Source organism: Anomaloglossus baeobatrachus, chromosome 6 (assembly GCF_048569485.1).
Source record: "Anomaloglossus baeobatrachus isolate aAnoBae1 chromosome 6, aAnoBae1.hap1, whole genome shotgun sequence".
NCBI lineage: Eukaryota > Metazoa > Chordata > Amphibia > Anura > Aromobatidae > Anomaloglossus > Anomaloglossus baeobatrachus.
The window spans coordinates 185,795,323-186,083,680 of NC_134358.1; the positions used below are offsets into that span (position 1 = coordinate 185,795,323).

The 288,358-nt window shown below is 46.1% G+C and overlaps 2 protein-coding genes and 1 pseudogene across 4 annotated transcripts; 2 read left to right on the plus strand and 1 right to left on the minus strand.

The window, feature by feature from the left end:
- Positions 1 to 3,143: 3,143 nt before the first annotated feature.
- On the minus strand, positions 3,144 to 59,551 carry FAM210A (family with sequence similarity 210 member A). Of its 3 annotated transcripts, none has more exons than XM_075314600.1 (5): positions 59,442 to 59,551; positions 52,168 to 52,283; positions 38,771 to 39,199; positions 18,925 to 19,036; positions 3,144 to 4,674 (listed from the first exon to the last, which is right to left on the minus strand). In XM_075314600.1, the coding sequence occupies exons 3-5, from the start codon at positions 39,184 to 39,186 to the stop codon at positions 4,408 to 4,410; spliced, it is 795 nt and encodes a 264-aa protein (XP_075170715.1). In that variant the 5' UTR covers positions 39,187 to 39,199; positions 52,168 to 52,283; positions 59,442 to 59,551; the 3' UTR covers positions 3,144 to 4,407. The 3 variants fall into 3 exon arrangements, with proteins under 3 accessions (XP_075170715.1, XP_075170714.1, XP_075170716.1); XM_075314599.1 differs by having other exon boundaries at positions 59,436 to 59,551; XM_075314601.1 differs by lacking the exon at positions 52,168 to 52,283 and having other exon boundaries at positions 59,436 to 59,551.
- A 324-nt stretch (positions 59,552 to 59,875) lies between these two features.
- Positions 59,876 to 160,111, plus strand: RNMT (RNA guanine-7 methyltransferase). The gene is made up of 11 exons (XM_075314598.1): positions 59,876 to 59,986; positions 65,974 to 66,073; positions 68,141 to 68,276; positions 77,001 to 77,126; positions 118,059 to 118,171; positions 129,932 to 130,113; positions 139,382 to 139,546; positions 149,172 to 149,289; positions 154,111 to 154,212; positions 154,319 to 154,352; positions 159,671 to 160,111. Exons 2-11 carry the CDS (start codon positions 65,999 to 66,001, stop codon positions 159,706 to 159,708), a joined length of 1,089 nt encoding a protein of 362 aa, XP_075170713.1. The 5' UTR covers positions 59,876 to 59,986; positions 65,974 to 65,998; the 3' UTR covers positions 159,709 to 160,111.
- LOC142244785 (U6 spliceosomal RNA) lies at positions 132,538 to 132,651 on the plus strand (annotated as a pseudogene).
- Positions 160,112 to 288,358: the final 128,247 nt, after the last annotated feature.

Consider the following 288,358-nt stretch of genomic DNA (forward strand, 5'->3'; position numbering starts at 1 on the left):
GGTATTTCTTTACGTTTTACCTGAGCTCCTATATACAGCATTCTAGAATATATCAGGGCTCACTGGTGGAGGCTGCAGAATCACACTGATGAGGACAAGTGATCGGACCTGTGAAGTGAAACTCCCGTAGGGGGACTAGTTAAATCAGGCAAAAAAAAAAAAAAAAAAAAAAAAAGAAGTACAGTAAATAAAAAGTTTTAAAAAATATGAAAAAAAATAAAACAAAAAACCTAAAAGTTCAAATTTGACACTATTGAAAATAAAAGGAAAAAAATACACATTTGGTATCACCGCGTTCAGAAATTACCTATCTTTCAAAATATAAAATCAATTAATCTATTCTGCACACAGCGTTGCAGTGAAAAAAATTCAAAATGCTAATATTAAGTTTTTTAGTTGCCACAACATTGCATTAAAATGCAATAACAGGTTATCAAAGTGTTGCATCTATGCAAAAATGATATAATTAAAAAGGTCAGCTCAAGATGCAAAAAAATAAGGCATCACTGAGCCCCAAATCCCGAAAAATGAGAACACTACGAGTCTTGCAAAATGTCAACAAAAGTGCTATTCTTTTTTTTGGACAAACTTCCAAAGTTTTTTTTCATAAAAGTAAAAGTATACATGTTTGGAATCTACGAACTTGTGCTAACGATGCATCATACTGATGTGTAAGTTTTACCATATAGTGAACACTAAATAAAATATCCCACAAAATTGTGCAATTGCATTTTTTTTTTGCAATTTCACCGCACTTTGTTTTTTTTTTTTTTCCTGTTTTCAGTACACTATATGGTAAAACTAATGGTTTCAAACAACAGTACAACTCGCCACGCAAAACACACAAGCCCTCACATGGCAATATTGAAAGAAAAATGAAAATGTTATGGCTCTTGGTAGGAGAGGGAAAAAATGAAAGCAAAAAAATGAAATATCTTGTGTGTGGGTTTGTTGGTGGCATGAACAGGTTGAGAAAAAAAAAAAAAAAAAAAAAAAAAAAGCTATTATTCTCACCCTCTGTCCGATCCCCTGCAGTACAGCATCTCCATCTCATACAGTCAGCTGATCAGTGTGAGCGCAGCGCTTCCACACTCCGATCAGCTGATTGTAAGATGAAGATGCTGCACTGGGGGATTGGACAGAGGGTGAGAAAAAAAAAACCCACTAAGAAAAAAACTATTATAAAGAGTGCAGAGTGATGGGGGCCATGAATTAGAATGGGGGATGATATGTACCAGGATGGGGGGGGCTATGTGCCACGATGACATCATATATATAGCAGGTTGGTGGGCGCGGGGATCTTATATACCAGGATGGGGGCCATAAGTAGGGGCTGGAACGGATTAAAAGCATTTAAATTTCTTTTAAATGGGGAAATTTAATCTGACATAAGAGAAAATTGAGTTAAGAGTAGAGCTGGGCGGACTCGCAACAAAAATCCGTGACCGGCGTGTCCTTGCTCTCTTTTTAAAAGAAAATCTGGATCCGGCCCCCATATAAAAGTCTATGGGGATCAGAAACCGGCGATTAAAAATGATGGTAGAAAGGATAGAGAAATGGGAGCGCAAGCGGTGGACTTACCAAGGCTCTGGCATGACACTGCGCTGTTCCCAGGCTTTGCATTCACTTACTTGGCTGCTAATTACAGTCAGTCGCGCCCCTGAGTGGCAGCTGACTGCATCCACTCAGTCACCAGGACAGTCGGTGGGCGGGGAAAGTAACTGAAGGAGCCCATACACTCTAGCATCTACCATTAGCATAGAATGTACAGGATCATTCCAGGTTAGTAGGCGTGACTGGCTTGGTTAGTTGGTGTTGTGAGGTTACCTGTCGTCCACCATAATCATGCAAAAGGGGGGGGGGGTTCGCCGTCCCTGCACTCCCCCTATTTGGGGGTCTCACCTTCAGACCCCCGCTTCTATTAAAAACAACTCCATGCCCAAGTGGCCTTAGAAAAAGAGTATTTAATCTTGTGGGAAACATCGAATGGCATTTTGAACATGGCCCTATCATGTGAAATTACGTCATTTCAACACGTCCCCTATGTGGAAGATGCTAAAACACTAGCATATACCGTCAGTATTGTGGTATAAAAATAAATAAAAACAATTGGTGCAGGGTCCTACCCACCCTTCCATCTCAGTTCTGATACCCAGCACAGATAAAGCCCATGGCTACAGCCACAGCCCTGTGCTCATCTTGGCTGTGTATCAAATGAAAAGGAACCGCATGCGGCTTTTTTTTTTTAATTTAAATAATGGAAAAAAACACCACATCTGAATATCACAGTGAGCGGCCATAAAGAAGCATGAATGCCCGCTGTGAGTGCAGAATGAATGAGCCGCGATGACTGGATGCAGGCAGACACCGTCACACAGGCTGGGGACGCGTCTGACTGCAAACAATCACAGAGGCTAGGCCGGCCGGCCGGTGGGCGGGGGAAAGCAGTACATATAAAATGAGTGATAATGAGCAGCCCAGGGAGGCCGCAGGAGCAGTATTCAGCAGCGCAGGAGCAGTGTACAGCCGGGCCGGAGCCTCCGTAAGTATGAAGCGCTTGTTTCATTATTATTTTCTTTATTTTTTCCTTACCTTTGAAACCGAGCAAATATGGACTTTTACAGTCAGGGTCCGCCAATCCCTAGTTAAGAGCGAATTAAACTTGTAAGTCAGGGTATTACTGTACTGACTTTCTTTATTAATAAATGCATTATGGACTATATACAATTATTAAGGGCAGCAAGGAAGGTCAGTGATGAGCATTGTTGCTTTTCAATGCTGAGGTCCTGGGTGCAGGACAATATCTGCAAGGAGTTTCCTCTGCTTCTTGCTACACTAACAAAAAACAAAAACATACTGATAGGGAATTAAGACTTTGTGCCTCAATGGGGACAGTGATGATGATGTCCGTAAAATAAAGTGGAATTAATGGTGCTATATAAAAGTGTATAAAATAATAAAATCCCAAAAGCTGTTAAACGCTTAATTTCACCTATCAAGAGTAATAATGTCAAAGATTAGCACTCTTTCATGGTCACATGGTAAAGCCAGAGAAGCTGGAGAAAGAATACTTCTCATGATTCACACGTCTACAAGCAAGACACTGCTAGAACCCAATGGAAGGAGACATTGAAGAAAACTCGTCAGTGCTATAGAAATTTAATTAACAAAATTATGGTTAACAATAAGATTTTCTTAGAATAAGATCCGACATTACAGATACAGATCTGAGGAAATGTAAACGCCACCTTCCTGAGGGTAAATGCAAACATTGCGTATTTCAGCATAATAATACAGAATATCAGTCAATAACATGAGATATGCAACATTTGTAAATCTTCAGCCTGGAAATAGTCATGTGATGCTCTTTAAATCCATAGTTCTTTGTGCGGATTTCACCGGTTCTGAAGCACTGGGTGAAACCTGCATCCAATCCATGAAAATTCGCATGTAATACAGACATATGCAAGGGGAAAAGCTACAGTTGTGTGTCAAAATTCAAAACAGATTTACAGATTACAAATCCCACCCATGTGCAAGTACCAAATACAATTAATTAGGGTAATAACTCCCTGGGGAAGCAAATGTGGTGATTTTACCAGACACCTGATTTACTGAATGGTGTGTAAGAGTGATTGTGTATGAAGACAAGCTGAAGAGACGCATATATGCCCATATTAACGTGGTGCATGCAGTACAGAATGCTTCAAACCACCAGATTCGGGCAATCCTCTTGGTTTCCAATGTTGCAAAAATTTCTCATACTCCGCACACAAGCTTTAAAGTCATGACCATATAATTCAGAATACAAATTTATTTCGTCACAAGTCTTTGTTATCATTCTATTCCCAGATGGAAATTGGATAATTCGGAGAAACACTTGATATAGTAGTGGCTAGTAGAACGCAAGGACAGGTCACTTGCCTACGATCATTATGCTGATAGGTGCGTACACACTTGTAGCAATAGCGATTCTTCAGTTAAAATGGCAAATATTCACTTCCGACTGATTATTTTGTAGAACAGGACAAACCAATCAGACTGAAAGTACAGAAAATCACGATCCAGATTTCTAGTGAGGGTTGACATGAAGGAATATCTTTGCAGCTTCGCTTGTGGGGTTATTACAAATTCCTGCAGAATGAGACATTAAACATTTATATAGGATTCAGTGAAAAGCTTCTAATATGTACGCTGATACTAAGACGTGACAAGAACATGAAAAGCCATACACCTGGTAAATGTGTAAGGTGTATGATATCGAGGAAGAAGTGCTCAAACTAAACAAGTGCAATGATGGACAGAGGACGACAAGATCAGATAGTAAAAGTGGTGAAAACAACTGCTGTTCTCTGTGCACAATTCCCAGAATAGTCCGCCATGCTGTCAATAAGAAATCATTTCATCTCATTCATTCTTCTTCCTGAAAGTTAAGGAATCTTTGGTTTCTTGGAGCTTTTCAGAGATCCTATCTTTTGTTTCTTCCATCTTTTCGCTGATCATGTCTCTGGTTTCTTCCATTTTCCCACTAAGACGTTCCTTAGTCTCCTCCATTTTGTCCTGTATATAGTCTTTTACCAATGGCGGCGTGGACAAGTAGCCATATTTCCGGAGATATTTAACACTAATAGAAGTCCCGCCTAATGTTACAGTATATCGGACTGGGGTTGCAATCTGAAGGAAAAAAAAAAAAAAAACAATTAGTGTTGTGATTTCTGCAACTTCAACCATGTCTACTCTTCGTAAAACCCAACCAGCATGGCATTCCTCTCACATTGAACAATACCATTCAAAGGGCAGAAAATGGAAAAATGCAGCTTGCATCACTAGAGAAAAAGCAGCACATTTCACTATACTGTATGATGTGGAGACGTGAATGGTGTGCAAGAAGGACTTCGCACCCATGTAATAGTCAATGTCTCCTTCCATTCTAGAATGAAGAAGAAAATAGAAGACATTAATTTCTATGGAGCCATTCAGGGGAGAAGAAAAAAAAAAAAAGAAGAACAATAAGAATGCTCTTTGTGCACGATTAACACCACGCTCAATGCCAATCTTTCCACTAATATCGCACATCACTGATGTATTAGGGTGAGGTTCAAATATCCAGTGATATTGACCAGATAATAGCAGATAGATAGATGGCCATGTACTGAAGAGGACGCTCAGATGGAAGTGCCTACAGGTCAAAGCTGGGCTCATCTAAAAGCTTAAAAGGCTCCTCTAATGAAAGATGTGAAATGTTTAATTTTCCATTTCAGGCCATAAATAATTGTTCTTTATGCCTCTAAAAAAGTTAGAAAAAAAAATACATACTAGTCCCATAAAAAAAAAAAAAAAAAAAAAAAAAAAAAAAAAAAAAAAAAGCATTTAATACTATATCACACAGCAGCCTTATACTGCAGCTTCAGAAGCACGGACTAGGGGAAACTATATGTAGATAGGTAAAGAATTGGCTAAAAGATAGGAAACCGTAGTCATAAATGGTACATTCTCTAAATGGGCTATAGTCAGCAGTGGGGTGCAGCAGGGATCTGTGCTAGGACCGATTCTTTTTAATCTCTTTATTAATGACCTTGTTGATGGAATTGATAGTAAAGTGTCAGTCTTTTCTGATGACACCAAACTATGTAGGATATTAAAAACAGACTTTCACAGCATAATATTACAAAAAGATCTGGATAAGATGTCAGAATGGGCAGATACTTGGCAAATGAGATTTAATCTTGATAAATGTAGAATAATGCACCTAGGAATGATTAATTCTATAGCTGCATATACATTAAATGGAAATAAACTTGAGACTACCGAACAGGAAAAAGACTACCGAACAGGAAAAAGACTTGGGTATTCTGGTTACAAGTAAGCTGAGCAGCAGTACTCAATGTCAAGCAGCAGCTGCAAAAGCAAACAAGATTTTAAAGGTGTATAAAAAGAGATTAGATCCAGTGATCCCAACGAATGGTTACCCCTCTATAAAATCACTGCTAAGGGCACAGTTTAGGGCTCCATATTTTAAACAGCATATCCAGGAGTTAGAGTCAGATCAAAGGTCACTGTTTCAATGTTTCTGCCGTCAGTGCTTTATGTCAGTTGAACTGAAGTAAATCACTGACTGCAGCAGAGGCCCCATGTTCCAGTTGCGATCAGAGGGGTCTATGTGCCTGTTGTCCGCAAGAAGTAGGTAAGAGGACACCGTGGGAACGGAAGACAGGTGAGAATAATATTGTGTGTGTACGTCATAATACATTACTACAAGGGCACGAGGATGGGGCACATTAGTATTATGCCCATCGATGTCGCCTTTAGTACAGGTTGGACACATTACTACAGGGCACATTAGTACAGGGGAACAAAGATGGGCACATTAGTATTCTGCCCATCCATGTCCCCAGTAGTAAAGGATGTGCACATCACTACAGGGCACAAGGATTGGGCACATTACTATAGGGCACACGGATGGGGAAAATTTCATTTTATTGGTATCTACTTTTATTTGTGAAATTTACCAGCAGCTGCTGTATTTCATATCCTAGGCTTATATTCGAGTCAAGAAGTTTTCCCAGTTTTTTTTATGGTAAGATTAGGTACTATTTAAGTTTTTAAACCACTTGGGGAACTTCAACCTAAAATTATTTGATTGCTTATATTGTAATATTAGACAGTGGTGCTTGAAAGTTTGAAAACCTTTCAGAATTTTCCATATTTCTACACAAATTTGACCTACTAGTCCTAAAACTAGATATGAGGTATGGGATGTTCAATACCCATAAAATCTTTCACCAGCTCCTTACACAACATGTCTATTCCTGGACATACAAATCAATTTTTTATATAATAGGCTGGATACAACAGGAATAAGTAATGGCTAGTTTTAGTAGTCATCCTACTGGAGCGGACATGTCAGTCAAATATTTCCTGTGAAATGTATACAATAATTCTATATTCCTTTCATGACAGTAAAACCACGTCTCTGGCAAGGAAGAAGTTGACATATTCCATTCATTAAGGATTCTGTTGCTGCATTTGACATACATGCTTCTAGTCCCTTTGCCACAATGGTCTAATTATCAAGATATCCAAGTATCTTGTGGGGAGCCAAGGGAAAAATAAGCACATCCTCTGTCAGAAAACTCCAAGCAGGATGTTAGTCAGAGGAAGCTTAACAGAGACGTATTGTGACAGATTAAAGATGATGTATTCAGTGGCAAGATAACCATCATTAACACACAATAGCACATGCAATAAAGAAATAATATTCTAGTACAGTGGTTTCCAATGTTTCCAGCCCTATGAGCCCTGAAAAACAGCCCGAGGAACGTTTACATGCCCACTGTCATAATGAATGGGGTGTGATTTTACCCCATAGGCACTGCATTTATTCATTGGCATGTCAGACTGCATTGGTCAGATTTTTCTTTACAAAAAAAAAATAAAAAAAAATAAAAATCAAAACAAGAATGTAATCTTTCCCCAAGTTCACTGGAGCGTCTCCACCACTGCTCCCTAACTGTGGCACTGGCGTGAGCTCACTGATGGGCTGCAGTGCTGCCGACGTGATGTCTGCACTGCACTCAAGGTCATTTACCAGGAGCAACAGCGGAGATTCACTAGTGGACCTGGGGAAGGAGAGTACAGCTGTGCTTTTTTTTTTTTTTAAATTTAACAAACTGTTGCAAGGAACAAATTATATTAGAAGAGTGAAAACGCTCTTCAAAACAATTAACAATTTTGCATGATTAAGTTTTGCTGCTTTATATTGAGCAGAATTAAAAGGGTGGCACGAAGGCTGAATACATATTCATCTAAATCCCTATTGTGACAGCTCAGTGTTATTGAGGAATATCTGGCCACTTGTTTAGGGATGATCTATCCTTAAATTATGCCAGACCTATTGTTCCTTTGTTCAGTACATTTAGAGATATGGGCCATTGTTTCTTGTGGGACTGTCCAGTGCTGTTTTTGTTTGCCAAGTTGTGGAATACCTGCTGATTGTATCAGTCCCCTACGGTGTACTAGTTAGTCTGTGTCATCTGAAGGACAATTGAACTAAAGAACACTGAGTGAACAGACATGATTATCTTCCTCCAATCCTGTAGGACACAATGCCCTGAAATGGGAGTGATATAAAAAGGGGCCTACTCCGATCACCAGTGATTCTATAGGCTTTCAGCCTAAAACCATAGTTTCAGCTGATGAATTACAGAACTGCTTCACTCCCAAAACAAACAGAGTGCACAAATTTGTTTGGAGAACCTAGGTTGGTCCTATCCGGTCACCTGGTCACATACTTTACTTTGTTCAGTCGGCTTGGTAAGATTGCTGCCATCTCACATAGGTGCTCGCCAAAAGCAGAGTGCTGCTTGCTGGGGAAGTGGCTCTGGGCGTCAAAGTTCTTGAGGTTCTAATACCTAGCGACTCAGCAGAAGGATGAGACTGTCACTTGCACAGTCTTGTGTCCTCACAAGGAATGTAATATAAAATTGTATATAAAAAAGTTTGGAGCAGCACAAAAAACAAGACTTTTAGGGTGCAATGTTCCTACCGGGATAGTAACTGTCTCTTTCCCCGCCTCTATCAGTCTCCCCCCTAACATCTTATTAGCTCACACATAAGCTTCTTAAAACTATGAATGTCCTCTGTTCCTATAGCAACCAATCACAGCTCCTTTTAATAACCTAATAGCTTGCAGCTCCATTGACTTTAATGGAGGCAGGTTTTTTGTAACTGCAAAGAGCGGAGTTAAATTTTCCCATCAAACCATTGTCTATGACGTTCCCCGAGTCACATGGGTTGTCTGTGCAAAATTTTGGGATTGTAAGTGTGACAGTGCGAATTCCTATATATATATAATAATTATATAAATATATATAAAAATACATATAATACATATATAAATATATATATACACATATATACACACACACACACACACACACACACATACATACATATATAATGTATAATATATATAATTACTGTCCAAAAGTATTGGCACCCCTGCAATCCTGTCAGATAACACTCAGTTTCTATGGATTGCAATCACAAATTTTTTGGTATTATCTTCATTTATTTTGCTTGCAATGAAAGAAAAGAAAAAAACAAAAAACACAAGAGAGAATGAAACAAAAATCAAATCATTGATCATTTCACACAACTGCAAAAATGGGCCAGACAAAAGTATTGACACCCTTAGCCTAATACTTGGTTACCGGAAGCAGTTGTTCGCCGTTATTTTGGCTAAATGTTGTGCAACCATCAATGAGTTTCTTACAATGCTCTGCTGGAATTTTAGACCATTCTTCTTTGGCAAACTGCTCCAGGTCCCTGAGATTTGAAGGGTGCCTTCTCCAAACTGCCATTTTGAGATCTCTCCACAGATGTTCTATGGGATTCAGGTCTGGCCACTTTAGTAGTCTCCAGTGCTTTCTATCAAACCATTTTCTAGTGCTTTTTGAAGTGTGTTTTGGGTCATTGTCCTGCTGGAAGACCCATGACCTCTGAGGAAGACCCAGCTTTCTCACACTGGGCCCTACATTATGCTGAAAAATTTGTTGTTAGTGTTCAGACTTCATAATGCCATGCACACGGTCAAGGAGTCCATTTCCAGAGGCAGCAAAGCAACCCAAAAACATCAGGGAACCTTCGCCATGTTTGACTGTAGGGACAGTGTTCTTTTCTTTGAATGCTTTTTTTCCTGTAAACTATGTTGATGGCTTTTCCCAAAAAGCTCTACTTTGGTCTCATCTGACCAGAGAACATTCTTCCAAAACGCTTTAGGCTCTCTCAGGTAAGTTTTGGCAAACTCCAGCCTGGCTTTTTTATGTCTCGGGGTAAGAAGTGGGGTCTTCCTGGGTATCCTACCATACAGTCCCTTTTCATTCAGACGCCGACTGATAGTACGGTTTGACACGGTTGTACCCTTGGACTGCAGGGCAGCTTGAACTTGTTTGGATGTTAGTCGAGGTTCTTTATCCACCATCCGCATAATCTTGCGTTGAAATCTCTCGTCAATTTTTCTTTTCCTTCCACATCTAGGAAGGTTAGCCACAGTGCCATGGGTTTTAAACTTCTTGATGACACTGCGCACCGTAGACACAGGAACTTTCAGGTCTTTGGAGATGGACTTGTAGCCTTGAGATTGCTCATGCTTCCTCACAATTTGGATTCTCAAGTCCTCAGACAGTTCTTTGGTCTTCTTTCTTTTCTCCATGCTCAATGTGGTACACACAAGGACACAGGACAGAGGTCAATAGTCTTTCAAGTGGGTGGTGCTTCAGCACTTTAGCACACCTTGTATATATCTTTTTGCATGCCTCTGTGCAGTCTTTTTCTACCTCATTATACCGGCATTGATGGTACATTATACCCATTGTGGCAATTAGTTGAAGACAAATTTGGTTCGGCAGATGTAAGCTAGTACTTTTGCCTGATAAGTGTCGTCAATCAGATAATAGAGCACGTATTATCTACTAGAAGCCAAGAAAGCCCGGTGTACAAAATACACTACAGTTCAAAAGTTTGGGTTCACTTAGATATTTCCTTATTTTTGAAAGAAAAGTACATTTTTTTTCCAAACGAAGCCAACATTAAACAAAAATACACTATACATTTTTAATGTGGTAAATGACTATTGTAGCTGCAAGTGTCTGCTTTTGAATGCAATATCTATATAGGTGTATAAGGGCCCATTTCCAACAACCAACATTCCAGTGTTCTAATGGTATATTGTGTTTGCTAACTTTGTTAGTAGGCTAATGGATGTTTAGAAATCCCTTAAAAACCCTTGTGTAAGTATGTTAGCACAGCTGAAAACAGTTTTGCTGATTAGAGAAGCTATAAAACTGACCTACCTTTGAGCTAGTTGAGAATTTGTAGCATTACATTTGTTGGTTCTATTAAACTCTCAAAATGGCCAGAAAGAGAACTTTCATGTGAAACGCGACAGTCTATTCTTGTTCTTAGAAATAGGATATTCCATGTGTGAAATTGCTAAGAAACTGAAGAAGATTTCCTACAACGGTGTGTACTACTCCCTTCGGAGGAGAGCACAAACAGGGTCCAACCAGAGTAGAAAGAAGTGGGAGGCCCCGCTGCACAACTGAGCAACAAGACAAGTACATTAGAGTCTCTAGTTTGAGAAATCAACGCCTCACAGGTCCTCAACTGGCAGCTTCATTAAATAGTGTCAACATCTACAGTGAAGAGGTGACTCCGGGATTCTGGCCTTCAGGGCAGAGTGGCAAAGAAAAAGCCATATCTGAGACTGGCTAATAAAAGGAAAAGATTAATATGGGCCAAAGACCACAGACATTGGACAGAGGAAGATTGGAAAAAATGGTTATGAACAGATGATTCGAAGTTTGAGGTATTTGGATCAGACAGAAGATCATTTGTGAGACGCAGAACAACTGAAAAGATGCTGGAAGAGTGCCTGACGTCATTTGTCAAGCATGGTGGAGGTAATGTGATGTCTGGGGTTGCTTTGGTGCTGGTAAAGTGGGAGATTTGTACAAGGTAAAAGGTATTTTGAATAAGGAAGGCTATCACTCCATTTTGCAATGCCATGCCATACCCTGTGGACAGCGCTTGATTGGAGCCTATTTCATCCTACAACAGGACAATGACCCAAAGCACACCTCCAAATTATACATGAACTATTTAGGAAAGACGCAAGCAGCTGGTATTCTATCTGTAATGGAGTGGCCAGCCCAGTCACCAGATCTCAGATTGAGCTGTTGTGGGAGCAGCTTGACTGTATGGTACGCAAAAAGTGCCCATCAAGCCAATCCAACTTGTGGGAGGGGCTTCTGGAAGCATGGGGGAAAATATCTCCAGATTACCGCCGCAAATTAACAGCTAGAATGCCAAAGATCTGCAAAGCTGGAATTGCTGCAAAGGAGCATTCTGTGACGAAAGCAAAGTCTGAAGAGAAAATTATTTAAAGTAAAAATCATTATTTCAAACCTAGTCAATGTCTGGACGATATTTTCTATTCATTATACAACTCATTTGATTTATAAAAGTATGATTTTTCATGGAAAAGACCAAGTGTGTCACCCAAACAATTTTAACTAATGTATACTTGCGTTGTGAGGCAGAGGAATTCAACTATTACTGGTAATAATTACGCTGATTCAGGGTCCCACCATGGAGCCCTATTTGGGAAATACTGACTTGGATATAAATTAAGAAGTAAAATTGCTAAGTGAAAGGGGGGGGGAATGATGGCGCATGTTCTACATAAAGTATGAAAACCCAGTCTTTGGGCACAAGGTACTTCTGAGCAAGCTTCCACATAAGAGTTAGGCGAGGCAGCCTTCAAAATAACTTACCCCAATGTTATCATATTACATAAGATGAAGGTAAATGAGATAGGCTTTATATGACAAATATAGGAGTAAAAGGGCTTTTCTGCTTCTATTCTGTGTACACAATTATTAGGCCCTTTAAGTATTTTGGCCATATAATTTTTATACATATATTTTCCAACTGCAAACTGTATTAACTTGAATGCTTATTGTATGAAGCAGATCAGGCGAAGTGTATTTGGGTAATGAGGAGAGTGCAGCCTAGGATATCAAAACTCTTTATCAAGGTGTGCAGAATTATTAGGCAGCTAGTTTTCCTCAAGTAAAATGGGCCAAATAAAAAAAATTAAACTGACTGTAAAAAGTAAAAAAATTGTTAAAGTCTTAGAAAGCGATGCAGCACTCTTGGAAATGGTACGACACTGGGACGTGATCAAGGAACATCAAAAGTTTTGTTGCATATAGTCAACAGGGTCACAAAAAATGTGATGAAAAAAAGTTCCAAAAATTTGAGAATGAAATATGAAGCAACAAGGTGCTGTCATATTCCAGAACTGCTACCTCCCTGAACTGCCCAGCAGCATAAGGTGTTCAGTGCTCAGGAGACATGGCGGGGGAAGGGGGGCTGAAACTTACCACAACTGAACAAGATGCACAAGTTAAAATGTCAAGAATAGGCCACGAAATATCGTAAGACAGATTATTCAAAGGTTTTATGGACAGATGAGATGAGAGTGACTCTTAAACCAGATGGATGGGTCCAAGGATGGACCAGTAATGGTCACAGACCTTCACTTTGACACCAGCAAGGTAGAGGTGGGGTACTGCTATGGGCTGATCTTTAATGATGGATGAGCTAGTTTGAGCTTTTCAGATTGAAGGTGGCTTCAGAATAAAACTCCCAAACCTACTGCCAGTTTTCAGAAGACACTTTCTTCAAGAAGTGGTACAGGAAAAAATTTACACCTTTCAAGAAAACCATGATTTTAATGCAGGACAAAAATCCATCACATTAAATAATGACATAAAAAATAAAAAGAAATCTTTATTTTTATATAGCGCTAACATATTCTGCAGCGCTTTACATACATCAGGAACATTGTCCCCATTGGGGCTCACAATCTAAATTCCCTATCTGTATGTTTTGGCCCAGGGTAATGACATGACCCATTCCTCACCTGAACTAAACCCTATTGAGAACTTGGAAATTTACAGTGAAGGAAACAGTCACCTCTCAACATGTCTGGGGAGCTGTGGTTGGTGATGCCCAAAAAGTTGATCAACGGATTAAGAAACTGACAGACTTCATGGATGGAAGGCTAAATGCCAGTTATTAAAAAGTAGATGGGCTATATTGAGATTTTTTTTTTTAACCGAAATCTATTTTGTACATTGTGAGTTGCTTTGTTATGATTCTCAATTTCACAGAGAAAATAATTAAGGCTGGGGCCACACGAGCACTAGTGCATCACATGACACTTTGCTCCCGCTCTGCTGCAGTGTAAGCGGAGTGTCATGTCACTGATGTGGTCATACGATCACAGCGCAGCCACGGAGGAGAGGGTGGTCGCTGCTGCGGAGAGAAAGGGACTTCTACACATCAGCTGACAATGGAGGAGACGGGGTGATATCGCTTTGCACTCCGCTGTAATGAGAGTGCAATGCGACGTTTCTCTCACTCCCATAGACTTGTATGAGTGCATAGAAAACAAATCAGATTCCACCCACAGCATGCTGCAATTGTTTTCTCTGTCCGATTAGGGCTGAGGAGGAAGGGGGGGGGGGGGGGGGAACAAAAAAAAAACCCACCAAAAAACGAGCAGCCCTATAGAGTAACATTGGTCAGAGTGGAATGTGATTTTTTTATTGCATTACACTCGCCATGTGTCCTTCGCCTTAAGATTTAAAACTTATGGGTTTTTTTTTTTGTTTATTTAGTCGCATAATAATTCTGCACAATAGCAGCTGGCCAATAATTATACTCACAGATTTTCTCCAAAGGTAAAACATCACTTTCTTAAATATTCAGCTTTATTAAACTTTTGGATAGACCGATAGCACTGTAGTCGCTTAATAATAAGATTAATCAGTTAACAGACAAGTTGCCCAATTGTGCACACTGAGTAGCTTTTTGGGTTCTAATAGAAAAAAAAAAAATCTATATTTGGAATATGGTAGCCAGAAAGAGGAAATAAAAATTGAGTTGCCTCATTTGTAGATCCAGTTTTATTGGATGACTGCTTTCAAAAAACTACTTCCGTCTCCATCAGTCATCACTTATAAAGAATGTCTAAGCCATTATTTGTCAACCTCTCAGTCAAGTACCTAATTATCGAAAAGAGGCAGTCTTACTTACAAACACCAGGTCATGAAACCAATGCACTACAGGATGACCGCCATGATAAAGGCAGGAGCTGAACAGGCGCAATGGCCAAGTAGGTCTCCTGATCTGAACCCAACAAAAACATCTATGGGGAATTCTGAAGAGACAAATTGAGCACTCTCCATCAAGCCTCTAAAAGAGGTTATTCTTGAAGAATGGGAAAAAAAAAAAAAAGATAGATGTTGCTATATTTGCCAACTTATTCATCCCATGCTTAAAAGGAATCAGTCACCCCATATGACCTATCAATATGGGCATACAGGTAACAGAGTCCTGAAAATCATACCTGTATGCCTCATACCAGATGCCTTCTTGTGGAAAAATCATCTTTAATTCCTCTCTGTAAATGAGGTCTTCCAGGCTATGGGGCATATGCTGCCTGGAAGATAGTGCTACCTTCCTTGCTACATTAGCGTAGCTGTTGCCTCCCACCAGCATTACATTATCCCTGTGACTTCTAATCGTGGTCCTGAACTCCCACATCTACACAATTGCAAATGCCCATAGGATGGCAGAAAACTGCAGTGGAACGTAGGCAAGAAGTCTTTGATAACGTTGCATCAGGAGCAACCATCAGCAGATTTGAGCACAATTAACAGACCTCAGTCCATAGCCTCTTTATACAGATCTTAGACTCCACAACATACAGACCCCAGCTAGCCCCCTTAACACTTCAACATATACAGCCCCCGGACTAGATGCCCTCATCTTTGTGGCCTTTCCAGTAGCAGCTCTTTGGAAAGGCAATCTTTCACTGCATTATAGCAGAATACACCACTGCGCTCTTAACAAGTGGGTGCTAATGTTCCTACCCTGCTTGCTGGGCTCATCTCCAGATCCTCTCGCACGACCCGACCCCTTCGCAACATATTTCTTGTAGCAACCAGCACATCCTTCCCTTGACTATCAAAACACAGACAAAAACGATACTTTGTTTTGCCATAAAACTTGAGCTTGGGCGTGGTTAAATTCCTCTCTAGATTTCACTCAAACTACGCATTTCAGTGAAAAGTCAGTCTGAAAAAGACGGTCATTGAAAGAAAACTCCGCTGGGTATCTCACCTAGCTTGATTGACACTTCTCATTATATCCAAACAGAGACCAGACATTGAAGATGAATTGGGTGGGGTGAAACAGCTCTTTGTAAGAAGGGAGCCTTTAGGTATTGTATGTGTACTATTGACTTCTGAAATAAAAAAAAATTAAAACGATGGTTACACCGTTTTAACACAGTTTTTGAAGTGAGCCCTAAAAACGGATGAGGCCATAGAATACAATGCCCAGCGTTCCAATGAATAGTTTGTTTTGTCTGAGCATGTCTTTATTCAGACGGGCACAAAAACATAGCATTACCTTTCTGTGCCCATCTGAACATGTTCAGAGAAAGAAAAACCCCACAAAGTTTGTTGGCAGTTGCCGGAGTTTAGTTATTGGTTGAGTATTCAGCCGGTACCCCTGGGTGCACAACAACAAAAAACACAGTGTGAATAGGGCCTTAGCCATACTACTGATGAGACAGACAAAGCACAGTCCAGAACATGGCTCCTATATGCTATGGTGCATAATTAACAGCTAATCTTCATTTTCAACACTTTTACTTTTGCATACTCCGTGGATGTATGAACATTAAGCACTGAAGGGTAAGCAGCTTTGATCAAGCAGAAAAGCCTGCTTAACAGTCTAGACATGAGGGAAAGCATGCTGGAACCCGTGGATAGCGTAGCTGCGAGCAGATACAGAAAGTACTCCGTCCCAGACTAGTCCCGTGTCCTAGATTATAAATCACACCTGCAAGCGTAAAGCAGAATCTGACAAAAGCAAAAGCGGAAATTATTGTCTAATACAAAGTCAGTGTAAGAACTGAATATAACTAGACATCAGAATGTGAGCATTTACAGTAATGGCTACACCAGTACACAGGCCTCCTGCTGAAACACGCACTATAGGACCACGGGGGCAAATACGACGACTTTTGGCCATGTCCTGCTCATTCAACTGCCGATTGTGGTCTACAAACAAAATGAAAGGCAATGATGAATATTGGAGAAGTGTGCAGCCCCTGGATCTTCTGGGGGGGGGGGGGGATGTTCATTTAGACAAAGGGTAAAAGACTATAGCTAATGAGAATAGTGCCAGGAATCCCAGAGAAATGTCTGCCACACGAGCAGGATATTAGCTCAAGCATTGCCAATTTCCAGCATTTTCAGGGCAGTGGAAAGTCCTTTCACTATAAATGGTTATATTTTAAATACCTTTAGTCAGGGCCACCAACCTGCACAATAAAGCATTACACCGTGTCCTCAATGAGGGAACCAACCATCAGGCTTTTCATATATAAAGTAAAGCCAGTGCTATACTGGCCCTAGGATGCTGAAAGTAACCATACCTTCAGTTCAGAGATTGGAGGTTTTATTTCCGAAATATGTGCAAGTTCCAGAAATGTACTGCTCTTTGATTGACAGGTGCAACAGGAAGGGAATACGTGGGCAAGGTCTTGCTATCTATTCCCACCCCTGCCTGGCTGCCTTGGCTTCCCCCCGACGTCTCCATCATAGATGTTCATTCCGGAGCAGGGAGATAGACAGGGACGGGAATAGATAGCAAGACCGGACCCACATATTCCCTTCCTATGGCACCTGTCAGAGAGCAGTGCATTGCTGGAACTATACTTGCACATATTTCCCAAATAAAACATCCAATTTCTGCACAAAAGTTTTGCTTACATTCAGCATCCTAGCTCCAGTATAGCACTGGCTTTACTTTATACATGAAAATCCTGAAGGTTGGGTCTCTTTAAAAAGGGTTTACGAAGCAAGATATTTTTCTTTATTTTATTGGCCCAAGCAGATTGAAAATAACAAAAATGGAGATTAAACCGATCCTCCCCTGGCCCAGTGCCAGGTCTTCACCACACCCTTCAGTCTTTGTAGACATGCTCAGCGGTGACGTCATTACGACAGCGCTGCTGAACATAGTGATGGGCTGCAGTGCTGTTATCAAGACGTCACCGCTGCAGCTCATCAACAAAGACCGGAATCTGTGGAGAAAACACGGTAACAGGTCAGGGGATGGTCAATACATCTCACTGTTATTTTCACAGATTAGGAAACTATGAGGTTCTATTTCTTGGAAAAGCCTTTTTAATTTTGTCAGCACACATGTACATAGCCGGCCCATCACTATGGACACTCATTGTAGCCACTCTCAGGTCTGTCTGATCAATCGGGGTACTGAATGGAAAAGTCACTGAAGTAAGGGGCCGTCCAAGAATATTTTACAACGTTGGGCACAAAGCTGGAGAAGCATTAAAATAACAACATTTCTTACACTCACCGGCTAATTTCAGTGCCCCAGTGGGGCCATGAACGGTGGTCAGGCCGGTATATGAACTTTTTACAGTGATGATCGTGAGATCACACACACACACACACACACACACACACACACACACACACGGCTGAGCCAATCACAGGCAGGTAAAATGTGTATGCATGCATCCCCTGTATTCTGCTCATTTTTTACATTCATGGACAACCCCTTTCAATAAAAATAAGAAGTGAATTGAAAAATGGATTTCCAAAACAAGACTTTTTTTTAATATTCTGTGCGGTGCAGAAGGACTTCATATAGATAGATGGGAAGAATTGCTCTCGCCAGATGATAATGTACAGTTTGTAGGTTGATCCTGACGTGCCGGAGGGCTTCCAAATGATGCAACCAGAGGGAATTTTCACTAAAAGCATGCGTCAACGTCAAATATTTGTGAAGAAAAAAAAAATACAATGAAGAAAGATCCCTTACTACACCCCCACCAGCCCCGACTCCCATCACCATGACTCCTCTACCACCGCGCTGTCAAACTTGCCAGTGTTATAATGAGCAGGCAATAATGTGGCTTTGTTATAGAAATATATCCCTACAAAAAGGGGATTTAGTATGTTCTGGCCACGGCACAGAATGACTGAAGGGCATACTGAGATAATTGATGGCAAGTTAGCATTAATCCGAACTTTGATTGTGGAAGGGAATGAATACAGGTCACAGACAAGCAAGCCAGTGATTGAAGGTGGTCTGCGCGTCCAGAGGTCCCGGCCATTCTGCTCCACATTCCTTCATATGACGGCTTTATTAATTGGTCATGTCAGGTAATTGCTAGAAACTGACAAGCAGAGCATGTAACAGAAGGCAGAGACAGTAGGGAAGCCCCCCAATATGCAGACAAATCCCTACCTTATACAAGGCGTACGCTGTCAGGACATTCCCGCTCTCAGACGTCTTGAGAATGTTTACTATACTTTCAGGTAAACCGACCCACTCCAGGAAAGGAACCACATTGATTCCCCTGTTTAGAAGAAAAAATAAATAAGCTGAATAGTGGAGGGAAAAAAGAAGAAGAAGAAAAAAAAAAAAAAAACCTGTACAATGTACCCATGTAACACATTACACATTAGTTCTGTACATCGGCATCCTAATACAGGCAGTGTCCTGCTGAGGAAGCTGAAGGGTAGGCATTACTTATGGGCGCAGATCGCCCTCTGCTGGCACTTAGGATTTATGCATGTCAGCAGGCCATGAAATTGCATGGTAATTCGATACTCTATATATAATAATTTATATTTCTATAGCACCAACATACTCCTCAGCACTTTACAACTTAGAGGGTACATGTACAGACAAAGGCATACCAGAGCAAACAATTCACACACCAAGAGGAGTGAGGGCCCTGCACACAACACATGGGGAAATGTATATTAATCATCATCCCACAACACAAGTGTCATGCACTGCTAAATACAAAATAACGGCTAGTAAAAGTCAGTAACGCAAGCCAACGTCCCATGTAACGCAGCATTAGGCTGGAGGTACAGAATGCTGAGACATGGGATTTTTCGCAAGTTTTCAAAAATTGTTGCAACCAAAATTGCATGCAAGTCCCATGATTCTAAAGAGAACCGATCATGGTATAAATGCTATAGGTCTCCCAAATCTGGCAATGGTTTTCTTTTATTCTTGCTCCTCTTCACTACAATTAAATCTAATCTAGTTACATGACTGGGAGTGGTCATCAAGAACACACCAATAGAGAAACGTTAAGACCATGCCCACTTGGCCAATATGACATTGATATACAGGGATCTATATCTCAGTCAGAGATATGCAGGAACAAACATTGCCACATTCAGGCGAACTGCTGCAGTTACACAAAATGCCATGTTTATTGTAAGTGAAAAGTGTTGTACGTCATATCTGAGATCTAAGAAATTAAGAAAAAAATAAGTTAGCAAAATTTTTTTTTGCATGAACAAGCCAGTACTAACCTGAGGCCAACTCACGTAGATGGTAATGGAGCTTTCTGGGCAGTTTGAAGTAGCTACGGTCGCTTGGAAATATATATTTTTTTTCCCCTAAAGCATGTACTTTTGGCTGAGATTGGTTTCCCTAAGGCTAGGTTCACATTTCTGTTTTAAATCCGTCAGAAACGGATCAGTTGTTTTTTAGATGTCCACTGATGCAACGGATGTGCTTTTCACAGGATTCCTTTCACAGGAATCCTGTGAAAACAAACTGATCCGTCGCGTCCGTTACATCCGCTGTGTGTCCGTTTTTTGACGGATCCGTCATGATCCGTTTGTGTTTGGAACAGTCCAGTGGGTGTGCCAAACCTGCTGGGCATGCTCAGTAGAGCATGACGGAATCCAGCGCTGGATTCCGTTGTAAGACGGATTACGACGCAATCCAGCACCATAGGCATCCATTACAAGCTTGACGGATGGCGACGGATTCCTGCGCGGCGTGTTAATTTTGACGGCCAGAAAAACGTTACACTCTGCATTGCTCCCGCCCGGTGGTCAGTCAAAGATGACTGACCGCGGCGCAGCGGATGCAACGCAAGGTCATCAGTCGCAATCCGCCACTAATACAAGTCTATGGGACACAACAGAATCCGCTAAACGGATGCAGTTTATCATAGCTGCGGATTGTGACTGATACATTTTAAAACGGAAAAGTGAACCTAGCTTTAGGTCAGTTCTTCAGAAAAAACTCTGCTCAGAAAATGGTCACGGAAAAGAGAAATACAGCTACAGACCCAGCAGTCTGCATCACATCAAGTAAGCCACTCACCGAGTAATCAGTCAGACTGCTTGGTCTGTAGCCTCATTTCTCCTTTCCAGGACAATGCCAGCCAAATACAACTGTTATCTAGCCAATATGTATGGCGGTCATCAGACTTCCCATCAGACTAGGAAAAATTATCAGGCATATTGGATTTGAACCAGCCCACCCGTTATGTCCATTAGGCAACATACACACATCCGTCTGACATGCCCTTGAGCTGCCTGTTATTTTCTCAGACTGGTACTCTGACACATAGGCCCTAATTCATCAAAGTCATTTTGCCAGAATTTAAGTGGAAATTGCTTTGAAAAGTCAAAATATGTTGCGCAAAAATAGTGTCTTTTGGTGTTTTCATGACAGTTTCTCCCATTGCCACCAAAATGGGAGTCATTCCACAGCTCGTCTCATTTATGATGAGTTAGCGTTTTTACGCCAGAAATCCTATTCCAGTCAGGGATTGGAGTCAGATTTCTGGTGTTGGTGCACACAACTTGTGAGACACTCCTGATTCATGAAGAGGCATGCACATCTTTATGAATCATGAGTGTTGGACTCCCACACCTCACATCAGTGCCACAGAGAAAATCACCGATCTTGAATCAGTGACACAGTTTCATTGATCCAAACACACATCTGTAAAACTGGTCTGAGACAGTTTATCCTATTCTCATGAGATTTTTCCAATCAGACTCAACCATTAACATCTGTGTGGATCAGCAAGACACGGATCAAACTAGAAAGATAGACTAATACATGGCATAATAAAAAAAAAAAACAAAAAAAAAAACGCCCTCATGAATGTTTTCCCCCTAAATCGGTGTACATGTGTATGTGGTGTGCAGTCAGTATGTTAATATACTCACCTATAGCCGCCTTCCCCGGAGTCCAGTGTGTACTGCTCCTCTTTTCTGTGACGTCACCGCTATTCAGACTCTCCATTCTGAGTGAGCCACAAGTCTCTGACAGTGTAACCCTAAGGAGCCTTGCTCTGAACCACCATACTTACATTGTAATAGCCCCTTCTGAGTCATGTAAAGCACAGTGTGAACAGGGGAGTCTGCAGAGTGGTGATAGAGAGAAGAGGAGAAGAAGGGCGTTGGACACCAGAGAATAGGTCAGTAGGTGAGTATATTCATACGCTGACAGTAAACACATACACAGATTTAGGGAGGAGAACCTTCACACTCACATAAAATTCAGACAGAGTCTACTTGCTTTCATAATGAAGAAAAAAAAAACAAAACATAAAACGACCATCACCATCCCCCCCCCCACCCTTAAAGTAACTAGGATGCAACTAAGAAGACACCTGAGAGGAAAAAAAAACAAAAAAACCACAACTTGAAAAACCATGGGTGCCCGGTTGATGACTATTGGGGAATCAGAGAAAGTAGTTCCTTGATCGACAGTGAGTTTGGCTACTACTTTTACATTGATGGCCTATCGATAGGATAGGTCAATAATGTCTGATTGGCGGGGTGCGGGGTGTCGTACCCCGGCCAATCAGCTGTTCCTGGTGCTGGCAATGCTCAGTTCTTGAGCTGCCCAGTCAACTGAAAGCGGCCGTGGCCGGGTACTGCACAACCGCCTCCCATGCAAAATCAATCGGAGGAGGAGGTGCAGTACCAGGCCATGGCGAGTTGACTGGCCAACTCCAGAACTGAGCATTTCCATCTGCTAGCCGCTGCTGGGACAAAGAACAGCTGACTGGCGGGGGTGTCGGGTGTCAGACCCCAGACAATCAGACAGACACTGGTGACCTATCATAAGGATAGACCATCAATGTAAAAGTAGTGGACAACCTCTTTAAATCTATATGTAATTTAGAGCCATTGAGGTCCTTTCACACGTGCTTATTGTGTTACTCCATTACTTTGATATTGATCACAAATCGGACTGACCTACCACTGTTCATTGCTGGATGTAAGCAGTTGGAAAACTGAACAGCACAGCTCTATAAACTCATCAGTGTAAGATACTGTACATCTGTAATCATGCATTTAAATAGGACATTTACAATATTTTTATGTAAAGTAACATTTTACCTGTACATGACAGGGAGCATGCTGTTCAGAGTGCCACGGCAGCCAGATGTAGCATGTGTTGAGCAGCACAGCTCCATCATCAGTTTTGTGGCTGCTGATAGGTACTGCAGCTCCAATCCAGCTGGATATAAGTGAATACAGAGCTGAACAGCATAGCTCTGTTAACTGTTTAGTGGCCGCTAAGCTCTCGATGGAGCCATGCTGCTCAGCTCGGCAACTACACTTACATCCGACTGCTGCCACTGCTTGATGTCAACACCCATCCCTCCCCACCACAAACCATTCCCAAGAATGGGTCATGAATTTCAGAGCAGTGGAATAACAAGGAATGGAAGGCCTCCCATATGATGACAGGTTGAAAAAGTTAGATATGTTTAGCTTAGAAAAAAAGACGTCTCAGAGGAGATCTCATTTCTATGTATAAATATATGTGTGGTCAATATAAAGGACTGGCACATGACTTATTTCTTCCAAAGACAATACTAAGGACCAGGGGGCACTCACTGCGAGTGGAAGAAAAGCGATTCCGACAGCTAAATAGGAAAGGGTTCTTTACAGTTAGAGCAGTCAGACTGTGGAATGCCCTACCACAAGACGTAGTAATGGCAGATACTATAACAGCTTTTAAAAAAGGGCTGGATGATTTCCTCAGTACACAAAACATTGTCGGTTATAAATGACTTGGGGACAAAATGTAGAATTGATGGAGGAAGGTTGAACTAGATGGACCTAGGTCTTTTTTCAACCTATGTAACGCATAAAACAGCACATTTTCCAAAATTACTGTTTTTTGACCACGTGGCTTGTACAAGTGAGGCAGGTTCTGTTGAAGCCACAAGACCAAATGTCCTATCACAAAGTTGTGGGAATTTGTGGGGAAACGTGCGGATTTACTAAGCAGTAATTGGTTGCACAGAAAAAAAAAAAAAAAAAAAAGTGGTACAATTTGGGTACTTTCACGTGTCCTTTTAGATGTAGTTTTGGAGACCATTGTCTGGAGTGGATGGTAAAGGGGGTGGAAGCACATAGAAAAGACTATTTATATAAAAAAAAAAAAAAATCCACTAAAACAGAATAGGTGAAAGCACTATAAAAACCCCAAACCCTGCGAGTGGAACAAGCGAGGTCCTCGTCGTCAGAACACCGCGCAGTCCTCTGTCTGGGGAGAAGAGCTGATATTTTAATAGCTGGAACATATAATGCAAAAGACGACGCTAAGTTTAGATTGACATTTGCGATGGGTAGCAGAAAGGGCAATAATGCCAGCTGGTTGGGGGGTAACTAAAACAAACACCAGTACTATAATATGCGCTGATGTCAAGTGCTCGGCCTTCCAGCTGTAGACTGGCTTGGTGGAGGCTGCGTGTACAGCTGACGTGTGGTGCGCACAAAATACAGGGGATAAGATGGTAAGATAGGAAAGTAAGTGATTTCTACTGCTGAAAAATAAGTGAAAAGTCTAAACACCGGCATGTGTGGGATAAAGCTCAGCCCCAGGATCTCCTGGCTCCGGACTCCCCTCTCCCCTATGAAACAACACACACTCTCGGCAGATAGACTCCAGCAAGCTGTCAGCACGGGACGGAGATCTGCACTGTTGATATGCTTAGCTCACAGAAGATTAGTCTTGTCTAGACTGGACACATTGTAGCAAATCCTCAACCGTCTGAACTAGAAGTTATGTACAGGCTTCCAGCCTCGGGGCGTAAACAAACGGAAGTGAAAAAAATAGTGACGAAAGACGACTGTTCCCTCCATTTATCAAAAGCGTGTAGTACTGGCCACAGATACGTGAATGTTAGTCTGCCTAATGGCAACATAATGTGCACGCTCTGCTCAGCAAAGACTCCATGTTTATATAATAGGAGAGCACGGAATAAGAAGGGAGTACATTGGTGTTAATGGTGTGGGAACAAAGGACTGGACATGTTGAAATCCAGCATGCCTAACCCCCTTTTCTCACTATAGAAAACAAAGTCAAATTATATTTTAAGACATTAGTGTAAAAAGAAAAAAGTTATGGATGAAAAAAAAATAAAAAATAATATTACTTGTTGTGTTCTTTTCGGTTTACTGAAATAAGCTGCATTTACACTGAAAGCTAATTGTGAACAAATGTTCTTAAAAATGCTCATTTCACGATAACTAGTGAAACATGGCGACATAATCTGAGCAGCACAGAAGATCCATCTCTGCTGTGCATCGTCCGGCGTAATCAGGACTGACGAGGACTATAGCAGCCTGTTATACAGTCATGGCCGAAGCTTTTGTCAACCTTGAAATTTCTCCCAGAAAATGAAGTATTTCTCCCAGGAAAATATTGCAATTACACACGTTTATTTCCTTTCAGTGTATTTGAACACACAAAAGCAACAAAAGAACAACAAAAAAGGAAAAAAAAAAAAATAAAAAAAAATAAAAAAGGCAAACTGGACATAATTTCATAACAAAACTAATTGTTGGCACCTTTCCAAATACTTGGTAAAGAACTTTGCTTCAAGTATGTGATGGTCACTAAAACTCACCTGTGGCAAGTAACAGGTGTGGGCAATGTGAAAATCATACCTGAAACCAGATAAAAAGAGAAGTTGACTCCATCTTTGTTGTGTGTGTGTGTGCACACGCCATACTAAGCATGGATGATAGAAAGAGAAGAGAACATTCTGAGGACTCGAGAACCAACATTTTTGAAAAATATCAACAATCTCAAGGTTACAAGTCCACCTCCAGAGATCTTTATGTTTCTTTGTCCACGGAGCACAATATAAATCATGAAGTTTACAACCCAAGGCACTGTATATAAATCTCCCTGGACGTGGAGAGCAGAGAAAAATGGAGGAAATGTTGCAATGCAGGATAGTCCGGATGATCGATAAGCAGCTCCTATTAAGTTCCAAAGAAATTCAAACTGTCCTGCATGTTTAGGTTGCATCAATGTCAACATTTTAATGAAATGCTATGGCAGGTGACCCAGGAGGACCCCGCTGCTGACACAGACATAAAAAACTGCACTGCAGTTTGCCAAAATGTACGTAAGCCAACATGCTTCTGGGAAAGTGTCTTGTGGAGAGATAAGACCAAGACAGAGCTTTTTGGTAATGCAAATCATTCTACTGTTTACCGAAAATGGAATGAGACCTACAACGAAAAAAACCACAGTACTGATAGTAAAAAATGGTGGAGAGTCAAAAATAGTTTGGGCTTGTTTTGCTGCCTCTGGCACTTCACGCCTCACGAAATCTGATTACCAAAGGATTTTGGATCACAATATAGTGCCCAGTGTCTGAAAGCTAGGATTGCGTCCAAGGTCATGGGTCTTCCAGCAGGACAATGACCCCAAACATAGTTCAAGAAGCCCCCAGAGATGGATGGAAATGAAGCGTTGGAGAGTTCTGGAGTGGCAGTAATGAGTCCGGATCTAAATCCCATTGATCACCTGTGGAGAGATCTTAAAATTGTTGTTGGGAGAAGGAACCTTTCAAATAGGAGAGACCTAGAGCATTTTGCAAAAGAAGATTCCAAAATTCCAATTGACTGGCACAAGAAGCTTGTTGATTGTTATAGGAAGCGAATGATTGCAGTTATTTCAAAAGGTGTGCAACCAAATATTAGGTTGAGGGTGACAACAATTGTATCAGGTCAATTTTTGCAGTTTTGTGTGAAATTATGTCCAATTTGCCTTTTGTTTGATCAAAACACACCTAGGAAATAAACATGTATAAGCCAAACGTGTAATTGCAATCATTTCCTGGAATACTTCATTTTCTGGAACAATTTCAAGGGTGCCAACACTTTCGGCCATGAATGTAGATCACTCAGTCTGCCTGTGTGAAGGACTACCTATCAGCGAATGTTAATGCCACTGGTCACTCTTTGTAAATGGACCCATGGAATGTACTGACATGTCCTATGTTAGCAGTCTGTGCATGGAGAAAGCTCAGGAACTGAGCCTGCTCCATACGTTGCTTTTACCTCCAACAGCAATGGAAACGTCAATCGCTGCTGTAAAGGCCCCGTTACACGCTACGATATATCTAACGATATGTCGTCAGGGTCACGTCGTTAGTGACGCACATCCGGCATCGTTTGACACATCGTAGCGTGTGACAGCTACGAGCGACTGAACGAGCAAAAATACTCACCTTATCGTTGCTCATTGACACGTCGCTCTTTTTTTTTTTTTTTTTTTGAGAAAATGTCGTCCTGTGCGCCAGTTGTTCATCGTTCCGGAAGGCAGCACACATCGCTCTGTGTGACACCCCGGGAACGATGAACTGCAGCTTACCTGCGTCCTGCCGGCAATGCGGAAGGAGGTGGGCGGGATGTTTACGTCCCGCTCATCTCCGCCCCTCCGCTTCTATTGGGCGGCCGCTGTGTGACGTCGCTGTGATGCCAAACGTCTCTCCCCTTCAGGAAGAGGATGTTCGCCGCCCACAGCGAGGTCGTTCGGGAGGCAAGTACGTGCGACGGGCGTTACCAACTTTGTGCGACACGAGCAACAAATTGCTCGTAACGCAAAAACGATGGGGGTGGGTGCGATCGCACATGCGATCGCACGACATATCAGCGCGTGTAACGCCGCCTTTAGTCTTAAATAACTGACAGAGGCATTTAAGGGCAAGCGTTCAGAGAACAGGTGGTAGCAGACCCCTCGCCCTCCCTTCAACACAATGGCAGGGGGCTGAGGATTTACCATGCTGAAGGGACGCATGCCATGTCAGTACTCCTGTGAAGCCCAGGCAAAGTCTATGCATCATAGGAGATTTATATGGCAATGTGGCAGTATAAAGAAACATCAGATGGCAGGTTCAAGTCGCCTAAGAAAACAAAGAATATAAAAAAAACAAAACAAAACAAAAACAAAAAAAATCCTACAACAGGTTTTGAAAAACCTAAATATGATACAAAAAATATTTTTTTTTTACTCTGATTAAGAAAGCAAACAAAAAGCCCTCAAACTTATTTGGTATTGTTGCGCCCGTGCAATTTAACAAAATATAACATTAATTATCCCGTATGGTAAAGGCTTTGAACAGAATTGGAACAAAAGCCAATATCACAATATTTTTGGTTGATACACTTTACCCAAAGATGCAATAAAACAAACAAACAAAAAAAAAAAAAAAAAAATCCCAAAAACCCCCAAAACCCTCATTCGTACCCCCACTCCATTATTTTTTTATTGCACTGCTGGGGTGGTGCTTTAAATCTAAGCCCCCGGTCATATACTCATCTTCTGGAGGCTTCACCTTCTATCACTGCCGCTCTGGTCAGGCTCGGCCTGGTTTTTGGTACTTTTCTGGCATTTGGCTTTGACAAAATTTTATCCATATACTCGTGCAGATTACATGAGTTTTTGATTTTTTTTTGAGTGTTTCCGAAGCAGAAATGCACTAAACGCATGTGTATTTTATATCTGTTTCTAGTGCAATTCTAAGGGGAAAATCTGCACATAAAACTCTGCGTACCCGCAAGAGACATCAACATGTTGCGGGTCTGAAACACGCACCGCAGGTCAGATTACTCTGAGTAAAATAGGAGCATAGTGTGCAGCAGACTTCTATAATTCCCATCAGCTTTGCTGGAACTGTAAGATGCTGCGTTTTTGAAGTAGCAAAAACACGCAACGTCAAAAGTCCCCAAAAACCCATTGTTTGCACACAGTCTAAAAGAGTAAGATACCAAATAAAATACAAGCATACTTGCACTCTGTATGAAAGTGAACCTGTCAGGTGCAATATGCACCCAGAACCACGAGCAGTTCTGGGTGCATATTGCTAATCCCTGCATCTAGTAGCATAGATAAAGGGATCTTTAGAAAAAGTATTTCTAAAGATTCTTTATAATATGCTAATGAGCACAGGGACTATTCGCAAGGGCGTCAGTTCCTGCCCTCATTCCGCCCTCTTAAGCCCACAGGGGCATGCTAACATGCTATTTAATGCCCATTGCCCAGAGTCATCATCAATAGAGGTGATGCACGTACCAGTGTCCGTTGTCACCGCATCAGACTCCGGCAGTGCGCATGATCAGAAGTCACCACACTTCATGGTCATGCGCACTAGACCACTCTGAAGAAGTGATCTGGAAATCTCAACACAATGTAAGTCTACAAGAGCCTTATTCTGGCTCTAATAGACTTACCATGAGCACTTTGGACCATTACCTCGGACATCCAGTTGTCACAAGTTGTGGTCACACAAAGGCACCGAGGGACTGGAGCTTCACAATAAAAGGTGAATAAGGTGGCAGGTCAGTATATTACTGGGGGCAGGAACTGTAAATTAAATAACACCACTCCAGAGCTGAGAAAAACCCATAACGATGGAGTGGCGCATTAAAATGTTATAGCACGGAAAATGTTACAAGTTTCAGACTGACAGGGAGAATTATACTGCAAAATCATTTTTTACTGCACAATCAACACCATAAAAATAAAATGGCAAAATTGTGGACCATTTGACGACACTTTTTAAATGTCATTTACAGCTAAGACTTAAAGGGAACCTGTCAGCAGAAATTTCGTAATAAACCTAAAAGATTCCCCCTCTGCAGCTCCTGGGCTGCATTCTATAAAGGTTCCTGTTGCTATTCTGCCCCCTTTGAGAACTAAATAATTTATAAAGTCTTACTTATTGTATGCAAATATTTTTTTCTGTACACAGGGACGGGCTGTCTTGCGTCCGTTAGTCGCCCTCCTGCTGCTTTACGCCGTCCCCCATTGCTCATTTCCATAACTGAGACCGCCGCCCAGTGCTCCTGAGGTCTCGCGCATGCGCCGTGCCACTCTCGCGGGAGGGAGCACTGTGCACAGTGTGACCGCTGGTGACGTGATTGCGCAGGCGTGAGATTATGGGCGGCGCTGTGATCATCATCAGCAAGTACCCGCCCATAATCTCGTGCCCACGCTTTCCCCTCTGCCTTCACCGTTCTGCGCAAGTGCTGGCCAGATGAACCCACGTCACCTCTTACCCATCTTTCCCTGGAGCAGGAAATAGATGAGAGGAGCGGAACACACCACCGATCAACAGAGTTCATCTGGCCAGTACAGAACGGTGGAGGCAGAGGGGAAAGCGCGGGCACGAGGTTATGGGTGGGTACTTGCTGATGATGATCACAGCGCCGCCCATAATCTCACACCTGCGCAATCACGTCACCAGCGGTCACACTGTGCACAGTGCCGTGAGTGTGGCACGGTGCATGCGAGAGACCTCGGGAGCACTGGGCGGCGGCCTCAGTACGGAAATGAGCGACGGGGGACAGCATAAAGCGGCAGGAAGGCGACTAACGGACGCAAGAAAGCCCGCCCCAGTGTACAGAAAAAAAAAAAATATTTGCATACAAGACTTTATAAACTATTTATTTAGTTCTCAAAGGGGGCACAATAGCAACAGGAACCTTTCTAGAATGCAGCCCAGGAGCTGCAGAGGGGGAATCTTAGGTTTATTACGAAATTTCTGCTGACAGGTTCCCTTTAAACCACAATATAAAAAACCTCTTATACAGATCAGTTATATAAAAAAAAATAAGGTATGGCTCTTGGAAAAAAGAAAAACACACACACACACACACACACACAAAACTGCCAAGTAATGAAGGGGAGTAAAGGGATTTTTCCCTTGGGTAATGTAAACAGAGACCAAGGATGTACCTTGTGATTTGGGTCCCTGGAGCAGCAGAGAAAGTTTTGGGGTTCATTTCTGTTCTTCTTCTGCTCCCAGAAAAAAAAACTAAGCCCAAAAATATATACACTGAAGATGTAGTCTTATTATAAGAGAAGGGACCAAAACCAAAAAGGCACAGGCTATGCTGCTTTAAAAGTTAAAGGGTTATTCCCATATCCAAGATCCTATACCAACATGTAGTAAAAATATTATTAGCAAATACCTCCAATTCAGAACTGTAGTATAGTTCTCCTGATATAGCCATGGGCATATAAAATATATCTATCTCAGTTAGTTGCGCGTGGTTGTAATGTAACCATGGATACCTAAGCTGCAATGCCCTGCACATGAGGTAAGTGACATGTCTATATCATGAGAACTATATTACATTTCTATCTGAAGGTGTTTGCTAATATTCTTACATCTATAATATAGTGAGACAGGATCTTGGGAGATGAAAATACCCCTTTAAAGCATAGAAGTTGGAATTTTAATATACCATATATTCTTGTGATGGTAGCATCCGACTGCTGCTCCTATGAAGGGTTACTTAAAATAGCAAAATGCATCACCATCTTTTCCACTGTTTAAAAAAAAAAAAAAAACTAGAGTTTTTTCCAAGCTTTCGGAAATGTGCGTTTCTCTGGCGTTTTGTAAGCCTAAAATGACTTTCTTTTGGCAGTTTACAGAGTGGATTTTTTGCAAGTTATTTTTCTGGCGTTCTTTAGACACTTTTTGAGCTATGGAGAAAACACCACTTTTTTTTGCAGCGGAAATGCTCCAAAAAAAACGCACAAAAAATTAAAATATAATGACCGCCTCATGTTATCCTTCCTTATGACTTATATTGTAAAGTCTTCATAGCAGAAGCCGCCAGAAGAATGTGTGCGTTACAGTATTTTTTGGATTATAAGATGCACTTTTCCTCCCCCCAAAAAAAAATCAGGAGGAAAATGAGGGGTGCGTCTTATAATCCAAAAGCACCTTACTGAGAGGTGGTGGAGAGGGGTCACAGTGTATCTGCACATAATAAATTTTTAAAGTCAAGCGAACTCGCCAAATTTTTCGATGGTTTTAGCCACCAGTGGTTTTTGTTTCCCATGGCTTTTGTGACTATTGTTTTCCTTTTTTTTTGCCCTCCTCACTTTTCATTTAATAATGATTTTACTTGAATGAACCACAGGTGATTTTTTTGGAAAAGTTATGGTAAAACGCTTCAAAAAAAAAAAAAAAAAAAAAAAAAAAAAAAAAAAGGCGAGGGGGGCGGGGGGACACTTCCAAAATATTACACAGCTGTGCGGGTGCTTTTTTTTTTTCCCTTCCTCCTTCAACATACAGCATCTCGGCACGTTCTCAAGGATTTACAGACAACCACAATTGAAACCCTAAGGCTGGAAACACATCTATGCGAGTAAAATCGGTCCCACTGGGCTGAAAAAAACTCGGCTGATTTTAGTTCACGTTAGGTCCGAGTGCAACGCAAGTGCGATGCTTTTTCTGAATACATTAATGATTTTACTAGAGTGTGTAATGCGTGTGTAATGCGTATTTTTTACTATGTCATCTGCCATTCAGCGCTGCTACATGGCCGCTGACAGCAGACACAGACAGCCATGCAGCAGAGCTTAATGGCAGATGACAGCAGACACAGACAGAGCCGCAAAATCAGAATGAACTCGGGTGAACTTCACCTGACTTCATTGTCATGCTGCGGCTCTGTCTGTGCCGCGTCCTGATTAGCGGTCACCTGTGAAGGACTCACCGGTGACCGCTAATCTCTTGAGTGACTAAAGTTAGCAGCCCTCTCTCATACTTACCGATCCCCGGCGCTGCACGGCATTCACACTACTCCGGCGGCTTTTACTATTTTAAAAAAGCCGGCCGCTCATTAAACAATCTCGTATTCCCTGCTTTCCCCGCCCACAGGCGCCTATGATTGGTTGCAGTGAGACACCTGTCACTCAGCGTGGGGGCGTGTCTCACTGCAACCAATCACAGCAGCCGGTGGGCGTGTATACTGTGCAGTGAAATAAATAAATTAAAAAAAATGGCGTGCGATCCCCCCCAATTTTAATACCAGCCAGATAAAGCCATACGGCTGCAGGCTGGTATTCTCAGGATGGGGAGCTCCACGTTATGGGGAGCCCCCCAGCCTAACAATATCAGTCAGCAGCCGCCCAGAATTGCCGCATACATTAGATGCGACAGTTCTGGGACTGTACCCGGCTCTTCCCGATTTACCCTGGTGCGTTGACAAATCGGGGTAATAGCTGCCACTAAATCCTAGATTAATCATGTCAGGCGTCTATGAGTCTATGAGATCGGGGAACGGCAAGTATGAGAGAGGAGGGGAAAATGACCGACAGACTGTGAGAGAGGGACAGATATAGTGACGGACCGACAGAGAGAATAGAGACCGAGAGGGAGAGACCGACTGACAGAATAGTGATTGACAGACATTGTGAGACATCGCTCGTTTCCAGTGTTTTAGGAAACATGCGAGAAATGTATTTAGAAAATCGGATGTCACTAGGATGGTGTGAGTGCCGTCCCGTGACATCCGATTTTTTACACGCTCCCATAGACTTGCATTGGAGAGACTCGCAGTAGAAACTCGCAAAAAAGCAGCATGCTGCGATTTTTTTCTCAGTCCGATGTGGACTGAGAGAAAAAAAAAAAAAAAAATCGCAGATGAGAGCTGAATCATTCACTAACATGTGTCTGATTCCAATGCGAGATTTTCTCGCATTGCTCTACTGCGAGAAACTCGCAAGTGAGAAGCAGCCCTAAGAAGGTGATCTAACTTGAGAAATCAGACTATAGAAGGCACTTGAAAGAGTAGTAAGCATTGGGGGTCCTTAAAAAGACAGAGATAGCAGATATAGGACTGATAATAGTGATGGGCGGACCCGGACTGTAAAAGTCCGGATTCCCGCGGTTTCAAAAAGGTACCCGGGTGCCGGACCCAGGCCCAGAGTTCCGGGTCTTGATTCGGAACTGGGGAAATTCTAAAAAAAAAAAAAAAAAAAAAAATAAAAAAAAGGGACGCGAGTGCTTCGTACTTACCGAGGCTCTGTCGCAACTGTACACACGCGTCCTCTCCTTCAATTCCAGGGCCGCTAATTAATGCTCATATGCTTTCCCCACCCACAGTCGTTCTGGCTTCTGTAATTGTTTGCAGTCAGATGCGCCCCAGCCTGTGTGACAGCGTCTGATCGCAACCAATCACAGACCCTGTCTGCATGTCAGTATCGTGGGATACAAATAAATAAATTTGTCATAGGGTTCCCCTCATATTATGGCACCCAGCACAGATAAAACCCACAGCTACAGGATGCAGCCCCCAGCCGTGCGGGGTATAAAAATAAGAGGAACCACATGCGCTTTATTTTTAAATTATTTCAGTAAATAATTAAAAAAAAAACAAAAAAAACACAACTGGTGTGTGGTCCCCCAATTTTAATACCTAGCCAAGAAAAGCTCGACAGCATGGGGCTGGTATTCTCAGGCTGGGGAGTTTCAGCCTAAAAATAGCAGCCTCCAGCCGCTGGCATTGTCGCATCCATTAGATGCAACAAGCCCGGCACTTTACCAATCACTTCCCAATTGCCCTGGTGTGGTGGCAATCAGGGTAACATAAGGGATTAATAATAGCCCACAGCTGTCACTAAGCTTTAGACTAGTAATGGGAAGCATCTATGAGACCCCCCCCATATCTAATCTGTAAGTGAAAGTAAATAAACACAAACATCGAAAAAATCCTTTATCTGAAATAAGAGACAAAAAAAAACAAAAAAACCAAAACAACAACAACAAACACCCTCTTTCACTACTTTTATCCCCAAAACACCCCTGCAGGCACAACATAATCCACAAGATGTCCCACGACGATCTCGGCTCTGCTACATGTGAACTCATAGCGCGTGGCACATAGCACAGAATAAGCCGCACAATCAGCGGTGACGTCACTCAGATCACATCACATCCTCCACCTGTGACCACAAGTCGCCTGAATGATGTCACAGCTGGTCGCTGCTCAGTCTCTGTAGTTCCAGCATGCGGTCATTGTTCCTTGGCTGCGGGCTGTAATTTCAGCTGTAGCACACCTCATGTGAATTATGTTAGACCTGCAGCGGTGTTTTGGGGTTAATAAAGGAGTGAGAGTATTTTGCCTTTTATTCCAAATCAAGGATTTCTCCAGATTAGTAATGGGGTTTCTCACAGACGCCTTCCATTACTAATCTAGAGCTTAGTAGCAGCTGTGGGCTGATATTAACGTCTTATATTACCCTGATTGCCAAGCACTAGAGCAAACTGGGAAGAGGTGGATAAAGCACTGAGCTTGTCGCATCTAATGGGTGCGACAATCCTGGGCAGCTGCAGGCTGCTATTTTTAGGCTGGGTTTCCACAGCCTGAGAATACCAGCCCCTGCTGTTGGGCTTTATCTTGGCCGTGTATCAACATTTCGGGGACTGCATGCTGTTCTATTAAAATAATTATAATTCAAGTAAAGAAGCAGCATGTTATTCCTCAGATTCTGATACACAACCAAGATAAGCACATAGCTGCAGCCTATAGCCATATGCTTTATCTGTGCTGGGTATCATAATATGGGTGGAGCCCCTGATTGGAAGGAGTCAGCTGACATGCTGATGTAGTGGCCCGGTCCAGATTGTGTCTGTTTCTTTCAGTGCATTAACACATATATATTATATATATTATATATATATATATATATATATATATATATATATATATATATATATATATATATATATATATATATATATATATATATATATATATATATATATATATATATATATATATATATATATATATATATATATTTTTGCGTCTGTCTCCAAAATTGTGTCCTTACGGTGACAACCAGCAGATTGGCCGCTGGCCTCGTCCCCCAGCACGGATTGGCCACTCGGCTCGCCCTGGCCCCACCCCCCCATGGATTGGCCGCTCGCCCCGGCACCCTGCACGCATTGGACGCTTGGCCAGGCTCCGCCCCCTCACACATTGGAAGCTCGCCCTGGTCCCGTCCCCCCGCACGCATTCCCCGAACCCACACGGAGAAGCCCGACACCCAGGTGACTGCTGCAGCACCCGAAGCCCACACCGCAAGACAAAGTGGAGAAAAGCCACTAGCACGTGTGTGCCGGAGCCGGCGTAGGCTGGTATCCATAGTACATATCGGGCAACTATAGAAACCGCTTTCCTTAGTTACCGATGTGTAAGATGGTTACTAGCTTACCCCGGCACACGTCAGCACTGTCACTTACCTTTTCTCCACTTTGTCGCATCCGGCGCGCTCCCGTGCACACTACAGTTGCCGCGCGACAACCTCCGATCACGTGTTTTCATGTGACCAGGAAGTTGCGGCGCAGCCACTGTCCTGTAAAGTGTACGGTTACACACACACACACACATTGATACACCGACGCATACACACAGCACACATGCATGTATACACACACACTGAGCACATATACACACATAGCAGACACACATAAATACACTGGGCGCATACACACAGCGCACATGCATGTATATATATACACACACACACACACACACACACACACACACAGAGCACATATACATACACACAGCAGACACACATGGATACACCGTGCGCATACACACATAGCACACATGTACACACACACACACACACACACACACACACACACACACACACACACACATACTCTGCTGTACACTCACCCAGTGATGCGGTCCCCGGCACTGAAGTCCCCAGCGCTGTTCCTGCTTCCAGCTCCTCAGGGCACTGAATATTCAGTGAGTATAATGAGCGGCGATAAGGAGCGGGAGGCAGCAGAGCCGGAGACATCGCTGGAGAGAAGTAAATATAGAGAATATTTTTATTAAAAAGACCCATATTTTCTCTGGGGCGCGCAGCATCCGACAAAGTCAAGAAAAGCCGGATGTGTGAAACCACTAGCTTACCCCGGCTCCCGGCACACGTGTGCCGGAGCTGGCGTACGCTGGTAACCATGGTACACATCGGGTAACTATAGAAACCGCTTTGCTTAGTTACCCAATGTGTAACATGGTTACTAGCTTACCCCGACTCTCGGCACACGTGTGCCGGAGCCGGCGTACGCTGTTAACCAGTGTACACATTGGGTAACTATGGAAACCACTTTGCATAGTTACCCGATGTGTACCATGGTTACTAGCTTACCCCGGCTCTCTGCCCATTCAGATCATCAGATCATTGGTCTCCCACTGTCAAACACACCGATGCGTGCTGCACAGCAGGAGACCAACAAGCAAAAAATAAACCAGCACTGTCGCTTTGCATAGTTACCCAATGTGTACCAGGATTATCAGCTTACCGACGTACGCTGGTAACAAATGGTACACAATCCTGTAACTATGGAAAGCGCTTTCGTTAGTTACCCAATGTGTACCATGGTTACCACCTTACCCCCGGCTCATGTGTGCTTGAGCCGGCGTACGCTGGTAACCATGGTACACATCGGGTAACTAAGCAAAGCGCTTTGCATAGTTACCCAATTGTGTAACATGGTTACCGGTGTACGCCGGCTCCCTGCCCATTCAGATCGTTGGTCTCTCACTGTCAAATACGCCGATGCGTGCTGCACAGCGGGAGACCAACAAGCAAGAAATGAACCATCATTATTCAAGACTTGCTGATTATATTATTATTCAATCTGCTACCCTACATACACATTCTAGACTACCCGATACGTTAGAATAGGGCAACCTTCTAGTATGTAATATTATGCTATATGTTATAAGTAAAGCATTTTTCATTTGTTGTGTTCTAGCACCATCTACTGGTGAAAACTGTAAGAATCTGAAGAGTTCATTGGGTGTTATCCTATTGGCCAGTTCTTGGTCACATGGCTCAATAGGTGGAGCTATTCTCCAGCCTCTGTCTAGAAACAACTGGAATGAGCTAGTTCTGGCTGAGTCTCCTCTGAGGGAAGACATTATGTGGAGAATCTCTTCACCACAAGACTCCTCCTAGGCCCGAGGCCTAGAATTTCATCATTTCCTGATTTTTACAGCCAATATACTGAAGGCTTCCTATCCTGACATTGTGCATCTCTTCAGACAGTAGGGCATACTGACTATATACCAGACCCTACTGCACGCAGATTGGGGAAGTGTGAGGGTCTCCCGCCCCACTGCAATATTAGTGGCTTTCATGCCATTGTCCACGCACCAGCCGTCCGCTCCCCGTAGCACGCTGGGCAACTGTCTTCATTTGCTTACAAGTACTGCACGTGTCTGAACTAGCAGTGAAATTAACCCTAGGACTCCAGGTCTGTACAATCTTATCATATCTACCCTCTAAACTCAAGAGAGTCTGAACCTAAAGCATACCAGTATTAATTCTGAAACAAATCGTGCACTTAAAGCTCCAGTACCCTAATTGCACTTCAGCATTCAACTCCAAGCTGTATTTGCCGTGGCCTACCCACGAGAGACTGTGAAACATATTCCGTATTGATTTGCTTTGTTCCTGCTATATTAAAAGCAACTGTTATCCCCAAGACCGTGTCTGTGGACTGTCCATCAGCTGTGGATACTGTGTGGGGGTGGATAGCAGGGAACATCTGGGCCCTTACAAAGACACTCAGTGTGGGGGCGTATCTGACTGCAACCAATCACAGACACCAGGGGCGGAGAAAGCAGTGCATATGAAATGAGCCTACTGCGTGACCCTGGAAGTGAATTCTTGGCCTGGAAGCAGCGTACAGCCATGCCGATGTCTCGGAAAGTACAGCGCGGTTGCTCCCATCCACCTATCCCTTCTACCACCATTTTTAAATCGCTGGATTCTGGTCCCCAAAGACTATGAGGATCGGAACCAGGTTTTAGAAACCGGATTAGCGCGATCAGCCGGTCCCGGTTATCTGAGAGTCCACTCATCACTAACAGATAACCATCATGCACTTATGACATACCCTGAAGATATACAAGATGGGTAGGCCACTTTTAGAAGACATTAAAAACCAACCGGGAAAAAAAAAAAAAAAAAAAAAGTGACCAGAAAATAACTTCTTTGGGCAAAGAGACAAGAACCAGCTGAGACGTGACAGCAAACCTGCAGGAAACCACCCTGGTATGAGGGTTTAAATCATTATTAATATGGTTTTCAAATTGACAATGCTGCCCAATTGTGCAGATGACCGGCATGTCTATCCATGCGGCCGTACACATTCTCTGCAAATACTTACTTCACAGCAGCGTAGTAAAAGGTTCCCAGCCACACACTGGACGTCAGCACGTGGACTGTGACCATAACTTTCCCATACTGCTTGAAAGTCTTTTTAAACCTTTGTACTAGGCCAATGGACTTGTCTTGTAAAGGATCAGTTTCATCTACAGGGACAGGATCTTCAGTTGCCAAGCTTGTCTCTTTACTCTTCTCCAAATTACTAGTATGAAGAGAAGGGGTCTGCTGGTCTACTTTGTCTTGTGAGGAGTTGTGTCTAGAGGCTGAATGAAACCACTGGTTTTGTCCATGAAACATTAAAACCTGGCATCCAATCCTTGGTGAGATGAGGCATGATTGTGGTCTATGTACTCCTAATGTTAAAGTGGAAATTATCCGGGAATTACACCTCAAATACAAAGTCCTTAGTAGATGCATGCTGACATCAATCCTATGAGCAAAAGAAAAAGAAGTCACATCAATACATACCGTACATAAAAGAAGACACGTGGCTTCCACCATGAGGAAGAGAGGTGGAATCTCTGTAGAGGAGCATTCATCACCAATTACTAAATACTGAGAACATTATCACCCACATAACCCTCCCCTGTGCACAGAGAAGCGGGTTATGTGTCCGCGCAAGAAAAAGTAGCATTAATATTATAACCTTGGTCACGTAGAGGGCAAATGTCAAATCTATCCTCTTTGTACAATGGATATTAGTCTTTTGCCGCCTTTAGTTGGAGATTTTTTTTTCTGTATACTACAAAAAAAAGTAAACAAAAAAACCCCCAAAACTTCTTCGATCAGTCAAGAAGCAGGTCACCCTGCCATGTCTCAGTACTGCCATATTAAAGGATTATAGCAGCCAATCCAAGGTCATGTGCAAAAATGCTAATATATGGTCACTTTACTGAAAGCACGGCTACTGGAAAAAAATAAACTTATATCCTCACTGTAGGGCAGTGCATACAACTGCGCTCATGGTATAGCAAGACATGACCAACAGCTAAAATGTCTAAAAGCGAACGGTTACAGGGAAAATATAAGTTCATTTTCGCCCTGTAACCGCTGCTCCAGTAAGGCAGCAAAGCATTGTTTTAACACCCTTAACACTAGAAGTCCCAGAAATTGAGCCCCCCCTGAAGTCCCGAAAGAGGGTCAAATGACCCTTAAGGTACCGTCACACATAACGAGATCGCAGCTGAGTAAGTGTCCGTGATGCAGTAGCGATCTTGTTATGTGTGACACCTACCAGCGATCAGGCCCCTGCTGTGAGATCTCTAGTCGTTGCAGAATGGTCCAGGCCATTTTCTTCAAAGGCGATGTCCTGCTGGGCAAGACCCATCGCTGTGTTTGACACTGTGTGACAGGGTCACAGTGACTGCTGAGATCGTTATACAGGTCACTACTGCGCCCTGTATTGTTCCTGCATCGCTGGTAAGATCTGACTGTGAGACATCTCACCTGCGACCTCCCAGCGACTTACCAGCGATCCCTATCAGGTCGCATCGTTTTCGGGATCGCTGGTAAGTCGTCGTGTGTGACTGGGCCTTTAGTCCAAACTGAATAGAACTAACTAGAAACTAAATGGCTAAACTCAAATGGGAAAACAACAACCTCCTGTGGTGCGACAGTAATGGCCTTAATTCAGAACAAAAGACGGTGATTATAGGATATTAGCTAAAATCCTTCAGGTCATTCGACCAGTCTCTGGGTTCCAAAGGTAGAAAGGTTAAATGACCCCTTTCTGGGACTTCTAGTGTTAACCTGCAGATTAATCATATAGCATTTCTGGATATAACAGGTTGTCTAAACTGATCACAACTGCGTCCTGGAGCTCGTGACACTGTCTCAACCTGTCTTGTGCACTTTGGCTGTACCCCATCATCGCTCACTTTCAGCGTGAGTGATGTCAGGGGGAAATTTTAGTTCAGGGCACTTTAATAAATCATTAAAGGAGTTTTCCCACAAAAAGCTATTTTTAATAAATGTATCTTGGAATACTAATAAGTACCACAATTAAAAGGGTTTTAAAACAAAAAAAACAAAAACCCAAAACATTCCTGTGCTGAGATAATCTTATATATGTGCCCCTGCTGTGTACTGTGTAATGGCCGTGTCTGACCATACAGAACATTGTCTGATCATACCACTGCTCCTGGCCGGGGAGAAAAATGTAAACTGATATTACAGCAATTCTTTGAGGTCAAACATTTTTTAAAAAAACAGGCAGGGAAATGTTTTACCTCACAAAAAGAATCAGATGTGATCCCGTGGTGTAATGTCTCTATAGTCTTTAGCTTCCTCTCCGGCCCAGGAGCTGTGGTATTATCAGACCATGTTCCTGTACGGTCAGAAATGACCATTAGGCCTCGGTTCCACTTTCATATCGCTTCCAATACGAGAGAAATAAGTTAATGACCCTTTGTTCTGCTGTAAGCATGAGCATCATGCGACTATGATCATATTTTGCGATCGGAGCACAGGTATATCGCACTGCACTCAGTTGTCATCAGTGCAGTCAGATGCTTCATATGCACCCATAGACATGTATGGGTGCGTGTGAGCCGAGACTTGCTGCCAAACGCCGCATGCTGCGATTATTCTCTCATGCCGATATGGCATGAGAAAACAATTGCAGATGGACACTGCCCTGTAGTTTTAGGCTGTAGATGCTGCACCTTGCGGCAGAAAAAAAAAAAAGTACCAAAAAATGCATCAGTTTTTTTTCCCATGCATTTTTTTTTAGTGCAGTCAATGGCTGGAAGGGTTACAAAACGCTCCAACAATTGACAGCCCACAGGTATTTTTTTTTTTCGGTATTAAAATCTGCAAGGAAAAAAAAAAAAAAAAAAAAAGCACAGTTGGCACAGCCCTTCAGAAATCTCAGACTGCACAAGGCCTTACACTAGTGCAAATGCAATCCAATGGTTTATCAGATTGCACTCGTCCGTGTAAAACGCAAGTTGAGCTGAAGTCTTACATAGTACATAGCAGGGGCACAGATTATCTCCGCACAGGAACATAAACACATCCAATTGTGGAAATTATTCCAAGATCTATAGATTATAAATCAACTTTGTTCTTGAGAAAACCCCTTTAATCCAATAAAAAAAAAAAAAAAAAAAAAAAAATTGTGACACTCCCTTTAAAGACAATATTATAAACGCTCTTAGGCAAGTAGAAGTTTAAAAAGGGCAAATATGTGTTATTTCATGGACAATAAATGCACCATTATCTGATCAGTAGTTTTATGTGTTTTTCTTCTTTTGAGTGGATCAAAACGACAAAAAAAAAAAAAAAAAAAAAAAAAAAAAAATACAATGAACCATTTTTAATTCTTGCCTCATAGTAGAATAGAAAGTCCTGAAGGCAGGGCACGGCGGAGGATTGATTGCCCATTCTACTATTACTTTATTGCTCCGCCATAATGGTGCATGTGGATGGCACACAATGGAGCGTCTCTCCCAGTAAAAGCACAATTGTGGTCTAATGTCAGAGTGCAAAGTACAGTGTGTGAATGCACATTTTAAGTACATGTTCGCGCTACTAAAAATCCCCTTTAGCCCATGAATGATGACACAAATCATAGTTATGGGCTCAAGCACATCCATTACATAGCACTTACAGATATGGACCCATACTGTACCTCCATGTGTATCCAATATACAATGGAAGCAGATATATATGATCTCACTAACATACAGACACCATGGAGTGGCATGTACTGCAGTAAGGCTCCGTGTATATGACCCGCCACAGGGCTATGGGGTACTCTGTCCCGGGCCGTATGTGTACAGGGATGCTGTGTCACGGGTGTGTAATGACCGATGCCCGGTTCCGTGACCCTGGGGGTCGTTTGAAAAGGGTGTTATATACAGGGGAGATTAGAGAGTTTGTCGTGACAACACTTGCGGGTTACAGCTAGGTAGATGGAGCCGCCGCTGCACAGTCTATTGCCACTGGGACTGGTGGCGATAGCAGCTTGGATGTTGGGCCCTCCGCAAGCAAGGCCGAGCCCCAGGGGGTGAATGATGGAGTTCAGTGGGGAAAGAAGGGAGACCACACGACGGAAATGCAGTGTTACTGGTGTTTACTCACAGCGGTGGTAATGCTGGTTCATTGAGGACGGCTGGTTTCGCCCCCTGGTCCTTTAGTCCCAGTGCGGTAACCTGGTGGCTTCTTTCCCCTGCACCTCTCACTGGTTGGTGGAATCCCGTGGCTTGGAGCATCTGGAGGTCCCCTTTTGTTTGTCGTCAGTCTCTGATCCATACGGCGGGCAGTGTGAACCCTGTAGGGTCGGTGTTCTGTTCCGGTCCCTGGCTCTCTTGTTACTGCTGATGCCCCCAGATTCTTGGGTCAGTGAGGTCCTGGATAGTCCCCTCACTGTGCAGATATTTGTCAGGTAGCCTGAAGCTGTTAGCTCGATCTAGGGCCCTGTGCCCCGTCTGTGCTATGGTTCTAGGGGTACCTCGTCGTACCCTCCCTGGCAACTTCTCTCCTTCACCAGCTAGGTCACTGCTACACGACCCCATCTAAAGACACGTCCGTCTCTTAGAACTGTCACTACAGACTGTCCTGCTGTCTCACCCCCACCCCCGGTTGTAGTCTAGTGGACTGGATTGGCTCCATCCCTGGGTGGCCATCCATTAGGTTCCAAACTAGTCAGTCACCAATGATTGGGAGAGGGAAACTGGGGATGTTTATGTGTTTTGGTGTTACCGGCACTGGTCTTCAAGACCCTGGGAGTAGGCGCTGCATCTGTGACAGGATGCAGTACCTTGTAGTGCCCTTACAGGTTCACGGGCGCTACATATATAGCCCTCATGCTGTATACATCAGGACCTAAATATTACATTTTAACTAGATCCTTACAATAACTTGCATATTGTATTAATAGGAGCTTCAAACCTGCAACATAGAAATCTTGGACCCGATTCATCAAGACCGGTGTTGATTCAAGATACTCCTGACTCTTTGTTGGAGCTGAGCAAAAATTGTGGAGAGCAACAGAAGTCAAATTTTTAACACACCCTCGAGTTGTGCCCAAATTATAACACTTTCCATACATTTTTTAAGCCATAATACTGACATAAAAGCTCTGATGAATCGGACCCCTTACATGCACATATCCTAAGAGTATATGCACACGGAATCTGTGGAACCGCTGACAATGTTTTGTTGAAATTATGTTTTTTACTTTTTTGGCAGTCTTAATATAAACTAATATATGACACTCTGTGGGAGAGATGGTGCCCAAGTAGGTATCCAATCCTTAAATATATCAGAGAGAAAAACTTAGCACTCAGAAGTATAAAATGAAATAGTGAAAATATTAAAATGTGGTAATCCTATTACTTACTATTAAGGTTTCGGTCCAAACTTCAGATCTTCATCAGAAAGTATTGGATTACCATGGAGGAAGCAGTTCCAAGAATCGGAGCGCAGTGGTAAGATGACGGTTGCCGCATGTGCAATGGTGCCTTACCACTGAGCTTACTTCCTGGAACCACTTCTCCCATGGTAATCCGGCGTATTGACAGAAACATTACTTACTCTTCCACACGCAAGCGCAGCCAGTGTCCCACCCCCTCATGACACGGGCCGCATCATATTCACTCCTCACCAGGCGTGCGTTCCAACTGTCTCCATAGCATGCGCTTCACTAAACACGCAGCCACCAGCCCGCCTAGTGTGACACACTTCCGCCGCTTCAATACAGACATGGACACTACCATTACCTAGGACAGGCGTCGCACCTGTTGCCACGGACACCAATGACGCGACCGGCATTTCCGGTATGATACTATTTAGAGCGTACTGAATCTCTCACTTACCTCACGCTGCACGTCCACGCCATCCAGGTTTTCTTTACAGCCACTTTTGGCAAGTTTCTACGACACTCATACAGGCTTACGTTACATATATGTGACACTTCTATTAATACAGATTCACTTTCCTGATCATGTACCACTCCATATTGTGCTATTCTATACTGGTATTGATCACAATGATGTACCGTAATTGTTCAGTATTTAGGACTTTTGTTCATTTGTTTGTTCATATGCTGGTTTATGTACCTATTTCCAGCTACATTTTTGGTTGTACAATGATTGTCATATCTTAAAACATAATACTGTATGACATTGTTTTGATATATTTTTCTTTTTTCTTTTGTAGTTTGATAAAAGGTCTGATGTAAGACCGAAACGTTAACATTTTTGGTTTTACGTTTGTCATATCTGATACATAATACTGTATGGAATATCGTTTATGTATTTTTCTTTTTTGTATTTTGTAGTTTGATAAAGGTCTGATGTAAGCCCAAAACCTAACCATTTTTCTGCAAATAAAATTCTTTAATTATCCTTTTTCAAGGAGTGCCAGATTTCTGTTTACTTATACATTGGGAGTTGTGTATATCTGAGCACCCTGGTCCTTCCATTTAGCGGAGTGACGTGTATTACACTCAATATTGGCAGTAACACGATCGCTAAGTGTGCATGCTGAGTATTTCTGCATCCTCTGGTAGAAAAAAAAAAAAATATATCACATGTTCTTGTCATGCGTTCGATGCATTCTTGAGCATACATTTGGGGAGGAAAAACCCTGGCAAAAGGCTGAAAGAAATGACATGCTGCATTTTATTTTCTGCACCAAATCTGCAAGAGAAAATAAGCAACATGCGCACTACACTTCAGAATTCTCATAGACTTTGCTGGCATAAGGATAGGCATGGAGATTTATGCCAAAACTGCATCCAAAAATGCATAACAAAAAAAAAAAACAAAACACCATTTTTGTGTACTCACCGTAAAATGTCTTCCTTGGAGCCTTTCATTGGGGGACACAGACAGTGGGTATTATGGTGTCTCCAGGGAGGCATGACACTAGATTTGCAAAAGTGTTAGCTCCTCCCCCCACAGCATATACCCTAGCTAGGCAGGAAACTAGCTCAGTTTGGTGTAAAAGCAGTAGGAGAAGGCAACCAAAACCACAAGGGTGGGAGCTGTGTCCCCCAATGAAAGGCTCCAAGGAAGACATTTTATGGTGAGTACACAAAAATGTCCTTTCCTTTCTCGCCTTTTCATTGGGGGACACAGACAGTGGGACGTCCCAAAGCAGTCCCTGGGTGGGAACTGAACTATTAACAGTGTATATCATCAGACTAAAAGCTGACTAACGACTGCAACTGCAGTGAACATTATAAAAACACTGTAAAAAAAACGATCAGTGGCCACTTATAAATGGGCCACTGCCGCCTGAAGGACGTGTCTTCCAAGAGCAGCATCCGCGGAAGCATGCGTATGCACTCTGTAGAATTTTGTAAACGTGTGCACACTGGACCAGTTAGCGGCCTTGTAAAGTTGGGCCGCCGAAGCCTGATGGCGGATAGCCCAGGAAGCACCCACTGCTCGCGTAGAGTGGGCCCGCACAGATTGAGGGGGAACGGAACCTCATTCTTTGTATGCCTCACAGATGGCAGACCTGATCAATCTAGAATCGTGGATTTAGAAGCCAGATTGCCCCTTTTTGTGTCCTTGTGAGAGGACGAAGAGGGCATCGTACTTGCGCAACGGCGCCGTTCTGGAGATGTAGATCGGCAGAGCCCTGATGAGATCTAGAGTGTGAAGGGCTTTTTCAAAAGAGCGGACCGGGACCGGGCAGAATGACGGCAACACAATGTCCTCGTTTAAGTGGAAAGAAGATACGACCTGAAAGCCTGGGGGGGGCGGCCAAAGGACCACCTTATGATGGAAAATCAGGTAAGGTGAGCGACAGGAAAGAGCCGCTAGTTCGGACACTCGCCTGATAGAGGTCATGGCGACTAAAAAGGCAACCTTCCAGGACAGTCGTTGAAGAGAGATTTCTCTCAGAGGTTCGAAGGGAGGAAGCTGAAGAGCTCCAAGAACCAGATTCAGATCCCAGGGATCTAAGGGGTGGCGATAAGGAGGGACCAAATGCGCTACCCTTTGCAGAACGGTACGGACCTGAGGGTGAGAAGCCAGCCGCTTCTGGAAAAATACTGACAAGGCAGAAACTTGTCCTTTAAGGGTACTGAGAGCTAGTCCAGAGTCCAGACCGTCTTGCAGAAAGGCAAGAACATTAGGGATTGAAAAGGTAAGGGGCGACCGATTATGACGGTCACACCAGGAAAGATAGGTCTTCCAGGTCCTGTGGTAGATACTGGCGGAGGAGGGCTTTTGAGCATTAAGCATGGTATGAACTACCTTAGAAGAAAGACCTGATTTGCTAGAATCAAGGATTCAAGCGCCACGCCGTCAAATGCAGCTGTGCTGTATTCTGGTGGAATATTGGACCTTGCGACAGAAGATCCGGGTGGTCGGGAAGACGCCAGGGAGTGTCGCCGAGCATTTGGAGAAGCTCTGGGTACCAGGCTCTCCTGGGCCAGTCCGGGGCCACGAGGATCACCGGGATTCCCTCCGCTTTGATTTCCTTGATTACTCTCGGAATGAGAGGAAACGGAGGGAAGATGTAGGGTAGGCGGAACTGCGCCCACGGAAAGACTAGTGCGTCGGAGCCGATCGCTAGCGGGTCTCTCGACCGGGATATGAAGGGATGTATTTTGCCATTCATTCGAGACGCCATGAGGTCCACATCCGGGAGTCCCCAACGAAGAGTGATCTGATGGAACACTTCGTCGTGGATGGACCATTTCCCTGCCGCTAGACCTTGCCTGCTGAGAAAGTCTGCGGCCCAGTTGTCTACCCCTGGGATATGGACAGCTGAAATAATGGGGATGTGCTTCTCTGCCCAAGAAGAATCCTGGATAATTCCTTCATCGCTGCCTTGCTGAGAGTTCCTCCCTGACGGTTGATGCAAGCCCCGGCCGTGGCATTGTTTGACTGGATCCGAACAGGGAGGCCCAATAGTAAGGGTTGAAAATTCTGAAGGGCCAAAAATATGGCTCTGATCTCCAGAACATTGATGTTCAGGGAGCGCTTGGAAGGAGACCAGCGTCCGTGAACAGTGTGGTGGAGAAACACCGCCCCCCCAGCCTATCAGGCTGGCATCCGTCGTGACTACTTGCCAGTGGACCGGGCGGAAGGACTTCCCTTGAGATAGGGATGAGGCTTGAGTCCCCCAGACGAGGGAGCTGAGCGCAGACCGAGATAGGCGGACTGACCGGTCTAGGGAAGCTGGATTCTTGTCCCAGGAGGATAGAAAATCCAGTTGTAGAGGGCGCAGATGGAATTGGGCAAAGGACACGGCTTCTATGACCGCCACCATCTTGCCTAACACTCTCATTCCATTCCGAAGGGATGTGTGACGGCGAGAGCGGAGGGATTGGGCAGCCCGGATCAGGGAAGACCTCTTGTCCTCTGGAAGAAAAACCCAGGACTGAGCCGTGTCTATCAGCATACCTAAAAAGGTGATGCGCTGATGAGGAATGAGGGATGACTTGTTGAAGTTGATAAGCCATCCTAGCCTTGACAGCGTGTCTAGGCAACGCTTTCTGAGCAAACTTGAAGAGAGCTCCCTTTGACAAGAAGGTCGTCCAAATAGGGAACGACCAGGATGTCTCTGGGGTGTAAAATGGACATGACGGCCGCCATGATCTTTGTGAAGACCCAAGGCACAGTGACCAGCCCAAATGGGAGGGCCCTGAATTGGAAATGACGGTGTCCTACGGCAAAGCGAAGGAACCGTTGATGAGATACACATATGGGAATGTGTAAATAAGCATCTTGAACGTCTATGGAAGCTAGGAATTCTCCAGGTTCCATGGCGGCTAGCACTGCTCTCAATGATTGCATTCGGAGAGTTCGAATGTGTACGAATTTGTTCAGCCGTTTGAGGTCCAAGATAGGGCACACAGAGCCATCTTTTTTGGGAACGACAAAAAGGTTTGAATAGAAACCTTTGCCGCGCTGTTCCAGGGGCACTGGAATGATAACATTTGCTTTCTGTAAAGAGGCTATGGCCTGAAATAAGGCCTGGCTTTGCGTTTTGGACTTTGGAAGACGAGAACGCAGAAACCTGTTGGCCGGCAGGGAATGGAAATCGATCTTGTAACCTGTGGTGACGATTTCTAAAACCCAAGCATCGTGAGTGTGGTCTAGCCAGATATCCCGAAAAAGCAGAAGCCGCCCTCCAACAGGAGTCGGATCTGAGGGATACCTGGCGTCATGCTGAGGGGGCCTGTACAGAGCGAGGTCCTTTGGGTTTAGGTTGCTTGGAGTAGGAACGCCAAGAAGAGCCCCTTGAGGGACCGGATCCTCGATCTGAGCGTTGGGACGATCCTTGGGCTGATGGTTTTTGTGGGGGGGGCAGGCCGAAAGGACTGCCTGCGCCAAGGAGATTTTTTAAAATTCCTGGATACAGGCCGCTTTTGAGGTAGAATGGTACTTTTACAACCCGTCGTCTCAGATATGAGTTTGTCCAGGGATACTCCAAACAGACGCAGGCCATGGAAGGGGAGTGTGGACAGGGATTTCTTGGACGCACTGACCGCATTCCATATTTTTAACCAAAAGGACTCTGCGGGCAAAGACAGCATTGGCTGCCGATAGGGCTGACAAACTAGCTGCATCTAGGGAGTCGTGAAGAAAATAATTAGAGGCTAGAGAGAAGAAATCAAGGATCTCAAAAGCCGCCGGGGGAATATTACAAGAGCGAAGCATCCTGCGTAGGTTCTTGATCCACCCCCCCATAGCTCTCGCGACCCATGTCAAGGCAAAACAGGGGGCGAAGAGAGGAGCCCAAAGCCTGGAAAATAGATTTGACCGCAGCATCAACTGCGCGGTCGGACGAGTCCTTGAGACGCGTTGTCTGAAACAGACATGACCGTGTGTTTAGCCAGTCTGGATACTGGTGGATGCACAACGGGGGGGGGGGGGTACAGGGCTTAACCATTTCAGAGGGAAAGGGGTAAGCGAATGAAGAGAAGGGTTTTTTATTTAACCTTCTATCAGGGTGATCCCACCGTTTAGATTTAATTTGCCGAAAAAACGGATCCTGAGCAAAGGATTTAGGAGGCTTCTTGGCCCGCTTGATTGCTGACTGAGAAGTCGGGTCAGGAGGCTGATCAGGGATCGACAGAGAGTGATTGACAGCCGAAATTAGTGTGTCTTCTATATGCCTAGACTCAGAAAGGACATCTGAATCAGAGTCAGAGTCAGAGTCTTGAGAATCGTGACTACTAAAGGTCACGGAACCTCGGTCAGACTGACTATGGTCCGAGTCGGATGAGGCGTAGAGGTCGCAATGGCGCCTTTTGGAAACAGCCTTTTTATGTTCTGGAGAAGAGACACCAGACGAAGCAGGCGGGCTCCTCTGAGGGAGCTGAGCCGGGGGAAGGCTGTGATATCTGAGCGGCAAGGTCATCTAACCTTTTAGACATTAGAAGAGCCCATGCAGGCATTACATCATCAGACGGGGAAGCTGCCTGGCCGGTGCAGAATCCAGAGAGTGCACGGCATCCTGGTCCAGCAACGGGGTCTGATGTGACACGGTAGAAGGGGCATCGCAGCCCCGGCATAGTGGATAGCTTCGTTAGAAAACGAGCGTCCACAGGTGGTACTGGCATAGTACAGGTCCATAGAGGACGCCTGGGAAGCTTTATCACCCTTGCAGTTACCCATGTCAGCAATAGAGTCCAACAGCCCTATAGAGTTATATGAGTGAGGAGCCACTAGCAGTATTATAAAGTGACTGCTATGCACAGCCGGTATATACCGTAGCAAAATGGCATATACTGTCAAACAGCCGGCAAATACCTGCAGGCAGAGCCAGTATATACCGCTAATAGCTGATATACACCGCTAGCCAGCAGACACACACCGCTAGAGAGACAGCGATATACCGCGGAGCAGAGCAGTATATAGTGCTGCAGAAGTGCAGAGCCAAGTCTGCTCCCCACGTGGGAAATGGCGTCCAGCATTCTTGGCAGCCTGGACGAGAGAGACTGCCCCCAGAGGCTGATTGGTCTCAAGGCTGGGACTAAGTGTGACGGCCAATCGGAAAGGAGCTGCTCCTGAGTGAGGGACCGGCTTCCAGAGCAGTGAGAGGGGGCGTTGCTAGAATGCAGGCTGCATCCGGGGGCTAAATTAATGATGCTCCCCGGGATCACGGTCTGCATTGCCCCACCGGCGCCTTTTCAGGCGGCAGTTTGGATGCAGGGGACAGATGACTCATCGTCTCCCTACCTGCTCCTGGCTCCGTCTGAAGACGTCGGTGATGGATGCGGGGATCTCGGGGACGCATCTTCGGCTCAAGGCTGAAGCAGGTCCTCAGCTCTGCTTAGCCCTCTGGAGCTACCTTGGTGTGAGGTGCTTCCAGGGAGCCTGGAGGGGTACGCAGACCCGACCACTTGGGCGCGAGGGAAGACTGACGGCTTGTGCACACCAGCTTTCCTCTGCCCGTACATGGGGGGAACGGGGGTGGCAAGGCACCCTGGTATTGCCCCTATCAAAAATAGAATGAATAAGAAAAAGAAAACAAAATAAAAAGTAAAAATAAAAACAAAAGAAGCTGGCCTAAGGCACCTGGTAGGGCTCAGGCCGGAATTGTCAGCCTCCCTGCTGACACTAGAAAAAACTGGGCTAGTTTCCTGCCTAGCTAGGGTATATGCTGTGGGGGGAGGAGCTAACACTTTTGCAAATCTAGTGTCACGCCTCCCTGGAGACACCATAATACCCACTTTCTGTGTCCCCCAATGAAAAGGCGAGAAAGGAGAGCAGTGTGTGCACAAGCCTCATAGTAGGTAATTGAATTAGCACATTAAAATGTTCACTATTTCATCGTATACTTCTGAGTGCCGAGTTCTTCTCTCTTTTGTGGCAGTTATGTTGCCAGAGGTTTTCTTATAATGGTATGAAATAATAAGTAGCTTCCAAATAAAACGGTCAGGTCACTTCTTTTTTATTTGGACCTATGGGCAGATGGCGGATAAAAATATGGATCTAAAGCAAGTGGCGTTTTAAACAAATAAATAAAATTATATATATATATATATATATATATATATATATATATATATATATATATTAGACCCCGTCACCTAAAAGAATACTAAAAGTGAGGACACATAGCACAAAGAATGTCTGTACTTGGTTACATATGTGCTTATTGCTTTACAGACAAGACATACAGGCGTTTTGGCTTAGGAGAACATATTCTACAGCATGCACTGGTGACATCCTTTGACAAATAAAGTGTGCGCATCTGAAGGAACTGACACATAATTTAGCATGGTCATCTGATGGTAGCCAGCCCAGGATCAAAATTTGGATAATCATGCCAAAAAATATAGCTCTCCATTTAACCCATGGCTCAACAGTTTGACAAGTGGATAAGAAAATTAGGGCAATGTGTGAAACACTACCCTACATTTACCCCCAACATATACTTTGCATTAGGTAATGAGATCAGTGCGTGGACAGCATTTCTTACCTGATACGCCTATGTATATAGAAAAAAAGAGCCACTTAAGGAAAATCAAGATCACAGCCTGCGGTCATAAACTGGCTGAACATGGGATCTGCTGCATACTGTGCAATCAAAAGTTTCTGAGAAAAAAAAAAAAAAAAAGAATGAAGGGTTACAATTTAAACCAAATATACCTTGTACTTTATTATAATTTTTATGCTTAAAATTTAAAAGGGCTCAGGGCTTATAACGATATTAAAAAAAAAAACAAAACTCATGAAGACAGGCCATTTGTCTCCCATACGAGCAGCTCCTTGTCTGATCGGCCCAGTCCCTATGAGCGTTACAGAGACAGACACTGTTTTTAATGGTTGCTGCTTCACCCGATGGCTCCGGAGGATGTGAAAAAAAGCCAGATCTGAATCGTTCAGCAGATCTCAGGGCCACTTTCCATATAGAAAAGAGTTGTCTTCACAAGTCTACCCTTTAGTTTCCTCTGTAATGATAGGAAGGGCTATGCTCGCACTAAGTGTAAGTAGTATAGAGATGGACATTTATGATTGTGGGGGTTTTTTTGCATTCATTTGTATTTATTTCCTGTTAATAAACTGCACTGGGAACAAGGCTTGTAAGAGACATTGGGAAAGAATTAAGAAGAAAAAGAATTATGATCACGTGCTTGAAGGCAGCAGCCATGTTTTCTTAGGGTTTACCGTATTTTTCGGACTATAAGACGCACCGGACTATAAGACGCACCCTGGTTTTAGAGGATGAAAATAGGAAAATAATCTTTAAGCAAAAAAATGTGGTCATGACAATGTTATGGGGCGAGGATCTGCTGCTGACACTGTTATGGGGGTAATGTCCCCAAATTCTCTACTAAGGTACCCCATCCTGGTAATGATCCTCCTGCCTTGTATATGATCCTGCTATAAACCCCCACCCTGCTCATATACCCCCATCCTGCTCAGATACCCCCATCCTATTGATATACCTGTGCATATCCCCTTATCCTGTGCATATCCCCTTATCCTGTGCATATCCCCCCCTTTATTATTATTATTATTATTATTTATTTATAGAGCACCATTAATTCCATGGTGCTGTACATGAGAAGGGGGTTACATACAAAATACGTATACAAGTTACAGTAGACAGACTAGTACAGAGGGAAGAGGGCCCTACCCTTGCGGGCTTACATTCTATAGGATTATGGGGAGGAGACAATAGGTGGGGTGTAGGTCAGGCGGCAGCTCCGCACGGTGGTCGGGCGGCAGCTCCGCACGGTGGTCGGGCGGCAGCTCCGCACGGTGGTCGGGCGGCAGCTCCGCACGGTGGTCGGGCGGCAGCTCCGCACGGTGGTCGGGCGGCAGCTCCGCACGGTGGTCGGGCGGCAGCGAGTTCATTGTAGATTGTAGGCATTTCGGAACAGGTGCGTTTTCAGGTTCCGTTTGAAGTTTGCAAGGGTAGGGGATAGTCTGACGTGTTGAGGCAGCGAGTTCCAGGAGACTGGGGATGCTCGGGAGAAGTCTTGGAGTCGGTTGTGTGAGGAGCGAATGAGAGAGGAGGAGAGGAGGAGATCTTGGGAGGACCGGAGGTGACGTGTTGGAGTGTAGTGGGAGAGTAGTTCGGAGATGTACGGAGGGGAAAGATTATGCCCAGCTTTGTAGGTCAGTGTTAGAAGTTTGAATTGGATACGGTGGAAGATTGGAAGCCAGTGGAGGGACATGCAGAGAGGAGAAGCGAAGTGGTATTGAGGAGAGAGGTGGATAAGTCGGGCAGCAGAGTTAAGGATGGACTGGAGAGGGGCAAGCGTGTTGGCAGGGAGGCCACAGAGGAGGATGTTACAGTAGTCGAGGCGGGAGATTATGAGGGCATGCACTAGCATTTTAGTTGATTGCAAATTGAGGAAAGGGCGGATTCTGGAAATATTTTTGAGTTGAAGACGGCAGGAGGTGGTGAGGGATTGGATGTGTGGTATGAAGGATAAGGCAGAGTCAAAGGTCACTCCGAGGCAGCGAACTTTGGGTACTGGGTACATCCATCCTGGTCATATACTCCCATCCTGCTATATGCCCCCATCGTGCTAATATACCATCCTGGTATATGGCCTGTATCCTATAGCACAGAGAAAAAAAAAATAAACGTTTATACTCACCTTTTCCTCACTCCCTCCAGCACCGATAATCTTCTCTGCGCCGCTGACCTGTGTGTGTGGAGCCGTTCCCTTGCAGCATCGCGATGTCTTCTTGTCTGTGCCGATCAGCACAGATCAGCTGACCGGCACAGACAGGAAGACATCGCGTGCTGCAGGGGGGACGGCTCCACACACGGGGACGGGTGAGTGCACTGATTCACTGCACCCCGCGCTGATGATGACGCGCGGGGAGCAGTGAATACAGCCGCACATGATCACTCCAGGCTGTAATTGCCAGGAGTGATCATGCGGACCGGCTCTTTACTAGGCGTGCGTCCCCGCTCGTCCTCCCGCCCACCTGTCAGTGCCGGCTTCTGAGCTGAGAGATGAGCGGGAGGATGGGCGTGCATATGTAATGAGCGGGCCCACGTGGTCACAGCAGGCTGCCACAGCCTGCTCATGCCCCCGATGACCCGCTCCACCGCAGCACCCTCATTGCCTGCCGCAGCCCTATAGTCAGACCATAAGACGCACCCCCAACTTTCCCCCAACATTTGGGGGAAAAAAAGTGCGTCTTATGGTCTGAAAAATACGGTATGTATTTTATAAGAATCTACAATGACCAATCCTTGAGGCTATATCCAGGATGTGTAGTGCAGTATGGCCCACCCCGAGATGAAAGGAACGCACGTTGGATCTTTTTGGCTTCCCTCAATAGCACAACTCCCTGGACACTATACAGAATGATTGGTGGAGCAATGTCATACATCTACCATGGTGAGAAATACTTCCCACAATACTCAGAGAAGGTCACTAATTCCATCGCCAATAGGGACCCAATGAGGCAAAGAAGCTACTTATCTGCATAGTGTTACCATTAGTGTTGAGCGGATCCAAACTGTAAAAATCCGGATCCGTGCGGTTTCAGCATCCGATCCGGAATATATATATATATATATATATATATATATATATATATATATATATATATATATATATATATATATATATATATATATATATATATATTTTTCTCCTCTCATATCCCGGATCCGCTCCCCATTCACATACATGGGTCTGGATTCCGGATCGGATCCGGACTTCTTTTACAACCCGCACCGGATCCGCTGGACCCGGATTATTAGAAGTCCGCTCAACTCTAGTTACCATAGATGAGCGATGCGCATGGTCACATACTCCTCTAACAGAGCCCACCTTATGGATCAGTCATTGACTGCCTGCAGAGGCAACATTTACCCTGGGGGACCACTGTTCAGCTTCATGCAAATATTACATTACCCCCATTCACAAATGGACCTCTGCCACTACACAATACATTGGGTATTTTATTGAATGAATGATCAGGGATACCTAGGATGTTCACCTGTTCTCTGGTCGGCCAATCCAAGGATGGATACATGACCAAAGCTGGACAAACTATGGGGCTTCACTAAACCTCAGGATAACAGTAAATTACATACCGCAAATGTATCTTCTCCCACCTCTATGAGACAGAACGGGAGTCATATTAGAAGAGCAAGGCTGGATTTACACATCCTGTGAGGCTGTAATGCTCGGGTCAGGAGACCCCCAGCCCCCATACCGTACACTGACTGCAAAACATTAATGTGTGAATTAACTCCAACTCTCATTGTGGCAGATGTGAGGCCAACATCTACCCCTTCCTATGCATTATCAGTCATTTGTCAGAGAGCCTGGGGCAAGACCTGCAAAGCAACCACATCCGGAAAAGGACGGGCTTTGATGAGGCCATCACTTTATTTGCCTTTTTTGTAAAATACAATTCAGCGGTTCTGGTTTCTAACAATCTATGATGGAAATGATTGTAACTGTAGCAATCAGCGTCTTCCAGCAATGATGGGAATTGTGATGCTTGTCAGGCCAGCGACGATCATGTTTGTAAACACAATTCAATAAATATATGTCCTTGAGTCCTTCTATCGAGTAATTACAATTCTGTTCAGATGTTTTTGTTACATTTGTATCTGAGAAATATGTAACTATCTTTGTTGTGTGCAAACAAAACCTGCACAGCTCTGCAGAGACAAGCCGTCATACTGCACCTACAGCAACAGATGGCGCCATACTGGACCCCAGCACGACTGACGGCATAGGGGACGCTGAAGGGTTTTTTTTTTAGAAGGAATATGACATGTTTGTATGTGATATTACAGAATATTGCTTCTGGGTGAGAACTTTGTAATATGGTGACACCGCGGGGTCCTGTCTGTATACGGTAGTACAGAGCTCAGTAACTGTAATATGGTGACACCGCGGGGTCCTGTCTGTATACGGTAGTATAGAGCTCAGTGACTGTAATATGGTGACACGGCGGGGTCCTGTCTGTATACGGTAGTATAGAGCTCAGTGACTGTGTAATATGGTGACACGGCGGGGTCCTGTCTGTATACGGTAGTACAGAGCTCAGTGACTGTAATATGGTGACACGGCGGGGTCCTGTCTGTATACGGTAGTATAGAGCTCAGTGACTGTAATATGGTGACACGGCGGGGTCCTGTCTGTATACGGTAGTACAGAGCTCAGTGACTGTAATATGGTGACACGGCGGGGTCCTGTCTGTATACGGTAGTATAGAGCTCAGTGACTGTGTAATATGGTGACACCGCGGGGTCCTGTCTGTATACGGTAGTACAGAGCTCAGTGACTGTAATATGGTGACACCGCGGGGTCCTGTCTGTATACGGTAGTATAGAGCTCAGTGACTGTGTAATATGGTGACACCGCGGGGTCCTGTCTGTATACGGTAGTATAGAGCTCAGTGACTGTGTAATATGGTGACACCGCGGGGTCCTGTCTGTATACGGTAGTATAGAGCTCAGTGACTGTGTAATATGGTGACACCGCGGGGTCCTGTCTGTATACGGTAGTATAGAGCTCAGTGACTGTGTAATATGGTGACACCGCGGGGTCCTGTCTGTATACGGTAGTACAGAGCTCAGTGACTGTAATATGGTGACACGGCGGGGTCCTGTCTGTATACGGTAGTATAGAGCTCAGTGACTGTGTAATATGGTGACACCGCGGGGTCCTGTCTGTATACGGTAGTATAGAGCTCAGTGACTGTGTAATATGGTGACACCGCGGGGTCCTGTCTGTATACGGTAGTATAGAGCTCAGTGACTGTGTAATATGGTGACACCGCGGGGTCCTGTCTGTATACGGTAGTACAGAGCTCAGTGACTGTAATATGGTGACACGGCGGGGTCCTGTCTGTATACGGTAGTATAGAGCTCAGTGACTGTGTAATATGGTGACACGGCGGGGTCCTGTCTGTATACGGTAGTATAGAGCTCAGTGACTGTGTAATATGGTGACACCGCGGGGTCCTGTCTGTATACGGTAGTATAGAGCTCAGTGACTGTGTAATATGGTGACACCGCGGGGTCCTGTCTGTATACGGTAGTATAGAGCTCAGTGACTGTGTAATATGGTGACACCGCGGGGTCCTGTCTGTATACGGTAGTATAGAGCTCAGTGACTGTGTAATATGGTGACACCGCGGGGTCCTGTCTGTATACGGTAGTATAGAGCTCAGTGACTGTGTAATATGGTGACACGGCGGGGTCCTGTCTGTATACGGTAGTATAGAGCTCAGTGACTGTGTAATATGGTGACACGGCGGGGTCCTGTCTGTATACGGTAGTATAGAGCTCAGTGACTGTGTAATATGGTGACACGGCGGGGTCCTGTCTGTATACGGTAGTATAGAGCTCAGTGACTGTGTAATATGGTGACACCGCGGGGTTGTGTCTGCGCAGTACACAGCACCAGCTCAGTGAATGAGACTAAAAATCTCACCTACAAGTTGCTGAAATCTTCGGCACAGTGACGCACTGTGGCTCCTAACATCCTGCGCTGTCAGCCCTCTGCGCTCTCCACTCTCTCAATGCACAGGGTGACATTTTCTAAACAATTCACAACCAAGTCCAGATACACGGGTGAAAATCCACAGTGTCCATAAACCAGAAAGATAATGGGCATACAGGCGACCCTGTGCAGGACCCACAGCTGAAGCTCTGAGGCAGGACGGACGGCACAACGAGCGTCTACTGCAGAGTTACCCAGGCTATTCCTCGGATCCTCTGAGTATTGCATTTTTTCTTTTATTAAAATCCCCAACATGGTACGAGAGATATGCACTTTTATTCAGTGCTCAGTTTTATGGTCTTCACCAAAAGGGCGGTGCTCACAGGATAATAATGCAGAGCAGCGTAAAGACAGCAGCGCCAGGAGCCAGAGCAATGAGAACTGAAGAAAGAGGGGATATTCAGGGGGGCAACAAGAATAACGCAAGAGCAGCGCCCCTATTACCTTGTGACAAGGGCTCCTTCAGGACATTCCTACAGTACAGCCTCTGCAGAATATTGGCATAAACAGCACAGGGGGCAGCGAGATTTGGGGAAGGGGGACCAGGGAGAGGGGCGCAGGCCGCGGGATTTGGACCAGGGAGAGGGGCGCAGGCCGCGGGATTTGGACCAGGGAGAGGGGCGCAGGCCGCGGGATTTGGACCAGGGAGAGGGGCGCAGGCCGTGGGATTTGGACCAGGGAGAGGGGCGCAGGCCGTGGGATTTGGACCAGGGAGAGGGGGGTTGGGGGGGGGGGGTTGCACAGGCAGTGGTATTTGGACCAGGGAGAGGGGGGAAGGGGTTGCACAGGCAGTGGTATTTGGACCAGGGAGAGGGGGGAAGGGGTGTTGTGAGATGTGGGCCGGGGGAGGGGGTGCGGTGAGCTCTAGCATCACATGCTTCCTATGTAAGAAGGAGCAGTGCGCCTTTATGGGGATCTAGCTGGGCGTGTGACGGAAAAAAAAGGGCAATGACACATTCCTCAGCTAAAAGGTCCATCCAAGGCCGGGCACTGAGTCACTGCGGAGCATTGCACGGGACTTCATTGAGCCTTGCCTGCTAAACTCCCTCCATTGCTCACAATCAGTCAGAGACTAGCGGGGTGACTGCCAGGGCTGGGAGTATCACACTTAGAATAGGGGCACAACTAACTTTCCTGACAGCTCCAGTACGCCATGCAATGAGCCTGACCCCTGGCACACAGACATGTGCTGCCCCCGTCACCTCAAGGGTATGGAGGCCGGGCCGGCACTGCGGGAGCGCTGTACCTGCACCTGTCCGCCGCTGCTTCGCTCTTCTCATTCAGCTGATGCAAATAGCAAGAAACTCCAGATAACAGGCTGAGCCCGAGAACCGCGCTGTACCCAGACCCGCCCACTTTAGCCTCTGCCAGCGGAGGAATGTCTGCGCATGCGTCAGCAGATGCCGAGCATCATGGGAAATGTAGTTCTGGATTATGAGAACTACGCATCTGGGTATAAGCTATTGCATTGGTTGCAGATTTATTATTTTGATATGACGCGCTTAGGCCAACAATTAGCGTCCAGTAGTAACGCTACAAGAGGATGGACCCACAAGAAATTTTTTTTTTTTGTAAATCGGACACCTGTTTACAATTTGGCGCCATAGTTGTTAAAGGCTGTAATGTCTCCTCCCGGCCGCTGGTGGCGCTGTCGTCTTCAGCGCTTTCAGACTATCCCGGATACTGGGCGGCGCATTCGTTGTACACAGCAGTGACTTCCGGCTGGCTGTGTCTGTGCTGATGTAGCCGCATTGTCTGCAGGTTTTCTCCTTAGTTGCGGCTCGTTTCTCCGGGCAGGTGAGTGCATGTCCGTGCTGGCGATATTGCGCGTCTTTTCTGGGCCGGTGCACACAGTGAGGGCTCTATAGCGGACAGACAGAGGGCCTTGTGCGGGCCTGGAGCTTATTAGGTATAATGCCTCCTGGTGACTGTACCTATGCCCTGGACCCCTGTGCGGCTTGACCCTAGTGCTGCCTCTCCGGCCAGGCCGACCCCGCTGGTGATAACCGTGTAATATCCTGGAGATCATCCCCCAAAGATAGCACAGCCAGTAGTGGTCAAACGTGGCCCGTACCTCCACCCCAGCCACAGTGGCTGCAGAGCCGGGTACTTGGAGTCCATATTGGGATCACAGGGGGTCCTCGCCATCGAACCCCCCAACAATGGGTGCATTAGCTCTGTCGTTTTGGGAATAACCATTTAAGTTGTAACTATAGATTATGATCTCATTTTCTGCATGCATGTCCAATCGTGCGTTGTGAGAACTCCCCATCAGCAGCTTATTACTCTATGGCACTACTGTAGGGAAGGATGGGGCTAGTCCAACCGGCCAGCTTCTTCCTGGGCCCCCCCCCCGGCCGGCTTCTTCCTGGGCCCCCCCCCCGGCCGGCTTCTTCCTGGGCCCCCCCCCCCGGCCGGCTTCTTCCTGGGCCCCCCCCCCCGGCCGGCTTCTTCCTGGGCCCCCCCCCCGGCCGGCTTCTTCCTGGGCCCCCCCCCCGGCCGGCTTCTTCCTGGGCCCCCCCCCCCGGCCGGCTTCTTCCTGGGCCCCCCCCCCCCGGCCGGCTTCTTCCTGGGCCCCCCCCCCCGGCCGGCTTCTTCCTGGGCCCCCCCCCCGGCCGGCTTCTTCCTGGGCCCCCCCCCCCGGCCGGCTTCTTCCTGGGCCCCCCCCCCCCGGCCGGCTTCTTCCTGGGCCCCCCCCCCCCGGCCGGCTTCTTCCTGGGCCCCCCCCCCCCCCGGCCGGCTTCTTCCTGGGCCCCCCCCCCCCGGCCGGCTTCTTCCTGGGCCCCCCCCCCGGCCGGATTCTTCCTGGCCCCCCCCCCCCCCGGCCGGCTTCTTCCTGGGCCCCCCCCCCCCGGCCGGCTTCTTCCTGGGCCCCCCCCCCCCGGCCGGCTTCTTCCTGGGCCCCCCCCCCCGGCCGGCTTCTGCCTGGGCCCCCCCCCCGGCCGGCTTCTTCCTGGGCCCCCCCCCCCCCCCCGGCTTCTTCCTGGGCCCCCCCCCCCCCCCCCGGCCGGCTTCTTCCTGGGCCCCCCCCCCCCCCCCGGCCGGCTTCTTCCTGGGCCCCCCCCCCCCGGCCGGCTTCTTCCTGGGCCCCCCCCCCCGGCCGGCTTCTTCCTGGGCCCCCCCCCGGCCGGATTCTTCCTGGCCCCCCCCCCCCGGCCGGCTTCTTCCTGGGCCCCCCCCCCGGCCGGCTTCTTCCTGGGCCCCCCCCCCGGCCGGCTTCTTCCTGGGCCCCCCCCCCCCGGCCGGCTTCTTCCTGGGCCCCCCCCCCCGGCCGGCTTCTTCCTGGGCCCCCCCCCCCCCCCCGGCCGGCTTCTTCCTGGGCCCCCCCCCCCCGGCCGGCTTCTTCCTGGGCCCCCCCCCCCCGGCCGGCTTCTTCCTGGGCCCCCCCCCCCGGCCGGCTTCTTCCTGGGCCCCCCCCCCCCGGCCGGCTTCTTCCTGGGCCCCCCCCCCCCGGCCGGCTTCTTTCTGGGCCCCCCCCCCCCCGGCCGGCTTCTTTCTGGGCCCCCCCCCCGGCCGGCTTCTTTCTGGGCCCCCCCCCCGGCCGGCTTCTTCCTGGGCCCCCCCCCCCCGGCCGGCTTCTTCCTGGGCCCCCCCCCCCCGGCCGGCTTCTTCCTGGGCCCCCCCCCCCCGGCCGGCTTCTTCCTGGGCCCCCCCCCCCCGGCCGGCTTCTTCCTGGGCCCCCCCCCCCCCCGGCCGGCTTCTTCCTGGGCCCCCCCCCCCCGGCCGGCTTCTTCCTGGGCCCCCCCCCCCGGCCGGCTTCTTCCTTCCCCATGTGTGTATGAAGTGAGACACTTGTCAGTCATCTAGAGCGGTGCAGAGAGATGCCAACCCAGGACGTTATTTGACAAGTCTTGTCTCTCTCTGAGGAATGGAATAAATCAAAGGCAACTAGAGATAAGCCAACTCGTGGAAGTTCAGTTTCTGCAGGTCCAGCCGGACTTTAGATAAAGTTTAGTTGGGGACCTGAACCCCATTGGCGTTCATTGATTGAGCAGTGCACTAGGCTTACCCGAGGGCAGCGATGCTAGAGTGGTCTGCATATGTAAAGCGCCTGAACTCTAACACCATTAACTTTTTTTTTTTTTGGAAAGTTTGTGTTTGTTGCAAACACCGAACTTTACGCTCATCTCTGAAAGCAACCTATCAAATAAAGATCAGTATTCACTTCCAACTTTTTCCTTTTCCTTATTTAATCCATTTTCAAAGCGATACAATACAGTCAGAAGTGCAGACCTTTCTCAAACTGTGTATATATTACATGGGTTGAGAAAGGTCTGCACTTATGACCGAAACGCGTCACTGTATTGTATCACTCTGAAAATGGATTAAAAATAAGGAAAACAAAGAAGTAAGTCTGAAGTGAGTGCCGATCTTTATTTGTTAATGTGGAGTCCATCCTGGGATCTGAGCACCGCAAGATAAGAGTGCCCATTTCTTTTTTTTTTTTTGATTGTAAAAGCAACCTATCATGATAATTTTATACCTCAAACTAATAGTATACGTACAGGCGCTTTCACTCCGTTATATATCCATATCTTGATTGTTGAAGTCCGTTTTGCCGTTTGAGAGAAATACAGTACTGATAATTTATGCAAATGAGCTGCAAGTGCTTCAGGCTGGGAAATTGCACTTGCAGCTGTCCTGCCCTTCCTACGTATCCTCCATCAATCGCCAGTAGGCAGGTGGTGGATTGGGACAGGTAGGGAGGGCAGGAGCTGCAAGTGCAGTTTCCCACCCTGAAGCACTTGCAATTCATCTACATATGAGTTAAATTCTGGATTTCTCAGAAATAATAGAACGGATTTCTACAATCAAGATATGGAATTAATCCGCATGAAAGTGACTTGTACATACATGTGATTTGAGGTATGAAATTATCATGACCGCTTGCCTTTTACTCTCCTTTTTTGGATCTACGGATCCTCTGTAAACCAATGTGCCCCACGGTTACTGACCATAAACAAACCTAGTCTGATTCTGCATGGTCTTCCGTCTGTCCAGTACTTCTTAATTACATGCAATAGGTTAGTACAGGGTGCTTAAAAAAAATGTGTACACCAGGGCTGTGGAGTTGGTAAGCCAAACCTTCGACTCCGACTCCTTAATTTCTCTTGCTCCGACTCAGACTCCGACTCCTACATATATTGCTTATAGTTAGGTGAAAAATTTATTGTAGTACATGAACATGTGTATGTGAACATCAGACATTTAATAGTTTTTATGATACAATAATCAAGATATTTGGATAGAACATAAAATATATTTATTGGAATACAACTTTAGAACACAAAAAACTGTAATAATTTGTAAATATGTAATACACTATGTAATATACAGTAGATTACATATATATCTTGTGTGTGTATTTATCTTGTGTGTGTGTATGTATGTATGTATATATAATATATACATATATTGTATTACATATTTACAATTTATTATTTTTTGTGTTCTAAAGTTGTATTCCAATAAGTATATTTTATGTTCTATCTAAATATCTTGATTATTGTATCATAAAAATACGGTAATTAAATGTCTGATGTTCACATTGTACTACAATACATTTTTCACTTAAATATAAGCATTATACTAAATGTGATTATTTAGTAAAATATTCAGCACATTCTGCATTGCACTACTGTCCCCAATTTATTATATATTTTAGGAGTCGGAGTCGGTGCATTTTATACCGACTCCACCAAAATGAGCTCCGACTCCGACTCCACAGCCCTGGTATACACACTTTGTACTATCATAGAAAATGTATTTCACGTTCTACAAGATTACATTTCTGCAAATGGAAAGCTTTTAGTCCAATTTGTTGGAGAAATAAAACATTACTTTCTCCCAGAAATTTAACCTTGTAGAATGGAGAATACATTTTCTATAATAATTCAAAGTGTGTATACCGTATTTTTCGGACTATAAGACGCACCCTTGTTTTAGAGGAGGAAAAAATAGAAAAAAATAAAATTTTACTGCTGACAGTGTTACTGAGGTAATAATATCCCCAAATTCTGTCCTCATATCCTCCATTCTGGGTACCTTCCAGGTATAAATGGCCCCAATCGTGGAATATGTATGTTCCCCATCATTATATGTGCGATCCTCCAATCTGGTGTGTGTGTGTGTGTGTGTGTGTGTGTATAGTTTATATAGTGTGTGTGTGTGTGTGTGTGTGTGTGTAAATATAAATAAATATATATATATATATATATATATATATATATATATATATATATATATATATATATATATAATATATATATATATATAATCCAACCCCATCCAGGTGTACAGTAATGCCTATACTATATTATTTATTGCCTTACTTTTACTGATATGCTGCTCACCGTGCTTCAGTTTGGTCCTGGCATTACAAACAAAGTCTCCCATATCTCAAGGACCTGCAGTGATGTAATGGAGAGGCGGGCACTGTGCTGTTCTGTGCTGCTCTGGCCACCCCTCTGCATTACATCACTGTAGGTCGTTGTCAGCTACGGGAGACTGTTTCTAGTGCAGAGGCAGCAGGAGCAAAGTGAAAGTAATGTGAGCACTCAGCACAGAGACTGCGGGCTGTGCTGTGATGGTATGCCGTGGAGCGGACACTGCAGTGATGTGCAGTTCCTCCGGGCCAGATATGACTGCAGCAGCCCCCTGCTCCTGCCTCCTACACAGCGGACACAGTCTCCCCAGCCGCTGCAGGAAGCCGGCGTCTGGAGCTCTCACGTGTGTCCACTGTTTACATTAAACTGTTGATTTGCTGCTGCTCACCCCCGCAGTCTGCAGAGAGAGGTGGGCGGGGAGCAGCTAATGAATATTCACTTAGTTTAAGCAGCGGGCACACGTGGTTTTTCCAGCGCCGGCTTCCTGTAGCTGCGACCCTCCCTGTCTCCTGTGATCCCACTGCATAACGCTGACTACCCACAGCTCCCTCCCCGCAGCTTCAGACCATAAGACGCACCCCACACTTTCCTCAAATTTGGAGGAAAAAAAGTGCATCTTATGGTCCGAAAAATACGGTACATTTTTTTTAAGCACCCTGTATGTTTGACTTCAGGTCCGGTTACATTTGGGCTATCAGTAGTATGTTAACCAAGGAAAAAGATGTGTCTCTGTATAAGCTGTACATACAAGATGGAAGGGTAAAAACTATGTGCAAAGTAAAATTTTCAACAATGAAAATGTTTGCAAAATTGCTCATATCTCTATTTCTCCATTACGTTTTGTAATTTTCTTGAAGTCACATTTTTTCCTTTTTGTCCTGTTGTATTTGTTGCTGTTTTGGTTTTTTTTCTTTGTTTTTTTTTTTTTTTTACGCCATATTCTTCAAATCCACGCGGTGGTTGGATTTTGTGCAAACTCAATGGTCTTTTTTTTTTTTTTTTTCTTTGCTCCTTTTTAGAGCAAACAGTTGCATGACCTACACAACGTACAGAAAATGTTTTGAAATCCAAAACAATCATTCTGGGTGTAACTGAAGTACATTTATGCAAAGAAAAAAAAATTTGAATTGGAGCAAAAAATTTGGTAAAAGCAACGTTGACGTAAAGATCAGAACATTAACCAAACAAAAAAAGACAGTTTGAGAAGATGCACATCCTTTGATGGCTGTATTTCAGATATTAAGTACTATCTGAGCAGTATTCACACCAAGAAAATGCAGTGAGTTGGGCCGTTCATATTTACAGTTATAGTTCTATAGCACAGTGAAATCTTACATTAATTATAGAGTCCTTACATTCTCTTTTGCCTACAGAATAAAATTATTTATTTGTTTTCAGCTCCGAGGGTTCTCAATTACGTGAAATGGAAGAGCAAAGTGTAAAAGTGTCTCCTCGGAAGCGGAAGTCTGATGCCTTAGATCAGCCATCTAAGAGACTTGTATGTATCTACTGTCTCTCATATCTGTGAAAAAGGTTATTCATATTGGACAATCCCTTTAATTATGTACCCCAAAGGCAAATCTGATTGTTGCCTTTTATGTTTCCCTGTAGACTGCTAATAATTGTGACTTACCCTTACACTGTTACCAAATGTATGTTCACATGTTGGATTGTACAATACGCTGTTTTTTATGTGCGTTTATTGTACAGTTTATGCCTGCGTTTTTCCACTCATTTATTTGGTGAATGTTTCTTTTTTACAAACATTTTGATGAAAAATGCTTGAAGAATTGAGATGCTGCAGATTTTTAATAAAAGCAATCCAAAACGCGGCATGTGAATGAGATTTTAGAAATCTCATCCTTTGCTGCTACTGTAAAACACAATGTTCAGCTAAACCACTGCAAAAAAAAAAAAAAAACGCCTCTTGTGACCATACCCTTATTTATGGAAGATGATTCTCTGACGTACGTTGCACATTTTTATACACATCTGTGTTTTCCCTAGTAATACTAATAATTATTAGATCACCATTGCTTCCATGGTGCTGTACGTGAGAAGCGATTGCATACAAAATAAATATATAAATTATAGTGGATAGCTTTGTAGACCAATGTTAGCAATTTGAACAGGATACATTGTGAAATTGAGACCATGAAGGGGATTTGCAGAGGAGAGATGTGGAGGAATAGCAAGGAGAGAAGGGTCATTCCACTTCAAGTGGACCAGTTTTAAAAATCGTCCCCACTCGACGTTCTCCGATATTGTTGAAAATTTATAAGGATGTACATGTATGTTTGAAAAGAGGTTCTGTAAATGTTTAGGGCCAGATCTCAAATACATTGGGCACTGTTGACCTTTCACTGGAGGCCCCCCACAAGCCTGCGGCTTCAGCTAAGAGGATTTTGCAAACTTTGGCACATAGCGTTCTATACTGGCTATGATGGTGAAATGTGGCATACTAGCTAAACTTTTGCTGCTAAACACGATAAAATTATTACCGGCTATGACAAAACAATATTTCGGCCCCAATTTTGTGTCAAAGTAGCTTGTAAAACGCCTCACATAAAATGTATGCCTAACTTTGCCCATATATAACTCAAGACCAAAAACCAATAGTAACTGGTGCTTTGCCCTGTACACCAAACATCTACATGACTTTGCATTGCTGCAATATCACGGTCAAAGCATATGTATTTGTGGAAATATTCACACCCACATATGATGAAAAACTTAAAAAAACTCGAATTTTACCTATTTTTAGGTCAAATTTCTCAAAAAGGGTACCCTTAAAATATATTAATTCTGATATCATTAGAAAGAGCACATTTTTGTAGTGGTCCCTTGACCATACCTGTTGTGGTCAGCTCAGATGTTTAGGTTTCCAAATCCAAGAAAGTAAACTTTAAAAAATCATCAGCTATTTGATTGGCATTTTCAACAGAGCAGATAATCTCTGGGTGGGTATTCATATGGATTCCTGCCCCCTGCCTGTTGTTCCTCCCACTCTCTGTTCTCTATGGTAAGTATTATAAAAAACGATTCACTTTGTTGAAGGACCTGTGTGAGGTCATACCCATGTGACCTGGTATCCAGCTTTGTTGGTTGAGGCCCCGCCCCTTCTGGTCTTACTCTTACTTTGGTGTGAACATGGTATGGGCCTGAATTACCAATTATAATCCGTAGAGACCTATTGTAGACTGTGATTCCTCGTGGGCAGGGACCTCTATCCTCCTGTACCAGTCTTTGCCTTGTATTGTTTGATTATTGTACTTGTCCCTATTATGTACACCCCCTTTCACATGTAAAGCGCCATGGAATAAATGATGCTATAATAAATAATTGGAGCAGATCATTGTATGGTAGTGGTTTGATATCCTACTGTTACATTTGAACATGCACTACAGTATACCACTGTAAAAAAAGGCACCTTTTTTATTTGTTTCCATGACAGCAGAATTAATAAACCAATGGTAATATTATGTAAACTGTTAATGTTTTATTTTAGCATTTATATTTATCGTGCTTTTTTTTTTTTTTTTTTTTTCTTTTTTTGTGTGGACAGAGGACATCAGAAGGTCACAGCTCTGCAGTTGCCGCACACTACAATGAACTCCAGGAGTGTGGATTAAAGCAGCGCAGTCAGTCCCGAATTGTTCATCTAAGGAACTTTAATAACTGGATGAAAAGTGCTCTGATAGGTGGTTAATATGTTATATCTTTATGTAAAATGTAGTATTTGTGACTTATCAGGCAGACGTAACGTGTAGTGCGTAGCAGTGCATCCTTTTTGCGGATTGACAAGCACATCATATAAAGTGTTACTCGCACTAATGCCAATATTATTTTATTATATAATTGTGTTTTTTTTTTTTTTTCTTTCAAAAGCACAGTCTCATACATATAAAAATCCCAACACACAGCACTGATTACTAAAAGTGGTGGTATCTAGATGTGTATAGTAGAATATAAAATCCCCCTTGTGATTTTCTGCCGGCAGCCAGCGAGGGCGCTCAACACAGTGAAATCCTAGGTGCATTGCCCCTGGGAAGTATGCAAATCAAAAAGGTCTGTGGAGCCTCTGTTAGGAGTCTCAACACAAAATATAGCCAGGCAGTGGCTGCCGGCAGGGTTTTCTTTGGCTGGTCTCCCTGAGATCAGTGATTGTTTTGTTTTGTCTTGTCTTGTTGGTTTACTAGGCATTGCTCCCACCTAGCCAGAATCCTACTCCACACTGAGCGGGCTACTAAAATAATAAATGGAGTGGGTGCATTACAATACACAGAAAGGTTATCAAAATTAGGTCTATTTACTCTAGAAAAGAAAAGACTTAGGGGAGACCTAATAAATATGTACAAATATATCAGAGGGCCATATAGAGATCTCTCCCATGATCTGTTTGTACCAAGGACTATGACAAGAACAAGGGGGCATTCTCTTCGATTGGAGGAAAGAAAATTCCTACATCAGCATAGAAGAGGGTTCTTCACGGTAAGAGCAGTGAGACTCTGGAACTCTCTTCCTGAGGAAGTGGTGATGGCCAACTCACTGAATGAGTTTAAGAGAGGAATGGATGCTTTTCTTGATAGCAAAAGTATAGAAGGTTATAAATAGCATAATCTTACAGGTAGATAGAAGAGCGACCAAGATTATTAGAGGAATGGGTGGGCTGCAACACCAAGACAGGTTATTAAGCTTGGGGTTATTTAGTTTGGAAAAACAAAGGCTTAGGGGGGATCTAATCACAATGTATAAACATATGAGGGGACAGTACAGAGACCTTTCCAAAGATCTCTTTACACCTAGGCCTGCGACTGGAACACGGGAGCATCCGCTACGTCTCGAGGAAAGAAGGTATAATCATAATCACAGACGAGGATTCTTTACTGTACGAGCAGTGAGACTATGGAACTCTCTGCCGCATGATGTAATGAGTGATTCACTACTAACATTTAAGAAGAGCCTGGATGCCTTTCTTAAAAAATTTAATATTACCAGTTATGTATATTAGATTTTATGACAGGGTGTTGATCCAGGGAACTAGTCTGATTGCCGGATGTGGAGTCAGGAAGGAATTTTTTTCCCCATTGGAACTTGTTTGACACATTGGGTTTTTTTTGCCTTCCTCTGGATCAACATGTTAGGCTACGGGTTGAACTAGATGGACTTAGAGTCTCCCTTCAACCTTAAAAACTATGAAACTATGAAACTGATGAGGGGCAATACCCCGAAACAGCCGTCTGTGGATGGATACCTGGCCTTGGTATTTCCCTTGTCATATCTTTAAACTTGTCAAAGAGCTGGATATTGACTAAAAGGGCCACTTAATATGGTGGTCTCCTAAAAAGAGCCACTCCTTGGCTAGGTCCTTCCCGGAGGGATATGTGGCTATTTTCTGTGTTGAGACTCCTAACAGAGGCTCCACAGACCTTTTTGATTTGTATAGAGCAGCAGTGGCATTGTGATCAAATTCTAACCTATTCCTACTGTTCCTATATGTTCCAATAAACTATACATTTATGTTCTGCTAGATACATCTGTAGATCAACACCTGCAGTTTTACATCATTGACATGTTAGCTAGCATGAAGAACAGCTGAGATGTGCTTCACGTATGTCTGCTGAAGTATCACTCTGCTCAGCAGTAGCCATTGGCGTGTACAGCCATAAAGTCCCCTTGAACTAGTTAAAATCAGTAAACCCCCCCCCCCCCCCCCCCACCAGTTTATATCATCCCCTTTTGCCCCATTGAGAAAATAACAATAGTACACATATTTGATATTACCTCTTTAAAAAATACCCAATGTTTCAAAATATAAGGCCAGTTATCTCATCTGCACATGGTGTAGCAAGGAATAAAAATTCCAAATGCCAAAATTACTTTTGCTTGGTTGCTTCAACATTGCATTAAAATGCAATAAGTGTCAATCAAAACATTGCATCTACTCAAAAATGTTATAATTTAAAACCACCAGCTCAAGACAAAATATAAGCCCCAGATCCTGACAAATGAGAACGCTACGGGTCTCGGAAAATGGCGACAAAAGCAGTTTCTTTTTTTGGACAATCGAGTGTCCCCCCCCCCCCCCCCCCCCCCTCCCCTCCCTAACCCCCACCCACCACTTAGTTGAAACTAAAACTATACGTTTTTAGTGTCCACGAACTCTTACTGACCTGTGGAATCAAAATACCAGATCAGTTTTACCAAATGCTGAACACTGTAAAACAAAACCCCAAAACAATTTGAGCAATTGCATGTTTTTGGTTTTTATTTTTTTTTTCAATTACTCCGAATTTTGAATTTTTTTTGTTTATAGTCTTCCAGTACAATATGGTGCAGAATGAATGGTGTCATTCAAAAGTACAACTTGTCCTGCAACAAATAAGCCCTCAGATGGTTTTATTGATGGAAAAATAAAAACTCTGGAAGAAGGGGCTAAGGCTACTTACACACATCAGTTTTTTTCCATCAGGTACAATCCGGAAAAAAACGGGTTAAACGGATCCGGTACCGCATCTGTTTTATCCCCATAGATTTGCATTGTTACCGGATTGTACCTGATGGCTTTGCGTTGCATCCGTTTTTTTCCGGATGCGGCAAAATTTATCAAAGCGGCGGCCGGAGGCAACGTGTCTTGCAACGTTTTTTTGTCCGGCAAAATTTATGAAATATTTTCTCTGATGTTGGATTTTCAGTGAAGATGCGATAATCAATTCATCTATCAAGAATTTATATCAAGGATTATCTTCTAGTCTTTGGACTCCTTGTTTAATCTCTGGCATTTTTTCTGTGCTTCCTTGATTGCTGAAAAGGAAAATCTTTAGATTAACAGTTCAGATGATGGTTATATATTGACGTGAAGTCTCTGTTCTGTGGGGAATGACCTTTTAGGCATTCCATTATGTGCATTTTATTTAAATTAACAGTTCAGGTGACGGATTGCATTTAATGTGGTGTCTCTGCCCTGTTGGGAGTGACCTATGAGGCATTCCATTGTGTGCATAGTTTAGAAAAGGTACCTCTGTATTTCTCCTGGCACTAAACAGTTCCTGTTGGCGATAATGGTGTTCGAATAGCGGGCATTGAGGCAAATCAATAGGGGTTTCCAGAGGTAACCCGAGTTATCAGGTGAAAATATTGTTTCAGGTGTCGTAAACTGGGTAATCTGCTGGAGCTGGACATTGAGACGACAATTATATTTTTGTCTCTATGGTCAGCTCCTTAACGGGATTGGCAAGTGGCTATATACACGGTTGAATAAGAGAAATATTGTGACTATCAGCATTATTTAACTACAAATAACAAATATGTCTTCTACCGTATGTGAACTTTTGTCTCTGGTTCCCTTGTTTATCTGAAATACTGAGTCTGAGTATCGAGGGAGGAGTTACCATCTTGGGTGAATCGGGATTTTGGTAGAAGGAAGTGTTATGTATGTATTAATACTTATCTATTTGCCCTGATATGTGGTTGAACCCAGCGGAGATACCGAATATATGTGTCTGTGGGTGTCTTTAGCTTAATGTAATAAAGTTTATTCTTTTAAATATTGGGGTTTTTTTCTTCTTAAAAATAATTAATTGACCCCTTTTATATATCTATATATTTAGAAAACTGACTGCATGTGGGCAGAGGTTTTTCGTGGGGTGCTGGGGCCAGCAAACAGTCACTCATTAAGTCTTGCCTTTCAGTATCCAGAAAGCCAGGGATTGATCACTCTGTACTTCCTCTCCTCTATGACTCTCCTTGCTCCTGCGCGGTCTCCCGTCGCTCTTCAGCCCGCATTCCTCTTTCTTCTCAGCTTTCTCTGGTGTGCTACGCATGCACAGGAAGTGACTGACCCTGACTGGAGACACCTTAATGTAGGATCGAGGTTCTATTATGGAGAATGTGTCTTTCCTTAGAGCTGCATCTGCAGAGCCCAGTTCAAACCCAGCACAGTGAGTATTGCTGGTATGGGTAGGTTCCACTTTGGTCCAGGATCCGATCTCCTGTCACCCCCCCTTTCCTTTCGGTGGACAAGGATCTTGTGCCAAAGGTCAAAGATAAGACTACAATAGAAAGCTCCCATCTTCCCATAAAAAGCCTGTCAATGCAGTATGGAAAAAATATTTAAAGAATAACCTTATGGAGAAAAAAAAAGGAATGGCGCGTCAGGAGTTTCAATCTTTCCTATCTTCCTTCCCTCAATCCTTTACTATGACGCCATCAGTAGCAAAAAAGAGGAAGTGCGATCCTAGGGATAGTTCAGATTCTGAAGTAGATTCTGTCCATGAGAAATGGATCGAAAGAGGGAAGTTTATCCCAAATCGCAGTTTAGACCAAGATGCTAAACAATTCTTCTATTTTTCATCAAAAGACATGGAGGAGGATCATAGCAGCACTAAAAAAACAATGGGAATAGAAGAGGAAAAGCCACTCTTTCAATCCAGGATGAAATGTTTGAGGGTTTGAGATGAAGAAGGAAGGTGGTGTTTCCCATTCATGATAATGTACAAAGTTTCATTCTGAATGAGTGGGAGTTCCCAAGGAAACGTCTGGAAGATCATATCAGTGGTGGCACCTCTATAGAAGACCTGCTGGCCTCATAGCCTCTCCTTCAAAAGGAAACAGGATTTCTAGCAGATGCTTCAGCAGAATCTGTAAGGATAGTGGCAAGATCTTCGGTCTTATCAAATACCTCAAGGAATGCCCTCTGGATGAAGATGTGGAGTGGGAATATTGTATCGAAGTGTAAACTCTGCTCTATCCCATTTAACTCCTTCACGACCTAGGACGTAGTGGTACATCCTAAATCATGTCGGGGTAATCGCCGCCGGCTGCTGTGAGGCGGGGGTGGTCCCTCCATATGTCTGCTGATTTGAGCAGCAGACATGTGCAGGTGGATCCGTGATCCTCCCTCGCCCATTAACCCCTTAGATTGTGCTGTTAAAATGTGACTGCAATTTAAATGGCCGTGGTGTGGAACGTGCCTTTCCCCGTCACTATCAGAGGCCCTCTGACGCAATCATGGGGAACCGATGATTGCCATGGTAGCGATGGGTCATGTGGTGACTCCTGTCACTGTCATGACGTATTTCCTGTTAAAGCCGACAGAGCGCCAGCTCTAACAGCAATGCTGGATTTCTGTTGATTGGAGCTGTGTAGCTCTGATCATCAGAAATGAACAAGCAATCAGACCGCTGATCCTTATAGTCCCCTAGGGGGGGACTAATAAAATAAAAATAAAAAAACAAAAAAAAACAAACCTAAAAGTTCAAATTACCCCCCCCCCCCCCCCAATTCGGCCCATTGAAAATTAATGAAAAATTGCAAAACTACACACATTTGGAATTGTTGCTTTCAGAAATGCATGATCTATCAAAATATAAAATCAATTAAACTGATCCGTAAATGGCTTTTTTTTTTTTTTTTAAAAAAATTCAAACGCCCAAATGACATTTTTTGGTCTTTGCAAATTTTGCACAAAATGCAATAACTGGCGATCAAAACGGAGCATCTGTGAAAAAATGTTACCATTAAAATATCGAGACACAAAAAATAAACTCACTGAGCCCCATATCACGAAAAATTAGAACGATACGGGTCTCGCCACTTTTTTTTTTTTTTTATGGACAAACGTCTGATCTAGAATATATATAATATCCACAATCCCACTAATATGCAGATATTTCATCATGGCAACCATCGTCCTACAGGATATCTATTATCACATGCACATACATCCAGCACATCGGAAATTCCTAAGCTTTGTGTTAATACAAGCACAAGAAATTCTTCAATTTCACTGTTCTTCTTCACTGTTCTTGTACTTTAGCTTCTTCAATATTTTTAAAACCACATTCGTGGAGGTAGTAGCGTTAATCAAGAAGCAAGACATTTGCATCATCCCTCATTTGGCCAATTTGTTTTTTCTTTATTATTTAAATAAAAAAATAATAAATTACAGCTCCATTTATTCCACATTTCAGAGATGATCTCTAGTCAACACTTGGACCCTAAAATCCTTGGGTTGGTTAGTGACTAAAAAACCCCCCAAAAAACAGATTTGACTCCTTTCCTTTTTTGAGTCTCTTAATTTCTTGAGTGCAGCCCCTCCTATTTTCCAGTACCCAAGCAGATAGTTTAAGAACCAAAGTATATACTCTAAGGAACCAGAAGACTGTCTCTATAAAATTTGCAATCTCAGTCCTGGGATCCATGACCTGATGCATCCAGGCAGTTAATTGAGATCCGGCCCATTCAAGAGTCGTCAAAAACGTTATCCTTTTGCGCTGGGACTGATCTCCAAGTTTGCTCAGCAAAAAAATACACTTACCTTGTGTAAAGGTGTCACTTGGCTGGTGGCTTAGCCTAGAAAATCTGGTGAAAGAAACTTCTTGGGTTTAACATCCTTCTTATCACCCAGAACAACATATGGTCAGCAAGAGGGATTGAGGAGCAGTTCTCTCAGGTATCCTTCAAGGATGTCTGGCCAGAAGATTGACGGGCAATTTTCAAACTTCAGAAAGTTAAGAGCGTTAGTAGACACCCTCAAATCAGCAAAATCTTTACTGCAAGAAACCCATGTCCTGACTGGATTTAGTGTAGTTCCATTCTGAGAACTGATGGGGTACTCAAAGGTCTGACTATGCTTTGTGCATGACCATAATCTCGCACCTGTGCAAGGACCTCACCGGCTCACGCAAAGGCAACTGTTTTCTGCTCGGCCAGCAATAGGGCAGAGCGAACTGCGCCTGCATGAGCCGGGAATGACTCTGCACAGGCGTGAGATTTGGCCGAGCACCATGGATGATGACTGAGGCGTCATCAACGTCAATAATGAAAGGAGAACGACGAACAAGGACAGGAGCCGATAATGAGCCCGCCCATCTGACCCGAACAGGTTATTAGCATACGTGGCAGTCAGATTTTATAAAGTAATTTCTGAGGTCTGCAAGGGCAGTCAGCAACAAGGTGCACCTTCACAAAATGCAGCCCAGGAGCTGCAGAAGGTGATTCTTTTGGTTTCATACCGAAAAAACTGCTGACAGGTTCCCTTTTAAGGGTAAGTTCACACAGTGCGTTTTTCCATGGCGTTTTTGCGCGTTTTTCGGGTGCGTTTTTGGCCTCAACTGCATGACTTTGCTTCCCCAGCAAAGTCTGAGTTTTCATTTTTGCTGTCCGCACACAACTTCATTTTTTTTTTTTTTAAGCTCAAAAAAAAGACATGTCAATTCTTTCCTGCGTTTTTCTGCATTTTCCCCCCATGCAATGCATTGGAAAAACGCAGAAAAAAACGCAGAGATCAAAAACGCAGCATAACGCACTAAATCGCAGTAAAAAACGCATACGTTTTTTTACCGCGGGTGCATTTTTGTGCGTTTTTTAGCGGCCAAAAACGCAGCGTCAAAAAAACACAGCGTGTGCACATAGCCTAAAGCTCTACTTCAGGTCTGACCCCCTCCCCTGCACTTATTTTGCACACAGAGTTGTTACTTGATATTGGAGTAGGCTGTGATAACGCATGTTAATTGTACAAATCTGCATAAACAACCTGACTCACTTGTCAAGTTCACAATCGTATTTAGTTGCAACTACTTGTCTTTTGCATCTACTCAAATAATATTACATCCCTGTAAAATAGTCACTGCTAATGGTGTGTAGCTAGCCTCGGCAATGCTTTGTGCATTATCTTCCATTAGTATTGATGATATTGCAAGGAATCTGCCTTTAAGTCCCCACAAACCTTAAACTAAAGGCGGCCCAACACACTAACAATATCTGATCTTCTAATGTGTATTGGACCCTTTCAACTCTGCCCCAATAGATGTCAGGAAAGAGAAGGATCCATCCTGCTGAATTTTAGGATCCGATTAGAGTTGAGCGAGTACATAGCTATTTGTACTTGCTATACTCATAAAGAATACTGTCTACTACTCGCATGTTCATTCCAAGTAGCGTGTGCAATGCAAGTCAATGGGAAATTACAATGTAATTGCCGAATGCTGCACTATTCGCTACTCGCACGAATAGTACGGCATTCGAGTTACTCGTTACTTTGTGAGTATTCCCCATTGACTTGCATTGCACACGCTATTCGGAATGAATACACGAGTATTAGGCAGTATTCGTTATGAGTAATGAGTATAGCGAGTACGAGTAGTTATGGACTCGCTCAACTCTAGATCCGATCCCTTTGTGTGTCTGGTAGCAGTTCTCTCGTTGAGGACACAGAAGTGCTAGGCCAAACTGAGTGTTCTTGTGCATGAGGGACGCAGGAGAGGTAATTAAATGAGCAGCAATCTAACTATGGTAAATACAGAAACCAGAGTGCACGAGTAATATCCTCCCACAATTGTGAGACAACATAACCGGCTATTTGATATTTCTGTGAATGAAAAAGCAAAAATAATAATGGTTCTTCTGTATATTTTGTTTCTAAGGTGAGTTTTTGGATAGAGTACGACAGAAGAATCCTCCGAATATTACAGTGCTTGATCTGGGTTGTGGAAAAGGTGGAGATCTCTTGAAGTGGAAGAAAGGCAGAATAGATAAACTTGTGTGTACAGGTATGATCTGGTGAAAGCTGCTTTTATCCTCTATCCATTATATTACAGTACAAAGTATTGTTCTATATTGACAGTTTCCAAATTACTGTGCCACCTGTGATTACATAGTTACATAGGTTGAAAAAAGACCTAGGTTCATCTAGTTCAAACTTCATGTTTGTGATATGTTTTTTTTCTTTATCGTTCCTATGGGAGACCCAGACATTGGGTGTATAGCTTCTGCCTCCGGAGGACACACAAAGTACTACACTCAAAAGTGTAGCTCCTCCCTCTGAGCTTATACACCTCCTGGAGAACCAGATCTAGCCAGTTTATCGCTTTGTGTTCAGGAGGCATACATCCACACATGCATTCTCATCTGATTTTTCATTTTTGGAAAGAGTTTGAAGAAAAGCGGGTCCAAGCCTGGACCCCCGGCATGTCCCTTCTCACCCCACTGTGTCGGCGGTGCTGTAAAAGGTTGATTCCAAGGCTGGAGCCTTACATGCCGTGCTCCTTCACCATCCCTCCGGGGCTCTGGCTTGAAGTGGGAGCCAGCACGGTTCTCCATGCTTGGCAGGAGACCGGTCTCCATCCGCAGCCCTTCAGGATCCTGCTGGACCGGAGCACTCATCCCCAGGGACTTGGAACCCTGCGTCTCAGCAAGCTAAGTACCTGAGACGTTTATATATGGGGGTCCCTTGTACTTTATTGTTGTGGGAGAGTGTGCTGAGTGATTTTTATGACATTTCCGGTGGGTTCTCTGGCTGTCGCCTGAGAACCGCGCCGATGGTGCCTGCGCGCCGGCCGCACCGCTCAAATTTAGGCCCCGGCTTCGCCGGAGGCCTACTTTCGGTTTCACTGCCCTCGCATGTCATTCATGCAAAGGGACAGCGCGGCTCCGCCCAGCGGCCGTTCTACAAAGGGGAGAGACACTCCTCACTGGGTACATGTCTCCTCCCCTGTTAGTCTCTTTGGCTCTCCAGATCCCGCTCCGAGTAGGTCCCGCCCCCTCTCTTCGCTCCGGCGGCCATTTTCTCAGCGTTTTTCCCTGCGATCACCACTGGTCTGCAGCATCCCTGCTGAGGTGCTTGGGGGTCCGGGCTTCGGGATCTGGAGGGCACACAAACCGCTCCAGCGGTTCTGGTAAGCCACAACCTCCGGTTGTGGACCTTCTGTATATACTCTCTGGGGGTCATTCTGGCAGAGCCCCCACTCCAGCAGCATGTCTCACACGAGGAGCAAGGCTCCAAAGCTGTATTCAGTATGCACTGCATGTAAGCTCCTACTGCCTGAACCGAGCACCTGTCCACATTGTGATGCCTGCTCTAACCTGACGATGCCTCAGCCTGGAATCGTACCCCCAGGGGGGTCTCTCCGGCTGCTCCGGCTCCTGTGGCTGAACCCCCGGCTTGGGTAGAATCCTTATCTAGGTCTATCTCCCAGTCTTTTGCCGACTCCATGGGACAGCTGTCCAGGACTTTGCTGAACATGCATCAGCCCCCTTCACAGGGTGCCCCTGCTGCTAGGGCTCTCTCAGCGGAGCTCACAGAGGATTCATCATCTGGTCCCAGACCCCGTCCTCCTAAGAGGAGATGCAGGGCTCCATCTACTTCCTCGTCCCGCGGCTCTGTTTCAGAAGCTGACCCGCGGGATGAGGAGGATGCCTTTACAGGGGGCTCGGAGGCTAACTCCATGTGCCCCATTGATCTGTCCGAAACTGACTCAGATGTTAGTGATTTGATTGCGTCCATTAATTCTGTGCTGGATCTCAATCCGCCAGTATCAGAGGAGCAACCCTCTCTGGCAGAAAAGCACCAGTTTACCTCGCCTAAGAGGACAAAGTGTGTGTTCTTTAACCACTCCAGTTTTCAGGCCGCTGTGACCAAGCCTAGGGCCTGTCCTGACAAACGCTTCCCAAAGCGCGGTTCTGATGACCGTTTTGCCTTTCCACCTGAGGTGGTCAAGGAGTGGGCTCATTCACCAAAGGTAGACCCCCCGGTGTCTAGACTCTCAGCCCGGACCATTGTATCAGTGGCTGATGGCACCTCTCTTAAGGATTCCACTGACCGCCAGGTCGACCTTCTGGCCAAATCTGTGTATGAGGCGGCAGGGGCCTCGTCTCCCCAACTTTTGCAGCAGTGTGGGCTCTCAAAGCCATCTCTGCTTCTCTCGAGGAGATGCATTCCCTCGCCAGGGAATCTATGCCCGAAATGGTTGCCTTAACTTCCCAAGCTTCAGCTTTTTCATCCTATGCCATGTCTGCCATGCTGGAGGCTTCTCACCGCACTGCGGTGGCTTCGGCTAATTCCCTTGCTATCCGCAGGATCCTGTGGCTTCGAGAGTGGAAGGCAGATGCTTCCTCGAAGTTCCTTGCTGGACTCCCTTTTGCTGGGTCCAGGCTGTTCGGTGAACAGCTGGTTGAGATTATTAAGGAGGCTACTGGCGGGAAGAGTACTTCCATGCCACAAACCAAAACCAGGAAACCTGTCCAGGGTAGGAATCAGTCGAGGTTTCGTTCCCTTCGTTCCTCCAACTGGTCGTCCTCTAAGCCCTCGGCCTCGTCCACTAACTCAGCCAAGGACCAACAATCCAGCTGGCGCACAAAAGCGCATCCACAGAAGACCGCAGGAGGTGCTGCCACTAAGGCAACCTCCTCTTGACTATCTGTCCGCACCAGCAACGTCCTTAGTCGGTGGCAGGCTCTCCCACTTTGGCGACGTGTGGTTTCAACACGTCTCCGATCAGTGGGTGCGGGATATCATCTCCCACGGCTACAGGATACAGCCCGCCAAACAGATTTTTTCTGTCAACTCCCCCCTGCTCCAAGGCCGCCGCCTTCTCTCAGGCCGTGGCATCCCTGCAGGCCAACGGAGTAATTGTACCGGTTCCCGCCCGGGAACGGTTCAGAGTTTTCTACTCAAATCTCTTCCTAGTCCCCAAGAAGGACGGTTCCTTCCGACCCATCCTGGATCTCAAGCTTCTCAACAAGCATGTTCAGGTGCAGCATTTTCGCATGGAGTCTCTGCGGTCAGTCATTGCCTCAATGACCCAAGGGGATTTCCTGGCATCCATCGACATCAGAGATACCTATCTGCATGTGCCAATTGCAGTTTCACACCAGCGTTGGCTACGTTTTGCAATCGGAGAGGAACATTTCCAATTCGTGGCTCTCCCCTTCGGGTTAGCCACGGCCCCTCGGGTATTCACCAAGGTCATGGCAGCAGTGGTTGCGGTTCTGCACCTACAGGGGTTGGCAGTGATTCCTTACCTGGACGACCTTCTAGTCAAGGCTTCATCCAGCGCAGACTGTCAGCGGAATGTATCGCTCACTCTCGCCACTCTAGCCCAATTCGTGTGGCTTGTCAATCTGCCCAAATACACTCTGACTCCGACCCAGAGGCTCACGTACCTAGGGATGCAGTTCGAGACTCTGCCGGCACTTGTGAAGCTGCCCTTAGTCAAACAGCAGTCCCTCCAACTGGCGGTGCGCTCTCTGCTGAGGCCCCGCCGTTATTCCATCAGGCACCTGATGCAGGTGCTGGGTCAGATGGTGGCGTCAATGGAGGCTGTTCCCTTTGCCCAGTTCCATCTGCGTCCACTGCAGCTGGACATTCTCTGCTGTTGGGACAAGCGGCCTTCCTCCTTGCACAGGTTAGTGGCTCTGTCGCCACAGACCAGGAGCTCTCTTCAGTGGTGGCTTCGGCCCCTCTCTCTGTCCCAGGGGCGCTCCTTCCTGGCCCCGTCCTGGGTGATCCTCACCACGGATGCCAGTCTATCCGGCTGGGGAGCGGTATGTCTCCACCACCGAGCGCAGGGCACTTGGACTGCGTTCGAGTCAGCCCTCTCGATCAATGTGCTGGAAACCAGAGCTCTGCTTCTAGCTCTCCTAGCCTTTCACCACCTGTTGGCGGGCAAGCACATCCGAGTCCAGTCAGACAACGCGACAGCGGTTGCCTACATCAATCACCAAGGCGGGACACGCAGCCGCCTGGCAATGTTGGAGGTACAACGCATCCTTCAATGGACGGAGGACTCAAAGTCCACCATATCCGCAGTCCACATCCCAGGCGTGGAAAACTGGGAAGCAGATTATCTCAGCCGTCAAACCGTGGACAGTGGCAAGTGGTCCCTGCATCCGGCAGTGTTTCAGTCAATCTGCCGCAAGTGGGGCACTCCGGAGGTGGACCTAATGGCATCCCGTCACAACAACAAGGTTCCGGTTTACGTGGCTCGCTCCCACGATCCTCAGGCCTTCGCCGCGGACGCTCTGGTTCAAGACTGGTCTCAGTTTCGTCTGTCCTACGTGTTTCCCCCTCTAGCTCTCTTGCCCAGAGTTCTGCGCAAGATCAGAATGGAGGGCCGTCGAGTCATCCTCATTGCTCCGGACTGGCCCAGGCGAGCTTGGTACCCAGACCTGCTCCATCTGTCCGTAGAGGTGCCGTGGCATCTTCCGGACCGTCCAGACCTTCTCTCACAAGGTCCGTTTTTCCGCCAGAATTCTGCGGCTCTCAGATTGACGGCGTGGCTCTTGAGTCCTGGATCTTGACGGCTTCTGGTATCCCCCCTGAAGTCATCTCCACTATGACTCGGGCCCGTAAGTCTTCCTCTGCCAAGATCTATCACAGGACTTGGAAAATTTTCCTGTCCTGGTGTCGCTCTTCCGGCCATTCTCCATGGCCTTTTTCCTTGCCGACCCTTCTGTCTTTTCTACAGTCCGGTCTGCAGCTGGGACTGTCCCTAAACTCTCTCAAGGGACAAGTCTCGGCTCTGTCAGTGCTGTTCCAGCGGCGTATCGCCCGGCTGGCTCAGGTCCGCACCTTCATGCAAGGTGCGTCTCACATCATTCCGCCTTACCGGCGGCCCTTGGATCCCTGGGACCTCAATTTGGTTCTCACGGTTTTGCAGAAACCCCCCTTTGAACCTCTTAAGGAGGTTTCTTTGTTTCGTCTTTCACAGAAAGTGGTTTTTCTAGTGGCCATAACTTCTTCCCTCAGGAGAGTCTCTGATTTAGCTGCGCTCTCTTCGGAGTCACCTTTTTTGGTTTTTCATCAAGACAAGGTGGTTCTCCGTCCGACTCCGGACTTTCTCCCTAAGGTGGTTTCTCCTTCCCACCTTAACCAGGACATTACCCTACCTTCCTTTTGTCCGGCTCCTGTTCATCGCTTTGAAAAAGCGTTGCATACTCTGGATCTGGTGCGGGCGCTCCGGATCTATGTGTCTCGCACCGCTGCTCTTAGGCGGTGCACCTCTCTTTTTGTGCTAACCACAGGTCGGCGTAAGGGCCTCTCTGCTTCTAAGCCGACCTTAGCCCGTTGGATTAGGTCGACCATTTCGGATGCCTACCTGTGTTCTCAGGTGCCTCTCCCGCCGGGGATCAAGGCACACTCGACCAGAGCTGTCTGTGCCTCTTGGGCTTTCAGGCACCAGGCTACGGCTCAGCAGGTCTGTCAGGCTGCCACTTGGACTAGTCTGCATACCTTTTCGAAGCACTACCAAGTGCATGCTCATGCTTCGGCAGAAGCGAGCTTGGGCAGACTCATCCTTCAGGCGGCTGTCGCCCACTTGTGAAGTTAGGCTCCGCCTACTTCTCAGTTTTTTTTCTGTTTATTCCCACCCATGGACTGCTTTGAGACGTCCCAATGTCTGGGTCTCCCATAGGAACGATAAAGAAAAAGAGAATTTTGTTTACCATAAATTCTTTTTCTTATAGTTCCGTATTGGGAGACCCAGCACCCTCCCTGTTGCCTGTTGGCAGTTTCTTGTTCCGCGTGTTATCACCGGCTGTTGTCGTGGACAGAGTCTCCGGTTGCTCCGGTTCTTGCTCTGTTTTTACTTGTGGGTGGCTATTCTCCTTCAGATTTTGCACTAAACTGGCTAGATCTGGTTCTCCAGGGGGTGTATAAGCTCAGAGGGAGGAGCTACACTTTTGAGTGTAGTACTTTGTGTCCTTCGGAGGCAGAAGCTATACACCTAATGTCTGGCTCTCCCAATACGGAACTATAAGAAAAATATTTACGGTAAGTAACAAAATTGTTTTTTTTTTTTTTTTTTTTTTTTTTTCCCCCTCTTTTAGTGACTGAACATTAAGGAGATTTAAAAGGAATCTGTACCCAGGTGTACAATGTAGGGGAAATAAAACCCTGATTCCAGTGATGTATCGTTTACTGGGCTGTTGCCTGTAGATTTATTATGAAATTATTATTATTTTATCCACTGCATCTACCAGTTCTCTGAATGCGGAGGGCTTTATAACCCCGCCCACAGCACTGATCTACACTGCATAGGCAGAAAGCTGCCCATCAACTGTGGGGGTGGCATCATACAGAATATGGAGAACTACATAACAGCAGGTTTACTAATCCTCTAGTGATAATCCCTGATAAGTGATTTTTATCAAACTTAAAGCATGCAGCCCCATAATTGACATCACTGGAATCAGGATCTCGGTCTATACATTATATTGCTCTCAGTTAGGGTGCAAAAACCTGTTGACAGATTCCCTTTCTGCTACTTAGGCTGGCTTCACATCACCGGTGTTCTGCTGCACTGCCGGACCCGGCACAAATGCGGTACAGTTCAATACAGGTCACTGGCATCACGGCAAGCTCCGGTCACATGATTGCACGTGACCAGAGGTTGCCATGTTGCCTGTGAACTGTATTGAACGGTACCGCATTTGTGCCGGATCCGTCAGTGTGGCAGAATACCGATGATGTGAGAGCAGCCTAAGTCTCCCTTGATTTCCTAGTAGAAATCTGCCTTAAAGGCGTTGTCCACTACAAGGACAGCCCTCTCTCATTCCACATGTTTCCCATAATTAAGTGCGGTTTTGATGGTACGCAAGCGTCGCGCCCAGTCGTCGACTACTTTTCTCTCCCCTCTAAATGCTGGATTAATCAGCAAGAGGTAGACGGCATCAATAGCTCTCACTTCCTATTGATTAAGTTATTTGTCCGAAGGTGGGGAGAGAGAAGCCGGCTGTGGTGGGCTCGTGGCTCGCATGACGTCACAATTTCACACAAGCACTGGGAACGCGAGCCCAGACACTTGGAACCACGCCACCACCGGAGGAGAGTATAAGCGTGTTTTTTTTGTTTTTTTTTTTTAATTGGGGGAAACGTGGAATGAGAAAGGGTTGTCTTAACCCCTTAAATTATTAAGTAGATCTTTCTCCTGATGGTTGGCGTACTTACATTGAAAATCAATGTCAGAATCCTGGTGTGATAATGAGCTAAAAAGCAAGAGCATATATAAGTTTAAACCTATTTGGTCTCAGCTTTACTTAACCAAATTGACAGCTGAAGTTTATAGGGGGCAGTGTGAGATCTCCAAAACAGAAGGAAGGACACTGATTAGCTGTCATTATGGCTAGTTGGGAATCGGCTATGGTTAAACTTTCAGAAAAGAGCTGATCACACATGGATTATCAAAGTACACCGGCATTCTTATTTCTAAGTTCTATTTAATATTATATGCAGCTTGTATTGTGATAACCAGTTAACTGGCAAGCTTATTCCCAAGTTTTATCCCCACGCCATTGTAAATGAACTTGCCTGAGTTAACTCTTCTAAGTAGCAGGAAGAGGTCTGATCTCTAGCTATAAGGCATCATTCAGATTTCCGTGTGGCACTTATGTGTTGTATCTGTTTTTTTGGATGGATACCGCAGATACCCTTTCTAATCTATGGTGCTATTTGCATGTTTTTTTTCATTGACAGTGTGTCCATGCAAAACACATGGACACGTGTCCATCTTTTTCCGGCAGCACGGATAACAAGGGCCAATACATGTCTATAGGTCTGTTTAAAACACGTCCAGCACATGGATACCATCCATTTTGGCATTTGTATTTTTTTCTTTTTCTTTTTAACATTGTAAAGTTTAAGAGAAGTTTTATCATTTAGCCATCCGTGAAAAACACTGATGACATGAATGGTAAAAATTTGCCATACGGATGACACACTGATGCAAAACACTGATAACATCGGTGACATTTTTTCAGAAGCTTATGAGTCAAGCCTAAGACACAGCCAGGAACCCTGGGGAGAAGACTGAAGTGTTTTTTTTTTTTTTTTTTTTTTAAATACTGCTTCTTGCTACTCCTCTGCCAGTAACATGGCTGTCGTACTCTGCTTCTTTAGAACTTTGCAATCATAAAGGAGCCAGCATAGCTTGACTAATCAGATCAGCCATGCTGGTGAAGCATAGAACAAGAGTGGGTGTTTTACCCCTGTGAATGGGGCTCTTATGGATGCCTCAGTTACAGTGGAAAAACAATGAACAGTAAAAGGATAAGAAAAAATGTTACTCAGAGATGTTTTATAATCTCTTGAGGTTCAAATTATGTAAAAGGATAAAAATATGCCTAAAATAAAATCTAAGCATAAACACAAGTCGCTGCAACAAAAAATATATATAATTACATTTTGTTTGTGTTTTTTTTTTTTTTTTTTTGTTTTTGTTTTTAACACCTACACATACTAGGTTTCCAAATGATCATAATTACCTGGAGAATTCAACAGGTTATTTGGTCTGAAATGTGGGGAAAAAAAATACAAACGGGAAAAACATTAAAACAAAAAACTTTTTTTTTTCTCTATACTTACGCCATAAAGAAAAATACAAAGGACACAATAATTTAAAATGTACCTCCAAAATAGCTAAAAAATTACAATTTGTCACAAATAAAACATACCCTCATATAGCCACATGAATGAAAAAAAATATATATCTGCTGAAAAGTGGAGGAGAGAACAAAAAAACAAATTGTCTGGTCATGAATGCTCATTCAGGCCTGGTCGCCTAGGGATCAATCTATAGTTTAACGATAACAGCTGAAACACAACCCAGAAAAGTTAGGGATATTGGCAAATAGGCTTTGGATTTGTCCAGACCTTTTGTGAGACATGTTAGTTTCTGTATTTTAGGTACTCTACCACAGGAGAAATAGAACAATAAATGGTTCCCAGTAAAATGAATTGACCCCATACACATACAATGCAAGAAAGCTAAAACATTGTACCAATATCTCTGTATTCTCCAAGGGAGTTTTCTGTGAGGTTTGTAAAACTGACAGTAGACAAGATATTCAGCTGGATGCACGCGTTCCTTAGCCTATTCATTACTAATTTTTTTTATTATAGCACCATTTATTACATGATGCTTTACATGTGAAAAAGGGTATACATAATAAAAGTACAATAATCACGAACAATACAAGGCATGGACTTGTACAGGAGGAGAGAGGACCCTGCCCGTGAAGACTAAGGGGTACTTTGCACGTTGCAACATCGCTAGCATCGGATAGCTATGCCGAGCGCGATAGTACCCGCCCCCCGTCGCACATGCGATATCTTGTGATAGCTGCCGTAGCGAACATTATCACTACGGCAGCTTCATACGCACTTACCTGCCCTGCGACATCGCTCTGGCCGGCGACATCCCGCCCACCTCCTTCTTTCCGCATTGCCAGTGGAGGCAGGTAAGATGTTCCTCGCTCCTGCGGCTTCACAAACAGCAATGTGTGCTGCCACAGGAACGAGGAACATCGTATCTCCTATTGGTGCGACATTATAAAAATAACCGACGCTACACAAATCATCGATTTTTCGACACTTTTGCGATTGTTTATTGGCGCATCTAGGCTTTACACGTGGCAACGTCGTTACCGGCACCGGATGCGCGTCACTTTCGATTTGACCCCGACGATATCGCAGTAGCGATGTCGCAGCATGCAAAGTACCCCTAACAGTTTACAAGGGATGGGTGAGGCTACAGTAGATGAGGGAAGAGCTGGACATGTAGCTGTATAATGGAATGAGGGGTACTGCAGGTCATAAGCTTGTCGGAAGAGGTAGATCTTCAGGTTCCTTTTTGAAAGTTTCCATGGTTTGCGAGATTCTGATTCTGATATTGGGGTATATGCTTCCAGACTATGGTGGATGCACAGAAAAAAATCTTGTATGCTATTGTCGGAAGAGGGGAGGAGAAGAGGTCTTGTGAAGATTGGATGTTGTGTGCAGTTAAGTACCGGGAGACTAGGTCACAGATGTATGGAGGAGGCAGGTTGTGGATGGCGGTATGTCATGGTTAGGGTTTTGAACTGAAGTCTTTGGGCAATGGGAAGCCAGTGAGGGGATTGGCAGAGAGGAGATGCCAGGAAAGAACAGTCAAACACGTGGATTAGCATAGATTATAGGGGTGTGAGGGTGCTAGAAGGGAGGCCACAGAGCAGGAGGTTGCAGTGGTCAAGACGGGAGATGAGGACATGCACTAGTGTTTTTGGAAGATATTAGGATAGGATCTTGCATATCGCCATTTTCTGTGACACGTAACGTTTTCAATTTTTGGGATATAGAACTGAGTGCTTGTTTTTTGCACCCTGAGCTGACATTTTTACTTATACCATTTTCTTTTTCGCTCCTAATTGGGAGACCCAGACAGTGGGTGTATAGCTACTGCCTCTGGAGGCCGCACAAAGAACTACACTTAAAAGTGTAAGGCCCCTCCCCTTCTGGCTATACACCCTCCCGTAGGAGTACGGATTCCTCAGTTTTAGCTTTGTGCGAAGGAGGTCAGACACGCACGCATAGCTCCATTGTTTTTAGTCAGCAGCAGCTGCTGACTATGTCGGATGGAAGAAAAGAGGGCCCATACAGGGCTCCCAGCATGCTCCCTTCTCACCCCACTGTATGTCGGAGGTGTTTGTAAGGTTGAGGTACCCATTGCGGGTACGGTGGCTGGCGCCCACATGCTGATTCCTTCCCCATCCCTTTTTACAGGGCTCTGGGTGAAGTGGGATTTACTGGTCTCCAGGCACTGAGACCGTGCTCCATCTACAGCCCCTGGAGAAGATGCTGGATGGAGCGGAGTACATCAGGGACATGGCCCTGCTTCCTCAAGGTACTCTGTGTCCCCGTGCATTTGGCGCTCACACCGCAGCATGCTGGGTGTTGTAGTGCGCCGGGGACATCAGCGCTGCGGCGCTTGTGCCATGGCCTCATTCAGCTCGCTGAAGCAGGCACACTTTTGGGGAACGGTCGCGCCGGCCGCTGGGACTGCGGCGCGGCTGGCACTTGTGGTGCGCCGGGGACTTCAGCGCGGGCCGCGCTTTTACGGCGGCCGCGCTGATAACTCGAGTCCCCGGCTTTTGCGGCCTAGTTCCGTTCGTTCCCGCCCCCAGACCTGCCAGTCAGGAGAGGGGCGGGACGCTGGTCAGTGCATCAGCGCTGAGGGCTGGAGTCGTTTTTACATACTCCAGCCCTCACAATAGGCACAGAGGGGACACTGTTTCCCGCACTTTTGTTTGGGAACTCCCACGGGCCGCCCCTCTCCACAGACGCCGGCAGCCATTCCTGCTGACACGCTGAACTACAGAGGGGAGCCGGGGAGACCCAGACAAGGAATTCTGCGCCTCTTACCCGCTATTCAGCGGGCGGTAAGCAGCCCTCTGGGCTCACCCCCTCTTGTGCCAGTAGTAATCTTAGTATTTTGTTCCTGCAAATACTTTGTACTGCATAGCGCTGGTCGCCCTTTGGCTATAGACTCTCTCACATTGCAGAGAGCCAACAGCATGTCGTCCACAAAACGCAAGGGTGCCAAGGCACAGACATTATATGCTTCCTGTACCGCATGTGGGACTTTTCTACCGGCAGGCTCCACTGACCCCCATTGTGTGCAGTGCTCGGCCCCTGCGGCACTTGCACAGTCGGGACCTCTGCTGGACGTGACCCAGGGTGTACCACCTGTGAATGCTGTCCAGGTGACAGGAACTGAGTTTACGGCTTTTGCTGACAGAATGTCTCTCACTATGTCACAAATTCTTGACACATTGCGAGCTAGGCCTGTACTTCAGGCCACGGACACTGTGCAATCATTGCCCCCTGGTCCCCCTTAGCTGAATTACTTCCAAGCCCCGGGACGGGCACATAGACCTCAGGGTGAAGACTCTGACTCGGACGATGGCCCCAGGCAACCTAAGCGGGCTCGCTATGAGGGGCCTTCACATTCATCTCAATGGTCAGGATCCCAGCGAGATGAATCTATGGGTGATGAGGCGGACGTAACTGATCAGGATTCTGATCCTGGGACCGCTCTCAATCTAGATACACCAGATGGTGACGCCATAGTTAATGATCTTATAGCGTCCATCAATAAGATGTTAAATATTTCCCCACCAGCTCCTCTTGTAGAGGAGTCAGCTTCGCAGCACGAGAGAATCCATTTCAGATATCCTAAGCGTACATTAAGCACTTTTCTGGACCACGCTGACTTTAGAGACGCAATCCAGAAACCCCACGCTTATCCGGAAAGGCGTTTTTCTAAACGGCTTAAAGATACACGCTATCCTTTTCCCCCTGAGGTGGTCAAGGGTTGGACCCAGTGTCCAAAAGTGGATCCTCCAATTTCCAGGCTTGCAGCTAGATCCTTGGTTGCAGTTGAAGATGGAGCGGCACTTAAAGATGCCACTGACAGGCAGATGGAGCTCTGGCTGAAATCCATCTATGAAGCTATTGGAGCGTCGTTAGCGCCATCTTTTGCTGCCGTATGGGCACTCCAAGCTATCTCAGCCGGGCTTGTGCAAGTCGACTCAGTCACACGTGCATTTGCCCCGCAGGTAGCACCATTGACCTCGCAAATGGCGGCATTCGCGTCGTACGCGATTAATGCTGTTCTTGACGCTACAAGCCGCACGGCAGTGGCGTCAGCCAACTCCGTTGTTTTGCGTAGGGCCCTGTGGTTGAGACACTGGAAGGCAGATTCTCATTCCAAGAAGTGCTTAACCAATTTGCCTTTTTCTCGTGACCGATTGTTTGGAGAGCGTTTGGATGAAATCATCAAACACTCCAAGGGTAAGGACTCATCCTTACCGCAACACAGACAAAACAAACCCCAACAGAGGAGGGGTCAGTCTGGTTATCGGTCCTTTCGAGGACCGGGCAGGTCCTAATTCTCCTCGTCAAAAAAGACTCAAAAAGATCAGAGACGCTCAGATTCTTGGAGGTCTCAGTCACGCCCAAAAAAGACAGCCGGAGGAACCGTTGCCAAGACGGCGTCCTCATGACTTGCAGTCTCCGATTCCCACACCCTCGGTCGGTGGGAGGCTTTCCCACTTTGGCGACATTTGGCTGTCACGCGTCAAAGACCGTTGGGTGAGGGATATTCTGTCTCACGGGTACAGGATAGAGTTCAGTTCTCGTCCGCCAACTCGTTTCTTCAGAACTTCTCCACCACCAGACCGAGCCGATGCTCTGTTGCAGGCGGTGGCCGCTCTAAAGGCGGAAGGAGTGGTGACCTCCGTCCCTCTTCAGGAACAAGGTCACGGTTTTTACTCCAATCTGTTTGTGGTCCCAAAAAAGGACGGATCGTATCGACCCGTCCTGGATCTAAAGTTGCTCAACAGACACGTAAAAGTCAGGAGGTTCCGGATGGAATCCCTACGCTCCGTCATAGCCTCAATGTCTCAAGGAGATTTTCTAGCATCAATAGATATCAAAGATGCGTATCTCCACGTGCCGATTGCGCCAGAGCATCAGCGTTTCCTACGCTTCGTCATACACGACGAACACCTGCAGTTCGTAGCGTTACCTTTCGGTCTGGCAACAGCCCCCCGGGTCTTCACCAAGGTCATGGCAGCAGTAGTAGCTGTTCTGCACTCGCAAGGTCACTCGGTCATCCCGTATCTAGACGACCTGCTTATAAAGGCACCCTCTCAAGAGGCATGCCAACACAGTCTGAAGGTGGCACTAGACACTCTCCAGAGTTTCGGGTGGATTATCAACTTTCCAAAGTCTCATCTAACCCCGACCCAATCTCTGACTTATCTTGGCATGGAGTTTCATACTCTCTCAGCGATAGTGAAGCTTCCACTGGACAAGCAGTGTTCGCTACGGACAGGAGTGCAATCTCTCCTTCAGAGTCAGTCGCACTCACTGAGGCGCCTCATGCATTTCCTAGGAAAGATGGTAGCAGCGATGGAGGCGGTCCCGTTCGCGCAGTTTCATCTGCGCCCTCTACAATGGGACATTCTACGCCAATGGGATGGGAAATCGACGTCCCTCGACAGGACTGTCTCCCTCTCTGACTGCCAAGGACTCTCTGCGTTGGTGGCTTCTCCCCACCTCATTGTCACAGGGAAAGTCGTTCCTACCCCCATCCTGGGCAGTGGTCACGACGGATGCGAGCCTATCAGGGTGGGGAGCGGTGTTTCTCCACCACAGGGCTCAGGGGACGTGGACTCAGGAAGAGTCCACCCTGCAGATCAATGTTCTGGAAATCAGAGCAGTCTATCTTGCTCTGCGAGCCTTCCAACAATGGCTGGAAGGCAAGCAGATTCGGATTCAGTCGGACAATTCCACGGCGGTGGCGTACATCAACCACCAAGGGGGAACACGCAGTCGCCAAGCCTTTCAAGAAGTCCGGCGGATTTTGACGTGGGTGGAAAGCAAAGCGTCCACCATATCCGCAGTTCACATTCCAGGCGTGGAAAACTGGGAAGCAGACTTTCTCAGTCGCCAGGGCATGGACGCAGGAGAATGGTCCCTTCACCCGGACGTGTTTCAGCAGATCTGTTGCCGCTGGGGGACGCCGGACGTCGATCTGATGGCGTCACGGCACAACAACAAGGTCCCAGTTTTCATGGCACGGTCTCACGATCACCGAGCGCTGGCGGCAGACGCCTTGGTTCAGGATTGGTCGCAATTCCGACTACCCTATGTGTTCCCACCTCTAGCATTGTTACCCAGAGTTCTCAGGAAAATCAGGTCCGACTGCCATCGAGCCATTCTCGTCGCTCCAGACTGGCCAAGAAGGTCGTGGTACCCGGATCTGTGGCATCTCACGGTAGGCCAACCGTGGGCACTACCAGACCGTCCAGATTTACTGTCTCAAGGGCCGTTTTTCCATCTGAATTCTGCGGCCCTGAACCTGACTGTGTGGCCATTGAGTCCTGGATCCTAGCGGCCTCAGGTTTATCTCATGAAGTTGTTGCCACAATGAGACAGGCTAGGAAACCATCCTCAGCTAAGATCTATCACAGGACGTGGAAGATTTTCTTAGCTTGGTGCTTGGCTCAGGGAGTTTCTCCCTGGCCATTTGCATTGCCAATTTTTCTTTCCTTCCTGCAGTCTGGGTTGGAAAAAGGTTTGTCGCTTAGCTCTCTTAAGGGTCAAGTCTCCGCGCTATCCGTATTCTTTCAGAAGCGCTTGGCACGGCTTTCTAAAGTACGCACGTTTCTCCAAGGAGTTTGTCATATCGTTCCTCCTTACAGACGGCCATTGGAACCCTGGGATCTAAACAAGGTTCTCATTGCTCTCCAGAAGCCGCCTTTCGAGCCTTTGAAAGAGGTTTCCCTTTCTCGGCTTTCACAAAAAGTAGTTTTTCTTGTGGCGGTCACGTCTCTTCGAAGAGTGTCCGAGCTAGCGGCGTTATCTTGCAAATCTCCCTTCCTGGTGTTTCACCAAGACAAGGTAGTACTGCGTCCAATTCCAGAGTTTTCTCCCAAGGTGGTTTCTTCCTTTCATCTCAATCAGGATATCACTTTGCCATCTTTGTGTCCGCATCCAGTTCACCAATTTGAAAAAGGTTTACATCTGTTGGACCTGGTGAGAGCACTCAGGATTTACATTTCTCGCACGGCGTCTCTGCGCCGTTCTGATGCGCTCTTTGTCCTAGTCGCTGGTCAGCATAAGGGATCGCAAGCTTCCAAATCCACCCTGGCGCGGTGGATCAAGGAACCAATTCTTCACACATACCGTTCTGCTGGGCTTCCGATTCCATCTGGACTGAAGGCCCATTCTACCAGAGCCGTGGGTGCGTCCTGGGCATTGCGGCATCAGGCTACGGCTCAGCAGGTGTGCCAGGCGGCTACCTGGTCGAGTCTGCACACGTTTACCAAACACTATCAAGTGCATACCTACGCTTCGGCAGATGCCAGCCTAGGTAGACAGGTCCTTCAGGCGGCGGTGGCCCACCTGTAGGAAAGGGCTGTCTGACAGCCCGTTCATGTGGTATCTTTTTACCCACCCAGGGACTGCTTTTGGACGTCCCACTGTCTGGGTCTCCCAATTAGGAGCGAAAAAGAAGGGAATTTTGTTTACTTACCGTAAATTCCTTTTCTTCTAGCTCCAATTGGGAGACCCAGCACCCGCCCTATTTGTTCTTAGGGTTTCGTTTTTCGGGTGCACATGTTGTTCATGTTGTTTCTTAAGTTCTCCGATCTTGTTATCGGATTGAATTTGTTTTTGAAACTGTTATTGGCTTTCCTCCTTCTTGCTTTGGTACTAAAACTGAGGAATCCGTACTCCTACGGGAGGGTGTATAGCCAGAAGGGGAGGGGCCTTACACTTTTAAGTGTAGTTCTTTGTGCGGCCTCCAGAGGCAGTAGCTATACACCCACTGTCTGGGTCTCCCAATTGGAGCTAGAAGAAAAGGAATTTACGGTAAGTAAACAAAATTCCCTTCTTTGGGGTAAATGTGATCTTTTGATCACCTTTTATTGCATTTTATTGCAATATTGTGGAAGCCAAAAAACGTAATTCCGGCAAATTCAATTTTTTTTTTTTTCTCCTTGTTGTGGTGTTTACCAATCAGATAAATTTATTCTGATAGATCGGACATTTCCGATAGTAGTGATGCCAAATGTGTTTGTTTTTTTTTTTTTTGTTTTTATATAATTTTTCATATGGCAAAAGTGGGGTGATAATATGAACGGAGTTTTGTTTTGTTTTTTTCTTCATTTTTTTTTTTTAAAAAAACTTTTTTTAATACTGTATTCAGTAGTCCATATTAGGACACTTGAAGCTGCGAACATCTGATCGCTTTTGCTGTACATAGGAATGCATCAAAATTGCTATGTATAGTGAAAATCACAATCTCCTGTAAATTCCTGTTAACCCCTTCACGACCATGGACGGATCTTTCCGTCATGGATCGTGTCCCGGTAAGCCCCGCCCCCTGCCGCGGGCAGGTGGCGTGGATCGGCACACATATCAGCTGTTTTCAACAGCTGACGTGTGCCTACATGTTCCGAGTGGAATCGCTTCCACCCGGAACATTAACCCCTTAGATCTCGCTGCCAAAGTCTGGCAGCGAGATCTATATGCGCGCGGCCATGTTTTCTACTTACCGCCGCCCCCATCGGAAGTCACGTGAGTGATCACGTGACATTCGGTGGTTTCTATCGTAGCACAGGGTCATGTGATGACGCCTGCTGCTATGAAGTTTCACTTTCCTTTTTCCTCGGCACGGAGCAGAGGAAAAAAGAAAGTGACTATTTCTGCTGTTTACAGCGGTATAGCTGTGATCAGCAGATAGCGATCAGCGATCGGATTACTGATCGCTATAGCCCCCTAGGGGGACTAGTAAAATAAAATAAAAAAAATTAAAAAAAACCCCAAAACCTAAAAGTTCAAATCACCCCCCTTTCCCCCCATTGAAAATTAAAGGGTTAAAAAAAAATAAATATACACATTTGGTATCGCCGCGTTCAGAAATGCCCGATCTATCAAAATATAAAATCAATTAATCTGGTAAACGGCGTAGTGGCAAAAAAATTCCAAACGCCAAAATTACGTTTTTTGGTCGCCGCAAGTTTTACGCAAAATGCAATAACAGGCGATCAAAACGTAGCATCTGCGCAAAAATGGTACCATTAGAAACGTCAGCTCAAGACGCAAAAAATAAGCAGTCACTGAGCCATAGATTCCAAAAAATGAGAACTCTACGGGTTTTGGAAAATGGCGCAAAATGTACGCCACTTTTATTGGACAAGCTTGTGATTTTTTTTTAACCCCTTAGATACAAGTAAACCTATACATGTTTGGTGTCTACAAACTTGCACCGACCTCAGGCATCATACCCACACATCAGGTTTACCATATAGTGAACACCGTGAATAAAACATCCCAAAAACTATTGTGCCATCACACTTTTTTTGCAATTTTTCCACACTTGGAATTTTTTTGCTGCTTTCCAGTACACCATATGGTAAAACTTATGGTTTCATTTAAAAGTACAACTTGTCCCGCAAAAAACAAGCCCTCATATGGCAAGATTGACGGAAAAATAAAAAAGTTACGGCTCTCGGAAGAAGGGGAGCAAAAAACAAAAACGCAAAAACGGAAAGTGCCCTGGGGCTGAAGGGGTTAAACACTGGCTCTCACAGGAATATTATAAAGACAGACATGTGGGTTCTTCAACAGACCTCCGGCTGTCATTGCAACCCATCGACACACCGTGTTAGCATAAGCATGTAACTTACAGAAATAAATGTTTGTTTTTCACTGCAGCCAATTGTGTACTTATGGGCTTCACATTCTCATGGGCTGACTTTTCCTACCAATTATGGGGCATATGTATTAGTACTGCTTGACTCTCTTAGGCTACATGCGCACGCTGCGTTTTTTGTCGCGTTTTTTGGTGCAGTTTTGTTGTCGGCAAAGTCTGAGAAGTCAGATTTGCCATGCGCACATTCCAGTTTGTCAGCGTTTTTTTTGTCAAAAGTTTGGGACCCCATGTTATTTTTTTACCCCAAAAAAAAAAGCTAAGGCTAGGTTCGCACACTGCGTCTTTTTGACGCTGCGTTTTTGTGCGTTTTTGGCCGTTAAAAACGCACAAAAACGCACCTGCGTCAAAAAAACGCATGCGTTTTTACCGCGATTTGGTGCGTTTTTGGCTGCGTTTTGCTGCGTTTTTTATCTCTGCGTTTTGCTGCGTTTTTACAATGCATTGCATGGGGGGAAAATGCAGAAAAACGCAGGAAAGAACTGACATGTCCATTTTTTTTTTTTTTTTTTTTTTAACTCAAAAATGCAGGTAAAAAAAACAGATGTGTGCAGACAGCAAAAATGAAAACTCATAGACTTTGCTGGGGAAGCAAAGTCCTGCAGTTTTAAGGCCAAAAACGCACCCGAAAAATGCGCAAAAACGCACTGTGCGCACATAGCCTAACCATGCTGGCTATTTCTTTCTTTGTATTCTTTCTGTTCTTTCTTATTATCTAATCTATATGTTCTTATTATCTACCTATCCATCTATCTCTTCTTTCTGTTTTTTCTATCTATCATCTATTCTAGCTATCTATCCATTATCCTTTCCGATCATATTTTGTTTCTTCTTTAAAAAAACGCAATGACAAAAACGCACATACAATTACAAGCGTTTTTTGGGACATTTCCAGGCTCTCTCTGACAAGGTGCAGTTTTGGTTGCAGTTTGTGTGCAGAAAAAACTGCAGCGTGCGCATGTAGCCTTAGGCCCACTTCACACGTCCGTGTCTCCGGCACGTGTTTTGTCCGTTTCCTCATGTGCCGGAGACACGGGCACACGTAGACTCATTAAAATCAATGGGTCTGCGCTCACGTGCGTGTTTTGCCATGGACAGTGTGTCCGTGTGGAGCATACGTGTGCCAGTGTGCTCCACACGTAGATATGTCAGTTTTTTCCGGCATCACGGGTGTCACACGGACTGCACACAGACCGCATGGATGTGATCCGTGTGACATGCACCGGAGAAAAGACACGTGCCTGTGAAATAGAATTTCTATACTCGCCTTCTCCAGCGCTGCTGTCTTCCGATGCTGTCACTTGCTTCCGACCCCCGCTGATTATGCTCATGAATATTCACTCCACTGTGGGCCGGAAGCGGCAGCAGCGGGGGGGACTGCAGATCAGCACCACGGACAGCAACGCCAAGGACAGGTGAGCAGAAAGTTCCTGTTCTTCGTGTGTTATCACGGATAGCACACGCAGAACACGTGTGCCATAAACACGCCACACTGAGAGCAATATGCACCTTTGACACGTTCGTGAAAAACGTGTATGATTTTCACGGACGTGTGAATGGGTCTTGGACCGTGCAAACTTAAAGCGGTGTTCCCATCGCTGAGATCCTATACCAATAGGTAGTAGACGTAATAATAATATTAGCAAATACCTCCAATTTGAAATGTAATATAGACTGGAGATCAAAATTGGAGAACACACAATTTCCTAAATGTTAAGGTCATTGTGTAGTCCTGTCATTATACCTAACATGAGTAAACTAGCAGTATTTTAAGCTTATTTCAAAAATTGAATTTATTGTAAAGCACATAATAAAAAATGTAAATGAGATAAATGTAAAAGCCCACTGATCAAAATTAGAGAACACTTTCAGATACCTGTAAGTTATTGGTGTTAATCTTGCACCTGGTGCTAATTTCCTTAATTATCTAACAAACCCTATTTAACTGGCAGCCTAACTTTCCAGTGTGCACGGACTTTGCAAAAATGGTGTGCTGTTTCAAAGTGACTGAAACCCTCCGGCAGCAGGTTGTCCAGATTAAAATCAAAGGGGTAACCCTATCAGGCATAGCAAGAGAAGTTGGCCGTTCCAAGTCTGTGATTTCAAGAATATTGCATCTTTACAACATCACAACCTCTTTCAAGTCCCCCAAGAAGGGTGGTCACCCTCGAAGACAAATGCAAAAGAGGACAGGATAATGCGGAGAATCTCCATAGATAATCGTTTTAACACTCCAGCTGTGTAATACAAGGTAATATTGTGGTACCGTGTTAGCCAGAAAAATCAATTGAAATACTATGTCCCAAGAATGACAAAAGTATTTTAGGAGTGATACCTTTATAGGCTAAACAGAAAAATTATATTAAGCTTTCAGAGCATCAAGGAGTCTTCTTCAGGCTGTATTACAAATTAATTACTGAGACAAAATCACAACATTTAAATGAATGTTACAACAGAACATGGGAAAAATGATGACTCCTAAAGATAAGCTAAGGAAGTCAAATTAACGTTTTTGTTAGAAATGCAGATGAGTTGGAAGTGGTCTGTTCAGATCACTGATCAAGTTCTTCTGGTGGAGGTGTGAAGTGTGTCCATGTAGTGAACCAGGTGTTAAATTGAGTCCTTTTGTTAAGGAAACATTCTTATCAGTTTAAATTACCAAATTTTTCTGTCATCTTTAAAATGACCTTTCAGTATTGATACTTTTAAATCTGTCATACCGTGTCCCATTCTAGAGAAATATTTTCCCATAGGCGTGTCCAGTTCATTCCTTATAGTGTGCCTGTGTAGATTCATCCTTATTTGTAGTTTTTTTTTAGTTTCCCCAGTATATGTTCCTCCAGGGCATTTTGTGCACTGTATCATGTATACCACATTGGAGGACGTACATGAAAAGAGGTCCATGAGCTGGAATTGCTCGCTAGTTCAGCATTAAACAGGGTAAGGATCAGTCTCATCATAGTGTCACAACGTTTAAGAGCATTTGGACTGAAAGCACACTCTGCTTTGACCAAACCTCTCATTAGCAGAAAGAATCAAAAGGCTAGACTCGCCTTTGGTGAGGAGCATGTTGTGTGGGCATAAGCGAAGTGGTCCACAGTTAATTTTTGTGATGAAAGCAAGTTTAATTTATTTGGGGCTGATGGGAAATATTATGTTCGTTGACAAGCTGGGGAAAGATTGAACCCAAAGTGTGTTTAAGAAGTCAGTGAAAGGTGAAGGATGTGTCATGGTTTTGGGAATGTTTTCTGCAGCAGTAATTGGACCTCTCATACAGCTACATGGCAGAGTGAATGCAAGTGTGTATCAGAACCTTCTTCAACAACACGTGGTTCCTTGCGTTCATTACTCAATCAGCCAGCAATTTTCATGCAGGACAATGCCCCTGTCACACAGCAAAACGGGTAAAGCAGTTCCTTGAAACAGAAAACTTTGAAATAATAAGTCCAGATCTAAACCCAATAGAAAACCTCTGAAAAATCCTTGGTGACAAAGTTATGGCCAAGAAATCCACAATAATCAAAGAACCGTGGAAGTGACTGTAAGAAAGTGGACCAAAATCACACCAGAGCAGTGTGAGAGACTAGTGATGTCCTGTGGTCGCAGATGTGCTGACGTCATTCAAAGCAAAGGACTGTACACTTTCTACTGATTGGTGACTGTTGTTACCTTCAGAAAATGTAGTTATAATCTCTGTGCTACAGTCATTGCTTTTCTCTAATTATGATCATCACGTTTTGGTCTAAATAAAGGTTTTATGTTGATAAACTTTGGATCTCTTGTAAAACTGTTCTAGTGCCATTGTGCTCCCCTTAACCCCTTCACGACCGCAGGCAGTAAAATTACGTCCTATTTTAACGCAACTTAACGACCAGGGACGTAACTTTACTGCCTAAAGTTCATTTGATTGCCGTGGCCATAGCAATGGCTTTCAAATGATGTCCCCCTGCTGTTTCTTACAGCAGGGGACCTTTGCTTGACCCCAGGGATCGACGATCGATGTGATTGGCTGGTCAAATCTGAACCGCCAACCACATTGTTCGCACCGATTTCGGCAAAAATAATGCCAGAATTAGTGCGATACTATGAGATCCTGCTATGAGATGCCGTAGCAGCTACAGCAGATCATAGGTGGATCTCAAACATGTCGCCCCCAGCCCCTGCAGCACTGATTGGAGCGATTGCGTGTCATAGCACGATCACTCCAATCAGTGTGCAGTGGGGCGGTCTGATCTGCAGGTGGCCGCCCTCCCCAGGCCTGTGCTGGTCTGGGGAGCCTCCCCCAACATGTCTGCAGCCTGCACTGGCTGGTTCTTGTGGTACCACGCCACAGCTGCTGCCGCCGCTGATGTCACCGCTTCTGCTCCTGCTCCACGTGAGTATTCCGCTCCCGTTATGGCCCCTGCGCGCTCCTGTGATGGCCCCTGCCCGTGCCCCCCGCGATCTGCCCCCCCACGCCCCGATCTGCTCCCTGACATCCCGATCTGCTCCCCCTGCGATCAGCCTGCCTCCTCTGTCATCTCTATTCTGCTTCCTTCCTTCTTTGCTTCTCCGGTCTCTCCCTCTGCTCTCCCCTCGACGTCCTCTTACCTGCCTTCACCGGGTCGTCCGAGGTCTTCACTGGCCCGATCACATCTGCCTCCATCTCTGGGTCCTTCTTCCTGGGTCTTCTGCTGATCTTTCCAACGTCCTGCTTGCTGCTTCTGTACAGCTGTCTATCTCGCTTGCCTTCTGTTCCTCTTGCAGTTCTTCTGGTAAGTGATCCTCCTGCTAATCCTCTGGGTACTGTAAGTATAACTTTTTTTTTTTTTTCTCCCTGTATCCTGTCCACTTTTACACCTCATCTGTCCGTGCGTCCCGCCGAGCACTGATCATGGATGCAGATAACGGATCTGCATCCGTGGTCAATTTTTGGCGTGACTTTTTTTTTTTTTTTCCCGTATCCCCAACGCTTTTTGTATCGCATCTGTCCGTGCATCCCGCCGAGCGCTGATCAGGGATGCACATAACGGATCGGCATCCCTGCTCAATTTTTGGCGTGACTTTTTTCCGTATCCCCGACGCTTTTTGTATCGCATCTGTCCGTGCGTCCCGCCAAGCGCTGATCAGGGATGCACATAATGGATCTGCATCCCTGCTCAATTTTTGGTGGGACTTTTTCTTTTTTCCGTATCCCCAACGCTTTTTTATATCTCATCCGAACGTGCGTCCTGCAGCGGCCGATCAGTGCACCGCGTCTGTGCGTTTGAAAAGTCAAATGGCGTTCCTTCTCTTCTGAACCCCCCCATGGGCCCAAACAATTTATTTCCACCACATATGAGGTATCTGCGTACTCAGGAACAATTGAACAATACGTTTTATGGTGCATCTTTTCCTGATACCGTTGTAAAAAAAAAAGCTACCTAGTTTTTGTGGTAAAAAAGTAGATTTTGGGTACTCACCGTAAAATCTCTCTCTTGGAGCCTTCATTGAGGGACACAGGAAACCATGGGTGTATGCTGCTGGGACTAGGAGGTGACACTATGCAAATAAGAAAGTTGGCTCCTCCCCCGCAGTATACACTCACTGACCGGAGCTGAGGAGATCAGTTTGTGTAAAAGCAGTACGAGGAGAAGCTTGAAATCCAGAACATTCCGGATCCATTGAAGTCTTAGAAAAGGGCGGGTGCTGTGTCCCCCAATGAAGGCTCCAAGAAAGAGATTTTACGGTGAGTACCCAAAATCTACTTTTCTCTATCGCTTCATTGGGGGACACAGGAAACCATGGGACGTCCTAAAGCAGTCCCCAAGGGTGGGAAGAGAGACCCGAAAACCAGATTAGCAGAGACAAGGTTCTGTAACCGGAACCTAGTCCTAGACCCCGTAGGGAACCCCTATCTGGCTAGGGGCCGAAGTACAGAAGAAGAGTTAGAGTACTTAGGGAGTACTAAGAACTAGTGTAACATGCATGTGCTGGGGAATAGGATGATCAGGGAAAAACTGCATCCTCTGAGGCCGGTAGCTAATAAAGTTAAGGAGCTAGGGCGACTGACAGCAATAGGTCGGACTAGGAGAGAAAAACCCGACAGGACCTGGTACCACGTTTGAGAGTGGAGAATGAGCGAAGAACATGGGCACCTGGTAGAGGTAGGTGCCAGGTAAGCGGAGGCCAACGGAGCCTTGGCCCTTTACTGCCGCAGGACAAATAAAAGGGAAAACCGACTGCCCAAAATGATGCAGGGGAGTCGAGATACTTGAGAAGAATGTAAGGGGATTCCGCCCTAGGGGAACTCGACTTATTGATTACACAGTACCTGAGGGAAGTGATCTGTCACTAGTGGGCGAAATAGCCTGCAGGCGGGAAAATGATACGGGAGATAAATTCCCTGTGTATAGAAGCGGTCCAGAGGACTTGAGAAGTCCGGAGAAAAAAGACAAAGTGAAGGAGCCAAGGAAATCCAATAATCAATCTTCACAATGACCGGACAGACAGGAGAAGGGAGTCCGGGCAACTGCAATGGCGTGACTGGGAAAACTCGAACTTTGGAATCTGGTACTAGATGACCATTGAAGTGAATTACTGAAAGGAGAACCCCCTATGGGGGAGGGCTCTAGTGATGTATGACCTGTAAAGGGAGAAAGAGGAACCACTTCAGTGGAGACTCAAAGAAGGGCTCGGACTATGTGAGCGGCCTAAGTGCTAGTCGACCAGAGGAGTGACGCCTATCCTTGCAAGGTGGCAAGGACAAAACGGAAGAGTGATGGAAGAATGAGCAAAAAATCAATACGTGAGTTTAAATGGTCTGGCAGGAACTCTGATTGAAAAGTGCAGGAATGCACAAGCGTCTGAGACCAAGCGGTGGCGAGTGGTCGCAGGATTTGGTATGGCCGGGACTTCGGAGAGATCAAGCATATCTCCAAGAGACATCCAGAATGACTAGGAGAGGGGGAAAATGAGGTAGACCCGGGACAGGGGAAAAGAAGACCCCTCTTGGCCTGAAACGAAAGTAGGTCCTGTCTAGGTGTTAGCGGAGATTGGCAGATCAGACGGGGACCTCTCGCTGTAGTGTTGAGTGTTCGGATGGAAACCCCCAGTGGCCTGAGCATTCAGGACTCCGTGAAGAATTTTGCTGCGGAAAGTAGACAGACAATATATGAAACCTTACAGTTTATCCGGAAGAGAGAGCCCAATGACTGGGCCGACAGGATAGTATAAGTCCCTTGGTGAAGCTGGTCCTCTGTGGACTCCGTACTGGTTAAACGATCCTGTGTCTGGTTCTTAACTTCATATGTTGACTGTGAAGGAACTGAGAAGGTCTGATCTCTATCTGAAAGAGAGAAAACGTAAGTAACGATATATGGTTTTAAACCTTTTCAGTGCCTGGCCGGAACCCTAGTGTAGGGTGCGGTCAAGTCTGTTCTAGGCCAAGAAATAGGCAGATACGAGAAGTACTACGAACCACCCGGGAAAGGTGGCAGGAAGTAAAACGGACAACATACTGGTTGGCAGACAGAGCTGCACCCTGCTAACCACATTTGAAAAACCAAAATGACTGCTGCTTCAAGAAGCGATGCAGCCAGCGTACGGTCAAGAGAGAAAAACCCTACCTTGTGGCTACCTTAGATGAATGGTGCGAGGTAGGAAAAGGTCCTGGGCCACTGGAAAGCGACCAAATGAGAGCTGCTCCTGCTGTGCTGCGTCATGGGGTCCGTGGTTGCTGCAGGGAGTGAATCACACGACTCTCCAGTCAGAAGGTCGCGTGTTGCCTTATCTCAAGATCACGTTACACGTATGGTGTGAGGTAGGAGATGGCTGCAGATAGCTGAGAAGTGAGTAAATAATTGCTGCAGAAAGAGAAGACCATGAAATGGCCAGGGGATCCTGGCTTACCTTCTGTTTACCAGAATGAGTGGTCTGAAGTAGGGGAAAACCCCCGGATCACTGGGGAGCAACCTAATGACAGTTGCTGCCGTACCACGTTAGGGGTCCATGGAGACCACAGTCCTCGCCTCAGTCGAAGAAGGAGAAGGAGATACCTGACCCGCCAGGTGAGGTAGTACGTTTGACTCGCTGGGTCGCGAGCAGGGCAACACCTACTTGCTACGGTATCCAGCTTCTGGTCTGGAGAACGCTAGCCCTTTGGATAGCGGACAGGATCATCGATCCTGAATACTGGCACTGAATGTGACAGTTGCTGCCGTAGCAGGAGACCACAGTCCTCGCCTCAGTCGAAGATGGAGCTACCTGACCCATCAGGTGAGGTAGTACGTTTGACTCGGTGGGTCGTGAGCAGGGCAACACATACCTGTTACGGTAGCCAGCTTCTGGTCAGGAGAAACACTAGCCCCCTGGATAGTGGGCATGCTCATTGATCCTGGATAGTGGGCATGCTCATTGATCCTGGATCCTGGCACTGAATGCGGCCGCTGTTTGCGGGCCGCCTCATGGGGCAGTGTTGGATGGAGCTCTCGCCTAGGTCGAAGATGAGCGGAAAGGCTGAATAAGGCACTCAAGCCTGCTGCTGTATCCGGCTTTGGTGCTGAAAAGTGCTGGCCCATAGGTGAGTGGGCAGGCTCCCCAAATCACTCTCACGTTGTAGTAGACAGGGGGATATAAAAACGCTGCACCCAATAGAGGTTACGTTTTGGAATACTAGCACCCCGGATGGTGAGTGGGTGGATAGAGAAAACACTGGATAGTGGATTCTGGCACCCTGGGAGATAGGCCGACATATAGAGACACTGGTACACAGGCAAGTGGACAGGTCTATGGAACCTTCAATCAGAATGGCGGACGGGTTGGTAGAAAAAAACCTTTGGCACACTGAAACTGACAGGTGCAAATAGAGACCTGACACCCTAAACAGTGGGAAGGCTCACACAACGCTGTTACAGTGGTGTAGACAGGTGCGTATAGAAACCCTGTTACACTGAGTAGTGTAAGGGCTTGTGAAAGGGGGGCGTGGCCTGGACGGCAATGTGAAGAGACGTGTTTGTGGAGCTCTCCTGCAAACTCCCTTGATAAATCCCTGAATACCGCTGTTATCACTGCCTCAGCCGGCTGTCAGGAAGATAAGGTGGTGAGGACTTATCTGGAGTGAGTCTGGTGGATGCAGAGAGGTGCCATGGTCCGTCACAGGCAAAAAGATAATGGAGGCGGGAAAGTCCCCAGCTCTCAGGATGGTGCCATGATAAGGCAGGAAGCTGAGAAAGTTAATGCAGCCTGTCAGGAGAGGATGCAGGTCGCGGCAAGGCTGGAGAAATTTGCCCGGACTTCAGAGAAATCACATCAGCATACAGATAACAGAGGTGAGGAGGGAGAAGACAATGCCAGCTCTGATGAGATGGGGGATGGTGAAAAGCAGCAAGATAAGACAGGAGAAGTGGAGAAAGCACATAGTGCAGACCAGGCTCCAGAAAACCCCACTTTAAAGGACGTTTTTGCAGTGGTGTCTTTTTGTAAAGAGGCTCTGACTTCCCTGACGAAGCAAGTTAAGGGATTACAGGCAGAGGTTGCTGACATTAAGAAAGACCTCAAGAAAGCAGACCTGAGAACAACGGCTGTAGAGGAGAGAGTGGGGATAACAGAGGATCATATTACAAAACTACAAAAGTCTGAAAAAACATTTGCACAGCAGATAGCTGAAATCATGGCAAAAAATGATGATTTAGAGAACCGCTCTAGAAGAAATAACATCCGAATTGTCGGCATCCCTGAGAAAGCGGAAGGAAGAAACCCCACTGAATATGTAGAAGACTGGCTCAGGGGGAAAATGGGTGCTAATGTCTTATCCAAGCTCTATGCTGTGGAACGTGCACACAGAGTCCCGATGCAGCCACAACCAGCAGGCAGGGGCACTCGCACTATGCTAGCCAAGCTCCTCAACTACAGGGACAGGGACACTATACTGCGAAAGGCAAGAGACATGGAGGATCTTATGATTGACGGCCAGAGAATTTCCATATACCCGGACTACTCCATTTCTGTTCAAAAGCTGCGTATGACTTTTACAGGAGTAAAGAGGCGCCTGCGAGAGATGGGGGTGCAATACTCAATGATGTTCCCGGCAAAGCTAAGAGTGACGGCGTTGGAGCGGGTGCACTTTTTTACAACTCCAGAGGAAGCCATGCAGTGGTTGGACGCAAACGAAAAGCGGATCCGTTTGAAGGAATGAGCTGACTGTCTGAATCTGCAGTGTGTTGGAGAAGGCCGGCTGAGGCTCTACAACATCCTTAGGAGCTTACAGGGGACCCTTCTTGTTTTTTCTTTTTTTTTTTTTTTTTTTTCTCCTTCCCTTTGGGATTGAGGTAGTATGCAGGGGGAATGCGAAGGGTTTGATGTGAGCTTCGCAGGACATGGGGACTGCCTAATTTGGCGCGGTGGTGGTATTTACAATTTGAGATTCCAGTTTAATTACTGTTCGCCATTTTACTGTTATATTGGTTGAGTGGAATATGATTATACATAGAAAGGGGGGGAGTGGAGAATTGTTGGAAAAGGGACGAGTTTTAAAATGTGTCTAAGAGGGGAAGGCGAGGGAGGTAGGGGGGAATTTAGTAGGGATTATGGACCAGGTTTGGAAAACCCGATGCTTCACGGGAGTACTCGAAAACAGGAAGTGGTGGGGAGTAGGAGGGGAGGGGAGCAGGGGGGAGGGGGGAAAGGGGTAGGGTAGAGGCAGCATGGGGAGATACTACAAGGTTTGATGATTTTACTGGGTGGGATAATGGGGGATAGAATTAAGGTGTTGAGTTGGAATATTAGAGGGTTATCAGATAGGTCTAGGAGAGCGGCAATAATTAAATATGTTCAAGACCAGAACCCGTCAGTAATATGTCTACTAGAAACGCATCTAACAAAGGAGACAACACATGTTTTAAATAGGAGATGGGTGCAGAAGGCCTATCACTCCACCTTTTCCAACTATGCAAGGGGTGTATCACTGCTGATCCATAACTCTGTGCAATATGAAGAGATAGAAGTGTATGTGGATAAAGAGGGACAGTGTGTGGCCGTCAAGTGTCAAATATTTGGCAGACTCATGTGTATAGCTGCAATATATATACCACCTCCATATAAGTGCACCAAACTAAGGGAGATAAGGGAGTTCTCTGAGAAGGGGGGAGTAATCCCTTTTTTACTGGTGGGGGACTTCAATAATGTGATAGACCTGTACTGGGATAGGAGTAGTAGACCTCCAGGTATTCAGGATAGTTGTATGACTTCGTTTGGCACTCTTATTGGGGAACTTGGAATGGTGGATGCCTGGCGAGTGAGGAATGGGAGGGTATCCTGCTTCTCTTGTTATTCGGCTTCGCATAACACTCTGTCCCGCATTGACATGGCTCTAGCTAGTGATCTGATGGATGCAATGATAAGTGACGTGCAATATCTGACAAGAGTGATTTCAGATCATAGCCCAATTCTAGTGTCCATACGACGGGGGACCCTGACAGGGGGAAGGAGGGGAGAGTGGAAGCTTCATCCAGCATGGATCCGTCATATTAATATGGGGAATATAGAACGGGATCTTGGGGATTTCTTTATCCACAACGAGGGTAGCACTGGTCCGCTGGTGGTATGGGATGCGATGAAGGCATACCTCAGGGAGCTCCTGTTCAGGGATATCTGTAAACGTAAAACACAGACGAGGCAGGATGAGAAAGATAGGCTGGAGGCCTTAGATAAGGCAGAGCTGGAAGCAATCCGGAGTACTACTACGGACGCGAAGCAAAATCTTAGGCAGGCGCATGAACAGGTTAATAAGATGCTTTTGGAGAAGGCGGTAAGGAAGCAGGCATTCCAAAAATTGCATTTTTATGAGGAGGGGGAAAAAGTTGGTCATCTATTATCGGTCATAGCTGCAGCTCAAAGGAGTAGTTCATTTGTGCATGGTATGGACACGGTGGAGGGGACACAGGTCACTGAGGTTGAGGAGATCCTTGGGGTCTTTAAAGATTTCTATCGCACGCTATATTCTTCTATTGGAGAGATGAGGGTGGAAGAGGTGGACTCATTTCTTGAGCGAGGTGAGCTTCCGGTGTTGTCTGTGGCGGATAGAGATAAACTGGAGTCACCTATTACTATTGATGAACTGGAGGGCGCTCTGCATGGCATGAGCAATGACAAGGCACCGGGAGCAGACGGGCTACCAGTTGAAATTTATAAACAGTTAGAAGAAATCCTATTACCCAAACTATTGAAAGTCTTTGAGGTGGCGGAGGGGGAAGGTGTATTGCCTGAATCTATGAGAGAAGTAATAATAGTAGTAATTCCTAAGGAGGATAAAAATCCGAGGCTTCCAGACTCATATAGACCCATCTCGTTATTAACAGCGGACGTGAAGCTTCTGGCTAAGGTGTTGTCAAACCGGCTGACTGGAGTTATATCTAACCTAATCCATATGGACCAATCAGGGTTCATGGCCAATAGGTCGGCAGCTGCTAATATCAGGAGATTGTACCTTAATCTACAGTTGCCGCCTGACAACCCTGGCCGGAGGGTGATCGCTTCGTTAGATGCCCAGAAAGCGTTCGATAGTGTTGAGTGGGGGTATCTGTGGAAAGTGTTGCAGCATATGGGTTTTGGCCCACGGTTTGTAAAGTGGGTGCAGCTGTTGTATAATAGGCCTACTGCTAAAGTTAGAGTTAACGGTATGACCTCCTCAGCGTTTGAGTTGCACCGGGGAACGAGGCAGGGCTGCCCACTATCGCCGCTCCTATTTGCTATTGCAATAGAGCCTCTGGCGGCGGCCATTAGGAAAACAAAGGAGATCCGTGGATTTAAGTATGGGCATTTAGAGGAGAAAATAGCTCTTTATGCTGACGATTTATTACTTTTCTTGGGGGATCCATCAGCCTCATTGGATCATGCCATGCAGATAATAGAGAAATTTGGAGAAGTTTCGGGACTGACCATTAATTGGTCTAAATCGAGCCTCTTTAAGGTGGATGGGGAAGTATCCTGGACAAATGAGGATACTGGGGCTAACAAATTGAAGAATGTGGACGAATTTAAATATCTAGGTATCCAGATATCTCTGCCAGTAGAAAAATACATACAGGTGAACTTATGGCCGCTCCTTAAAAAATTGAGAACCAAGGTGGATGCCTGGAACAAGCTACATTTGTCAGTTGTTGGAAGGGTTAATTTACTAAAGATGGTAGTAATGCCTAAACTCCTATACATACTGCACAATGCCCCTGTTTGTATTTCAAGGAAAAGATTTAAAGGGATAAACTCGCTGTTTAGGGACCTGGTGTGGGGTAAAAAGCAGCCTAGGGTGCGATTAGAGACTTTACAAAGGCCGAAGGATGAGGGGGGTCTAGCAATCCCAAATCCGGAATTGTATTATATAGCGGCGCAATGTCAACACCTCAGGGGTTGGTCTGATCGAGAGAAAGATGGGGGCATTAAAGAAGTACTGGAATACATAGTGGGTAGAAGTCCATTGGTAATGGGACTAGAGGATGGTGCGGTGGGGCTCCTGGGTAGAACATCTCCTACAATGGCACTTATAAATAAGACCTGGGATAGGCTGAAAAGGGTGAGAGGGGTGACCCGGTTAACTAAGTTCACACCTATCTGGGATAACAGTAATCTCCCGGAGATTCAGAAAATGGGGAATATTGAGGAGTGGAGACGCAAGGGTGTGATATACATGCATCAGATATTGGACGGAGGAATTGTGAAATCGTTCCCGCAGTTACAGAGTGAGTTTCAGTTACCGGCGTCCGGCTGGCTCCACTACAGACAATTAAAACATGCGATTGCAGCCCAAGCGGCTAAACAAAGTGTGGCCATACAGACTGACCTGGTACTGGAGTATGTGTGTAAGGGCGGAGGAAGCACTAAAGGGATCATTTCTGGCACGTATAAAGATATACTACATACCTTTCTGTTAGAATACCCAATTTAAACTAAATCTAAATGGGTGGAGGAAGTTGGGCCGATAACGGAGGTGGTGTGGGAGAGTATCCTGGAGTATGTCCCTAAACTTTCCATGAGCGAACCGGCCAGACTGTCTCACCTATACGTGATTCACCGGGTATATAGGTCTCCCTTACTGATGTTTAAAATGGGGTTGAAAAGGAAATCGGAGTGTCCAAGGTGTCAGGGATCTGACGCAGGTATTTTTCACATGATGTGGTCTTGTCCGAGACTGGTCTCCTTTTGGACTAAGGTTATCCACAAGATAGGAAGAACATATGGGTGTGTCCTCCCCAGGGAACCAGTGCTATGCCTATTGGGATATGTTGAGGAGCTTGGGGTGGAAAATACTATGAAAATTGTCATTGCTAGGCTGCTGTATGCGGCAAGAAAGCTAATCGCCAGGTCCTGGATTAAAAAAGACCCCCCGACCAGGGGAGAGTACATTAAAAGGGTGGAATGTATTCTTCAGCTGGAACGGGGAGTGTATGAAAGAAGGGGGAATGTTAAAATGTTTGAGAAGCTCTGGTCTCCTTGGCTGCAATGCGAATAAGACGAGTGATGGACCAGTTAACTGATATGGGACGGGGATAGCCGTCTGAGACCTCTGATGTGTGTGTTTTGTTTTATTTGTGTTACTAGTTGTTCCTCCTGCACAACGGGAGGGTTGCTATACTACAGTTGAAGGGTATCCTAAGTGTGTACTAAATGGGATGTAGTATCGGGGAGAAGTGTTGCTGCCAGGGTGGGGGAGGGGGCGGGAGGGGGAGTTAAAGGGGTAATAGATGTGATAAATTTAATTTGGATGCCGATTTGTTATTCTGTTGTATGTACTCTGTTTTAATAAAAAAGTATCTGATTTAAAAAAAAAAAAAAGGGCTTGTGAAAACCCTGATACACTAAAGCAAACAAATGTATGTGGAAACGCTGGCCCACGGAACAGCGGGCAGGATCCCCAAAGCACCTGGGTATTGGAACACACAGGCTTGACGCAGACAGTGGCACACTGGGAAGTGGACAGGTACAGGGAAACGGTGGCACACAGGAGCAGGTCAGTGAGTGCCTAGAGAAACACTGGCCCGCTGGAGAGTGGACAAGTACGAGGACTAGCACACTGATGAGAACTGGTACATAAAGAAACACAGGCACACTGGTGTCACTTGCACACAGGTAGAAACTAGTGTAGAGAATAAAAGGCAACTGCGCACTGTAACCGTCAGGTGGCACGCAGAGACACTGACACGTGGGAAGTACCTGGAAACACAGGGCGTAAACATGGAACACACTGGAAAAACTGACAGGTTCACGGAGACACTGGAACGATCACGGAAAAAAACAAGCCATGGTCCGCCGAGTAAACAACGTGTGTAGCGAGATGTGAACTGCTGATTGCTGGGTAGAGCGCCATAATCTATCCGTAACCTGACGGACAACCGGGTGTGAAGACAATACTCTTGGGAATATCTAGAATGCTGTAGTGACATCCGTAACTGGTGCCACAGGCGCATAAAACCGCTGGACACATAGGATCAGCAACTAGTGCTACAGGCGTTTAACATCTGGGGGACAGAAAGGCAAACTGACAATGAACACCCAGAAATTAGGTGCACATCTGTGCTAGTAAGGATGTGTGTACAACACAAGACAGGAGACCATAAAATTGAGCGACATACGGCTGCTACACAAAACAGAATTCTAGTAGATGGGCTTGACCCCTCACCAACAGCACTGCATGTTCAGGGAGACAGTACCCTGGAAAATGAGCCCTGAGGGAGAGTTTGGTGCCTGTTGGAGGGCTCAGAAGTGGCGCACTGAATGCTGCAGGGAATGCTGGCAGACCCCGAGGTCAGGGGAGCAGTGGCTAAACACTGCCAGTGGGGTGCGCTGGGTCCAGCACTGCCTGCGGGTGAGCGCAGAGTCGCAAGCCTGCAGCGGTGGTGACACAGACTACCTGGGAAGGAGGGTCGCGGCGGCGCCCGGAACGCTTACCCGGTCGGAGGAACGGGTCTGGTGGCGGCGCGAGCAGCGCTTACCTGGGCAAGCACGGGCGAGGCGGTGGCGCCGGCGGCTGCAGAGTCGAGCTACCCGGGCGGGGGGATCGGAGCACACGGCAGCGCCGCTTACCCGGTGGTAAGGGCCGGAGAAGGCGCAGGGATGACGCGCGCCGGCGATTGGCGCCAGGAAATGACGTCAGACGCCGGGAGGGAGACTGGGGCCGCGCAAGGGGAAAAAGAGGCGGGAGATTTGAAAAGCCCGCGCGCGCGGGCAGAATACCGGCTGGGACGCAGACACTGAGGGGGCCGCAAATCCGGGGCTAAATTTAAAAGGTAGGCCGCCGGGCCGCAATGGAGCCAGGGGGAAACGCCGGGTAGTGGACGCCACAGCAGGGGGTCCGATCGGGGGGGTGCAGGGAGGCAGCGCTATCGGGGAAGCAAACTACAGAACCATGGGGCCTGAGGTGAGCTCTAAAGGGGATATGGGACCCCCTGACCCAAATGGAAAAGGAGCAGTGGGGAATATAGACGGGATCCCTCCCCCCCCATAACCCGGGACAGGGGAGTGCGGAGTACTTAGCCTGAGGTCCCGGCTTGTCCTTGATCCTGGATGCGTCCTGGGAGGCGAGCGAAGACGTCTCGACGGTCGTCCCGGGGATAGGGGAGACCGGAAGGGTACCTCTCCATCCTAGGTACGGTCTTCGTCCTCCTACCCCACAATCAGGCTCGGGAGCGAGAGAGTCTTTGGGGAGGGGGGCAAGGACCATCCGCCTGTCCCTCTGTGCGGATGCCCCCCAAACCGCTTGAAAGTGTTAGGGGGGTAGGGTCCTGCCAGACAGACACGGAAGACAACGGAAGTGGCGGACGAACCCCACTTCTGTGCGACCGGTCTCTATGTGGGAGAGCAGGGTGAGCGATTACACCCTGTCGCCCGACGAGCTGTGTCTGAAAAACAAAGGAAAAAGATTAATAAAACACAACAATACAAACCTGAGGGGCTGAGAGCAGCCCCTGCGTGTCCAACCTCCTCGGACACTAAGCAAAAACTGATCTCCTCAGCTCCGGTCAGTGGGTGTATACTGCGGGGGAGGAGACAACTTTCTTATTTGCATAGTGTCACCTCCTAGTCCCAGCAGCATACACCCATGGTTTCCTGTGTCCCCCAATGAAGCGATAGAGAAAAAAAAATTTTCACGGTTCAACGTTATCAACTTCTGTGGAGCCCCTGGGGGTGCAAGGGGCTCACCAAACATCTAGATAAATTCCTTGAGGGGTCTAGTTTCCAAAATGGGGTCACTTGTGAGGGAGCTCCACTGTTTAGGCACCATAGGGGGTCTCCAAACATGACATGGCGTCCGCTAATTATTCCAACCAATTTTGCTGTCAAATGGTGCACCTTCTCTTCTGAGCCCCTCCATGCGCCCAAACAATTACTTTCCACCACATATGAGGTATCGTCGTACTCAGGAGAAATTGCACAATACATTTTATGGTACATTTTTTCCTGATACCCTTGTGAAAAAAAAGCTACGTGGTTCAAGTAACAGTTTTATGGTGAAAAAAAGAAATTGTATTCATGGCTCAACATTATCAACTTCTGTGGAGCCCTTGGGGCTCGCTAAACATCTAGATAAATTCCTTGAAGGGTGTATTTTCCAAAATGGGGTCACTTGTGGGGGAGCCCCATTGTTTAGGCACCTCAGGGGGTCTCCAAATGCAACATTACGTCAGCTAATGATTCCAACCAATTTTGCTGTCAAATGGTGCTCTTTCTCTTCTGAGCCCTGCAATGCGCCCAAACAATTACTTTCCACCACATATGAGGTATCGTCGTACTCAGGAAAAAATGCACTATAAATTTCATGGTGCATTTTTTCCTGATACCCTTGTGAAAAAAAAGCTACTTAGTTGAAGCAACAGTTTAGTGATAAAAATTTTATTTTTTTTCTTTTCACGGCTCAACGTTATAAACTTCTGTGAAGCCCCCAGGTGTTCAAAGTGCTCACCAAACATCTAGAAAAATTATTATTTTGAGGGCTCTAGTTTCCAAAATGGGTTCACTTGTGGGGAGCTCCATTGTTTAGGCACCTCAGGGGGTCTTCAAACCCGACATGGCGTCCGCTAATGAGTGCAGCTAATTTTGTGTTAAAAAATTCAAATGGTGCTCCTTCCGCCGTGCGCCCAATCAATTGATGTTTACCACATATGGGGTATCTGTGTACTCAGGAGAAAATGCACAATAAATTGTAGGGTGCACTTTCTGTTTTCTCCCTTGTGAAAATTAAAATTTTATGGCTAAAGTAACATTTTTGTGTTAAAAAGTAAAATTTTCATTTTTTCCTTCCACATTGCTTTGGTTGCTGTGAAGCACCTAAAGGGTTAATAAACTTCTTGGATGTGGTTTTGAGCAGAGTGAGGGGTGCAGATTTTAGAATGGGGTCACTTTTGGGTATTTTTTGTCACCTTGGCCTCTCAAAGTCACCTCAAATGTGATGTGATGTCCCTAAAAAAAATTATTTTGTAAATTTTGTTGGAAAAATGAGAAATTGCTGATTAACTTTGACCCTTTCTAACTTAAATTGTTTTGAAAATTGCGCTGATGTAAAGTAGACATGTGGGAAATGTTATTTAGTAACTATTTTGTGTGACATATCTCTTAGATTTATAGGCATAAATTTTCAAAGTTTGAAAATTGCAAAATTTTCGCAAAATTTCCTAAATTTTCACAAATAAACGCAAAAAATATCGGCCTAAATTTACCCCTGACATGAAGTACAATATGTCACGAAAAAGCAATCTCAGAATCGCCAGGATCCGTTGAAGCGTTCCAGAGTTATAACCTGTCAAAGTGACACTGGTCAGAATTACAAAAAATGGCCCGGTCATTAGGGTGTTTTAGTGGCCGGGGGTGAAGGGGTTAAAAAAACAAATTTAAAAAAAACCCTTCAAATGTTGATCAATGTAGATTGTATTCCTGAAAAAGCAAAGCAAGTGATCATACATTGTTCTCTAATTTAGATCTCCAGGATAGTTCTCCTGATTCACTGTTACTTACTTCATGTGTGGGGCATTGCAGAATCTTGGGTGTCCATGGTTATGACCACGCATCTAGTCAGTCAGTTGCTCATGCTCCTAACCATGGATACCTAAGGTCCTGCAATGCCCTGAATATGAGATAAGCCACATAGTGAATCAGAAGAACTATGCTACGTTTCTAATTGAAGGTATTTGCTAAAATTGTTTTATTATTATTATTATTATTATTATTATTATTATTATTATTATTATACCTACTACGTATTGGGAAAGTATCTTGGAGATGGGAAAATACCTTTTAAGTTAGACTTCCTTAAAATGTGCCAGATTTATCAAATCTGGCACATTTTTAGATTATTTATTCCAAGTATATACCCCCTACTCATTCTTTCTTTGTGTCAGAAATTGTTGCCAAAATTATATCCTTTCTGCTACTTACTATCCTTTTTCAGCATATCCATTCCTCCTTTTAGGACAGGGCACAGATGTGTCTTAAAGGGAATCTGTCACCAGGATTTGCCACCTAATCGGAGAGCAGCATGACGTAGGGGCAGAGATCCTGATTCCAGTGGAGTTTCACTAACTGGGCTGCTTCCTGTAGTTTTAATAAAATCACTGTTCAATCAGCAGTAGATTATCATTAGAGGACTGCTTGGTGTGCTGCCAGGTAGTCCAGCATATTCATGAGCTCTGTATAACTGCTAGATCTGCAACAGAGAAAAGATTGATTTTATCAAAATCACAACAAACTGCTCAGTAAGTGACACATCGCTGGAATATGGACCTCTGCCCCTACATTATGCTGCTCTCAGATGGAGTAGCAAAACCCTGGTGACAGATTCCTTTTAAAGGGAACCTGACAGGTCTCCCACAGAGGCGTGATAACTTGCAGAGAGGATGGACTAGTCTGGGAACTAATGCTCCATCCAGTAGTCAAAGCGCTAATTTACATATGAAAAAAGGACTATGTTTAGGTGGCAGGCAATATAAAGGACTTGTTACAGTGGGGAAAAAAGTATTTAGTAAGCCAACAATTGTGCAAGTTCTCCCACTTAAAAAGATGAGGCCTGTAATTCATATCATAGGTAGACCACAACTAGGAGAGACAAAATGAGAAAACCAATCCAGAAAATCGCCTCTGATTTGGCAATTTTTTTTTTTTTTGCAAATTATGGTGGAAAATAAGTATTTAGTCATCTAAAAACATACAAGATTTCTGGCTCTCATAGACCCGTAACTTCTTCTTTAAGAGGCTCCTCTGTCTTCCTCTCATTACCTGTAGTAATGGCACCTGTTTGAACTTATCCGTATAAAAGACACCTGTCCACAACCTGAAACAGTCACACTCCAAACTCCACTATGGTAAAGACCAAAGAGCTGTTGAGAGACTCAGAAACAAAATTGTAGCCCTGCACCAGGCTGGGAAGACTGAATCTGCAATAGGTAAGCAGTAGGGATGATCGAATACCAAAATATCCGACTTTGCGAATGTCCGACGAATAGGTCACCGCTATTCGACTATTTGCGAATATTCGACTCGCAATGTAAGTCTATGGGAAACCAGAATAACTTCACGTTGGACCTAACGGCGAGCTGTGGTCACTAAGTAAAAGGCCGAAATGGATGGAAGCTGGAGCAGCGGGGACTATATGTATCGTTCCTTGAAGCTGCGGTAACGTATATGTAATGATGCTGTGCAGCCAAGCCAATCACAGTAACACCACAACAAAGATGGCTGCACCATTACTGTGAGAGCAAGCAACGTCAGATGTGTTCATTGGCTGGAAAACAGGCGCCAGGAAGTCAGAAACGAAAATGAAAGTATCGGAGTGGATGTTTTATTCGTTGGATACCAAATGGCGCGAATAGCCTGTTATCCGTCAGATACCGAATAGTGGTGAATACATTCGTTCATCTCTAGTAAGCAGCTTGGTGTGATGAAATCAACTTTGGGAGCAATAATAGGAAAATCGAAGACAAACAAGACCACTGATAATCTCCCTCGATCTGTGGCTCCACGCAAGATCTTACCCCATGTGGGGTCAAAATGATCACAAGAACCCTACGGGGTGACCTAGTGAATGACCTGCATAGATCTGGGACCATCGTTACAAAGGCTACCATTAGTAACATAGTTCGCCGCCAGGGACTCAGATCCTGCAGTGCCAGACGTTTTCCTCTGCTTCAGCCAATATTTGTCTGGGCCCATCTGAAGGTTGCTGGAGAGCATTTGGATTATCCAGAAGAGTATTGGCAGAATGTCATATGGTCTTGTTAAACCAAAGTAGAACTGTTTTGTAGAAACACAACTCATGTTTGGAGGAGACAGAATGCAGAGTTGCGTCCAAAGAACACCATACCTATTGTGAAGTATGGGAGTGGTAACGTCATGCTTTGAGGCTGGTTCTCTGCAAAGTACGACTGATCCGTGTACATGAAAGAATGAATGGGGCCATGTATCATGAGATTTTGAGTGCAAACCTCCTTCCATCAGAAAGGGCATTGAAGATTAAACGTGGCTGGGTTTTTCAGCATGATAATGATCCCAAGCACACCGCCAGGGCAACAAAGGAGTGGCTTTGTAAGAAGCATATGAAGGTCCTGGAGTGGCCTATCCAGTCTCCAGATATCAACCCCATAGAAAATGTTTGACGGGAGTTGAACGTCTGTGTTGCCCAGCGACAGGCCCAAATCATCACTGCTCTAGAGGAGATCTGCATGGAGGAATGGGCCAACATACCACCAACAGTGTATGCCAACTGTATGAAGACTTCCAGAAAACGTTTGACTGCTGTCATTGCCAACAAAGCATGTATAACAAAATATTGAGATGAACTTTTGTTATTGACTAAATACTTGTTTTCCACCATAATTTGCAAAAAAAAAAAAAAATCTTGCCAAATCAGACGCGGTGATTTTCTGGATTTGTCTTCTCATTTTGTGTCTCATAGTTATGGGCCACCTATGATGTCAATTACAGGCAGATCTCATCTTTATAAGTGGCAGAACTTGCACAGTTGGTGGCCGACTAAATACTTTTTCCCCCACTGTATAAAGGCTGGTGGGTGGGTGAGTCCAGTCAGGTGCCCTTTGAAACACACAAATATGGTGCAAGTCATGGGACGGGTGTTTCTTGCTTCTTTTTTTTTTTTCTTTGGTGTACATTTGTGTCCCATTGGGGAACAGATTGGTATTGTGGCATTTGCCATGGCCCAGGAAACGCTATTGTAAACTGTGAGCATTGCAACATATGCCCCTTGCAATAGAAGTAAAGCTGCTCACCATATTTTGTCTGACTATAATTTATCGATACAGCCCAATACATGTAGAGGCTTTAGCCTTATTTCACAAACTGCCATGAATGTTGCTTTCCATGTAATTTCTTCGGATTTGTGACACTTTTCAGATCTTTCGTATGTGTTTCCCAATCCTTCATTTATTAGCCACTGTTTTCCCGCTCATATTTTTTGGTAGAAATGATAAGACCCGTTTTACAGCACTTTCTTTTTGTAAGAAAAGCCTTCATTGTGTATGGCAGCCCACAAAGAATATTAATTATGTACGGCTCAGTTTTCACACCAGTGTGCGCCAGGCGGCCGTCATTGTTCCAAGACCTAATCACTTCTACCACTAATTAACTGTAGTCGGTGACCAGCTTTGGATTAGAACTAAACACATGCAGCTGTCTCCTTTGCTAAGGTTCATTGTATTTTTTTAATCATTTTTACAGATATAGCGGAAGTTTCTGTTCAGCAGTGTGAGCAGCGGTACTCTGATATGAAAACACGCAACCACCGGGAGTATACTTTTGAAGCGGAGTTTGTGACTGCAGATTCTACAAAGGTGCATTTTATTCTCATTGTGTAGAGGCTAAGGAAGGATCAAAGAATGTTGCATTCAATTACTAAGTTGCTTAAGATATCTACATAGTATAAAGTTTGGCCGAGAGCTCAACTGCTCACCCATCCCGCGCCTGAGTCACTAGTTGTGAATGGGGTCTGTGTGAAGTATTACAAGAACATGTTTACTGCTTGTAAGCCACATTGTGGAGCAATGTTCCCTCTAAGCCTTTGCAGCTGCTGAGCAAGAGAGGTTAGGGAGCTAGGGATACTCCATTTAATATATATATGTACTGTATATGTATGAATATTATGTTATGACCCCCCCCTGAGCTCATATCTTTCCCGGCAGATAATGACTGTGACATTGCCAGGATTTACCTCTTTCTGCTGTGGGTGTTGCTGAACTATGGTGGAGCCTTCGACTGTTAGGCCTAAGACACACGGCGAGAAAGACAGTGCAAGTGGAGTGCGATAAAACATCGCATTCCCCTCTGACCAATATTCGCCTGTGTGTCAGCACACCTGAGCGATTTTTCTCAGCCCTAATCGGACCGAGAAAACAATCGCAGCATGCTGTGACTGTAATGCGATCATTGTTTCTCTCGCACCCATTTAAGTCAATGGGGCGAGAGAAAAATCGCACTGCACTCGCAGAACAGCGGTGTACCGCGAGTGCAGGGCGAGAATGACAATAGCCGGCTACGGAGGAGAGAGCGAGATAAATCCCTCCTCAGAGCCGGCCCTCTCCTCCTCAGAGCCGGCCCTCTCCTCCTCCTCAGAGCCGGCCCTCTCCTCCTCCTCAGAGCCGGCCCTCTCCTCCTCCTCAGAGCCGGCCCTCTCCTCCTCCTCAGAGCCGGCCCTCTCCTCCTCCTCAGAGCCGGCCCCCTCCTCCTCCTCAGAGCCGGCCCCCTCCTCCTCCTCAGAGCCGGCCCCCTCCTCCTCCTCAGAGCCGGCCCCCTCCTCCTCCTCAGAGCCGGCCCCCTCCTCCTCCTCAGAGCCGGCCCCCTCCTCCTCCTCAGAGCCGGCCCCCTCCTCCTCCTCAGAGCCGGCCCCCTCCTCCTCCTCAGAGCCGGCCCCCTCCTCCTCCTCAGAGCCGGCCCCCTCCTCCTCCTCAGAGCCGGCCCCCTCCTCCTCCTCAGAGCCGGCCCCCTCCTCCTCCTCAGAGCCCGCCCCCCCCCCCCCCGCAGCTGGGGTCCGCTCGCACGATCGGACCTCAGTCGCAAGCACACTTGCTTGACACTCGGCTCTGCTGTGCTGCCAGCGGGAGCTGAGTGTCATGCGAGGGGATCGCAGTAATCCCTCTGTGGCGCCAGCCTTAGTTAACCTTTTCAGTAGTTTTGGGTGCATATTGCTAATCCCTGCCCAGCAGTCCCTGTATACACTAGCATAGATGCACAGATCTTTCGAAAAAGTATTTCTAAAGATCATTTATATGCTGAGGCCCTTGCAAGGCCGTGCATTCCCGTGGTTGGTCGGCCCACATAGCATGTTAGGACTGTGGGCACACTAACATGCTAATGAACGCGCAGCTACGCCGCACATATTTCCAGTCTTCATGGCGGTTGGCGGAGGATGGATGCGCATGATCCAGAGTGCCCGTGACTTCCTCTCATGCGCATTATATCTCACTGAAGCCCAGAAGCTTACACTTGGCATCACTTTAGTGCGCATGATTGGAAGTCCAGGGGACTCCAGATCGTGCACATCCATCCTCCGCTGGCCGCCATGAAGAGTCAGGTATGTGCGTGTCGCTGCACGAATTATTAGCAAGTTAGTATGCCCAAGGGGCGTGCTAACATGCTATGTGGGCCGGCTAGCCAGGGAAAAAATCACACCCTTGGGACTAGTCCCTTCGCTCATTAACATATGATAAAAGATCTTTAAAAATACTTTTTCTTTATCGTTCCTTTGGGAGACCCAGACCATGGGTGTTTAGCTTCTGCCTCCGGAGGACACACAAAGTACTACACTAAAAAGTGTAGCTCCCCCCTCTGAGCTTATACACCCCCTGGTGAGCAGACCCAGCCAGTTTATCGCTTTGTGTTCAGGAGGCATACATCCACACATGCATTCTCATATGATTTTTTCCTTTTGGAATGCGTTTGAAGAACTGCGGGTCCACGTCTGGACCCCCGGCATGTCCCTTCTCACCCCACTTTGTCGGCGGTGTTGTAAGGTTGATTTCCTAGTCTGGAGCCTTACATGCCGTGCTCCTTCACCATCCCTCCTGGGCTCTGGCTTGAAGTGGGAGCCAGCACGGTCTCCATGCCTGGCAGGAGACCGGTCTCCATCCGCAGCCCTTCAGGACTCTGCTGGACCGGAGCACTCATCCCCAGGGACATGGCCCTGCGTCTCAGCAGCTAAGTACCTGAGGCGTTTATATTTGGGGGTCCCTGTGCTGTATTGTTTGGGGAGAGTGTGTTTGCTGTATTTACTGACATTTCCGGCGGGTTCTCTAGCTATCGCCCGAGAACCGCGCCGATGGTGCCTGCGCGTCGGCCTCGCCGCTCAAATTTAGGCCCCGGCTTCGCCGGAGGCCTAGTTTCGTTTCTCTGCCCTCACATGTCACTCATGCAGAGGGACAGCGCGGCTCCTCCCGGCGGCCGTTCTGCACAAGGGAAGGACACTCCCCACTGCTGTGAGTTTCTCCTCCCCTGTAGGTCTCTATGGCCCTCCAGATCCCACTCTTCATGCTAGTCCCGCCCCCTCTCTTCGCTCCGGCGGCCATTTTCTCAGCGTTCACTCAGCGCTGGTCTCTGCATCCCTGCTGAGGTGCTGTTTGGGGGTCCGGGCTTCGGGATCTGGAGGGCACACAACACCGCTCTGCACAGCACAGCGGTCTGGTAAGCCACAACCGGTTCTGGTTGTGGACCTCTGTGTATACTCTCTGGGGTTCATTCTCTGGCAGAGCCCCCACTTCAGCAGCATGTCTCACACGAGGAGCAAGGCTCCAAAGCTTTACTCTGTGTGCGCTGCATGTAAGCTCCTGCTGCCTGAACAGAACACCTATCCACATTGTGATGCCTGCTCTACCTTCGCGGTGCCACAACCTGGAGTCTCACCCCCAGTGGTCTCTCAGGCTGCTCCTGCTCCTGTGGCTGAACCCCCGGCTTGGGTAGAATCCTTTTCTAGGTCTATCTCCCAGTCTTTTGCTGAGTCCATGGGACTTCTGTCCAGGACTTTGCTGAATCTGCATCAGCCCCCCTCACAGGGTGCCTCTGCTGCTAGGTCTCTCTCAGGACCGGAGCTCACAGAGGATTCATCTTCAGGTCCCAGACCCCGTCCTCCTGAGAAGAGACTTAGGGTTCCCTCTCCCTCCTCCTCCCGCGGCTCTGATTCAAGAGCGGACTCGGTGACTCAGATTTTAGTGACTTGATTGCTTCCATTAACTCTGTATTGGATCTCAATCCGCCAGTATCAGAGGAGCAACCCTCTCTGGCAGAAAAGCACCAGTTTACCTCGCCTAAGAGAGCAAAGAGTGTGTTCTTTAACCACTCCAGTTTTCAGGCCGCTGTGTCCAAGCCCAGGGCCTGTCCTGACAAACGCTTCCCGAAGCGTGGTTCTGATGACCGTTTTCCCTTTCCACCTGAGGTGGTCAAGGAGTGGGCTCAGTCCCCAAAGGTAGACCCCCCGGTGTCTAGGCTCTCAGCCTGGACCGTTGTGTCGGTGGCTGATGGCACCTGCCTTAAGGATTCCACTGACCGTCAGATTGACCTTCTGGCCAAATCCGTATGAAGTGGCGGGGGCCTCCTTTTCCCCGACCTTTGCAGCAGTGTGGGCTCTCAAAGCCATCTCTGCTTCCCTGGAGGAGATGCATTCCCTCACCAAGGAATCTATGCCCGAAATGGTTGCCTTGACTTCCCAAGCTTCGGCTTTTTCATCCTATGCCATGTCTGCCATGCTGGAGGCTTCTCACCGCACTGCGGTGGCTTCGGCTAATTCCCTCGCTATCCGCAGGATCTTGTGGCTTCGAGAGTGGAAGGCAGATGCTTCTTCAAAGAAGTACCTTGCTGGGCTCCCTTTTGCTGGGTCCCGGCTGTTCGGAGAACAGCTGGATGAAATTATTAAGGAATCTACTGGCGGGAAGAGTACTTCCATGCCACAAACCAAAGCCAGGAAACCTGCCCAGGGTAGGAATCAGTCGAGGTTTCGCTCCTTTCGTTCCTCCAACTGGTCGTCCTCTAAGCCCTCGGCCTCGTCCACTAACTCAGCCAAGGACCAGAAATCCAACTGGCGCCCAAAAGCGCGTCCACAGAAGACCGCAGGAGGTGCTGCCACTAAGGCAGCCTCCTCGTGACTATCTGCCCGCCCCAGCAACGTCCTTGGTCGGTGGCAGGCTCTCCCACTTTGGCAACGCTTGGTTTCAACACGTCTCCGATCAGTGGGTGAGAGATATCATCTCCCACGGCTACAGGATAGAATTCTCTTCCAGACCGCCAGACAGATTTTTTCTCTCAAACCCCCCCCCCCCCCCCCTGCTCCAAGGCCGCCGCCTTCTCACAGGCTGTGGCATCCTTGCAGGCCAACGGAGTAATTGTACCAGTTCCCGCCCGGGAACGGTTCAGAGGTTTCTACTCAAATCTCTTCTTAGTCCCCAAAAAGGACGGTACATTCCGACCCATCCTGGATCTCAAGCTTCTCAACAAGCATGTTCAGGTGCGGCACTTTCGCATGGAGTCTCTGCGATCAGTCATTGCCTCAATGACCCAAGGGGATTTCCTAGCGTCCATCGACATCAGAGATGCCTATCTGCATGTGCCAATTGCAGTTTCACACGAGCGTTGGCTACGTTTTGCAATCGGAGAAGATCATTTCCAATTTGTGGCTCTCCCCTTTGGGTTGGCCACAGCCCCTCGGGTATTCACCAAGGTCATGGCAGCAGTGATTGCGGTTCTGCACCTACAGGGGTTGGCAGTGATTCCTTACCTGGACGACCTTCTAGTCAAGGCTTCATCCAGCGCAGACTGTCAGCGGAGTGTCTCGCTCACTCTCGCCACTCTAGCCCAATTCGGGTGGCTGGTCAATCTGCCCAAATCCACTCTGACTCCGACCCAGAGTCTCACGTACCTAGGGATGCAGTTCGAGACTTTGCCGGCACTTGTGAAGTTGCCCTTAGTCAAACAGCAGTCCCTCCAACTGGCAGTGCGCTCTCTGCTAAGGCCCCGCCGTTCTTCCCTCAGGTGTCTGATGCAGGTGCTGGGTCAAATGGTGGCGTCAATGGAGGCTGTTCCCTTTGCCCAGTTCCATCTGCGCCCCCTGCAGCTGGACATTCTCCGCTGTTGGGACAAGCGGCCTTCCTCCTTACACAGGTTAGTGGCTCTGTCGCCACAGACCAGGAGCTCTCTTCAGTGGTGGCTTCGGCCTCTCTCTCTGTCCCAGGGGCGCTCCTTCCTGGCCCCGTCCTGGGTGATCCTCACCACGGATGCCAGTCTATCCGGCTGGGGAGCGGTATGTCTCCACCACAGAGCGCAGGGCACTTGGACTCCGTCCGAATCAGCCTTTTTCAATCAATGTGCTGGAAACCCGAGCTGTGCCTCTAGCTCTCCTAGCTTTTCACCACCTGTTGGCGGGCAGGCACATTCGAGTCCAGTCAGACAACGCGACAGCGGTTGCCTACATCAATCACCAAGGCGGGACACGCAGCCGCCTGGCGATGGAGGTACAACGCATCCTTCAATGGGTGGAGGACTCTGAGTCCACCATATCCGCAGTCCACATACCAGGCGTGGATAACTGGGAAGCAGATTATCTCAGCCGTCAAACCGTGGACGGTGGCGAGTGGTCCCTGCACCCGGCAGTGTTTCAGTCAATCTGCCGCAAATGGGGCACTTCGGACGTGGACCTAATGGCATCCCGTCACAACAACAAAGTTCCTGTTTACGTGGCTCGCTCCCACGATCCTCAGGCATTCGCTGCTCTGGTTCAAGACTGGTCCCAGTTTCGTCTGTCCTACGTGTTTCCCCCTCTAGCGCTCTTGCCCAGAGTCCTGCGCAAGATCAGAATGGCAATCCTTGAATAAGGCTCTACTAGCTGAAACATGTTGGATTTCTCTTAATGTGTCCCCCCTCACTGTTTTTATGATCGATGGATCTTTTTTAATAGAACCTCAATAAATATTTTTAACCTTCTTTGAAGTGCTGGAGATCATACTCTAGTTTCCTTGTCTGTGTTCTGCCTGAGGCCAGGGCAGCTCCGTGCACCAACACCGATCCTGACCTGGACTTTAGGAAGGGTGAGCTGAACTACTTTTTCTATTTTCTGTTTCTGGTGGCCATAACTTCCCTCAGGAGAGTCTCTGATTTGGCTGCGCTCTCTTCGGAGTCACCTTTTTTGGTTTTTCATCAAGACAAGGTGGTTCTCCGTCCGACTCCGGACTTTCTTCCTAAGGTGGTCTCTCCTTTCCACCTTAACCAGGACATTACCCTACCTTCCTTTTGTCCGGCTCCTGTTCATCGCTTTGAAAAAGCGCTGTATACTTTGGATCTGGTGCGTGCTCTCCGGATCTATGTGTCTCGCACCGCTGCACTTAGGCGGTGCGCTTCTCTTTTTGTGCTGACCACAGGTCGGCGCAAGGGCCTCTCTGCTTCTAAGCCGACCTTAGCCCCTTGGATTAGATCGACCATTTCGGATGCCTACCAGAGTTCTCAGGTGCTTCCCCCGCCGGGGATCAAGGCACATTCGACCAGAGCTGTCAGTGCCTCTTGGGCTTTTAGGCACCAGGCTACGGCTCAACAAGTCTGTCAGGCTGCCACTTGGATTAGCCTGCATACCTTTTCGAAGCACTACCAAGTGCATGCTCATGCTTCGGCAGATGCGAGCTTGGGCAGACGCATCCTTCAGGCGGCTGTCGCCCATTTGTGAAGTTAGGTTCTGCCTACTTCTTAGTTTATACTGTTTCTTCCCACCCAGGGACTGCTTTGGAACGTCCCATGGTCTGGGTCTCCCAAAGGAACGATAAAGAAAAAGAGAATTTTGTTTACTTACCGTAAATTCTTTTTCTTATAGTTCCGTATTGGGAGACCCAGCTCCCTCCCTGTTGCCTGTTGGCATTTTTTCTTGTTCCGCGTGTTATCACCGGCTGTTGTCATGGACAGAGTCTCCGGTTGTTCCGGCTCTTGCTCTGTTCTACTTGTGGGTGGCTATTCTCCTTCAGGTTTTGCACTAAACTGGCTGGGTCTGCTCACCAGGGGGTGTATAAGCTCAGAGGGAGGAGCTACACTTTTTAGTGTAGTACTTTGTGTGTCCTCCGGAGGCAGAAGCTAAACACCAATGGTCTGGGTCTCCCAATACGGAACTATAAGTAAAAGAATTTACGGTAAGTCAACAAAATTCTCTTTTTTTTAAAGATCTCTTTATTTATGCTAGTGTATACAGGGACAGTTAGACAGGGATTAGCAATATGCACCCAGAACTGGTTCTGGGTGCATAGTGCACCTGACAGGTTCCCTTTTAACCCCTTTAGTGCTGTTTTAAAATTCTGAGAGTGGCATTAACCGTGCAGCGGCATAGGTTGCCTTTGGTGTGATCGCAGGGCGCTGTTAGCTTGCTGTTACAGTCTGGGGTCCGTTGAAGACCCCTGTGTCTGTTATCCTTGAGCTCCTTTCAATCCCAGCCGGTTGCGAGGCTTCAAAGGAGACTATGATTAATACATGCTGCAATACTGTGGTATTGCTGTATAAAACTCAAGTGATCGGATGATGGCAGGTTCAAGCCCTCCAGGAGACTAATAAATTCTTTAAAAGAAATTAAAAAATTGTAAAAGTTTAAATTGCACGCTTCTCTCCCATTTTTAAAGATGAAGGTTTTAAAGAATAAAAAATAAAGTGGTATAACTGCATCCCAAAAAATACAATCTATCTAAATATATCAATTAACCCAATTTTAAACACTATAAACAGAAAAATTTATAACACCCAAATTTTATTTTTGGTAGCCACTAGCAAAAACATTCTGTAAGAGGAGATCAAAATGCCATATTTATCTCAAAATGGTATCAATAAAAATGTCTAACTCCGAGAAACATAAGCCCACACATGGCTCCATCCACAAAATAAATGAAAATGTTATGGTCTTGGATTATGGTGACACATGCAAATTTTTTTTTTACCACACAATGTATACTGTGAAAAGCAATTCCCAAAGGCAATATGTCGTTTTTTTGTTTTATTCTTTTGCAATGTCACAGCACTTAGATTTTTTTTTTCTCAGTGTCTAGTACACGTTTTATTTCTCAGTGTTATTCTTGGCATGGTATCACTAATGTCTGCGCCACTGCCATCCTATGCCCACAGCTGTTGGCTGGTCGGAAAATCACAGCTGGCAGTCACAAGCGCTCAATGTAAGTCTATCAGAGCCTCATTCTGTCTCTCATAGACTTACACTGAGAAGTGACTTTTGGTCATCGCAGCAAACACTGGAGGGATTTTGCAACTGGAAGAAGAGAACAAGAGTGGTAGATAATGACGATAACTGCAGTAGATAATGACTATCAACTATTGTATTACATGCAGGGAAGGTACATTAGTGATAACACTCCATGGGTGAAATAAGAAGCAAGCAAACAGCAGAGGGTGGCTTAAATGTCTGATAACTATTATTCCTATGACTGATACCTCCATCTATCTTTAGTGGGCTCTGTTGTGCACCCTCTTCATTTATATCGTAGTTCTAAAATTTGCAGAATGCATTCTGTCTTAAATTTTTGAAACCTCCATATAAACTCCATACAACTCCCGGCCAGCTATCAACATCTGGAGCTCCACAGATTTCTGACCAAGGGACTAAATATATAAAATATATATATATATATATATATATATATATAAAATATATATATATATATATATATATATATATATATATATATATATATATATATATATATATATATATATATATATATATATTAGTATGAAAATACATGACCGGAAAATTGGACTGAGTCGAATGCGATAAAAATCGCATTCCACTCAGACCAATATTAGCCTGTGTGTCAGCACCCACGAGCGATTATTTTCTCTGCCCCAATCGGACCGAGAAAACAATCGCAGCATGCTGTAGGTGCAATACGATCATTGTTTCTCTCGCACCCATTCAAGTCTATGGGGCGAGAGAAAGATCGCACTTCACTCGCAGAACACTGGTGTAATGCGAGTGCAGAGCAAGAATGGCAATAGCCGGCAATGGAGAGAGGGTGATAAATCCCTCCCATCCCTCCTCTTTGCCGGCCCGCCTCCCGCAGCTGAGGTCCGATCGCTTGATTGGACCTCAGTCGCAGTGACACTCACATGACACTCGGCTCCTGCTGTGCTGCCAGCACGAGCCGAGTGTCATGCGAGGATCGCATTAGCCCCCGTGTGGCCCCAACCTAAATGTGACTTTCCTGACATCTTAGTAAGAATAGGTCCTAATCCTCATGTAGTGAGCTCACAGTAAAGGTCCAGTCACACTAAGCAACTTACCAGCGATCCCAACAACGATAGGGATCGCTGGTAAGTTGCTAGGAGGTTGCTGGTGAGATGTCGCACTGCAACGCTCCAGCGATCCCACCAGCAACCTGACCTGGCAGGGATCGCTGGAGCGTGGCTACACGAGTTGCTGGTGAGCTCACCAGCAACCAGTGACCAGCCCCCAGCACCGCGTGGAAGATGCTGCGCTTGGTAACTAAGGTAAATATCAGGTAACCAACCCGATATTTACCTTGGTTACCAGCTCACGCAGCTACACGTGCAGAGAGCAGGGAGCAGCGCACACTGAGCACTGGCTCCCTGCTCTCCTAGTACAGCACACATCGGGTTAATTACCCGATGTGTGCTGCAGCTACATGTGCACAGAGCAGGGAGCAGCGCACAATGCTTAGCGCTGGCTCCCTGCTTTCCTAGCTACAGCACACATCGGGTTAATTAACCCGATGTGTCCTGCAGCTACATGCTAACAAAGGTAAATATCGGGTAACCAAGGACAGGGCTTCTTGGTTACCCGATGTTTACATTGGTTACCAGCATCCGCAGAAGCCGGCTCCTGCTGCCTGCACATTTAGTTGTTGCTGTCTCGCTGTCACACACAGCGATCTGTGCTTCACAGCGGGAGAGCAACAACTAAAAAATGGCCCAGGACATTCAGCAACAACCAACAACCTCACAGCAGGGGCCAGGTTGTTGCTGGATGTCACACACAGCAACATCGCTAGCAACGTCACAAAAGTTGTTCGTTAGCAGCGATGTTGCTAGCGATGTTGCTTAGTGTGACGGGGCCTTTAACCTCTTGATTTTGTTACCTCCCTATTCAGTTGACTATATGCTTTGCCAGTTCCTCTTGATTTACTTAATAGATGATCATGTTACATTATCTTCATGAGGGCTCCTTGGAGGAATTGCTGGGGGGGATATAATTTTTTTTGTGGTTACAATGTATCCTGCACATAGCGTTTCACGTGAGGGGAGCTTGCATTATTTTGCCTGTGCTGTGATGATTCGCTATCTCCTTTGTGTTTAGCTTTATAGAAATCTGGCCGATCATGGACCATCCTGACTGAGCTGGTGGAGGCTGTAATCATATGTAATTAGACTCCTGTGTGGTGTAAAGCTTATCCGGACCACATACAATCACTGAGCCTAAGGGTACCTTCACACTTAGCGATGCAGCAGCGATCCGACCAGCGATCTGACCTGGTCAGGATCGCTGCTGCATCGCTACATGGTCGCTGGTGAGCTGTCAAACAGGCAGATCTCACCAGCGACCAGTGAACAGCCCCCAGCCAGCAGCGACGTGCAAGCGACGCTGCGCTTGCACGGAGCTGCCGTCTGGAAGCTGCGGAGACTGGTAACTAAGGTAAACATCGGGTATGGTTACCCGATGTTTACATTAGTTACCAGCGCACAGCTGTGTGTGCAGGGAGCAGGGAGCCGCGCACACTGAGCGCTGGCTCCTTGCTCTCCTACCATAGCTACAGTACACATCGGGTTAATTAACCCGATGTGTAATGCAGCTACATGTTCAGAGAGCAGGGAGCCGCGCACACTGCTTAGCGCTGGCTCCTTGCTCTCCTACCATAGCTACAGTACACATCGGGTTAATTAACCCGATGTGTAATGCAGCTACATGTTCAGAGAGCAGGGAGCCGCGCACACTGCTTAGCGCTGGCTCCTTGCTCTCCTAGCTGCTGTACACATCGGGTTAATTAACCCGATGTGTACAGCAGCTACATGTGCAGAGAGCCGGAGCCGGCAGCACAGGCAGCGTGAGAGCTGCAGAGGCTCGTAACTAAGGTAAATATCGGGTAACCACCTTGGTTACCCGATGTTTATCTTGGATACAGCTTACCTCAGCTGTCAGATGCCGGCTCCTGCTCGCTTCATTTGTCGCTCTCTCGCTGTCACACACAGCGATCTGTGTGTCACAGCGGGAGAGCGGCTTTGAAGAAAACGAACCAGGGCTGTGTGTAACGAGCAGCGATCTCGCAGCAGGGGCCAGATCGCTGCTCAGTGTCACACACAGCGAGATCGCTAATGAGGTCACTGCTGCGTCACAAAAAGCGTGACTCAGCAGCGATCTCGGCAGCGAGCTCGCTGTGTGTGAAGCACCCCTAACGACAATTTCCTATATACAAAATATTGTTTCATGTGAAGTCTTCCTTGGCTCCATGCTGCCATCAAAGTCCTCTCTGGATATTGAATAATCTATTTGAATATACTTAGCTTTTCTGCAAACATTATTATAAGGTAATGGAACAAGTTCCTAATTTCCATTTTCTGTATTTTAGGAGCTTTTATCGGATAAGTTGAAGAATCCAGACACCACCTTTGACATTTGCAGCTGTCAATTTGTGTATCATTACTCATTTGAGACATATGAGCAGGCTGACATGATGCTGAGAAATGCTTGTGAGCGACTTTGCCCCGGAGGCTATTTCATCGGCACAACTCCAGATGGCTTTGAGCTGGTGTAAGTGTTCTTGATCCTTTTTATTGCTACTTAAACTGCCCAGGAAAATAAGCTGTCAGTTTGTTTATGCTGTCAAACCCTGGTAAACGGGCATATTCTTCTGACAGCTTCAGCAAGGAGTGTTGATGGCAAATAGTAAGTGTTGATTATCAGCACTTGGAATGTGGGAAGATGAGGGCACTAATGAGATCAGAAATAACGAACTGCTCTTAATGACTGTCATAATTAAAGTAATTAGAATATAACTGCACTCTGGTGCTCCACTCTTCACCAGTTATTTCTTCTTTAGCTATACCCTTGTGTGCTTTCATTACGTAAATATTGGTGGGATCATACTACGGGTTGGGGATTAAAGGGTTGCACCCAGAAAACAAAGTTGTCCCCTCTCTATTGTGGATCGTTGGGGATCTGATCAATAAAAACTCCAACAGTTTTGATATTTCGGCTCTCCTGCCTTGTCTTGAATGGAATGTTCATCCTTCCCTCTATTCATTGTCAATGACTTGCCAGATATGGCTAAGCACTGTTCTCTCCTTTCAACATCAGTCCCTTTTTGAATGGAGAATAACCCGGGGTTTGCAAGAACCTTTTTGTGTCATCCAAATGAATGCATCACTTCTGCTCCATTCACAGTATTTGTGAGTGTTGGTCACACATGCACAGTACTGCTCCCATAGAGGTGAGTGGAGTAGTGATCATACATGCACACGATCTGTGACTGTGACTAGACCAGCACCTTACATACAACAATCGCTCTAGTTAAATAAGTGACCCTGGTTGTCAGTGGTGGGACCCAATTATTAGACACTTATCACGTATACTGTAGATACATGAGATGTAAATGTAGAACAACCCTTTCAAATACAATTGAAATCACATTTTAATGCTAGTGCCGAATATTGTCAAATGTCTTTACAGTTCTTACCTATCAGCAAAAAGAGTACTGATTCGCCATATGTTTGGACTAGTTAGGGCTCTTTCACACATCATTTTGTTATTTGGGGGTAAGAGTACTCCATTATCTTTAAAAAAAAAATGTTTAAAAGAACAGAGTCCTCAGTGGTTGATACCTTTTAATGGCTAACTGAAAAGATGGTAATAATTGCAAGCTTTCGAGACTACTCAGGTCTCTTCATCAGTAGTCTCGAAAGCTTGCAATTATTACCATCTTTTCAGTTAGCCATTAAAAGGTATCAACCACTGAGGACTCTCTGTTCTTTTAAACATTTTTTTTATCTCTACTGGCTAACATGGTACAAAGATATATTTTACTTGTACCATTATCTTTAGTATAGATCATGGACCCATTACAATGAATGCGCCTTTTCACATATTCTGTTCTGATTCATGTGCGGATCAGATTCGCTATGGCAAGTCAATTCTCCCATGGGGAAAAAAAATTACACGTCGTGCTTGTGCTGTCTGTATTTTATCATTTACAAATAAAACATGCAACACCCATTGTAAAAGCTGATTTGGAAACCAAAGATGGATCCAATACACTAAAAAAAAAAAAAAACAACAAAACAGACCATTTTTCAAATGTGAGGAAAAAACTTGAGAAGGGAAATAATCTTTCTCTGACGCCTCATTGGGGGACTCAGGACCATGGGTGTTATGCTGCTTATCCATAGGAGGACACTAAGTAGATGCAAAGATGTTAGCTCCTCCCCTGCAGTATACACCCCCTGGCTCAGCCAGGCTACTTCAGTTTTGGCTTAGTGTCTACAGGAGGCACATCTCTGCAGACTACTGCAGCAAGAATTTTGTTTTTAGAGGGCAACGGTTCCTTCGGGGACCGATTTCCCAAAACCATCAACAGGCGGGAACGTGGAGTATCGCCTCCCCTTACCCCCTCCTGCGACGCTGGATCCTGGGCTGTTACTCACTGGACGACAGGTCTCATGGCACTGATTTTCCAGAGCCCAGAGCAGATGAAAACTTCCTCACTCCCTCTGGCAGGGTCTGAGTTGATACCAGTTCTGCACTAAGTGTGACCAGACTGCCATCTCCACAGGAGCTGAGGTGAGATCATTCCGATTTTTTTCCAGAGCACAGAGCAGATGAAAACTTCCTCACTCTTTCTGGCAGGGTCTGAGTTGATATAAGTTCTGCCAGCAGGCGTCAGAATCTGCACACTGGCTCCCTGACTGGAAATTGGAGCAAAGGTCACACTGACTGGATGCACATGGGCTGTAATTGCAGACTCCTACATAGCTTCCACCTGTGGAGGGGAGAGCTCCCTGGGCTCAGTGCAGCCGCAGCCGTGGTACACTTAGAGGTTTTTCTGTCCACCATTGCTGTGCAGGGCTGGAGGAGGGAAGGGGAGTCCCTTCCCACCATTTTCTGTTTATTATATTTTCTCATGCCTTCTTGTCAGAGCTAAGCCCCGTCCCCTCCAACACTCGATAAGCCACACACAGGGTGCTAGCTTCGGCAGCACATATGCTCAAATGCAGAGCTACACAGAAGATTAGCATGGCCCCTGCACAGCAGGCCAAGGATGACATGGAAATTCGTGAAACATTCAACATCCTCCTTCCCACAGGAACTGTGACACAGGAGGAGGGGGGGAAAGGGCTATCAGTGTTCTGGGTGAGTTATAGCCTCACTTGCATATTAGCTGTGCAGAGCATTGCTCCCTCATTACAATCAGTTTGTGGCTCATCAGCCAGGGGCTGCAGTCACATGTTTTATGCCCTGCACAACTACAGCAACAACTATAAGACGCTGAGCTACTAGTGGATGATAGCACCCCTTCCTTCTGTGAGTCCGGTGCCCCTGTAGTTTACCCCCCGCTGCCAGCCCAGAGCCTACAGCTCCCAGTCCCCCGGAATGAGCACAGTTCCCAGAACCTGGTGCTGGCATGCAACATCGTCCTCACACCCCTCTGGGCCCCTGGACAGAACGCAGCCTGATGACACCTCTATAGAGGGTCCTTCTGATAAGAATCAGCCCTCTGCTTCACCGCTTGCAGATCAGAAAAAGGGCATGACCCCCATGGTTCTCCCTCTGGGGTACACAGATGGGGTTCTCCCACATGTTCTGCGGTCTCTTTGGAGCCGGAGGAAGGGGAATGATGTTTGTACCGGGATGATTCCTTGGTTTCAACCTCCCCGAGCGATCAAGATGCGATGGACTTATTGCAGCAATCAACCAAAACTCTGCTTGTGGAAGATCTCCCATCCACTACTACTGACCCTGCGGTCTCCTTTTAAAAGAGTGAAGAAACCTGAAAAAAAAAAAAAGGGATTTTTAACGCCGCCTCGGTATCCGTAAACTCATGGAGTCCCGGTACCCCTTTGGCTTAGCTGTCTCTAAGGGCTGGGCTGATCCGGCCTCGGTGGACAGTCACCCGGCTTCCGCCTGCCTGAAGGACCACTCCTGTCTTTTACTTGATGGATCCTCCTTCAAGGACCCGACAGACAGACAAGTGGAGCAGCTCGATCGCTCTGCCTCGAGGCCGCGGGTCCCTCTCCCCTTCCGTGTGGGTCGCACAGGCACCAGGACTACCAGTTTCCCTCAGCCCTCACAGATGTAACAGTTCACATTGCTGCGGCGGCAGAGTACCTCATGCAGGCCTCCCTCGGCGCTGCTACCTGCGCAATTATTGCCGCCTCAAATACCATAGCCATCCGTAAGGCCCTCTGGTTCCGATAATGGAGAGCAAACTCTGTCTCTAAGAAGCCTCTCACAGTACTCCTTTCCAGACCGATGGTTTGCCGATCATCTGGACAGGCTTTTTTTTTTTGTCTGACGCCACGGGAGGAAAAGAGTACCTCCCTCCCCCAACTCTAGCCCAGGATGTTTTTTACTAGACACGCAGGGCCCGACCTTCTCAGCCCTCCTCGAGTCCACCTCGTCCTGGCAGTCTAGACAAAGACCGAGGAGTCTTGTCCTCCTCCTCCACCTGTGCCGCCACCTCAGACCACAATTGGGTGTGATACCTTGTGTCTTCCGGTTATCACATTGAATTCTGGACCCGATCCCCTGGTCAGTCTTTTCTCTCAAACCCCAACCCCCCCCCCCTTCCCCCCCCAAAAGGCTCCAAAACACCACGAGGCCTTCTCCTCAGCAATTCACTTCCTCCAAACGGCGGGGGTGATGGTACCTGTTCCGGACAGCGAGAGGTTCAACGCCTTCTAATTCCAACCTCTCGTGGTCCTCAAAAAAGGACGGGTCAGTTCGTCCCATCCTGGACCTCCAACACCTGAGAAAACATGTGCACGTAAGGAGATTCAGAATGGACTTCCTAGAGTCCATTATTACCTTTATGGTCGAAGGAGAATTGCTTGCCTCCCTAGCTATCAGGTACGCATCCCTGATAGCTAGGGAGGCAAGGAATTCTCCTATCAGGGACGCATACCTGCACATACCCATCGCTCCAGCTCACCGAAAGTTCCTCCGCTTTGCGGTTCAGGACTTCTTTTTATTTTTTTTCATTTGTGGCCCTACCCTTTGCTCTGCCACAGCACCAAGGGTCTTAACTAAGGTCATGGCGGCCGCCAGGAGAGTGGCTGTTCTGCCTTGCTTGGATGACCTCCTCATCAAGGGCTCAACCAGCGTGCAGATCTCTGTGGGCACCCTATCCCGCTTAGGGCGGCTTCTGACTCCAGTCAAATCATCCCCGGGCCCGTCAAAATCCGTCACCTCACTGGCCATGTCCCTGGATACTCTTCGGGGCTTTATATTTTCCCCTCAAGACAAGGCGACTGCTCTACAACAAGCGGTACACTGCCCTCTACGTACTCCTCTCGCTCCATACGATTCAGTATGAGATTGCTAGGTAGGATAGCGGCGGCTATAGAGGCAGTGCTGCTCGCTTAGCCACACCACCGCCCACTATAGCTTGCGCTTCTAGCTGCCTGGGACAAGAGCCCCCTTTTCCTTGGACGAACTTTTCACCTGACACCTTCAGTCAGGTATGCGCTTTGCTGGTGGCTTCAGTCCTCTTCCATATCGAGAAGGAGTTTTTCTCCCCCAAGTGGACTGGCTACTCCTGACCACAGACGTCAGCCTCTTAGTCTGGGGAGCAGAGTACTGCTTCGGGACGTTGGACACCCCAGGAGTCTTCCCTTCCCAGAAGTCATCCTGAAAATCAGCGCGATCTTCTCACGCTCGGTTCATTCCCCCTTCTGCTAGCAGGTCGTTTGATTCGGGTCTAATTGGACCATGCAACAGCTGTGGCGTAGGTCAATCGGCAGGGAGGTACCAGCAGCAAGACAGCTTATCTCAAGGTCCTCAGGATCCTCACCTGGGCCGAATCGACGGGGGTCTGTGTTTTCAGCGTTACACATACCGGGAGTAGAGAACTGGGCGGCGGACCTTCTAAGTCGCCAAGGACTGGCTGCCGGAGAGTGGTTTTCTCCACCCAGAAGTGTTCCCACACATCTGCACTCACTGGAGTACACCAGACGTGGATCTAATGGCCTCAAGGTTGAACGCAAAGGTACCCGTGTTCTTAGCCAGGTCACGTGATCCACAGTCCATTGACGCGGATGCTCTAGTCTCCTGAAGTCATTTCAGTCTGCCTTACATGTTTTTCGCCTCTGCCCCGAGTAATCCGGAAGATCAAGGCAGAAGGAGTCCCGATGATACTAATGGCACCGGATTAGCCCAGGTGTGCCTGGTGTGCTGAATTAGTACAATTGCTCATGGCGCCTCGTAAGCATCCCAGACCTGCTGACCCAAGGGCCCATTTCCCATCAGAACTCCAGAGCCCTGAAGCTGACGGCCTAGCCATTGAGACCTGGACTTTAACAAGAGCGAGATTCTCTCCTGTGGTCATCTCCACCATGTACAGTGCCCGAAAGCCGGCCTTCATCTCGTTTTTACCACCGTACGTGAAACTTTCCTTTCCCAGTGCAGGGAATCTAATGTCCAACCTATGCCTCTGGCGATTCCCCAGAATTCTTGATTTTTTTTTTTTTTTTGGCAGTCAGGTTGCAAAAGGGGTTGGCCCTCAGCTCCCTTTTAAGGACAGGTTTAATCTCTCTCGATATTCTATCAATACCGCCTAGCTTGCAATCCGCAAGTCAAGACTGTCCTCCAAGGGTGTTTCCCTTCTAGTTTCCCTGTATAAACGGTCGCTGGACCCATGGGACCTCAATCTCGTTTTGGACGGTATCCAGAGGCCCCCTTTTGAACCTCTTAAGGAATCCTCTCTTGCTGTTCTCTCCTGGAAGGTAACATTCTTAGTGGCGATTACGTCCATCAGACAAGTTTTGGAACTGGCAGCATTCTCTTGCCGTGAACCCTTTCTGATCTTTCATCAGGACAAGGTGGTTCAACGCCCCCTTCCGGATTTTTTTCCGAAGGTTACTTCCCCATTTCATATGAACGAGGACATTGTTCTGCCTTCCTTTTGTCCACACCCAGTCCTTGGGGTGGAAAGGGTTCTATATTCGCTAGACCTTGTGAGGGCTCTCTGATATTACGTACCTAGGACAGCCCGTTTAGGAACATAGACTCCTTGTTCGTCATTCTTGAAAGGCCTAAGAAAGGAGAGGCAGCTTCGTAGGCAACACTGGCTCGCTGGATTCGCTCTGTGATCCAGGAGGTCTACCGCTTGCAACTAAAGCCCATTCCTAGTGGGCTGCAGACTCATTCCACGTGAGCAGTTGGTGCCTCTTGGGCCATTAGGCATCAGGCTTCAGTGGAACAGAGGTGTAGGGCTGCGACCTGGTCTTGCCTACATACTGTTTCAGAGCATTACTGAGTCCATACTCAGGCTTCGGCTGAGGCGAACCTAGGTAGGAAAATTCTGCAAACGATAGTGGAGTACCTATCTCAGTAGGCGCTCCTGGCTATCTGGTACTGGTTCCTAGTCCTTGGGTTGCGTTGTTTGTTTACCCACCCATGGACTGCTTTAGGACGTCCCATGGTCCTGTGTCCCCCAATGAGGCGTCAGAGAAAAACGGATTTTTGTGTACTCACCGTAAAATCGTTTTCTCTTGGCCATCATTGGGGGACACAGCACCCTCCCTTTTGCCCTGTTGGGCCTTAGTTTTTTTCTGTCTCAGTACTTTTTTGTTATGAGTATTCACTCACGTTTTTTGTTACTTGTTCTCCTACTGCTTGTGTACTAAAACTGAAGTAGCCTGGCTGAGCCAGGGGGTGTATACTGCAGGGGAGGAGCTAACATCTTTGCATCTACTTAGTGTCCTCCTGTGGATAAGCAGCATAACGCCCATGGTCCTGTGTCCCCCAATGATGGCTAAGAGAAAACGACTTTACGGTGAGTACACAAAAATCCGTTTTTTTAATGCAGTTTAAAAGACGTCCGTTAACCCCAAAATGCATATTAAACTTGTTGTAGTCTTAGGCCCCATGAAATCAGACTAGCACTGCACATTTTAGTGGTGCAATGCTTGAGATAATTTTAATTCTAATATAAATGAAGGGGCTTCAGTGAACCCTTTGTGTAGTCAAGGGCTCAGTGGATCCTTACACACCCTAAGTTAGAATTTTGGGACTTCCTCCCCTCCTGACTGACTGCATTCGCTTGCCCAGACTGAGCAGTGCCTGAATTCAGCCCATTTGTCTACACGTGTGCACTGGCACTGCCTGAGCCTGTGTATGTGCACAAAGTGTCAGTGAGTGCACTCGCACAATGTGGGTGAGGGTTCTTCTCTCGGGCTCTTCTTGGCAACTACCTTAGTACAGTGATGCTCATGAAAATATAGCGATTGAGTGGCTTGGGGAAGTGACTGGACCCATTCACACCGTTTGATCATGCACTGACATTGTGTGTACGTGTGGCTGGGCTCAGGTAGTTTTAAAGTGGACATGCTGACTGAGTTTAGGCAATGCTTCCTTTACACAAGGGAGAAATCTTTCTCCCTTTTACGAAACTTTCCTCTTTCCAGTCTATCCTGAATGCCGCAGCCAGGATCATTTTCCTCTCAATCTCCTAAACCAATACTTCTACCCTGTGCCAGTCATTGCACTGGTTGCCCATCTGCCACAGAGTATAATATAAACTTATCACTATCACCCAAAAAGCTCTCCACAGATCTGCACCGACCCACATCTTCTCCCTCATCTCGATCACTCTACCCATGCTGTCCATTGTGCCAATGACATCCTCTATAATCTAATCCTCCCATTCCCATCTCGTAGACTTCTCATGAGCTGTGCCAGTTCTCTGGAATGCACTACAGAGAACAATTCGATTTAATTACCAATATCTACTGTTTTAAGCATGACCTAAAAATGCAGTTTTTTTTTTTGTTTTTTTTTTTTATAGACTAGCCGGTTATCTCACTTATTAAACTATTCCTGTTTTGCCTTTACAACATTTTTTTTTTTTTCCCAGTTTCTAGCTTTTTTTTTTTTTTTTTTTTTAACACACCATTTATGCATTTAACAGCAATCTGTGTCTGTACTTGTACACATACTCTCAGGGGATCAGTTCATGCAGCGTTATTTGCATTCCCAATTTATTATATTGATGGCCGGACCATACAATACAAGCACTTTTTACCATTCCCCTTTGTGCCTTCCCTATTTTCTCAGACTGTAAAGGCCCCTTTACACACTGCAACATCGCAAACGACATCGCTGTAACGTCACCGGTTTTGTGACGTAATGGCGACCTCCCCAGCGACATTGCAGTGTGTGAAACACATCAGCGACCTGGCTCCTGCTGTGAGGTCGCTAATCACTACACATCTCTCAGGACCATTCTTTGGTCCTTTGTTTCCCGCTGTGCAGCATGATCGCTAGAAAGTCTGTGTGTAAAGGGGACTTTACAGCGACTTCCCTTTCAAAAAGCTGCTTTACAACGTCCCCAATGACTAGCTAGTTTGTTCTGCAGGTCCGTATCGCTGTTGCGTCGTTTTCCAGGTTTGCCTGTTTGACAGCTCACCAGCGACTCACCAGAGACTTTGTAGCGATCCCGGCCAGGTTGGGATCGCTGGTGGGATCGCTAGAAAGTCTGTGTGTAAAGGGGCCTTAAGTTTGTGAGCAGGGTCCTTACTTCTCTTGCTATCTGTTTGTGTTACTCTAATGTCTGATATTGTCAGTGTATGTAAAGTGCTGTGGAATATATTTGCACTATATAAATAAAAATTATTATTATTATTTCTATTAATCTGAAATAGGGGCTAATTCACATAGATCACAATACAGCTAAATTTAATATACAGTACATTTTGGGAATTTGGGGAGAGACCGACTCCCTTTTTAAAGATTTTTACTTTTACATCTTGCAGTTGCAACATTAAGGAAATGCTTATTCCCCCCCCCCCTTTTTTTTTTAATATAGGAAACGCCTTGAAGCTTCTGATACGAATTCATTTGGGAACGATGTATACAGTGTGACTTTTCAAGACAAAGGAAATTACCCATTGTTTGGGTGCAAATACGATTTTAAGTTAGAAGGTGTGGTTAATGTCCCTGAATTTCTGGTGTACTTTCCAGTACTCGTAGAGTAAGTGTGGGTTTATTTTTGCCTCCTTTTACATTTATTGTGAAATGGTGTATATAGTTTGAATAAACTGTACAGTCATGAGAAAAATTAAATACGGTTTTGAATAGGTTTCATTTGAAAATAATCTTTTTTTTTTTCTTTTCTGTACAATGATACACTCCCAATTGAAAATGGCCATTTAACACCTTTTTATTAGATATGCAGTTAAGATATTCTTACAAAAATTAGCATAAAATGTACATACCGTATTTTTCATTATAAGACTCACTTTTCCTCCCCAAAATTTGGGAGAAAAATGAGGGGTGCGACTTATAATTTAAATGTAGGTTACCGGGAGGTAGTGCAGGCGGTGAGGCACTGGCAGGGGCCATATTGAAAATGGCGACTGGGTTCAAATAATGGCGCTTGGAGTTGGCAAGTGCACAGATAGAGCTCTCGGATCAAGATCTCATCTGCGCATGCACCGCCTCCGTCCCATTGACCTCCCAGCAGCGGACTTAAGGAAAATGGCGTCTGGAGGTGGCGCGTGCGCAGATGAGATCTTGTTTTGTCATTGAGCCGATAGCTCAATCTGTGCACACGCCGACTCCAGGCGCCATTTCTTTGAAGCCCGCACTGCTGACAGTTTCTGGATGTTGCCTGTCTCACTCACAAGCATCTGCAGCCTGCATCTAGGACCCCCGCAGCACTGCCCGCATCATTGACCTACTCCAGCACCGCCCCTGCCCCCTGTGACTCTACCACCACTGACACCCCTCCCTTGTAAGACGCCACCGGGTTGTAAGATGGACCCCATTTTTATTTTTTTGTTTTCTTCTTCTAAATTTGGGATGCGGCTTATAATCCGGTGCATCTTACAAATTGCAAAATTCGGTAGGTAACCAAAATCAAGTGTTGCATCTTAGTTAGATAGTCAAAAAAAATATATTTATATTTATGAAGTAGCCTCAATGCATGGGGTCAAAAACCAGACCAAAAATATGGTGGCAAGATGATGGGTAGATTATAGAATGACCAACTCACGTTATTACACCCTACAAAATTATTTCCTGTTATCTGATCTGCTGTAGTGTGTGCGTGTGATATATACAGTACACACCTAAAGTTTGGACACACCTCATTCAAAGAGTTTTCTTTGTCGCTCCATTGGGAGACCCAGACAATTGGGTGTATAGCTTCTGCCTCTGGAGGCCACACAAAGTATTACACTTTAAAAAGTGTAACCCCTCCCCTCTGCCTATACACCCTCCCGTGGACCACGGGCTCCTCAGTTGTATGCTTTGTGTGGAAGGAGGCACACATCCACTCATGCATTCTCATACATAGTTATGTCGGATGGAAGAAAAGAGGACCCCGATGGGGCCCCCGGCATGTTCCCTTCTCACCCCACTATGTCGGCGGTGTTGTTAAGGTTGAGGTACCCATTGCGGGTACGGAGGCTGGAGCCACATGCCGTCTCCTTCACCATCTCTTATGCGGCTCTGGGAGAAGTGGGATCCTGAGCGGTCATCCATTTGCTGGGACCGTGCTCCATCTGCAGCCCCTGGTGGAACCTGCCGGACCGGAGCCTCTTCAACCCCAGGGACCGGGCCCTGCAACTTGAAGGTACTCTGTGTCCCCATGGGGGGACTGTACAGGGAGCGCACCTTCTTCCCGGAAGCCGCGGTAGTTGTAAAACTGAGGAGACTTCCGCGCCGACCGTGCCTGCTTGTCGGGCGCGACCTCAAATTTAGTCCCCGGCTTCGCCGCGGCCTAGTCACGAAAATCCCGCCCCCGGGCCAGCCTGTCATGTCGGATGTGAGGGCTGGAGCATCCTGCATGTCTCCCTCCCCCCTCATTGACCACTGTGGGGACCCCAGATTCCCGCTCTTTGCTGGCGCCGCCCTCGGCCCCACTCCTCCCCTGAGAGCTCCGGCGGCCATTTTTTGGCATTCTGCCGGTGGATGCTTCTCAGTGACACAGCTCTGCAGCTCCGGGGGATCCACGACAGGGAATCTGGAGGACACACTCCGCTCGTTAGCGGTCGGTGAGCCACACCGGTCAACCGGTGCTGGTCCCCCTAGGGTGCTGGAATAGATTATATATATATATATATATATATATATATATATATATATATATATATATATATATATATATATATATTAATATTATAATATTCTCTATCTCTCTCTATCTGTTCGATCAGGCTGTATACCCTTTTCCCATATACCCTCAGTGGTCACTCTCCTAGGAGACAACAGCATGTCGTCCACAAGGAGCAAAGCTACTAAGGCACAGGTTTTTCTTTGTCGCTCCATTGGGAGACCCAGACAATTGGGTGTATAGCTTCTGCCTCCGGAGGCCACACAAAGTATTACACTTTAAAAAGTGTAACCCCTCCCCTCTGCCTATACACCCTCCCGTGGACCACGGGCTCCTCAGTTTTCGGCTCTTTTTATTGAGGTATTCTTTTACCCACCCAGGGACTGCTCTTGGACGTCCCAATTGTCTGGGTCTCCCAATGGAGCGACAAAGAAAAAGGGAATTTTGTTTACTTACCGTAAATTCCTTTTCTTCTAGCTCCTACTGGGAGACCCAGCACCCACCCCTATGCCCTTTGGGCTGGTTGTTCTTTTGTGTACACATGTTGTTCATGTTGAATTGTTCTTTTGGTTCATGGTCTTCAGTTCTCCGAACATCCTTCGGATTGAATTTACCCTAGACCAATTTATAAGTTTTCTCCTTCCTGCTTTTGCACCAAAACTGAGGAGCCCGTGGTCCACGGGAGGGTCTATAGGCAGAGGGGAGGGGTTACACTTTTTAAAGTGTAATACTTTGTGTGGCCTCCGGAGGCAGAAGCTATACACCCAATTGTCTGGGTCTCCCAATAGGAGCTAGAAGAAAAGGAATTTACGGTAAGTAAACAAAATTCCCTTTTTTTTCGCGGCCTGTACCTCTTGTGGGGCTATGTTGCCTGCGGGTTCCACCTACCCTCACTGTGAGCAATGCTGGACTCCTGCCACGCTTGCTCAGCCGGAGCCTCGGGCACTTGTGGGCCCCTCGGCTCATGTAGATCCCCCTGCTCCCCCTGAGCAGGCTGCAGGGACAGAGTCACCGGTGTTGGCCTCTTTCGCTGAGAAACTCTGTCACTTTCTCAATCTATTGCACAGTCTATGGACAAATGGTCATCTAAGCTCCTTGAGGCATTGCAGTCCAGACCGGGCCCTTCACAGGCCCCGGCCCCGGTTAGCTTGTCTCCTCCAGGCCCCTCTCGGTCCGCGCCGCAGCGCGCGCTCCCAGGTTAGCCCCTAGGTCTCAGGCGGAGGACTCCTGCCCGGACCGCAGTCCCAGACCGGCTAAGCGGCCTCGCTGGGACTCTTCCCCGGCCTCCTCACGCTGCTCGGGATCCCAGCTTGAGGACTCTCAGGAAGACGAGGCGGACGTGGGAGCTCAGGGCTCTGACCCTGACTTCGCCCTTAACCTTGATACACCTGAGGGGGACGCCTTAGTAAATGATCTTATCTTGTCCATCAACCAGGTGTTGGATCTCTCACCCCCGCCTCCTCCTGTAGAAGAGTCGGCTTCTCAGCAGGAGAAACACCAATTTCGGTTCCCCAAACGTACGCGCAATACGTTTTTTGATCACTCTAACTTCAGGGATGCTGTCCAGAAGCCCAGAGCGGTCCCGGACAAGCGCTTTGCTAAACGGCACACTGACACACGTTATCCCTTTCCATCTGAAGTCGTTAAGGGCTGGGCACACTCTCCCAAGGTGGATCCTCCAGTCTCCAGATTGGCTGCTAGGTCCATTGTGTCTGTTGCCGATGGCTCATCCCTGAAGGATGCCACTGACAGACAGAGCTCTTGGTGAAGTCTATCTATGAGGCCACGGGCGCGTCTTTCGCCCCGGCCTTTGCGGCTGTGTGGGCTCTCCAAGCAATCTCGGCTTGTCTGACTGAGATTAATGCTGTCACACGGAATTCTGCTCCGCATGTTTCTTCTTTGACCTCTCAGGCATCAGCCTTTTCGTCTTACGCCATGAACGCCGTCCTAGACTCCACTAGCCGTACGGCTGTAGCATCTGCTAACTCCGTGGCAGTCCGCAGGGCCATGTGGCTGCGCGACTGGAAAGCAGACTCTGCTTCCAAAAGGTTCTTAACTGGTTTGCCTTTTTCTGGCGACCGTTTATTTGGCGAACGATTGGATGAGATTATTAAGGAATCCAAGGGAAAGGACTCCTCCTTACCCCAGTCCAAACCTAAGAGACCTCAGCAGAGAAAAATCCAATCGAGGTTTCGGTCCTTTCGTCCCTCCGCCAAGCCCCAATCCTCTTCGTCCAACAGGCCGGAGAAAGGCCAGAGGAACTCCTATGCGTGGCGGTCCAAGTCACGCCCCCAAAAGCCGCAGGAGGCACTGCCTCCAAGACGGCCTCCTCATGACTCTCGGCCTCCCCTAGCCACATCCTCGGTCGGTGGCAGGCTCTCCCGCTTTGGCGACGCCTGGTGGCCACATGTTCAAGACCGATGGGTGAGAGACATTCTGTCTCATGGTTACAGGATAGAGTTCAGCTCCCGACCTACGGCTCGTTTCTTCAGAACCTCTCCGCCCCCCGCACAGGCCGACGCACTTTTTCAGGCACTGGACGCTCTAAAGATCGAAGGAGTTGTGATTCCCGTCCCCCTTAAGGAACGTGGTCGCGGATTTTACTCCAACTTGTACGTGATGCCAAAAAAGGACGGGTCATTCCGTCCCGTTCTGGACCTCAAGCTACTCAACAGACATGTGAGAACCAGACTGTTTCGGATGGAATCTCTCCGCTCGTTCATCGCCTCGATGTCACAAGGAGACTTCCTAGCATCGATCGACATCAAGGATGCTTATCTCCATGTGCTGATCGCACCCGAACATCAACGTTTCCTGTGTTTCGCCATCGGAGACTAACACCTCCAGTTCGTGGCATTGCCTTTCGGCCTGGCGACAGCCCCACGGGTTTTCACCAAAGTCATGGCATCCGTCGTGGCGGTCCTGCACTCTCAGGGCCACTCGGTGATCCCCTACTTAGACTATCTCCTAGTCAGGGCCCCTTCTCGGGTGGCGTGTCAACAAAGCCTTACCGTCTCTCTGGCGACTCTCCAGCAGTTCGGGTGGATCATCAATTTCCCGAAATCCAAGTTGACACCCACCCAATCACTGACTTACCTCGGGATGGAGTTTCATACCCAGCCAGCGTTAGTCAAGCTACCGCGGGACAAATAGCTTTCTCTGCAGGCGGGGGTGCAATCACTTCTTTGGAGTCAGTCACACCCCTTAAGGCGCCTCATGCACTTCCTGGAGAAGATGGTTGCAGCTATGGAGGCAGTGCCGTTCGCGCAATTCCATCTACGGCCACTCCAATGGGACATTCTTCGCAAATGGGACAAGAGTGCGGCTTCCCTCGACAAGAACATCTCTCTTTCCCTTGCAACCAAAACATCACTTCAGTGGTGGCTCCTACCCACATCTGTCTTAGGGAAAATCCTTCCTACCCCCAACCTGGGCCGTGGTCACCACGGACGCGAGCCTGTCAGGTTGGGGAGCGGTCTTTCTCCACCACAGGGCTCAAGGAACCTGGACTCCGATAGAATCGTCCCTTCAGATCAATATCCTGGAGATAAGGGCAGTATATCTAGCCTTATTGGCTTTCCATCGGTGGCTGGAGGGCAGGCAGATCCGAATCCAGTCGGACAACGCCACTGCCGTCGCCTACATCAACCACCAAGGCGGCACTCGCAGTCGTCAAGCCTTCCAGGAAGTCCGGCGGATTCTGCAGTGGCTGGAAGCCACAGGCTCCACCATCTCCGCAGTTCACATCCCGGGCGTAGAAAACTGGGAAGCAGATTTTCTCAGTCGTCAGGGCATGGACGCGGGGGAATGGTCTCTGCACCCAGACGTGTTTCGAGAGATCTGTCGCCGCTGGGGAACGCCGGATGTCGATCTCATGGCGTCACGGCACAACAACAAGGTCCCGGCCTTCATGGCACGGTCTCAGGATCACAGAGCTCTGGCAGCGGATGCTTTAGTCCAGGATTGGTCGCAGTTTCGACTGCCTTATGTGTTTCCCCCTCTGGTGATGCTGTCCAGAGTACTACGCAAGATCAGGTCCGACTGCCGTCGCGCCATTCTCGTCGCTCCAGACTGGCCGAGGCGGTTGTGGTATCTGGATCTGTGGCATCTCACGGTGGGTCAACCGTGGGCACTTCCAGACCGCCCAGACTTGCTGTCACAAGGGCCGTTTTTCCATCTGAATTCTGTGGCCCTCAACCTGACTGTGTGGCCATTGAGTCCCTGGCTCCTAGCTTCTTCAGGGTTATCTCAGGATGTCTTTGCTACCATGAGACAAGCCAGGAAGCCAACGTCCGCCAAGATCTATTACAGGTCTTGGCAAATCTTCCTATCCTGGTGCGCTGATAACTGTTTTCCTCCATGGCCGTTTGCCTTACCCACTTTTCTTTCATTCCTACAATCTGGAATGGACAAGGGTTTGTCCCTCGGCTCTCTGAAGGGCCAAGTATCGGCGCTCTCCGTGTTTTTTCAAAAGCGTCTAGCCAGGCTTCCGCAGGTCCGCACGTTCCTGCAGGGGGTCTGCCACATGGTCCCACCTTACAAACGTCCGTTGGAACCTTGGGATCTTAACAGGGTCCTGACGGCTCTTCAAAAACCACCTTTTGAGCCGCTGCGGGATGTCTCTCTCTCACGTCTTTCGCAGAAGGTGGCCTTCCTGGTGGCAGTCACATCACTTCGGAGAGTGTCTGAGCTTGCAGCGCTGTCATGCAAAGCCCCCTTCCTAGTTTTTCACCAGGATAAGGTGGTTCTGCGTCCTGTCCCGGAATTTCTCCCTAAGGTGGTATCCCCTTTTCATCTAAATCAGGATATCTCCTTGCCTTCCTTTTGCCCTAATCCAGTTCACCAGTGTGAAAAGGATTTGCACTCTTTGGATCTAGTGAGAGCACTCTGGTTCTACGTGTCTCGCACGGCGCCCCTGCGCCGTTCAGATGCGCTCTTTGTCCTTGTCGCTGGCCAGCGCAAGGGCTCTCAGGCCTCCAAGTCAACCTTGGCTCGGTGGATCAAGGAACCCATTCTCGAGGCCTACCGTTCTTCCGGGCTTCCGCTCCCTTCAGGGCTGAAAGCCCATTCTACCAGAGCCGTAGGTGCGTCCTGGGCATTGCGGCACCGGGCGACGGCTCAGCAGGTGTGTCAGGCAGCGACGTGGTCTAGTCTGCACACTTTCACGAAACACTATCAAGTGCATACCTATGCTTCGGCAGACGCCAGTCTAGGTAGGCAAATCCTTCAGGCGGCGGTTGCCCACCTGTAAGAGGGGGCCGTTTTCGGCTCTTTTTATTGAGGTATTCTTTTACCCACCCAGGGACTGCTCTTGGACGTCCCAATTGTCTGGGTCTCCCAATGGAGCGACAAAGAAAAAGGGAATTTTGTTTACTTACCGTAAATTCCTTTTCTTCTAGCTCCTATTGGGAGACCCAGCACCCACCCCTATGCCCTTTGGGCTGGTTGTTCTTTTGTGTACACATGTTGTTCATGTTGAATTGTTCTTTTGGTTCATGGTCTTCAGTTCTCCGAACATCCTTCGGATTGAATTTACCCTAGACCAATTTATAAGTTTTCTCCTTCCTGCTTTTGCACCAAAACTGAGGAGCCCGTGGTCCACGGGAGGGTCTATAGGCAGAGGGGAGGGGTTACACTTTTTTAAAAGTGTAATACTTTGTGTGGCCTCCAGAGGCAGAAGCTATACACCCAATTGTCTGGGTCTCCCAATAGGAGCTAGAAGAAAAGGAATTTACGGTTAGTTAACAAAATTCTCTTTTTCTTTATTTTCATGACTCTGAAAATTGTTGATTCACATTGAAGGCATCAAAACTATGAATTTAGAAATGTGGAATGAAATACTTAACAAAAAAGTGGGAAATAACTGAAAATATGTCTTATATTCTAGGGTCTTCAAAGTAGCCACCTTTTGCTTTGATTACTACTTTGCACACTCTTGGCATTCTCTTGATGAGCTTCAAGAGGTAGTCACCGGAAATGGTCTTCCAACAGTCTTGAAGGAGTTCCCAGAGATGCTTAGCACTTGTTGGCCCTTTGGCCTTCACTCTGCTGTCCAGCTCACCCCAAACCATCTCGATTGGGTTCAGGTCTCGTGACTGTGGAGGCCAGGTCATCTGGCGTCGCACCCAATCACTCTCCTTCTTAGGCAAATAGCCCTTACACAGCCTGGAGGTGTGTTTGGGGTAATTTTCTTGTTGAAAAATAAATGATGGTCCAACTAAATGCAAACCGGATGGTTTGCATGCATGCTGGTTCTCAGTATGCCTTCAATTTGAATAAATCCCCAACAGTGTCACCAGCAAAGCACCCCCACACCATCACACCTCCTCCTCCATGCTTCACGATGGGAACCAGGCATGTACAGTCCATCCGTTCACCTTTTCTGCGTCGCACAAAGACACGGTGGTTGGATCCAGAGATCTCAAATTTGGACTCATCAGACCAAAGCACAGATTTCCACTGGTCTAATGTCCATTCTTTGTGTTCTTTAGCCCAAACAAGTCTCTTCTGCTTGTTGCCTGTCCTTAGGAGTGGATTCCTAGCAGCTATTTTACCATGAAGGCCTGCTGCACAAAGTCGCCTCTTAACAGTTGTTCTAGAGATGTCTGCTGCTAGAACTCTGTGTGGCATTGACCTGGTCTCTAATCTGAGTTGCTGTTAACCTGCGATTTCTGAGTCTGGTGACTCTGATAAACTTATCCTCCACAGCAGAGGTGACTCTTGGTCTTCCTTTCCTGGGGCGGTCCTCATGTGAGCCAGTTTCTTTGTAGCGTTTGGTTTTTGCCACTGCACTTGGGGACACTTTCAAAGTTTTCCCAGTTTTTCAGACTGACTGACCTTCATTTCTTAAAGTAATGATGGCCACTCGTTTTTCTTTACTTAGAATTTGTATTATGGCAAGAAAAAAAGCAGCTAACAGTCTATTCAGTAGGACTATCAGCTGTGTATCCACCAGACTTCTGCACAACACAACTGATGGTCCCAACCCCGTTTATAAGGCAAGAAATCCCACTTATTAAACCTGACAGGGCACACCTGTGAAGTGAAAACCATTTCCGGTGACTACCTCTTGAAGCTCATCAAGAGAATGCGAAGTGTGCAAAGCAGTAATCAAAGCAAAAGGTGGCTACTTTGAAGAACCTAGAATATAAGACATATTTTCAGTTGTTTCACACTTTAAGTATTTCATTCCATATAATTCATAGTTTTGATGCCTTCACTGTGAATCTTCAATTTTCAGAGTCATGAAAATAAAGAAAACTCTGAACCTTTGAATGAGAAGGTGTCTAAACTTTAGTCGTTTTGTATTCAATTACTTATTGCATTTTTATAGAAATTCTCTTTTGTAAAAAATGTTACGAGAATGTCAGAATGACCTGGAACATCTGATTGCAGTTTTGCACACGTCCATAAGATGTCGCTGTGCTTATTCTAAAGGTTTTGTTTTTTGTTGTTTAGGGAAGAAAATTGAGAACAGGCTCATGATGGATTTGAAGGTAGAGAGCGTGGGAGGAAATAACACATCTACTTATTTTTTCAGAATGGCCAAGAAATATAAAATGAAACTAATTTACAAGAGAACCTTTAAAGAATTTTTTGAAGAGAAGGTCAAAAATGATGAACAGAAAATGTTGCTGAAAAAAATGCAGGCTTTGGAGGTAATTTGTTACGGTGACGAAGGATATTGTTGGCCGTCATATTGTGTGTGTTGTTAGATTGGTAAGGTAAAATGCGAAAAACTCAGGGATACTTTCAAGTGAAAGCTCCAGGAACGTTCGCTGGAGAAGAAAATCTTTCTCATTAATTTCCACTTTTCTGCTTGTCAAGAAAAGGCAAACATTGGCTATAAACTGTATGTTTGCTGCTGCAGACAATTAATTATGAAGGTAATGGCTCTACTCATGTAGAAGAGATTAAGGAACTATAAAAGGAATATAATTACATTGATGCCTACGGATACAAATACACATATTACATAACTTTTTTTTTTAGCCCAAATAAACTATTTAAACTCAACTGACTAATCTTTTGTAAGATGCCCCTTAATATTCCTCCCTGTGCACCTTATGGCATTTGCTTTTACGGCAGTTTGTTTAGCTGATTTTGCTGATCCATTTGAGAGCACAATGATGTAGAGGCAAAGACTCTGTTTCTAGTGATGTCACTTTCTGGGCTGCTTGCTGTAGTTTTGAAAAATTGTGTTTTATCTGTTGTAGCTGTGCTAGCCCTCTCGTTGAGTTAGCAACCTACAGTAAAGAACATAAAAAGGCAGCCATATTTATAAACCCCAAGACACACAATATTAAATGCACTGCTGAATGCAGCAGGCCCCCATGATAAAGACAGGCAACATAAGTGCAAAATATAGAATGAACAACCATTCGCGCTCCTAGCATTCATGGAGAAGTTGGTTGCCTTGTATTATACATGCGCACAGATAAAGCTTGTATAGGTCGCCAGTCACGCAGGTACGTGTGATGCAGTATCTGACTTACAGCCTATTAGTGACACACATACTATTAGATCAGGCGCGCTGTCCAGCAATATATAAGCACCCCACAAATCAGACACCCCAATTGACCACCCAACACTAAATTGCCAGTCTGCTCCCTGCAAAAATGAAAAATGTGCAATAAAAAAAATATAAAACGTATGAGGTATTGGTTCATTTTGACCCCTGTCGTGAGTTTCTGAACTAAAATTGTCTCGCTGAAAAAGGCTTAAAATATAAAAACATCGGAAATAAAGGCAGCCATATTTACAAATGCACAACCTTGGATGAATGAAGCTGACGCAGCACAAGTACATAATACTGATGAAATAAAGTTTGTGAGTGACTGTTTAATTTGTTGCAGATGTGCTAATCGTCTAAATGATCTAACCCTACCCCACCATGGATTGACAGCTTTTTTGATACACTGTGCGTATGGGCAGAAAGCTGTCAATCTCTAGTGGGTGACGAAACAGATGGAGCTCATGTATATCGGAGATTACATTGCTGTGAGTTTCCTAGTTTTCATGGTGATTAACGTTTTATCAGCAGATTATCAAAACCACAGAAAGCAGCCCAGTAAGTGACACAGCATTGGAATCAGGGTTTCTGCCCCCCCAAGTCTGTCATATGAGGTAGCGAAAAACTTGGTGATAGATTCCCTTTAACTGTCCTACTTTTATAATTATGCAATTGGTGTTTACAATATAGTCTGCCAAGTTGAAGGCTATGGAAGACTATCAATACTGGTTTTAGCTTTTCAGGCTGGATCTATTGTTACTTGTATAAGAAACTGACTCCTTGCTCATCTGTAATGTATTTTCTCTGAATTAATAGCCCTGCTGGAGTATTTAGTTACCGTATTTTTCGGACCATAAGACGCACTTTTTTTTCCTCCAAATGTTGGGGGAAAGTTGGGGGTGCGTCTTATGGTCTGACTATAGGGCTGTGGCTAGGAATGAGGGTGCTGCGGGTCATCGGGGGCACGAGCAGGCAGCAGCAGCGCCTGCCGTGACCACGTGGGCCCGCTCATTACATATGCACGCCCATCCTCCCGCCCATCTCTCAGCGCTGAAGTCGGCACTGACAAGTGGGCGGGAGGACGAGCGGGGACGCGCGCATAGCAAAAAGCCGGCCGCATGATCACCCCTGGCAATTACAGCCTGGAGTGATCATGTGCGGCTGTATTCACTGCCCCCCGCGCGTCATTACCAGCGCGGGGAGCAGTGAATCAGTACACTCACCCGTCCCCGTGTGTGGAGCCGCCCCCCTGCTGCACGCGATGTCTTCCTGTCTGTGCCGGTCAGCTGATCTGTGCTGAGCTGGTCAGCTGATTGGCACAGACAGGAAGACATCGTGATGCAACAGGGGAACGGCTCCACACACACAGGTCAGTGGGGCAGAGAGGAAGATGATCTGTGCTGGAGGGAGTGAGGAAAAGGTGAGTATAAGTGTTTGTTTTTTTTCTCTGTGCTATAGGATACAGGCCATATACCAGGATGGTATATGAGCACGATGGGGGCATATAGCAGGATGGGAGTATATGAGCAGACAGGATGGGGGGGTATGTGAACAGGATGGGGGGGTATGTGAACAGGATGGGGGGGGGTATGTGAACAGGATGGGGGGGGGTATGTGAACAGGATGGGGGGGGGTATGTGAACAGGATGGGGGGGGGTATGTGAACAGGATGGGGGGGGGTATGTGAACAGGATGGGGGGGGGTATGTGAACAGGATGGGGGGGGGGTATGTGAACAGGATGGGGGGGGGTATGTGAACAGGATGGGGGGGGGTATGTGAACAGGATGGGGGGGTATGTGAACAGGATGGGGGGGGCATGTGAACAGGATGGGGGGGGTATGTGAACAGGATGGGGGGGGTATGTGAACAGGATGGGGGGGGGGTATGTGAACAGGATGGGGGGGTATATGAACAGGATGGGGGTATATGAACAGGATGGGGGTATATGAACAGGATGGGAGTATATGAACAGGATGGATGGGGGAATATGAGCAGGATGGATGGGGGGTATATCAATAGGATGGGAGTATATGAGCAGGATGGGGGAATGAGCAGGATGCTGGTATAGGAGCAGGATGGGGGTTTATAGCAGGATCATATACAAGGCAGGAGGATCATTACCAGGATGGGGTACCTTAGTAGAGAATTTGGGGACATTACCCCCATAACAGTGTCAGCAGCAGATCCTCGCCCCATAAGTGTGTCATGACCACATTTTTTGCTTAAAGTTTTATTTCCCATTTTCCTCCTCTAAAACCAGGGTGCGTCTTATAGTCCGGTGCGTCTTATAGTCCGAAAAATACGGTATGTTCCATGAGAGCACATTCCAGTATACGGATCTCGTCGGTGTACAGGGAGATTGCTGTAATTTGCTGTCCGTTTTAGACTAGAACCAGCTAGCTTTTATAGCATGGTATTCTTACAGTAGACGCTGAGTCTTTAGTATTCTTTATTCTTAAATTTTACTTCCTTATGCACCATGTGAAACCAAAACTTATCTGTATTAAAAGGAAAAGCCACACTCATTTAAGATTTTTACTGTAAGAAGTGGTTAATAAAAAATATTCTACCTTCAGCCTGTTTTAGGATATGTCCACATGAGACGCAAATCTGTGGATTGAAAATCTAAGGGAGAAGCTATTGTCTCACACCAAGTCCACCACTAAAGTGGGTGTCCGCTTCATATGTGCCCACCATACATCTACAGATATGAATATTGTTCTAGGGTTTGACAATATGTTTTCGGACTAGCACAGAAAAATATGGAAAGCTGCAAAATACAGGTTGCTGAAAATGTTCAAATCATCCAAGTAGTCACTGGAAATGCACTTTTATTCATTACATGAATTCCTTTCATGTATTACTGAAATCTGTTGTGTTTTATTTCATTCCTTTGCACCAATTATAAGCCTTGGTGGGAGTTGTATCTGCCGCCCCTGAGTAATGCAAAGTACCTCCTAAATTCTTTTATTCCATCTGGCCAGTACCACCTAGGGAAGACAGCAATTCTAGAAGTCAAAGTCCGACCTGTTGAAAAGCCTTGTCACATAATTACGGATAATAAGGACAAAACTGATTTTGCGTTGATGAGTTTCTAGCATGGCATGCATTGCTCGTCATGTTGCAGTGCGTTGATTTATAGGGTAGTCTTCTCTCCAAGGTAGTACTTTCTACATACATTTTTTTTATGCAAGGGGACTACTTTGAATATTTTCTCCATGGAGCATTGCTAATAAGTATGCATAGTTGCCTGGTTTCCAAAAGAACCAGTACTATCGCAAAACTTTAGTATTATAGAAGTGCGTTACATGGCGAAGTGTCTGTGTTGAAAAAGGACTTGGCAGACATTATTTAAACTTGGCAATGGCAAGTTTTACAAAGAAATGCTACAAAAGCCAGTGCAAAACCTTGGGTATAAACAAATGAGCAAATAACCTGCGATAACTAATTTAGTAATATTTGTAAATAACATGGGGTACTTAGTTGACACTATGATCAAAAAAGTGCAAAAGCCTTCCCACTGTTACAAGGTGAACCTAATCAGGATGGACCCTCATTCTTACTATTCATGATCCCTATATGTCACACGGCCTCAAAATAGATCTGGGCAGAGCAGAACCTTGACCTGACCATTTCTCACCTGCCTGTGGAAAGCTATATAGACACGATGCACAGACCAAAAAGATAGATGGAGCCACCCCACTATGTGTACAAAGTACAAGGCACTAAAGCCGAATCGAAGACATGATCTGGCACACCTGTTAATAGTGCATCGTGTGGGTGCATAGTCACACCATCCATTAACAGACAAAACCTAGAATAATAGCAAATGAGCAAAAGCCAGAAATGCATAGCAAATACTACATTACTCATGCTTTTCTTAGAATTTCCTCCATCTTTATCTGCTAAATACCAGCATTTAGGATTTGGAATTCCTGAACGTGACCTGTCGCCTTCTTATTTCAGCAATATCCTCCTGCTCCTAACTCCTGTTTAGTTTCAAATGATGAAGAGGATTATGAACATGCTAAAATATTAAAGGAAAGTGGCAACGCTAAACTTCCGCTGGTAAGTAGTTGTCTCTTGTTTTCCTAATGAATAGGATCTTTCCACCATAGCCAAATTTCTAACTAGTGTTTTGTTGTTTTTTTTTTTTGTTTTTTTTTTTTTTTAGGGTACATTAAGCAAGTCTGAATGGGATGCTACAAGTAAGTGATTTTTTTTCTTATATTCTCTTGCATTCTTAAAATGAGTGCTCACTAGTGGGTGTACAGCTAGGTATTTAGTGTTAGTTTTATTTTCAGCCGAGTTTACCTGTACCTTGGAGAGTGAGTCTTGAGAATAACATGACCTGTCTTTAATCCTTTAATCTTAGTCATTTTTGTCATTGGTATAGTTAACTCAGGACTTAAGCCCGCTACATAGCTGGCAGATGCCAGCCCTAAAAATACCAGGAAGCTGATGGGTTATCATGGTTCCTGGCAGACTTGCTGAAGGCCTGTGTAGTTGTGATCTTCATCCCCGTTATGCTGAGCCAGAGGTTTGGCATCAAAAGAGAACTTGTTTTTTTTTTTGTTTTTGTTTGTTTTTGTTTGTTTTTTTCCTATCTTTTACACTATGTACATTTTCCCCCATGGTTTATCAATACTTTGTATGTAATATAACTGGTAGCTTTCAAAACTACAACTTATTCCCAAAAAAACCCCAAGACATTTCATGGTAATGCTGATGGAGAGAGAAAAGGTATGGCTTTTGGAAGAAAGGGAAGACAAAAACAAATGTGCCTAAAAAAAAGGGCAGTTTCTTAAAGGGTTTATCTGGTATTAACAAAATTTGACTGCTGCCATATTACCAGACTTTATTTATCTACAATCGTCCATAAAGCATTAAAAAAAATAAATAAATAAATAGACCCTGTCATTTTTGCAAAGCAGGCATACATCAAGAATTCAAGTGGTGTAGAAGATGATTTATTTATTTTATCTACTTACATAGCGCTGTTAATTCCAGAACACTTTAGAGACTTATTCACTGTCCCCATTGGGGCTCACATTCTAAATTCCCTATCAGCATATCTTTGGAGTGTAGGAGGAAACCGTAGGAAACCCACGCAAACATTGGGAAACATACAAACACCTTACAGATGTAGTCTATGGTTTGATTTGAACCAGTCACCCCAGCGCTGCAAGACTATAGTGCTAACCACCGTAATATAACCTTTTCACCCCTCCATTCATGAGCCACTTCTCTTGATTCCCGAACTCTGAAAAATGGTTAATCTCTTTCCGACATATCCTATAACTACGTACTGATTGGGAAGTGGTTTCCACAAATTAATCTCCAGTTACATCATGGTGGTGATTATGTAGTTGCCACCGGGAGCTTGGCTTAAGTGATAGCCCAGTTCCGGCTGTAACAGCCAATGAATTGCTGCATTTTGAGGGTTGAGAGGGAGTGGTTGCCCTTTTTCACCTGATTTAGCATCACCACATCGTGATCATGGGGACCTGATGGTTGTCATTGAAACCAGAGTTCAAATAATGACCTCCAGTTCAGCCAGCTGTGATGGAGTGCAAGACGATGTCAAGGCCTAAATGACGTTTGGTCAGTGTCACGCTGATGGCTCTAATGCAGGGGTGGGGAACCTTTTTACTGCCGGGGGCCATTTGGAATTTTCTACCAACCTTCGGGGGCCGCACCAAATTATCAACTTGAAAACGACCAGGCTATATTTGGTCAAACAATTAATTAACTCACCCCTAATGTGGTGGCTGGAGCGGCTGTGATGTTCGGTGATATTGATCATTTTGTTTCTCAACACTGCTTTTCCAGGTTTGTCTTGGTCTGGAGAGGCTGGGGGCATACAAATCACAGGAGAAGCTGGGGCATATACATCCCAGGAGACACTGAGGCATATACATCCCAGAAGACACTGAGGCCTATACATCACAGGAGAGGCTGGGGGCATATACATCCCAGGAGACACTGAGGCATATACATCCCAGGACAGGCTGGGGCGTATACATCACAGGAGGAGCGTATAGATCACAGGAGGGGTGTATAAATCACAGGAGATGCTAAGCATGGACAGCACTAGTGGCGGGCACAGACAGCGCTAGGCGGCACAACGGACAGCGCTAGGCGGCACAACGGACAGCGCTAGGCGGCACAACGGACAGCGCGCGGCGGCACAACGGACAGCGCGCGGCGGCACAACGGACAGCGCGCGGCGGCGGCACAACGGACAGCGCGCAGCGGCGGCACAACGGACAGCGCTAGGCGGCGGCACAACGGACAGCGCTAGGCGGCGGCACAACGGACAGCGCTAGGCGGCGGCACAACGGACAGCGCTAGGCGGCGGCACAACGGACAGCGCTAGGCGGCGGCACAACGGACAGCGCTAGACGGCGGCACAACGGACAGCGCTAGGCGGCGGCACAACGGACAGCGCTAGGCGGCGGCACAACGGACAGCGCTAGGCGGCGGCACAGGGAGCGCTAGGCGTCGGCACAGAGAGCGCTAGGCGTCGGCACAGGGAGCGCTAGGCGTCAGCACAGGGAGCGCTAGGCGTCAGCACAGGGAGCGCTAGGCGTCAGCACAGGGAGCGCTAGGCGTCAGCACAGGGAGCGCTAGGCGTCAGCACAGGGAGCGCTAGGCGTCAGCACAGGGAGCGCTAGGCGTCAGCACAGGGAGCGCTAGGCGTCAGCACTAAAAGGCAGCATGGAGAGCATTAGGTGACAGCACTGGGAGGCTGCACAGATTACACAGCACTGAGGGGTTACACACATTACTGGGGGGTACACAGCACTTGGGGCAACACACAGTACTAGGGGGAACACAGCACTTGGGGCTACACACAGTACTAGGGGGTACACACAGCACTGGATGGGGGGGCAGCGATGGGTTGCATACTCACAGTACTAGGGGAGGAGGAGTCACATAGCACAGGTCCGAGAGGCATGTACAGCAGGGAGGCATCTGCTGCACCTCTTCTGCTGTGACTGGAGCACAGCGCGCTGTTTACCCCGCCCTCAAGGTAAACCCTCAGTATGCGAGCACAGTCCCGGGTTCAGTCTAGAATGTATGGGCTGTAGTCAGGTCCCGAAAAGAGCCCGTACATTCTAGTACGGGCTGCAATCAGGATCTGTAAATAGCCCGTACATTCTAGCATTTACCCATAACGCACTGGGATTTTAAAGGGCCGGCGGCTGGCAAAAGCGCAAGTGCCGCTCGAGCACTGGGGTAGCCTGGAATGTGCCCGGGGGCCGCATTAAATGTCATCGCGGGCCGCATACGGCCCGCGGGCCGGAGGTTCCCCACCCCTGCTCTAATGCATTGCAATTCATACGTATTGCAATACATTAGAGAGCTGATCAGACTACAAACCCCTTAACCCCCGAGCGATTTTCTGTTTTTCATTGTTTGTTTTTTTTTGTCCCCCCCCCTTCCCGCTCCTCTTTTTTAATCAATCTTGCCATAAGAGGGCTTGTTTTTTTTTTTTTGCAGGACGAGTTGTACTTTTAAAATAAAACCACAAGTTTTACCATATAGTGTACTGGTAAATGGCAAAAAAAAGTGTGATTATATGATTGTTTTTGGGATATTTATTCAATGTGTTCACTATATGGTAAAACTGATGTCAGTGTGATGCTTCAGATCGGTACGAGTTAGTAGACCCCAAACATGTATTAGTTTAGTTTTATCTAAGGGGTTAAAAAAATTTCATAAGTTTGTCCAAAAAAAGTGCCACACTTTTTTTTGCGCCATTTTCCACGATTTATAGCGTTCTCATTTTTCGGAATCTGGGGCTCACTGATGGCTTATTTTTTTGGATCTGGAGCTGACATTTTTATTGGTACTATTTTTGCACTGATGTTACTTTTTGATCGCCTGTTATTGCATTTTGAGCAACATTTGCGGCAACCAAAAAACGTAATTTTGGCGTGTGGAATTTTTTTTGTTGCTACGCCATTTACCAATCAGATTAATTGGTTTTAGATTTTGATCGGGCGTTTCTGAACGTGGAGATACCAAATGTGTGTATATTTTTTATTTTTTTTAACCCAATTTCAATGGGGTGACTGGAAGGTGATTTGAACGTTTAGGTTCTAAAATTTTTTTTTTTAATTTTTTTAAAACTTTTTTTTTATTTTTTTATTTTTATTTTACTACTCCCTCCTAGGGGACTAAAAGGATCAGCAGTCTGATCACTCATTCATTTCTCTTGATCAGAGCACAGCTCAGAAGAGGAGAAATGTTTGTCTTCTGTAACAGAGGCTGCTCTGCCGAGTGTTACAGGAAGTGAGCTATAATAGCACAGGATTCATCACAAGGCCCTGTGCTACTATGGCATAGTATAACATTTTTTGATACACGTGGTGTTAATATGCATAAACATATGCTGTTTGCTTCTCCCTTGAATTGTTTTAATGTCTTTTCAATAAATTTCTACTTTTTTATGGATGGTGATTGTCACTTCCTTTTTTTTTTTTTTTTTTTTTTTTTGCTTCTTTTGTTGGCGTCACTTTATGTGGTAATAATGCTTCAACATATTCCAGTTTGTGCAGCTCTCCTCACAAACAGACCACAAATTATCTCCATACAATGCTTACTGGTGGCAGCACGTGACTAGACTAGTCAGTCCGCTTCCTGTGATATAAAAGCAGGTTCCTCTGAGGTGTTTTAAAGTTGTAATATATTGGCAAAATGACATTCTCTTATGAATCCTACCCACAGACTGGGCTTCATAGTACAAGGATAGCCGACGAGGGGGCCTTCAGCATGCTAACTGCCTTGACAACCCATCAGACTCCTATAATTCCTGTCGTTGGAGGCTGATGAGGGCAGGAAAATGGTTGATGGACATTTAAATGGTTAAACAGCTCTCTGAAAAACTATTGTTACAAAAAGATGTTGGTATAGAATCACAATTGGCATCTGCCAGGTATAATACAGGCTCAGCTCCTGAGCCTGCTCCATACACGTGGAAACATAATATGGATTGCCGGGAAAGGGGTTAAATCCGTCATCTGTGGATGCCCAATATCTTAATCGAGTTTTAGATGTGGTCTGGCCTCAATATGGGTAAGGTTTTGTCAACAGAAGGAGCATTTACCGTATTATTTAATGTAATTTATAGTTTTTAACAGTCTTGGGGAGAAAATCTGTCTCTCAATACTTATAAAAATTCTCTGCCAACTTTAAGCATATATTTTTATATCTTTATATGCTGTGGTATGGAAAGAAAAGCCACCTGGTAATGTACATAATTGTGCCTTCATGCAGATCTACAATTCCTAATTACTGCCTGCTAGGTTTATCTCAAGACCCTTAATTTATTTGAGGTTCTTAAGTGACAATTTGGTGTTTGGTGCATGTGCAGCTGCATCGTCAGAGGGATTTTTTTATTTTTTTTTTATTTCAAATGTGATGGTTTGTGACCCTTATAATATAAGATTTTTTTTTAAGCAGGTTTTTTTTTTTTGCGCTGTAATATTTTCTAATATGCCTTTTCTTTATCTTACAGGTGTATATTTATTATTTGCCTTTGAAAAACAGACTTGAATGAAAATATTTCCGAGATTTCAGTTGGAGTTTTTTTTTTTTCTTTTTAATTTTTTAATGCTTGTGAATGTTATTAATTTTGGTATAGTTCCCATGCATTTGTCAGGTTTGGCGCATATATTTGTTTACGGCAAAATGCCATTTGCAAAAACGTGTCTGACAGGCTGGTGTGTAAATATGAAAAGACAATAGGAATTTTTTTTTTTTCTTATAGGGGTACTCGTTTGTTGGGGACTTATTGCGTGGACAGAGTGTATTTTTTTAATTTGATCATAGATGTAACAATTATTTAAAGTTTCCTGTTTTCTGTTGTGGTTATACAGTTACAGAACGTAATGGTTAAAACAGAAAGTGTACCTTTAATTTTCTCCAGACTTGTAGTAAAAGTTACAATTAAAAACTTTGTAGTGTTGATATTCACGTCTCTGGTGCACTCCAGATTAAGTCTGCTACGTTTATAGGGCAACTCCATATTCTGAGCCATAACCAATTTTTGAAAGTCTGCAAAGTATCGTTTCTTCAGTACAGTGCATGCTCTTGAGACTCCACTGTCATGTACACATGCCATAGCACAAGAACTTGTTATATGAACTAAGGATGGGGCGGCAGCTGCTTCAAAGTAATAAGTTAAAGTGCCACTTCAGCATTTTTTTCACTGCTGGAGTGGTTCTTTAAATCACCTTGGACCCCTGAGGACTTCCCTGCCATTGGACTCGGAGCATAGTGCAGAGACTCCTATCTTATTCAGAATGGAGATTGTGGAGACCCTCATGCTGGTATGGTAGACCGAGAGTCTGCAGGGCAGGCAAGCAATTAAGGAAAGCCACACCTGGAGGCATCAGAAGGATCCATCACCCTGATTATTAAACTATAGGACTCCCTGCTGGTTTATTGACATTCATTAGTCTCTTCCTGTCATCAACCTCCCCCCTCGCTGTATTGATGACTTACTATGGGTTTAAAAAATTGTTTAAAAGAACGGAGTCATCAGTGGTTGATACCTTTTAATGGCTAACTGAAAAGAGGGTAATAGCAAGCTTTCAAGACTACTCAGGTCTCTTCATCAGGCTCAGTATAACACAATCTGAAGAGTCACATATTTATACACAACAGGACATAAAATGGAGCAGTAAATAAGACAAGTGACATGAAGCAGAACGATCACTGTGGGAAAAGGACAAACAGTCACTTGTCTTATTTACTGCTCCATTCTATGTCCTGTTGTGTATAAATATGGGACTCTTCAGATTTTGTGTTTATATCATACCTGATGAAGAGACCTGAGTAGTCTCGAAAGCTTGCTATTATTACCATCTCTTCATTTAGCCATTAAAAGTTATCAACCACTGAGGACTCTCAGTTCTTTTAAACATTTTTTTTATATCTCTACTGGCTAACACGGTACAAAGCTATATTTTACCTGTATTACTATGGGTTAGCAGACAACACTATCCAGTTCAGGGACAGGTGCTTAAACATAGTGAAGAGGCTGTCTTGCTGGTCTGATTATGACTGGCTTGTGCTGCAACAAACCTTATTCTATGGCATTAGAAGTAAAATTGCCATGTTCTGAACATACTCTTTACCAGGATTATTACTTTAAAGGGACATCTGCTATCTGCTCTACTCAATGTGCACTAAATTAGTAAATTATAATACCAATAGACTGGAGCACAACATTGGTGTGACTTCTTTCATACTGCAATATCTTTTGTTAGCATTATTTGAGAAAACTGTTATTGTGGGGCTCGTTTATTCAAAATCAGGTCACTGCTTGTTTTACTATCTGACTAAAACTGTTTAAACTGAAGGACTTTATAAAGCGGTAGATAATTCTACTACCGGACATCTATTGTAAGGCCTAAGACATAAGGCGAGAAAAACGGTGCTAGTGGAGTGCGATAAAACATCGCATTCCACTCGGACCAATACTAGCCTGTGTGTCAGCGCACATGAGCGATTATTTTCTCAGCCCTAATCGGACCGAGATAACAATCGCAGCATGCTGCGATTGTAATGTGAGACCTTCTCTCGCCCCCACTCAAGTGTATGGGGCAAGAGATAAATCGCACTGCACTTGCGGTACACCGGTGTACTGCGAGTGCAGTGCGAGAATGACAATAGCCGGCTATGGCAGGAAGGAGATAAATCCCTCCCTCCCCTCCCCAGAGCCGGTCCGCTCGCACAGTCGGACCTCAGTCGCAGGAACACTCACATGACAATCGGCTCGGCTGTACTGTCAGCGTGAGCAGAGTGTCATGCGGAGGGGATCGCAGTAATCCCCGTGTGGCCCCAGCCTAAGGGTCTTCCTGGTTCATACCAGGGATAACGCTAGAAGCTCCAAACACCTATCTGAATAATAAGTATTATTACTTTTATAGCTTTCTGAAAACCTTTATTATAAGTGATAACACAGGACGATCATTTTTTTCAGTTAACCTTCACTGTCTCAGTTACGAAATACATAATACTTGAAATAAATATACAGGATTTTAAGTTTCTAGAATATTTCACCAGGGAATTATTATATCTTAAGAATGGACTCTCAAAGACAAAGATAAATTGGCCTTTAAATACTTGCATAAGACATGTCTTACCACCCCAAGTAAAATTCCCCTAGCAGAAAGAAAACATATCATCATGTAGTAATACGGAAACAACAAAGATTATACAGACTTCCCAAATAACTTCAGTCGCAACATATGGAAATGACTGAGGATTTTCCTGGATACATCCCAGTTGTTATTCTAAACATAAAAGAAAGGAATTGGAATCATGTAAAAAAAACCACAATGCAGAGTTGCTGCATTTACCTCAGACTCAGAATATGATCCTCACTATTAACCAAACAATAGTCCAGAAAAGCAAAGACCTAGAAGAGATGACCAAGACATAGACCAAACATCTGACCCACTATTAAGCTTCCACACTACTAATCGACCTATAACCCAAAATTTCTTCAGAGACACATCGCATTTAGACGCTCAATTAATGCTGATATTAAGCTGCAATTCAATGATATGAAGTCTTTGATTCCCTAGTATTTAGGATAGTGTACAGAAGCAGAAGTCTCAGATCTAGCCAAAACCTCCAAAACAACCGTCAAAGCATAAAAAGCTTGAAAGATGACATTCAAACTCTGAAATTAAAGCTAGCTGATTTAAAGATCGAAATAGATGCAACAACCTAAAAAATAGGGTAATACCAGAATCATCCCAGTTCAAAGATTTGCAACGTAACAAAGAACATACTCAAGCCTGCAATTCCATCACTTACCGAACTGAACCTAACTATTGACCGGGCACATCACCTACCTAAACCATACTTTGTCAGGTGACACCAAGAGATGTGATACTAAAGATTCACTTCTTCCAAACAAAAGACCTACTTCAAGAATTCCAGAAGAGAAACCAAATGCTTCCAGCTCCCTACCAAGCTCTTAAAGTCTCCACAGACCTATCTAAAGAGACTCAATATAAGGAAATCCTTTTAACGGATTACCCAAATCCTGCTCCAAAAGATCCTGCTCTCTGTGGATTCTCCACTAAAGTTCTGCTTATGTATGAGGGGAGCACCATTCCAATAATTCAGAGGAAGGATTGAAAAGTTTAGAAGAAAATGAGGTACTAAATGAACTGTCCGCAAACGTTGATCGTGAATTACAAATCTCTTTAGAAATACTGAGTAAATGTGCATAACACCAACAAAAGGCTCTGATGTAGATTTGCCTAGACTTTCGCCCCCAATGAAGTTGAACCAGACTTTTATAACCAGATTCTCCAGAATCCTTGGGTGTCAGTTAATTTGTTTTAGTATATATAGTGTTTTTTTTAAATTTCCCTTTGTATTATCTTTTAGGTACATGGTCAAAAATAAGGATCATTATAACTTGGTCTATTTTATAGGGACACTAGATTACAATGTATATTTATGTGAATGTGTTAACCGATGGTATACTAATTTAAAATGAGTCTTAAATTCCTATCTTTTAATGTCAATGGGTGTAATAGCCTGCAGAAAAGATTCATAACATGGAAAGTAAACCATTCTAATTCGGACATCATGGGGCTACAAGAAACTAAATTTACTTTGACTAATCCACTGAAATTTGATAATTAAAATTTCCCAAATTCCTTTACTTCCTCCAATGATAAAAAAAAAACAACCCATGAGTTGTTGTTCTCATTAAAAACTGTGTCTCCTTTGAGTGCTTATCTGAAATTAGGGATAAGGATGGAAAATATATTATCATTATATGTTAAGTATATTAGATTTTTCGATAGCAACCAAATAAAGGCCAAATCACCTTTTTGAACAAAGTAATTCATGAACATCAAAAAGGTGACTTGGTGATATTTGGTGACTTTAGCATAGTGCGCAATGGTATCCTTGACTCCACAACCAAATCAAGTCATTTTCTGCAAACACTCGACCCATGGTTAGCTAAACAAGATATGTTTCATGTTTCTCTATCGCTTCATTGGGGGACACAGGAAACCATGGGTGTATGCTGCTGGGACTAAGAGGTGACACTATGCAAATAAGAAAGATGGCTCCTCCCCCGCAGAATACACCCACTGACCGGAGCTGAGGAGATCAGTTTTTGCTTAGTGTCCGAGGAGGTTGGACACGCAGGGGCTGCTCTCAGCCCCTCCAGTTTGTATTGTTGTGTTTTATTAATGTTTTCCCTTTGTTTTTTAGACACAGCTCGTCGGGCGACAGGGTGTAATCGCTCACCCTGCTCTCCCACATAGAGACCGGTCGCACAGAAGTGGGGTCCGTCCGCCACTTCCGTTGTCCTCCGTGTCTGTCTGGCAGGACCCTACCCCCCTAACACTTTCAAGACGGTTTGGGGGGCATCCGCACAGAGGGACAAGCGGATGGTCCTTGCCACCCTCCCCAAACTCTCTCGCTCCCGAGCCTGATTGTGGGGTAGGAGGACGAAGACCGTACCCAGGATGGAGAGGTACCCTTCCGGTCTCCCCTCGACTATGCCCGGGACGACTGTCGAGATGTCTTTGCTTGCCTTCCAGGATGGATCCAGGATCACCTGAGGACAAGCCGGGACCTCAAGATAAGTACTCCACTCCCCCCTCCTCTTCTATGTTATGGGGAGGGATCCCGGGTATAGAAACCCCACAGTCTTGTCCACCTGGGTCAGGGGGTCCTATATCTCCCCTAGAACCCACCCCCACCATAGGGCCCCTCTGTAGCTTGTTTCCCCGGTAGTGTGGCCTCCCTGCGCTCCCCCGATCGGCTTCTCTGCCGTGGCGTCCACTATCCGGCGTTCCCTCTGGCGGCCTACCCTCAAAATTTAGCCCCCGGCTCCATTGCGGCCCGGCGTCCCCTCCGGCGGCCTACCCTTAAAAATTTAGCCCCCAGCTCCATTGCGGCCCGGCGTCCCCTCCGGCGGCCTACCTTAAAATTTAGCCCCCGGCTTCTTTGCGGCCCTCTCAGTATCCGTGCGCCCTCCTGGCCACGCCCCCCCCCGCCAGGAATTCTGTCCGCGCGGGCTATTCAAACTCTGGCCCCTATCGCGCGAGCTTCCTGCTCCCCTGTGCAAGCGCCGCCCCCCTCTTTCCTGGCGCCTGATGTCACTTCCCGGCGCCGAGATACCCGGGGAACGTCATTTCTGCCCGCACTTCCAGCCTCCCGGCTTGGTAAGTAACTCTGCCGCCGCAGCTTCAGCGCCCCCCGCAGGCAGCCAGTGCGTCTCAGGGCCCAGCACGCCCCCGCAGGCAGACGGATCTCTGCACTACCTGCAGCCAGGCTCCCCCGCAGTCACCGCTCCGGGCTGCCCAGACACCACTCTCCTCTCCTGGGCCTCACTTTTTTGATCCCAGTCTCTGCAAGTATGTGTGTGTATATAAAAAAAAAAAAGCCTTAAGCATACCTCAAAACCGGCTCTCCTATTATTATTACTTCCATGGGCACCTACCCCGGATTCTGGAGTGCCGTTCACTTACAGTGAGCTGTCCCCCCTCTAACACATAGTACATGCCTATAGAGCTTCTTCAGCCCGGGAGTATTAACAACCCCCCCCCCCCCCCCCTCTTCTGCAGGTGCGAGATGACACTCTCCTACACGCACTCCATGCTAGGGGCCACCAGTTCTCTAGCAGGTCACCTTTCTCCATGTCTAGGGGTATTCCAGTGTTCTGTGGTCCTCTCCACTTCCACTGTCAGTGTGCCTCGTGCTCCTGCCTACTCTCCTGTACCCACTATCTAGTGTGTCAGTGTTCCTCATGTCCCTATCTACCGTAGGGTCACTATCTGTGGGTTAATGTTCCTCATGTCCTATCTACTGTCATATACCTGCCTACCACAGGGTCATTGACCTGTCCACTTTTTCAAGTTCAGCCTGTCCATTATCCAGTGTGCCAGTGTCTCCACGTACCTGTCCTCTCTCCAGTGTACCAGTGTTTTCTCTATGCACCGCTTTACACCAGCGCGCCGGGGTCCCCATTTACCTGTCTACTATACAGTGTGCCAGTGTCCCCATGTACCTGTCCACTACCCAGTGTGCCAGTGTTTCGCTTGCAATGGTCTACACCAGTGTGCCCGTGGTCTTCACCTGTGTGCCAGTGTCTTCATGTACTTGCCCACTATCCAGTGTGCCAGCGGTTTCCTCCTACTTGTCCACTATCCAGTGTGTCAGCGTCTCTACGCACTGGCCTACACCTTCGTGCCAGCGCTTCCCTGTCCCTGTCCACTATCCAGTGTGCCAGTGTCTGTGCCATGCCTGTGTGTCCCAATACCGAGGTGCCTTTGGGATCCTGCCCGCTATTCAGTGGGCCGGCGTTACTACGCGCACTTGTTTACTCTGGTGTACCAGTGTCTTCTCGAGCCGGCTCACTATTCAGTGCGCCAGTGTTTCTTTACGCACCTGTTTACACCACTGTACAAGTGTTGTGTGAACCTACCCACTGTTTGGGGTGTCAGGTCTCTACTCGCACCTGTCTGTTTCTGCGGACAAAAGAATTTTTTTGTATATAGACCATTCTGTCCAGCATCCAGATTGACAGTTCCACAGACCTGTCCACTTGTGTGCCAGTGTCTCTATATGTCGGTCCATCTTCCAGGGTGCCAGTATCCACTATCCAGTGTGTCTCTATGTACCTACCCACCATCCGGTGTGCTAGTGTTTCTTGAATGGACCCTCTATCTTGTGTGCCTGTATTCTATACGCACCTGTATACTACAGCGTGACAATGATTTGATGAGCCATGCCAGCATCCACTATCCAGTGTATCTCTATGCACCTACCCACCATCCGGTGTGCTAGTGTTTCTTGCATGTGCCCTCTATCTTGTGTGCCAGCGTTTCTATATGCACCTGTATACTACAGCGTGACAGTGATTTGATGAGCCTGCGCACTATCCTATGGACCAGCACTTATCTGAACCAGAAGCCAGATACAGCAACTGACTTAAGTGCTTTGTTCAGCTTTTCCGCTCATCTCTGACCGAGGCGAGAGCTCCATCCATCACTGCCCCATGAGGCGGCACGGCAGCAGCTGTCACATTCAGTGCCAGTATTCCAGATCAATGATCCTGTCCGCTAGCCAAAGGGCTAGCGTTTCTCCACGCCAGAGGCTGGATACCGTAACAGGTATGTGTTACTCTACTCACGACCCAGTGAGTCGAGCAGACTGGGTCACCTAGTGGGTCATGTATCTCCCTCATCTTCGACTGAGGTGAGGACTGTGTTCTGCATGGACCCCATGATGCGGCACGGTTGCAACTGTCAGTAAGTTTCTTCCCAGTGACCCAGGACTCTCTCCTACTTCAAACCACTCATTCAGGTGACCAGGAGGTAAGCCATGGTCCTCTGGACCAGTTCATTGTCTTTCCTTCCTGCACCAGCTATTTACTCACTTCTCAGTGATCTGCATCCATACGTCTGGCGTAACTTTGAGGTAAGGCTACACGTGACCATTTGACTGCAGGGTCGTGTGCTTCACTCCCGGCAGCAAGCACGGACCCCATGACGCGGCACAGCAGCAGCTCTCTTTTGGTCGCTTCCCAGTGACTCGAGACCTTCTCCTACCTCGCACCATTCATGTAAGGTAACCATGAGGTAAGGCTTCTTCTCTCTTGACCGTACGTTGACTGCGTCGTCTCTTGCAGCAGCAGTCATTTTGGTTCCCAAATGAGGTAAGCAGGGTACAACTCTGTCTGCTAACCAGTATGTTGTCCGTTTTTACTTCCTGCCACGTTCCTCGGGTGGTTCATACTGCTTCTGGTATCCGCCTATTATTTGGGTTAGACCAGCCTTGGCTGCGCCCTCCACTAAGGTTCCGGCCAGGTACTGTATATGTTTAAAACCATAGGTCGTTACTTACATTCTCTCTCTTTCAGATAGAGTTCAGATTTCCTCAGTCCCTTCTCAGTCAACAGATGAAGTTAAGAACCAGACACAGGATCGTCTAACCATCGATTCCACAGAGGACCAGTTTCCCCAAGGGACTTCTAGTATCCTGATGGCCCGGTCATTGGGCTCACTCTTCCGGACAAGCGGTAGGTTCCAAAGATTGTATTCTGTCCTCTTTCCGCAACAGAATCCTCCAGGGAGCCCTGAATGCTCAGGCCACTGGGTGTTTCCACCCGAACACTCAACACTACAGCGAGTGGTCCCCGTCTGATCTACCAGTCTTCGCTAACACCTAGACATGACCTGCTTCAGTTTCAGGCCAAGAGGGGTCTTCATTTCTCCTGTCCCGGGTCTGCCTCCCTTCCCTCGTAGCCATTCTAGATGGCTCTTGGAGATATGCTAGATCTCTCCGTAGTCTCCGCCATACCAAATTCCACGACCGCTCTCCACCGCTTGGTCTCAGACGCTTGTGCATCCCTGCACTTTTCAAGCAGAGTTCCTGCCAGACCATTTAAACTCACATATTCTCGCTCATTTCCTTCCCTTCGTCGTCACTTCTAGTTGTGAGGTGATGACGCGTTTTATAATTATAATAAGAATACTTCATTCATTCTTCCGTCACTCTCCCATCTTCCTTGCCACTTTCCAGGGATAGGCGTCACTCCCCTGGTCGGCTAGCGCTTAAGCCGACGACATAGTCCGAGCCCTTTCTTGAAGTCTTCCTCGAAAGGGTTCTTCCTTCTCCCACTTCAGGTCAGACATCCCAGGTCTTGTGCCTTTTTGTCATTCACAGGAGCCCTCCCCCATGGGGGTTCTCCTTCCCATAATTCACCGCAATGCTCACCCAGTACCCGATTCCAGAGTTCGAGTTTTTCCCAGTCACGCCATTGTAGATGCTCGGACTCCCTTCTCCTGTCTGTCACGTCATAGTGAAATTGGTTCTTGGAATTCCTTTGACTCCTTAACCTTGTCATTTTTCTCCGACCTCACAGGTTCTCTGGACCCCTTCCATACACAGGGGAATTATCTCCCGTATTATTTTCCCCGCCTGCAGGCGGTTTCGTCCACTAGGGTCAGATCACTTCCCTCAGGTGCTGTGGAATAAACAGGTCAAGTTCCCCTATGGCAGAATTCCCTTACACTCTTCTCGAGTATCTCGACTCCCCTGCACCCTTTTAGGCAGTCGCTTTCTTTTTTTATTCATCCTGCGGCAATAAAGGGCCAGGGCTCCTTTGGCCTCCGCTTACCTGGAACCTACCTCTACCAGGTGCCCTAGTTCTTCGCTCATTCTTCCACTCTCAAACGTAGTACCGGGGCCTGTCGGGTTTTTTCTCTTAGCCCGACCTATTGCTGTCAGTCGCCTTAGATCCTTCGCTTTCTTAGGTACAGACCTCATAGGATGCAGTTTCTCCCTGATCATCCTATTCCCCAGCACACGCATTTTACACTAGTTCTTAGTACTCTAACTCTTCTCCTGTGCTTCGGCCCCTGGCCGGGTAGGGGTTCCTTACGGGGTCTAGGACCAGGTTCCGGTCACAGAATCTTGTCTCTGCTAACCCTGTTTTCGGGTCTTTCTCTTCCCACCCTTAGGGACTGCTTTAGGACGTCCCATGGTTTCCGGTGTCCCCCAATGAAGCGATAGAGAAAAGTAGATTTTGGGTACTCACCGTAAAATCTCTTTCTCGGAGCCTTCATTGGGGGACACAGCACCCACCCTTTTCTAAGACTTCAATGGATCCGGAATGTTCTAGATTTCAAGCTTCTCGTACTGCTTTTACACAAACTGATCTCCTCAGCTCCGGTCAGTGGGTGTATACTGCGGGGGAGGAGCCATCTTTCTTATTTGCATAGTGTCACCTCCTAGTCCCAGCAGCATACACCCATGGTTTCCTGTGTCACCCAATGAAGGCTCCGAGAAAGAGATTTTACGGTGAGTACCCAAAATCTACTTTTCTTCATCGTTCCTTATGGGAGACCCAGACCATGGGTGTATAGCTTCTGGCTCCGGAGGACACACCAAGTACTACACTCAAACGTGTAGCTCCTCCCTCCGGGCTATATACACCCCCTGGATGACAATCTAACCAGTTCAATGCTTTGTGTTCCAGGAGGTCACACACACACATGCATTCTCTGATTTTTCATTTTTATGATTTTTGATTCAAAGATATGGAAGAAAAGCGGGTCCAGTCTGGACTCCCGGCATGTCCCTTCTCACCCCACTGTGTCCGCGGTGCTGTTAAGGTTGACTTTACAAGGCTGGAGCCTTCACATGCCGTGCTCCTTCACCATCCTCTGAGGCTCTGGCTTGAAGTGGGAGCCATCACGGTCCTCTCTGCTTTGCGAGACCGGTCTCCATCCGCAGCCCTGTCAGGATCCTGCCGGACGGAGCGTGTAACCCCCCCCCCAGGGACGTGGCCCTGCGTCTCAAAAGCTAAGTATTGAGACGTTTTTCAGGGGTCCCGGGTATATTTATTGTGGGGAGAGTGTGTCTTTTGACTTTGCTGTGAATTCCGGCCGGTTCTCTGGGTTTTTCCTGAGAACCGCGCCGAGGGTGCCTGCTCTTCGGCCGCATGTAAAAATCTAGGCCCCGGCTTCAGTTGCGGCCTAGTTTCGGTTTCATTCCCTCTGCATGTCAGCCTTGCAGGGGAACAGTGCGGCGCCGCCCTCCGGCCGATCAGCAGAGGGGAGGACACTCCTCTCTGAGGAGATGTTTCCCTCCCCTGTATCTCTCCTTGGCCCTCCGGATTCCCGCTCTTGGGCTAATCCCCGCCCCCCCCTCCTCACTCCAGAGCCATTTTATCAGCGTTCTCACACTGATCGGAGCTGGCTGCTGCAGCTGCTGCATCCACTGGGGGTCCGAGCTGTGGAATCCGGAGGGCACACAAAATAAGCGGTCTGGTAAGCCACAACCTCTGGTTGTGGGCTTTATTATACACTCTCAGGGGATCATTCTATAGGAGTGTATTCTTTACTGCAGAGCCTCCACCTCAGCAGCATGTCTGTCACTAGGAGCAAGTCTGCTAAGCTGTACTCTATATGCACTGCATGTAAGCTCATTCTGTCTGAGCCGAGCACATATCCACATTGTGATGCCTGCTCTAACATGGTGGTGCCTCAGCCTGGAGCCTCTTCAGGGGTCCCCCCGGCTGCTCCGGCCCCGGTGGCTGAACCCCCGGCTTGGGTAGCATCTTTTTCCAGAGCTATCTCCCAGTCTTTTGCCGACTCCATGGGACAGCTGTCCCGGACTCTGCTGACCATGCATCAGCCCCCTTCTCAGGGCGCCTCTGCTGCTCCGAGCTCTGCAGAGCTCTCAGAGCATGTTTTAGGACCCCGTCCTCCTAAACGGAGACGCAGGGACCCTTCTCCTTCCTCGTCCCACGGCTCTGATTCACGAGCTGAGGTGCAGGGCGAGGAGGATACTTTTACTGTGGGTTCAGACGCTACCTCTATGTACCCCATTGACTTATCTGAGGGTGATGCGGATGTTAGTGATTTGATTGCATCCATTAACTCCGTACTGAACCTCAATCCACCAGTGTCAGAGGAACAAGCCTCTCTGGTAGAAATACACCAGTTTACCTCTCCTAAGAGAGCTAGGAGTACGTTTTTTAACCACTCCAGTTTTCAGGCCACTGTTTCCAAGCCCAGGGCCTGTCCTGACAAACGCTTTCCAAAGCGTAGTTATGATGACCGTTTTCCCTTTCCACCTGAGGTGGTTAAGGAGTGGGCTCAGTCCCCAAAGGTAGACCCTCCGGTGTCTAGAATCTCAGCCCGGACAGTCGTATCTGTGGCCGATGGCACCTCTCTTAAGGATCCCACTGACCGCCAGGTTGACCTTCTGGCCAAATCTGTATATGAGGCGGCAGGAGCCTCGTTCTCACCGTCTTTTCCAGCAGTGTGGGCTCTTAAGGCAGTCTCTGCCTCTCTGGCGGAGATACATTCCCTCGCCAGGGACTCTATACCCGAGATGGTTGCCTTAACTTCCCAGGCTTCGGCCTTTTTCATCCTACGCCATGTCTGCCATTCTAGAGGCTTTTCACCGCACGGCGGTGGCTTCCGCTAATTCTCTCGCGATCCGCAGGATCTTGTGGCTTCGAGAGTGGAAAGCAGAAGCTTCTTCTAAGAAGTACCTTGCTGGGCTCCCCTTTGCTGGGTCCCGGCTGTTCGGTAAACAACTGGATGAAATTATTAAGGAAGCTACTGGCGGGAAGAGTACTTCCTTGCCACAAACTAAAACCAGGAAACCTGTCCAGGGCAGGAACCAGTCGAGGTTTCGTTCCTTTCGTTCCTCTAACTGGTCATCCTCTAAGCCCTCAGCTTCGTCCACTACCTCAGCCAAGGATCGTAAACCCAACTGGCGCGCGAAGCCGCGTCCTCAGAAGAACGGAGGAGCCGCTGCCACTAAGGCAGCCTCCTCTTGACTATCTGGCTGCGCCAGCAACGTCCTTGGTCGGTGGCAGGCTCTCCCACTTTGGCGACGTGTGGTTTCAACACGTCTCCGATCATTGGGTGCGGGATATCATCTCCCAAGGCTACAGGATAGAATTTTCTTCCAGCCCGCCAAACAGATTTTTTCTGTCCGCTCCCCCCTGCTCCAAAGCCGCTGCCTTCTTACAGGCCGTGGCATCCTTGCAGGCCAACGTGGTAATTGTTCCGGTTCCCGCCCGGGAACGGTTCAGAGGTTTCTACTCAAACCTCTTCCTAGTCCCCAAGAAGGACGGTTCCTTCCGGCCCATCCTGGATCTCAAGCTTCTCAACAAGCATGTTCAGGTGCGTCGCTTTCGCATGGAATCTCTGAGATCGGTCATTGCCTCAATGACCCAAGGAGATTTTCTAGCATCCATCGACATCAGAGATGCCTATCTGCATGTGCCTATTGCGGTTTCACACCAGCGTTGGCTACGCTTTGCAATCGGAGAGGAACATTTCCAATTCGTGGCTCTCCCCTTCAGGTTAGCCACGGCCCCTCGTGTTTTCACCAAGGTCATGGCAGCAGTGGGTTGCGGTCCTGCATCTCCAGGGGTTGGCAGTAATCCCCTACCTGGACGACCTTCTAGTCAAGGCCTCATCCAGTGCAGACTGCCAGCGGAGTGTCTCGCTCACTCTCGCCACGCTTGTTCAATTCGGGTGGCTTGTCAATCTGCCCAAGTCCACTCTGACCCCGACCCAGGAACTTACGTACCTAGGGATGCAATTCAAGACTCTGCCGGCACTTGTGAAGCTGCCCTTAGTCAAACAGCAGTCCCTTCATCTGGCGGTGCGCTCTCTGTTGAAGCCCCGTCGTCATTCCATCAGGCACCTCATGCAGGTGCTGGGTCAGATGGTGGCGTCAATGGAAGCGGTTCCCTTTGCCCAGTTCCATCTGCGTTCCCTGCAGCTGGACATTATCCGCTGTTGGGACAAGCGGACCTCTTCCTTGCACAGGCTAGTGGCTCTGTCGCCGCAGACCAGGAGCTCTCTTCAGTGGTGGCTTCGGCCCCTCTCTCTGTCACAGGGACGCTCCTTCCTGACTCCGTCCTGGGTGATCCTCACCACGGATGCCAGCCTCTCCGGCTGGGGAGCAGTATTTCTCCACCACCGAGCACAGGGCACTTGGACTCCGTCCGAATCAGCCCTCTCGATCAATGTGCTGGAAATCAGGGCTGTTCTTCTAGCTCTCGTAGCCTTTCACCACCTGTTGGCGGGCAAGCACATCCGAGTCCAGTCAGACAACGCGACAGCGGTTGCCTACATCAATCACCAGGGCGGGACTCGCAGCCGCCTGGCGATGTTGGAGGTTCAACGAATCCTTCAGTGGACGGAGGACTCCAAGTCCACCATATCCGCAGTCCACATCCCAGGCGTAGAAAACTGGGAGGCAGATTATCTCAGCCGTCAAACCGTGGACAGCGGCGAGTGGGCCCTGCATCCGGCAGTGTTCAGGTCAATATGCCGCAAGTGGGGCACTCCGGAAGTGGATCTAATGGCATCCCGGCACAACAACAAGGTCCCGGTTTACGTGGCTCGCTCCCACGATCCTCAGGCCTTCGCAGCGGACGCGCTGGTTCAAGATTGGTCTCAGTTCCGTCTGGCCTATGTGTTTCCCCCTCTGGCTCTCTTGCCCAGGGTTCTGCGCAAGATCAGAATGGAGGGCCGTCGGGTCATAATCATTGCTCCGGACTGGCCCAGGCGAGCTTGGTACCCAGATCTGCTCCGTCTGTCCGTAGAAATGCCGTGGCATTTCCCGGACCGCCCAGACCTTCTCTCTCAAGGTCCGTTTTTCCGCCAGAATTCTGCGGCTCTCAGATTGACGGCGTGGCTCTTGAGTCCTGGATCCTGACAGCTTCAGGCATTCCTTCTGAGGTCATCTCCACTATGACTCAGGCTCGGAGGTCTTCCTCGGCCAAGATTTACTACAGGACTTGGAAGATTTTCCTGTCCTGGTGTCGCTCTTCCGGCCATGCTCCTTGGCCGTTCTCTTTGACGACCATTCTGTCCTTTTTACAGTCCGGTCTGCAGCTAGGACTGTCCCTCAATTCCCTTAAGGGACAGGTGTCGGCTCTGTCGGTATTATTCCAGCGGCGTATCGCCCGACTGGCTCAGGTGCGCACCTTCATGCAGGGCGCATCTCACATCATTCCTCCTTACCGGCGGCCTTTGGATCCCTGGGATCTTAATCTGGTCCTCACGGCCTTACAGAAACCCCCCTTTGAGCCTCTTAGGGAGGTTCCTTTGTTTAGACTTTCACAGAAAGTTGTTTTTCTAGTAGCCATAACTTCTCTCAGGAGAGTCTCTGATTTGGCTGCGCTCTCTTCGGAGTCACCTTTTTTGGTGTTTCACCAAGACAAGGTGGTTCTCCGTCCGACTCCGGAGTTTCTCCCTAAGGTGGTGTCTTCTTTCCACCTTAACCAGGACATTTCATTGCCTTCCCTTTGTCCGGCCCCTGTGCATCGCTTTGAGAAGGCGTTGCATACCTTGGATTTGGTGCGGGCGCTCCGAATCTATGTGTCACGCACCGCCGCTTTTAGGCGGTGCACCTCACTTTTTGTGCTAACCACGGGTCAGCGCAAGGGTCTCTTGGCTTCTAAACCGACCCTAGCTCGTTGGATTAGGTCGGCCATCTCTGATGCCTACCAGTGTTCTCAAGTGCCCCCTCCGCCAGGGATTAAGGCGCACTCGACCAGAGCTGTCGGTGCCTCCTGGGCTTTCAGGCACCAGGCTACGGCTCAGCAGGTTTGTCAGGCTGCCACTTGGTCTAGTCTGCACACCTTTTCGAAGCACTACCAAGTGCATGCTCATGCTTCGGCAGATGCGAGCTTGGGCAGACGCATCCTTCAGGCGGCTGTTGCCCATTTGTGAAGTTAGGTTTTGCCTACTTCTCAGTTTGGTTTATTTCCCACCCATGGACTGCTTTGAGACGTTCCATGGTCTGGGTCTCCCATAAGGAACGATGAAGAAAAAGAGAATTTTGTTTACTTACCGTAAATTCTTTTTCTTATAGTTCCGACATGGGAGACCCAGCACCCTCCCTGTTGCCTGTTGGCAGTTCTTGTTCTGTGTGTTTCACCGGCTGTTGTTGTAGACAGAGGTTCCGGTTTTTCCGAGTTTTACTCTGTCTCTACTTATGGGTGGATGTCCTCCTTCAGCTTTTGCACTGAACTGGTTAGATTGTCATCCAGGGGGTGTATATAGCCCGGAGGGAGGAGCTACATGTTTGAGTGTAGTACTTTGTGTGTCCTCCGGAGGCAGAAGCTATACACCCATGGTCTGGGTCTCCCATGTCGGAACTATAAGAAAAAGAATTTACGGTAAGTAAACAAAATTCTCTTTTTTCAGGTGTCTGAACTCCTCTTCAGTGGAATACACTCACTTCTCTTGTAGATATAAATCATTTGCTCGCATTGACCTAGTATTGATAGATTTATTTACACTCTATCTTTATTCAGCTTTAACATCAAACCCAAGATCGTGGTTGGACCACTGCTCAGTTTGCTTTGGTATTACATTAGGCTCTCCCTTCAAAAAATGAGGAACGCTGGAGATGTAACACCTATATTTTACATAAGCCTAAAGATAAAAAGGAAGTGGAAAATACCTTACTAAACTACAAAGAAAATGATACAGAAGAAATCTGCACATATACCTTATGGTTAGCCCATAAGGCGGTAATAACGAGATTATTCATCCAATTAGGTAGCAGACAAAAAGTATGTAGGGGAAAAATAGACCATCTAAAAAAAAATAATTCAAAGAACTGGAAGGCATCTTCTTAGATCCCTTTCTCTAATTTATGCAAAGAAATTCTTGCACTGAAAATTGAACTCAAAATGGTACTATCCGGGGAATATGACCAGATCATTCAAGCTGCCAAAACAAACTTCTATCACTTGAATAATAAGCCATCTAAATTATTATTGAACAGAGTTCGCAATTGAAATACAAGTCTAGAATTAACACAATTAGGAACTCCAAAGGTCAAATTTACAAGCATCTAAGGAATGTTTCTGAAACATTTGCTCTATTTTATAAAACCTCTATAATTTTAAAAGACAATTTTGAAACCCAACAACCCTCTGAAACATTAACAATTTTTTGGCTAAAATACAGCTACCCTCATTAAAACATGAAGAAATAGCTAATCTAAATGCCCCCTATTCTGAATCTGAAATCCTAGCGACAACTCTCTCAAGAAGGGTAAATCCCCAGGACCAGATGGTCTGCAAAATGAATATTATAGACTTTATGCTCAGCAATTAGTCCCCTACTTAACAAAATTAATCAATCAGACCTCCAAAGCAGGTTATGTTTAGAAAGAAATGTTGGAAGTGATCATTACTATGCTACTCAAAAATAAAGGTGACCCTCAAGATGTAGCAATTTACCGTCCAAGCTCACTCTTAAATTCAGACACAAAAATTCTTTTGCTACTAGAATTCAAAAGATTCTCCCCAATTTCATACATCAAACTAAGTGGGATTTATCACCAGTAGCCCAACAACAGATGCTGCAAGGAAAATATTAAACCTTGTCTGTTATGGAAAAGGATCAAACGCCCACATTACTCTTAGCACTTGAGGCTGAGAAGGCATTTGATAGGGTTCATGGAGGGTTTTATTCACAGTTCTAAAGAAGTTTGGTTTCAAAGAACATACTCTAACCTTAATTACTGGATTATACTCCTCCATTAGCAAGAATATTTGTTAATAATTACTTGGCCAGCAAATTTGAACTAACCAATGGAACCAGACCGGTTTCTCCATTATCGCCGACCTTATTTGCATTGTTTATAGAACCACTAGCAGAGACCATAAGGCTGAATAAAAAAATTGAGTGCATGTCTAAACTCAAAGCAATATAAAATAACACTGTTTTCCGATGATATCCTGCTCTCCCTAACAGACCCCCTAAATTCAGAAACCTATTTGATGTTCTAAACGTATTCTTAAAGATCTCTCTTTATAAAATCAACCAAACCAAATCAAAGGTACTCAAAGTTAAAATAGAGTAATTCTCCTTTAAGTGGGGACAAGGGAAAATGTATTATCTAGGGATTCAACTAACCTCCCCATTTTCAGATTTAGTCCAAGAAAATCTCACTAATATCCAGAAAGCCATACAAGCTAATCTTTTGAATATCTCCCAGGCTGAACTCACATGGATAGGTAAAATAATTTCCTACAAAGTAATGTTACTACCTACATTATTGTATGTATTAAGACCTCTTCCAATATTCATTCCTAAGATATGGTTTCATGGATCACAAAAACAGTTGGTGACATTCACTTGGAACAATAACAAATCTAAAGTTATTAGATCTATCCTAGTTAAGTGGGGAAAAAAAGGGAAGGATTTGGCCTGCCAAACTTAGATATTATTTAGCTAGTGTTGTAAAATTGAGTCAAAAATGTACAAATGGAGAAAGAAAACATTCCTGGATCTCAATTGAAAAATCCCTTAATGAGAATAAACCGCTGAGGGAATTAGTCATTGCTCACCTGCTTGATAAGTCCCTTCCACTTCCTAAGGCTCCTCTTCTCAAAACCTCTATATTCAGGTGGAAACAACTCCAAGACAAATCCAAGGAACTTACACCCTTTCTCAACTACATAATATACATTTTAGAGGCATCAGAATTACTGATTGCTAAACTGAATCATCTTCAAGAAAACTATTACTAACCTAAATGATATTGTTGGCAAGCCACTACTTTGTTTTAAAGACTTACAACAGCAATATGATATCCCCGATAGGGAAATGAATACCTGGCAAGTTATTGATGCATTTCTTAAAGGAAGGATATTTTCTTTAAATTCCCTTCAATAACCTACTAAATAATTCTTTAACCCCAATTTTTTGGGAAACAAAGAAAATCTTTACACAATGTAATGAAAATCTCAGTTTAGTAAAAGGTTCAAACATACTGACTTAGGAAAAGAAATTAAATTTGAAGCATGATAATGAACGACTCAAAAGCTTTAGACATCACGTATATTAATACCTTGTGTATCACACTGCAAGAAACCGTCAAAGTTTTCTCAAGATGCTATTATACCCCGCAAAAATTTACAATAACTCTATATACATGTCACAATCCCCAATTGTGGAATTGTGTAAAGAACGGGAATCTAGCCCAGATTTTTTTTGAGTTGCCCTGTTTTGAAAAGTATGTGGCTGAAAATGCAAGATCTGTTTAGGTAAACTAGTTCATATAAATATCCCACTTACGCCGCAATTATTTCTACTTTCAATAGGCGCAGAGGAACTACCATCTAAATTTCATCATATAAAATGCCATATACTCCTGACCGTAAAACATTTAATTGCTACAAAATGGAAAGACCACAATCCTCCCACTATAACAGAATAATAGTTTCACTTCACAACACATTTGAATACAATTTTGCAATAAGGAACAAACAGTTTAAAGGATACATGTTGAGGTGGAACTTATGGATCAATGAGTTCACACCAAATGTAAGTGTTAATGAGTCTATTGACCAAGGTGGTAAGTTACCTGCAAATTCAGATGGTTTAAATATGTGCAATGGTATTATTGATCTGTTTATATGTAACTGCTTCCTGTATGATTTTGATTTCCCTCCCATAATACTCCCTACATTGATGAATTTTCCTGTTTCCCCACCTTCTCCCCTATTATTATAAATCAATAAAAATATTTGAAAAACAAATCACTGGAAACCAGATAACTAACAATAACAGAAGATGGCGGCAGGTGACTATAAAATTAGGGGCAGAGGACGTAGCTTTAAAAACCACTCCAGCGATAAAATAAACAAAAAAAATAAACCCACTGCATGGTGTTTTTTAGAAAAAACTGAAAACAAAAACAAAACAATGTAGTTAAAAATCTTAAACACTCATAACACCCAACTGTTGAATTTTTAGAGGAGCTATGTATGGTGTAAAGGCTTTTTCCACCCTCAACATTTTGCACAAATACGTGTTCTCTGTGATTTAAAAATAACAAATCAGCTGGTACTCTCCCTTCTTGGATGTTTTGCTGTTGTTGTAAAGGCTGCAGTGGTGATGTCATGTCTATTGCACCTATTAATGTGTTCTGTGGTACATACCACCTACTTCAGGTATTAACGAGGACATATCACCTTTACAATATTTCTAAAAGTACAAAAGAATTGATCGATCCACAGAGGATTCATTTCAAGTTGAACCTTTGCCATTTTACACTGAGAATGGGGTAATAACTCTGGGCCAGGCATGACATCATTACATGGTTTCGCACAGCCAATCAGGGTGTTTATCGCACCTATTATAAAAACAGTAAAGATGGAGGTTAGAGCACACTGCTCATTCCACACAGGGACAGAAAAATGCCTAATCTGATTGTGGGAAACTACTGCTGTGCTGAAACACACGGATTCATATTCACAAACTTCCCCTCCTATTCATAGATCAAGAGGGCAGTTCAATCTCACGATGACCACTGTGCAGTACCTTATTCCATTTTAGAGAAGTGTGCAGAGCAGTCATTGGATCAGTCTGCTGCTCACCTGCTTGGGACTTGTGGTGCCACAGATTGTTTTAGCCTGTTCAATCATTGCAGCTGCCACTGATTGAAAACTGAGGATAGAAGTTCCTGACTCCTACTTTTTTTCTAATCCTGCTCCTCCCGCTCCTTTTGCCCTTCCCCAACCCCCTTACTGTCGCCAAGTACTGATTAGTACTTCATTTCTCAAGTTTTGGCTATTTTTCTCTTTTGCACCACTTCAGTGTGTGTGTGTGTGTGTGTGTGTGTGTGTGTGTGTCCTGCTCCACTAAGCGCTGATCAGTGACTAATATCAGTGATTAGCACCCTTGCTCACTTTTGGCTTAGGACTAGTGATGGTCAACCCGCAGACAACCCACATCTGTGGGTCCAGCTTTTATTTTTAATTTTCTTTTTTTTTTAAAAAAACTGGTCCAAGTACGGAATTGATCCCTGATATCTGCTGTGTTCTCAGTATAGGGTTTACAAAGGCTAGCCATTGGTGAGAGGGGGGTACCACATCGTTTTATTAGGGTGCCAACCTCTACGGTTAGAAAGGGAGAAACTACGGCATCTGCCCTGAGACCCTTTCCTTATACTTTTCTGCAATAGCATGCTTTTAATATATGCACTGGTTTGTGGTGTGTGATTTTTGTAGTTACTAATAAAGCTATTTAGGTTTTTGGCTGATCGGCATTTCCAGAAGTATTCAATTCAGGCACTCAAAATAGTACATCCATCAACCCATTCCAAGATATCACTATAATAAGGGTTTTTGGCACCTCTGAATTTGCCTATACAGCTATTGTTAGCCGAATCACACAATTCAGGCAATCACAGTTAAGTCTTCAGGGAATTCTGGGACGCTCTTCACCAGGCAAGGTCCCCTATCTAATGCACTTTATTCATGTCCACTCCATTCCACATCTAACAGATCAATACGTTTTTTCCTTCACAGATCTTTCTTTTGATCCACCAGCCCCCACCATAGATGTCACATACCTAAAGTTTATTTGCATAAGGGTCTCAGGTAATTGACTTCATTAATAACCCACCTCTCCCTATGGTAGCACGGTAGTACTTTAGTATTTGTATTTCTCCTTATTTAACAGGCTTTATGTGAAACCTGTCTACTGCCGGCAGCTCCTTGCCACACTTTACAATTTTAATTGTTTTATCAAATTTTAACATTTTATTATTTTTATTTTAACTTTATTTTAATCTTATTTTATTGTAACCTTGTTTTTAGAGAATTCTACTTCCTGTCCTTACACCTGTTTATTCCCTAGAGTGCCAGTGTTCCCTCACCTTTTATCTAAGTATACTCCTAGATAAATTCCACAATGATGTGGGGGTTTCTACTGTTTTGGCGCCTCAAGGGCTCTGCAAATGTAATATGGCACCCACAAATCATTTAATCAAAGTTTGCACTCCAAAAGGTTGCTCCTTTTTGGACCTCACCAGTTTGCCCTAACAGTAGTTTTACACCACATATGCTATATCTGTGTACTCAGGAGAAGTTGCTTATGTGGCGGAAAGCAACTGTTTGGGCGCACGGCAGGGCTCAGAAGGGAATGAGTACTGTTTGAAATTTTGAAAGCAAAATTAATTGGAATCTTTGGAGGACGCCATGTCGCGTTTGAAGATCCCCTGAGGTGCCTAAACAGTGGACCCCATCATAGAAACTAGACCCCTCAAGGAATATATCTAAATGTTTGGTGAACACCTGGAACCCCTGCGGGCGTCACGGAATTTTAAAACATTGAGTTGTGAAAATTCTAAAATACATTTTTAACTTCCAAAAATGTTAGGTTAACCCCAAAATTTTCAATTTCACTAGAGCAACAGGAGATAATGAACCATCCAATTTGTTGTGCAATTTCTCCCGAGTACGCCAGTACTCCATATCTGGTCACAAACTACTTTTGAGGCACAGTACAAAGTGAAGAATTGAAGGAGCAAAGATTTAGTTGGAATCATTTGCGGGTGCCATGTCACATTGGCATAGCATCTGAGGTGTCGGAACAGCAGAAACCCTCCACAAGTGACCTCATTTTACAAACTGCACATCTCAATGAATTTATCTAGTGGTGCAGTGAGTATATTGACACTATAGTTGTGTCACAAAATGTTATACTATTGGACAGTGAACAAAAAATAATTACATTTTTACCACTAAAATGTTATTTTAACCCCAGATATCCAATTTTCACAAGGGGAATAATTAAAACAAAAAAAAGCCTCATAATGTGTTATGCAATTTCTGTGACTGTACAATACGGTTTGGCTGTACCACAAAAGCTCGAGAGGGAAAGAGCACCATTTAATTTTTGGAGCTCAGATTTTCCTACAATAGTTTGCAGACTCCATTTGCAGAGCTCCATTGTGTCAAAACAGAAGAAATTCCCCTAAAGTGACCAAATTTTGGAAATTACACCCCTCTGGGATTTCATCTATGGGTGTACTGACTATTTAGTCTGGAAAACACCCATGGTGTCGAACAGTGAATGTTGCAGAATTAAAAATTGCAAAGAAGTCCTTTGTGTGCCCAGTACATTGTGGTGCCTGTACATTGCTTTTGCTTCTGTAAAACTACACCCCGTACCTTTTTAAGTGGCCTCTCCTCACTACAACAATGCCAAACATGTGGACGTGAACTGTGGCTTAGGCACATTGTGGAGCTCAGAAGAGAGTGGGGCATTTGGATGTGGGAGCACAGATTTTGCTGGATTTCTTTAAGAGGGGGAAGCCATAGCGTTTATACAGAGCCTTTGTGTTACCAGTATTGTGGAAGTCCCCTATATTTCCATTAACTGATAACAGACCTGAGTGAGGACTTGGGTTTTTGTGGGTTTAATTAAATGCTATTTGGTGGCGATTTTGGTACAGAACATTTTGAATTAGTTCATTTATCTTGCGCTCTATGTTGAGCAATTACATCTATATCTCTGAAATACATCATTCAGGTGAAACCTGCAATGGATCCATTCACTAATGAGGCAGCAAAGTTGCTTTGGACTCCGGCCTCTGTTCAGCAGTGTCCATCTTTTCAAAGGTGAATAAAACTGTTTATAATCGCATTTTTGTGCACGTCTAAAAACAGGTTTACAAAAATGGACACTGACGGACCACAGGCCAGACGTTCAGTCAAAGTGACTCCCTCATTACAGTGAATTTTCCTTTTGGGAATTTTGTCTGAATCACGTTTTTCAGATATTTAGAATACGTGCCCACAATCCATTCTGGATGCAGAGTGTCTTCTGCGGAGACGCCAATGTTCTCCGCAGAATACTGCAGCTGCCTGTGCTCATGATCAGGGTTTGGGGCGCTGTGGACTTTCACTCTTTCACTCTGTTTTCCCCGCTGAGAACACTTGCATCTCTGCCCTATAAATTGACAGGACAAGAAGTTGCGCCGCATGTCAGTTTACTCTGCGGAGAAAAGAAGCACAGTTGGCAGGAGATTTCTATAAATCCATCTACTGTGCTGGTACTGCACAATGCAGCATTTTGAATGCCGCGAAAACTGTGTGCAAAATGCTGCTATTCTTGATCGTGGGCATGCACCCTTACACGTAATCCCATTGCAAGTGCTCAGCGTAGAGCGCAGGATAAATATGGGCCGCACCGTACTGCAAGCTTTTAGAGGCAGAATAAACATATCAATAGTGCTTGAAAAATTGGCTTTATTTATTTTTTACGCCATTCACCTTGCCGTATACAGTCATATGAAAAAGTTTGGGCACCCCTATTAATTTTAACCTTTTTTCTTTATAACAATTTGGGTTTTTGCAACCGCTATTTCAGTTTCATATATCTAATAACTGATGGACTGAGTAATATTTCTGGATTGAAATGAGGTTTATTGTACTAACAGAATATGTGCAATCCGCATTTAAACAAAATTTGACCGATGCAAAAGTATGGGCACCCTTATCAATTTCTTGATTTCAACACTCCTAACTACTTTTTACTGACTTACTAAAGCACTAAATTGGTTTTGTAACCTCATTGAGCTTTGAACTTCATAGGCAGGTGTATCCAATCATGAGAAAAGGTATTTAAGGTGGCCACTTGCAAGTTGTTCTCCTATTTGAATCTCCTATGAAGAGTGGCATTATGGGCTCCTCAAAACAACTCTCAAATGATCTGAAAACAAAGATTATTCAACATAGTTGTGCAGGGGAAGGATACAAAACGTTGTCTCAGATTTAAACTGTCAGTTTCCACTGTGAGGAACATAGTAAGGAAATGGAAGAACACAGGTACAGTTCTTGTTAAGCCCGGAAGTGGCAGACCAAGAAAAATATCAGAAAGGCAGAGAATAAGAATGGTGAGAACAGTCAAGGACAATTCACAGACAACCTCCAAAGACCTGCAGCATCATCTTGCTGCAGATGGTGTCAATGTGCATCGGTCAACAATACAGCGCACATTGCACAAGGAGAAGCTGTATGGGAGAGTGATACGAAAGAAGCAGTTTCTGGAAGCACGCCACAGTCGCCTGAGGTATGCAAAAGCACATTTGGGCAAGCCAGTTACATCTTGGAAGAAGGTCCTGTGGACTGATGAAACAAAGATTGAGTGAGTTGTTTGGTCATACAAAAAGGCGTTATGCATGGAGGCAAAAAAACACGGCATTCAAAGAAAAGCACTTGCTACCCACAGTAAAATTTGGTGGAGGTTCCATCATGCTTTGGGGCTGTGTGGCCAATGCCAGCATCGGGAATCTTGTTAAAGTTGAGGGTCGCATGGATTCAACTCAGTATTGGCAGATTCTTGACAATAATGTGCAAGAATCAGTGACGAAGTTGAAGTTACGCAGGGAATGGATATTTCAGCAAGACAATAATCCAAAACACCACTCCAAATCTACTCAGGCATTCATGCAGAGGAACAATTACAATGTTCTGGAATGGCCATCCCAGTCCTCACACCTGAATATCATTGAACATCTGTGGGATGATTTGAAGCGGGCTGTCCATGCTCGGCGACCATCAAACAACTGAACTGGAATTGTTTTGTAAACAGGAATGGTGAAATATACCTTCATCCAGGATCCAGGAACTCATTAAAAGCTACAGGAAGCGACTAGAGGCTGTTATTTTTGCAAAAGGAGGATCTACAAAATATTAATGTCACTTTTATGTTGAGGTGCCCATAATTTTGCACCTGTCAAATTTTGATTAAATGTGGATTGCACATTTTCTGTTAGTACAATAAACCTCATTTCAATCCAGAAATATTACTCAGTCCATCAGTTATTAGAGATATGAAACTGAAATAGCTGTTGCAAAAACCCAAATTGTTATAAAGAAAAAAGGTTAACATTAATAGGGGTGCCCAAACTTTTTCATATGACTGTAAGTGATTCAGCTTCTTTATTCCCTTGGTCAGTACGATTACAGCAATGTCAGATTGCTATATTTTTTTTTTTGTTTTTAGGTTTGGCAGCTATCACACTAAAAAACACTTTTACAAAATAAATTTTTTTTTCATCAGTGAATTTTGAAGGCTATAGTTTCTTCTTTTTCTGCACAGAGTCATGTGAGGTCTTGTTTTTTGCTAGACCGGATGAGTTGGAGTTTTTATTGGCACTGTTTTGAGCCCCATAATACTTTTTGATCGCTTTCTACTCCACCTATTATGAGGCAGAATAAAGAAATATCAACTCGGGAATAGTTTCTTTTCTTTTATTTTTTTTTACGCTGTCCACCGTGCCGTAAAAGTGATGACTGTTTTATTCTTCCGGTCCGTACTGATGTTTTCAGGGGTACCATTTTTATTTATATATGACGCTTTATTTAATTTTCTTCCTTTTTTTGTGAGTTATATGATGAAAACACAGTTTTTGCTACATTTTTTTTAAAAAAAACAAAATTCTACAGTGTTCACTGAAGGGGTTAACCAGTGACAGTTTTATAGGACGTTTTTTACGGATGCGGCAATACCAAATACGTGTAGTTTTTTTTTTTTGTTTTTTTTTATTTAATCCCTTTATGGGACAATGGTTTTCCACAGCCTGATCACTGCAGTGGGTCATAAGTGCAGAGCTGCACACAGCTCATACACCATGCATCCAACTTGGTCTGTGAGGTGATCCGTAGCTCAGTAACTCGGGTTGTCATGGTGACAACCCATGGTTACCATGGCAGCGATCAGGTCCTCATTGCATTACAGGGACCCGATCACTAGGGAGAAGTAAGTGATCCCTCTCCCTGCCTCCTGAATGCTGCAGTCGCATTAATCACATCATTTAGGCACCGCTCCTGGCAATGAGCGCTGGGTCTCAGCTGTAAGATCAGCCAGTGACCCGGCGGCAATCACGGGGGTACAGCGCAGGAACTCTGACAGTTGCCATGACATACCTATACGTCATTGGTCATGAACGGACCAATTTGTATCATGTATTGGTACGTCAAGGGTCTGTATGGGGTTACGAATGCCAAAATAGTGTGGTTTTTTTTTTGTTTGCTGCAAAACATGATGTAAGAAGTGATCAAAATGTCATAACTAGCACAAAATTGTATCAATAAAAATTTCACACCCCACAAAAAATGAGCTCTCACTCTGTACCATGAACAAAAAAATAAAAACTTTATAGGTCTTAGAAAATGGCGACACAATAACAAAAATATGTATTTTTTTAAAAAAAAATTAATTTTACTTTACCACTAAAATAATGCAATAGCTCTACAAATTTGTTATTGCTGTAATCATATTAATGGGATATCATATTGTCGTTAGTTTTACTACACTATATATGCCATATAAACAGTTTCCATATAAGCATTCCCAAAAAAAAACCATGTCAGAATTTTGCAATTTCACGGCACTTGGAATCTATTTCTGTACACCTATGTGGTAAAGTGAATGGTGTCCCTCAAGAGTGTAAATTGTCTGGCAAAAAAACTAGCCCGCATAGGTCTATGTGGCCTGAAAATTAAAAAAGTTATGTATGCCTCTTGGAAGAAAGTTTGGAAAAAATGGAAATTGGCCATGTTGCATCGCAGTGAATCAATTATAAGCCTTGTTGGGTCTTTGCTATAACAGCTTAAACGTATCCTGCACACTTTCCTTTGTCAAAGTATTTATTTTTTTTTTAAAGAATTGTTTATTACCCAAATCAGACACTATATGTAGAACTAATTGATCAGCTTCTTTTAGGTTATGTGCTCATGACAAGTTGTAGGTGTGTTTTGAGGCTGCGTATTCGCGCTGAGTAAAAAAATGCAGTCTTAGGCCATGTGCCCACGGTAGCTTTTTGCTGCGGAGTTTGCCGCGGAGAACCTGCGGATTTTTCTGGATTTTCCAGATAAATCCACATGTTCTAGCATGTACAGGCACTCCCCATGTTACCCTATGGGACATGGGGAGTGTCTGTGTCCACGCTGCGGAAAGTGCGGCTGCGGAGATCAGTCAGCCGACCCTAACTGCATGTCAATTATTCATGCGGATTTACTTGCGGAGATCCTGGCCCGCCGCTATGGAGATAGAGGCCAGGACGTCCGCAGGTAAATCGCGTGAAACGCCGCATGTTTCCCGCAGCTATTCCGCTGGAAACTCGCAGCTAAAAATAGCTGCGGATGCCGGCGGGCAGCTGCGGGAAACATGCGGCCGTGGGCCTTACAGTTCCAGCAAAGAGAAATCTCCAGCCTACTGTGCTTCTTTTTTACTCAGCGTAAACTGACCCGCGGTGTATGTTTCAAATTCACATGTCCATTTCTGTATACGTTGAGTTTTATGTCCAGATTTTCCCCGTAGAATTGCATTAGGTGTGGAAAATTGCAAGTAAAAAAACACGCGTTTTTAGTGCATTTTACAGCAGAAACACACCAAACAAGCTTGTAATCAGCACATAACTTTATTAATAAAATTTGGCAAAGCCAAACACCAGGAAGTGTCAAAAACAAAACCAGGTTTGTATCAATCGTAACAGTAGAAAGAGATAAAAACCGCAGCGTCAAACACGATAAAAATACATGTCAAATAGCACTTCAAAAGCTTGCCGAGAACACCACTCTAGGCCCCTATCAGACATCAGTGTTTAAACACGTACAAGCCACACCGGTATGGTCAGACGTGTGATGCCTGTGTTTGCATATATCTGACATCCGTGTGACTGGTACCGGTAAAAAAAAAAAAAAAAAATGCATGATACTGAAATTAATTTTTTTTTTTAATGTGTAAAAGATTGGCAAAGCCTGAAAAATTATAGATAGAATGAACAGATAAAATAGATAAATAGAGAGATATATAAAAAGAAAATAAGAAAGAACATCTAAAATAGAACAGATAAAATAGCGAAATAGAGATAGCTAGCTTGGCCAGCTGTTTTGCAGCATTTTCATTTTTAAAAAAATGATGTGGGGTCTCTCCCCAATTTTCATATCCAGCACATGAACAGCAGCAGCTGTGAGCTGTAACCTCAGCTCTTTGCTGTGCCTTGGCTGGTTATTAAAAATAAAGGGGATTCCATGCTTATTTTTAAACATTTTTTCTCTAGTCCCTTCCACGACAGCATAGGAGGTTGTCTCTCCACGCCCTAATTGGGACAGGAAGCACAAGAGGTTTAAAAGGACCCTCCCACCTCCCATAGCCAGTGTCTTTCCTGTCCCCATGGGGCATGGAGAGGTTTTCTTTTTCTCCTATGCTGTGGTGGCCGGCGAACTACAGTGTATATATATATATATATATATATATATATATATATATATATATATATATATATATATATATATATATATATATATATATATATATATATATATATATATATATATATATATATATATATATATATATATATATATATATATATATATATATATAATATTTTTTTTGTTTTCCTACCTTAAGCCGGGCAGTATCGGTCGGGCCTTCGCTGCTCCTCCCCTACTGTTCCCTCACGCTGTGGGGGACCGCTGCTCCAGCCTTCCGGAACTCCTCTGGGGTGATGCAGGTTGTGTAGCTCCCCGGCCGGCGTCCTCCCTGAGCCGCCGGCCGCTTCCTGCATGCACGCTGCTGGGCAATCCGGAAGTGCTACCACGGGCGGGACTTCCTCTCTAACAAACTTCCGGTTGGGCACTTCCGGTCACGGAGGCAGCGTGGAGGACACGCCGACGCTGACACGGCCTGTCAGGGACCGGATGCAGGAGGCGGGGAACGTTCCCGGTCACTGGGGGGGCAGGCCCTTGTGCATAAGGGCTGCCTTGAAGACTTCAGGTTCACGGTAAGGATTGCTGCTGTGCTCCCTGACATGTCTTCCCCTGGAGCTGCATCTGCAGAGCCCAGTGTTCCCCCTGCCACAGTAAGTACGGAGGGGGGGTGGTCCCTCATGCATAGGTCTCAGACGGATATTTATGGCTCTTTCTGGTCTGTGTTTTCCAGGAGGACAAGGCCACTAAGAAATTTGACAAAAATGAAAAGTCAGAGAGGTCAGGGAGGTCAGAGAGGTCCGATAAACCTGACCGCTATGAACGGACTGAAAAGATTAAAAAGTGTCCAGTCTGTGTAAAAAAGCTACCTGCAGTCTGGGATAAGAAGCTTTGCCAACAGTGTATGGACCAGATTATTAGGGCTGAACAACCGTCCCTGGTAGACGAACTATGATCCATGATGAAGCAGGAGATTCAGGCCTCACTAGCCTCCCTCCCTGCTCCTGTCCCCTCTTCCCCAAAGAAAAGGAAACTCCAGTCAGCCCCGTCTGATCATGAGGATGCTGATTCCGCCTCGGAGGGTCCCGATGAAGGTTCTTCCTCCGGGAGGTCTGACCAGTCCTTCCTTTTTCCCTCAGAAGATTTGGGGGATCTTATTGGGGCGGTTCGGAGTACTATGGGGTTAGAGGAAGTGCAGTCTCTTCCGTCTATCCAGGATGATATGTTTGCTGGCCTGAAAACCGTCAAACAATTAGGGTTTCCGGTTCATGCCAATATTCTGGATATTGTCTCTCAGGAATGGGAATTTCCTGAGAAGCGTTTCCGGAGTGACCCCAGACGCCGGTTTCCTCTGGAAACTTCTGGGTTACATTGGGAGGTCCCCAAAGTAGATGTACAGGTGGCTAGGGTAGCTAAACAAACGGCGCTTCCCTTTGAAGATACTTCCCAACTTAGAGATCAGATGGATAGGAAGGTAGAGGGCCTCATGAAGCGATCCTGGGAGGCATCGTCTTCTACCATTCAGGCCAACATTGCCTCCACTTGTGTATCCCGGTCCCTACTTAGGTGGTTAGACCAGTTGAAGGCTCATATTTCCCAGGGTACCCCTCGGGATGAGTTGCTGGAATCCCTTCCATTACTTAGGAAGGCTACCAGTTTTTTGGCAGATACCTCGGTGGAATCAGTCCGCCTGGCGGCCAGGACCTCGGTTCTATCTAACTCTGCCAGACGTGCCCTCTGACTTAAGGCCTGGAGTGGAGACTCCACCTCCAAAATGAGACTTTGCTCCCTTCCGTTTAAAGGGGATTTGGTGTTTGGGCCTGCCCTGGATGATATTCTGGACAAGGCGAATGATCGTAAGGCCTTGCCTGATCCTAGACCCCTCAGGAAGCGGTCCTTTTGTCCCTCGGTGCCTCAGGCCTCCCAGCCCAGAGGGAAAGGGACGGCGGGCCGGTGGAGCTATCCTAAGGGTAGAGGGAGAAACATCCTCATCCCTCCCCATCAACAACGTCCTCAGCAGGACAAACAGTGACTCGGCTCGGGTGGGGGGACGGCTCTCGGCGTTTCTTCCCCAGTGGCGGTCCATCACCTCCTGCCAATGGGTTCTGAAGATCGTCTCAGAGGGTCTCTTAATAGAATTCATCTCCCCCCCCTCTTCCGGGTCTCAGTCACTGCTCTGGCGTCGCAGGGTTCCCAGGCTCTACTGTACGCCAAGATTCAGGAGCTACTGCACTCTGGGGTCGTTTCCCCAGTTCCGAGTCAGGAAGAAGGGATAGGCCACTACTCCCGTCTCTTCCTTGTCAGAAAGCCGTCTGGCGACGTCCGGATTATCATCAATCTACGGCGTCTCAACCAGCAGGTTAGGTACCGGCGGTTCAAGATGGAGTCCGTGAAATCGGCTATTCCCCCGATAGGTCTGCACCACCAGATGGCCTCCATAGATCTGAAGGACGCCTACTTCCATGTGCCCATCCATCCGTGTCAGGCAATACCTCAAGTTTGCGGTTCTACACGGGGAGGAAGTGCTTCATTTCCAATTCAATGTACTTCCCTTCGGGATCTCCTCGGCTCCAAGGATCTTTTCAAAGATCATGGCAGAGGTGGTCGCCTTCATACGATTGCAGGGTATCTGTCTGGTTCCATATTTGGACGACTTTCTTCTAGTGGCTCCCTCCGCTCAGACCCTCCGGAGCCATGTGGAGAAGTCTTTAGGAATCCTTCGATCCTTGGGATGGATCCCCAATCTCAAAAAATCACAGTTGCACCCCCTCCTCCACTCGGCAGTTTCTCGGAGTGCTGCTGGACTCCGACAGGCAGGCATCCTTTCTCCCGGAGGGCCACAGGGTGGCCCTGCTAGCCAAAATCTCAAAGCTTCGCCATCAGGCTCGCCCGACCCTTTCGTTCGGCTATGTCGGCTCTGGGTTCTATGACGTCCTGCATTCCCTCAGTCAGGTGGGCTCAGGCCCATTCTCTGTGTCTCCAGGATCATATCCTGGCGCATTGGGATCGACTCCCGTCCTCCCTGAACAGACGGTTTCGCCTCTCGGGGACCGTCTCCTCATCCCTTCTCTGGTGGCTGCGGCCCAACAACCTTCAGGTGGGGGTTGCCTGGACTCAGACGCCCCTGGTTACACTGACAACCGATGCCAGCCTGCGGGGATGGGGTGCTATGGTGGCAAACTCCCCATTTCAGGGGGTCTGGAGTCCTTATGTCGGCTCCCAATCCTCCAATTACCGGGAGCTCAGGGCAGTCAGGGAAGCCCTCCTTGCGGCTCAGGATCTAGTCCGGGACTCTCACGTCCTGGTCTACTCGGACAATGTCACCACAGTGGCACATCTCCGCCATCAGGGCAGTACACGATCAGGCGCCCTGAAGTCTGTGTCCTCCCGGATCTTCCACTGGGCGGAACAGTCCCTGCTATATCTTTCTGCAGTCCATCTAAAGGGCTCCCTAAACCTTCAGGCAGATTTCCTGAGTCGTCGGGATGTTCATCCGGGGGAATGGAGTCTGGATCAAGCGGTGTTCTGCTCTCTGGTGGCAAGGTGGGGTACTCCAGAGGTGGACCTCTTTGCTTCGGCAGGAAATCGCAAGGTCGCAACATATTTCTCCCTGAACCCTCGGGACAAGGCATTGGGGGTGGACGCCTTCTGCCATGTTTGGTCCTTTTGCCTTGCCTACGCTTTCCCCCCACTTCCTCTTCTCGCACGGACCCTGAGGAAGATCAGAGACGACTGAGCCACAACTATCCTGGTAGCCCCTCTGTGGCCTCGGAGGAGTTGGTACAGCCTGATCCTGACGCTCGGGATAGACGGCCCGGTCCTCCTGGGTTCCGACCCCAGTTTACTATCCCAGGGTCCGATTTTCCATCCTGATCCCCAGCAACTCAAATTGGCTGCCTGGCTTCTGAGGCCCGGGCACTGAGGGCCCAGGGACTTTCTGACAGGGTTGTGGCTACTCTACAGAAGAACCGTAAACCAGTGACTAAAAGTATTTACAATAAAATCTGGATGAAATTTTCCTCCTGGTGTGGTTTTCGGCCTACTGACCCACTCCGGCCTAACGTTGCGCAGATTCTAGACTTCCTCCAGAGTGGATTAGACCTGGGCCTTCGGCCTAGCACCCTGAAGGTTCAGGTCTCGGCACTCAGTGCAGTCTTTGACACTGCTCTGGCGGATCATCGCTGGATCCGCCGTTTCTTTGTGTCCGCTAGTAGACTCTGTCCGCGTCAGAGGATCCTGATGCCTCGCTGGGATCTCAATGTGGTCCTTACCGGACTGTCTCAGTCTCCCTTTGAGCCTCTGTCCTCCTGTAACATCCGTTCTCTTGGTCACAAGACTGCCTTTCTTGTGGCTATTACGTCTGCTCATAGAGTCGGGGAACTTCAAGCATTATCTATTCGGGAGCCTTACCTGACCGTCAGAGATGACAGCATTGTCTTTCAGCTGGACCCTTCCTTCCTTCCCAAGGTGGTTTCGGATTTTCAACGTTCTCAGTCCATCATCCTGCCTTCCTTCTGTCAGCATCCTAGGACTCCGGGTGAGGAAGTGTTTCATTCTTTGGACGTTCGTCGGACGGTGTTGCATTACCTGGATGTTGCTGCACCTTGGCGTCTTGATCATAACCTATTCATCCAGCCCTTTGGTCGAAATAAGGGCAGGAAGGTGGCTAAGAGTACCGTCGCCAACTGGATTGTGCGGGCCATTAGAGACGCCTACCTCGCTCAGCATCTCTCTCCGCTTACCGGATTCACGGCGCACTCCACCAGGGCTACCTCTGCCTCCTGGGCTGAACGGGCAGGGGCTTCTCCTGAGCAGTTCTGCAAGGCGGCTACGTGGTCTTCCCTCCATACTTTCACGAAGCATTATCGTTTGGATCTGGATTCCAACAGGGATTTGGCTTTTGGCAGGAAGGTCCTGCAGGCTGTGGTCCCCCCCCTAGGTATCAATTCGTTGGTATTCCTCCTATGCTCTTGTGGAAGGGACTAGAGAAATAAGAATTATTCTTACCGTTAATTCGGTTTCTAGGACATTCCACGACAGCAGGTAATTCCCTCCCTTATCCTCGATATTCCTGGATGTGTTTGTACTTCTCATGTGCTATGGGTTCTTTGTAAGACACTGGCTATGGGAGGTGGGAGGGTCCTTTTTAAACCTCTTTTGCTTCCTGTCCCAATTAGGGCGTGGAGAGACAACCTCCTATGCTGTTGTGGAAGGTCCTAGAAACCGAATTAACGGTAAGAATAATTCTTATTTTATTTAAAAAAAAGAAAATAAAATGATGTGGGGTTCCCCCTGTGCCGCCCCAGCAGCGAATTGAACCGCTCGGATCCGTGGGCAGTGTTCGTTCGTGGCTCGAGGGTCTCCGGACCCGGAGGCTTAGGGGCCTCACTCTAAAGTAAAATGGGATATTTACAGGGGGATTATAGTTCATGACGCCACCCGTGGTGTGCAGTAATTAGGAGTACTGCCGCTGCCGTTGTGAGTACCCGGGGTGATGAAATGGGGCAGCAAGGTGTCGTTACCCTCCACGGGTAGGGGTATGCCCCGGGGCTCTGGAAGATGATACTGGGTGCCGTGACGGGGAGATCACTCTTGTACTCACTCAGCCAGTAAGCAGACGCTGACAATCGGGTAAACCAAGTCTCTGGGTGCTGCTGCCTCTCAAGGTGAGCTCATCCGGGTCCCGTACCCTGCAGTGCTGCCTGATGATCGGTGACCTGCCTCCTGGCACAAAGTTTAGATTCACTGTAGTGGCCCTGCTTGCCGGGCCCTGCTCCCCAATGTGGCTAAGTGTGAGAGCCTGCTCTCAGGGCTGACGTTTGGGATTTTAGTGGGCTGCTTACATGGAAGGGCCGATCCCCCTCGTTGCGCTAGTGCCACGATTCTGGAGCTAGTGGAAACAGTCCATAAAGGCTCCGCTCTCCGCAGGTTAATTGCCGGGTTGCCTAAAGCTTCTCCCCGACCTAGAGTCCGTGTACCCCGCCATGCCTTCGGTCCCGGACCGGTGATAGGACCAGGTTGCCGACCGTCCACTTTAACAGGTCCCGGCACCTTGCCTCAATCCCCTGCGACCGGGGGTTCGACTCCTCTAGGTCCAGACCACCACCTGCATCCTAGACAGCTACTCTTGGGAGCCACCACTCCCTGCTTCCTCCACTTTACTCCACTTTACTCACTCTGCAGACCTTCCCTTCCTGACCCCTAGGTGGGCGACTCTATTCCACTTAAGCCGCCCACTGGTGTGTCTGGTGGATGTGGTGCAGGGTTTTCCTAGGATTTGATTTGCTGTTGGACGCAGCACTGTAAGATGGAGACCAAGAACCATGAGGGATTTGAATACTGCACTGAAGGGAAAGAGCGTGTAGTACCCTGTGACGACCTGATAGTCCAGGGGCGTCACACCCCCATTTTCCTAAAACCAACCAAGTAGGTACACCAGACAAGTGGGGGCTGATATTAAGGTGGGAAGGGTCACGGTTATTATGGCCCTTTCCAGCCTAACAATAGCAGCTTGCAGCCGCTCCAGAAGTGGCGCATCCATTAGATGTGCCAATTCTGCTGCTGGACCTGGCTCTTCCTGTTGCCCTGGTGCGGTGGCAAACAGGGTAATATTTGTGGGGTTGATGCCAGCTCCAGCTGGCATCAAGTCCTGGTATTAGTAATGGGTGGCGTCTAGCAGACACCCCCATTACTAATCCAGTAGTTGAAAAAGGAGATTAAAAAAGTTTATTTGAACAAACTCCCCCTGACTCCAGCCCTCTTTCAACAATTTGTTTTTTAAATAAAAAAAAAACAAAAAACACAAGGGGTCCGGTGAAATCCACTGCGAGGTTCCTCAAAAGCGAACATGAAAAGACATAAGAAGAGAAAATTATTCAATAAATAAAGAAAAGAGACACCCTCTTTTCCAATTTATTTCAGCAGTGTGTGTGTGCGCACAGCAGGGACATTACAGGTTCATTGGCGTATCGAAAGAACTTGGATGACCTCCTCCTGATACCCCAGTGACACCCGCACTACCACGGGTGTCGCGGCAGCAGTGTCGTGGGTTTATCGGAGTTCCCAATGAGCTCTGAAGAACCTGTGAAGTCACTGTTACTACACCTGCTGTGGCGCTAGGGTCAACTTAATGTCCTGTAGCCTCCCTGGTCCTATCGGGAGATACTGTCAGAGAAGGTGATACAGAATTGGCAATATCTCCTTCAATAAAAATAAATATCTTAAACTGGCCTTCTGTAGGCACTGTCAGTTGGCAGACTTTGCCCAATCTAACCTTTGGGTAGTGATGGTGGGGGGAATATGTTGAAAAAACAGGGACAGGACAGGGTTAAAGGAATCCTGACAAGAGGATTTACCTCAATTAATTACAGCGCTGTATTTGTCATTAAATGCTTATTGAAAGCAATTGCAATGTTAAAGGAAAGTTGCTTGAATAAAAGTAAGATCAGTATTTTAATATTTTTGCATATACTAATTAGTTTGGCTAGTCATAGGGGTGTGCACTTCTACTGAACAGAATACCTGGGAGCAGGGTCAGACTGACCCACTGGAGAACTGCAAGATCCTCCGGTAGGCCCACGCACTGGCACCTAGTGGCAGGGCCACCATCAGGGCATTACTGCTCTTCCTGAGGGGGCTTGGTGAAGAGGGGGCCGTGCCCAGCTGGGGGTACTTAGTTTGCCCCCCTCTTCACTGGTCCATAGTCACATTTGCATGCGATACATGTTTGGTATCTACGAACTCCTACCAACCTGAGGCATCACACTGCCACACCAGTTTTACCAAATAATGAACATCATGAATAAAATACCCCAAAAACCATTGCCTTATAGCACTTTTTTTGCAATGTTTCCCCATTTGGAATTTTTTTGTGGTTTTCCTGTACACTATATGGTAAAAGCATGGTTTCATTTAAAAGTACAACTCGCTCAAAAAAAACAAGACCTCATATGGCAAGATTGATGGAAAATTAAAAAAGTTAGAGCTCTCGGAAGAAGGGGAACAAAAAACTAAAACGGAAAATTGCCCAGTCATTAAGGGGTTAAGTGTGTTCTCTGTCATCATTTGGGTTACCTGCAGGCATACTATTGTCGGGGAATTGACTTTGTACATTTCTAATATTACAAGAAAAATGTCATTGTGATAGCCATTATCAGAAATAGAACAGGATCAAGATTTGGACATTATCCAGTCAAGATGTAATATATGATTACAGCATTTGTTTTGATTACCTTGAAGAGTTTAGTATCACCTGCATACATCGAAATTCTACCCTATATGCCCTCTACAAGGTCATTAATACACATTGAAAAGAAGAGGGCCCAATGCAGACCCCTGTGGTACCTCATTGTTAAATGTGTTCCATTAATAAAAACCATTTGTTTCCTATCACTGAGCCAGTTTTTAAACCAGTTACACATATTTTCCCCTACTCCCATATCTCATTTTATGTACCAACCTTTTCTATGGCACTGTATAAAATTACTTTAGAAAACCCAGATTTATAGCAGAGATAATCTTACAAAGGTGGGAGTAAAGAAAATTCATCTTATGTGAGAGATAGGAGACCTATTTTAAATTTATGCACACAGCACTGTATGGTTTTAATATTCCATCATGGCATATGGGCCCGGACAGGATCACATCGTGACCTATATGTGGTATACCCTCAACAAACCTGAGGCATGGGGTGTGGGAATGTGCAGCAGTAGTTACGTACTGGAAATGAGTAGGTGATCAGATCCAAGCATGTTGGGGAGTGAAACTTCCACAAACACCACAGGCTCTGCTGTTTCATCAACTTCAACCTCCTGAAACTCAATGCATGACAGATAAAGTTAAGATACCTGGAAAAATTCACACATTCTTCGTTGTGGCCCTACGGAATTTATTCGGTGAATGGCTTAAACCAAGCATACCATCTGTGGGGTCAATAATATCTCAAACGAATCATCTACTGGGACTTGAACTGATAGAGGTGGAGATAAACAAAGAAAAATCAGCAGGGAAAATCTTTCCATTGTGGAAAACATTTATAGGCTTTAATTATAGTCCTCAGGAAATTTTGAAAATAATTAGTCCTTTTCGTCATACAGAATGGTATTGCTTGGAGAATCTGAGAGGGATGCTGGGGGTCTTGTGACTGACACCAAACGCTTAGAATATAACAAAGGCCATTGGAAATTGATTATTCCTGTTGGAACACAAACGTGGAAGGGCACTTACACTTAAGGCCCCGTTACACGCAGCGACGTATCTAACGTATTATCGCCGGGGTCACGGATTCCGTGACGCACATCCGGCATCGTTAGCGACGTCGTTGCATGTGACACGTATGAGCGACCGCTAACGATGGAAAATACACCAAATCATCCATCGTTTACACATTGTTCATTTTCAAAAAATCATTGAATGTTGAGGACGCAGCTTGTTCGTCGTTCCCGCGGCAGCACACATCTCTACGTGTGACACCTCGGGAATGACGTACTACAGCTTACCTGCGGCCGCTGGCAATGCGGAAGGAAGGAGGTGGGTGGGATGTTACAGCCGCTCATCTCCGCCTCTCCGCTTCTATTGGGCGGCCGCTTAGTGACGCCGCTGTGACGCCGCACGAACCGCCCCCTTAGAAAGGAGGCGGTTCGCAGGCAACAGCGACGTTGCTAGACAGGTAAGTCCCGTGTGACTGCTCCTAATGATATTGTGCGACATGGGCAGCGATTTGCCCTTGACGCACAAACGACGGGGGCGGGTGCTATCATCAGCGATATCGCTAGCGATATCGCTGCGTGTAAAGCCCCCTTTACACCCATTCTCAAACTCTCACTCTTCTCTTTTTCGGCTTTTCTACCCCTTATATTTTTTTTCTTTTTCCCCCATATTTTGTGTATTTTATAGTTCTCTGTATGATTTGTTTGGCTTCACAACAGATACCGTATTTTTCGGACCATAAGACGCACTTTTTTTCCCCCAAATGTTGGGGGAAAGTTGGGGGTGCGTCTTATGGTCTGACTATAGGGCTGCGGCCGGGAACGAGGGTGCTGCGGGTCATCGGGGGCACGAGCAGGCAGCAGCAGCGCCTGCTGTGACCACGTGGGCCCGCTCATTACATATGCACGCCCATCCTCCCGGCCATCTCTCAGCGCAGAAGCCGGCGCTGACAGGTGGACGGGAGGACGAGCGGGGACGCGCGCATAGCAAAGAGCCGGCCGCATGATCACCCCTGGCAATTACAGCCTGGAGTGATCATGTGCGGCTGTATTCACTGCACCCCGCGCGTCATTACCAGCGCGGGGTGCAGTGAATCAGTGCACTCACCCGTCCCCGTGTGTGGAGCCGCCCCCTGCACCACGCGATGTCTTCCTGTCTGTGCCGGTCAGCTGATCTGTGCTGAGCCGGTCAGCTGATCTGTGCTGAGCCGGTCAGCTGATCTGTGCTGAGCCGGTCAGCTGATCTGTGCTGAGCCGGTCAGCTGATCTGTGCTGAGCCGGTCAGCTGATCTGTGCTGAGCCGGTCAGCTGATCTGTGCTGAGCCGGTCAGCTGATCTGTGCTGAGCCGGTCAGCTGATCTGTGCTGAGCCGGTCAGCTGATCTGTGCTGAGCCGGTCAGCTGATCTGTGCTGAGCCGGTCAGCTGATCTGTGCTGAGCCGGTCAGCTGATCTGTGCTGAGCCGGTCAGCTGATCTGTGCTGAGCCGGTCAGCTGATCTGTGCTGAGCCGGTCAGCTGATCGGCACAGACAGGAAGATATCGCGATGCAGCAGGGGAACGGCTCCACACACACAGATCAGCGTGCCAGAGAGGAAGATGTGATCGGTGCTGCAGGGAGTGAGGAAAAGATGAGTATAAACGTTTATTTTTTTTCTCTGTGCTATAGGATACAGGCCATATACCAGGATGGTATATGAGCACGATGGGGGCATATAGCAGTATAGGAGTATATGAACAGGATGGGAGTATGTGAACAGGCTGGATGGAGGGGGGGGATGTGAACAGGCTGGATGGAGGGGGGGGATGTGAACAGGCTGGATGGAGGGGGGGGATGTGAACAGGCTGGATGGAGGGGGGGGATGTGAACAGGCTGGATGGGGGGGGGATGTGAACAGGCTGGATGGAGGGGGGGGATGTGAACAGGCTGGATGGGGGGGGATGTGAACAGGCTGGATGGAGGGGGGGGATGTGAACAGGCTGGATGGGGGGGGGGATGTGAACAGGCTGGATGGGGGGGGATGTGAACAGGCTGGATGTGGGGGGGATGTGAACAGGCTGGATGGGGGGGGATGTGAACAGGCTGGATGGGGGGGGGGGGATGTGAACAGCCTGGATGGGGGGGGGGATGTGAACAGCCTGGATGGGGGGGGGATGTGAACAGGCTGGATGGAGGGGGGGATGTGAACAGGCTGGATGGAGGGGGGGATGTGAACAGGCTGGATGGGGGGGGGATGTGAACAGGCTGGATGGGGGGGGATGTGAACAGGCTGGATGGGGGGGGGGATGAGAACAGGCTGGATGGGGGGGGGGGATGAGAACAGGCTGGATGGGGGGGGGATGTGAACAGGCTGGATGGGGGGGGGATGTGAACAGGCTGGATGGGGGGGGGATGTGAACAGGCTGGATGGAGGGGGGGTATGTGAACAGGCTGGATGGGGGGGGATGTGAACAGGCTGGATGGAGGGGGGGTATGTGAACAGGCTGGATGGGGGGGGTATGTGAACAGGCTGGATGGGGGTTTATAGCAGGATCATATACAAGGCAGGAGGATCATTACCAGGATGGGGTACCTTAGTAGAAAATTTGGGGACATTACCCCCATAACAGTTTCAGCAGCAGATCCTCGCCCCATAACAGTGTGTCATGACCACATTTTTTGCTTAAAGTTTTATTTTCCCATTTTCCTCCTCTAAAACCAGGGTGCGTCTTATAGTCCGGTGCGTCTTATAGTCCGAAAAATACGGTAAGTAACCTAGGTATACACAGCTTTATTGTTCAATGTCAATGCCACTGTTTCTGTCTTCTGTTATGCTTAAAAATTTTAATAAATGTTTTTTTTTATTTAAAAAAAAATCTTAGAGTACATAAACAGTCTTTCTCTAGTTCTGTGTGAAAGTTGCCTCCTTATAGAAACTGACCAGATTAGTTTGACCAGACGTAACCCTCATAAACTGGTGTTGATGTTGGGAATGAGCTATTTATTGACATACTCCACGTCATAATGTCATTGCAAAATAGGACTGATCCATTAAAACATCTCATAATTATTTTTTTTAAAATGAAACAAGAGCCAGCACTCTACCATCTGACCCCTGTTCAGATAGGATCTCCTGGTGTGAACAGGTAATTGAACTGGTACATCTATATATACTAGAGACTGAGAAGTGACAAATGTATCACCTCTGGAGATGACTCTTCCTATCTTCAAAAGAATTACAAGGAGGCTTTTTGGAGCCACAGTCCAGTTATGAATGTTATGTTAAGGTTCTTGTGGCAGCCATAGTTATAGGAGATACACTATAGTTAAAGTTTGGGGTCACCCAGACAATTGTCTTTTCCATGAAAAATCATACTTTTTTTTTTTTTATCAAATGAGTTGCATAATGAATAGAAAATATAGTCCAGACATTGACTAGGTTAGAAAAATGATTTTTACTTGAAATAATTTTCTCCTTCAAACTTTGCTTTTGTCAAAGAATGCTCCTTTGCAGCAATTTCAGCTTTGCAGACCTTTGTCATCCTAGCTGTTAATTTGTTGAAGTAATCTGGAGATATTTCACCCCATGCTCCAGAAACTGCTCCCACAAGTTGGATTGGCTTGATGGGCCCTTTTTTCCCGCCATACGGTCAAGCTGCTTCCACAACAGCTCAATAGGGTTCAGATCTGGTGACTGGGCTGGCCACACCATTACAGATAGAATACCAGCTGCTTGCTTATTCCCTAAATAGTTCTTGCATAATTTGGAGTTGTGCTTTGGGTCATTGTCCTGTTGTAGGATGAAATTGGCTCCAATCAAGCGCTGTCCTTAGGGTATGGCATGGCGTTGTAAAATGGACTGATAGCCTTCCTTATTCAAAATCCCTTTTACCTTGTACAAATCTCCCACTTTACCAGCACCAAAGCAACCCCAGACCATCACATTACCTCCACCATGCTTGACAGATGGCGTCAAGCACTCTTCCAGCATCTTTTCAGTTGTTCTGCATCTCACAAATGTTCTTCTGTGTGATCCAAACACCTCAAACTTCGGTTTGTCGGTCCTTAACACTTTTTCCAATCTTCTTCTGTACAATCTCTGTTTTTTTGCCCATATTAATCTTTTCCTTTTATTAGCCAGTCTCAGATATGGCTTTTTCTTTGCAACTCTGCCCTGAAGGCCAGCATCCCGGAGACGCCTCTTCACTGTAGACGTTGACACTGGCGTTTTGCGGGTACTATTTAATGAAGCTGCCAGTTGAGGACCTGTGAGGCGTTGATTTCTCAAACTAGAGACTCAAATGTACTTGTCTTGTTGCTCATTTGTGCAGCGGAGGCTCCCAATTCTCTTTCTACTCTGGTTAGGGACTGTTTGTGCTCTCCTCTGAAGGGAGTTGTACACACCGTTGTAGGAAATCTTCAGTTTCTTGGCAATTTCTCGCATGGAATATAATTCATTTTCTAAGAACAAGAATAGACTGTCGAGTTTCACATGAAAGTTCTCTTTTTTTGGCCATTTTGAGAGTTTAATGGAACCAACAAATGTAATGCTCCAGATTCTCAACTAGCTCAAAGGAAGGTCAGTTTTATAGCTTCTCTAATCAGCAAAACTGTTTTCAGCTGTGCTAACATACTTGCAGAAGGGTTTTCAAGGGATTTCTAAACATCCATTAGCCTTCTAACACAGCAAACACAATCTACCATAAGAACACTGGAGTGGAGGTTGTTGGAAATGGGCCTCTACACCTATGTAGATAGTGGATTTAAAACCAGACGTTTGCAGCTAGAATAGTCATTTGCCAAATTAACAGTGTATAGAGTTAATTTCTGTTTAATGTTAGCTTTATTGAAAAAAATGTGCTTTTCTTTCAAAAATAAGGAAACTTTTTTTTTTACCCTAAACCTTTGAACTGTAGTGTATATGCCAATGTATGTAAAGCGCTGTGGAATTAATAGCGCTATATAAATGAATAAAATTATTATTATTAATTATTATAATTATATTTTCTGCGTTGTTAAAAATGGCGAACGTAAAGCATATACTCACATAACTTTGAGGTCTGCCTTTGAGCTCTAAATATCTGAATTCTGTGATCTAGGCGATATTTCCTATCTGTGGAAAGCTAAAATCATGGTAGGAAATATAGCATTAATATCTCCTGCCTGGAAACTGCAGGTGATTTGGTAAGTAGGTTTGTCAGAAATGCCTTATATCATCTAATTTTAATTTTTTTATTTTTCAAAAATCGCTAGATTGTGTGTAGGTGTGTATACTGTAGATCCATTTGTTTTATAAGAAATTAACGTGTTTGCATTCTATCTTCTTAATATTTGCTTGTCATGCCTAATCTAAACATCAGTACCAGATATTGTACTTGATGGAAACGTGCCGTTTAGTGAAGGGAGACTTTTGCTCATTGCCATTTCCATGTCCTTGAGTCTACATTATGTTTTCTAAATATAAAACCGAAGGGTTGTCATGGCTACACAACAAGGACAGGCTAAATTTAGACAGAAGGAAACCGAAAACAAAACCATGCAACTTACACACACTATAAAACTACTTTTTATAGTCTCTATTTTCAGCAATGTCTTGATCCCATAGCATGTTATTAGCTCTGCTACAAGTTGTAACTTTCTATGTTTTCTTGTAATTCTTTCTTACGTGACCGAGTCAGATATCTGGTTTGTTATATTAGCCATGACTCATTTCACTCATTGCCTGATTATTTGTTTTGAGGAAAACATTTTTTATTAACCCGATGGGATTTTTCTGTTCATTTTTTTGGAGAGTATGTAACAGTGTTTATTTTCACAGTTTTCTTTCTAAAATTACAACCAATTCATTTAGTTTTGGAACAATAACAGTTTGTAGTTATAGTTTCTATTTTTATGGTTCTTTGAAATTACAATATTAAAGATTTATTCTCTAGTTGTATCTTGGAAGCACACAAGTCTGCAGTCTCCTTACTTCCTCTTTGCCGGAGGGGGGGAGTGCACTCTACCTTGAGTCACAGTTCTGGTTCCTACTGTCTAAGGCTGCTTTCACACATCCGGTTTTAGCTGAGCGGCACAATGCTGCGCTTTGCAGAAAAAACGCAACCGTTTTTATTTTACGCAGGTTGCGTTCTTTCCGCATAGACTTGCATTAGCGCCGTATTGTGCCACATGGCCTTGCGTTGCGTCCGGTTTTTGCCGGATGCGGCATATTTAGCCCATATTGCGGCCGTATGTAACGTTGCCTGGCACGTTTTTTTGTGCGGCAAAAAAACCGCATGCGGCGCAATTTACAATGCAAGCCTATGGACGCCGGATGCGGCGTCCTGCGGCAAAAACCGCATCCGGCCGCCAGATGCGTATTTTTACACTGCGCATGCTCAGCATGAAGCCGCATCCGTCAAAAACCGGATGGGACGCATGGAAAAACTTATGCAACGGATCCGTTTTTTACGACGCATCCTTTGCATAGGTTTTTGAGCCGGATTGAGCTGCACTGCAAAAAATGGATGTGTGAAAGCAGCCTAAGCTTTGCTATTTAGACACCTTAAAACAATCAATCATTTAAACAATATGGAACAGCTCATGATGATGTCATGTCTTTGGAAGCTTCTGATAAACTTATTGCCAACATCTGAAGTAGGTAGACACACACCTGTGGATCTATTTTAATGCACACCTGAAACACACTGCTTCTTAGTGTAACATCATGGGAAAGTAAAAAGAAATCAGCCAAGATCTCAGGAAGAGAATTGTAGACTTGCACAAGTTTGGTTCATCCTTGGGTGGAATTTCCAGATACCTGAAGATGCCTCGTTCATCTGTACAAACAATTATATGAAAGTACAAACAATTTGTGAATGTCCAGTCATCATACCACTCAGGAAGGAGACAGGTTCTGTGTACCACAGATGAACGTTCTTTGGTCAGACATGAGCTTATCAACCCAAGAACAAAAGCAAAAGACCTTGTGAAGATGGTGGCGGAAACTGGTAATATTGTGTCAATATCCATCAACATGGGCTGAAAGGCCCCTGCCAGAAAGAAGCCATTACTCCAAAAGAAACATTAAAAATCCAGATTGATGTTTTTAAATGCACACCGGAACACAGATTAATGTTTGGAGCCATGTTCTGTGGTCTGACGAAACTAGAATTGAACTGTTTGATCACAATGACCATCATTACGTTTGGAGGAAAAGGGAGAAGCTTTGAAGCCTAAGAACACCATCCCAACTGTGAAACATGGGGGTGGCAGCATCATGTTGTGAGGTTGCTTTGCTGGTCTACTTCACAAAATAGATGGCATCACGAGGAAAAAAGATTATCTGGCAATACTGAAGCAACATCTCAAGACATTAGTCAGGAATGTAAAGCTTGGGCGTAAATGGGTCTTCCAAATGGACAATGACCTGAAGCATACTGCCAAACCTCTGACAAAGTGGCTTAAGGATAACAAAGTGAATGTTTTGGAGTGACCATCACAAAGCCCTGATCTCAATCCTATTGAAAATTTATGGGCAAAGCTGAAAAGGCAGGTGGGAGCAAGGCAACTTACAAACATGGCTCAGTTACACCATTTTTTTCAGGAGGAATGAGCCCAGAATCCTATCAACTATTGTGAGAAGATTGTTGAAAGATATCCAAAAACTTTGACCCAAGTCATACAGTTTAAGGGCAATAGTACCAAATACTAATGAAATGTATGTAAACTTTTGACTTTGCAGAAAGTAAAAAAAATGCCTTAAAACATTCTCTCTCATTACTCTGGCATTTGGCAAATATAAATCTTTTTTTTTTTTTTTAACTATTTTTATTCAAATTTTTCAATAACATAACACTGGCATAATCGAATTCAACATTGTAAATTCAATTCAAAAACATTACATTGTCATGTTTGATCATCCCAAATTCCATACCAATTTTTAAAATCAATAACCGTAACATGGCAAGATAAAGCAAAGGAAAGCAGCGACCCCTTAACCCGTTATTCTTATCATTCCCCCCATTGAACCCTTGTGAACATGGTAATGACATACAATAAAGAAGTCCCACTCAAATCGGTTATTTCCCCCTCTCCTTTTAGTCAGCTTTTCGGCCTTTCCTCCCCCACCTCCAAGCCATCCAATGTATCCTTCAATTTTTCAGTATGATACCAGACTGTGTCTTTGAAAGGTGACATAATCCTGACTATCTCCTCCCGAGTACAATAGGCCAGTATGAATTTCTTCCATTTGTTAAAGTGCTGTCGTATTCTATCCACCCTTCTCTCTGCATCCAATCCTTCTATTTCAAGAAGATGCATGAGCTGACCGAAGATCTCTTCAATCGCGGGGACCCTAGACTCCAACCAATTTTTTAGTATTGCTCTCTTGGCTGCCAGAAGTATCACATGTATAAGTCTGGGTGGGTTAGTCATCTTCCCTTTGGTATCGTTCCCCTCCTCCCAATGGTGAAAAATAGCGAACCCAGGTTAGAGCCGAACTTCAAGGCCCCACACCTTTTGTATACAACTTTTGATCTGTGACCATAATGGACTCAAATGGGGGCAGGACCACAACCCGTGAAGGAGATCAGTTCCACTACTCTTACACTTAGGGCAATACGTAAGCCTGTCTGGCTTTGTTGCTGATGGAGGGAGATTAAAACCATAAATTGCCTTGTGCATAATTCTAAACTGGGTTTCTCGCCAAAGGGTTAATCTTTGACATTATCTTCATATCTAGGTTAAGTGATATGGGCCTATACGAACCCGGATCCTTCGGGTCCTTCCCCTGTTTAGGGATCAATTTTATATATGCCCGGTTATTATTTTGGAAAGACGCATTACCGTCTAGTATGCTATTATACAGCTCTAGTAATGTAGGTAAGATCTCTTCCTTTACTGTTTTATAGAATTCTCCCGTAAATCCATCAGGGCCAGGGGCTTTATAATTATGCATGGAGTTGATTGTCCTCAATACTTCTTCCCCCGTAATTTTGGCATTCAGAAAAGTGCGATGCTCTTCTGTGAGTCGAGGTAGTGTCACTTTAGATAAAAGATTATTATCGGGAAATTTGTCTCGCTTTTCCGACGAATAAAGGTTTCTATAATACGTGCCTAAAGTCTCAATTATTGTCTTAGGGTTTTTGTGTATCTCCCCCTTTTTGATTTTTTATTTGCATGGGTCCCTGAGTTATAATCCTATTTTTCGCTAAGTTGGCCAGTATTTTCCCTGCTTTATTTCCAAAGCGATGTAATGTAGCTTCTTGCATTGACCTAGCCATTTGTTCCCGTTTTTTCGCCCACCCATTAAAAGCCCTTTGGGCTATTACCCATCTATCTCTATGGTCCCTATCAGGATGCTTTTGAAAAGAAGTATATGCTTCCCTCAATTTATGGGAGGTTTCAGTAAATTTAAGATGAGCCTTTTTCTTCAAATAGGAAACATGTGCTATCGTTCTGCCCCGTAATACTGCCTTCGCCGTGTCCCATAATAACATAGGTGTGTCTTTATGTTGATCATTATGTACAATAAATTCCGTCCACCATTCCTTTAATTTCAAGGAAAAATCTTCGTTATCTTTAAGGAAGGAAGGATATCTCCACAGATAGTCCGTTCCTCTGGGATAGATGTTTGCTAGGTCTAGCACCACCGGGGCATGGTCAGAAATCACCAAATCCTGGATAGTAGCTGAGTGGCGCGCACGTACCAGGTTCCCTGAAATAAGAAAGTAGTCAATGCGAGACCAGGAGCTATTAGCATGTGAATAGTGCGTAAATTCCCTATCCTGAGGGTGCAATAGTCTCCACGCATCCCATAAGGCCGTGGCATTTAACAGAGGACGCATAACTTTATCATGGCCGCGCGGTACATTTGGGGGGCCTTTAGCATTTTTCCTGTCCTCTAGCACAGATACCACCGAGTTGAAATCCCCCCCAATTATTAGATTAAAATGGGCATGTTCTAAAATTTTGGCCTCAAGTCGTTGAAAGAATGATTTGTTGTTTTCGTTCGGGGCATAAATATTAAAGATTTTATAAATTCCTCCAGGTATCTCCACTGAGACCATCTGAACCCTACCTTCCGTGTCCGCATATGTTTCCAGGACTTGATGTTGTAATCTCCTACTGACTAATGTAATAACCCCTGCTTTCCTTTTAACTGAAGATGATCCATAGACTCCTCCAACCCACAATTTCCCCATCCTCTGCATGTCTGAACCTTCCAGATGAGTTTCCTGAAGGAGCGCAATGTCCGGTTTGAGGCGATTAAGGTGGCGTAATATCTTAATTCTTTTTTGGGGGGGAACGTAACCCCTTAACATTCCAGGTGACTATTCTCATAAAGCACATGTAATAAATGGAAATCCTGCCTTTCGTTTACCATGTTTTTGCTGCCCTCCCTTGCCAAAAACAAATTCAACCAATTAGACAATCGAACAAAGTGCTCACTTGCAATAATGAGTAGTAATAATAATAATAACTCTGTGTAAAATCTTTGCTGCTTCACTTGAATCCATAATCCCCAAACATTTCAAACATCTCCCTCCCCTCCCCCCCAACTATACCATAATACTCAGACTTCACTTTTTTCTGATCATTTTCCAAGCTCAGTCAACCTTATACTTGTATAGCATATAACCAATATAAAGGAGTGTCCCACCTACAAAGAAAGAGAGAGAAGGAAAAAAAAAAAAAAAAGGTTCTTTCCTTTCCTCCGCCTCAGATTTCTTGAACTTTTTCCACTGTGGCTTCTCCAACCTAAATAAAAAACAGGTGTCCTACCTTGAACTTTACACATCCGACATTTGTCTATTTGTCTCAGGTTCCCTTAAGTTCCTTGTTTTGTTGTCTCCGGTCCTTTGGGGAAGCTGTAGCGAGCTTCACAGAGCTCCCTTTGGTCACTCTCTGGTCCGGTGAGTCGTTGCGCCCTTGTCCTGGAGAATTCCTGAGGTCACGAGGACTGCTGATCCGCTCAATAAAGGCCTCTGCCTCCTTTGGGCTTGAGAAAGAATTGTAGGATCCATCCTGATGTCTGATAATAAACGTTGCCGGGTACTTTAACTGGAAGCGTATTTTTCTCTTAAATAAGGCTGAGCATATGTATGAGAATGCCCTCCGCTGCCATGTGACCTCCGCAGAAAAATCCTCGAAGAGCAAGATGCGCGAGCCTTTCACCTCCAAGGGATGTTTCAATTTCTTGTATGCCTGTAATATTTCCTGTTTATCGGAGAAGTACAAGTATTTCATTATGACTTGTCCTGGGCATCTGAAATTTTCACTCTCATCACCTCTCCTTGGCGGACCAATGCGGTGCACCCTTTCCACTTTTCTCCTTCCTGCTACTCCCAGGGTTGTAGGAATAGCGGATTCACACAATGTACGTAGCTCACCAACCGGGTATGTTTCAGGCAGGCCGACAATGCGCAAATTGCTTCTTCTGGAGCGGTTCTCCAGATCGTCCACACGGTCCCTCAGGATCAGATTCTCCCTGGCCAGACGCATGACTGTAGTATGGTCAGAGCTGAAGTCCTCCTCTAACGTCGACATTCTGGTTTCCATAGCCGCAACCTGTTCCACCGTCTCATCAAGTTGGTTCTGTATGGCACTGAGAGCTGTTGCTAATGATGCTTTAATTGTAGCGGAAATGTCAGGTAGCAAACGATTGGCGACTTAATCAGCCAGACGCTTATAATCCATACCCTCCATTGTTTTGAATACATCCGGTGTCCCCGGGGAATCCTCCATCTCCATCTGATGAGTATTTTCAGGTGACCGAGGGACACTTAATTCTGTATGGGCAGTCACAATCTTTTTTTCATGAAGAAATGAAGACCTCGCTTCACCTCTTGTAGGTGCTCAGGAGGAAAATGAACTGTCATTGGAGGTTAACTCCGGCACACTATCAATTTCCCATAAGTCAAAAAATGAAGAATACAGTGGTTGGATGTCAAAATCCTTTTCTCTTATTTTATTAGTGCCAAAAATGTGAAAAAAAGTGCTGTACAATTGTCCGCCAGGAATCGACGTTTCGGCTAGCAAGCCTTCATCAGGTCGGACAGGCTTGACTTATAATGAGATGGCAACCTGGTACATATGCAGGGTAGCTGCAAGAATACAGAGCCCTCCGTATGGAGATAGCCTGTATAGAAATAGTGAGATCCCACATACTGATATTACCCAGGGATCTCACTATTTCTTTTTTTCACATTTTTGGCACTAATAAAATAAGAGAAAAGGATTTTGACATCCAACCACTGTATTCTTCATTTTTTGACTTATGGGAAATTGATAGTGTGCCGGAGTTAACCTCCAATGACAATCTTTTTTTCACACTGTACGCTGGATGTATGAGGATTTTGTGTTTTGGAGCTGCTGCGCAGCAGGTATCTTTCCATCAAATAGTGAATGAAGGGATGTAAGTTTTGACACTGATTTAGTGTGGGTTGTCAGACAAATCTTGATTCTGCTCCCCCTTTTGTTTATTCTCACTTTCACCCCTTTCTCCCCCCTGCCAGAGTTATATGAATTCTCACTGTCCTGTAACTTTGCAGGGATGTATGTTTAAACTTCCCTCCTTCAGCTTCCCTCACTTTTGCAGGAGCGTTGCACTGAGTCTGTATGTCTAGAGATTCAGCCTCTGCTTGTTAAGCACAGGTCTGGACAGCGATTGGGGAAGGGCCCAGGGATTCCCTGCTTTTTAACTCTGCTCTTTGCAGAACTTGTCTGTAGCATTGTTTGCTGCTGATATCTTATCAGGACTCCAGGAGATTTATTATTCTGCTGCTGGTTAACTGTTTAGTGCTGGGGGAGTGAGTGATCTGTGCAAGTTAAGCCCTCAGCTGTGTCCTGCTCTCTGTGTACAGATCTGATTTTTGTGCAGGGCAGGCTCCAGCGCCATCTTTATCACGCTGCCAGATCTTGAGAGCGAGGGGGAGAGCGAAGTTCACCGCGCTGTTTCAGCTGATTATCTCCACGGCTCTCCATGAGCTTCCCTGCATGCAGCAACTTCACTCACCGGTGGTATGGAGCGGGGGAGGCTGGTGGGTTGTCCGGTATATATGTCAGAGCTGCAGGGAATGACAGAGCTCAGGCGTCCTGTGTCCTACATGATCAGCACAGGATCCGGAAGTCCCAATATAAATCATTTTGGTTCCTAATTGACCTAAAAAGGGAAAGGTTTGTTCTGATTTCATGTCAGCTAGTGAGAAACACATACATATGTGTCTTTTTTTTATTCAACTCCAAAAAATTGAGTTGAATGCCTTTGTAAAAATCCCCAAGCTCCCATGATTCTGATGCTCTTTTCCATTTAGCACTGTGTGGCTCCATTGCAGACATATTCACATTTGTTTCTTTTGTAGTGCAATATGTGAAATCTCTACTTGCAGTCCAACTGGGCATTTCTTCAGATTGTCTCTGTGGACATGTTCTTTCACCACTCTCACCTAGACACTGCCTCTGTCTGAGACTGCTAGCATCAGCTTCCGAGCTATAATTGACAGCATATAGGATGGAGGGGAAGAAGCACACACCACCAGAGAAGACTGAAAAAAACGCCCGATTGGATTGCACGCAGAGATTTTGCACATTGCGATACATAAGAAACAAATTTCAATATCTTTCCAATTCAGTAATAGAATCAGGGAAGTTCAGTTAACTTTCTTCCAAACGTAAAATATTGGAAAAAAAACTAGCTATTTCTCCATCTACAAGCAGTTTAAGAAAGGTGATAGCAACCAGAGATAAAATGAAGCAATTATCTATATGAAAGGTTGCTTTTTTTACTTCAAGGAAAAATATTATGAAAAGGGCAATACTACTCATACCCTATTAGCTCATTAGCTTTAAGAACACACTATTGCCCTCAAGGACGAAAGGGAGCATAATTCACTATAACCCTTTTAATATATCGAGTTTATTATATAACTTACAAAAAAAAACTATACAATCTCCAAGAAATGCTTCCTTTGAACCTGAAATGGAAAAACTCTTTAATAAAAATGTACCTATCTAATCTCAAACTGCCAGTCCTCCCTCCAGAGGTAGTAGTGTTCCTCAACAAAACAATTACCCAGAAGGAGAGTTCAGATATTCTGAGAGATCAGCTGTTGGGTAAGTCTCCAGGACCAGATGGTCTCACATACCTGTATTATAAAACATTTGTGGAGGAGCTAGCTCCTCATATGACCAAACTGTTTAATTAATTTATGGAAGGTTTCTTCATCCCTAACACTCTATTGCACTTCTATATAATCGTCATCCCTACACTGTGCAGGGACTCTCTAGACTCCTCCTTATAGACCATATCACTACTAAACTCAAATTTGAAAATATTTACAAGATTGTTGGCTAATAGTCTTAATAAATGGCTACCTCAACTTATTAATAAAGATCAGGTGGGTTTTGTGCTTTTTTTGTTAGTGGGGGATAACACGATGAGGGTGATAGATTTGATAGATGCGTCCAATAGAAGTAACAAACAGATCCTCCTTCTCCGATTAGATGCGGAGAATGCCTTTGATCGCTTCTATTGGTCTTTTCTGTTTGAGACAATGGGGGCTCGTGGCTTTGAAGGCCCGCTACAGTTCTCTCTCGGCCTCTATAAAACTTGCTTTCTTTATCGCTTCATTGGGGGACACAGGAAACCATGGGTGTATGCTGCTGGGACTAGGAGGTGACACTATGCAAATAAGAAAGTTAACTCCTCCCACGTAGTATACACCCACTGACCGGAGCTGAGGAGATCAGTTTTTGCTTAGTGTCCGAGGAGGTTGGACACGCAGGGGCTGCTCTCAGCCCCTCAGGTTTGTATTGTTGTGTTTTATTAATCTTTTTCCTTTGTTTTTCAGACACAGCTCTTCGGGCGACAGGGTGTAATCGCTTACCCTGCTCTCCCACATAGAGACCGGTCGCACAGAAGTGGGGTCCGTCCGCCACTTCCGTTGTCCTCCGTGTCTGTCTGGCAGGACCCTACCCCCCTAACACTTTCAAACGGTTTGGGGGGCATCCGCACAGAGGGACAGGCGGATGGTCCTTGCCACCCTTCCCAAAAACTTTCTCGAGCCTGATTGTGGGGTAGGAGGACGAAGACCGTACCTAGGATGGAGAGGTACACTTCCGGTCTCCCCTATTCCCGGGACGACCGTCGAGATGTCTTCACTCGCCTCCCAGGATGCATCCAGGATCACCTCAAGACAAGCCGGGACCTCAGGGTAAGTACTCTGCACTCCCCCGTCCCGGGTTATGGGGGGGAGGGATCCGGTCTACATAATCTCCTGCCCCTTCACCCTTTGGGTCAGGGGGTCCCATATCTCCCTTAGAGCCCCACCCAGCTGCGCTCCCCCGATCGGCCCCCCTGCCGTGGCGCCCACTACCCGGCCCCCCCCGGCGGCCTCCCCTTAAGCTTTAGTCCCCGGCTCCATTGCGGCCCGGCGTTTTCCCCCCCATTCCCCGGCGGCCTGCCTTTAAACTTTAGCCCCTGGCTCCATTGCGGCCCACGGCTCCATTGCGACCCTGCGTCCCCCTCCGGCGGCCTACCTTCAAAATTTAGCTCCCGGCTTTGCGGCCCCCTCGGTATCTGCGCGCCCTCCAGGTCACGCGCCCAGCCGGTATTCTGTCCGCGCGCGCGGGTTTTTCAAATCTCCCGCCTCTTTTCCTCTCGCGCGGCCTCAGTCCTCCTCCCGGCGTCTGACGTCACTTCCGGGCGCCAATCCCCGGCGCGCGTCATCCCTGCGCCTTCACCGGCCCTTCCCTCCGGGTAAGCGGCGCTGCCGCCGCGAACTCCGACCTCCTCCGCCCGGACAGGTCGATCCTGCAGACATCGGTGCCGCCGCCACGCCCGTGCTCCGCCCGGGTGAGCGCTGCTTGCGCCGCCGCCAGGCCCGCTCCACCGACCGGGTAAGCGTTCCTGGCACCGCCGCGACTCTCCCTTCCCAGGCTGTCTGCGCCACCACCGCCGCAGGTTTGCGACGCTACGCTCACCCGCAGGCAGTGCTGGACCCAGCGCTCCCCTCTGACAGTGATTTAAAGGCCCCTGCTCATCTTGCAGCATTCAGTGCGCCACATCTGAGCTCTCCAACAGGCACCTAACCCCCCCTCAGGGCTTATTCTCCAGGGTACTGTTCTCCCTGAACATGCAGTCCTGTTGGTGAGGGGACAGGCTCATTCACTAGGATACCGCTTTGTGAAGCAGCCGTATGTCGCACAATTTTATTGTCTTCTGTCTTGTGTTGTACACACATGCTTCCTAGCCCAGATGTGCTCCTGATTTCTGGGTGTTCATTGTCAGTTTGCCATTCTGTCTCCCAGATATTACCGCCGTAGCACTAATTACTAATCCTAGGTGTCCAGCAGTATTATGCGCCTGTGGCACAAATTACGGACGTTACTACGGCATTCTAAATCTTCCCCAGAGTACTGTCCGCACACCTGGTTATCCGTCAGGTTACGGATAGATTATAGCGCTCTACCCAGCAATCAGAAGTTCACATCTCACTACACACGTTGTTACCCGGCGATCCATGACTTGGCCTTTCCGTGATCGTTCCAGTGTCTCCGTGAACCGGTCAGTTTTTGCCAGTGGGTTCCATGCTTACGCCCTGTGTATTCATGTACCTGTCCTCTGTCCCACGTGTCAGTGTCTCTGCGTGCCCCCTGACGGTTACAGTGCGCAGTTGCCTTTTTTTCTCTACACTAGTCTCTACCTGTGCGCAAGTGACACCAGTGTGCCTGTGTTTCTTTATGTACTAGTTTTCATCAGTGTGCTAGTCTCCTACTTGTCCACTATCCAGTGGGCCAGCGTTTCTCTAGGCACTGACCTGCTCCTGTGTGCCAACGTTTCCCTGTTACCTGTTCACTATCCAGTGTGCCAGTGTCTGTGTCATGCCTGATGTTCCAATACCCAGGTGCTTTGGGGATCCTGCCCGCTGTTCCGTGGGCCAGCGTTTCCACATACATTTGTTGACTTTGGTGTATCAGGGTTTTCACAAGCCTTTACACTACTCAGTGTAACAGGGTTTCCATACGCACCTGTCTGCACCACTGTAACAGCGTTGTGTGAACCTTCCCACTGTTTAGGGTGTCAGGTCTCTATGTGCACCTGTCAGTTTCAGTGTGCTAAAGGTTTTTTTCTATCAACCCGTCCGCCATTCTGATTGAGGGTTCCATAGACCTGTCCACTTGCCTGTGTACCTGTGTCTCTATATGTCGGCCCATCTAACAAGGTGCCAGTATCCACTATCCAGTGTTTTCTCTATCCACCTACCCACCATCCGGTGTCCTAGTATTTCTGAAACGTACCCTCTATATATTGTGTGCAGCATTTCTATATCCCCCTGTCTACTACAGCGTGAGAGTGATTTGGGGAGCCTGCCCACTTACCTATGGGCCAGCACTTATCAGAACCAGAAGCCGGATACAGCAACAGGCTTGAGTGCCTTGTTCAGCCTTCCGCTCATCTTCGACCTAGGCGAGAGCTCCATCCAGCACTGCCCCATGAGGCGGCCCGCCAGCAGCTGTCGCATCCAGTGCCAGGATTCAAGACCACTGATCCTGCCCACTATCCAAGGGACTAGCTTTTCTCCTGATCAGAAGCTGGTTACCGTAACAGGTATGTGTTGCCCTGCTCACTACCCAGCGAGTCAAGCGTAATACCTCACCTGGCGGGTCAGGTATCTCCTTCATCTCTGACTGAAGCGAGGACTGTGGTCTCAGGTACGGCAGCAACTGTCACATTCAGTGCCAGTATTCAAGATCGATGATCCTGTTCGCTATCCAAGGGGCTAGCGTTCTCCAGACCAGATGCTGAATACCTTTAACAGGTAGGTGTTGCCCGCTTACGACCCAGCGAGTCAAACGTACTACCTCACCTGGCGGGTCAGGTATCTCCTTCTTCTTCGACTGAGGCGAGGACTGTGGTCTCCATTGACCCCTAACGTGGTACGGCAGCAATTGTCATCAGGTTGCTTCCCAGTGACCCGGGGGTTTTCTCCTGCTTCAGCCTACTCATTCAGGTAACCTGAAGGTAAGCCAGGACTCCCTGGCCAGTTCACTTCTTAGCGATCTGCAGCCATCTCCTACATCACACCATACGTGTAACGTGATCTTGAGGTAAGGCAACACGCGACCTTCTGACTGGAGGGTCGTGTGATTCACTCCCTGCAGCAGCCACGGACCCCATGACGCAGCACAGCAGCAGCAGCTCTCATTTGGTCCCTTCCCAGTGGCCCGGGACCTTACCCGACCTCGCACCATTCATCTAAGGTAGCCACAAGGTAGGGTTTTTCTCTCTTGACCGTACGTTGGCTGCATCGCTTCTTGAAATAGCTGTCATTTTGGTTTTCAAATGAGGTAGGCAAGGTGCAGCTCTGTCCGCTAACCAGTAGGTTGTCCGTTTTGCTTCCTGCCACCGTCCCCGGGTGGTTCGTGGTAATTCTGGTATCTGCCTATTCCTTGGTCTAGAACAGCCTTGGCCGCACCCCCCACTAGGGTTCCGGCCAGGCACTGTAAAGGTTTAAGACCATATATCTTTTCTTACATTTTCTCTCTTTCAGATAGAGATCAGATTTCCTCAGTCCCCTCACTGTCAACAGATGAAGTTAAGAACCAGGCACAGGATCGTCTAACCAGCATTGATTCCACGGAGGACCAGCTCCACCAAGGGACTTCTAGTATCCTGACGGCCCAGTCTTTGGGCCCACTCTTCCAGACAAGCTGTAAGGTTTCATATAACTGTCTGTCTACTTTCCACAGCAGAATTCTTCAGGGAGCCCTGAGTGCTCAGACCACTGGGTGTTTCCACCCGAACACTCAACACTGCAGCGACTGGTCCACGTCTGCTCTGCCAATCTCAGTTAACACCTAGACATGACCTGCTTCCGTTTCAGGCCAAGAGGGGTCTTCATTTCCCCTACCCCGGGTCTACCTTTTTTTCCCCCTCTCGTAGTCATTCTGAATGGCTTTTGGGGATATGCTAGATCTCTCCGATGACCCTAACATACCAAATTCCGTGACCACTCGCCACCGCTTGGTCTCAGAAGCTTGTGCATTCCTGCAAGTTCCTGCCCAACCATTTATACTCTCATATTCTCACTCATTTCCTTCCCTTCGTCGTCACTTCTTGTTGTGACGTGATGACGCGTTTTATAATAATAAGAATATTTCATTCTTCCGTCACATCTTTCTTGTCACCCTCCAGGGATAGGAGTCCCTCCCCTGGTCGGCTAGCGCTTCGGCCGACGACATAGGCCGAGCCCTTTCTTGGAGTCCCCCTCGAAAGGGTTCTTCCTTCTCCCACTTCAGGTCATACATGCCAGGTCTTGTGCCTTTTGTCATTCACAGGAGCCCTCCCCCATGGGGGTTCTCCTTCCCATAGTTCACCGCAATGGTCACCCAGTACCCGATTCCAGGATTCGAGTTTCTCAGTCACGTCATTATAGATGCTAGGGCTCCCTTCTCCTGTCTGTCACGTCATAGTGAGAATTGGTTCTTGGAATTCCTTTGGCTCCTTAAGCTTGTCATTTTTCTCCGGACCTCACAGGTTCTCTGGACCCCTTCCATACACAGGGGGATTGTCTCCCATATTTTTTTCCCCGCCTGCAGGCTGGATCGTCCACTAGAGTCAGATCACTTCTCTCAGGTGCTGTAGAATCAACAGGTCAGGTTCCCCTAGGGCGGAATCCCCTTACACTTTTCTCAAGTATCTCGACTCCTTTGCACCCTCTTAGGCGGTCAGTTTCCCGTCTAATCATCCTGCGGCAATAATGGACCAAGGCTCCTTTGGCCTCCGCTTACCTGGAACCTACCTCTACCAGGTGCCCTAGTTCTTCGCTCATTCTTCCCCTCTCAAACGTAGTTCCAGGGCCTGTCGGGTTTCTTCTTATTAGCTCGACCTATTGCTGTCAGTCGCCTTAGCTCCTTAGCTTATTAGGTACAGACCTCAGAGGATGTAGTTTCTCCTGTTCATCCTATTCCCCATGTATTTTACACTAGTTCTTAGTACTCCCTAAGTACTCTAACTCTTCGCCTGTACTTCAGCCCCTGGCCGGGTAGGGGTTCCTTGCAGGGTCTAGGACCAGGTTCCGGTCAAGGAATCTTGTCTCTGCTAACCCTGTTTTTCGTGTTTTTCTCTTCCCACCCTTGGGGACTGCTTTAGGACGTCCCATGGTTTCCTGTGTCCCCCAATGAAGCGATAAAGGAAAGTAGATTTTGGGTACTCACCGTAAAATCTCTTTCTTGGAGCCTTCATTGGGGGACACAGCACCCGCCCTTTACTTAAGTCTTCAATCAATGGATCCGGAATGTTCTGGTTTTCAAGCTTCTCCTCGTACTGCTTTTACACAAACTGATCTCCGGTCAGTGGGTGTATACTACGTGGGAGGAGTTAACTTTCTTTTTCCCTGCCGCCCATGACAGCACCACATGAGAGATAGGTTCCGCCCACATCAGGACAGGAAACCCACTGATAAAAAGGCGGTACCTCTCCTCCACATCAGTTTGGTTTCCTGTCCTGGTATGGACAACCCATTGCTGTCCCAGGTCCGACCCGGTGTGGAAGCCTGGTACTTACCTGAAGCCGGTGCTCGGGCCTGGCTGCACCCCCCCTCGGTCTCAGACCTCTGCGGTGGTGAGGCGCGGGCCTGGAGCGGGAGCTCGGCCCGGCGTCGCTCCAGGGATGTGCGCACTCACGGCGGCCGCTGGAAGGCTTGTCCCTGCTGTGCAGCACGCTGGAGTGAAGCAGGACGCTCCGGCCGGAAGTGACGCGATTCCATGGTGACGTGCGCAATGCGACCAGGAAGTGACTGGTGTGCGCATGCGCACTAGGATCCAAGATGGCGGCCCTCATGTAACGAGGGATCTCTGTTTCAAATATGACCGGCGCTTGGGACTGGTGAGTTTTTTTCTCCTCCATTGTTACCATTATGGCAGGAGATTCACCCCGCAGCAAGGAGCAGCGCAAGGAGTCGCCACAGCGTGGCTCGGAACGCGGCTCTGCGGATCGTTCCCGGAAGGCTGTATCCAGTCCGGGCAGCGTTCGGTCGGTGGGTCCCAAGAGGTCCAAGGGAGATAAGAATCCGCCTCCTGATCCGGTATTGCCAGGAGTCGTGGGGGTGAGTGGACTTCGTGGTCTTCCATGTCCCCTCTCTTGTTAGGTACCGAAAAAATGTGCCTCCAATCAGCGTCACAAGGAATGTGCCATATGCCAATCCTCCCTGTCTTCTGATTACACCAAGGCCCTGTGTGCAGGCTGTATCCAACAGACCCTACTCAAAGAGGGGCCGGGGTTCTCATCTGAATTGCGTTCCATTATCAGAGCAGAAGTACAGGAGTCCCTTAAATCCCTTAAGGGGGGCAAGAGGCGCAAGAAATCCCGTCATCCTAAGCTGTCTACTCCCGATACCTCGGCGGGTTCGGCTCATGACTCTCGGTCGTCAGGCTCCTCGGGATCCTCCCCCTCCGATTCTGACTCCTCTTCCTCTTCCGATGAAGGTGGTCGTCCTTGTTTCCCTACGGCAGACGTAGGACCTTTGGTGAAGGCGGTACGTTCGACCATGGGCATCGTGAACCCCAGGGGGCCCGAATCTACCCAGGATGTCATGTTTGGGGGCTTGGATTCCAGGAAGCGTAAGGGGTTTCCCATTCCCCAGAAGGTTCAGAGTCTCATTGCTGACCAGTGGAAAAAAGTGGACAAAAGGTTGAATCTTAGCTCTTCCCTTAAAAGGAAGTACCCTGTGGATGGGGAAGCGTCTACCTCCTGGGATAGAACCCCGAAAATTGATGTCGCTATTGCCAAGGCGTCTCGCTCCACTACCTTGCCGTTTGAGGACTTGGGGTCCCTTAAGGATCAGCTGGATAGGAAGGCTGATGGTTTTCTGAGAGGTACATGGGAGTCTGCGGCAGGTGGCTTGCGCCCTGCCGTGACCAGCGCCTGTGTTGCCCGGTCATTAATGGTGTGGCTTCAGCAGTTGGAAGACCAGTTGCGCAATGACACTCCAAGGAAAGATATTATCTCGTCCTTGCCCTTAATACAGGGTGCTGCTGCCTTTATGGCTGATGCCTCGGTTGATTCTTTAAGACTATTTGCCAGGTCGGCGGCGCTTTCCAATTCCGCGCGTCGGGCCCTCTGGCTGAAAACTTGGAAGGGTGATGTCCAATCCAAGGGGCGACTATGCAGCATGCCTTGTGAAGGTGCCTATCTTTTTGGCTCTGGCCTGGACGACCTCCTCACTAAGGCATCCGATAAGAAACAGGGGTTTCCAGTTTTTCCGGTGGCGTCCTCTCGCAGCCGGCCCTTATGGAGACGTCAGTTTTTCGCAAAGAAGTCTCAAAAACCGCAAGATCAGTGGAAGGACCGTAGAAAGAATACCTCGGGCTTTCTCTTTGGCAAGCACTCCGATAATAAGCCCAAACCCTCTCAATGACGCCTGTCATCAGGTAGGGGGCCGGCTGTCCCTCTTCCTCCATGCATGGCAGGAAATCTCCTCCAACAAGTGGCTCCTTCAGATTGTGGCGGAAGGGTTAAAATTGGACTTCCGTTCACCCCCTCGGGGGTCTCTAATAATAACATCCTTGCGGTCCCCAGAGCGGCAGATGGCCTTGGAAGTAGAAGTGCTAACTCTCCTCTCGAGGAATGTCATTCAGGAGGTCCCCATAGGTCAAGAAGGGGACGGCTTTTACTCCACTCTGTTTCTGGTTCGGAAGCCGGACTCCACCTTCCGCACCATCTTCAACCTGAGAAGCTTGAATTTGCATCTGGTGCAGCGAGCCTTCAAAATGGAGACCATGAAGTCAACTATCAGGCTGTTGTATCCAGGGTGTTTTATGGCGGTCCTCGACTTGAAGGACGCCTATTATCACATCCCTATTTTTCCGGCTCACCGGCGGTTCCTCAGGTTCGCACTACACGTCTCCGGGAGGCTGAGACACTTCCAATTCGCGGCGCTGCCATTCGGGCTTTCCATGGCCCCGCGGATCTTCACCAAAGTCCTCGCAGAGGTCTTGGCACATGTCAGGGAACAGGACATATTGATCGTTCCGTATCTGGACGACCTCCTGATAGTGGGTCAGTCGGAGTCTCTATGTGCGGCTCATGTGACCAGGGTCATCACCATCCTGGAAGGTCTGGGGTGGGTGGTGAATCTGCGGAAGTCCAGACTCCAGCCTCTCCAATGTCAGGTCTTCCTGGGTCTCGTCCTGGACTCCACAAGTCAGTTGTGCCACCTGCCGGTGGACAAGGTCACCTTGTCCTTAATCTCTTCCGTAAGGAGTTGCCCACGCATGTCCTTACGGCAGGCTATGTCGCTGGTCGGGACTCTTACCTCTTGCATCCCAGGGGTATGGTGGGCCCAACTGCATTCCAGAATCCTCCAGTTGGAGGTCCTTCGGTTTCAGAGACTGTGTGGCGGCTGTTTGGAGAAGAAGTTGACCCTGTCTGCAGACTCCTTGCACTCCCTGGGTTGGTGGCAGGACCCCTCTCACCTCCAGACAGGGGTTCCTTGGCTTTCCCCGGTCACGGACACTATAGTCACGGATGCCAGCCGTTGGGGGTGGGGCGCCCATCTGCGCCAACAGGTGCTTCAAGGTCCCTGGGACGCTCGGTTGGTCAGACAGTCCTCAAACTACAGGGAGCTCATGGCGGTTCTCAAGGCACTAGAGGGGTTCCTCCCCTTCTTGAGAGGTCGCCATGTTCGGGTCCTTTCAGACAACAGGGTGACTGTGGCGTACGTCAACCATCAGGGAGGCACCAGATCCCCTTCTCTTCTGGCTCTGACTATGCGCATCTTCCAGCTGGCCGAACAACATCTCTCCTCCTTAACAGCTCTTCATATCAAGGGGGCGGAAAACGAGGAGGCAGACTTCCTCAGCCGACACTGTCTCAGTCAGGGGGAATGGTCCTTGGACCCGGGGGTCTTTCGCAAACTCACGCTTCTGTGGGGTGCCCCTGTTCTCGACCTGTTCGCTACCAAGGCGAATCGGAAAGTGGACAGGTTCTGCTCTCTCAACCCCCGAGACGATCCTGTTGCCCTCGATGCCTTCCAGATGTCTTGGTCTCACGGCCTCCTGTACGCGTTTCCTCCCCTGATCCTGTTGCCTTCGGTTCTCCGGAAAATCCGGACCGACAGAGCTCAGGTTATTCTCATCGCCCCCTTCTGGCCGAAACGGGCATGGTTTTACTGGCTGCGGACACTGTCTCTGGTGGATCCTTGGGTTCTCCCGGACGCCCCTCATCTCCTGTCCCAGGGCCCAGTCCGTCACCCCCCCCGACCCGGCTCTCCATTTGACGGCTTGGCGTTTGAGCGGCGGCTGCTAGCTCGACGGGGGTTTTCCTCTTGCTTAATCGATACTCTTCTTCGCAGTAGGAAAGTGGTCACCACGGCCATTTACGGTAGGGTCTGGAAGCGCTTTCTCCTTCAGTCGGGGGCTCGGGCGGAGGGCCCCCCTCCTATCTCGGCTATTCTAGAATTCCTCCAGAGGGGGTTGGAATTGGGGCTCTCCACCAGTACGCTCAAGGTGCAGGTATCGGCCTTAGGGGCACTGTTTCATTGTAGTCTGGCACAGACTGAATGGATTTGCCGGTTCATTAAATCTAAGTCCAGGTCTGTACCTGTTCAGGCTCCCAGGGTTCCCCCATGGGACCTTAATTTAGTGTTGGATGCCCTCACAGGGCCACCGTTTGAGCCCTTAGGGGAAGTCCCTCTCAAACTGCTGTCCCTTAAGGTTTTTCTCCTCGTCGCACTCACCTCGGCCAGGCGGGTGGGGGATCTCCAAGCCTTGTCTGTGGTTCACCCTTATACCCAGATTCTGGATGATAGGGTAGTGTTGCGGACTGATCCCTGCTACTTGCCCAAGGTTTCTACACCTTTTCATCGGTCCCAAGAGATCGTGCTCCCTTCCCTCTGTGACCCCCCTCGGAACGAGAAGGAGGCTAGGTTACACACGTTGGATGTCCGGAGGGCCTTAGTCACGTGCCTAGATAGGACTAGGGAATGGAGGAAGTCTCAGGTCCTGTTTGTCACTTTTCAGGGGCAGTCCAGGGGGCATGGGGCTTCTAAGGCTACCTTGGCCAGATGGGTCAGGGATGCCATCGGTTTGGCGTACTCGGCTAAAGACGCCACTCCTCCTCCGGGCATAAGGGCGCACTCCACTAGAGCAGTGTCTACGTCTTGGGCAGAGAGGGCGGATGCCTCTATTGACCAGATCTGTCGGGCGGCTACTTGGTCGTCTCCTGGGACTTTCTTTCGGCACTATAGGCTGGACTTGTCCTCCACAACTGACCTTTCCTTTGGGAGACGGGTCTTGCAGGCGGTGGTCCCTCCCTAAGGTGGATGGTCTATATAAATCTCTCATGTGGTGCTGTCATGGGCGGCAGGGAAAAATCTTAATTACTCACCGGTAATGGGATTTTCAATAGCCCATGACAGCACCCTTAGTTCCCCCCCTATTCACTGGTTGTGGGCAGCCTTCGGGGAGTGTTAGTTATGGGTGTTTTTCCTTGGGTGGTGGTATGATTAATCTGTTTGTTGTGTTTTGTTGGTCCTCTCTGGCTCTGAAAACCTACTGATGTGGAGGAGAGGTACCGCCTTTTTATCAGTGGGTTTCCTGTCCTGATGTGGGCGGAACCTATCTCTCATGTGGTGCTGTCATGGGCTATTGAAAATCCCATTACCGGTGAGTAATTAAGATTATTTGCATAGTGTCACCTCCTAGTCCCAGCAGCATACACCCATGGTTTCCTGTGTCCCCCAATGAAGGCTCCAAGAAAGAGGTTTTACGGTGAGTACCCAAAATCTACTTTTCCATATTTCCCTTAGCTTTATCATCTCTAATGGCACAAGTAAGGGGTGCCTCCTCTCTCCCCTCTTATTTGCAATGTATATTGAACCCTTACTAGCAATGATCCATCAGGAACTCAACATATCAGAGATGGAATTTAAAGACAGGATATTTAAAACCTATTTATTTATGGATGATGTCCTATTAACCCTTACTAAACCTCACATAACTCTTCCTAGTATTATGAACATGCTAAAGTAATATGGACACTTATCAGGGAAAAGAGCATCCAAGACTGCAGCTCTACCCCTGATTTTTCCAGCTAACACTTTAGATCAAACTGTAAATTCCATTGGAAGACGGAACCCATTAAATATTTTGGGGTAAACTTATCTTTCTCTTATGATTATTTGACAAAAACAACCTCCCTTCTTTATTTAGAGAACTGAAGAATCTACTGATAAAGTGGAAGCCCCTCACAATCTCATTAATGGGTCATACAGCGCCCTGAGATAATTTACTATTTTGAAACACTCTATGTTAAAGTCCCTTCGGGGTTAACTTAAATCTCTGCCGGCTGCTATAATGAGATTCATCTGGAATGACAAACAACATAGAATTTAAAAAAATATTCTCACTTCTCATAGACTGCAGGGGGGCCTTTTGGTCCTGGACAGTATTAAATATTATTGGACAGTTCACTTAAGAAGGATACCCGCGTGGGCAACACTATGGGCTTATAACGAATGGAGAGAAATAGACAAATTTGTGGATTGCCCTGGTTCATCCAAACTCTCCTCTGTGGTCCAATAGGCATATCAGCTTGCCATTCCTTCTCCTGTAGCTTATACCACCCTCCTATCAGGACCTGCTAAGCAGAATTGTACCGCCCCCATGGAAGCAGCCGAGCTGCTCGGATCCGGGTTCGCTGCGGCTCGAAGGACTCCGGACCCAGGGGTTGTGCGGCCACCCGAATGAAAAAGGGGGGGTATTTACAGGGGAGTTATAGTTCATGACGCCACCCGTGGTGTGTGGTAGTTAGGAGTACCACCGCTTCTGTCGGGAGTACCCGGGGATGATGGAACGGGGCGGCAAGGTGTTGGAACCCTCCATGGGTAGGGGATGACTCAGGACTCGGTGAAAGGAGGGAAGTGCCATGGGGATGAAGGGGTCACTCTCACTCTCGTACTCAGTCCATAATCAGACACCGACAACCAGGTAAACAAAGTCTCTGGGTACCGCTGCTGCTGAGGGGAGCTCGTCTGGGTCCTGCCCCCAAGTGGTGCTGCCTGGTGGTCCGTGACCTGCCTCCTGTCCTGGCATTTAGTTTAGACTTCAACTTGATGGCCCGGTAGCTTGGAACTAGCCGGGCCCCGCTCCCCACTATGGCTAAGTGAGGGAGTTTGCTCTCAGGGCTCACACTTGGGATTTTCTGGACTGTTTTTGGTTGGAAAGTCCTATCCCCCTTGTTGCGCTAATGCCCTGATTTGCGGGTGGGAACGGATCGTGAAGGCTCCATTCTCCTCAGGTGAATTGTCGGGTTGCCTGAAGCTACTCCTCAACCTAGGGTCCGTGTACCCCGTTGTGCCTTCGTTCCCAGACCGGTGATAAGGCCAGGCTGCCAGCCGTCCTCCTCGATGAGCCCGAGCACCTTGCCATGATCCCCTGCGACCGGGGGTCCGACTCCTTCTAAGCCCAGACCACCGTTTGCAACCTAGGCCATTACTTTGGGAGTCCTACTCCCTACTTCCTCTGAGCTCCTCTCAGCTCGAGGGCTACTCTTCTACTCAACTCCATTACAGTTCCTCACCTCCCCTCCCCAACCCCCCAGGTGGGCGACTCTGTTCCTCTCAAGCCGTCCACTGGTGTGTTAGGTGGGTGTGGTGCAGGGTGTCTCTAGGGTTTTGATTCGCTGATGGAGGCAACACCACTTAAGTATGGACCCAGAACCAAGAAGGAGGCGGAATACTGCACGGGAGGACAGTTTGTGCAGTCTCTGTGACGACCTGATAGTCCAGGGGCGTCACAGAATCTCTGACATCCGCAGGATACATGACAGATTTATTGAATAAAAAGGCGGATCGAATATATGTGAGTCCGGTCTTTTATCTCGGTATTATTGATAAGGAAATCTTGTATGGATCAGGTGAAATGGGTCAGGTTTGTAGCGGCTCTGTGAATATTTTGAATATGAAGGATGTTTACACCTTCAATTTTATTACTATGTACCAGGTTGCGATGTGTCTTAGGGCCACTGGAAGGCACTTCGGTCCTCATGATGAGTTTTAGTGCTCTCTGCACTCTTCTGATCTACTTTTTTTTAATGTAAATGTTTTGTGTTTATCCTGATTGTTAAACTTTATAAATCTCAATAAAAATTACATTTATAAAAAGGAATCAGGGAACCTCTGAGATTTTTACAAGCTATTTAACTTTTTTTTGAGCAAGTGACAGGTCTTCTTTAAGTGAATTCTGCCTCATCTTTTTTTTATTTGGGAACTGCAATCTTAAGCATATTATACTGGTGGAAACCCCTTAAATTGTTTCCCAGATAAGTTCTATTACATCCAGAGATGATGAGAATATGTACAGTATATTGCTGCGGTATTGACCATGGCAATCAGTTTATAACTTTTATGTTTTGTGGTGTCTGGAAGATGGAAGCAACATTATGATTGATGGAATTTAATGGTGAAGGTTCTGCTTCTGTTCTTGTACTCCTAAACATTTCTTTCTGAAAGAGAATTTTGTTTTTTACAGCATGGGGGCAGATTTAAAAAAAAGAAAATCAGATTTTTTTTGCGATTTATTTTGGGTCTCCCAATTGGCTATTCTATTTTCTATCTACCCTGTCTTCCATTTTCCATACAGACGGGTCCTCCATTCACTTAATGACATATGCCGCATGCTACTTGACCACATGTGGTTAGAAGAAAGGTGCAAGTGACAATTAGAGGTGAGGTGGGTACAAAAAGTTTTTTTTAAATTTTTTGTAACCTCTTTTTGGGTAATTTCAATTTGCATATTTATTTGTTGCAAATGAAACATTGCCCTGAATAGAATATCAGGAGATTTGCTCAGTTCTACCTGTTTGTGTAATCTCATCAAGTAAATGATTGTGATAAATTCCTTCATAGTGAAGGTAGGGCAATGGTTGTGTGGCGCTATAAAACATAAAATGAAAATGCTTACTAATAGATTAATAAATCACAGAAAAATACAACAGCGCCCCTTTAAATTTCAAACTAAGGAAAAAGCAGCAAAAAAAGAAGCAAAAATATCTCTATAATCAGAAATTTATTTTTAATTTTGAATGTTTAATAATATCATGATTATCAATGATTATTATTATTAGTTAATGACAAATAGATTATAACAAAAACTGTTCCTATTGAGACTTAAATCAATTAATATATGACCCATTGTGGGTTGATAAGCATAATATTATTAAACATTCAAATTAGAAATAAATTCTAGATTATAGAGATATTAATTTGAGACTAGTGGTGTTTTAAGAAAGCGTATTTAGTAGGCAGGACCTATAGTGTCCTATAGTGGTAGCCGCTTCCAAAGGTATATAGTGTATTGGAGGTAATGGAGCAGTCTGAGTACACCTACCTGATGAAGAAGCCCAGAGGGTCTTTGAAACGCGTTGGAATTACGAGCCTCATCTGCCGTCGTACTTTTTAGTGATGTCACTGTAGCCACGGACTTCACACCTTGCTTCCATATCTGTGAACGCTGCTACCTAGGCAGGATAGTCGCGGCATTGTGGGGTGTTTAGAGCCAGTGCACCTGCAGGATAGACCCGCAGCAGCACTTTCATCTCCTTGCGGCTCTCTGTGTCTGGACCCGTTCAAACATCACAGGTAATTGAGCTCACACCTGTTGCTGTGGTCTGCTCGCCTGGTCATGATTCACCAGGCCTCTCATGGAACGCAGTAAGCTACAGCTAATCCTTGTTTATTTATAATTTTACACAATTTTATATATGTCCCTCTGTGTATCTATTTGAATGACGCTAAGTGTGACCTAGCACACAATCTGCACAATAGGACACCTACTGACTCTCCCTTATGTAGTGACTTCAGAGTAGATGTCATACTGCCAGCATTGTGTTCTATTGTACTGAGTAAGGGTCATCATTGTGTGCTTTTTTAGCCTGTATTTTGTATGCATCTTGATTATATCTTTAAGATGGAGTGCAGAAGCCTTCACATTTGAAAAATGCTTACCAATAAATCATAGAAAAAAACTAGATGGAAAAAAACTGACAATGCTTCTTAGATAGTTAAAGAATGTGTCTGCATCTTTCCCTTCTGTAACTTTATAACTCTACTTTTCGGTGCTCCAGGCTCTCATTCACGTGATGTTTGACCTTACTATGGTTTTGGTTTTTGGCTGCACATTGCTCTGAGCAAACCAGATGTCCTTCTTGTTCTTCTTTCCCTGTACAAATTCTCCTGCTCTATTTTTTATTGTATTGCTTCACATGATTTATTTTTTTTGTGACTGGAGGGTTTTTTTGGACAATTACAGAGGACCTGGAGCGGATGAATAGGCCGCTGGAGGCAAGGAATCAACAAACTAGTTTTCCATTTCTTCCTGAAAGTAAGCTACACACAAATCTGCTCTCACATTGTTAGAAAAACAGCTATTGTGCTAAAGGAATAGGGCTTAGATAGCAATTTATCTATTTATGTAGTGGAAAAGGATTGTTGGATTCCCATGCCGTCTATGTAACTAGTCCTGATGTGTCCTTTCGTAAGGATTTTAGGTTCTTGTCTTGAATGGCACCAGGGTCCACACCATGGAACCATTTGGGGGATTTAAGAGTAATTATGTTTAATCTTTCTTTATTAAAGTAAACAAGAGAATTTACAGGATGAAAAAAAAAGAAGATTCAAATACATGATTACTTCATGTCAACTTACAGAGAAGAGTATAAGCCACATCCTAACTAACACCCCCTCTTACTAACTATCATTAGGCACACATATGACATGTAACCACCTTTTATAATACAGACAATCTCCTTCCAAAGGAGAACTACACCTCAAACAAAGAGAGGCTACTGCCGAAAACAAAAAAGAAAAGGAAAAAATTTGAAGATTTAACGAGAACCAGAGAGAAAGGAAAGTAGCAAGGGGGAAAGATAAGGAAAAGAGAAGGAAAAGGAGGAGAGAAGAGCAACAGAAAGACAGGGAGGGAAGGCATGGTAGGGATTACTTCCCCAGTACTCGGGCCGCTACATTGGACTAACGTAACACGCGTCGTGCGTTACCAATAAGGTTCTGAAATGGTAGGGAATCAAGAGCCAGGGTTCAGGGTCTCCAGATCCTAAGACATTTATCCACTGAGTCATTGGTTTCTGCCGTTAGGGACTCCATCCTGTGGATGATGGCCATCTCCGCATACCACTCCCTCACAGATGGCACCCCAGTCGATCTCCAATATCTCGGGATCACCATGCGTGCCGCCATAAGACAGTATCTCAGAAGGCCCGCTTTCTGTTATAAGAGTAATTATAATGTGTGTACAGTGCTATGGGATAATTTGCCCGCTATATGGGAAATAAAATGCAAGACTTCTCCCACGTGTTTATAGGTCATATTTTTGCTGCCATTTTATTTTTAATGGAAAAAGTAATCTTCATCTCCTTCTTCCTAGAAGTGTAAACTGTAAGGCTTACTGCCAGATGAATAAAGGAACTAGCTGGGCTGCTTTATAATGAAAGGCTGAATGGGAATTGATGGCTCCTTTCTTCATCCTGATCCTCTCACCAGTTATTCATATCTGTTTTGTTCTTAAAAAAGCAGCCGGATGAAGGCGCAGTATAAACATGCAACACATTTCCACATGATGCACCTCTGGTCCTCAGCCTAGGCTCATGCTCACAATGTAATTAGAATGTATGCATAATTTACAATGTGTCCGTTTTAAAAAGAAATGACTGAATCTGTGTTTTTATTATATCCAGTAAATTAAATTCATACCCTTCATTATTCTATGCTCACACATTACAGCGTTGAATTCCACTTCTGTTTCCTTTTCCGAGCGGCAGTAGCTGATTTCAGGGTATTCTTGTGTTTCTTGGTAATATGTGCTATATGCCTGTCAGCTTACTTCTTTCCAGCTCTTTGTGAATAATACGGCTTCTTTGCTAACGAGACTTTTTGCTACCTGTAGGTAAAACACTTCCTAGATTTTATCTCTGAACACAAGTCCATTATTACTGAAATTTTAAGTAAATATTTAGTAAAATCTAACCTATCTTTGGCATTATAACCATGCTATGTATCAAGTAACAAGTCTGTCAAATCTACCACTACTGCCATATAGATTGGTGCTTAAAAGTTTTTGAATCCCCAATGCACAATACAAAAAAAACCTTTAAAAAAGTGCCAGCACACTTATTCTATTCATTTAATATGCATGTGCACAAATACACTGAGAAGCAAAAGGGTAACAATGTTTTGAACTTTTGACTTTCAGGCTCCATATCTTTCCATTCATTACAGCTTCGAACCAGGGCTGTGGAGTCGAATTTGTGGAGTCGGAGTCCATTTTGGTGGAGCTGGAGTCTGTATAAAATGGACCAACTATGACTCCTAAAATATGTAATAAATTGTTCAATGCAGTATGTGATGAATATTTTTTCATAAGAATTTGGGAAAGTTATGAGATGTCCTATACATGTCTGCTCTATTCCTGATCTGAGGATCTTGGCTTTTAGTTGAGATGAATCTGTGCTGCACTGCAGCTAGCAGATATAAGTAGTGAGTTTACCATTTTACTACAGTAAATTTATCACAAACATGAGTCATGTATCGTTGAAACCAGAAGTGTACATACACTCTCTAAAAAGACACATATGCATGTTTTTCTCACTATATGACATGAAATCAGAATAAACCTTTCCCGTTTTAGGTCAATTAGGAACCAAAATTATTTATATTTGCCAAATGCAAGAATAATGAGAGAGCGAATATTTTAAAGCATTTTTATTATTTTCTGCAAAGTCAAACGTTTATATACACTATGCCTTTAAACAACATGGGACAGGCCATATGATGTCATGTCTTTGGAAGCTACTGATAGGTTTATTGGCAACATGTGAGTTAACTAGACACACACTTGTGGATGTATTTTATTTCATACCTGAAACACATTGCTTTTTTGTGTAAAGTGGGAAAGTCAAAAGAAATCAGCTAAGATCTCAGGAAGAGAATTGTGGACTTGCACAAGTCTGGTTCACCCTTAGGTGCAATTTCCAGATACCTGAAGGTGCCTCGTTCATCTGTACAACCAATTATACGCAAGTACAAACAAGATGGGAATGTCCCGCCACCTTACCGCTCAGGAAGGAGACGGGTTCTGTGTACCAGAGATGAATGTGCTTTGCTCAGACATGTGCATATCAGCCCAAGAACAAAATCAAAAAAACTTCTGAAGATGCTGGCGGAAGCTGGTAAGATTGTGTCATTATCCACAGTGAAATGAGTACTGTATCAACATTGGCTGAAAGGCCACTCTGCCAGGAATAAGCCATTACTCCAAAAGACCATAAAAAAAGCCAGAAAATGTTTGCATAAGCACGCAGAAACACAGATCTTAAATTTTGTAAACATGTTCTGTGGTCTAATAAAACTAAAATTGAACTGTTTGGCCATAATGACCATTGTTACATTTGGAGGAAAAAGAGAGAAGTTTGAAGCCTGAAGCCTAAGAACACCATACCAACTGTGAAATATGGGGGAGGCAGCATCATGTTGTGTGGTTGTTTTGCTGCAGCAGGGACTGGTGCACTTCATAAAATAGATGGCATCTTGAGAAAAGAAGATTATGGGGCAATACTGAAGCAACATCTCAGGACATCAGCCAGGAATGTATAACTTGGGTGGAAATGGGCCTTCCAAATGAACAATGATCCAAAGCATACTGCCAAACTGGTTACAAAGTGGTATAGGATAACAAAGGTAATGTTTTGGAGCATCCATCATAACTACCTGATCTCAATTCTATTGAAAATTTATGGGCAAAGCTTAAAATACCAGTGCGAGCAACGTGACCTACAAACATGGCTCAGTTACACCAGTCCTGTTAGGACGAATGGGCCCAAATGCCTACCAACTATTGTGAAAAGCTTGTGGAAGGATATCCAAAATGTTATACCCAAGTCATACAGTGTAAGGGCAATGGTACCAAATACTAATGAAATGTATGTAAACTTTTGACTTTGCAGAAAGAAATAAAAATGCCTTAAAACATTCTCATTATTCTGTCATTTGGTAAATATAAATAATTTTGGATCCTAATTGACCTACAATGGGAAAAGTTTTTTCTGATTTAATGTTAGATAGTGAGAAAAACATGCAGTTGTATCTTTATAGAGAGTGGATGGAAACTTCTGGTTTCAACTGTATTAGGAAGTCGGAGTTGGAGTCTGAAACGGAGTCAGGGAAATTGAGGAGTTGGAGGTTTGGCTTACCGACTCCACAGCGCTGCTATGAACATGAGACTACCTTCATTTTATAGAAAGTCATCTTGGCTATCTAATACATAAAGTTAACTTACATCTATTTAGTGCATGATTAGTTATGCAGATTCTTGTCATGTCACTGCATTGCTACTGTTTGCTCCTAAAATTCTATATTTTTATTTTTACTATTTTGTGTTTTGTAAATCCACCGTTGGCTTTCAACAGTGCCTGATTCCTTCGTTCCTTCGTGGTATGCTCTTGATCAGATTTAAGCATGTCTCAACTTGGGTATGTATACAATCTTTTCTTCACCTCTACCCACAAATGTTTGATTGGGTTGAGGTCTGGGGACTGTGGGGACTAATCCAACACATCTATTTCATTGTCATTAAACCATTTCTTTACCAATCTCGATGTATGCTTTGGGTTGCTGTCCTGCTGGAACACTATGTTGTCCTTTTCATACCAATAGTACTTGAGTGTAACTTGTCTTGTAGATCTCTGACATATCTCAGTATTGAGACCATCAATCCTGGTCAAATATTCAATGCCATTGGCTCTGAAACAAACCCATATAATCCGGCTTCCTTCATCAAATTCAATTTGTCGATCTGTGAGCCCCTTTTTAGCTTTTTTCTTTCAGACCCATTTGCACCCATCAGAGCCTAGTCTATTGTTTTTTGTCTCTTTGCTCCAAATCACTCATTTTCAATCTTTTATTCTCCATTTTTCATACTTTTTTGCAAACTTGAGCCGACATTTCTTATGATGATATTGAAGTCAAGGCTCCTTCACATTTTTCGAACCATGATTCCAGACTTGTGTAATGGGCAGAGTTTTCATAAAGCAGCCTGGAAGGTTTATCTGAATTGTCTCCCATATCTACCTAAAATACCATGATCACTTGAATCTATCTATCTATCTATCAATCTATCTAACTATCTACATATATATATATTTATATATATATATATATATATATAAATATATATATATATATATATATATATATATATATATATATATATATATATAATATGATGGCTGCCGGACACTTCAAGGAGGGGAGATTTGTATCACAGAGGTGGTTATCTGCTGTGATGTAAGTACTGAGAAAGTTAATAGGACTGACAAGGGCCTGGATTTACGAGCAGTCAGAGAGATGGAGTTGACTGAAGTGTAAATTTGGTTTGCCATATAAATAACTTAACACACAACCATTAATGTGTAAACCGCTGGCAACTAATGTGGGTACACCCCTAAGTGAAACTAGCCAATTTGTATCCAATTAGCTATTTCCCTCCCTGCTGTCATGTGACGCATTCGTTTTACAAGGTCTCAGGTGTGAATGGGGAGCAGGTGTGTTAAATTGGTGTTAACATTCACACACTCTCTCATACTGGTCACCGGAATTTCAACATGGCACCTCATGATAAAGAATTCAGTGAGGATCTGAAAAAAAGAATTGTTGCTCTAGATAAAGATGGCCTAGGTTGTAAGAATTTTGCCACCGCCTGTGCCAAGACCATATAGAGATTTAACATGATTAGTTCCACTGAGAACAGGCCTTGCTATGGTCGACCAAAGAAGTTGAGTGAACATGCTTGGTGTCATATCCAGAGTTTGTCTTTTCAAAATAGACATATGTGTGTGGCCACCATTGCTGGTCAGGTTAAATGGGTGGAGGTCAGCCTGTCAGTGTACAGACTATATGCCGCACACGGCATCAAAATAGTCTGCATGGCTATTTACCCAGAAGGAAGTCTCTTCTACAGATTATGCACAAGAAAGCTTTCAAACGGTTTGCTGAAGGCAAGCAAAATAAGGACATGGATTACTGGAGCCATGTCCTGTGGTCTGATGAGACCAAAATAAACTTGTTTGGTTCAGATGGTGTCAAGCGTGTGTGGCAGCAACCAGGAGAGGAGTACAAAGACAAGTGTGTCTTGCCTACAGTCAAGCATGGTGGTGGGAGTGTCATGGTTTGAAATTGCATGACTGCTGTTGGCTGTGAGTTTCTACAGCTTATTGAGGGAACCATGAATGCCAACATGTACTGTAACATACTAAAGCAGATCATAATTCCTTCTCTGTGAAAACTGAGCCGCAATGCAGTATTCTAATATAACAACCCTAAACACACCTCCAAGATTACCACTGCTGTGCTAAAGAAGCTGAGTGTAAAGGTGCTGGACTGGCAAAAACCTAAATCCTATTAAGCTTATGTGGGGCATCCTGAAATGAAAGGTGGAGGAGTACAAAGTCTTTAACATCTACTAGCTCCGTGATGTCATCATGGAGGCTGGAAGAGGACTTCAATGGTGCCTGTGAAGTTAAAGTGAACTCCATGCACAAGAGACATAAGGCAGTTCTTGAAAATAATGGTGGCCACACAAAATATTGATACTTTGGGCATAATTTGTCCATTCTCACTTAAGAATGTACTCACTTTTGTTGCCAGTGGTTTAGACATCAATAACTGTGTTTTGAGTTCTTTAGCGGGCACACCAAATTTACACTGTTAGGGTACGCTCACACGATCGTATGACTCGCACAATTATCAGATCGCATAACCCGGCACGGCTGCACACTCTTCTAACAGGAGCGGGTTGGCTGCATGTATTTCTATGCAGCTGACATGCTCCTGTACGATGAGTGTGCAGCCATACTGGGTGATGTGATCCGATAATCGTGCAAGTCATACGATCGTGTGAGTGCACCCTTATACAATCTATACACTGACTACTTTACATTGTATCAAAGTATCATATCTTCAGAGTTGCCCTATGAAAAGATATACACAATTTAGAAAAATGTGAGGGTTGTTCTCCCTTTTGGGAAATACTGTGTGTGTGTGTGTATATATTGTGAAACAACTGAAAATACCGTATTTTTCGCTTTATAAGATGCACCTGATTATAAGACGCACCCCCAAATTTGGTGAAGGAAAAGAGAATTTTTTTTTTTAATGTTAAATGGGGTCCATCTTATAATGCCAGTGTCCCTCTAACAAATCATATAATGTATATGTCCCTCATAGCCCCCCATCCTAAAATTAGCCCCCTTAATCTGGATATGGCCCCCTTATATTGAATATAGCCCCCTTGTGATGGCACACGTTCCCCTGTGCTGCCTATGGCCCCCTATGGATTGCATACATTCCCCTGTGCTGCCTATGGCCCCCTATGGATTGCATACATTCCCCTGTGCTGCCTATGGTCCCCTATGGATTGCACACGTCCCCTAAGTTGCCTATAGTCCCCTATGGATTGCATATGTTCCCCTGTGCTGCCTATGGCCCCCTATGGATTGCACACATTCCCCTGTGTTAGATAGCGCCCCCATGCTGCTGCCCATGACCCCTATAGATCGCACAAGTCCCCCTGTGTTAGATATCGCCCCCATAGTGCTGCTCATGGCCCCTATATAGATCGCACAAGTACCCCTGTGTTAGATATCGCCCCCATAGTGCTGCCTATGGCCCCTATAGATCGCACAAGTCCCCCATGTTAGATATCGCCCCTATAGTGCTGCCCATGTCCCCTATATAGATCGCACAAGTCCCCCTGTGTTAGATATCGCCCCCATAGTGCTGCCCATGGCGCCTATAGATCGCACAAGTCCCCCTGTGTTAGATATCGCCCCATAGTGCTGCCCATGGCCCCTATATAGATCGCACAAGTCCCCCTGTGTTAGATATCGCCCACATGGTGCTGCCCATGGCCCCTATAGATCACACAAGTCCCTCTGTGTTAGATATCGCCCCCAGGCTGCTGCCCATAGTAAAATAAAACACTCTTTCCTTACCTCCTCCAGCGCTGAGCTCCCTCCCTGCTTCTGTTCTTCCACTTCCTGCTTCTTGGTGCCGGTCATGTGATCGGCACAGCAGACTGAGATCTCTGCGTGCCTGATCACAGTGGAAGCAGGGACACTGGGAGAAACGCTGGAGGGGGTAAGTAAAGCTTTTTTATTTTAGAATGAGCAGCAGCATGGGTGCCAAATCTAATACAGGGGGGGCATGTGCCATCACAGGGGGCGCAGAGACATATAATATGCACTGCTGCCCCAGCCCCTCACTGCGGTGCGATTTCAGCACCACCGGAGATGGACAGCGGCTGTGCATATTATATGGGCGGGAGCAGGAGATCTAACGCTGCCGCCGCAGCGTTCACCTGCCCCCAGCAGCGCCCCCACCTCCCCTGGACCCTGCAGTGTGTGTGTGTGTATATATATATATATATATATATATATATATGTGTATGTATATATATATACCCCCCTGTATATTCGGCTTATAAGATGCACCCCCTACTTTCCCCCAAAATTTGGGGGAACAAAAGTGCGTCTTATAAAGCAAAAAATACCGTATGTCTTACAGTGCCTACAAGTAGTATTCAACCCCCTGCAGATTTAGCAGGTTTACACATTCGGAATTAACTTGGCATTGTGACATTTGGACTGTAGATCAGCCTGGAAGTGTGAAATCCACTGCAGCAAAAAAGAATGTTATTTCTTTTTTTATTTTTTTTTAAATTGTGAAAAGTTTATTCAGAAGGTCATTTATTATTCAACCCCTCAAACCACAAGAATTCTGTTTGGTTCCCCTAAAGCATTAAGAAGTATTTCAGGAACAAAGAACAATGAGCTTCACATGTTTGGATTAATTATCTCTTTTTCCAGCCTTTTCTGACTAATCAAGACCCTCCCCAAACTTGTGAACAGCATTCATACTTGGTCAACATGGGAAAGACAAAGGAGCATTCCAAGGCCATCAGAGACAAGATCGTGGAGTGTCACAAGGCTGGCAAGGGGTACAAAACTCTTTCCAAGGAGTTGGGCCTACCTGTCTCCACTGTTGGGAGCATCATCTGGAAGTGGAAGGCTTATGGAACTACTGGACAGCCTTTGAAAGTTTCCACCCGTGCCGAGGCCAGGCTTGTCCGAAGAGTCAAGGCTAACCCAAGAACAACAAGGAAGGAGCTCCGGGAAGATCTCATGGCAGTGGGGACATTGGTTTCAGTCAATACCATAAGTAACATACTCCACCGCAATGGTCTCGGTTCCAGACGAGCCCGTAAGGTACCTTTACTTTCAAAGCGTCATGTCAAGGCTCGTCTACAGTTTGCTCATGATCACTTGGAGGACTCTGAGACAGACTGGTTCAAGGTTCTCTGGTCTGATGAGACCAAGATCAAGATCTTTGGTGCTAACCACACACGTGACGTTTGGAGACTGGATGGCACTGCATACGACCCCAAGAATACCATCCCTACAGTCAAGCATGGTGGTGGCAGCATCATGCTGTGGGGCTGTTTCTCAGCCAAGGGGCCTGGCCATCTGGTCCGCATCCATGGGAAGATGGATAGCACGGCCTACCTGGATATTTTGGCCAAGAACCTCCGCTCCTCCATCAAGGATCTTAAGATGGGTCGTCATTTCATCTTCCAACAAGACAACGAGCCAAAGCACACAGCCTAGAAAACCAAGGCTTGGTTCAAGAGGGAAAAAATCAAGGTGTTGCAGTAGCCTAGTCAGTCTCCTGACCTTAACCCAATTGAAAACTTGTGGAAGGAGCTCAAGATTAAAGTCCACATGAGACACCCAAAGAACCTAGATAACTTGGAGAAGATCTGCATGGAGGAGTGGGCCAAGATAACTCCAGAGACCTGTGCCGGCCTGATCAGGTCTTATAAAAGACGATTATTAGCTGTAATTGCAAACAAGGGTTATTCCACAAAATATTAAACCTAGGGGTTGAATAATAATTGACCCACACTTTTATATTGAAAATTTATTAAAATTTAACTGAGCAACATAACTTGTTGGTTTGTAAGATTTATGCATCTGTTAATAAATCCTGCTCTTGTTTGAAGTTTGCAGGCTCTAACTTATTTGCATCTTATCAAACCTGCTAAATCTGCAGGGGGTTGAATACTACTTGTAGGCACTGTATATTCTAGGTTCTTCAAAGGAGCCACCTTTTGCTTTGATTACTGCTTTGCACACTCTTGGCATTCTCTTGATGAGCTTCAAGAGGTAGTCAGCGGAAATGGTTTTCACTTCACAGGTGTGCCCCGTCAGGTTTAATAAGTGGGATTTCTTGCCTTCTAAATGGGGTTGGGACCATCAGTTGTGTTGTGCAGAAGTCTGGTGGATACACAGCTGATAGTCTTACTGAATAGGCTGTTAGCTGCTTTTTTCTTGCCATAATACAAATTCTAAGTAAAGAAAAACAAGTTGCCATCATTACTTTAAGAAATGAAGGTCAGTCAGTCCAAAAAATTGGGAAAACTTTGAAAGTGTCCCCAAGTGCAATGGCAAAAACCATCAAACGCTACAAAGAAACTGGCTAACATGAGGACCACTCCAGGAAAGGAAGACCGAGAGTCACCTCTGCTGTGGAGGATAAGTTTATCCGAGTCACCAGCCTCAAAATCGCAGGTTAACAGCAGCTCAGATTAGAGACCAGGTCAATGCCACACAGAGTTCTAGCAGCAGACACGTCTCTAGAACAACTGTTAAGAGGAGATTTTGTGCAGCAGACCTTTATGGTAAAATAGCTGCTAGGAAACCACTGCTAAGGACAGGTAACAAGCAGAAGAGACTTGTTTGGGCTAAAGAACACAAAGAATGGACATTAGACCAGTGGAAATCTGTGCTTTGGTCTGATGAGTCCAAATTTGAGATCTTTGGATCCAACCACCGTGTTTTTGTGTGACGCAGAAAAGGTGAACGGATGGACTCTATATATGCCTTGTTCTCCCCCCATGAAGCATGGAGCAGGAGCTGTGATGGTGTGGGGGTGATTTGCTGGTGAGACTGTTGGGGATTTATTCAAAATTGAAGTGATACTGAACCAGCATGGCTACCACAGCATCTTGTAGCGGCACGCTATTCCATCCTGTTTGCGATTAGTTGGACCATCATTTATTTTTCAACAGGACAATGACCCCAAACACACCTCCAGGCTGTGTAAGGGCTATTTGACTAAGAAGGAGAGTGATGGGGTGCTACGCCAGATGACCTGGCCTCCATACCTGAAGACCACCAGACCTGAACATAATCGAGATGGTTTGGGATGAGCTGGACCGCAGAGTGAAGGCAAAAGTGCCAACAAGTGCTAAGTATCTCTGGGAACTCCTTCAAGACTGTTGGAAGACCATTTCCAGTGACTACCTCTTGAAGCTCATCAAGAGAATGCCAAGAGTGTGCAAAGCAGTTAGAACCTAGAATATAAGACATATTTTCAGTTGTTTCACACTTCTTTGTTAAGTATTTCATTCCACATGTGTTAATTCATAGTTTTGATGCCTTCAATGTGAATCTACAATTTTCAGTCATGAAAATAAAGAAAACTCTTTGAATGAAAAGGTGTGTCCAAGCTTGTGGTTTGTACTGTGTATATGTATATGTGTGTGTGTATATGTGTATTTATATATATATATATAATATAAAAATAAAAAAACAAACGTTATATAAAGCAAAAGAAGTTAGAAGTTGAGTTGACAAACAATATCTTTTGGCAACCTGAACAAGCACAAGTAAAAGGGTTAAATTATTAATTTTGCGGCACAGACATGTCTCTTTCATTTTTGTGTTTACATGGTGGTAGAAAACAGAAACTATGTCTGTAATTTTTAGAAGTGGCCAGGGTGCATGCTATTTGGTATGCTGTACTCTGAAGCTGGTCAGATCACAGGATCCAGCCACTTTCAGTGCGTCTGCACTCTTTTCATTTTGTACAGTCAAAATTGCCCCTGCTGGCAGCATCAGGAGTGCACAGTTCGGGTCAACCACATAGTCATGCCATTGGTCCAAACTGTCAATCATCAGAAGAGCTCCGCACCCCAACAAGCAAGAAGTTAGGAAGCTGGAGAAATAATTTGCAATAACCACCTTCAAGCCAACCTGCAAAGCTGACAACCCCTTTAAGCTTTAAGAGGTTAATGTCACACCTTTCACAAATAGTAAAACACTTTTTGCCCATTTCATTCTCTTTCTAGTATACTGACACAATAAACAAAATGATTTTCTATTGGAAGCCAATTTGTGTATTGACTCTATTGAACATTTTTCTCAATTTCCCATATTTTGATAAAAGCTTGAAAGGAAAGTATAATCCTTAGTACAGTTTTGTATAGCATAAAGGAATGATAAAACCTGAACTATATATTGATGCCTACAGGGTAGCACCATTATATTTAAGATGTGATTTATCTCTTTTGGAAAGATAAGGCTTCATAGCTTATCTACATCAAGCAAAGCAATCCTTTTCCCTTCTGAATATTTAATCTATCTTTTTTCATATCTTGCTCTATATGATTCCCAATTGCGGTGTCTATAGCAGTATAAGTCTATGTCATATTTCTTGGGAATAGCAATGGTAATTATCCATGATCACAGGGATGGCATATAACTAGCTCATTCAAATGGATGTGTCGGGACACTGATATGTACATTATTAATTCCCAGGAAACAACTCAAAGAAATGAATGAACTAATTAGCTTGTTGTTCGCACTATGCTTTATTAAACAGAATTAATGTAAATGACAATCATGTACCTCTCATAGAGATCACAAATAATTTCTGTATATAAAATCCTTATTAGGGTACGTGACCACGATGAGAGTTACTCGTGTCTTCTTCGCTGCGTGTTTTTGCTGCGTCGAAAATGCAGCGTTATACAGTACAAGCAAAGTGGATGGGATTAATAGAAATCTCCTGTCCACTGCGCTACTATTTTATGCTATGTAAACTGACCTGCGGTACATTTTTTCAAGCTGCAGCATCTTAATTTATCTTTCAGGTACATTGAGTTTTCAGTGCGGAATTTCCCCCTAGACTTGCATTACATGCATAAAATCAGCAGGTAAAAAAACGAATATGCGTAAACGCACCAAAAAATGCACCTAGACAAAATATATCAGGTATCAATAAAGTTGGTTTAAACACAACAGACAGCAGAACAAACAGAACAAACAAGAAGTTGCCCAAAGCAAAGAGTTCAATGTACCAATACACACAAACAAACATATACAGACACAAAAAAATAAACATATAGCTAGATAGATAGATAGAAATGGATAGAAGAGATATAGAGATAAATATCCTGCAGCTATATAATGTCACAACTCCCCTACATATTATACACTTGCACCCTTTAGTGCCAGTGTGGCGCCCCTGAGGCTTCCGTCGCCACAGGAACATTGCACCCCAGCCAGCGGTGTGATGTCCCATTCTGGGTAAGGAAAGGAGTGAACGCCGGTACTTAGGCAAATCTACACTACACCCATTGTTAAGTACACACTGGGACCAGGGACAGTGGCAGCAACCCTCCCATGCTGCATGCTGGGAGGGGCCGTAAGACCCATCCCTGCTCCTATAGGGTAGATCATGGCAACTGGGGAGGTGGGAGGAGCCACCCGAGAGCAGACAGAGAAAGGAAAGTCAAGTGTAGAGGATTGAGGTTGGAGAGGGAGGAAGGAGGAGGAGGTCTGCGGGAGGCAGACGAGAAGGAGAAGCAGAAAGAAAGCTCTAGTCAGACAGGAGCTAAGAGAAGAAAGTGACGCTTCCTGGTGAAGAACCTGGGACTCAGAGGGTCCAGGTGACACCAAGTAGAGAGAAGAAGGGATTCCAGGGCCACAGATAGCTTTTGAGCTGGTGGCCTGTTCCACAGGAACATCGGTGGAGGGATCAAGCTGCAACAGGGGATGGTCCCTAGAAACCGGAGGAGTGAAAAATTATCTCAAACAGTAAAAACCGAGGCCCAGGGAAAGTTGCAAACTCCCCGGGCCACAGCCCACAGCAGAACCTCTAGAAAGGGGGTAAAACATCCGACAGGTGAGCCTCCGGCCCGGAGGCTGTAGTGGAGGCCGAGCCAGGTTCATCCAGCAAGGGCAAGGCTTAAGGAGACAGCTGAAGACAGAGACACTTTAGAAGAGGGTACCGGTTTTCATTCCAGGATCTACCCAGGTTTGGCGGAGGTCCCTGACAGTGGGTTCCAGCCGCCCAAAGGCACCAGTGTGCTGCAGCCCAGGAAATGTGAGTAAAGCGGGCTTTACACGCTACGACATCGCTAATGCGGAGTCGTTGGGGTCACGGAATTCGTGACGCACATCCGGCCGCATTAGCGATGCCGTTGCGTGTGACATCGATTAGCGATTTTGCATCGTTGCAAAACAGTGAAAAATCGCTAATCGGCGACACGGGGGTCCATTCCCAATTATCGTTACTTCAGCAGTAACGAGGTTGTTCCTCGTTCCTGCGGCAGCACACATCGCTGCGTGTGACGCCGCAGGAGCGAGGAAGCTCTCCCTACCTGCCTCCCGGCCGCTATGCGGAAGGAAGGAGGTGGGCGGGATGTTACGTCCCGCTCATCTCCGCCCCTCCGCTGCGATTGGGCGGCGGTTCAGTGACGTCGCTGTGACGCCGCATGGACCGCCCCCTTAGAGAGGAGGCGGTTCGCCCGTCACAGCGACGTCGCCGGACAGGTAAGTATGTGTGACGGCTCTGGGCGATGTTGTGCGGCACGGGCAGCGATATGCCCGTGTCGCGCAACAGATGGGGGCGGGTACCCACACTAGCGATATCGGGACCGATATCGCAGTGTGTAAAGTAGCCTTAAGGGTATGTGCGCACGTTGCTTTTTACCTGCTTTTTACCTGCTTTTTTTGCTGCTTTTTCTTCTGCGCTGTTTAATGCCAAAATTGATGTGTTCTTCTATTCAAGCAAAGTCTATGGGAATTTGGGTTTCTTGTTCACACTATGTTGTTCAAAATGCTGCCTTTTTGTGGCAGAACTTTGGTCAAAAACTCAGCTTTGCAGTGCAAAACCCAAATGGCAAAAACAATTGACATGTTGCTTCTTTGAAAAGCTGAGTTTTTGACCAAAGTTCTGCCACAAAAAGGCAGCATTTTGAACAACATAGTGTGAACAAGAAACCCAAATTCCCATAGACTTTGCTTGAATAGAAGAACACATCCATTTTGGCATTAAACAGCGCAGAAGAAAAAGCAGCAAAAAAGCAGGTAAAAAGCAGGTAAAAAGCAACGTGCGCACATACCCTAAAGACCTTGGAATTGCACCCTCTGGTGTTGTCTCAGTTATTGTCGCCTGCATAGACTTCCATCACACCATAGACTCTTACAAACACCAACTGTGCCCCGGGGTACCGCTCCACCTGTGGGGAGCAGGACCATCCAAGCTGCCATTCCATCAGCCCCGGAGGCCTCATACAGCAGCGGCGGCTTAAAAGCCGCAAACCACAGGTGGCGTCACGACAACTATAAACTTTATTCACCCGCAAGTAACCAGCCATATTAATTGACACCCACCAGGGCCACGGAGTCGGGCCCCACCACCACTGACAACCCCCCGACTAGTTCGGCCCGGCACCGGGTGTCCCATAGCCCTGGGGTGGGCGAGTCAACTTTGGCGTCACGAACAGGATTACGTGCCCGGTCCCACCGGGTACTGTGTGCCTTAAAGAACCGTGAAATAGCCTGTGTTTTACTGTGAGAACCGCCGCCATTAGCACTGCTGAGAGCAGGAAGAAGGGGGGCGTGCCTGAAGAAAGGGCGCGAAAAGAAACCCCTCCCCCTTGTCTAAAAAAAAGAGCGCGAAGCAGTGCCCGCGATGGAGAGCGGAAGAAGAAGACATGGCGCCTAGAAAGGCTGGCTGGTTGGCAGAACGAGTCTAAATGCCAGACCAGCAGAGAAAGAAAATGTACCTGATCGCAAGCGGAGCGGTGCCGGCGGTGATGGGCTGGGTGCCAGTCTGGCGCCAGGCGCTGGTGCAGCCCCCGGCCCCGCCTCCGGGAGGGGAAAGGGTGCAGCCGAGTGGCGTGGTCGAGCACCCGAGCAGTGTAGCAGCGAACGTTCCCCAGGTCAGCAGCATGGCGGAGGAGCCGCAGAAGTGCACACCAGGGACCCGGGAAATGGATCCCGAGCTGGACCTGCTCCGGAAGGAAATGAAAATCCTGGCCCGGAGGCTGAGCACCATGCAAATGGAGGTGGACCGGCGGAGAGAGGACCGGATGGTGCCTGAGTATGTGGGCCACAGGATGGAGGCCGCAGAGCAGCACCCGGGTGAGCGATATACTACCCTGACCCGTCCGGACCCACGGCCCTACCGAGCGCCATCGCCCAGTCCCTCCACAGTGCCGCTAGTCTCCCCCGCCAGCCCCGCTGACGCCATGTGGGGCACCGGAGGCCTCCGAAGATGGCGCCTGGGGTGAGGTGGACCCCGAACAGTTAGTGGGCCCCCTTCCAAGTCCCCCTGTTAACCTCCTTGGAGCAACATCACCGGGGGTGAATTGGGACGTTGCGCCCATTGACAGTGGGAGACTGCAGCAGTCGCTGCGCCCCAAAGAGACTAAGATGGCCACTGGAGTGGCCTGCCAGAAGATGCTGGAGGAATACCAGCAGGAGCGGGAAAGACGGGAGGAGAGACGCCGTACTGAGGAGGTGTCCAACCTGGCTGCTAAGGCTCGAATCCGGCGGAGCCGCAAGGAACACCAGGGCCCAGTACAGAGGGGCCAGGTGCTTGAATTCAAACTGAAGGAAGGCTGGGGGTTCATCAGGGAGCCCGGCCTAGGAAAGGACGTCTTTATTGCACGCCGCGATATAGAGGAGCACCTCACTAAAGGTCACCCAGGGCGTGATGTGAAGCCGGGTGATGTGTTAGAGTACACTAGGCTGATGGGGAGCCGTGGCTGGTATGCCTTGAGTGCCCATATCGTGCGGGAAGAAACATCACTGGAGGGGCCAGAGTGGTGCCGTACCGCCGGTAACCCCTTGCAAGCCAGCAGCCCCGCGCCAGCCAGTAACCCTCTGCGAGCCAGCAGCACCATGCCAGCGTGCAGTACCACCCCAGCGAGCAGCCTCACTGCGGAGCAGACCCGGGCCGCAGAACCTTGCAGCAGGCCTACTACCACCACACAGGAGACGCAGACCAGGATCTCCATGGCCTATATGCTGCCTAGGGCCCTGCCAAGTCGGGACTCCAGCACAGAAATGTAAGAATGAAAAGAAAGAAGAACTGAACTGTAAATAGCCCCGTCTGCCCCTCATCCCTTTGTGAAGATGTCCCCTTTGTTTTGCCCTCATGTTCTTTTTGAAGATGACACCCTTTCCTGCCTTACTGCCCCTTGTGCTTTTTGAAGAAGTCACCCCCCTTGTTTATATGTTACCGGGCCACCGGACTGGAATGTGGTCCCCGGTGAATGTATATGTGTCCTGTGTTACCAGGCCACTGGACTTAGTGGCTGGTTTTGTCTTTGCCTTTCTCCCCCCTTTTAATGTTGAAAAGACGTTTTGGGCCACTGGACTATGTGTGGTTAGAAGATCGAAATGTAATTAGTTGCACCTGTTGTGCCCCCTACCAGAATTATGGTAGAAGTGCCAAACCGTGCAATGGACTGGAAGTGCACACTGAGGGGCACTTTGCACACTGCGACATCGCAGGTGCGATGTCGGTGGGGTCAAATTGAAAATGACGCACATCCGGCATCGCATGCGACATCGCAGTGTGTAAAGGCTGGATGATACGATTAACGAGCGCAAAAGCGTCGTAATCGTATGATCGGTGCAGCGTCGGCGTAATCCATGATTACGCTGACGCGACGGTCCGATGTTGTTCCTCGCTCCTGCGGCTGCACACATCGCTGTGTGTGAAGTCGCAGGAGCGAGGAACGTCTCCTACCGGCCTCACTGCGGCTTCCGTAGGATATGCGGAAGGAAGGAGGTGGGCCGGATGTTTACATCCTGCTCATCTCCGCCCCTCCGCTCTGATTGGCCGCCTGCCGTGTGACGTCGCAGTGACGCCGCACGACCCGCCCCCTTAACAAGGAGGCGGGTCGCCGGCCACAGGGACGTCGCACGGCAGGTGAGTGTGTGTGTGAAGCTGGCGTAGCGATAACTTTCGCTACGCCAGCTATCACCACATATCGCTGCTGCGACGGGGGCGGGGACTATCACACTCGGCATCGCAGCATCGGGCTGCGATGTCGCAGTGTGCAAAGTGCCCCTTAGAGTTTTTCTTTATAAGAATGTTTGCAACGTTAAAGTATCTGTGCCTCCCATAAAGGGAAGAAAAGTTTTACAGTTTTACAGTTATGCATAACAAAAATTTTGCAATTCCTTCCACAATTTTCTGTTGTTTTTCAACCCGAGGACGTGCTGGGATTCGCTGTGGGGGAGTGTGGCGCCCCTGAGGCTTCCGTCGCCACAGGAACATTGCACCCCAGCCAGCGGTGGGATGTCCCATTCTGGGTAAGGAAAGGAGTGAACCCCGGTACTTAGGCAAATCTACATTACACCCATTGTTAAGTACACACTGGGACCAGGGACAGTGGCAGCAACCCTCCCATGCTGCATGCTGGGAGGGGCCGTAAGACCCATCCCTGCTCCTATAGGGTAGATCATGGCAACTGGGGAGGTGGGAGGAGCCACCCGAGAGCAGACAGAGAAAGGAAAGTCAAGTGTAGAGGGTTGAAGTTGGAGAGGGAGGAAGGAGGAGGAGGTCTGCGGGAGGCAGACGAGAAGGAGAAGCAGAAAGAAAGCTCTAGTCAGACAGGAGCTAAGAGAAGAAAGTGACGCTTCCTGGTGAAGAACCTGGGACTCAGAGGGTCCAGGTGACACCAAGTAGAGAGAAGAAAGGATTCCAGGGCCACAGATAGCTTTTGAGCTGGTGGCCTGTTCCACAGGAACATCGGTGGAGGGGTCAAGCTGCAACAGGGGACGGTCCCTAGAAACCGGAGGAGTGAAAAATCATCTCCAACAGTAAAAACCGAGGCCCAGGGAAAGTTGCAAACTCCCCGGGCCACAGCCCACAGCAGAACCTCTAGAAAGGGGGTAAAACATACATCCGACAGGTGAGCCCCCGGCCCGGAGGCTGTAGTGGAGGCTGAGCCAGGTTCATCCAGCAAGGGCAAGGCTTAAGGAGACAGCTGAAGACAGAGACACTTTAGAAGAGGGTACCGGCTTTCATTCCAGGATCTACCCAGGTTTGGCGGAGGTCCCTGACAGTGGGTTCCAGCCGCCCAAAGGCACCAGTGTGCTGCAGCCCAGGAAATGTGAGTAAAGACCTTGGAATTGCACCCTCTGGTGTTGTCTCAGTTATTGTCGCCTGCATAGACTTCCATCACACCATAGACTCTTACAAACACCAACTGTGCCCCGGGGTACCGCTCCACCTGTGGGGAGCAGGACCATCCAAGCTGCCATTCCATCAGCCCCGGAGGCCTTATACAGCAGTGGCGGCTTAATAGCCGCAAACCACAGGTGGCATCACGACAACTATAAACTTTATTCACCCCCAAGTAACCAGCCATATTAATTGACACCCACCAGGGCCACGGAATCGGGCCCCGTCACCACTGACAACCCCCCGACTAGTCCGGCCCGGCACCAGGTGTCCCGGGTGGGCAAGTCACCTTCATGTAGCACTAAAGGGTGTTTAGACTTGTTTAACCTAATAAATAAAAACAATTTGGGGTCCCTCCTATATTTAATAACCAGTAAAGTTAAAGCAGACAGCTGGGGGCTGATATTATTAGGCTGGCAATGTCCATGGTTATTGGGCCCTTCCCAACCTAAAAAGACCAGCCTGCAGCCGCTCCAGAAATGGAGACTCACATAAGATGCTCCAAATCTGGCGCTTCACCTAATCTCTTCCAGATTGTCCTGGTATTCAGGGTAATGGTAGTCAGGGTTGATGTCAGGTGTGATCAAGTGCTGGTGTTAGTAATGGAAAAGTGTCTATAAGACACCCCATTACGAACCCAGTAAGTATTAAGGAATAAAGACACAAAAGTACTTTATTTGAAAAAACACTCCCTCACATTTTCCCTGGTTCACCATTTTATAAATAAAAAAAAAGATCCATGTAGGTCTGCTGTAGTCCAGGGATTCCAATGTAGTCCAGGAAATCCGACGTAGTCCACAAATGGAAACCTGGAAGACATGAAAAGAGAGAATAAAAGAGACTATCCCTCGTTACCCAATTTATTAGAAAGCAAAGTTCCCAAGTTCGATGTAGTCCAGCGGTTCCAGCGATGTTCCTCGACTACCTAGATCAAAGGCTACAGAGCCTCAGAATAAGCCAGTACCAGCTCACACTGTGTTGCGGGCGGGGAGGACGCCGCTGCGCTCGCTAACGCTCGGGTCCAGCGCTGCTGCGTCTGCTGCTCGGTAGCTCAAGCGGTGGGCCAGATCCGGGGACTCAAGCGGCGCTCCTCGCCCGTGAGTGAAAAGGGTGGTTGGATTGTTTGTGGATTTAGTCCGTGACGCCACCCACGGGTTGTGGTGAAGATGGGCACCACCGCTGCTGGTGACGGGGATCCCAGGAGCGATGGTAGGGAGCAGCTGGGATGTTGTTTTCCCCCTCCGTGGGTAGGGGTCGGTGGTCCCGGGGGCCCGGTGGTGTGACGGGGAGACAGGGTTGGTGAGGTGCAGGGTTGCAGGGACAGCACGGCGCGGTGCCGGATGGCACGGGTGTACTCACTCAGTAAGAGATGCACAAAGTCATCGGGAAACCAAACGGCTGGATGGACGGGTCCCGCAGCCGGCTGCAGTGTCTCTCCCCGGACAGGTGATGGCGGCTGTCTTTCCCTGCACCTTTGTGTACTGTTTGACTACGATGGGTCCCCAACGGTAGTCCGCTCCCCGGTGTATGGATGCTGGAGGAGCCCGTTTGCCCGCAGGCGCTGGCCCTTGGGTCTCTAGCCTTGGGCGGTAGCTGTATACCCTCACGGTGTGGACGGTTGCCTTCTAACGGGTCTTTGGCTGTTAGGAAACCCCTGGGGTTCCTGTCACACTCGGATTTGACTGTTGACGGCGACTCCAAGCCTAGTCGGGGTCCGATGGCCCTGCTTGTGTGTGCTGGCTTCACTTCGCTCCCCGGTCGATACCGGCAGGCTACCGCCCGTCCCCGGTCTAACAGTTTTGCGTTAATTCACCACTCCTGCAGACGGCCACCACCGTCTGCCAACCTTGTTGTCAGTGCCTGGGCCACAAACCCAGACACTCTCCACTTTACTCCTCTCACTTCAACCTCCTCCACTGAACTTCTCTACTGAACTGTCACTTTTCCCGCCTCCAGGCCTGTGTACTCCTTGGTCGGTGGGGCCAACCACTTGGCTCCGCCCTACCTGGTGTGGACATCAGACACTGGAGGGAGGCAACAAGGATTTTATGTTTGGCTAATGTTACTGTCTAGTGGGGGTGGGGGTGTATGTGTGTTACCTGTGACGACCTGGCTAGTCCAGGGCGCCACAACTGCACTCTATGATACCCAGGACACTGATGTGCCATGACTTTAGGAATGTCACCGCTTATCACCTGACGACACTGCTCATCAGATTGATGTGCGGTGATGTTCCTGACGTCATCACTCATCAATGTCCAGCAAAGTGCAAATTGAGACGAGACTGGCAGCTGCTTAAAGTCTATGGAGTGTTGTTCTGAGACTCCATAGCCTTTGATCTAAATAATCGAGAAACTTCATGGCAAACCACTGGACTACTTTGGAACTGGGAAGTTTGCTTTTTAATGAATTGGTGAGCTAAGGAGAGTGTCTTGTTTTTATTTCTCTTATTTTATGGCTTTCAGGTTTACATTTGTGGACTACTTCGGAGTTCCTGGACTATAACAGAATCCTTTGACAACGTCAGACCTGCAATTTTTTTTATAAAATGGTGAACCAGGGAAAGTGTGAGGGAGTGTTTTTTCAAATAAAGCACTTTCTGTGCATTTATTTCTTTTTACTTACTGGGTTAGTAATGGGGGTGTCTGATAGACACCTCTCCATTACTAACACCAGGACTTTTCACAGCTGACATCAACTGTAACTACCTTTGTCCCAATTGCCACCCCACAGGGCAATTGGGAAGAGCTGAGACAAAGCTCCAGAATTGGCATATCTAATTTGATGCGCTCCATCATGGGAAACTGATGGCTGGTATTTGTAGCCTGGGAAGGGTCAATAATCCTTATAGTGGTTTTCTTAAAATAGAAGTGTGATTGTTTTTTTTTTCAGAAGCAGTACTACTTTATTTTATGGTTTGTTTGGAATTTCACCTGAGCTCTTCTGGCATGACCAAAGGGGAGTTGAAATTCATGACTAAGCCTATAAACAGGAATGGTGGTATTACTGAAGAAAAAAAACAAAAACCGCAGACACTTCCGTTTTAACCATGCAGCTACAATACTTTTCTGCTCATATAGATGTCCACAACACTTACCTATGAACTACACAACAGCTTCTGCACCATTTTTTCTTAGGTCCCTCACTGTTGCTACCTTTCCTGAAGTAATAGATTACTGTGCCAATAAATGAACTGTAGAAAAAGGCCTGCTCATATGCAGATGAATATAAGTTTTGTATCTATTTGTTGTTGTTTTACTACTATAGAATAGAACCAGTTTTTACTTTGATGCTGCTAATCTCAGCCATTTTTAATTTCTTTACTTACTACCATCCCTTTGGAGACCACTGATTTGTTGCAGTGGTCATGCGCAGGTATGACACAATATTGGTTCGGGAAAGTAAACCTGCTTGTGAGCACCAATGCATTTGCCCTGGTGTGCTGAGTAAATTGGGTGACATGGAGGCTCAGTGGTTAGCACTGCAGTCTTGCAGCGCTGGGGATCTGGTTCAAATCCCACGGAGGACAATATCTGCCAGGAGTTTATATGTTCTCCCCGTGTTTGCGTGTGTTTCCTCCCACACTCCACAGACATACCGATAGGGAATGTAGATTGTGAGCCCCAATGGCTATAGTGTTACTGATGTATGTAAAGCGTTGTAGAATACAGTATGTTGGTGCTATATAAAAAATATTATTATTATCATCAGGTGAGTACTGTGTATTTTTTTTACTTTCAAAAAATCCCTTTGTTACTCACCTGTCCTGACTCAGGAGCCAGGCCTTCCTTCCTTCTTTTATTCCTCTATATGCTAGTCTGTGTCAGATTACTGTAGTAACCTTGCAAACACCTCTGACATCACTCCAGGACTTTTTAAGGTGCTTGTATGGACGTCTGTGATCTTAGTATTACAAAGCATACGAGCCGCATCCACTGCTGTGTTTGTCGCCCTAGAACTGATAAACTTTGTGATGATCCAACTTGTTGACTCTGATATTTAACCTGGACATCCAGCTCTTGACTTCTGAATGGATGGACAGGCTTATTTTCTTATTTTTCCAACTGTCATGGCCAGGGCCGCCACTAGGAATTTCAGGGCCCCATACCGGTAAAATGATGGGGCCCCCGTGAGACTCCACCCAGACTCCACCCCAGCTCTGCCTACACCCCGCAAACCTTCCACAGTCCACCACCTTTCTTGTAAATAAATATATATATATATATATATATATATATATATATATATATATATATACATATAGTTAGGTCCAGAAATATTTGGACAGTGACACAATTTTCGCGAGTTGGGCTCTGCATGCCATCACATTGGATTTGAAATGAAACCTCTACAACAGAATTCAAGTGCAGATTGTAACGTTTAATTTGAAGGTTTGAACCAAAATATCTGATAGAAATTGTAGGAATTGTACACATTTCTTTACAAACACTCCACATTTTAGGAGGTCAAAAGTAATTGGACAAATAAACCAAACCAAAACAAAATATTTTTATTTTCAATATTTTGTTGCGAATCCTTTGGAGGCAATCACTGCCTTAAGTCTGGAACCCATGGACATCACCAAACGCTGGGTTTCCTCCTTCTTAATGCTTTGTCAGGCCTTTACAGCCGCAGCCTTCAGGTCTTGCTTGTTTGTGGGTCTTTCCGTCTTAAGTCTGGATTTGAGCAAGTGAAATGCATGCTCAATTGGGTTAAGATCTGGTGATTGACTTGGCCATTGCAGAATGTTCCACTTTTTTGCACTCATGAACTCCTGGGTAGCTTTGGCTGTATGCTTGGGGTCATTGTCCATCTGTACTATGAAGCGCCGTCCGATCAACTTTGCGGCATTTGGCTGAATCTGGGCTGAAAGTATATCCCGGTACACTTCAGAATTCATCCGGCTACTCTTGTCTGCTGTTATGTCATCAATAAACACAAGTGACCCAGTGCCATTGAAAGCCATGCATGCCCATGCCATCACGTTGCCTCCACCATGTTTTACAGAGGATGTGATGTGCCTTGGATCATGTGCCGTTCCCTTTCTTGTCCAAACTTTTTTCTTCCCATCATTCTGGTACAGGTTGATCTTTGTCTCATCTGTCCATAGAATACTTTTCCAGAACTGAGCTGGCTTCATGAGGTGTTTTTCAGAAAATTTAACTCTGGCCTGTCTATTTTTGGAATTGATGAATGGTTTGCATCTAGATGTGAACCCTTTGTATTTACTTTCATGGAGTCTTCTCTTTACAGTTGACTTAGAGACAGATACACCTACTTCACTGAGACTGTTCTGGACTTCAGTTGATGTTGTGAACGGGTTCTTCTTCACCAAAGAAAGTATGCGGCGATCATCCACCACTGTTGTCATCCGTGGACGCCCAGGCCTTTTTGAGTTCCCAAGCTCACCAGTCAATTCCTTTTTTCTCAGAATGTACCCGACTGTTGATTTTGCTACTCCAAGCATGTCTGCTATCTCTCTGATGGATTTTTTCTTTTTTTTCAGCCTCAGGATGTTCTGCTTCACCTCAATTGAGAGTTCCTTAGACCGCATGTTGTCTGGTCACAGCAACAGCTTCCAAATGCAAAACCACACACCTGTAATCAACCCCAGACCTTTTAACTACTTCATTGATTACAGGTTAACGAGGGAGACGCCTTCAAAGTTAATTGCAGCCCTTAGAGTCCCTTGTCCAATTACTTTTGGTCCCTTGAAAAAGAGGAGGCTATGCATTACAGAGCTATGATTCCTAAACCCTTTCTCCGATTTGGATGTGAAAACTCTCATATTGCAGCTGGGAGTGTGCACTTTCAGCCCATATTATATATATAATTGTATTTCTGAACATGTTTTTGTAAACAGCTAAAATAACAAAACTTGTGTCACTGTCCAAATATTTCTGGACCTAACTGTATATATATGTGTATATATATATACATATATATATATATATATATATATATATATATATATATACTGTATATATACTGTATATATCTAATATATAAAGCTGAGTGTATGTATGTGTGTATGTATACAGTGCTGGCCAAACGTATTGGTACCCCTGCAATTCTGTCAGATAATACTCAGTTTCTTCTTGAAAATGATTGCAATCACAAATTCTTTGGTATTAGTGTCTTCATTTAATTTGTCGTCAATGAAAAAAAAAAATTGTCATAAAGCCAAATTGGATATAATTCCACACCAAACATAAAAAAGGGGGTGGACAAAAGTATTGGCACTGTTTGAAAAATCATGTGATGCTTCTCTAATTTGTGTAATTAACAGCACCAGTAACTTACCTGGGGCACCTAACAGGTGCTGGCAATAACTAAATCACACTTGCAGCCAGTTGACATGGATTAAAGTTGACTCAACCTCTGTCCTGTGTCCTTGTGTGTACCACATTGAGCATGGAGAAAAGAAAGAAGACCAAAGAACTGTCTGAGGACTTGAGAATCCAAATTGTGAGGAAGCATGAGCAATCTCAAGGCTACAAGTCCATCTCCAAAGACCTGAAAGTTCCTGTGTCTACGGTGCGCAGTGTCATCAAGAAGTTTACAGCCCATGGCACTGTGGCTAACCTCCCTAGATATGGAAGGAAAAGAAAAATTGACGAGAGATTTCAATGCAAGATTGTGCGAATGGTGGATAAAGAACCTCGACTAACATCCAAACAAGTTCAAGCTGCCCTGCAGTCCGAGGGTACAACAGTGTCAACCCGTACTATCCATCGGCGTCTGAATGAAAAGGGACTGTATGGTAGGATACCCAGGAAGACCCCACTTCTTACCCCGAGACATAAAAAAGCCAGGCTGGAGTTTGCCAAAAAACTTACCTGAGAAAGCCTAAAGCGTTTTGGAAGAATGTTCTCTGGTCAGATGAGACAAAAGTAGTGCTTTTTGGGAAAAGCCATCAACAGAAAAAAAAAAAAGCATTCAAAGAAAAGAACGCGGTCCCTACAGTCAAACATGGCGGAGGTTCCCTGATGTTTTGGGGTTGCTTTGCTGCTTCTGGCACTGGACTGCTTGACCGTGTGCATAGCATTATGAAGTCTGAAGACTACCAACAAATTTTGCAGCATAATGTAGGGCCCAGTGTGAGAAAGCTGGGTCTTCCTCAGAGGTCATAGGTCTTCCAGCAGGACAATGACCCAAAATACACTTCAAAAAGCACTAGAAAATGGTTTAATAGAAAGCACTGGAGACTACTAAAGTGGCCAGCAATGAGTCCAGACCTGAATTCCATAAAACACCTGTGGAGAGATCTCAAAATGGCAGTTTGGAGAAGGCACGCTTCAAATCTCAGGGACCTGGAGCTGTTTGCCAAAGAAGAATGGTCTAAAATTCCAGCAGAGCATTGTAAGAAGCTCATTGATGGTTACCGGAAGCAGTTGTTCGCAGTTATTTTGGCTAAAGGTTGTGCAACCAAGTATTAGGTGGGCTTTACACGTTGCGACATCGCTTCCGAAATATCGTCGGGGTCATGTCGTTAGTGACGCACATCCAGCGCCGGTAGCGACATTGCAACGTGTAAATCCTAGGTGTGACGTTAAACGATCGCAAAAGCGTCAAAAATTGGTGACCTGTGTAGCGTCGTTCATTTTCATAATGTCGGGTCGACCGCAGGTACGATGTTGTTTGTCGTTCTTGAAGCTCCACACATCGCTGTGGGTAAACCCACAGGAGCGACAAACATCTCCTTACCTGTGTCCCGACGGCAATGCGGAAGGGAGACGGTGGGCGGGATGTTATGTCCTGCTCATCTCCGCCCTTCCACTTCTATTGGCTGGCCGATTAGTGACGTCGCGGTGACACCGAACCCACCTCCCCCTTGAAGGAGGGATAGTTCGGCAGTCACAGCAATGTCGCCGAACAGGTATGTGCGTGTGAAGCTGTCGTAGAGATAATGTTCGCTACGGCAGCAATCACCACATATTGTATGTGTGACGGGGGCGAGTACTATCGCGCTCGGCATCGCTAGCCGATGCTAGCGATGTCGCAACATGTAAAGTACCCCTTAGGACAAGGGTGCCAATACTTTTGTCTGGCTCATTTTTGGAGTTTTGCGTGAAATGATCAATGATTTGATTTTTGTTTCATTCTCTTTTGTGTTTTTTCATTGCAAGCAAAATAAATGAAGATAATAATACCAAAGAATTTGTGATTGCAATCATTTTCAAGAAGAAACTGAGTATTATCTGACAGAATTGCAGGGGTGCCAATACTATTGGCCAGCACTGTGTGTGTTTGTCCGCTAAAGGAATCCGCACCGTCGTATTTACAATCACGGAATTTTGCACAGACGCCTCATGTGACCCAGGGAACGTCCTAGACTATTTTTTGACAGAAAGATTTAACCCCGTGCTTTACAGTTAGTCTCTAAAATCCTGCCGCCATTAAACTGAATGGAGGTGGGAGCTATAGGTTATTAATAGCAACTGTCAGTGGTTGCTATAGGAACAAAATAAACTGTTAGTTGAAGCTTATGCGTGAGGTTATATGATGTCGGTGGAGAGATGGATAGAGAGACAGAAAAAGACACACAGACAGAGACACAGACAGAGACAGATGGGGAAAGAGACAGCCCTGGAAAGAGACAGCCATGGAAAGAGACAGACGGGCAAAGAGACAGACGGGAGACAAATGGGCAAAGAGACAGACCTGGAAAGAGACAGACGGGCAAAGAGACAGACGGGCAAAGAGACAGACCTGGAAAGAGACAGCCTTGGAAAGAGACAGACGGTCAAAGAGACAGGCGGGCAAAGAGACAGCCCTGGAAAGAGACAGACGGGGAAATAAACAGACGGGGAAAGAGACAGCCCTGGAAAGAGACAGACGGGGAAAGAGACAGACCTGGAAAGAGACAGATGGGCAAAGAAACAGATGGGCAAAGAGACAGACCTGTAAAGAGACAGACCTGGAAAGAGACAGATGGGGAAAGAGACAGATGGGGAAAGAGACAGACTGGGTAAGAAACAGCCCTGGAGAGAGAAAGACGGGGAAAGAGACAGACGGGGAAAGAGACAGATGGAAAAAGAGACAGACGGGGAAAGAGACAGACCTGGAAAGAGACAGATGGGCAAAGAGACAGACCTGGAAAGAGACAGACCTGGAAAGAGACAGACGGGGAAAGAGACAGCCCTGGAAAGAGACAGATGAAGAAAGAGACAGACGGGGAAAGAGACAGCCCTGGAAAGAGACAGACGGGGAAAGAGACAGCCCTGGAAAGAGACAGCCCTGGAAAGAGACAGACGGGGAAAGAGACAAACGAGGAGAGAGACAGACCGGGAAAGAGACAGCCGGGGAAAGAGACAGACAGGGAAAGAGACAGATGAAGAAAGAGACAGACGGGGAAAGAGACAGCCCTGGAAAGAAACAGACAGGGAAAGAGACAGACCTGGAAAGAGACAGATGGGCAAAGAAACAGATGGGCAAAGAGACAGACCTGGAAAGAGACAGACCTGGAAAGAGAAAGACGGGGAAAGAGACAGACGGGGAAAGAGACAGATTGAAAAAGAGACAGACGGGGAAAGAGACAGACCTGGAAAGAGACAGATGGGCAAAGAGACATATGGGCAAAGAGACAGCCCTGGAAAGAGACAGACCTGGAAAGAGACAGACGGGGAAAGAGACAAACGAGGAGAGAGACAGACCGGGAAAGAGACAGCCCTGGAAAGAGACAGCCAGGGAAAGAGACAGCCAGGGAAAGAGACAGCCCTGGAAAGAGAGCCAGGGAAAGAGACAGCCGGGGAAAGAGACAGCCGGGGAAAAAGACAGACGGGGAAAGAGACAGACCGGGAAAGAGACAGACCGTGAAAGAGACAGACCTGGAAAGAGAGAGATGGGGAAAGAGACAGCTCTGAAAAGAGACAGTCCTGGAAAGAGTCAGCCGGGCAAAGAGACAGCCGGGGAAAGAGAGAGCCCTGGAAAGAGACATACGGGGAAAGAGACAGACGGGGAAAGAGACAGATGTGGAAAGTGACAGACCTGGAAAGAGACAGATGGGGAAAGAGACAGACGAGGAAAGAGACAGACCGGGAAAGAGACAGACCTGGAAAGAGACAGATGGGCAAAGAGACAGACCTGGAAAGAGACAGCCCTGGAAAGAGACAGCCGGGGAAAGAGACAGCCGGGGAAAGAGACAGCCGGGGAAAGAGACAGACGGGGAAAGAGACAGACGGGGAAAGAGACAGACGGGGAAAGAGACAGACGGGGAAAGAGGCAGACCGGGTAAGAGACAGATGGGGAAAGAGACAGCCCTGAAAAGAGACAGTCCTGGAAAGAGTCAGCTGGGCAAAGAGACAGCCCTGGAAAGAGAGAGCCCTGGAAAGAGACAAACGGGGAAGAGAGAGATGGAGAAAGAGACAGCCCTGGAAAAAGAGAGCCCTGGAAAGAGACAGACGGGCAAAGAGACAGACAGGCAAAGAGACAGACGGGCAAAGAGACAGACCTGGAAAGAGACAGACCTGGAAAGAAACAGCCATGGAAAGAGACAGACGGGGAAAGAGACAGACCTGGAAAGAGACAGACCTGGAAATAGACAGATGGGGAAAGAGACAGACCTGGAAAGAGACAGATGGGCAAAGAGACAGACCTGGAAAGAGACAGACCTTGAAAGAGACAGACGGGGAAAGAGACAGCCCTGGAAAGAGACAGCTCTTGAAAGAGACAGCCATGGAAAGAGACAGCCGGGGAAAGAGTCAGATGGGGAAAGAGACAGATGGGGAAAGAGAGAGACCTGGAAAGAGATAGACCTGGAAAGAGACATACGGGGAAAGGGACAGACCTGGAAAGAGACAGACCTGGAAAGAGATTGATGGGCAAAGAGACAGACCTGGAAAGAGACAGACCTTGAAAGAGACAGATAGGGAAAGAGACAGATGTGGAAAGAGACAGACCTGGAAAGAGACAGACAGGGAAAGAGACAGACGGAAAAGAGACAGACGGGGAAAAAGACAGACAGACACACACATAGAGACACACAGAGATAGAGAGAGACAGACAGAGATGGAGACCGATAGACTGATACAAATATAGACAGAGATAGAAATAGTCAGACAGAGACATAGACACAGACAGACAAGGAAAGAGACAGACAGAGAGACAGACAGACAGTGACACACAGACGAGACTGGGAGAGAGATAGAGAGACAGTTACTATCCCGGGCAACGCCTGGGTACTACAACTAATATATATATATATATATATATATATATATATATATATACATATATATATATATACATATATATATATATATATATATATATATATACACACACACACATACACACAGTCATGGCCAAAAGTCTTAGCACCCTTGAAGTTGTTCCAGAAAATGAAGTATTTCCCTCAGAAAAGTAATAATACACCCTCTACACCGCCTGCCCCTCTCCATAATGCACCTTCTACTTCACCCCTCTCCATAACACCATAAAACACCACCTACGCAGCCTCTTTCCATAATATACGCTCTACACCCCTCTGCTCCATAATACACGCTCTACACCGCCTCTCTCCATAATACACCCTCTACACTGCCCCTCTCCATAACACACCCTCTACACCACCTCGTTCCGTAATACACTCTCTACATCACCCCTCTCCATAACACACCTTCTACACCGCCCCACTCCATAATACATGCTCTACACCTCTTCTCCCGCACTGCTTCTATGAATAATATCCCCACACATACTCTACCCCTGTGTAGAATATCTCTCCCACACACACTGCCTCTATATATAATATCACCCACACACACTGCCCCTCGATATAATATCCCTCACATTCGCTGCCCCTCTGTATACTATTCCCCACACGGGCTGCCCCTCTGTATACTATCTCCCACACACACTGCCCGTCCTGGCATATACAGGTACATCTCTATAAACTAGAATATCATCAAAAAGTTTAATTCATTTCAGTAATTTAATACAAAAAGTGAAACACATATATTGTATTGAGTCATTACACACAGTGATCTATTTCAAGTGTTTATTTCTGTTAATGATTATGACTTACAGATGATATTCTAATTTACTGAGATGCACCAGTATGTCCCCATCCTGAGCCATTCCTGGTATGTATGTCCCCCTTCCGGTATATATATCCGCCTCCTGGGCCTATTGTGATTTTTGTCCCCTTCCTAGCACATATGTTCTCCTCCTGGTATATATGTCCCATCCCTGGGATGCTCCTGGTACATATGTCCCCATTCTGGTTTATTTGTCCCCATCCTGGAATATATGGCCCACCCTGGGGGCCTCCAGGTATATATATATATATACCCCCCTCCTTGGCACATTTTGGTATATATGTACTTATCCTGGTTTCTGTCCCCTTTCTGAGCCCGTCCTGGCATATTTGCCGCAAAAAGAAAAGAAAAAAACCCCAAACATTTTACTCACCCTCCCCGACTCCCACGTTGTGCGGCCACGATGCATTTCAGCTGGATATGCACCCTCCAACGCACATCCAGCTGAAGCAAGGTCGGAACCGGGGTCGGCAGGCCCCTCCACTACCCCCGGCGATCGTCCCGCTCCTCCTTCTGATAGTGGCAGCAGCCCACTATTAAAATCAATTAGGCGGATGTGCAGTACCCGGCCACCTGCACCAAGAGCAGCTGATCAGTGGGGATCCTATTGCGCTCACATAAGAAGCAATGCACAAGTGGGACCCAGGCCTAATGATGACACACAGTCAGTATCACAAATAAACATTTACATTCAGGTACCTTATAGATGATGTTGTCTCTGAGTCATTTCTTTCTATTCTTTATCTTGTCCTGATGCCATGATGACTTTTCACATTCACATCTTGTCTCTGCAGATTTCCATCAACTCCGGTCTTCTGCAGCACATCCCGACACGATGCCTCTAAAAATAGCAAAATGATTATAATACTTCAATTTAAAAAAATCTGCCCTACGCTGAGCCCCAGAATAAATAATGGCCCCTTACTGTGTCCTCTGCACAAAATATGACCCCACACTGTCCCTCTTATGGTACATGCCCTCCACACTCCCTCTCTTTCCATACTGAGCATACTCTTCACACTGTCCTTTACACTTTGTCCCCTTATACTGCCCAGTCTTTATACTGTGCCCTCATCACACTCCCCCTCCTTGCTATGACCTCACATTGTCCTCCCATTCTGCCCCTTCTCCATACCGCCCCCCTCCACTACCCAGTCTCTATTCTGTGCCACCTCACATTCTTCTCATCCCTTACTGTCTCCTCACTACCTCCTGTGTGTCCATATAGTTTTCCCCTCACTCCCCATCCTGCCCACTTGCTCCTCATACCATGTCACTCTTTATTCTGTGTCCTCAAAATTTATTTCCAGTTCGCTCCACATCCTCTCTCTCCCCATACATCACCCCTCATCCTCTCCCCATACATCACCCATCATCCTCTCTCTCCCCATACATCACCCCTCATCCTCTCTTCCCATACATCACCCCTCATCCTCTCTCTCCATGCATCACCCCTCATCTTCTCTCTCCCCATACTTAACCCCTCATGCTCTCCTCCCACATCACCCCTAATGCTCTCCTCCCATGCATCACCCCTCATCCTCTCTCTCCTCATGCATCACCCCTCATCCTTTCTCTCCCCATACTGGTTCCAAAGAAATCTACCCCTCCCCATCCTCTCTTCCGACCATACTCTGTCCACAGATAGTATATGGGAGAGAGGGTGGGGGGAACTGTTTCCATAGATACCCCCCTCTCACCACATACCAATTTTCTTCCGTGTCTTCAGCTCCACTGGAGCACTTATCAGCATTCTCTACCACCTCCGCGCTGTGGCCCTGACTTCTGGGTCAGCAGTGTGATCAGCTGACCTGATCACATGACAGCCGTTGTTCTGACCCCGAAGTCAGCACCAGCGTCTGACAAATACAAGGACAACTGAGCAGTGGGAGCTGCGCGCTGCAGATTCTATGAGTGCGGCTGTCAGCATGACAGCCGTGCTCAGAGAATAACCAGCTCCCACTACAGGGCCGCAAACGCAGCCCCCGGGCAGACTTTCACACTGCCACATCAGGCAGCCCGACAGTGCCCCCTCACAGTTGTGCTCAGGGCAGATGCACTGCCAGCTCCCTCCTAGATACCGGGTATGCAGCTGCATACCTGGTATATCCAGCCCATGTGACTAATTTGCATGTGATGCAAATTAGTTATGTGTATAGTGGCAAAAGCAACACTGCCTGGTCCTCTGCTGCGGCTATGACTGGGGGAGGGTCAGTGAAGGGGAGGGGCCCGGCTGGCCCAGGGCTTAATAAACTGAGTAACTGTCCCTGGCTCAGCCGGGCCCCCCTTCTTCATCGGGCCCCCTACACCAGTCTCAGTAGTAATGCCCTGATGGCGGCCCTAGTCATGGAACTTACATGATGCAGTTTGGCAATTTATATTTCCGAGTCTGTTGTCGGTGAGCTAGATGATGCTATTTCTTTTTACTTGGGAAATCTTTTTCATGGCTGCTCCTCCATTTGAACCAGTCACCTTTTGCTCGGGAATCAACCTAATAACACACTGAGCTATTAGGTTATGTGAGAACATGTAGTAATATGAAGTATTCAGGATGGAAAAGATTTTTTATACTGTATACCAGGAGCAAAAAAGTAGCAATGCACTGACTTGACAAAAATCTGCATAACTAATCATTTAACTATATGCAAGTCAAATTTATTTGAGATAGCCAAGATGATTTTCTATAAAATGTAGATATATTTACGCTCAAAGATGTAATACATGAGGAGATATGGAGCCTGAAAGTCAAAAGTTTAAAACATTGAGAAGCAAAAGGGTAACTGTATATACTAGGATAAGCCCAGGATGAGGACATACAGTCATGGCCAAAAGTTTTGAGAATGACACCAAAATAATATTTTCACATGATCTGTTGCCCTCTGGTTTTTAATTGTGAAATATATTTGCAATCATATTATGAGTACCAAAAGATTATATTGACAGTTAGAATGAGTTAATGCAGCAGGTCAATATTTGCAGTGTTGACCCTTCTTCTTCAGGACCTCTGCAATTCTCCCTGGCATGCTCTCAATCAACTTCTGGATCAAATCCTGACTGATAGCTGTCTATTCTTGCATAAGCAATGCTTGCATTTTGCCAGAATTTGTTGTTTTTTGTTTTTCCACCCGTCTCTTGATGATTGCCCACAAGTTCTCAATGGGATTAAGATCTGGGGAGTTTCCAGGCCATGGTCCAAAAATCTCTATGTTTTGTTCCATGAGCCATTTAGTGATCACCTTTGCTTTATGGCAAGGTGCTCCATCATGCTGGAAAAGGCATTGTTGGGTGCCAAACTGCTCTTGGACAGTTGGGAGAAGTTGCTCTTGGAGGACATTCTGGTACCATTCTTTATTCATGGCTGTGTTTTTAGGCAAGACTGTGAGTGAGCCGATTCCCTTGGCTGAGAAGCAACCCCACACATGAATCGTTTCAGGATGCTTAACACTAGGCATGAGACAAGACTGGTGGTAGCGCTCACCTCTTCTTCTCCTAATAAGCTGTTTTCCAGATGTCCCAAACAATCGAAAAGGGGATTCATCTGAGAAAATGACTTTACCCCAGTCCTCAGCAGTCCACTCCCTGTACCTTTTGCAAAATATCAGTCGGTCCCTGATGTTTTTTCTGGAGAGAAGTGGCTTCTTTGCTGCCCTCCTTGAAACCAGGCCTTGCTCAAGCAGTCTCCGCCTCACAATGCGTGCAGAAGCACTCACACCAGCCTGCTGCCATTGCTGAGCTAGCTCGGCACTGCTGGTAGTCCGATCCCGCAGCTGAAACAGTTTTAAGATACGGTGCTGTCGTTTGCTGGTCCTTCTTGGGCGCCCTGGAGCCTTTTTGGCAACAATGGAAGCTCTCTCCTTGAAGTTCTTGATGATGCGATAGATTGTTGACTGAGGTGCAATCTTTGTAGCTGCGATACTCTTCCCTGTTAGGCCAGTTTTGTGCAGAGCAATGATGGCTGCACGTGTTTCTTTAGAGATAACCATGGTTAACTGAAGAGAAACAATGATACGAAGCACCAGCCTCCTTTTATAGTGTCCAGTGGTGTCATTCTTACTTAATCATGACTGATTGATCGCCAGCCCTGTCCTCATCAACACCCACACCTGTGTTAATGGAACAATCAATAAAACAATGTTAGCTGCTCCTTTTAAGGCAGGAATGCAATGATGTTGAAATGTGTTTTGGGGGTTAAGGTTCATTTTCTTAGCCAATATTGACTTTGCAAGTAATTGCTGTTAAGCTGATCACTCTTTATGACATTCTGGAGTATATGCAAATTGCCATTAGAATAACTTAAGCAGTAGACTTTGTAAAAATTAATATTTGTAGCATTCTCAAAACTTTTGGCCATGACTGTATATACTAAGCTAGGCACAGGATGTAGACTTTTATACCAGGATGGGTAACATATGTACCTGAATGGGCCCAGGATGGTGACATACAAATACATCTCAATATATTAGAATATCATCAAAAAGTTAATTTATTATAGTAATTCAATTCAAAAAAGGAAACGCATATATTATATAGAGTCATTACACACAGAGTGATCTATTTCAAGTGTTTATTTCTGTTAATGTTGATTTATATGGCAGTGACTATAGAAGTTCCACTAGGTAAAGGGGAACTCCAGTTGAGTGGCACAACACACTGGGTACACCGGGAACACAATGCAACGATGTGCCTTGCACTAAGGAGAGGGGTCACCTCTTACAGTCACCTGAGGCTGCACCCCATCGCTGGTCACATGCCTGGACCCTTGGTTGCCCTGAACTCCCAAAAAAGTCCACCCCCCTCCACGAAGGAAGTCAAGTGCACATCCACTGTGCACTTTATGGGTGAGTAGCCAGTTGGTTGCATTACGCTATCATTTATCGTCTTCATAGAAACATTGCCTTGGATCTTGTGCCACTATAGCATCACCTTGTGGTCAATGTAGAATATAGGTCTGGGTTTCACTATTTGAATATTTTTGTGATATACAGTGGGGAAAAAAAGTATTTAGTCAGCCACCAATTATGCAAGTTCTCCCACTTAAAAATATGAGAGGCCTGTTATTGACAAATTGACATCATAGGTAAACCACAACTATAGGAGACAAAATGACAAAACAAATCCCAAAAATTACCTTGTCTGATTTGGCAAGATTTATTTTTTTTTGCAAATTATGGTGGAAAATAAGTATTTATTCATCTAAAAACATGCAAGATTTTTGGCTCTCACAGACCTGTAACTTCTTTTTTAAGAGGCTTCTCTGTCCTCCACTCATTACCTGTAGTGATGATGGCACCTGTTTGAATTTGTTATCAGTATAAAAGACACCTGTCCACAACTTCAAACAGTCACACTCCAAACCGCACTATGGTGAAGACCAAAGAGCTGTCGAAGGACACAAGAAAAAAAAATGGTAGCCCTGAACCAGGCTGGGAAGACTGAATCTACAATAGGTTAGCAGCTTGGTGTGATAAAATTAACTGTGGGAGCAATAATAAAAATGGAAGCCATATAAGGCCACTGATAATCTCCCTTAATCTGGGGCTCCGTGCAAGATGTCAACCCGTGGGGTCAAATGATCATAGGAACAGTGAGAAAAAAAATCCCAAAACCACACGGGGGAACCTAGTGAATGACCTGCATTGAGCTGGGACCACCGTAACAAAGCCTACCATCAGTAACACACTACGCCGCCAGGGACTCAGATCCTGCAGTGCCAGACGTGTTCCCCTGCTTAAGCCAGTGCATGTCTGGGCCCGTCTGAAGTTTGCTGAAGAGCATTTGGATTATCCAGAAGAGTATTGGGAGAATGTCTTATGGTCTGATGAAACCAAAGTAGAACTTTTTGGTAGAAACACAACTCGTCATGTTTGGAGGAGACAGAATGCTGAGTTGCATCCAAAGAACACCATACCTACTGTGAAACATGGTGGTGGCAACATCATGTCTTGGGCTGTTTCTCTGCAAAAGGACCAGGATGACTGATCCATGTACATGAAAGAATGAATGGGGCCATGTATCATGAGATTTTAAGTTCAAGACTCCTTCCATCAGCAAGGGAATTGAAGATGAAACATGGCTGGGTCTTTCAGCATAATAATCATCCCAGGCACACCACCAGGGCAATGAAGGAGGGGCTTTGTAAGAAGCATATGAAGGTCCTGGAGTGGCCTAGTCAGGCTCCAGATGTCAAGCCAATTGAAAACCTGTCGAGGAAGTTGAAAGTCCATATTGCCCAGCAAAAGGCTCAAAACATCACTGCTCCAAAGGAGATCTGCATGGAGAAATGGGCCAACATACCATCAACAATGTGTGCCATCCTTATGAAGACTTACAGAAAACGTTTGACCTCTGTCATTGCCAACAAAGGATATATAACAAAATATTGAGAAGAACTTTTGTTAGTGACCAAATACTTATTTTCCACCATAATGTGCAAGAAAAACTGGATTTATTTTCTAATTTTGTCTCTCATAGTTGTGGTCTACCTATGATGTCAATTACAGGCCTCTCTCGTCTTTTTTTTTTTTTTTAAACCAAATTTTTATTTCTTTTCTTGTAATGGTAAAATAGGGTTCAGAATGAAGAAAATAAGGGTCAACACAACAGATCAAAATATCAAATAACATACAGTTAGGTCCAGAAATATTTGGACAGTGACACAATTTTCGCGAGTTGGGCTCTGCATGCCACCACATTGGATTTGAAATGAAACCTCTACAACAGAATTCAAGTGCAGATTGTAACGTTTAATTTGAAGGTTTGAACAAAAATATCTGATAGAAATTGTAGGAATTGTACACATTTCTTTACAAACACTCCACATTTTAGGAGGTCAAAAGTAATTGGACAAATAAACCAAACCCAAACAAAATATTTTTATTTTCAATATTTTGTTGCGACTCCTTTGGAGGCAATCACTGCCTTAAGTCTGGAACCCATGGACATCACCAAACGCTGGGTTTCCTCCTTCTTAATGCTTTGCCAGGCCTTTACAGCCGCAGCCTTCAGATCTTGCTTGTTTGTGGGTCTTTCCGTCTTAAGTCTGGATTTGAGCAAGTGAAATGCATGCTCAATTGGGTTAAGATCTGGTGATTGACTTGGCCATTGCAGAATGTTCCACTTTTTTGCACTCATGAACTCCTGGGTAGCTTTGGCTGTATGCTTGGGGTCATTGTCCATCTGTACTATGAAGCGCCGTCCGATCAACTTTGCGGCATTTGGCTGAATCTGGGCTGAAAGTATATCCCGGTACACTTTAGAATTCATCCGGCTACTCTTGTCTGCTGTTATGTCATCAATAAACACAAGTGACCCAGTGCCATTGAAAGCCATGCATGCCCATGCCATCACGTTGCCTCCACCATGTTTTACAGAGGATGTGGTGTGCCTTGGACCATGTGCCATTCCCTTTCTTCTCCAAACTTTTTTCTTCCCATCATTCTGGTACAGGTTGATCTTTGTCTCATCTGTCCATAGAATACTTTTCCAGAACTGAGCTGGCTTCATGAGGTGTTTTTCAGCAAATTTAACTCTGGCCTGTCTATTTTTGGAATTGATGAATGGTTTGCATCTAGATGTGAACCCTTTGTATTTACTTTCATGGAGTCTTCTCTTTACAGTTGACTTAGAGACAGATACACCTACTTCACTGAGAGTGTTCTAGACTTCATGGGTTCTTCTTCACCAAAGTAAGTATGCGGCGATCATCCACCACTGTTGTCATCCGTGGACGCCCAGGCCTTTTTGAGTTCCCAAGCTCACCAGTCAATTCCTTTTTTCTCAGAATGTACCCGACTGTTGATTTTGCTACTCCAAGCATGTCTGCTATCTCTCTGATGGATTTTTTCTTTTTTTTCAGTCTCAGGATGTTCTGCTTCACCTCAATTGAGCGTTCCTTAGACCGCATGTTGTCTGGTCACAGCAACAGCTTCCAAATGCAAAACCACACACCTGTAATCAACCCCAGACCTTTTAACTACTTCATTGATTACAGGTTAACGAGGGAGATGCCTTCAGAGTTAATTGCAGCCCTTAGAGTCCCTTGTCCAATTACTTTTGGTCCCTTGAAAAAGAGGAGGCTACGCATTACAGAGCTATGATTCCTAAACCCTTTCTCCGATTTGGATGTGAAAACTCTCATATTGCAGCTGGGAGTGTGCACTTTCAGCCCATATTATATATATAATTGTATTTCTGAACATGTTTTTGTAAACAGCTAAAATAACAAAACTTGTGTCACTGTCCATATATTTCTGGACCTAACTGTAGTCTCTACAATTTATCGATCAAATATTTGTCACGGTCATCAAATTTGCTCCTTCCCCTTCTTCGTCAGTGTATATTTCCATTGTTCAGTCTCCGCTACTCCCCCCTTCAGCATTCCTTTATAACTTGTTACAAACATTACTTATAAACACTATCCCTCCCATTCCCCCCTCCCCTCTCCATGCGACACAACCCAGAATTTGGCCAACTATACTTTCAGCTCGCACAGGGACCCTGACAGGTCTTCCTTCATGTACCATTCCGTAGACACAAATGTGGACATTATTTGTATTGTTTCTTCTCTAGAACATATATCGCTTATGAACTTTCTCCATTTACTGAAAAATTTTGCTGTTATCCTTTCTTTGCACCTCTCCACCATCACCTTCTCCAACATGAGCGTTTTTTTCAATTGATTAACAAGTTCTTCTTTTGTTGGTATTTCCTTCACCAGCCACTTCTGAAGAATAGCCCTTTTACTTATCATTGCTATATCATGGAAAAGATTCGGTAACTTGTCTCCCCCTTTCTCTCCCTCCTCCCGATGCTGATAGTGAAATAACCAGACCATTGGATCTAACTCTACATTTCTATTCCAGATTTTCCTCACTACCCCTTGGACTTGTTTCTAAAATCTTTCAATCCTTTCGCACTGCCATATCCCATGATATAGATCTGTTTTTTCCGTACCACAATTTGGACAACTCATCATCTTATGTCTTGCATTCAGTATATTAAATCCATAGATAGCTCTATGTATGATCCTGAATTGGGTATCTCTTAAGTTCTCATTCACAATCTTCTTTCTCATCACCATCCAACCATTCAAAATCTTCTCCTCCACTTCTTGATCTTCCAACTGCTTTGCCCACCCTTCCAACATTCTTCCTCTCGTCTTTTTAAGTGGGAGAACTTGCACAATTGGTGGCTGACTAAATACTTTTTTTTCCCTCAATATATTAGTCTGCCATTTTCCGGCATATACTACTCTTCTTCCACTGCATAACTCACCCTGTAGATGTTCTGTTGGGGCATAATCCTTGTCCTCAGTCTTTCTCCTGGATCATGTGTACCACCCCGCGCTCGGCCGCAGCCGAGCTGCTCGGATCCGGGCTCGTTGGTGGGTGGCTCAAGTGCCTCCGGACCCGGAGTCACGTCGCTCTGAAAAGGGGGATGCTGGCGCTTTCGGCGGGGGGGTTAGGTAGGTGCGCGGCCGGAGCCGCGCTTGAGCTCATAACGCCACCCACGAGATGTGGTGAAGGTAGACACCACCGCTGCAGTTGCAGGGCACCCGGGGGAGATGATAGTGCAGCCAGATGTTAACCCCTCCGTGGGCAGGGATGATGGCCCCCGGGACCCGTTGGGGAGTAGCTGGGCGGTGCAGGGCGATGTGCGCGGCCGGAGGGCACTGTTGTACTCACTGTTATTGACACACACAAGTCACTGGTAAACCAAGTTGATGGTGGTCGGTGCCCGCAGCTGGCTGCGGTCGGGTCCCCCACCCGGATGGTGGTCTCTGTCTTTCTCCTGCACCGTGTTGTGTAGATGTAGACTGTCTGCTCTTCAGTGACGGGAGTCCGCTCCCCGGCTGTGTGTATGTCGGGAGAGCCCATTTGCCCACAGATGCTGGCCCGTGGGATCTCTCTGCCTGTGTGGTGGCTTTCTATCCCCCTCGGTGGGCTGTTGTCTTCAGTCGGGACTTGGGTGGGAAAGGATCTATACTCCAGACCGCAATCAGTTAATTAACAGTCCAGTGGATTCTGGACCTTGTTTCAGGGTCTGAGTACCCCCCTGTGTGCTCCAGTTTCCGAGTCGGTTCCCCGAGTCGGTACCGGCGGGTCACTACCCTGTCCTGATCCACCACGGTTCCACCGAGCTGTCTTCCCGGCTCCTGCAGGCTGAGGCCACCGCTTGCCTCCTAGCCAAGGTGTTCGGGCTATGACCCTCACACCTGTCAGACTGTTACTGGCCTGTCTCACAAGCCTCACCTCCTCACTCCTTCACTCCTGTCACTGATCTGACTCTAACTGCAATGTGTTTTCCTGACTCAGGCCCTCTGAACCCCTCGGTGGGCGCGGCAACCGCCTGGCTCCGCCCCCCTGATGTGTTCATCAAGCACTGAGGGAGGTGACTAGGGTTTTTGTGGTTGGCTGATGACTCCTTTTTGGGGGACAGATGTAGTGCGGGGGTCTACCTGTGACTACCTGGCTAGTCCAGGGCGTCACACTGCCCCTTGGTTAACCACAGACCGTCCGCGGGCTGTCCGACCACCACCGTTTATTTTGTAACTGGAAAAGATAAAAACTTTTAGAACATGTACAAGTATACTAACATATTTACATCAAAACAGTTTGGTATTCATCCCTTACGGGAGGCATTTTGCTTAAACGTTACCAACATTTTTATTAAACCGGGAACGGGACGGGACCGGGTCTTTCCTTTTGCCCACCCAAGCAAACCTAAACCTTGATGCTGCCTCTAAAAACAGATCAGCACCCCTTTTCCCCAGTCCAGGAATTGGGTCTCTCCTTTTTTCTATTTATTTGTACTTAAATATAACAATTTTGTAATTTGTGTATGATTATCTAGAACTATTGACGTTAAATTACTGTTTTTTTTAATACCAAAAACAAGGTTTTGACTTACAATGTATGGACAGATCAATATGCATTTAAGCATTATAGGGGTGTTTAAAAACTCCAGGTAGTGTCATATTTGTGTAGTTATTGATTTGGGAGTTGCCCCATATTTATACTGATGAATATGACTTGTTCCCTTGTCCTTAAATCTTTTTTCTCTACATTTGCCCTGAACTCACTCTGGCTAGTAAGAAGACCAGTGAGAGCACTAGTCTCACCACTAAAATAATACAAAATAAGGGGATAGAGAAATACAGGGAGAAAATTGACACAAAAAGAAAAACACTCTAAGTTTCTCCAGTGCAGACAAACACCACAGCTGCAATTGTCACGAATCCTCAGCTTCTTCCAGAGACTGGCTCTTTCTAAAGTGGTCAGCATAAGCGTGCGTGCCCATGATCTGTGTTTGCTGCGTTTTGGACGCAGCAAGCTTCAGCTGCGTCCAAAATGCAGCGTTGTACAGTACAAGCATAGTTGATGGGATTTCCAGAAATCCCGTGCCCACTATGCTTGTTTTTTCCACAGCAAACACTGACCTGTGGTGCATCTTTCCAGACCGCAGCATGTGAATTGTTTGCTGCGGAATCACATGCGTCCTCCATAAGGTGAACACAGCGATGAGACCGCAGCGCACTGAACTCTAATCGTGGGTACTGACAGCTACAGTCTCCTGCGTCAGTCACGCGGTCCAAGACACACAGAGTCCTGATTGTGGACACATACTCTAAGAATCATGAGATTCTATAATCACAAAAAACATACATCTGGCCACTAAACTGCTAGCAATTAATATGGGCACTCTGGTATTGCATTACTGCTATAGGAATATTTGAAAAAAAAATAAAAAGAGATATTTAGCTTATGTATTGGCTATGTGTTGGCTATGCATGTGAGCCCATGGCAAGGTATATCTCTGTATACTGGGAACCTAAGTTGAAATGCCTTTATCTGTGTTAAAAACCTACATGTCTGGGCAGCTAGACTCCAGCTATAAAGGGGAATGAACACAGACTGGTTATAGGATGGAGTGCTCAATCAGAAAGAAATGCACTAGAAATATATCAAAAAGACTGACCCGCACATCCAACACTTGTGAACAAGTGCTAGCTGAAAACACATTATAACTACAAAACACAGCTGTGTTTTGTATTTATAATGTGTTTTCAGCTATTACTTGTTCACACCTGTTGGAAGTGCGGGTCAGTCTTTTTGATATAGTTGAGATTCTATAACCGGCATCAGATGGTAAGACAGGTGACTATTTATAGTGAAGGGGAGTGATCACAAAGAGCTGCAGCTAAGATAAAGGCTCCAAAGGATAGCCAGATAGGAAAGATTCCTTAACCTCTACAGTACCAAAAGAAAGCGGATACATTTAAACACAAGCTGCAAACCTGCACAAACTAAGGCGCTGTGACCTTCTGGTCCCAGACTCTCTAGAGGTCTCTCAAAATGGAGCACACCCATGACAACAATTCCTGGTGATCACATCCAGTTCTGCTCTGAGAAAGTGACTGTTCAAATTGGGGCACTTCATGTTGAGGACAGTTTTTATAACTTTTGTTTTGCCATGTTTTTGATGCATCGCTGCCTTGGAGCTTCTATTGCTAAGGCTGCATGCTGGGATTATTGATTGATTTGATTTGATCAGATCACCCACTGAGAATCACTTAGTTTTTAAAATTGACTCAGAGCTCTAGCTCAAATTCCTTCAAGTTCCAAGCAGAAAGCAGAGACATTACCTCCACATCAGCCCTTACTCCACGTTTTCTAAGAGTGAGAGTAACAGTTTATCCTTCCTGAGTTTGAGGCGGTGTGCACTTACATTTAAGTGAATCTGAAAGGTGTGTATCAAAAAAATAAGTCTCTGAGAGGTGATGAGCCTACTAGACCATGCATAGGCTATGGGGGTTTAATGAAGATCACTTTGAAAGACTGTTATCTACTGCTTCTCAACTCAGAGTTTTATTACCAGATTAAGGCTGTTTCCATTTGCCCCAGATCTGTATGGACTCTCCAATCTAATATGCATTAACGAGGACAACTAGGGGAAGCCAACATTCTACACCCGTGATGGTCATTATCAATATCTTGTCATGACTTTTGATTTTTGCATTCTACAATCTGTATTCCAGTGTTTCTTTAATTAACCCCTTCACAAACTTTTACACAAGTTCAAGTTATGATGGGGAAAGGGTTCACAACTTATGACATAAACTTATGTCATAGGAACAGACACAGTGATGGGGGCAAGGTGCCTGCTGTATCTGACCACTCAGCTCCTGTGCTTTTTACCACAGGGGGTTCACTGCCTCCACCCGCAACTAAGATTGCTGTGATTAGCTGTTTAAATCTGACCAACCAAACACAGCAATTTCAATGTTTTGGCAAATTAAATTGTCTGAAACACTGATTTCCAGGTATGATTGATGCTATAACCATAAGTTGGTGCAATAAGATCGTAGGCTGGTACTGGGAAAGAGCGGCAACGTGGCCACAGTGTTGATTAACATCATCGCCCAATTGCACCAATCAGTGAACAGGAAGGCACTTTGACCTCTCAATGACTGCTCTGCTCCAGCTCATTCCAGCTTGGAAACGTGTGCAGAGTGGTCATTGTGTTATTCTACTGCTGAACATCTGGGTCTTTTGGTGCCACGGACTATTTTAGCCTGTGGCACCACTTCTGCTGCTGATTAGAGTTGAGCGTGGTTCGCGGTTCGAGGTTCTCCAGTTCGCGGCTCGAGTGATTTTGGGGGCTGTTCTAGATAGAACTAGAACTCGAGCTTTTTGCTAAAGCTCGATAGTTCTAGATACGTTCGAGAACGGTTCTAGCAGCAAAAAGACCAGCTAATTACTAGCTGGCTTTTCGCTGTAATAGTGTAAGTCACTCTGTGACTCACACTATTATGAAATTTCAGTGTATAGTGTGCGGGAACAGCGCATTCAGATCACTGCTGTATGGATAATGGCGATCGCCATTTTTTTTTTTTCCTTGTCTTCCTTCCCTAAGCGCGCGCGTGTAGTGGGGCGGGCCAGCATGTCAGCCAATCCCAGACACACACACAGCTAAGTGGACTTTTAGCCAGAGAAGCAACGGCATGTGTGATAGGATGTCCATGTCACATGTCCCTGCATTATAAAAATGGACATTTTCCTCCAGCACGCCATTATCTGCCTTCTGCGTCCTTGGTGTCAGTCACCTCTGGCACAGCGCCTAGCTCAGATACTGCTGTGTACGCTCTATACACAGCGCTGTACAGCATAGGGATAGCACTTTCTATCAGTCCTTTTAAGGGCTAATACCGGCAGGGTCAGAGCCATAGGTGACAGGTCCGTGAAAACAGAGTTTAACAGCTACACAAGATGACAGCGTCTGTGTAGCTAAGGTCAGGGATTTCCTCGCTGCATTTCCCCATTAGGAGGGATAGAAAGGCAGGCTTCCTTTCCTCTACCCAGAGACCCACAACCCTGGCACTGTACTCTCCTGCCCTTTGCACACTCAAACTCATTGTTACTAAGCCATTATACTAGCAAACACTGAGTGAACTTAGTGGCATCCTAAACGTCGCTGTTGGACTTCTGTATTGCCCCACTAGTGCAAAGATATTTGCAGCACGTCTGCCTGCATTGCACACTCAAACTCATTGTTACTAAGCCATTATACTAGCAAACACTGAGTGAACTTAGTGGCATCCTAAAAGTGGCTGTTGGACTTCTGTATTGTCCCACTAGTGCAAAGATATTTGCAGCACGTCTGCCTGCATTGCACACTCAAACTCATTGTTATTAAGCCATTATACTAGCAAACACTGACTGAACTTAGCGGCATCCTAAACGTGGCTGTTGGACTTCTGTATTGTCCCACTAGTGAAAAGATATTTGCAGCACGTCTGCCTGCATTGCACACTCAAACTCATTGTTACTAAGCCATTATACTAGCAAACACTGAGTGAACTTAGTGGCATCCTAAACGTGGCTGTTGGACTTCTGTATTGTCCCACTAGTGCAAAGATATTTGCAGCACGTCTGCCTGCATTGCACACTCAAACTCATTGTTACTAAGCCATTATACTAGCAAACACTGAGTGAACTTAGTGGCATCCTAAAAGTGGCTGTTGGACTTCTGTATTGTCCCACTAGTGCAAGGATATTTGCAGCACGTCTGCCTGCATTGCACACTCAAACTCATTGTTACTAAGCCATTATACTAGCAAACACTGAGTGAACTTAGTGGCATCCTAAACGTGGCTGTTGGACTTCTGTATTGTCCCACTAGTGCAAAGATATTTGCAGCACGTCTGCCTGCATTGCACACTCAAACTCATTGTTACTAAGCCATTATACTAGCAAACACTGCTGCCAGTTTAAGGGCCGTAGTTGCATTGTCAGGGATAATTATTGTTGTTTATTCTGCTGTTAATAAAGCTAGACCACCGCTGAAATCTACACCACCTCTCAATTTTTAATACCACATTTTAAGTGCAAAATCTTGTCGCAATCAAAATGAGTGGCAAAATGACAGATGCTGGTGGAAAGGGGAAGAGGCGTGTGGGAAAAGGAAAAAAAGGGTTTGTCCGTGGGTAAGGTGGCAAAGCTCCATTAACATCTGCTGAAGATAGACCATCTTCCAGCAAAAGTAAGATGTCTACTACTTACCGTGGACAATCCGATGTGCTCCCTTTTTTACGGACACGAACAACTGGACAAAGGTAGATGATGGCCAAAAAAGGAAAATGCTTGAATGGATCTAAGTGGTCCAACAAGTACCCTCTCCGCCACCTCAACTACCGCATCCAAAAAACACCAGTCCTCTGAGTTGTCATCCCAATCAAACTTGCTTTCTCCCAGCTCTGAAGTCTCCATCCGCCCTGCACAGTATGGTGGAACTGAGATGGCTGAGTCTGCAGAGCTGTTCAGTCACACTATAGCCTGGGAATCAGAGGTCTGCTCCCAAGCTACAGTGAGTACAGACCAGGAAATGGTCTGCAGTGATGCCCAGAACCTTTGTGACTCTGATTCAGGCTGTGAGGACCAAGTTTCTGAGCATAATGTTGACCCTTTTTCACCAACTGTAACACCTGTTGTTATAGACAATGAGGAACATACTGATGACGATGAGACGCAGATACCAGATTGGGATGACAACTTAAATATTCGGTCAGGGCAAGAAGAGGCTCGGTCTGAGGGTGAGGGGAGTGCAAACACAACAATTGATGAGGAAGTTCTAGATCCCACCTACTGTCAACCCACAGTCAGGCCCTCGAGGAGGTCAACAGAGACGGTGGAGGAGGATGCAACTGACGACGAAGTTACCTTGCGCCTTCCTGGACAGAGTAGGAGTACTGGTAGCACGTCTACAACTGCATCCTCAGCCACCACTCTACCTCTGAGCACTAGTCGGGGTGGATCAACAGGTCGTATGCCCTCTAAGCCTTGCCTAGCCTGGTTCTTTTTTGACATAGCAAAAGATCACCCAAATTATGTGATCTGTAAAATTTGTCGTGATTCTGTTAGTAGAGGTCAAAACCTCAGCAGTTTGACAACTTCTTCCATGAATCGTCACATGAATAAATATCATATGTCCCGGTGGGAAGCTCACCGTGCTGCAATGCGGCCTAGCGGAGCGAACCATTCACCGCCTGCCCCTTCTAGTGCATCCGCGCGCTCTTTATCTTCTAGGACTGTGGGGACAGCTGTCACACCTGGTTTTCCACGCACAACTTCCACCACTGTAATCGCAACAGGCAGTTTGCTTGGTAGGTTGTCAGTTGGTTTGGAAGGGGAAACAAGTACGTATGTACAGCTCTCTCAGACATCGATAGCACCAACGTTGAATGAAGGCGACATCATGTCTACGCCTGCACTTTCCTCACAAAGCTGCATTTTTCCAGGGACATCCTACTCAACACCGTCTACACACAGCAGCCAGATCTCTGTCCCTCAGATGTGGACAAATAAAAGGCCATTTCCTGCGACCCATGACAAAGCTAAGAGGTTGACTTTATCCCTCTGTAAGCTCTTGGCTAACGAAATGCTGCCTTTCCGCCTGGTGGACACACAGGATTTTAGAGACCTTATGTCTGTCGCTGTGCCCCAGTACCAGATGCCCAGTCGCCACTACTTCTCTAAGAAAGGTGTGCCCGCGCTACACCAGCATGCCGCACACAACATCACCGCTTCCTTGAGAAACTCTGTGTGTCAACGGGTGCATTTCACCACCGATACTTGGACCAGTAAGCATGGACAGGGATGTTACATGTCGCTGACTGGGCACTGGGTAACTATGGTGATAGATGGTGAAGGGTCTGCGGCACAAGTCTTGCCGTCCCCACGACTTGTGTGTCAATCCTCTGTCTGTCCAAGTTTCGCCACTGCTTCTGCCTCCTCCACCTCATCTGGGTCCTCCACCTCCGCCCCAAGCCTGCCTGGTCAGGCCACCAGCGTTCTAACTGCGCAGAAGGAATCACGCACCCCTCCTTACTATGCTGGCAGCAGAGCGCAACGGCATCAGGCGGTCTTTAGCTTGACATGTCTTGGGAATAGGAGTCACACAGCTGAGGAGTTGTGGTCAGCTCTGCGGTCCGAGTTTAATAAATTGTTGTCTCCACTCAACCTGCAGCCTGGTAAGGCCGTGTGCGACAATGCTGCAAACCTGGGTGCGGCCCTTCGCCTGGGCAAGGTGACACACGTGCCTTGTATGGCTCACGTGTTGAACCTTGTTGTCCAGCAATTTTTAACACACTATCCTGGCCTAGATGGCCTTCTGACCAGGGCACGAAAGCTGTCTGCTCACTTCCGCCGTTCAACCGCCGCAGCTGAGCGACTTGCATAGCTCCAGAAGTCTTTCGGCCTGCCGGTTCATCGCCTGAAATACGATGTGGCGACACGCTGGAATTCGACTCTCCACATGTTACAGCGACTGTGGCAGCACCGCCGAGCCCTGGTGCAATACGTCATGACGTATAGCCTGGGCCAACGAGATGCAGAGGTGGGGCAGATCACCCTGATGGAGTGGTCTCAGCTCAAGGACCTATGCACCCTTCTGCACAGTTTCGACATGGCGACGAATATGTTTAGCGCTGAGAATGCCATTATCAGCATGACAATTCCAGTCATTTACATGCTGGAGCACACGCTAAACACTAGGGGGTGAGACAACAGGAAGGGGAGGAACTACAGGAGGATTCATATGCGCAAGACACAACAACATCTCCAAGGTCCAGACGTTCATCATCACCAACGCGGCAGGCATGGGACCATGGGGGACAGGGATCAACAAGGGCGCATGGTAGCAGGCGAAATGTTGAGGAAGGGGCAGGAGAACATGAAGAAATGGAGGACGAACTGTCCATGTACATGGAAGACTCAGCGGATAATGGAGACTTTGGTCAAATTTCAGTTGAAAGAGGTTGGGGGGAGATGTCAGAGGAAGAAAGAACGGTTAGCACCTCTATGCCACAAACACAGCGTGGACTTGGTCCGCATGGCTGCGGAAGACACATGAGCGCCTTCTTGCTGCACTACCTCCAACATGACCCTCGTATTGTCAAAATTAGAAGTGATGATGACTACTGGCTTGCCACACTATTAGATCCCCAGTACAAGTCCAAATTTTGTGACATAATTCCAGCCATAGAAAGGGACACACGTATGCAGGAGTATCAGCAGAAGCTGTTACTCGATCTTAGCTTGGCTTTTCCACCAAACAACCGTGCAGGTGCGGGAAGTGAATCTCCCAGTTGTAACTTGACAAACATGGGACGGTCTCGTCATCTTCAACAGTCTACCCATACCAGTAGCACCGTATCTGGTGCTGGTAACAGCAATTTTATGGAATCTTTTCATAATTTTTTTAGACCATCCTTTGCAAGGCCACCAGAGACAACAAGTCTGACACACAGTCAACGTCTGGAGAGGATGATACAGGAGTATCTCCAAATGAACATTGATGCCATGACTTTGCAAATGGAGCCTTGCTCATTTTGGGCTTCAAATCTTGAAAAATGGCCAGAGCTCTCCAGTAACGCCTTGGAGATTTTGTCGTGTCCAGCTGCCAGCGTTGTCTCTGAACGTGTCTTCAGTGCTGCTGGGTGTGTGCTGACAGATAAGCGCACGCGTCTGTCCAGTGACAACGTGGACAGACTAACGTTCATCAAAACGAACAAGTCATGGATCCAGAAGGAATTTACTACCCCTGTGTCATCCTGGGGAGAGTAAATGCTTGTGGATTTGGAATGTGCTTGATGCAAATCAAAACATCCTGTTTGCAACTAGGGCACAACTGCTGCTACTGAAGGGGTGGGTGTGTGTGGGGCCCAATTTTTGGAAAAAAGGGAGACTCTGCTTGGAGTAACCCTTGCTTGCTGTGTTTTTTTAAAAGGAGGCAAGATGAACAAGTCATGGTTCAGCAAAGACTTTGCTACCTACCCTGGTGTCATCCTGGGGACGGTTAAGAATGGCGTATTTTTGAATGTGCTTGATGCAAATCTAGCTGTGAAGTGTACAACTGGGGCACAAGGGCTGCCACTGAAGTGGTGGGTGTCTGTGTGGCCCAATTTTTGGAAAAAAAAGGGAGACTCCGCTTGGAGTAACCCTTGCTTGCTGTGTTTTTTAAAAGGAGCCAAGATGAACAGAGCTGGGATCAGGAAAGACTTAGCTACCTACCCCGGTGTCATCATCCTGGGGACGGTTAAGGATGGCGTATTTTTGAATGTGCTTGATGCAAATCTAGCTGTGAAGTGTACAACTGGGGCACAACTGCTGCCACTGAAGGGGTGGGTGTGTGTGGGGCCCATTTTTTGGAAAAAAGGGAGACTCCGCTTGGAGTAACCCTTGCTTGCTGTGTTTTTTTAAAAGGAGCCAAGATGAACAAGTCATGGTTCAGCAAAGACTTAGCTACCTACCCCGGTGTCATCCTGGGGACGGTTAAGAATGGCGTATTTTTGAATGTGCTTGATGCAAATCTAGCTGTGAAGTGTACAACAGGGGCACAACTGCTGCCACTGAAGGGGTGGGTGTCTGTGTGGCCCATTTTTTGGAAAAAAAGGGAGACTCCGCTTGGAGTAACCCTTGCTTGCTGTGTTTTTTAAAAGGAGCCAAGATGAACAGAGCTGGGATCAGGAAAGACTTAGCTACCTACCTCGGTGTCATCCTGGGGACGGTTAAGGATGGCGTATTTTTGAATGTGCTTGATGCAAATCTAGCTGTGAAGTGTACAACTGGGGCACAACTGCTGCCACTGAAGGGGTGGGTGTGTGTGGGGCCCAATTTTTGGAAAAAAGGGAGACTCCGCTTGGAGTAACCCTTGCTTGCTGTGTTTTTTTAAAAGGAGCCAAGATGAACAAGTCATGGTTCAGCAAAGACTTAGCTACCTACCCCAGTGTCATCCTGGGGACGGTTAAGAATGGCGTATTTTTGAATGTGCTTGATGCAAATCTAGCTGTGAAGTGTACAACTGCTGCCACTGAAGGGGTGGGTGTCTGTGTGGCCCAATTTTTGGAAAAAAGGGAGACTCCGCTTGGAGTCACCTTGCGGTGTTTTACATGATTTTAGAAGGGCGTGCCATGCCTATATCTGTGTCTCCTCCTCTTTTTCCTTGTCCAGCTCTTTTGTTTTCGCATGAGTATATGTCCTTGTCACTTTCCCATGTGTTTGTGTTGTGTTGTGAGTTGTTTGTCACCTATTGGACACCTTTGAGGGTGTTTTCTAGGTGTTTTCATGTGTTTGTGAATGCCTGCCATTGTTTCCTATGCGGTTCAAGTTCGGTTCGTCGAACGTTCGACAAACCGAACTCGAATGGGACCTCCGTTCAACGAACCGAACTCGAGCCGAACCACGACCGGTTCGCTCATCTCTACTGCTGATGCTTTAAGAGCTGAAGAAAAGAAAACTGACGACCCTCCTGACCTGTTTCTGTCTCCTGAGTTCTTCTAATCATCCCCAATCCCTCTCTCCGTCCTGAACTCCTTCCCCCACCCCACTTTTGCTGCTGAGTGCTGATCAGTATTTTATTGCTGGTCAGTAGTTGATGGCTCAACTTTTGGCAGGTTTTTCTTTTGCATCATCTCTGTGCTTGCGTCCTGGAGCCACCGAGCACTGAACAGTGTTGCACATCATTGAACGGTGTCTGTGCTTGCTTTTGGACAGGTTTTTTTTTTCTGTTCATTCTTCCCCCTCACCTTTGCACCACCTAAGTGCATGCATCCTGCAGCCGCTGAGCCAATGATCAGTTATGCGCATCAATGATTGCCATCCGTGCTCACTTTTTTGGTTTAGGATTTTTTTCCTGTCTATTTTTTTTACACAATTTTGCACCACCTCCATGTCTGCATCATGCAGCCGTGAGTGCTGAGCAATGACACATGTCACTGATCGTCATCCGTTTTTTTCTTACAAAAAGTATAAATAAAAGTATCAAATAAAAATAATTTAGATTAGTTGATAGGGCTAGATTAAGGACAGTAAAAATATACTGTAGTAATTGGCTTATGCTACAGTATTTTTTTTATAAAATATAATCAGAATTAGTGTCAGATAAACTGTAAAAAAATAATCAAATAAAAATAATTTGGATTTGCTGACTGGCCTAGATTACAGACTGTGTAGTCCACAGTAAAAGTATACTGTAGTAATCAGGTTATTCTACAGTATTTGTTTACTAACATATCGCATTAATGTCAGATAATTGCGGGCATTCACTAACTATTTTTTCTGATGTCCGTTTTGTAATTGTAGTTATTGAGTTTTAGTGTAAAATTGTTGAAATATATATACTACAGTTGTTTTCTATTAATATCAGAATTAATGTCAGATTGTTGTTGGCTCTTAGCAACTTATTTTTCTGACATCAATTTAGTAATTGTAGTTTCTGAATTTTATTGGAAAATTCTTGAAGTAAATATGCTACATTTTTTTTTCCACTACATAGAATTACTATTAACATAATTTAGTTGCAGGAGCTTAGTAAATGTTTTTTTTACTGTCGTATGTTTTGTACGTTTTTTCTATTTCACCAAACTTTTATTTTCATTTTTCTATTTTTATCTTTTTATTTGGAGATTCTTTTCTTCTATTCTTTTTTTCTTCTATTCTAAATGTAATAAATTAATAAAAGAAAATGACACCAAATACACACCTAAATAAAACATTGTAATACATGGCACACATGAAAGACACAAGAGACACGCACCACCCACATGAAAAATATAATGTCCTGCTCTTCCCAAAGACCTCTGGAATGTAATCAAGAGGAAGATGGATAGTCACAAGCCATCAAACAAAGAACCGCTTACATTTTTGCACCAGGAGTGGCATAAGGTCACCCAAAAGCACTGTGAAAGACTGGTGGAAAGCATGCCAAGACGCATGAAAGCTGTGATTAAAAATCATGGTTATTCCACAAAATATTGATTTCTGAACTCTTCCTAAGGTAAAACATTAGTATTTTTTTGTTTCTAAATGATTATGAACTTCTTTTCTTTGCATTATTTGAGGTCTGAAAGCAATGCATTGTTTTGTAATTTTGACCATTTCTCATTTTCAGAAAATAAATACAACATTTTTTGCTTGGAAATTCAGAGACATGTTGTCAGTAGTTTATAGAATAAAAGAACAATTTACATTTTACTCAAAAATACGAGGGGCGATCCAAAAGTAATGATAATCAGTTATTTCTATTGCACACAGAAATTAAAATAAAATGTTTTCTCTGTTAGGTACCCACTAGTCCAATAAAAAGAAATCACTTAAATAGGTCACGATTCCCTGGAGCTACATTCATTTGAATATGAACTGCCGAGGAGTGAACATCAAAATGGAAAAAAACGAGCTCAGAGCTGTCATCAAATACCTCTGCTTGAAAAAAATGACTACCAAAGACATACACAGCGACTTGGTGGAAACATTGGGGGACTCTTCTCCTCCATATTCCACAGTTGCATGCTGGGCCAAGGAATTTGAGCTAGGAAGAACATCAACGGAAGATGAACATCGTGAAGGACGCCCATCCATGTCCCTCAATGAAGAAATTGTGAAAAAGGTTGAAGAAGTTGTATTGGCAGATCGAAGAGTGACTATCAGGCATGTAGCTGAGGTCACAGGGATCTCATATGGCAGTATTCAAAGAATCCTTGCAAAAGAATTGCATATGAGGAAGGTCTACACCCGTTGGGTGCCAAAAATGTTAACCGACGAGCAAAAGAAGAAACGAGTTGACATTTCAATAGCAAATCTCGAAAAGTTCCAAGCAGACAAGGAGAATTTTTTGTCACGTTTTTTGACCATGGACGAGACCTGGAACCACCACTTTGATCCCGAAACTAAACAACAATCGATGATATGGAAACGAGCCGACGAACCGATGCCGAAGAAATTCAAAGTGTCAAGCTCAGCAGGGAAGGTTATGGCGTTCGTTTTTTGGGATGCTGAAGGAATTATTATGGTGGACTATTTGAAAAAGGGAGCCACTATTACGGGCTCCTACTACGCAGAACAAATAAGATTGCGGGAGGCTATCAAGGAGAAAAGGCGCGGCAAACTGCGGGCTGGAGTGCTGTTTCACCAAGATAACGCGCCAGCTCACAAAGCTGCAGTTGCCATGGAAACCATTCAAGAAGCAGGCTTTGAACTGGTAGAATAACCCCCCTATTCACCAGATCTAGCAGCCAGGGACTTCTTTCTCTTTCCTCACCTCAAGGAATACCTACGGGGCAACAAAACATTTCTTAAAAAAAAATACATTTTTTTAATATATTTAAATGGTTTTACTTTTTTATGATACATTCATGTTCACCCCTTCCCGACCCTTGACGCACCATATGCGTCATGAAAGTTTGTGCCTTCCCAACCTTTGACGCACCGTATGCGTCATGGCGGGTTTCCGTTCCTGCAGCGCTGGTGACCGGGTTTACTGAAATGTCACCAGTGCTGCAGGTACATAAGAACTTGTGGTTGAGCCCGGGGGGAGGCTTTGCCCCCCGTGGCTAAGATCGCTCTGATCGGCTGTTGAAAGTGTCACTTTCACTTTCACATTCAATCAGAACGATTGTAATATTTCACCAATGAAACTTGGTGAAATACTACAATCCAGCCATGGCTGATGATGCAGTATCATCTGCCATTGGCTGGAGCAGGGAGAGCTCCGTGTAATGCCCCCCCATCTGATTGGAGCTAGCGTCCATGTGATGCTATCCCTCCAATCAGATGTGGAGGAGCGATGTGACCAGTGGGTGCCCTCCCCCTTCAGCTTCATCCTGACCATGGAGGGTGAAGTCGGAGGTCCCCTGCTGCCGTCGCCTTCGCGATCAACGCGCTGCCAGGATCTGCCGCCACCGATCACTGCACTGCCAGGTAAGATATGCTCCCGTCTGTTGTCCTCCGCTCCCCCTGCCGTCCAATTCCACCTCCCCCCACTCCCACCCCGATCTTTGATCCCCCCATCGTCCGATTACACCCCCCCGACCTTCACCCCCCCATCGTCCGATTGCACCCCCCACCCCGTCCTCTGCTCCCCCTTTCCCTGTAATCCTTCACAGCTCTGCTTCTGACATCCTTCTGCCAGCGTGCTGATTACTGTGATGACCCCTGTTGCTGCTGCCAGTAATTAGCTCCTCCCGCCCCAGCTCTGTGATCGCCCCCCTGCTCCAGCTCTGTGATCTCCCCCCTGCTCCAGCTCTGTGATCGCCCCCCTGCTCCAGCTCTGTGATTGCCCCCCTGCCCCAGCTCTGTGATCGCCCCCCTGCCCCAGCTCTGTGATCGCCCCCCTGCTCCAGCTCTGTGATCGCCCCCCTGCTCCAGCTCTGTGATCGCCTCCCTGCTCCAGCTCTGTGATCGCCCCCCTGCTCCAGCTCTGTGATCACCCCCCTGCTCCAGCTCTGTGATCGCCCCCCTGCCCCAGCTCTGTGATCGGCCCCCTGCTCCAGCTCTGTGATCGCCCCCCTGCTCCAGCTCTGTGATCGCCCCCCTGCTCCAGCTCTGTGATCGCCCCCCTGCTCCAGCTCTGCGATCGCCCCCCTGCCCCAGCTCTGCGATCGCCCCCCTGCCCCAGCTCTGCGATCGCCCCCCTGCCCCAGCTCTGTGATCGCCCCCCTGCTCCAGCTCTGTGATCGCCCCCCTGCTCAAGCTTTGTGATCGCCCCCCTGCCCCAGGGATCTCACCCCCCTGCCCCAGGGATCTCACCCCCTTGCCCCAGGGATCTCACCCCCTTGCCCCAGGGATCTCACGCCCTTGCCCCAAGGATCCCACCACCCCTGCTGCTACTGGCTCCTGCCTCTCAGCCCCGCGCCTGACAGCTCCCTGCGCCTGACAGCTCCCCATGCCTGACAGCCCCCTCCTGTAGTAGAAAGTTTTTCCAAACACTCGTACACACACGCACACTATAATAAAGTTTAGGGGATTTTTTACACATGCACACAGCACACAAAATGTCCCGCTCGTCCCAGTTACAAAGGGTGTACTCAGCTGAGGAGGCACATGCCTCCCAAGCTGATATTGAGGGAGGGGACCCCCCCTTTTCTCTATTTCTTCCACTCTTCCTCCTCTAGTGACACAGACTCGACGTCGCAGGACAAGAAATCGTCCGGAGGCCGGGAGGAGAATAGTCGGAGGCCGGGAGGAGAATAGTCGGAGGCCGGGAGGAGAAGAGTCGGAGGCCGAGAGGAGAAGAGTCGGAGGCCATGGAGGAAGACATACTGTAAAGTGTGAGTAACCCCCAACCTAGCGCTAGGGCACTAAACCACACACACACCAAACTGACGTACATTACACCAAACTAACCTGAAATACACTACGTCAGGTTGGTGTGTGTGTTATAGTGTACATCAGGTAGTGTGTGTGTGTGTGTGGTGTATACAACACCACACATATCAACCTGACACACACAAATCAGACGTACACTACCTTATACCACACTGCACACCAACCTGACATACACTGCACACCAATCTGACTTGGTGTATGTTAGGTTGGTGTGGGTTTTATGTCAGAATGGTGTGTGGTGTATACTACACCACACATACCAACCTGATGTACCCTACACCACACACACATCAACCTGACGTACACTATGTCAGGTTGGCATGTGGTGTAGTGTAGGTCAGGTTGATGTATGTGTGTGGTGTGTAGTGTATGTCAGGTTGGTATGTGTGGTGTAGTATACACCACACAAACCATTCTGACATACACCACAAACCAACCTAAAATACACTATGTCAGGTTGGTGTGTGTGATGTAGTGTATGTTAGTTTGGTGTGGGGTGTAGTGTACGTCAGGTTGATGTGTGTGTGGTAAACGCCACACACACCAACCTGACATATACTACATTACACACACACCAACCTGACGTATACTACACACACACACACACACACATCAACCTGGCATACACTACATACTCTCCATACACCACATGATGTCTGTAAATATATGTAGCTAATTTTCCATTCAAATTGTTAGCAGGACACCATGTCACGTATGGAGAGCCCCTGTGTGCCTAAACATTGCTGCTCCCCCACAAGTAACCCCATTTCGGAAACTAGACCTCCAAAGGAACTTATCTAGATGCATAGTGAGTACTTTGAACTTCCAGGTGCTTCACAAATTGATCCGTAAAAATGAAAAAGTACTTTTTTTTCACAAATTTTCTTTTAGCCTTAATATTTTTCATTTTCACATGGGCAACAGGATAAAATGGATCCTAAAATTTGTTGGGCAATTTCTCCTGAGTACATAGATACCTCATATGTGGTTATAAACTACTGTTTGGGTGCACGGCAGGGCTCTGAAGGGATGGAGCGCCATTTGACTTTTTGAATGGAAAATTAGCTCCAAAAGTCAAATGGCGCTCTTTGCCTTCCAAGCTCTGCTGTGCACCCAAACACTTGAATTCCACCACATATGAGGTATCTGTGTACTCAGGAGAAATTGCATAATAAATTTTATGGTGTAATTTTTCCTGATACCCTTGTGAAAAAAGCTACCTGGTTGAAGTAACAATTTTGTGGTAAAAAAAAAATATATATATTTTCACGGCTCAACGTTATAAACTCCTGTGAAGCCCCCAGGGGTTCAAAGGGCTCACTAAGCATCTAAAAAAAATTCCATGAGGGGTCTAGTTTCCAAAATGGGGTCACATGTGGGAGAGCTCCATTGTTTAGGCACCTCAGGGGGTCTCCAAACGCAACATGGCATCCGCTAACTATTCCAGACAATTTTGCATTTGAAAAGTCAAATGGCGCTCCTTGCCTTCCGAGCCCTGCCGTGCACCCAAACAAGTGTTTTCCACCACATATGAGGTATCTGTGTACTCAGGAGAAATTGCACAATACATTTTATGGTGTAATTTTTCCTGATACCCTTGTAAAAATGCTAAATTTTATGGCTAAAGTAACGTTTTTGTGTAAAAAAGTAAATTTTCATTTTTTCCTTCCACATTGCTTTGATTCTTGTGAAGCATCTAAAGGGGTAATAAACTTCCTGGATATGGTTTTGAGTGGCCTGAGGGGTGCAGTTTTTAGAATGGGGTCAATTTTGGGTATTTTCTGTCACCTAGGCCTCTCAAAGTCACTTCAAATGTGATGTGGTCCCTAAAAAAAGTTTTTTGTTAATTTTGTTGGAAAAATGAGAAATTGCTGATGAACTTTGACCCCTTCTAACTTCCTAACAAAAAAAAAATTGTTTTGAAAATTGCGCTGGTGTAAAGTAGACATGTGGGAAATGTTATTTAGTAACTATTTTGTGTGACATATCTCTCAGATTTATGGGCATAAAATTTGAAATTTTGAAAATTGCGCAATTTTCAAAATTTTCGCCAAATTTCCGAAATTTTCAAAAATGAGCACAAAAAAATATTGGCCTAAATTTACCACTTTCATGAAGTACAATATGTCACAAAAAAACAACGTCAGAATTGCTAGGATCCGTTGAAGCGTTCCAGAGTTATAACCTCCTAAAGGGACAGTGATCAGAATTGCGCAAAATGGCGAGGTCAGTAAGGTCAAAATAGGCTGGGGGCTGAAGGGGTTAAAGAGGATGTCTCACAAAAGGAACACCTATATAAAATCAAAATTGCCAATTGCTGCTGTCAGCAATGATTTAGAAGAGATACCACAGCTACTGTAAGTTTACATTTACCCTGTAAAGGTTGTGCGGTGTAGAAATACATGGCAGTCTCTCTAATGAGTTACCATCCATTTTATACTTGTTCAGCATACCTAGAATTTTCCATCAGATCAAATTTGACAAATTTGGACAGTGTCCACAAGCCTCAGGGCTGCTTGACTATATCATTGCACACTATCTTTGCATTCCCAGGGGAAATCCTTACATCAAGTACAACTTCCATCTTCACCGTGTGCAATTCTGTTCTAAGAATTACCTATGTCTTAAACTTTGTATTTTACAACAATAATAGTTTCATCTTATATGGCAATAAGAAAATTATTCCTGCAAGCGCAGTTCGGTATTTTCCCTCAGGCCCCTTTTCATCATTCAAGGCACATACTCGTTTAACACTTAAGGGGGCTTTACACGCTGCGAAAACGGTAGCGATATATCGTTGGGGTCACGTCGTTAGTGACGCACATCCGGCGCCGTTACCGTCATTGCAGCGTGTAACGCAAATGAGCGACGATCAACGAGCACAAAAACGTCAAAAATCGTTGCTCGCTGTCACGTCGCTCATTTCCTTAATATCGCTGTAGCGACAGGTACGATGTTGTTTGTCGTTCCTGCGGCAGCACACATCGCTGTGTGTGACGTCGCTGGAACGACAAACATCTCCTTACCTGCCTCCACTGGAAAAGGAGGAAGGAAGGAGGTGGGCTGCATGTTTCGGCCGCTCATCTCTGCCCCTCCTTTTCTTTTGGGCGGCGGTTCAGTGACGCTGCTGTGATGTTGGTGTGACACTGAACGAACCGCCCCCTTAGAAAGGAGGCGGATCGCCGATCACAGCAACGTCGCAGAGCAGGTATGTGCGTGTGACGCCTCCGTAGCGATAATGTTCGCTACGGCAGCGATCACCACATATCGGCCATACGATGGGGACGGGTGCTATCGCGCTCGGCATCGCTAGCATCGGCTAGCGATGTCGCAGCGTGTAAAGCCCGCTTTAGAAATAGGAGCTTTATTTTCTAC

Excerpts from the sequence above, each read along its gene's own strand:
- RNMT (XM_075314598.1), top strand. The coding sequence starts at position 65,999 with ATGGAAGAGCAAAGTGTAAAAGTGTCTCCTCGGAAGCGGAAGTCTGAT. Across the intron at positions 149,290-154,110 it reads AAAAAATGCAGGCTTTGGAG|CAATATCCTCCTGCTCCTAA; the intron begins GTAATTTGTTAC and ends TTCTTATTTCAG. Across the intron at positions 154,353-159,670 it reads GTCTGAATGGGATGCTACAA|GTGTATATTTATTATTTGCC; the intron begins GTAAGTGATTTT and ends TTTATCTTACAG.
- FAM210A (XM_075314600.1), bottom strand. The coding sequence starts at position 39,186 with ATGCATCTACTAAGGACTTTGTATTTGAGGTGTAATTCCCGGATAATT. Across the intron at positions 19,037-38,770 it reads TTTTACTACGCTGCTGTGAA|GGGAATCAATGTGGTTCCTT; the intron begins GTAAGTATTTGC and ends TCTTCTAAACAG. Across the intron at positions 4,675-18,924 it reads CAGCGTACGCCTTGTATAAG|ATTGCAACCCCAGTCCGATA; the intron begins GTAGGGATTTGT and ends TTTTTCCTTCAG.